The sequence below is a fragment of the Tetrao urogallus genome (genome assembly GCF_951394365.1).
Source record: "Tetrao urogallus genome assembly, chromosome: 2".
Classification (NCBI taxonomy): Eukaryota; Metazoa; Chordata; class Aves; order Galliformes; family Phasianidae; genus Tetrao; species Tetrao urogallus.
In genome coordinates, this window is record NC_136814.1 from 48,378,751 (window position 1) to 48,667,108 (window position 288,358).

The 288,358-nt window shown below is 36.0% G+C and overlaps 2 protein-coding genes across 2 annotated transcripts; both read right to left on the reverse strand.

The window, feature by feature from the left end:
* Positions 1-11,194: 11,194 nt before the first annotated feature.
* LOC306958932 (nesprin-1-like) lies at positions 11,195-45,058 on the reverse strand (the record flags this gene model as incomplete). The annotated part of the gene is made up of 18 exons (XM_079550557.1): positions 11,195-11,435; positions 17,778-17,836; positions 19,653-19,745; positions 20,739-20,951; positions 21,430-21,558; positions 21,906-22,106; positions 23,602-23,813; positions 24,980-25,106; positions 25,982-26,124; positions 28,411-28,479; positions 29,311-29,644; positions 31,211-31,402; positions 32,123-32,260; positions 32,711-32,893; positions 35,280-35,430; positions 38,015-38,202; positions 41,991-42,153; positions 44,967-45,058. The coding sequence occupies 18 exons, from the start codon at positions 45,056-45,058 to the stop codon at positions 11,195-11,197; spliced, it is 2,928 nt and encodes a 975-aa protein (XP_079406683.1).
* Positions 45,059-48,207: 3,149 nt separating this feature from the next.
* LOC306958740 (nesprin-1-like) lies at positions 48,208-240,588 on the reverse strand (the record flags this gene model as incomplete). The annotated part of the gene is made up of 122 exons (XM_079550331.1): positions 48,208-48,378; positions 48,839-48,997; positions 50,915-51,070; positions 51,762-51,887; positions 53,211-53,405; positions 54,171-54,405; positions 60,345-60,499; positions 61,550-61,696; positions 62,792-62,974; positions 64,099-64,303; positions 65,842-65,975; positions 67,109-67,279; positions 67,987-68,142; positions 70,362-70,517; positions 73,417-73,593; positions 74,760-74,909; positions 75,562-75,744; positions 76,085-76,217; positions 77,411-77,607; positions 79,341-79,472; positions 79,879-80,052; positions 80,720-80,920; positions 82,681-82,800; positions 85,067-85,168; positions 86,298-86,507; positions 87,170-87,328; positions 87,705-87,836; positions 88,636-88,786; positions 90,172-90,278; positions 90,836-90,970; positions 93,690-93,881; positions 95,515-95,688; positions 98,467-98,661; positions 100,623-100,784; positions 102,166-102,333; positions 106,025-106,165; positions 107,208-107,402; positions 109,320-109,322; positions 111,965-112,108; positions 113,045-113,227; positions 114,670-114,792; positions 117,398-117,583; positions 118,472-118,609; positions 119,946-120,128; positions 122,065-122,217; positions 122,708-122,863; positions 123,486-123,651; positions 124,689-124,951; positions 125,837-126,055; positions 126,559-126,703; positions 127,321-127,658; positions 128,162-130,322; positions 130,952-131,217; positions 132,936-133,112; positions 134,584-134,709; positions 136,337-136,483; positions 137,358-137,534; positions 139,581-139,733; positions 141,026-141,352; positions 141,957-142,127; positions 143,288-143,443; positions 144,126-144,377; positions 145,414-145,578; positions 146,471-146,614; positions 146,749-146,902; positions 147,734-147,906; positions 148,433-148,597; positions 149,861-150,016; positions 150,351-150,494; positions 152,037-152,219; positions 154,258-154,435; positions 155,329-155,465; positions 159,346-159,856; positions 161,011-161,159; positions 166,279-166,588; positions 168,726-168,898; positions 169,582-169,873; positions 170,810-170,965; positions 171,938-172,143; positions 172,908-173,020; positions 173,730-173,937; positions 174,556-174,759; positions 176,291-176,392; positions 178,190-178,372; positions 179,068-179,226; positions 180,879-181,029; positions 181,475-181,654; positions 182,207-182,835; positions 183,103-183,256; positions 184,416-184,582; positions 185,733-185,856; positions 185,968-186,155; positions 187,332-187,430; positions 187,949-188,176; positions 191,173-191,323; positions 193,855-194,015; positions 195,095-195,235; positions 196,468-196,644; positions 197,219-197,386; positions 199,049-199,213; positions 200,518-200,626; positions 200,896-201,104; positions 201,390-201,548; positions 202,432-202,566; positions 203,148-203,312; positions 204,997-205,155; positions 206,149-206,322; positions 206,645-206,788; positions 207,229-207,381; positions 211,091-211,293; positions 212,809-212,905; positions 216,055-216,223; positions 216,786-216,898; positions 221,392-221,556; positions 222,112-222,249; positions 223,107-223,214; positions 232,359-232,504; positions 232,604-232,800; positions 234,737-234,915; positions 236,082-236,174; positions 239,088-239,171; positions 240,508-240,588. 122 exons carry the CDS (start codon positions 240,586-240,588, stop codon positions 48,208-48,210), a joined length of 22,980 nt encoding a protein of 7,659 aa, XP_079406457.1.
* Between the last annotated feature and the right edge of the window lie 47,770 nt (positions 240,589-288,358).

Below are 288,358 nucleotides of genomic sequence, written 5' to 3' on the forward strand. Positions count from 1 at the left end.
CATTTGAGAAATTATGCCACAATGAGAATTTTCAGTTTGGTTGTTTCACTGCAGGCCTCTAAGAGCTGAAATTCATGTCTCATTATTAGTGGGCCCACCACTTTTCTTTTCTCTATATATACATGAGCCCTTGCAGAACAGCTGCCTTCCCCAGATGCTGTTCCCTCAGCGGAGCCCATGAACATGCACACAGTCATTTGCAGGGGGCTCTCCACCACGTGCTTTCTTTCTTTCTTTCTTTCCAAGCATGCAAATGATGCATGTCTTGTTCTGGCATGTTTTGTTCTATTTAAATAATTAGAAGGTATGGAGTGGTTAATGTATAACCAAAGAACTTACCTGATAGTTTTTGCTTTTCTGTTACTTAAGGCAATCTCCTTGTTTGCAATAAACTGTGAATATCAGTTTAATCACAGGCTACAACATGGTGCTCTGTCAGTGGCACTCTCCCTCTGTAACAAAAACCTTATGATTATGCTGCACAGTGTTCCGCTACAGCCAGTCAGTACAGAGCATGAAACAAATGAAACAAACAAACAAATAAATACAAAAACAACAACAACAAAAACCATTTAATTATACCAGGTTGCAACTGTTATTCTTCAAAATTAGATGATTAATTTCTTTTTTTTTTTTTCATCCAGATACTGCTACATTAAAAACCCTGTGGAGAAGCTCTTAGGCTGGCTAAGTCTTGCATCTCTGCTTGTATTATGTTTATGTCCACTAGCCAAACAATGAAGAGAAAATAAAAATCCAAATGTAAAATAAGACACATCAGCATGTGCACAGAGAAGGAATGCTCACAGAAGGGCACTGCTTGCATGGTCTGTTTTACACTCAGCAGAGCTCCATTTATTGTCATTCACTGTGACATCCTGCAGATATAGAAGACCAAATGTAAAAATGTACATAAAGTCTTCAGGAAAACTGAACATTAAAATAATATTTGACACTCATATGAGTGACACTCATATGAGGAGAGGCAAACCTAACCTGCTTTCATGTCCCTATAAGAGCTTTTAGCTGCAGTATTTGGGTGTCAATCTGCAATGCTTTCATTTCTGCTGCATGTGGGTGATGATATAAAATTTATCTTCTGTTTTCCATCCCTACAAATTTGTGCACCATTCCAGTGCACACTGCTGAAAAATATGCATTTCAGGCAGACTTTCAGTAAATGTTTGTAAGATATTTGGCTCTTGTACACACAAAGACTGAATGCTCTCTTCTAAGGCAGAAAGATTTGAGCCTTGTCAGCTGTCTCTCTTGTTTTCTACTCACATCCTGAGATTTTGTTGTCCACAGAAAGGTGAAACAAGTGCATTATACTCTACAAGTGAGAAAAAAATTGTACCCATCAGCTCCTTTATGGTATGGTACCTAAAAGTCTGAAAACTCCAAAAATGCTTACGAGATTTAAACATTCACATGAAAACAGAGAAGTTTGTGTTCCAGTCTGCCTTTGTAGGATTATTTTTCACTTATATTTAACCTAAAAATCAGAAAAGAATCTTCAGCTCTACAATTTCTTCCTTGTACCTCAACCACAGTTTTACAGCATCATGCTTTTTTCTGGTGTTTTTTTTTTTCCCCACTGCTTTACCCCATGGTTTGCACACTTGGTTGCACAATACTTTGAGTTTTACAGAAGGAGTTCAAATTGAATTACTGCCATGTGGCTTAACCTGCAGTGCAATGGTCAGGAGACTCTGATACAATGGCTTGAAATATTTATAAAGAGAATAATGCAAACACAAATCTCCTTCTTGTTTATGAGCACTCCCATAAAAGGTGGACCCTGGTAGCTTTCCTCTTTCTAAAAACAGTGGAATGAAGAAAAAACCCCAATACTTTAATATAATCAGTCTTGCAGGAATTACATGCCTGACCTGAGGTGATCCTCCCCCTCTACTCTGCCCTGGTAAGACCTCATCTGGAGTACTGTGTCCAGTTCTGGGCTCCCCAGTACAAAAAAGACAGGGATCTCTTGGAAAGAGTCCAGTGGAGGGCCACGAAGATGGTGAAGGGCCTGGAGCATCTCCCCTATGAGGAAAGGCTGAGTGAACTGGGTCTGTTCAGCCTTGAGAAAAGGAGACTGAGAGGGGACCTGATCCAGGTCTATAAATATCTAAGGTGTGGGGGGCAGAATGGTGAGGCCGGACTCTTTTCAGTGGTGAGTGGAGACAGGACAAGGGGAAATGGCCAGAAACTGGAGCATAGGAAGTTCTGCACAAACATGCGCAAGAACTTCTTTACGGTGAGGGTGACGGAGCACTGGAACAGGCTGCCCAGGGAGGTGGTGGAGTCTCCTTCTCTGGAGATGTTCAAGACCTGCCTGGATGCCTACCTGTGCAACCTGGTGTAGGGAACCTGCTTTGGCAGGGGGGTTGGACTCGATGATCTCAGGAGGTCCCTTCCAACCCCTACAGTTCTGTTCTGTGATTCTGTTCTGTTCTGTGATTCTGTTCTGTTCTGTTCTGTTCTGAGTAGCCTCTGTGCACACTTCATCTACATCTGCACCATCCCAGAGAGAGAAGGGCTCACTGGTTTACATCTCTTCTCCCAGTATACTTCTGATACAGGAAGTGGACAACACTTCCCTAAAATCTCCCTACTTTTCCAAAAACTAAACATGTCATTGTTTTGTTCAGATCTCACTGAGATCAGATCTATATTACACCTCAGGTCTTTAAATAGGTTTTTACTCAGCCAAGCAGTTTTAACCACTTCTATTTCTGAACACTATATTAAGTAAACAATAAAAGTCACAGTTGACCAGTTCCTATCTGCTTTCAGACCAATTATTTAATATAATTCAGATTCCTATCACTTAACCAGGGTTTGATCTATTACAATTTGTCAGTGCTTAAGCTTGCAGTTACTCATTTCCTTTTATCTTGTTTCACAGATTTTTGGGAAGATAAATTAATCCCCTAAAGCATTCCCATATAATGTTTTATTGTGGAATATTTTCTGAATATTCCAAAACTCTTAACATTATAAAAACAAACACAACTTCTCCCAAATATAGGTTTTTCATTTTTGTGTCACAGAATTGTAGAATCATTTGAATTGGAAGGTACCCTTTAAAGGTCATCTATTACAACTCCCCTGCAATGAACAGAGACACCTACAGCTCGATCAGGTTGCTCAGAGCCCCTCCACTGTGACTTTGAATGTCTCTAGGATCAAGGCATCTGCCACCTCTCTGGGCAACCTGTTTCAGTCCTTCACAACCCTTATAAAAAAAAAAAAACACACACAAAAAAACCATTCCCTTATATCCGATCTAAATCTCCCACTTTTTTTTTTTTTTTTTTTTAAGCCATTTTGTCTTCATAACAAGACCCAGTTCTCAGTCTAATTATGGCCAAATAACACAATAACAGAGTTCAGTTAGCAGCAGTGCATTTCACAACATTGCTGCCAAGGTTTGAAATAGCTAGCCAGTACCCGGACTACTGAGGTGATATCAAGGTTATTGGACAGAAGTCTTGTGTATGGAAACCTCTTTTCCCAAAACCAAAACATAAATACTGCCTTTCTTCCAGCTCTCCCACTCCCCAGTGTAGGCAACAACGTCTTCAGATGAATTCTGCAACTGACTGCTGCAAGTGCTGTACAATTTTATCATCAAGCTACCCAACTTAAACACAAATCTTACCTCACTGTGGTGGCACTCCCTGCTCTTTTGCTTTCCTAAATCCATTGCTTTAAATATCATATTAAACATAGGAATCATAAGTAAGCATGAATGTTGACAATCTTTTACTTCTTCCCTATCTTCATTTCTGTACGTTCTTAGAATTTTTTCCATCTCTTGCTTACAACGTGCATTTCTTCTTAACTCTGATCTTATTTCCCAGAATCTTCCTACACTCACTAAATACTGATAGCATCTGTGGTTTGAAGACCATGAGCGATGTGTTTCTTTATGCCTTTGAAAACACACTCATGATGTTGATCATGTTGAGAGATGCTATCAGTTATAAACAGATTTCTCAACCACAAAGAGCACAAGACTCTGAGGGCTGGGGATGACTGTTCATGTGACAACCGCAGCTAGTTTGTCCTTGTTTAATAGTCAGCTGTAGAAGTAAGCTCTAAGGAAGGAGAAAGCCAGACTGAAGGTACTGACGGTGTTTACAGGGGACCTGGAAGGGCGGCAAACCAGTGAAAACAGACTATTGATCTGCTGCAGACTGAATCATAGAATCATAGAATCACTCAGTTTGGAAAAGGCCTTAAACATAGGAGTCCAACCATGACCTAACCATACTACCCAAGCAACCATCTGCTAAATCTTGCCCCTGAGCACCACATCCAAACATCCATTCTAAAGCCATCCAGGCATGGCAACTCAACCTCCTCCCCTGGGGAGCTTATTCCAGTGCTTAACAAACCTTTCTGTAAATAAGTGTTTCCTGATATCCAATCTAAACTTGCCATGATGCAAACTTAAGGCCATTTCCCCTCGTCACCTGTCACCAGTGCAAAGAGACAAACCCCGCTCTTGCTGTAAGCACATTTCAGGTATTAGAAGAGAGCAACAAGGTCTCCCCTCAGTCTCCCCTTCCCCAGACTGAATAGCCCTAGATCCTTCTATCTCTCCTCACAGGGCATATTCTCCAAGACCTTCACAAGTCTTGTTGCTCTTCTTTGGGCAAGAAGCTGTTAACACTGATGGAACAGAGCACAGGAATAGTGCAGATGATGTCTTAGTATTATCATTCAGTGAGGAGTTACTAAGCTACTAGTTTATGCCTTTAAACACCCATTAGTTATGAGGCAACTTTAAGGCTTTAAGTCAGTATGCAGGGTTCACAACTGCAAGATTCGTCAAGCTGCAACAGTGATTACACCTCAAAAGCAGTCATTGCATATTCAATAGTAGAGAGGTGCTGAGTGGTGCAGTTGATACATTAGAAGGAGGGGATGCCATCCAGGGGGATGTGGAAGGGCTCAGAAAGTGGGCACATGAGAATCTAATGAGATTCAGCAAGGCATGTACAAGGTGTTACACTTGAGTCAGGACAATCCTAGATAAGAACACAGGTGGGGAGAAGAACTCACTGACAGCAAACCTATGGAGAAGGACACGGGGAACCCGATGGACAAAAAGCTGTACATGAACCAGCAGCGTGATCTTGCAGTCCTGAAGGCCTCCTGTATGCTGGGCTGCAACAACAGAGGACTGGCCAGCTCATGAGGCCACATCCTGAGTCATTTGTCTACGCCTTGGGCCCACAACACAATAAAGATATGGAGATGTTGCAGCGGATCCAGATGAGAGCCACGAAGATTATCAGAGGGCCGGAGCTCCTCTCTCATGAAGAAAATTTGTGGGAGTCAAGATGTCAAGACGAAATTCTTTTCTTACTATACTGATGAGGCACAGGCACAGGCTGCCCCAGGAAACACCTGACGGTGTTCAGGATCAGGTTGGATGCGGCCCTGGGCAGCCTGATTTGGTGGGTAGCAGCCCTTCCCATTGCAGGGGATTAGAACTGGATAATCTTTAACATTTCCTCTAACTTAAGCTATTCTACAATTATGAATAGAAAATGGGACAAAAGATAATTTAGCTGCTGTTTGCCAAGATGCAGAGTCTACATCAATTTCATTTTCTCTAGGCTTAAATACTCTGCCTGCTGTAAGTGAAGGTCAGATTTGAGACCATCTAAAGAACCTGAAGGTGAACAAATCCATGGCACCCAATGAGATTTACAATGAGATTTACATTGGTACACAATGAGATTAGGTTCTGAGAGAACTGAGATGAAGTTGCCAAGCCATAATCCATCATATATGAAAGGTCATGGCAGTCTGGTGAACTTCCTACTAATTGGAAAAGGGGAAACATAACCCCATTTTCAAGAAGGAGAAAAAAGAAGATCCAGATAACTACAGGCCAGTCAGTCTCTCCTCTGTGCCTGGCAAGATTATGGAGCAGATCCTCCCAAAGGCACATGCAAAATAAAGATGGGGTTATTGATGATAAACAACATGGCTACATCAAGGGCAAGTCATGCTTGACAAATCTTGACATGCTTGACAAAAGTTGGCCTTTTATGATTGAGTAACAGTGTCAGCAGATAAAGGAAGAACAACTGATGTAATCTACCTAGACTTGTGCAAAGCACTTGACACTGTCCTGCCTGATGTTCTGGTTGCTAAATTGGAGAAAAAATGGATTGATCACCCGCTGGATAAGGAATTGGCAGGATGTTTGCACTCACAGAGTTGCAGTCAAAGGCTCAGTGTCTGAGCAGAGACCAGTGAAGAGTGGTGTTCCTCAGAGATTTGTGCTGGGACTGGTGTTAACATCTTTGTAAGTGAAACAGATGGTGAGATCAAAAGCACCCTCAGCAAGTTTGCAACAACACCGAGCTGAGTGGTGCAGTTGGCATGCTAGAGGGAAGAGATGCTATCCAGAAGGACATGGATAGGCTTGGGAGGTGGGCCCAAGTCAGTTCTACAAAGCCAAATGCAAGGTCCTGAGCCTGGGTTGGAGCAATCCCAACCACAGGTGCAGGTTGGGTGGAGAATGGCTTGAGAGCAGCCCTGAGGAGAAGAATTTCATAGTGGCAGTTGATAAAAGATTCAGCATGAGTGGACAATATGCACTTGCAGCCCAGAAGACCAACTGTATCCTGGGATGCATCAAGAGAACCATGACCAGCAGGTTGAGGGATGCGATCTTGCCCCTCTACTCTGCTCTCATAAGATCTCACCTGGAGTACTGCATTCAGTTCTGTGTCCCCCAGTAGTAGGACATCAAGCTGTTGGAGCAGGTCCAGAGGAGGGTCACAAAGATGATCAAAGGGCTAGAGCACCTCCTGCACCAGGACATGCTGAGAGTTGGTACACTTGAGCCTAGAGGAGAGAAGGGTCCAGAGGGACCTTATAGCGGCCTTCCAGTACCTGTACTGGGCCTACAAAAGATGACGAGAGACGTTTTATAGGGGCATGTAGTGACAGGAAAAAGGAAATGGTTTTAAATTGGAAGAGGGTAGATTCAGACTAGGTATAAGGAAGGAATTCTTTACTGTGAAGATGAGACACTGGAATAAGTTGTCCACTGAGGCTGTGAATGCCCCCTCCCTGGAAGCATTCAAGGCCAGGCCCAGTCTAAAGGGAGTTGTCCCTGCCTATAGGAGGGGGGTTAGAACTAGATTATCTTAAGGATCCCTTCCATAATAAACCATTTTATGATTCTATGGATGGTCCCAGATTTTGACAACTTCTTTATCACTTTCCCCCAGGTCTTGCAGCCAAGAATCAAAGCATGTTACCAGAATTCAGTCCTGTCTATTTACAGATTCTGATCTGTGAATTGGTCATCTGCTATAGAGAGTAAATAACTGAAGAATAAAGGCAGGGCATCTTGAATTCTAGTATGTACATTTCTTAAAAAGCTTTAAAATCTAACTCCTGTAGGACAGCCTCCCAGTAAAATGGCTTCAGCAGGAGAAGGTCATGCTTAACCAATCTGGTGGCCGTTTATGACGGAGTGACAGCATTGGTGGACAAGGGAAAGGTGACCAATGTCATTTACCTGGACTTGAGCAAAGCCTTTAACATGGTCCCCCATCACATTCTTCTCTGCAAATTGGCGGGATGTGGATTTGATGGGTGGACCACTTGATGGATAAGAAATTGATTAAAAGGCTGCAGACAGAGGGTGGTCATCAATGGTTCTAAGTCCAGGTGGAGGCCAGTAATGAGCGGCGTCCCCAAGGGTTCTGTCTTGGGACCGGTGTTCTTTAACATTGTCATCAATGACACTGATGATGGAATCGAGTGCACCCTCAGCAAGTTTGGTGACGACACCAAGCTGAGTGGTGCAGTTTACACGGTTCAAGGGAGGGATGCCATTCAGAGGGACCTCTACAGGCTGGAAAGGTGGGCCTGGGTGAACCTAATGAGGTTCAACACAGCAAAGTGCAAGATTTTGCACTCGGGCTGGGAGAATCCCAAGCATCCATACAGACTGAAAGGAGCAGTCCTTGAGAACAGTCCTGCAGAGAAGGGCCTGGGGGTCTTGGTAGATGAAAAACTGAACATGAGCCAGTAGCGTGCCCTCTCAGCTCAGAAATCAAATGGTATCCTAGGCTCCATCAGAAGAGGAGAAGCCAGCAGGGCTACCCTCCAACCCTGGCTATTGTGTGTTACTGTGAATCTATGAAATAAAGATAGGCAGAAAGAGCAACCTCACCTCAGCTAGACAACTCCTAGGCTGCAAAGTTGGCTAATGTCACAGGCTGTAATAATTGAAGATATTCTGGGAGTCCTTTTTTTCCTCTAAACTTGCCTCATTTCCCATAGTACATGAAGTAGTTATCAACACATATGCTGATGTCACCTGCCTTGCTTTGCAGTCTTCAAGTCACTGGTATTCATTGGATGAAATGTGCTTTAATGGGAGCCTGAGAAACAGCTGGGCATTTGTTTTATTTTTGCCTGCTTCATGCCAGTTTTGAGGATCAATATCCAGTTCTGAAAAAGACACATTTGAAGTCATAATGGAATCAGCTTGGGGGTAGGAAACTCCCTTTTGAGGAGACTATTTCTCAAACCAATTTAAGTGGTAGAGATTTTCTCTTCTGAAATCAAAAAGGTGAATGACATAGGACTCAGGGAGGGACAGAGGGAAATAAATGGAGTCTACATAGAAATGAATGACAAGCAAAATGTAAGTAGATGAAACAGCAATACAGGCTGAAGGAGGAAACATGGAGAAGTGATGTAATTAATAATGGCAAAAAATGCAGAAACAGCTGTGACAGCTGGCCAAAGGATTCAAATATCCTTGGGCGGTTAGTATGGAAAGAATTTTATATAAATATGTTAATCTGAACCAACAAACCAACATTACTCTTTCTCTCTTATACTAAATTCTTTAGCGCAAAAATATTCTCCAAGGACAATAAATGCAATAAGAAATAAAAAAAATCAGGATGAAGCTGAGTACAATAAGTAAACAATCAAAAAAAAAAAAAAAACAAAACACCCCAATTCTGCTCACCCCTATAGCCTCCATTAAGCAGGACACCCTTTTTCATCCATTCTGCAAGTTCAGATATGAGTTGCAGGGCAAGGATGAGCCAAGGAGGTACACACTGGAAAATGGTCAACACCACCAACTAAAATAAGCAACAGTTCACACTGCTCCTCCATAAAGTGTAGGGATTTGCAGCACTTTCAGCATCATCTTGCTGCCTGGAATTAGAGAGAGCTGTAGAGAAGGAGGATGCTGTGTCAAAATGTAAAAAATTCAGTTCTGAATGGGTCATACGTGCACATAATTAGAGATTTCAAAAAGCAGGGACTACAGAATGGCAAAGTAGCTGGCAAAAATCAAATGTCAGATTGCAATTTAAACATGCCAGGTGCTACCCTTTCTATTTTCTGGTATACTCTATTAATTGCACCAAAATCACTGAAACAAAACTCTTTTCCTTGTACTCTCCTCTTCCTCCTAAACACCTGCCTTCAAACCTCCTTGCCTCTCCAGTTTTTAAATATCATAAGAAACAAACACAGGTTTCACTTGTGATTTTTTTCTTGCTTCCTTCAGCAGATAAAGCTCTCTTCTGTAGTTTGATAATCACAACTACCTTTCAGATAACATCTCCTTCCATGAGATCACAAACAATAGACTGGAAAACATGAATTGGAGGCAACCTTCTCAGTAAATTAGCCTTTTCAGTATAAATAATGCTTTCCTTTAAAAAAAAAAGAAAAGAAAGAGAAAAAAAAAAAAGAAGCAGCAACCACCCAACAAAAACTCAGCCATCAAAACCACTGGCTGATGAAGGAATGTCCAAAGAATACAGAGATCTGGACTAACAGTTGTAAAGTGAGCTAACTATGAAGTTATTAATGTAGGTGCATTGATTACCATTCCCATAAGTTATGTTACCATAGAGAATGATATCAAAAAAGAGAGGAAAGGTTAATTTTATGAATCCTTAAGCAAATAACAGCTCATTTTTATACTTTAAAAGTGTATTATTTATCTTTGTCTACTCAAATAGTGATTATAGACAGCATAACTTCTGAATATCAATGAAAGAAACTAAGACTGCAGAAGAATATATACTTGTATCAATCCAAGTCTAGGTCTCAGACACTGAAGATACCTTGTTGACGTACGGTATCCTTTCCAAGAAAATACTACACTTATCCGAAAAGGGAGCTTTATTTTGGCTCCTCTAAATGCTGTTGTTCAGCTAGTATTATTCTACAGTAGACATAGCACTTTGCCTTGTATATCACCACTTGAGACGTTATCCAGATGACCTTATTCTAACATATACTCAATACTGCTAATTTGTTATAGCATTTTTTAATTATTTTTAGAAGTGCAGCTATTTTTCTTTATACCATACATATTCTAAACTTAGAGGCTCTCACAGTTGTCCTTAAAAAGCACGTAGACAAAATATTTTATGGTATCTATAATAAATGCAAAGAAATCAATACAAACAAAACTTGGCTTAGCAAACTGTACATACATAAATATGTTCTTTGTTTTTCAACTCGACATTCAACATTTTTCTTCATAAAACCTTTTATGATCTCATTTATTACATCCATTTTTTAAACCTTAAAAAAGTGCTTAACAGATTTACACCTTGTACATCCAAAGCAAAGGTTAGAACACCATGCCCAAAACAGAAATCACAGGGGATAATACACTGCCATATAAGATCCTTTAAAATTGTATGTTTACAAAGGCTCTAAAAGTTCTTTAGCACTGGCTATTTTATTTACTGTAGATACTGAGAGGGCAATTAACGAAGACAGGCTAATGGCTCATATAGAGCAGCACACAGGAAAGGATCTACAGTATCCAGTTCTCAGCTATGCATAGTACAGGGCAATGACCTGGGTATTAAGTGGCTAAAAGATCCAGAATGATGGACTGAAGGATATTTAACCCCCACACACATCACATCCTCCTTGGTGCCCAGGATGTAAATACTGAAACAATGCTACTCAGGTAATACGTTCTGCAGTTTGGAACTGATGGACTGATGTGTTACTGAGTGCCAGTAGAAAACGATACAGACACTGTGGTGGCAACAGCAGATATGTAAAGCTACCACACTGAATGTTGTCACTTTTTAAAACCACACTGCCTCCTGGCTACTACTCCAGCAAGATCACCTGCTGTCTCACAACTTCATAACGGGGGTGGACCATTCATGTATTTTAACATGGGATGGAAAGAGCGGGCAAAGTTGTTGGCCATTGTACAGCTGTAGTCCTCCTCAGTCATTGGAACCAGGCAAGCCAGTCCGATCAGGAGCAGCAAAAGGAGCTGTAGTGGCAGAGCAGCTCTGAGGACTCTGAGGAAGAAGGATGGGTGCTGCCATGCTCGCCCAGCCTCAGAAGGGGAGGAACCTGAGCCACCTCTTATGGACCTGAGAAAAGAAAATGGACAGGTGAGTAAAACATTGCTGCAGCAGAAGTTGCCCCTGGGTACTCAGCTATCCCTGAAGGCTGGTTTAGGATTTGTACACACTGACTGAAAACAGCGGAGTTATTTTTCACTGAACACTCCCCAACAGTCTTAAGAGATCTCATATGTCTGGACTGGATATGAAAACATCAAATATTCACTACAGAATGGTGAATAACGTGCCCCTTCATCAGTTATAGGGAAGACTCTCCACTTAGAGCATTGAGATATAGAAAATAAACATGCTTGTCACATACGTTCACTACACACTGCCTAAAAAACAATCCTCCTCTTTTAAAACGGAAACTGCATTTGGTTGTCAGAAGTTTCTAAATTCATTTCCTTATATTCCTCAGTGTATAGTGAAATAAGATCCTTATGTCAATATTCAGTTAATTAATACACCAGTCTCCAGGCAGTAGAGATTCATTTTATACAAAGTACATTGTATTTTGAATCTTGCACTGAATCAGCTGTTAAAATTTATTTGCTCAACTGACCAGATACCCTCACCATCTGAGTGATTTTCCCCTTTTGTCTTATGGATGTGTGTGGCATACATCTATCATATGTCAATAGAAGACATTTCCAAACATTCCCAAAGGGACACTTCAATTTAAGCATAAAAATACAAGATATTTTTAATAAAAGACAGAGATACAAATTTCACATTTTCCCTTCTGACTGAAACTACCAAAGCTCTAATATACGGATAACAGATTTTGAGTAAGTGAAGTACTGAAAAGAGAATTTCTGCAAGTTAACATTAGAATGATGGAAAAATATTGTATTTTAGCTAGATAAAAATAGAAGAATTTACAGCCTTTACATCATTAGTTTCAAGAATTCTTCCATGCAAACATTGTTGCAAATTTTGCAATAGACATGTTACTATAAAATTGTGTATGCTTCCTGTGGTTATGAAGCCTGAGAAAGCCTATAGATGACTATAAGAGATAAAGATACTCATTGATGTACTTAGTTTCAACTTAAAGGTATAGGAGATCAGGCCTGCTGGACAAGGTTAAATTCTCCTCAGTCATGCAAATAGGTCTTCAAGGTATCTCCCTGCCTTCCCCTTCCCCTTTCAAATCGAATCTGAATTGATGTGAAAAAGCATGCAAAGACCAAATATCAACTTCAAAACTATATCAGGCCCCCTTCACACATGATCAGGAAATAATTCTTTCTGTGCTTGAGATTATTTTTATGTCTTGTTCATACATATGTATCATCCTAATATGTTGACTCCAAGAAAGCCAGACACTTCATAGAGTTTGTTTCGATCAACAGATACAAAGAAAACTTGAGTAAGTTAAATGATTAACTTGACTTAAATATCTCAGGAAGGAGTGAAGATCAAAACGAAAAATCACATACTGTTTGGATCCATGTTATTGTTGCCTGGATGGAAAGCTGCTTATTGAATTATGCAAGATCACATATTAAAAAGAACACACTGAAAGGATATGGCACATTTAACAGCATCAGAGCATTCCATATTAAAGTTCAATTAGATCAGAACTTTACTGTCCAAGAACGCCAAGACAGAGAGTCCATGGGCTGAGGTAGGAACGAAGGGAACAAGGAGTGCTTAATTACCTTCCAAGCATAAAAAAGGCTATATTTCTGTAGCTGGTAACAGCTGTTTCATAATGAGTAAAGTGTGAATTTTCTTCATTGATCCTCCATTGATCGAGTTATTCTGGGGCAGTAGGAGGCATTTCTGTTAAAGCAGAATCAAAATCATCTATCTTTTTGTTTTTTAGGCTTTTCCTATTGCTGCAGTCAAACAGTTTGTTTTATGATTTACTTAAAGCAAAACCAATCAACCAACCCTAACCAAACACCATCACTACAGACAGGAAGAAAGAGTGTAAGTATGTGTGAACTGCATAACTGGCTATAGATTTTCTTTCAAAAATTAACACTTTATGTCAAAGAATCTCAAAATACTTCTTCTGCAGTGGAGTAGGATGTTGAACAACAGTTTCTAATACTGGATGGAAAAAATTCAACAAACAATGAATGAAACATGAAAACATCTTCAGAGGGTGAGTTCTAAAAAGTTCAAGTGCTGTACTGTCACAGTTTATTGCAGGTACTCGTCTGTAATGGACATAATTAGCTGAAAAATTGAATGTTCAGCTTAGAGTGTTTAATGGATTTGGTAAGGAAAGAGGGTTAAAAATATACATACACTATTAACAAAAAATGATCATTATAGAGAAGGGGCCAATATCCTATTTACTGCAATAGGAGAAGGGAAAGCTGAAGTACTGTTTACTATTTTTGAGAAAAATGTAATTTCCTTCTCTTGCATCTATCTTCTGCTGTCTCTCATCTGAATGCTCTACCATTTGTCATACTGGCTGCTGTTTCTCAAGGAAAGGAAGTAAGACCACCTGCTACTTGCTCCAAGGACAATTCCTGACAACTAAACGAAGTTGGAGGCACAGCTGCAGGTCTGGTCAACTGTAAGCTTCTTCATGCCAAGAAATCTCATTAACTAAACTCAGAACTGCAACCAATAGTTACTCTTACTGTGGGAGTTTTTCTAATGTCAGAGAAATTGAAGCTCTTTCTGAAGCATTTCAAGAGAGGAGAACCTAATTTACCAAGCTATAGATCAGACGAGCAAATTGAACTTTAATTTCATCTCAGATGAGTACCTGCACTTAAAGATGACTGATTTTTTTTTTTTTTTTAAATCATTATTTATTTATTCTGAGAAGAAAAATATGGTTGAACTAATCCATCTGGACTGCAGAAAACATCTGAAATATTATAACAGAAGAATTTATCATTCAAGCAAATTATAAGAATAAATGGAGTTTAATGGGCAAGTGGTAAGGAGACAACAGTCATATTGAGGGTCACTACTGGGATAGTAGAATGTTATTACTGGAGTTAATCAAAGATGAGTCTGAATTTAATACATTTATGAAAAGAGTGCTGCACAGAATGTAAGAACAGCAAAATTAATTTTTAGGATGACAGAAGATGAAAGTCTTTGTAAATACAAACTAGGATTGGCTTATTACACAAAGAAAAGTGGGTGACGACCTCAGTGGTCGATGACTTCAGTGGTCAGATATAGGCTTTAGAAGTATAGGAAAGAATTTAAGATTACAGTATGCAAAGTAGCAATAAAACCTTCTGCTATACATTTGGAAGTTCACACTGATGGTAGTGAAGAAAGAAATTTAGAGCTGTTGTTCGACAAATAGGTAAAAGACAATGATGTAAAATAGCTGTGAAAAGAAACCAACTCCACTGATGATGATTTTATTAAGATGGAGCTCACTAAAGTTATGAGGTGGTATGATGTTCTGCCCTTGAGAGCATGCAATGATTCCTCTTGTCGGCTTGAGACTCTCTAAAAGCGACTGTGGTTGGCTGAGTTACGAATTCACTTCTCTGCCTACCTCTCACAATCATGTGACTCCAATCTCACCCTGGCTTAGAAGAGACAAGTGCTCATATAGGTAGTTAAATAAGAATTTTAACAAACAGTAAGCGAGAATAAAGGAAAGAGCAGGGAGAATAACAATGACAATCCAAGTGAAAAGCTCCTATCTAAACTACTGCATGGCAATGACTGCCGTTTTGTGGCCAAAGCCATGAAGAGTTCTGAGGACTGGTCTGCTCCAAGAACAGCAAGTGACCTTTAAACATCCACTAGTCATTTGGGAAGGCTTGGGCAGAGCAGGAAATGGAGGTTGGCACTGTGGCGCCAAGACATGAATAGAGCTGCTCAAGAGAGACAATGTAAACAGTCCTGAGCAAATTGAACAATTATTTTAATCTTTTTAACATTTTAATTACCTCAAAAAATCCACAGGCACAGATCCAGGTATGCATTTACGACAGCTCTATTATGCTGATGAAGGAAGAGGAGCTGCTTCTTGGATTTGCTTTTCCCACTTAATGCAGCAACACTAATACCTCTCAAAGGAGTGTTTAATTAAATCCACAGTGTTACTTACAACTTGCTTAGCATCACACTGCATAGGCTTTTTTTTTTTTTTTTCTTTCTGCTTTGATAATGGAAAGGCAAAGCGATAGCACATTTGGTATACGCAAAACATGATCCCTAAATGAACTTCCTTTCACAACCACCTATGTGATACACATTTTAAAACTGACTTGAGTTCTCCTGTATACTAAACTCTAACAGGGTTTGCTGATCCAGTGCAAGATCAAACACAAAATACTCTGATCAGAGGCATGTCAAAATATTAAAGAACACAGTGACAGCTTGTACTGCTTTATCAGTTAAAACCACATTATACATCAACCACAACCTGTCTGGCTTGCGCATTTGATTAAACTTCCTATTCAGCAGTGACTCATTCGTATTCCATGCTTGTCTGAATGACAAATTGAACATTGTTTTGTATTGCTACAAGATGTGTTAATAAACAGTGCTGGAGAGACTTGATCTGAAAGGTGCCGCACCAATGCCACTGCTAGAATAAAGGCTGATCTCAAAGCAGCAAAGCAGTGCTAGCTGTGCTCTGAGCCAGCTGCTCACACCTACAGCGAGAAATCTTCTCAACAGGTTGGCATAGGCTGTTGGACCATACAGGAGAGGGGAAGAATGAACACAGTATGTTTCTTGAGTACAGTGTTGCTAGCGCAAGCATGCTTATCTGCCACAGACACTCTCCATTCCTCTTAGCTGTTAATGGCTGCACAGTAAAGCCCCACTCTTCCCTTTTCCCATTCCCTGTAAGAAACAGAATGCCAAGCTTCATAGCAGATGGAGCTGGAAAAATTCTCTTTCTCTTACAGGCAGAAAGATGGTATGTATGTATGTCACCTATTTTCTATGTGGTTTCATTATGTTTCAAAGGCAAAAAAAAAAAAAAAAAAAAAAAATCCCTAAAAGCAAGACAGAATCTTAATGTCTGTGGAAGCAGTCAAAGATGCTTTATCTGTTCTATCTGCTGTTATGTGCTGTTAGTTTTGCAACTACAACACCACTCACAGTAGCTAGCCATACTTACAGAGCAAACAATTTTTTAAAAATAAATGTCTATGAGAACATCCAAATGTAAGTATTTTACTCATTTTTTAATTCATATTTTGATTAATAAAACACTTATTTTGCTTACGGAAAAAAATAGTAACCTCAAAGTATTTTTTGCTGCCTGGCTATTGCTCAATCTCTGTATTAAATGTCATGTTGCTTTCCTTCCAACATCAAATCTTTCTCTTCAATGGGAGTTGCAATTAAAATGTAGTGCATGTTTTTATATGGAGAATAAATGAGCGTTAGGACTTATAACTGTAAGTACAAATGTATCTTGCTCATACTTTCTGATTATTTTAGGTTCCCTTTTCAATGCCTAAGATGCTGGAATAGCATGAGAGTTCCACTTAATACATACGGTGTATATATGCCTGTTGATTTACTACAGTTATTTTTTTAAATTTTGTAGCTCTACAGGCTAGTGATTTGATCAGTGAAAGAGCGAAAGTACACGTATCACACTGACAACAACAAAGAACGCAGAAGCACCGTTAGCTGCAGAGATGACAGGTTGCTGGAAACAAGGTGGAAAGCAAGAAGCTGTAGCTGCATGTCTGCTCTCTACTGGTCAGAGAGAGATAGGGCAGTGCTGCTCCCTGAGCAGTACACGGATGCAAACACTAGGCAAGAGTCATGGCAGTATTAGCACATTACGTTGCAGTCTTCTGACGGGGAGAGGAAGTGACCCCAAGTTTAAAACCCCTCGAATTATGACTTTTAATTTTGAATGTTATGTACTGAAAACCCACAAACTGGACAAAACATTTCAGAACAGGAAAAAAACAAAACAAAACAAAAAACAACCAACCAACCAACAACAACAACAAAAAAAAAACCAACGGATGTTAGTATGTCTCATCCAGATCTGTGGGTTTTTGTGATTTCTAGAATACTGGCCTATTACCTGCCTTAATTTAATATCTAGAGGTAAAGAGGATGATGAAAAGTGTTTGCCATGAACCGACTGGCATTTCTGTTAAATTATGCCAAAATCATTATTAGATATTGTGAGTGTGAACACAGACTCACCACATGAAAAACGAATGTCTATTGCATGTCCTTTCCAGGAAGCAAAAGCTGCAGATTTTCAAGAATTAGCCAGTATTTCTATTCATAAAGAATATGGAATAATTGAGAGCACTTTTTGCCAAACTAGTAAAAAAGGGAAGTTTTCAGACTAAGTGTGGACAGATGAGAATCACAGCCAATTTCCATCATCCTCTTAGGGTTCTAGAACAGAGTGCGGAAACCAGGAGAATAAGGTACCTGCTATGTGGACTGCTGACAGAGGGTCCAGGCTGTGAGAGACTACATTTGCCCCGTGGCTGTTTGCAATGAACAGGGGGTAAAGAAAGAAGAATGTTCAGTCCAGGCAAATAAAGACAAGCTACTGATGAAACTAAATTAAAAGTGCAGCAAAGGAAACAAAAACAAATCAAATGAAATGATTGATACCCATGAACCAAGGAAACTGGCTTTTCTTTGTTTCTGAGTATGAAAATGATTGGAACATATACAGTGAAACAAATAAGACTTTAGCCGTTCCATTTCTAGCCAGGAACTCTGATTTAAAAATAAAAAAATAAAAAAATAAAAAAATAAAAAAATAAAAAAATAAAAAAACACTGGCAATTCAGCCGAAAGAATTTAGAATGTGAAATTGAAACTGAGTGGAATATGGGGAAATACAGACATCTCAAAATGTATTTGCAAAAAAATTAATATTACTAATTCTCAGGGATAAAAATATGGTCAAAAGGCCTCCCTCTAGTGTCTGGCCTCTTTTCCATCACCTTCCCCATAAAGTCAAATAACTGTAGGCACATTCCTACACCTAGAATTGCTGGAATATTTAAAGAATTTAGATGACTATCAATCTGATGGAAATTTAGTATTCGTATTTATTTATTTATTTAGTATCAGCATATTTGGAACAGAAATTCTAAACAACATCACAGCAGCCTCCAAAAATCTACTTGAAAAGAAAACAGAAGCCTAAAAAGCAGACCCAATTTTGAGTTAGTTATATAGCCCAAGTAGTCATAAAATCTAGCTATACATTATAAAGAAAAATGAAAAAAATATAGTCATGTACATGAACACTAAAAAATTAGACAAATGTTTATTAAAATGTTCAGACAATCTATTATAATTCTACATACTCTTGATAAAAGATTTTATGGTAAGGCACTTTTCTATTTCCTGTTATGGTCAGGGATTCTCTAGTTACATCTGTGATATCAGAGTTTTTATTAATTAAGTTCAAATTCAAAAGTTGAAAAATTGACTTCTGTAGCGAAGTGTAAAGATTAATGTTCTTTTCTTATGTTTGAAAAGCCAGTATTCCTTTACATTCTCATACTAGAATCTAAAAGGAAACTAGTGAATGTAAAAAAAAAAAACAAAACAGTAATTCAAGAGCCATACAGTTTATCAAGACAGAACTCAGAGGAGGCTTTACAAAAAGTGCAAATGGAAAAAAAAAAATATGATTTTTTTATAAACTAAAGAAAAAGGTGAAGTAATCAACCAACAGAATTGCAGAAAAAGACAAAATAATTGCAGTTCCATTTTGGGCTTAGAGTATGGAAGTGTTAAGTACTAGGCATGTATTTGCTACATTTCTTGAATTTTGTGCCAGCGATGTAAACAGGCAACTCCAGAGCTGCCATCACAGCCATTGGTTAGGTCCTGTTCAGCTAGCTGTTTTGAACGAAGTTGTATGCCCTTCAGCTCTATTTAACCATTCATCAAAAGCCTCAATAAGAAATTCTTATTGAGGTTCTCAATGAAGCAGCTCTCTGAAGAGAAGGCCAAACAGAAATGGAGGACTGATTATACCAGACAAGACCGGACTTTGGGATGCTGCCATCACTAGAGCAAAATACAAGAGACATGACATGCCATACCATGGTAAACCAACCACACTGACAGCCCTGGTTTTAGATAGTATTTACCAATTCTGATTTCATGCAGGATGGGATATGCAGCACGATCAGGGAAAGCAGCTGTGTTTTTTCTTAATTTATGTCATTTCCTTTCCTATCAAGTGAGATGGGGGGCCTTTCAGCTGGCTAGAGCTACTGTAGACATCTAGACTCCCACCCAGCAGATGGTAGAAAGTTGATGACTTAAAATTACCGTTCTCTGTCTGCTTGGTGTGCTTTGTCCAGATACAGGACTCACTGAGCCTGATGTGTCTAGTTCATCAGCAGAGGACCAAGAGGACAAATCCTAAATTCAGAAGGAATGGAATCAGACCATCTGTTCAGGTAAGCAAACTCAAAAAACCCAATAACCCCAGAGTGAAATCTTTACCGCATTATTTCCAAAACAAAACAAAACAAAACAAAACAAACAAACAACAACAACAAAAACAAACCCACCCCAAACAGTTAATATTTGTTAGCAATTTTTACAAGATTCAGGAATTACATGTTGTCTCTGTTGCTCCTGAAGAGAAACAAACATATAGCTAGAAGTTAATTGTATTAGGTGAAGCATTTTCTGCTAAGGGCAATACAGGGAAAAAGTAAGGTTTTTTGATTGGCTTTTAATCACTGGAAGAGGCAGGAACCATCATGATTTCACTCCAACAGACAAGAACTCACTAGAAGTGAAAACAGCCAAACTCTCATACCTTATGAACTCTTCTAATCTAAGGCTTTAAATAAAATGTAGAGTTTGAAAGTGAATAGAGAGCCTTGAAATCCTTACTTTGTGCCACCTGTCACTGTTGGTGAACTTGCATGTATAACTCCCCAAATACCTTGAACTACAAGATAACTTAAGATTTGCAGTACAGCTCAACACTGAGGGAGATTAGTTAGCCAATTACAGGATTTATTTTATGCCTCTTATTATTTTTTTCTTCAGATTGAAATACTTTTTCCTTTCAGGTGAAAACTGACATTATAATTTTCAATACTGCAGCTAGAATAATTATCTCACATACTTTGCCAATTCACTGAATCAGTAATGGCAGAATGAGAAAACCAAGATAACTGGTAACTTGCTATACAAAATAGCAAAAAACTGCTGGATTAAAAAATTACAAGAATGTTTACATTATAACAATTTCTTTGTGATATTCAGGATTAAATGTGTACCATTCTTGATAAGTAACGCAAACAACAGAAAAAACGGCCAACAGCACTGATCAGAGAAATGTAGTTAAAGCAGCATGAAATGTGCCCAAGCAGCAGCAAGGAATAAAGAGACACTCACCAACTGACTACTTGAAATGTCTAGAGCTTTCTCTAAGTCTTTTATGTGACGTATGACTTCTTTCAAGAGGAGCTTAAGTCTGTTTCCAATGACATGCACCTTTTCTTTGGCTTCAAGGCAGTCCTTGCCTTCAGCATTGACTAACAATTGGCAGGACATATCTTGCAGTGACGCCACTTTCAACTGAGATTCCAGCAGTTCACGTCTGATTTGCTATTGCAAGGGCAAGCAGCAAATTTTTTAAATTGAATTTATTTTTGAAAGAAAAAAATAAAGAGCAAAGAATTCATAAAACTAGTCACTTGAAATTAAAGCAATGTAAAGAAAAAAGAAGTAATCAACATTTCCAGGCCTGAGAAGCTCTAAGTAAAATAGGTAACTATTCACTTAAAATTTGAAGAATAGCTTGTGATTCATCCTTTGACTGCTTAATACTTCTGTTGTTTGTAGCAAATTCTCACTAAGGGAAACAAAACACTAAAAGCAGAATGACAGCAACACAGACAGCAGCGAGGCTGCTCGAGTTTTTAAATCTCCAGTTCTGCTATTGAAGGAAATGACAAAGCTAGTTGCTGACCTCATTCCCATAGCTATGAGTCCTCACACAATATACAGTGCTAACTCTGAAGAGAAAGATACATTTTTTTCTGATGATGAGCTTTGGAAGAAAAAGGGATAATTATAGCCATACCATTAGAAGTCTGTGATGATCCTGTAGGATTTCTGAATCCAGGTTTGGATTGATGGGCACAATCTCATTTTTTCTTCTGTCAATATTCTCTAACCAGAGCAGCAAACCATGGCTCATTTCATGGAAATCCTGTAAATGATGAGTTTACACCAGACATACAGCAGAGATACAGCAGTTAAATTTAAGTTAAATATAAGTTTTCAGTTTATCCCGTAATAGGTCCTGCTTAGGTTGAATTCTGTAACTTACAAGAAAGTGTAGAATAGTATATGAGAATAATATTCAAGTGATGACAAACTTAGAAAATATTGCTCTGGAAACATATGCTTCCATGTAGTGCACATGTATCTCTTTGATGAAGTTGTATTATCTTGCACGGGCAAGTTCCAGACAGGACAATAAGCACATCAGGTAACTATATGGTTTACATCTTTGATATGTTAAATGCTGACCATTTAAATAGACACAGTACAGACCTGGCACTGCATTAATGCATCTTGCAGTGAGCAGCGCCAATCTTCGATCATACTGCATACGTGATCCCAGCAGATGTTCATCTGAGACAGGCGCTCTTGGAGTTTTTTGCTTTCTTCACTGTCAGATTGAGTAAATTCTGAGCTGCACAAGTTGATGGATAAGATGATAGCCTTGCGGTTATCAATTGCCTTCTGCAGCTCCTTAATGATAAGGAATAGGGGGACAGAATGAAGAAAGAGATTAGTAAAACATGCAGCTTTCAGAAAAATCAAACAGAGAAGGTACAAAAAGAATGTAATCATTTGCCTTCTGCAACTGCATAATGCATCTTACTGTAATAGTCCCCTTTGCTCTGTGTATGAGATTTCTGTGCTCACTGTGTGACTCTGAAAGTGTTCACTGTTGAACATCTATTAAAGTTTTACTGTGAGCATAAACTAGAACAAGCCAATTAAACTTTTAAAAGGCTGAAGTCATAGTTGAATTCTGAAGATCTGGCAAATACTTCAGATATTTTAGACAGGGAGGGCCCAAGAAAATTGAAGGAGTTGTAAGACAATTGTACTTCTGCTCACAATAAAACTTTTGCCCTCACTTCTCAGTTGTGCTGATAAACAAAAAAACCCAACATGTTTTCAAGTGGAAACTGCTGTCAGCAGTGTTTTAAAATAAAAGCTTTTACTGAGGGAAAGGAAAACATACAAGGCGTATAAACAACTTACTCCAATTTATAGAAGCAGAACATGTATAAAAACTGATTTGTTTATATTGGAAGCCACAAAAGAAACCCCACCTCTTTTGGTTTGGAGGGCACTAATGGGCTTTCCAAGAGTGGGTGAGATAAGGACAGGATTCTTATGAAATGTACCCTTTTCCACCTAGTTTACAGCATTTACTTAAAAGCTCCATGTCACAGTGACCTCTGTAGTACTTATGGGAACTATATTTGGACTGCAGTGAAGACCAACACTAATATGCTTTAAATGGATCATCATTGGAAACAGTCTTTACTATCTTTCCACCTCATTCCTAGCATAGGTTACAGTGCATTTTGACATTGGCCCAACATTTTTGTGCCCAAGCTTATGAGATGCTAATAACTGAATGGGAAGCTGTGGAGCACCACATTTGCAGACCTTTACAGCTGCAAAATATCCAGAAGAGATCATAAAGGCAATATTCAGATCCTGATGCACCTGAGAAAATTGAAGAAGCAACAAGAGTATTTCAATGTGAGACCATTTTTTTCCCTAAGCTGTATTGAATGACACCAGTGAGTTAGGCTAGAGCTCATTTGGCACTCTCTCCTTCCTCCACACAAGATATGTTCCAAAGAGGCATTTATTTGAAAATAGCTATTTTGTTGCCAGCTTGAATAGATTTTATTTAACTTGGCTTTATTTTCCTTTCATCAGCTTAGATAACTGCATCAATTATCCATGCATTCTGGAATTAGAGAATAGCCACAGAATTACTATTTCAAAAATTAATTTGGATTAAATACTAAATACCACTGGTATTAGTATTTTCTGACAAAAGGTTATTCATAAAATCACACTGAAATTACTGATTTCAGTCATCAGCTATGTGAAAAACAGAGCATTCCAGCTGCAACTGTCAGTAACCTCACTAACATACATGTTGCATTCAGGTCTGTTTACGAAGTAAATAATGGAAAAGAAAAACAGAACTCACTTTCAATTTTCTAATCCTGAGCTCAATAGTTTGTATGTCAGTACTGAGATCAAGGCGGCGGAGCTTCTCCAGTTCTTCCTCTGTTTCTCCTAACCAAGCCCAAATGCTGTTAAGGTCAGAATTGAACTGCTGCCATTGCTGAAGGTTCTGCTTCATCCTTAGCTCCTTGCTTAGAGCTTGAGCCTGGATTAATTCCCATCGGTCAATTACACCTGGAATGATGAACAACAAATTCAACAAAAGTGAAAAAAAACCAACACATTTGCCACACAAGCAGTTGCATCACTTGAGCACTGCACAGTATAAAAAATGTTCCACAAACCGTCCAAAACCCTAATCCAGCAAATACCACACTGAAAACTAAATTATGTTGGAGGGAAAGAATAAGTAGTCTTGATGAGTGACTGGGCAGCAAGAAATTTTACCACTTTCTTACATCAACATTTAATGACTTTACAGAATTAAATAAATATATGCAAGTGTCATGGGTGATCACAGAATGAACAAATCATAGAATAGTTTTTCGGTTGGAAGGGCCTTTAAGATCATCTAGTTCCAAATTCCCTGCAATACCCAGGGACGGGACACAACCTCTCACTAGGTTATGCTAGTATATAGATATAATAAATCAGTATAACTGCAAACAAGTTACATTCTGAATACATCTAGCTAGCCAAATACTGTTTTCATTAGTATTTGTAACTCTCACAATTTAATATTCCCATATCATCATGTTTGCTTAAGCTACTGGATACTTATCTCTGCTAAAAAAAATTAACAAATTAAGTCTATTTATTCTTACTACTTGAAATGCTGTGTCTTAGAGAAGGATAAGTTGTATCATATCATCAACTTAAGATTAAAAATAATATTTATTAAAATAGACTGCATGAATAGCATATTGTGTCAAACTGAGAACTGAGACATTGCCTTCACTGTAAAAAATCCATAATTTTATATGATTATTTTTACCAGATAAAAATACATTTCTGTGTTGTTGACAGCTAATACAATAAAAAGTGGAAAGTAATACTAGAAGAAACGAATTATGACTTACATGTTTTGTAGGGCAATATAAGAAATCATTTTTCAAAAGAGAACATTCAATAAAAACGCATTGCATCTGCACGGACTTTTCTAAAGGCCTATAGCTACATCTCATTATAGGAAAGGGTTCTTAAAATGCACTTGCACGCATAACGTCTTCACTTGATGTATAAAAGTAATACTTACTATCCCTACTTCATTTTAAGAGATGTTAAACAGAACAGAACAACAGATAGCTATGTAATACCAAGCTCTACTTCAGAAAAAAAACATTGCATATGTTTTCTGTTTCTCATAATTGCTTTCCATCAGAGAACTAAATGTTATTTACCAGCTGTTTGTGTTTCAGTACTGTTCAGATTAATAAGTCCAGATAATTTTTCCTCTTCTTCTTTCAGCTTATATCCAAGCCTTTTTACTGAGTCTATGCTTCCACTGCATTCACTTAGTAGCTTCATCTGTATTAAGAAACAAACAAAAAATCCCATCTCAATCCCATCAGTCACAGGAAAAATGAAAATTGCAATGCAGCTTTCAAAATATCCAGCAAGTAGGTCAAGGTGTGAAGAGAAAAATCTATTACTTTGACAATTTGCCCTAGCAGTAGCAAAGAGTTCTGTGTGAAAATTATAAAGACTTTGTGTATATTTTCAGATGAATTAGAAACAACTCAGTGCCTCTGTGCCAAATAATACTGGAGGGCTGGAGGTGACATTAATTATAAATCTTAAGACATCGGAAAATATGATTAAGAAAATAAATATCTGTATGGAAATATTACTATGCATCCAAGCATCTAATCTTTCAACTCTGTCAGGAGAAATGTGGTCTGAATAATTTATGGAGAGAAATTCCAGAAAACCTCTCTGAGAAAGATTTTCAATCATAGATTCCATATATGCAACATGATGCATATTTATTATTTTGGATCAAGATGAATATTGGGCATTAAACTATGAAACTTGCTTTTAAAAGTGGAGGAATTTTAAATAATATCAACATTAAATGGATAATATCACATGTGTAAGAAATTAGTTTAGGGCATATAAAAAATCCATCATATTAAAATAAATTCCCTGGAGTCATGTTCCTGTAAACTTACACTACTGTAAAACTCTAATAATGTAAACAACAAAGCATGTGGTCACAACTAGTAAACATAAGTCTGAGAAGCAGCAATATCTAATTGCTATGTTGAAACAGCTACATTTTTTCAACAGCAAATCTAAACTTGGTGTGCTTATTTGATTTGTGCTTCAATATATTGCACTGTGACTAAGAACAGAAATTTTTTTAGTAATGTCAGCATGTAATGAAATGCAAGCACACGCACATATCCTTTGTAAGTGGCATCCAGCTCTGGTCCTGTAGGTGTTTTGCTGCGGATGATGTTTTCTGTTTGCTGTATTTGGAAACGACTGGTATCTAAAGCTTTGTCCAGCTGTCGTATATGTGCTTCTAGGGCACCAGGTTCTCCTGTACCAAAAACCAAACAACAAAAAAGAGTGATTGCCGTCCAAGTTGTCTAGAACTTTTCTCTACTTTTTGCCCAAGCAGAGTATATGTCAGGAATACTAGATAGACGGTAAAGGAGAAACACAACTGCAACTGCATGAGCAATACAATGTCAAAGCAAAAGGATAACTAGTTCCATTAGGCCATGGTTAGCAATCTTCCTAGGACAGATCATCGTACAAATGAATGTGGTTTCCATAAACATATGAAGAAAGAGTTCAGTTTCAAGCAGGCTTGCAAAATATTCTGAAAGAACAGTTTCCCTCAGAGAGTCCCTCATCAGTCTGGAAGGCAAAGTATATACAATTTCTAAGACTAAAACTGATAAAGTGATATTGCTTTAATTGTGTTATCAAGATCCAGAGATGACTGGATTTTTTGGATAGCCACAGTGAGTAGTCCTCAAGTGATTAAAACAACCACATTAAGCAGCATTTTTTTTTTCTCCAACCTTTGATAAAAATGCTTAATACAGCTATTCTACCAGGTTGTTTAGAACACGTACCAATGTTTTTGAAACAGGATTAACTTGAATTTTCTATATAAAGATCAAGTGAATTTTGTGATATGAATCAGATACAGCCAATTCTGACTGAAGCAGTCTGCAGCCTAGAGGACCATATGAGGTTCCTCTTATTCATATTCTATCATTGTGACTAATTTCCATTTGTTTACAAAGATGGTCTGAATTAGTTTATGAAAACAAGTTTGAAAACATGCATAGAGAAAAGAAGCCTTCTGTCCAGCTACATTCACAGAAAACTGAGCCTCTAAGATAGTTAAACCTTTTTTTCATACAAAACATCACTCGGCTAAATGTAACACATGCTCCAAAAGTAATGCCTCCCATTTTATTACGTTGGCCCGTGGCATCAGCGGCAAATGTTGGTGGTATGGCAGTAGAGGATGAACCCTCCTGACAATATTCTGGTTCATTTTGTCACCATGTGACAGACAGCAGCAGAAGGGCAGGCTGACAAACGGTGTCTGACATGGAAGTATGGATGAAGCAAAGGGGTGCCATCGAGTCCCTCCATGTAGAAAAAAAATGCACCCAAAGTTGTTCATCAACACTTGCTGAGTATTGTTGGAGAACAAACATTGAATGTGAGCACAGTGAGGTTGTAGGTGGTGCCCTCCACCAGTGATGACAGTGATGTGAAAGACAAACCACGTTTTGGATGGCCAAGCAGAGCTTTCACACCATGAAATGAAGAGCATCTTGATAAGCTCATCCATGTGAATTGGGTAGAGGTGGTGATTATACTGGAAAGTAGTTTTTTGTAGCTGAAAATTTATTCTATCAAATAGTGTCCTGTGCTCGTACTCTTTGTATCAGTTGTAGTTTCTAAGGAAATATACAGAAGACATTACTTTTGGAGCAACCTATATAGATAGAATAAACTGCTGAATATTATTCTTCCCCACATTAGTTTCAAAACTTTCACAGGTCATAAACTAAACACATTTTTGTATCTATACTGTTAATCAATAACAGTATTATTTCACTATCTGGGGAAAAAAAATTAAACACAGTGAACTTGAGGTCTGTGGCAAAGACAGTGAGATTAAAAAATGTCTGACATTCCAAATTTGCAGTATGTGGAATCATAAAAGAAAGTGTTTATAAATGTGTCTAATCTGTGTGAGAGTCACCAAGTGAAACAGTAGGTTTAATCTTGTGCAAAAAATGCCAATCAAAATAAAATCTGTCTTCCAATATGAAAGACTATGATAAAGACGCTGGAGGACAGTACATCACCTCACCATTGTAATCAAATGAAACAACAACTAGCCTAAAACTTTATACATGAATAGTAATTCAAACAGTGGTTGTATATAAAAATGTAAAAATGGGAAAAACTAAACAATTAGGTTTCATTTCATAACTTCATATTTTTTTCTTTAAACTTTGCAGATATCACTCTTCTCTCAGAGACATAAAGTACTGATTCCGTTGAAAGACTTCAGAGAATAAATACCAACATGGGTAAATTACTGAGCTGCTTTATCTTGTTAGCCAGCATGGAAGGGCAAATAGTTTACATATCATTGTTTTGTCCATGCACCCAATAATACCTTTAATCACAGCAGTAAAGCAGGATAGTTCTACATTAACATGCCAGTGCTGCCACGTAAGAAATATTTATGCTGCAAGTTGTGAAAAGTATAAAAGATGCAATTAGAAGAGAGAGAGTGCACTGTAGTATTTGCACCTGGCTCTGTTTAGTGTTTTTTGATGCCTACCAGAAATATTTTTGAGTGCGTTTTCTGTAAGTGTTACATAGGCCTCAAGAGTTTCAGGGATCTCTACATCTGAAAAAATAAAAGCACAGTCTAAATTGACAGCTCAGTAATGGCCATATCCTCATAGCAGGAGTCTTTTTCATGAAATGGAGTATATAAATTCCGATAGCACACATCCTTTCTGGAGAAGGAAAAACGATGAAGACAAATGCACGGAGCCTGCTAAAGAGTCTCAATATCTCGGGAAACCTAACTCTTTTTCAGAGCAATGACCTGGAAAGCAAAAGAGCCACAAGATCAGAGTGCAATATAACATTAAGTTTTCCCTCACAACTGGCTGCATTTGCTAACTTTCATTCATTTATATTTATTATACAAACTATACACACATAGAAGGGATTTCCAGCTTTGCAGGAGAGCAAGAACTGAGATTTCACCTCACCTCACAACCCATTTGTTGGAGTCTTGCCTGGATATGGACCAAGTTAAGATTTACTTCAGAATCTCACAGTTTAAGTTGTGGACCTCTTCCTCAGCATTTCTTCATCAGTTATTTCCGCACCTCTTGCCATATTCAATATAACTTCTTCTAGTCAGAATAAGTTATGATGCATTGCTGTTACAGATGACATATCCCATCTGGCAGGCTTCAGGCACAGAGACAGAGCCAATTCTCTGTCATCTCACATAAACCTTTGCAATTTTCCAAGGCTGTAGTCATTCAGGAATTCCCAGCACTGTGTCTAAGGCCAGAAGGCCACTGGGATTACTTAGCAAAAGCTATTTAAGATTTTCAGGGGCAATTTAAAATGCTTTTCTATGAGCATGTTGGCCAAGCAGTGACACAATGTAATATCCTCTCCTTTTTACTGAGAGGGGACACATAATTTGCCACCATACCTGCTATACTAGTTGCTCCTCTCAGATAGAAATCCTTCTCTTGTTCTCCGTCTTCCTCCTCAGAGTGCAGTGCCCGTGAAACAGCTGTCTCCAGGTCTCTGCTTAGGTCATAATCATGATCCCACTCCAGAGGGATAGAGTCCACACTTGCAGGGGTATCCCGCCCTGATCGCTCACTTCTCACTGGCTGTGCAAGAGGCAGTGAGATGTTGGAAGAGGGATGTGGGGAGAGAACACTGTCTGCAGATTTGTCATGCCAGTGTATGTCAGAGAGATCTGCTGATTCATCCAGATCCACCTCTCTGTCAGACAGGTCATGTTCATCATCTGTCAGCTAGAAGAACAGTGCAAACAGAAACAATCAATGCAACATGCAGAAACACTCACTGCGTAGTCAGCCTGGGTAATGTAAATATAAAGCATAAATATAAAGTAGCATTAGGTAATGGTCAAATGATGGTGTTTCCATTTGCATCCTTTTTCACTCCTCCCACATTATTTTTAGGGACATGAAAAAATAGAACAAGGAAATTCAGCATGCCTGCTCATTTTAATTGCGTGTGGCACCACATAGTCTCACATCAGAAAATGTCTCCAGACTTTTTACTGATGCCTCTGTAGTGCAGACATCAAGTTAAAGAAAACTTTGGAATCATATCAAATAGGAAATATAGGTGACCTTTGACATGACTGGTGTTCTCATTATATTCTTTCATATTTAGGGAAACCCAGGTTTTGTTCTTTTTCTTCAGTTGGGTTCGAGTTATCAAAGGGAATTTTGCTCTCACTTTTTCAGCTGTTTATTCAGTTCTGGAGACAAATTTCTGTCCATACTGCATGGAGAGAATCTCTTTATTATTACTATTTATTTATTTTTTTAATAAAAGTGAACTGAATGAGCTACCAATGAAATTATATATTAGTAAAGCTTTATAAATTTCCAATTTGCACAAATTTTCTTGATGATTTTCAAAAAATCCAGACCTATTAACTTTGCTTTCTAAACAGGACAAAAATAGCATCCAATGAAGAGAGGCAGTTGGTTAGAGTCGTAACAAGATTAAAACCACAAGATTTTGGGGAAATTTGCATGTTAGTTTGCTTCAACATGTTTCTCTCTTCTTGTTCTCACATTTCAAAATCATAGAATCATAGAATCACTAAGGTTGGAAAAGACCTAAAAGATCACCCAGTCCAACCGTTCACCTATTCCCAATAGCTCCTACTAAACCATGTCCCTCAACGCAACATCCAGTCTTTCCTTGAACACCCCCAGGGTCGGTGATTCCACCACCTCCCTGGGCAGTCCATTCCAGTGCCTGACCACCCTTTCTGAAAAGTAATACTTCCTCATGTCCAGCCTGAATTTCCCCTGGCGTAGCTTGAAACCATTCCCCCTGGTCCTATCACTAATGACACGAGAGAAGAGGCCGACCCCCAGCTCACTACAACCTCCCTTCAGGAAGTTATAGAGAGCAATAAGGTCTCCCCTGAGCCTCCTCTTCTCCAGGCTGAACATTCCCAGCTCCTTCAGCCTCTCCTCATATGGCCTGTGCTCCAGACCCCTCACCAGCTTCGTTGCCCTTCTCTGAACACGCTCCAGGGCCTCAATATCTTTCTTGCAGTGAGGGGCCCAAAACTGGACACAGTACTCGAGGTGCGGCCTGACGAGTGCTGAATATAGGGGAACAATCACCTCTCTGCTCCTGCCTGCAACACTGTTTCTGATGCAAGCCAGGATGCCATTGGCCTTCTTGGCCACCTGGGCACACTGTCGGCTCATGTTCAGCCGAGCATCAATCAATACCCCCAGGTCCATTTCCTCTACTGAGGAAAATCTAAATCTAAATCTAAAAATCTAAAATGGCAGTAAAGCAAATACATATGTAAGTATACACACAGGAAGATGGATCAGTTTCTTGTGATAGCGTTCCACACGTCCAAAGACCTCTTGACAGTAACGACGTAACTCATCTAGCTCTTCTTCAATGACAGCTGCATCCATTGGTTCACTTTTCTCAATGAGTTGCTCACCCTGAACAATTATCTGGTGAATTTTGTTGTTGTTCAGTGAAATTTCTTGTTGGAAAGCCTTTATAAAAGAAAAATCCATACTTTATCAATGAAATCTACATTAAGACAACCTAAACTATTAAGGATGTAAGTCTTAGAAGGCTTTTTTTTTTTTTTTCCTCCAGTGAGAATGGTGTGGGTAACAAACAGAAATGATTCTAAATATTCTGGCATGAGAAATTAAACTTAGCATTCCACAGTCTTTCTTGTCAAAAACAGTGATACTTCATGGTTTACCATCTCATTTCTCTCTTGTTGTATTTGGACAGAAAGCTCTTCTCTAAACAAGTCATGCCTGTGACCAAATGTCTAAAATGGACACAGTTTCTAAAGCTAACATAATGGAATTTTGGAGAACATAGTATGAGCCCTGCTTTTTTTTTTTTTTTTTTTACATCAAATAACACATGTTTTTTGATGCAGAAATGGTTGAAAAATGTAGTAATTATTAAGTGTCAGCAATAGTGGAGACCTGCCATTATTTTTATTGACAATTAGAGAACTATCACCCTTGTTTTTCTGATAATTTTTCACTGCTGAAAGATCTTTTACTCTGGCAGAAAAGTCTGCATTGAAACCTGACATAAGCCAAAACTTATGAAGATGAAGTCAACCTGCAAGAATCAAGCTATATCACACTGCTCTTTGGCATAATGTTTATTAATAATTTTTTTTCCTCTATGAATATTTATATTCATTTTCTCTTCCCTCCTCCTCTTTCCATTCCATTATTCTTTACCTTAAGTTGCTTTATCTTTGCTTGGACATCACACTCTGAGAAATGCTCTATGTTGGTCAGCTGCAAGTCCATCTCTGTTAGCCATACCAGGATGCTATCACGTGCTGTCTCAAACTCCTCACGCTGGCCAATAAAATGCTGGGAATGGGGAGTGGGAAATGGAGTGGTGTGAAATGACTAAAAGGACCCCAAAAAACAGCAATAAGTTGTTTAACAACAAATAATAACAGCAACAAATAACGACAATAGTAGTTCTCCAGAGAAACAATTTTCATGCCCTTCAAACTTAAACCAAAATCCATACACCTTTTTCCTACATGATTTCTAGGGTTTGCACTTCACTAATACCACCTTCATCTGCAATTAGCAGATATATGAAAGTTAAATACTAAGAAGGAGGTGGTAGTCAAGGGCATCAAGCATATGCCTATAGACTACAGTTCTCCTTGAAGTAACCAAAGAACAAGTTCCCTTCTTCTTCCAAAGGTAGAAACCCCCTCAAAAACTGCAAATCCATTAATCTGGAAGCTTCTAGAGCACCATTGATTCATACAGACTGTAGTGAAAGCTTAAAAACAGAAAAAATACTTTTAGCCTTCGCAGGATGGAGGTAACTCGCTTTTGTAAATTGTCCCATCTCTGGTTCCCCTCATGGACCATCTGCTTGAGGCTGCAGTCGGAATCAGTGCGGTTCTCCCGGGCCAGTCGGCGATACTGTTTGTTAATCAGTTCCAGCTGAGTCAGACTTTCATGCACCTGTCTCTGGAAGGCCTAAAGAAGAATGCATAAGACAGCATCAGCTTCATGTTTTGAATAGCTACCACAAAGCGTGTTAGAGAAAACACCACGTAATGAGTTGATTGAATTAATCTCTTCAAAAATTCTTAATTATGTTTCAAAAAAATGTCCTCTACCATTGTCACAAAGAGAAAATCAAGCAAAGGAAAACTTAGAAACTACTTCACCATATTTCTCTTGAACACAAGCGAACAATTTTTTGCTTCCATTGTTGTATCACAAACTTGCTCTCCAATATTGTTTAAAACGCAAATAAACAGTCTTTCCTAAAACTGGACACTACCCTTACTAAGGACTACAGAAGTGTGATGGATAACATGCTTCTGCAGAGAAAATTTCATTAAAAACAGCTAACACAGGATTTCATCCTCAATGATATATACTCTCCATACTGTACTAAAGCTTATAAGAGGTAAGCACATTTTTATGATAAGACAAGAGACAGAGATTAAGAAGTAGGTTTGAAAAAAGAAAAAAAATATCAAATCCCATACCATCTTCTCAGTGTAACTATTCCCTTTGTTTAAGTCACTATTAAATTGAGTAGAGGACAACCAACAAGCATCAAATGGGTTTATAAATGGAATAATGTGCTTAGCAAAACTTAAAATTCACTTAAAATTGTACAAGGAGAACAAGGGAGATCATTTTCATAGCAGAGGCATAAATATGACTGTATTTACTAGGATCATGAAATCCACAAGCATGCAGTTGTTGCTTCACCTGCTACTAAGACATGTCCAGCAAAAAGAACAACAGTGCATTTGTTTGCTGTGCTTACACAGTTCAGATACACAAGAATTCATCTGTTGCCTTCCACCCTATAACCTCTTTTCATTTCTCAGGAAACAACTGCGGAGGAACCAGTTTGACTTTGTATTGTGAATGAAGTGACAGTCAGCTCTGATCTCTGCACAAGAATTGAAAGGTTCTTACACGGTTCACTGTTTTTTTTTTGTTTTGTTTTTAACTCAACTGATTCAACTGAGGATACAGTGGGGAAAATAAAATTAGGAAAACGTCAGCTAAAGCAGAAAATTGCTTCAGTTATTATTTATCGGTTGCTGAGTTTACAGTAAATTTGCTGAATTCCACTAAATTTTGAACACTGCAGCTGTTGCCTTTTCCATTCTTCCATTTTGGTAGCGTAAGAAAACAAATAATGAAGAAGAGGAGGAAAAAGAAAAAGAAAGAACCCAAATGTAGTGAAAACAGGTTTCTAGAAACTTCTAGAAAGGCAGCTAAGCTTTAATTTGCAGCTAGTTCCCACTGACACTTTGTAGACAGTAAAAATTCCACAAGTCTGCAGGAGACAGAAGGTCACCATAAAAACTGAGTCAGTGAAACTGACGTTGGATAATATTGGCTCAACTGTGAAAATCAAAGACAGCCAAGATATTTTTGATACTGTTTTTCATATGACGGCTTGGTAAACAGGACACTTAAATCCTGATCATTAAGTAAAATGACAATGGGAAGAAAGTCTGAAACAGAGTACTCATGTCCAGACCTCACCTTAATCAAGAAGGCTGTTTAACAACTGAACCTGGCATTTGGAAATGCAAATGTCAAAAATAAAATCGGAATCAGTGCTTCACAACTTGTTTCTGAATTAAATGTTAAACTAAATAGAATTAACTGATGTTAGACATCATTTAAAATCTGCATTTCTTTCTCAGAGGAAATACTTTATAGCACCTGGCTTTTTACAGTATTGCCTAAACAATTTGTTTTCCTTCTTCAAAAACAATTTTCTCTCCTGTCTTGATATTCCTGAAATTCTAAAACTGAGCAGAAGATCATCTGGCTGGATCACCTCCAGAAAATTTGTGAGAGCTAGGGTTGTTCAGCCTAGAGAAGAGAAAGCTGCAGACAGACTTATTGCAGCCTTCCTGTATCTAAAAGGAGAGCCTACAGAAAAGCTGAAAATGAATTCCTTATCAGGGACATCTTACTCTGTATCAAACAAGGAAAGATGTCAGAGGGCTGAAGTCAGTGTTACTGAAAGAAGTAAAGGGATAAAAATCAAAGCAAAGGCTAGGAAGATGTACTTACTGAAGGGAGATTAATGAATGCTATGGAGTACCTACTGACCAAGTGTATCAAAGAACTACAGAAGAAAAAAAATGCCAAGAAATCTAACTGTGGTGAAAAAACAGCAAGTAAGGCTGGATTGACTTATTAACGTTTTCTGTTTCCACCTTCAACTAGAAACCTGCCAATGAAGGCAGTTGCAAAACCATAAACTCCATTACATTAATACAGTGTCTGCAGAGTGATTTGTGTATGAGAAGGAAGAGCACCAGCTGGCTGCTGTAATGTGATCAGTAGATATTGAATTTCAAGTATTAAAAATCACCTCAAATTTCTTCAGTTCTTCCTTAGCAACTGTGTAAAGCACACCGGAGGAGCTTGGGAAAGCAGCTGTTCTCTCAGAGTTTTTTAGCCAGTCTTCAAATCTAGAGTAGTCATCCAAAAACTTTTGCCATAACCGCCACGTCTCTTCAATTCTGCAATAGATAATGGAAACTAAGCGAATGCTCAGACTGAAGGCCAGATGACCTACAGCACTTTAAATAATCATCAACAACAGCGAACGATTACTGCATCAGACAATAACTGGCTCCTAATCTAAGACAGCAGGGTTGATAAACAGGCAACAGGGAAGATCAACCCCTTCCAGACGGAGCTGGAATAAGACAGTGGCAGTTTTTTTTTTTTAAATGCATCTAATTTTGGTAACAGTATAAAAAAGAAGATTATAAACATGCAATAGGAGTTGGAAAAAATAATAGCACATACTGAATAACTTCAGAAATAAAGACTAGCGTAGGTACCTAAGCCAATCTTGCCAATCTTTTAGAGATTAGAAATTCTACACTACTTTCAACTGCAGATTTTTTTTTTTTAAAATGGAATACTGGAGATGTTGCAGCACACATTTTAAATTTCTTGGTCATTATTCCTCATTGCAAACGGATGTGAACTTGCTTGGCTTTTTTTGGCATTCACCAACAAGAGGCAAAATATTATCTCTCAATTTATATTGTAACTGTGTTGTTTTTTTTAATCAAAAAAAGGTGAAATTTATACAAACTTTTCAAATAAACTACATAGGCTATTTTCAAAGTAATGCCTTCTATTCATTTCCATGTAAGCTATAACAGATACAAAGAGCACCATAACACTATTTGGTAGAGCAAATTCTCAGCTACAAAACACTACTTTTCAACACAGTCACCACTATTAGCTATGCATTTTTGCCAGTGATGAACAAGAGCCTGCATGCCATGCTTTTGAAAAGCTGCATGGCTGTCCAGAACATAGCTTGTCTTTCACGTCACAGTTGCCACTGCTGAAACACAGTGTTCACCACATCACTGTGCTCATATGCACTGGTCTCCATAAAATCTTCAGCAAGTATTGATGAATGTCAATGGGTGCAATTTCTTTGCATGAAGGAATTCAATTCTACACCATGGCTTTATACACACTCCCATGTCAGATGTTGTTTTGTCCGACTGCCCCTCTGCTGCCATATGCTGTAAGCAACAAAATGCAATGGAATATTACTGGGAAGGCTCCATCTTTACTGCCATACCACTAAGATCAGCCTCTGACTTTGTGGGCCAATATGATGAAAGTAGGAGGCATTACTTTTGGAGCAGCCCTCATATTTGACTTCAGTTGAATATGTGAAATAGTGGTTGGCTCTTTACTCTGTTTCAAAATTCGCTTAATGACTGCGAAATCCCAAGAACTTCAAAATGAGATTTTTTTATTTTATTTTTTTTTTTTTGAGTACCCGTTCTATTACAGCAGAACTTTGTCTGCTCTTGCATATAGATGGTTTTCTCATATCTTACTCATGTAAAAGAGAGAGAAACCTGATCCATGCAATATTCCAAGGCAAAATTAAAACTTTACTGATGATATGTTGTTGAACTTGAATTTTGACATTGGGGTTTTTTTTCTTTCAAATGAAAAACTATTTCTATACAAAGTAAAATTCTAAATAATTATAGCTCGGTCAATTTACTGTTACAAATCTATTAACAGCACAAATTAAAATGGAAAAAAATATAAAATTACTTAAAGATAGCAATCTCTGGATGTAAAGCAGGATAGCAAAAGCAACAAACTCTTCGCTTAAAATAAATCAATAAATCAGAAATCCCTAAGTACATTAAGAGCACCCCACAATAGAAAGTTCAATTCAGCATTTTGAAAATCCATAAAATTTACCTAGATTAATAACTTAAAAACATACAGAAAATATCATCATAAATATAGTTCAAATAGCTACATGAACATGCATTATTAATGTTCAGCTCAGAGCCCCATAGGCTCAAAGTAGTCCACATATTTCTGGCTATCAAATTCATCCATGCTATCCTAGATGGGAATAAAAAACGATTGACCTCTGTTTTCCCACTGTGTTGTCATATTTCCATCCAGCATTTCCATACAAATGTCTGGAATCCATGGGCATGCAGTGCACAGATGGTCTAAGCATGAGAGTCATGAATGTAAATAAGACCAAATCCAAAGTACACAGATACTACTGGCCCTGTTTGCTTATCTAAGGTAATCAGATTAAGAAATTTCAGATGAGTGTTCATTCCTAAAATTCTTCCAAATCAAAATTTTCTTATATAAGGAACTGCTGAGAAACATTAAGTGTAAGAAAACCCTAATTAGATACTTAGTTTCATCATCAGTCTAAGAAGTTGTAGGATACAGGTACGTATTACAACTCTGCATCTTTGCTCATGCCTTCTAAACTTTTTGAAATAATTGATACATCTAAATTTTCCCTAAGTTCTTTTTCATTACTACTATGAAATAGGTGAAATCAGACAATATCAAAGGCCTCATGCGAGCAAAATTTGGTAACTGTACTTTGTACAATGACACAAAATAATGCAACTTTTTTTTTTTTTTTAACCCCCACAGCATGATAATTATTTCTATTCAGTGTATGTTCTTTTTTTCTGATCTGTAGATTTTTTTTCAGTAATACAAACTTATCACCTACATCCCATCCTGTATTTGTGCACGTGGAAAGAAATACTGTCAGCATTATAGACTTACTTAAGTCGCCTTTCCATTGACATTGCACAAATGTTCCTCCACCTTCTGTCCAGATTGCGTGTAGCCTGCTGGATAGAGTCACACTCTGTTTCTGTGGCACAAGCATCACAGTCGTGAAGAAGAACTTCACACAAATTGAGAACAGATGCCACTCCAGTGCTGTGTTTCTCTATGTCTCTCTGAAGTTCCTGTAGATGAAGAAATTAATTCTTAAGAGAAATCACAAATCATGTAAATATAGATGCGTTTCTGCTCTACTTTTTCAAAACAAACTTAATAGCAAACAAACAAAAAAAAAGCAACCAACAAATTGAAACAGATACTGTGCTTGTGACAGCACAAGTGATGTTGCAATGTTGTCAATGAAGCTAAGAGAATCTAGCAGCATGAACAGCTTCCTCATAGCCAAGGAACATCAGACCATCATCTGGGACAAACTGCATGCTCAGCTGAACATCCTTCGCATACATTTAATCAACATTACCAATAAATGGTGCAATTATTCCCAGCCCTTCACCGTTATCACAGAGAATGTAAAGCAGAAGTTAGTAAAAGAAGTGTGGCAAAAAAAAACCAAACCCTGTTCATATCTACTGCCAGGGTTTGATGGAGGTACCCTTTGTAAGCCTACTCACAAAGGTGAGCTAGCTCCACAGTGGCACAACTGACACGGTGACTAGCAATAGCACAGATCAAACAGTGCATACTTAGTAATAATATTTTTCTTCAACTTTCAAAATTCACAGCATTTTCAGTGACAGAATAAAAGAAGATTTAGGACAGAAAGAAAATGCATTTTCATTGTCTCAGCACAAATTAAACATGATTTGTATTATTTCTTATGCTGTTTCCTTGATTGTGACTGTGGTACACTAGTGATAATGCTTCTTCCTGAAGGATCTTTTTCAACTACTGTCGTGAGCTACTGGTTCAAGTTGAGACAAGCTATGAAAGTAATTGACTATTTCTGTTAGATAAGCACAAGGAAAAGAAACCCTCCTTATCAGGAGGGCTTATTAATTTCCATATCAGATGGAAAAATTAGGACCAAGGTCAAGGTAACATAACCCAAATAGTAACCAAGAAGTTACATCTACTTTTGGTTCAGGTGAAGAAAATTACCTTAGCTAGGGTAATTAAAGATGGGAAATTTTCTTTAGGAGAACAAGAACTTGGTAGTCTGAGGCTAAGTACAGGTAAAGTACTCTTTATAATTGTACTAATAAAGAAAAGCAGAAACACAAAAATTGATTTAGCATCAACATATTGTGCCTACATATCTCAAGCCCTAACTAGACAAATGTTGCTAACAACAAGAAATATGAAGTTCTGAAATAGTCTCTTCCAGCAGGAAACGAGGTCTAAATGTGGTATATAAAATTCCACCAAATTTTAAATGGAGCAATTTTATCTTATATCAGTCATCTGATTTGGTTGTGTTGATGAATAACTTACGCTAACTTAAATTAATAACTTAATTCCCTCTTCTCATCTGTGAAACGAAAGGATGTTTTGTGAGCATTGACACAAGACCATAAAATGGAAATCATAATATTTTCTCTTTCAGTTGTGGTCCACTCATATGCCCAAAAAATGGTCTTCCATCATATTGCACTTATTCTTTTTCTCCCTATCCTGCAAAGTTATATAAGGGTGGATGCTATAAGTACCTTCGATACACTACAAAACACATAATTTCAGAAGCTATAAAATTTGAGGTTAAGCAAGTTCAGGTAATACAATCTCCTCTTCACCGTTTTGGAGTAGAGCAGTAGATAGAATTGCCACATTGGTGGTCCTGAGGATTCCTATGAATTAAATTTTTATTCACATTCAGAACTTTTTTTTTTTTTTTTTTTTTTTTACAAGTGATAGCTATTTTTTTCTCCACAGATTCAGCTTCTTTCTTGGCTTTTAAAATTTTCTGTGCATATTAGAAAACAATTAGCCTTTGGGTTAGTTTACAGAAGGAGCATTACTTCTACACATCACTGTCACCCAAATACAGGTTGGGTTTTTTAATCATCACAAAAGCAAACACAATTTTTTCAATTTCAAGTGGTAGCAGGCTGAGATAGTAAACAAGTAACTTTTGAAATACAGCTTTCAATCCTTGGAAAATGCTGCAGTGAGGTTACACTACCTTCCCCAGGATATCCAGTTTGAATTGCCTCTTAATTTCACTACAGAGACCAGCAACCTCCAAAGCTCATTCTTGGCTGAAGAAGATGCTGAGAAGTAGACAATGAAGTTACAGAGATGGAATTTGTCCCTTCTCTTTCACAGCATAATATTTTTAACTCAGTGTTGTACATGAGCAATTGGTAGCAGTATGAGCAGGAAAGATAATGGCCTCAGTGGAAGATTAAGCATGAAAAAGAACATTAACAGGGAAGAAAAAAGAGGGATAAAATATTTGAGATTGCCAACGTAATGGCTTCCTAAGATAAAATGAATAGAGATATAGCCTCCTAATAACAAAAATACTGTTTGCCATACTGGAATGTTTCTTTTGTTTGTTTGCTTTTGTTTTTCTTTTGTTTTTCAATGATGACCAGTCTGCAGCATTATCAAATCAAATAATCAAGATTCCAAATATGGTGTCTTCCCAGTATAAAATTAACCTCTATTTCTCCCCTTTACAGTTCCAGTGAAACCACTCAGACTTCCACAGAAAACTGCTGCATGCTGTCACTCCACAGGTACCATTTTAAGGAAACAGTAGAAAGCAGAGGTACACCAGTCACCATACCCAGAGTAAGTCTCATAAGGAGCAGATATAACAAAACTGTGGAATGTTTGCACAGTGATGCTAGAAAAAAATCTGAGCATCTAGTTAATTGACAGCAGTGTTTAACCCTGCCCAGCACTTTACCATCTCAGAAACACAATTCATTAGTGATACTTGCGTGTTATAAATTATTAACCCTGTGCAAATTGCATATAGAATATTAATAAGCAGTTCTCCACAGCCATGTAGCAAATCAGTTGGGGAGCCATAAAACAATCTGAGAAGGTTCCTGGGCCTCAACCGTACACTCAGTTTTAAAGATTAAAATTCCACTTTATGTACTTCATAACTTAACTGTCTCCAAAGCATTCTGGCACTCCACTTCCCACACATTTCTTTCTTCTCTCATGACAGAACTCAGAAGAGCATATAACTCATCTTCAGTGAGGCACCAAAAAGGTATTTCTGCTAAATAAGTACCAACAGGAACACAATAGAAAAGTCTTTCCCAGTAAAGTGCTTCTAAATAAAACTACACTGGGCAGCCGAATATGAAGCACCCACATATTTTCTTCTACTGCACAGAGCCATAATCTGTGAAGCAGGCATATAAAGTAGCAGTGAATTTGAATCGTAAATAGAAATTATAGAAAACGCTCTTAGTAGTAACATCAATTGTAATGTCAAAAAACTAGTTGACGTATTTTTTTGGCCTGTTTTAATGTTGACTGTTTTGTTCCAGGACTGCATAAAGGCTTTATGTGCTGTAAAACAACTGATTTTAAATTCACTTGTATAGTTCATGCATCTTTGCGTGCAATGTGATTCTCAAAACAAACTGCAAAATAAAACCAAGTTAGAAAGGTTGCTGAAAGAGTCCTTTCCAAGCATGTGCAAAATTTGCAAGGTCTAATAGGTGTCAGTTTTACTTTTTGGAAGAGACAGTTCAAACAATCCAAAATGACAAAGGAAAAACAAATTGCAATAGCTTGTTCAAGATATATCTCTTGGCGCCTTACCTTTCTTGGGAATGTCAAACAGCTCCAGGAAGATTCGATGTCAAAGCCAGCAGAAGGCTCTATAAGTGACACAGTAAGCACCACTTGCCTTGATATTTGAACACTTTTTTTTTTTTTTACCTCATGCCCTCTTGGCACTGATCCGGGTGAAAGCAGACCAGAGACACACTATTTCGATTCTCCCCTTACCACTGTTCACTTGATAAATGTTTTGCATTTTTTTTACCTGCTGTTCATTTAGCTTCCTTTGTATCTCCTCAGAGTCACAAGTTTCATAGACAATTGGTTTGGACAGCTCTGATTCAATGTGAGCAAGCCAAGATCTCAGGCTACTCATGTTCTTATCCAGCTGCTGCACTGCAACTAGTGTTTCTTTCAACTTCTTTACCCTGTAAAGAGAAAGAAATGGGAGCATGGGCACATTGAAGGTACAGCCTGAAGGAGAGTTCTAAACTGTGTGTTTCAGGAGGATTACAAAGAAACAATTTAGATGGCAAATTCTGCTCTCAAGTTTTCCGTCATGTACCACAAACAATTTTGAGTAACATTCCCTTTTATGTTTATATAACTTCTTAAGTATTTCAATATCAGAAAGCTTTAAGAGATTACGTTAGCTGGGAATAGACCAACTAAATTGGACTGAATCAGACTTCTGGATCCACCATACAAAGAAAATGCTTACTATCCATAAATCAAACTGAGCAATTTACATTTTTTCTAAAACACTAATTTATCAGGTGTTTCTATATTTAATGCAGAAGGTGCAGTTGGTCCCTGAGAGGGGCTCTTAGAACAGGAAAGAAGGTTGATTATCACCCATCTGAACTTGCAGTTTTTCAGTCTAAACATAATAAAGTACAGCCCATTTTCTGCTTATACCTTCAAGGCTGTATGGATGAGTTCTATTGCATGAGTGCAGGACGGGGGAAGGGAACAACGAGTTGCATCATACATGTATACAAGAAAAACTACTCCAACATTTCCATATTCAAGCTGTGAAACAGATACATCCCACTTGCAGTGTTATAGAATTCTAACTTCTATACTGGGTTTTATTTAAACAATGCCTGGCCACATTTGATTGGCTTTGCCAATCAGAAAATGTCCTCTTTGTTCCATTCAGACAGAACAGGACTACTTCTCTGTCAGACACAGAAAAAAAAAAAAAAGGGGAGGGAAAAAAAATCAACAGCACCCCAATAGTGTTATTTTCAGTCATATGACCTCAAGAGACAAAAAGAAAATGAAATGACATATTAAATATATACCTCAAGGTAAGGACAACTCCTTCCCTCACCTCACTACCTTTACTGTTCATAGTGTTCTTTATTTGTACAAAATCTAACACAACAGATTCCTTGCCCATGGTACAAATAGAAGCAAATAGTGAGTGCTTCTTGGAACATGCTGAGCTTCCTTTTTTTTTTTTTTTTTTTTTTTTTGGTATGAACTCTAGAGTGTCTCCAGCTACCCTGAAAATCTACACTTATGTCCAGTATACCTAAATTTTCCTTCTGAACAGTAGCATGTAAGATACCTAAGCTCTTCATCTCACTGAACACTGTGCCTGTGCACAAATGACTACATAGTGTGTATGCAAGAAAAATGTGTCTCCCTTATAAAAATGTAACAGATCAGAACCCCACCTTTCTATGTTAATGTCAAAGGGCCTGAGAGACTGAAAACAAAACTAAAAGCTCTGCTGAGAGACAAAGGTTGAATTAGAAACCATCTAAGTATGTGGGATGCCTACTTAACTGTAATTTTTGACCTTTGAAGATTTCGTTTACAAGATGATGTTTAAACACTTAATTATTCAGATAATCATCTCATGCTTTGTTACAGCACTTATGCATGCTACTTCAAGAGATCTGAGATAACTTCCATTCTTGATAATGAAGACTTCACACTGAAAGCTAAGTGTTGGACACATGCCATTTTTGTTTTAAAACTTGTTTTAGATATCTATCTATATCATTATTGCTACATAATAAGACTCTCAGAAAGGAAAATACTGCAGAATTGAACTGTTAATTTCTATGGTCTAACAAGGAAAACTCACGTGAAAGTTTGAACTGGCTGATAATACTTACATTTCCATATATCTAAATGAAAATACCTCAGTTTCCCTAAGTAAATAATTACATTAAAATGTCTATTTTCCATTAAAAATGAGAGAGAGAACAATTTGGAGCAGAAAGTAAGCCCAAAAGCCTCTAATTCAACTGCTCCTAAAACCAGAAAGCCTTAGAATCCACTTAAACCTCAACAGGAACAGCCTTGTAAATCTGTAACAATGCATCATATAGAACTCATAGCTACTGTATTAGTCATTCCTCAGACAACCGATTGCTGATATTAAACTTAAAAAACCCCACTAAGACCATGTTAGTTAAACATGTATAAAGCCAATGGAAAACACAAGTGAAAAAACTTTTCTACTCCAGAGACAAGATTTCAAGAAACACTTTTTTTCTATAAAACAGTAGGGATAAAAGTCACCATTAAAAGCAGTTTAAAAAATCAGTTTAAAAATTATGTTTTTATGTTTTAAAAAGATGTAAAATCCAAAGGACAGCACCAATGTGTACCACAATACTAGTATTAACAATTATAATTGCTCTTCAGATCACAGTTTTCACTTTCAGAGAATAAATTTATAGAACTCTGAACAAACCCAGAAAAAATTGTAGAAAAGACAATGGGAAGAAGGCAAAGGAGGAGTTGAATCAAAAATCTAAGGAAATGTAGCTTGAATTCCAGTATTAAAAGCAGTTAAAGTGTTTTCATCCATATACAAAGACAGATCAAATTAAGTATGTAAAGTCTGAAATCCTGTGTTTACAGCCTCTTCTCTGCCTTTTGCATGTATCCACAATGACACAGATAGTAAGCAAATACAGTTTGCCTCTGTTATATACAGTCATTTAAAAACATCAGTAAAATCAGTCAAGTTTCTTTCAGGCAACAAAGAAATTGTAGTGAGTTGTTAATAGTTGTAAGTCTGCATTAGTTATAAAATCCTAATCTGAGATCCAAAAGCACTAGCTGTACAATAAGGTTGTTCTCACTGTTAACTTTTCAAATTGAGCAGAAAACAGCTAAGGCTATGATTTCTACCTATCAACATTCCAGTTTTCTGGCAAACCAAGACTTCAGAAAGAACTGTATCAGTTAAAAGCAAACAAAAATAGCTGCCTGCCTTGTGATATCACAATTACAGTCTGGGAGATCTGAATCCACACTGCCGTCCTCCGCCATCCTCACAGCTCGCAAATCCTCTGCCACCACCATGAAATTTTCCAGCATTAAAAAGAAGAGCTTCCACTTCAAAAGCTTGCAAACACTGTGCTTTGTATGGGGGCAGGAAAAGAAACAAACTTCTCTTTGCTTCTGAGTACTGTACAGAAAATATTGCATGCCAAACAAATGTTAGCAGACGTTGCTTGATAACATGAGCCTGAATGGTGACAAGTGGTCATGTTTCTAAATAAAACCTGCATTCATCAACATGTGCCAGACTTGATCTCCAGGAATGTGGATCATGAGTGCAAGGGGAAGGGAAGGAAAAAATATACAACAAAGCCTTCCTTGCAAAACCTGAACAGGACCAGCAAATACAGTACTTGCTGGCAGTTAACATCTGTAACACTTACCAAACAAATTCCACTTTAGGGATGAATATTTTTTAAAAAGATAGAAATATAAGTCTTTGGATAAAAAGACACAACTGCCTTTATGTAGCTGTCTTTTCTTCAGTTACCTCCTCACAGTAGAGAGATAAGAAGTGGGTAAGGGAACAGAATGTGAGAAAGAAGGACTTTTACAAGCGAATGAAGAAGTTCCATCATCAGGCATAAAATCAACAAGAAAAGATTCAGACTCATGTTACCATACTGTACTAATAAAACATTAGGAAAAATGCTCCAAAGTATGACTGCGATTTTGAAGAAAAAAATGTGCATTTATTAACAGTCAAGGATCCAGAATGAGAGAAGGTCTGTTTTATTCTTAACACCAGAAAAAATAATTCACATTTTCTAACTGAATGCAGCCAAAATTCATGTTATACAATATATCCCCAATTGAAAAGTATCAAAATAGGAACATACTCTGATACATAGCAAAATGCTCAAGAGACTCGACAGTCTTCTAAAAGTACTTTGGAGGATGCAAATGGTTTTGATCAGTAGGAATTACTTACCTGGGTTTTAATTGATATCAGTCTGAACTACAACTGAACTAGCAAAATCTCTATTACTCAGCATCAATCCTTTCCAAGATTTACTTCCCAACTTGAGTAATGCAGCATTCATATTTTGCATCCTTTCTCCCAAAGTTTATATATTTAATTGCATATGATAATAGGCACACTAGATTGAATGGACTAGTGGAGCCTAGATCTGGTTGAAAGAGACCTACAACAGTCTTGAGTCCAACTGTTAATCTACTTCAGAGGTAACATCAAGGTTAAAACAGATCATTAAATGTATTACCAACATGCTTCTTAAACACAAAAAGATACAGGCCACCAACCACCTCTTCAGAAAGCCTTGTCCAATGCTTAACTATCTTGGTAACTAACTTTTTCCTAATTTCCACTTTGAAACAACCCTGATGAAGCTCTGAGACACTGCCATGTGTCCTGTCACTAAATACCAGTGAGAAATGATGGACACCTCCTTTTCCACTTCCCCACTCCAGAAAGATTTACAGGGCAATGAGATGATCTCTTAATTTCCTTTCTTAAATGTGTGTTAAACCCAGTGTCCTCAACTGCTCCTCCAGGGATTCGACTTCCAATCTTTTAACCAGCTTTAGAGACTTTTAAGGGCCTTCTTAAATTGGAGAGCCTAGAATTGCACACAGTATTCCAAGTGAGGCTGGAGAACCATCAGTTTTGATGAGGTGGCTATGCTGTGCTTAATGCACACCAGAATATATCTTTCCTTCCTGGTTGCTAGGGCAAGCTGCTGTTCATACCGAGCCAGCACCTCCAGATGTCCATCTGTAGGCTGCTCTCCAGTCAGTCATTTCCCAATCTGTACTTTATATCCCACATTAATTAAAAAAGCTAAATTGAAGGGTTAGTTCTGGAAACAAAAGTAAATAAATATTTCACATATATTAGTCTAGTGCTAGGGCTTGACATCCTACTTCAAGATAACAGAATGAGAAAGTTTAAGCAGATAACTCAATTTACACCTACCCTTCCTCCTGTCACCCTAACAATGATGCCCTTATCTGTCTCTATATCGAGCACTAATCTTTAATACTAAACAGACAACACAGATTTAAAAAAAAAAAATTTACAATTTCTGAATGTCATTTTACTTTTCACTAGAAACTTCCTAAATGTATGATTTGAACACAACATTTGAAAAATTGTCTGAGTAGGTGTTTCTAAAGACACATAAAAATACAGCAAATATCTGTTATGATCAACAACTGGTGATGTATCACATCCTCTGAAACCAGCAGTCTCCTTGGTAGCAATGCGCCACTTCCTGACTTGACTGTTCTGCAAGAAGTATACAGCTTTCATTACTTTAAAACAAACTGCTATAAAAGGACATGGAACCAGAACGCTTCAGCTTACACAAAATTTACTGTTTGCATGCTTACAGGTTTCAGAGTAGGAACACAGTAAAATCATATGAAAATGGATTTTAAAGAGAAGATAACACAACAAGGAAAACCTTTTTGCTGCATGCGAGGCTAAAGTATTATTAATTCATACATACTTAATTGGAGAAGTGCAAAATAGTAGAGAGTATATATACATTTTATGAAATGCATATACAAAACCATGCCAAAATTACTGTCTGTAGGAGGATGTTGTACTGTGACTCAGGGCAAAAAATACTGAAACAAACAAGCCAGTTTTTTCACATATCAACATATCATCAAGCAGCCCTGTATTTCCCTAAGTTATGAAAATGGCTGGTTTTTTTTTTTTTTTTTTTTTTTTTTTTTTTTTTTTTGTAACAGCCTTGATGATAATCTTTAATTTGCTGTGTGTATGTCTATCTTCTCATTCAGTCAGACTTATTTTTGGAACTCCTCTTCTGGAAACCCAAATTAAAACAACAAGTGCGCTATTCAGATTGTTCTGCCATTTTTAAATTTTTTTAAATTAATCTGATCTCCTCTAACATGAGATGGAATTGAAACAAGGCTCACTAAATCTGGCTGCAACCAATCCCGTGTAACTCAGCCATAGCAGACAGTGTTTGGAATTATCTCCTTTTTACTTGCTGAAATAACATATGAAGAAATGATACAAAGGCAAACGGGAGAGTAAATTTCACAGAACTGTGTTGATGGTTGAGAACAGACCCGTTCATGATTAATAATGGAAAGGCAGATAAAAAATATTTTAATTCCATGATGCCCAGTACATTCATCTGTATCATGTAGCAATTAGAAGCAAAACAATTGTTTTACCTGGCTGCAATAAGATCCAGAAGATGTTGCCATCTGTCATTGATCTTGCCAAGTTTGTACTCAATCTCTGATGCTTTACTCTCATGGCTGGCTTTAGCAAGTCGCTCTCCCATTTGCTGGAGCTGGATTTTGCTCTCTTGGGCTACAGCAATTTCCTCTTGATAATCCTGGATAGAAAAGTGCAATCAGAAGATAAATACTGAAAACATTTTGCTTTACATTACTAAAGGAACTATACAAAAATACCAGTGAATGTTGATGTGTTTTTGTTCTTCTAGTAATAAATGACAGCCTCTTTAATTTTTGAGTATAACTACAAACAACTCTATCAGAAGAATGGAAAAAAAAACCAACCCATCTATGAAAGTATAGTTAAACTCCTTACAGGAGTAAAGCAATTGGTTTAAAATCAAATCACTTAATTTTCTGATATCTTGGATGGTACCACCTGAAGAAAGACAGGAAAAAGCTGCACAGCAAGAGAACACAAATACGCAGCCTCACTGGAACTTACAAGCATCCATTTCAGGTAAAACCTTGATTTCAGCTAATTGAGTATTCTCTTTGCAAAACAAAAGCAGCAAAAAGTAAAAGAAAAAATGTAAGTATACATGCTCTGCATGTTACCTTTCTAAGTTTCTCGATCATTTCTTCTATGACGATGTCACCATTTTGAGAAACTTTACTTTCCATTTGTGTCAGCCACTCACAGAGCTCCTTGTTCTTCTCGCTGAAGACAGCCCACTCATTCAGTTTCTCACTAACTTGCTGTCGACGTAAAGATACCTTAAAATATTCAGAAAAAAAAGTAAATGAATTTTAGAGACAGTTGAAGCACATTGTGCCTCAGTGTGAACTCCTCTGGATCTGCAGATGAACTGAAGGCGCTTATTTCCATTAAAAAAACCTGGATTTGTACTGCAAAACTTTGTATGATTCTTTGAGAGTTTAGAGGTAAGTGTTATTCTCAGGATTCTCACAGTTCTATTGCATAATGGGAGGCATTCAAATATTAGGCTCAGTATTCTGTCTATATATTCTTTCAGAGTGTCTTTCAGGTTTCCCAGGAAGAACAAAAAAACACCCTTTTTCTTTTTTTTTTTTTTTTTTTTTACAATTTTGGCTAACTTACAAGAGCTATTAAAGCATGCCAATAGTTTCTTTTCAGTTTAAGAGATTATATAAAAAGGAAGGTATAAATGCTTGATCAAAGCAAAAAAAAAAAAAAAAAAAAAAAAAAAAGAAATACACATATAGCACAGGTTAAACTGTGCAATTTGTGCATAAATGCAAAGATGCACATTTTTTCCTGTAAATATTTTTTGCATAAGTTACTTTCTACTTGAGTCTCAATACAGTCATTCCATAGATGACTATTTCTCCTGAATCTTGTTGTTACATTCAGGGATTCCCAAGGGCTTACATAATAAGCATAAAACATTAAAATGCTGTATTTAATAAAAAACAAAGAAAAGCATTTCAATGTTTAAGAAATTGCTATAGCGGTATTATCATCTCAGACTATGAGTAACAGTCCGTCCTTGACAGATAAGGATGGAAATTGAAATCAAAGTGGTAGCAGAAGGTGAACAGCAAAGTCATCTCTGTAGTTTCAGATATTTGAACCATTATTTATTTCCTCATTCTACTCTAAGTTGTTTCTAACATTGTGTTAGCATTTCATCTGAAAAGATGAAAACTGCATCTGTTCTTTCATTAAAAAGTGTGTTCACTGACTACCATGTTAGGTTTAACAGTAGCATACATGATCTCACCATTTCCTTTTTGTGGTTCTAAACTTGATGGCAGATTTCCGGAAATAAGAAATGGTTGAACGCTGTTGCTCTAGGTTACATCCTGAAGCACTCAATACGTACAAAAATAAGATAAAACTTCTTTACTCATCTCTCTCCTTTAATCTCTTAATATGTTTAGTGACTACACCATAGGTTAGATGTATCTGTGTTGGCTCGCTCAAATGAAACTAATAACAAGTTTCTCACTGTTGACTGAGAAACATTTTTCCTATTTTGGGGATGTTTTTGAAGACTTCATGGAAAATTTATGTAAGGTAACTATTCCCATGCTAGCCCCAGACATGTGCACAGTAACATCTACTGAACTACAGAAATAACATTAGAATAATCTGAAAAACTGGATGAGGGATTCAAATCTGTAAGTGAAAAAGGATGCAAAAAATACACTGCTAGCACTATGTAGCTGAAAAATCAAACAATTCTCTTAAGATCATTTCACAGCCAAGCAAGTCACCCTTGGACTTAAAGAAACGCTGACACTAACATTTGAAGAGGTAGAAATCATCAGCAAAAGTAGAGGTATGAAAGAAATGCTGAGTGGGGAGTGGACAACATTTCTGAGCACAGCTCCTCCACAAAAGCATAGTTAACTGTATTACTTCTGTTTGCCCTGTGCTGCAGTCTCATATCACAAGCACATCTTTTTCGTTTTTTTCTTCTTAAGTTTTATATACAGTCTCGATGGTGAAGTTCAAGAAAACTGAAAATCTAAGTAATAACGAAAGGGAACGTTTCAATGGATGTTATACCTAATTCAGCAAGTGCTCAAATATGATTTTTACCAGTTTCTAATGCATTTTTTCTAAAAGACTCTATTTGCATTCAATTGTTTCTCCAAAACCTTTTTAGTTTGCATGCTCATATCAAAGCTCAGTACTATACTTGCCTGATGGCACAGCTCCTCCCACTGTCTGTGCAGAAGCTCTATACGTTCACTGAGGACTGAAATATCATCTGCACTTATATAGGTAGACAAGGACTCCTTCAGCAGAGAGAGGTGTGCAAGGTCATCTGTCCATCCATCAACAGCATTCTCTAATTCCTTAAAAGATGAGCATAAGCAAAAAGGACAAGTACAGAGATGAATATTTTTATCTCACTGAATCAAAGTCATATCTAAGCAGATCCACTATTTCAAGAGGACTGCTCCAGTCTTGTTTTAAAGAAAAAGAAAATACCAGCTCCATGTGTACCAATATTTTCAAACCTGATAGAAGATGATACATCAGCCTTGTGTCAAATATTCACAAACCAAATTAGCACTCAAATATCTCTAAAGTTCCAGTGATTTTGAGAGTTCTCTCTAGTGAAAATGCTTTCAAGTTGTATCACATTTATTGACTGCAAGGAATATAACATATAAATGGTACATAAGATCCACAACAGCAATCCCACCTCAAATAAGAATCACTAAGAGAACTGTTTAGATCACGAGCTTAAGTTTGAATCAAGAATTTATATTATAAAAACTTACAAATATTTAGTACTTCTACAATACTTTTCAGACTCTATTCTAATACCTTTGATCTTTTCTATATGCATCCTTTGAACTTTTCAATTAATACCCTGCAGGATTTATACTGTCCAAATGTTACAAGGATGGCTTCTTAGCTTTTCACAAAGATGCTTGGCTGCTTTACACAGCCATTAATGTAAAGCCTGTTAACAATGAAAGATGTTACTGCAGAAAAGCATCCAGAGATGAAGCAACAGTCAACAGAGAAGTACTTTACCTTGCAACGAATCTGTTCTGCATTCAGCTCATCATGGTGTTCTGGCAAAGGCTGAGATAGCTTTTTTTTGAATGATCTTAGCTTCTCCAGGGAGTCTGCTATACCCTTTTCAGATCTTTCCCAGTCCTGAGGGCAGAAAGTTTATTAGAACTCAGTTCAGATCTAGATTATACTTATTGTATTTAGTGGTTAGTCAAATCAATCAACATAAAGAGTGAAAACATTTCCATAATAATAACATGTACTGAAATTCTCTTTTAAATAATACTCAGAGTCTTAAAACTAGGCTCATATGTAAACTGGATTTAAAATCTTTTTAGGTTACTTTTTGTTTTGTTTTCTATTAGTTTCTATGAGAAGAAACATAGAAGTCAAGGATTCCTGTTATTGCAACATTGTCTAATTACAATTCCATCCTTTCAGAAACACCTTGAACTCTCCAAATGATTTTCCACTTCGTTTCCTGAACGCCTGGTGCATCAAAATTCAGAAAAAAAAGTTTGAAGTAGCGTGAATTCAGCTCACACTGAAGTACCTGCAGTACCTCCTCTAAATGTGCAATCTGGGTGGTAAATTTCCCTGCTTCCTTCCCTCCAAGCATCAAGTCCTATATTTTTCATTGGGACATCATATCACTGAAGTTTTCATCTCCATAGATACAAGCTTTCATGATTAAAATTTTCTGATGCAACTTTCCAACTAGAACCCGAGGTAGAAGGAACAAGACTTGAAATAGGAAGAAAAATATACTTAATGGAACTTTTCCAAAACAATACTTAATTTTCTTGTATCGCTTTGCTTCTTACAAACAAAATTAATGTGTTCATATTTCTATTAGACCTCAGAAACTGTTCTAAAAGCACTTGCCTTATTCTGTTAATACAAGCAAGTTCAATTTATTTCATATGAAATAAGCAAAAAAGAAAAATGAACAGACCAAATTTAAATCCCAGCCTATCATCTTTTGTACTTGAAGTGAGGTTAGTAGGCATTCTGAAGACTGCTTACATTAAAAAGAAGTTCAAGTCCCCCTCTTCCAAGTGCTTCACTTAAGACAGCAAATACTCAAGACACATGAAGGAGACACAAACTGGCTAAGTAGATATTGATATTGTCATGTGAGAGAATAAGACAGATCTAATTTTCAATATAATATGTATAAAGGCTAACAAGTATTGTGCAAAATAAATTACATAATTGCTTTATGCTGAAAATGATGGGTGTGGAAATATCAGTTAAAAGATATCAAGAAACATACAGGCCTACTGCAAAATATTATTACTTCTATTTTTAAATATTTTATAATTAGAGGTAGTGAAATTATGAGCTTATATAACATACATGCAATTCCTGTATTTGTACTCATTTCTTTAGAATACTTTTCTTTACCATGGTTCAGAATGAGAAACGGTGAACTTGAAAGTACAGAAAAAAAACCAATATACTTACTTTCAGTAATAAAGCAACCTGCTTCTTCTGTTCTTCCAGTTGGGTGCTAACTTTCTTCCATTGCTCCTGAATTTCTGTAAGCTCTGCCTGCAGGGCTGCTTCAGCTCCACTGTCAGCAGAGAGCAGCAATTGCTTCCCAGCTTCCACAGTCAGGATATAACTGCCTTGTTGCCTTAGGAGAACTTTCTCTTTAAGCTGCAAATACAAACAGTTTTTTTCTTGTCAACTTTTTGTCAGTTTCTTGTCAACTTTGTATTTTTTTTTGTAATGTTTTTGTAATGAGTAATTAATTACAACTCATCCTCAAGTCTGTACTTAACTAACTTTTATTTGATTGCATATCTTGACTAAAGCAGGAGTTGCAGCCCAAATGCTTTACCCTACCTTTTATTTTGCCATCATCTACTGCAGCAGATCATTAGAAAATTTCTCCAAGAAGTTAAAGACATAGAAGACTTCTTTTTCTCCTCATTCATATCAGTATCTCAACTGATCTTGAGGAAAAACAGTTCTTTGAAAACTCATTATTCTTACAAGCTTTATCATTTATATAATATCTTCCAGTTAAAAAAGCTTGAAGACACCAAGCTGCTAAATAGTTATTGTTAGCCTCACATGAAGATCACATCAGACATTCAAAGTATCTTTTTTGTTAGCAAGAAAACACTCCTCAAATTTGACATTATTGTGGCTCTTAAGACTGTTTCAATATGAGGTTAGTTACAAAGCAAAACCAGAAACAATCAAAGCTTGAGTTTTTAAAATTTGCCATTACACACCATCAAAACGTTTCTTCTGAGACTATGACATTTTGAAAGAACAACTGATATCTAATGTTGCTTTCTGTGAATCAGAAAGTCTGAAACTAATGAACTTTCAAGCACTTTTTAAATAATAAAGGTGGTTAAAAATAAAATTTAAAAAAGGATGTTCTTTCCTCTTCAAATACACTGGACATACCTGCACTTCATCCAGCAATGCTCTGGCTTGCTGCAATGGGATAGGAGCATTTCCCAGACCGCTCACTGGCTGACAGGACGTTTCCACCAGCCACTTGCGTAGTTTCTCTGCCATCTCCCTGTAGCGCTGCCACTGATGGATCTGGCTGTCAATAATCCCTCTCCTCTGCTGTGCCCGACGAATTACTCCTTGCCATTGATTACTCAGAAGTGTCAGCTTCAGATTAAATTCATCCCTATTGTAAATTAATAAATAAAAATCTGCAGTAGCTTTCATACTTTATCTATTTATTTACTGAAATTAAGTGGAGAGGAGGGAATGTGAAGTGTTTTTTGTCTGCTAATTATTAAGCACTAGAAGAAAAGCACTGAACTCTCATGACAGTTGACTGAGGATGAGAACTCCACAGATCATATACATGGATAATCAAAGGGATCCAATTATTAAGACTGAAAAAAAATCACAACTCTTTTACTTGCAACAAAAACTTAGTTCTTGCTAGATTAAATTATCCAAATTCGTAGGAGAGAATGAAGATTTCATGATTCACCCTGAGCTAGATCAAAGCAGGTAAAAAATATATGAAGGAGTATCAAGACTCTCATAACCCCCCAACAAGAAAATTCTAAAACTAAAACCATGATACCCTTAAGCAAATCCAGTACATATGCACAAGTGTTAAGACAGTCACACTCCACTGATTTCTGGAATTATATAAAACAAAATCTCTGAGACAGAAATGAATTTCTTTTCAATTACATTTATGCTTCAGGTGATCTTCTCTGAGGTATGTCCCCAGCTGCCACAAAGTGCCTGTAACTGGCTGTAAATCAATTACTGCTGGGTCTTTTGGTGAAAGTTGTTTTGAAGTTCCATCAGAAAAGACATATGTGATTTATTTGACAATACAAGACAAATCTTTATCAGAGAAGCAGCCTTAAGGCTGCTGCATTCCCAAATGCAAACACATCTACCCCACGGCATCCTAAAGAAGAGTCTTATTTAAAATCTAACTGATTAATAGTTTAACCACATTGACAGTAAAGCCTGCTTCAGAAGAGCATGACTTGAATGTTGACATCTTTTGCGACATTCTCTGTTCAGAAATCTCCCAATAATTTAAGTATTACTTCACACAGCCAGCAGCGGCAAAAAACACAACAATGTCTACCTGTCATCTACTTGTCCTTGTTCTAGGAGGTGCTGTCCATCAGAGATGATTGAATGCAAAATCTGCTGACGGCTGAACATCTCTGCCTGGAATAGCTGTTGTGCAAGAGACAAGGATGGTATTATGGCTTCTAGTAACGATTATTAGTTCTTTGAGATTTTAAAAAGTTGTTTAAAAGCTAAATAATATCAGTGGAAGCTATGAATTATGTCTCTGAGTACAACTGTGACATCAGTATTATAATTTACAAGAATATCTATACAGAGTATCTATTGCATGAACATAAGAGCACATTTTATTTTCTCACAAGTTTAGGAGTATTCTAATGCTTTCCCTTCTTAAATTTAATTAACGTTTGCAGGTTGGTGGAACAAACTTTTAATAGAATTTTATACTGTCAACAGAATTACTTTAAAACAAATGGTTGGCCAAGTTAATGTGCCGGAAATTCATTTTCCATGTTTTCCAATTTAGTTTACATTTTTTCCCACTTGCCACAATGAACTTTTTGTAATAATTTTAAAACTCCTGTATTACTTAAACATTGCTTTATTTATGACCAAAAATTATCTAATTACTACTTATGCAAACACTGCTTAGGTACATTAAACTTAAATTTATTTTTAGAAACATCTTTCCTTATTTTGGTACAATCTAGGCATCAATCGAGGACTAGACACATTCCATGCTCAAAAGGTTTTACAGAGAGATTCAAAGTCTGAAGATCAATACATTTTTTTCTTCTATTAGTAATGGTGTTCTAAACTGATATTTACCCTGCCTGAACTTAACCCAAGATTCTCCAAGTGAAATATAAACTGGCACCTGGGCAATTAGATTTTTCAAGAACACTGTATGTACTTCAGGACTACTACATGACATAGTAGTTTTTCAAAATGCAATTCTGTGTCTCCGAATCACTCAACAAGTTTTGACATTGTTATTCAATTCACGGATTTTCCTATAAAAAGAAACAGCGTTGACTAGTTTTCTTGAATATGCCTTTGATAGTGTTCTTTGAATACTTTGGCACTTGGGAATGACCAAGCCAAGAACAGAGGGAAAATAATATCTCTGTTGAGCAATTTCACCAAAACCACATACTACGGGTTTGAGAATTTCAGAAAGCTGAGTAAGAAGGAAGAAATTTCAGTTCCTATCACATCTATTTCTGTCAAGCTGAAAGAGCATGGATCACAAGAGGCAAGTTTCTAACAGTATTGTTGAAAGATTCAACAGAACATAACTCTTAGGGTAAGAAAGGAGGAAGGAAAGAAAGGAGGAGGGAAAGAAAGGATTTTTTTTTTTTTTGAGAAGATGGTAATATATTTTATATTTTGAGAAGACAGATGCAATAAATAAAAGGTTATCAAGCATGAGAAACTCTGCTTATAGAGGATGCATTCAAGTCCTACACCAAATCAGATTCATTCCTCTAAAAATCTACTCAGTCAGTCCAGTCTTGTTCAGCATTTTCATCAATGACCTTGATGAGGGGATAGTGGCCACCCTCAGCAAGTTTGCTGATGACACGAAGTTGGGAGGATTGGCTGACATGCCTGAAGGCCGTGCTGCCATTCAGCGAGACCTGGACAGGCTAGAGAGCTGGGCAGTAAGAAACTAGATGAGGTTTAACAGAAGCAAGTGTAGAGTCTTGCATCTGGGGAGGAATAATGGCATGCACCAGTACAGGTTGGGGGATGAGCTGCTGGAGAGGAGCTCTGCGGAGAGGGACCTGGGTGTCCTGGTGGACGACAGGTTGGCCATGAGCCAGCAGTGTGCCCTTGTGGCCAAGAGGGCCAATGGCATACTGGGGTGTATTAAAAAGAGCGTGGCCAGCAGGTCGAGGGAGGTGATCCTCCCCCTCTACTCTGCCCTGGTAAGGCCTCATCTGGAGTACTGAGTCCAATTCTGGCTCCCCAGTACAAAAAAGACAGGGATCTCTTGGAAAGAGTCCAGCGGAAGGCCACGAAGATGGTGAAGGGCCTGGAGCATCTCTCCTATGAAGAAAGGCTGAGTGAACTGGGTCTGTTCAGCCTTGAGAAAAGAAGACTGAGAGGGGACCTGATCCAGGTCTATAAATATCTAAGGTGGGGCGGAGTGCTGAGGCTGGACTGTTTTCAGCAGTGTGTGGAGACAGGACAAGGGGAAACGGCCGGAAACTGCAGCATAGGAAGTTCCACACAAATGTGCGCAAGAACTTCTTTACAGTGAGGTGACGGAGCACTGGAACAGGCTGCCCAGGGAGGTGGTGGAGTCTCCTTCTCTGGAGATGTTCAAGACCTGTCTGGATGCCTACCTGTGAGACCTGCTGTAGGGAACCTGCTTTGGCAGGGGGGTTGGACTCAATGATCTCTGGAGGTCCCTTCTAACCCCTACAATTTTGTGATTCTGTGATACTTGTTCTGTGCATGCACATAAAAATACATAAAAATGAGATATTCTGTTATGTGGGACCACTTGCAATCCCAATTTCTTCTCCTATGCAGATTGCTATCAATAAAGAAATAGGAATTCAAAGAATCAGGAAAGGGGGGTAAGCATTGGAATACACAGTACCTGAACACTGAGGGAAAAAAATTTGAAAATGTATTGGCAAGCAACTCTTTTTTTCTTTCTCTACCAGCACTTTTGCAAGTACTTGTCTCAGTGCACTAGCACTGTGTAGGAGTCTCAAGTACCAAGTACCAGGTTTGCAGATGGACATCTGGACAATTGAACAAGAATGACTACATGGTTGTCCTGAAAGAGTTATTTGACGCACATGCCACAGTTAGCCATGATATTTGGAAAATGGTTTGAAAATTTCAGTAGGAAGTTATTTGGAAATAAGGCCACTGATACAGCTGTAATCCTATTCAAATAAATACTAGCAAAATTAAGAGTCAGTACTGGAAAGCTGGTAACAGAACTGGATGCATCCTAACATCCATTCTGGGAATACATGTGGAAACAGTATTCTCTCATTATCTTCAAGAAAGCACAGAAAAACAATCTAGAAAATCCTCTCAAGAAATTTAGATTTGAAACTCTTTCAGCTGGGAGAAGTGGAAACTAATTTCTTCATGAGCATCAGAAGACACTGCAAAGAACACTGACCATGAAATATATTGAAATTACATAAAATGTCAAAAAACTTTGTGTTAAAAACAAACAAAACATTTTTTGTTGATGAAATGTAGCATTTAGCGAAATGGATATTCCTTCTCTACATTCTGAAAAGTGACTCTACATAGCTGAAAGAAGTAAAGCTTTTTCAGACTGCCTGAGTAACACTCATCTGAGTGAAATGTTTCAGCTAGCTGAAGCAGAACCAGGTTTTAACAGGGAATTAGTATAAGATCTCAAAGTATGTGCAACTGCATGCAAAAAGATCCTTGCTAGCTCCTTTCAAGAATTATAGCTGCGATTGAACATAACAACAGTAGTAAATAATAAATTTCTGAACATTTAAATCTCAAAAAGAGAGACATCACAAATTACAAAGATTCACCATCCAGTTAATGCTGGTGGCACTGAGATGAAATGAAATGGATAAGATTTGCAAAAGCAAATGCAGTTAAATGCTAAAGCAAATGTATAATGAAGTAAGCAAAAAAAGATTGTGAAGTAATTTCTGCTATCAAACACCCATCCAAACACTGTCAGATATAAGACACAAGGGGCAAAAGGACATGACTCCTCTGTGATCTTTCCTGAGTATCTTGGTATTTCAGCTGAAAAAAATGTGGGAAATGAAATATCGTTTGCCACATGGGAACTTTGGTATGAAAATTGATTCGTGTTACTTAATGTTCACCAAGATTCCTGGCAGTAACAATGTGGAGAAAAAATGTGCACTGCTCGACATCACCAAAGAATCTGCTAGGCATTCTTCTTTTTTCTCTGCAGCAAAAGCTAAGCTAGTTCTTAATCTCTTGTAAAAAGTCTGCAAACAACTCCAGCACAGAGGAAAGATCAAATCAATTTGCTCCAAGAAAACCCAGAACTGCTTCCAAAAGGAACACAAATGGAGGCAGCATGATGAGTTATATATCTCAGTTTTTGACAGAAAAGTCTTCCTTTAACATGTTTTTCAGATGCTGCGTATGTTGGTAACTTAATGGCAAATGAACAAAACCAGAATAAAACGAAAGAACAGAAATATCCAAGTAGGACTGAAGGCAAAGGGGCAAAAAGTGTGAGGATAGTTATATCTTATGAGAAGACCAATAAAGCATTGATTCCTCTCATGCAAATCAACCTGAAGCACACCACGTACAGAGGACGAGCATTTAGAGAAACAGCAATATATTGTATAAAAAAGGCAGACAGAAAACCAAGCCCTCCTCCTAACTGGCTAACACTGATATATTTGCATGCCGTTGTTTTTAAATTAAGATATATTCAAAAGATGATAGGAACGTAATTCAAAACCTACTATTATACTACTCCACAAAAGAATGCGAGTTCCAGTTATGTATAAATTGAATATTGATGTACTCTACATGGTTGTAATAGTGCATAAATACACACAATGACTTGCCTCATGTGCTCTCTGTTGCTCTAAAAGACTCTGGTAGTTTCCTGAAATCTCTGCTGCCAGCTTCTGTTCAGTCTGAACTAATAAATCCATCCAAGTTTCACATTTCTCCAAGAATGTCTGCTGCTGTAGCAAGAAAGACTGCAGCTTACTGGAAAAAAGAAAGATGAATCCAGGTGATGTCTCCTGTTCTCACACACAGAACTGAGTCTTGCAATGAATTTTCAAGCAGTGAAAACAGCGCTGCTTTTTCACAGCCAGTTGCATGATTTATTTATTTAGGTAACACTAAACATATATATACATATATATAAATTCTTCCTGCTCTTGTCAAATTCTGATTTGTGGAAAATCACAACTCACTGGCTTCATTCTTTTCTCTTAAGTATACCAGAAGAGGAGGATTGTTTAATTAAAAAGTATACTTTTTAGCTACTATAATTTAAGAAAAAGCTATGCAACAGTCTATAGCTATTCCCACCTGAATCTCTCTGTAGTCTGAGACGAGATCAGAGACCACTGCCTGTTCAGGTTCTGGATTCTTTTGATTTCTTTATCATTCAGAGGAAGCCTGTAACCCAGCTCATTAAGACGGTCCAAATCTGGGGTCATGCTGCTGAACTTCAACATCTGACTCTGCAACAAGCAATAAAAGAGATAACAAGGAGATTTGATAATTACACTACTATACTACTATAGACTGAGCTAGCACTCAAATAAATTTGGAATGGCCTTGGTTGCCATTAGGCAGCAAAGTAACTCCTATGCCAGGGAAAAAATTCATTTCCAGTTTTCTGCCTCTTTAGTCTCAGACCAGAAGAATTAAGATAATGCTTAAATAGGAAATGAGAAGTAAACTCAAATTTTGCTTGCATATATTGCTAAACTCAGAATATATGTCTCACAAATGCAAAAGTAGAACAGTGCCTGAAGCAAGCTTTTATCCTTGTTTCTTAACCTGAATGCTAGGCTAGCAAATCCACATTGAATTTATTCACCCTTTCAATAAATAAATAAATAATGTTTTACTGTACAGAAATATCCAAATCGTTAATTTAGGAAAATGTACATTTATTAGCATACCAAAAGTGGAATAACATGTATATTTAGTTAATTGCAAAAGAAATGTTAACTGAAGATTAAAATGAAAAAATATCAGCCTAGATAGCAAAAGCTATCAACTTTCTCTCAGAGCCTCTAAAAGAAAAAAAAAAACAAAACGCCAAAACACAGAGATTAAGAGCTTAGAGATATATATTACATTGTACACAGTACTCATCATAGTTCAGTCTAACAAGATACCAAAAAGGAATAGATGAGTTGGTTCTTGAATAGCATACGAATATTAATGAGTAAGGAACTTTGTACATTCAAAATAAGTTGAGAAAAGAATAAAATAATGGAACATCCCCCCCCCACCCCCCTCCCAAATACTAATACTTCCACTCGCATTTTTGATTTGATATTCATTTTTATCTAAAGAGTCTGCTTTTCCTTTTCTTCTTTGTCCAGAGACATTGCAACAGTCACTTCCTGGCTGCCATCAAACTTCAAATTCCTCAGTCTTACTTTGCATGAGTAACAGTTCCTTAATATGTATAGAGAGTACATATGATATTTGTGCATACTATATGTAAATTAACCAGGCTAACATAAAAGAAGAACAATTTCTCATTTGTTACTCACTTTGAGTTCCTCCATCCTGCTCTGTATTGCTGAGAGATCAGATGCATGACCAGGATCCTGTCCTTTCAGTTTTGCTTCTGCTTCTGTTACCCAGGTCTCAAGATCTTGCAGGTTCTTAGCAAACGTTTGATAGTTCAGTACACCAGCCTTCAATCAGAAATGTCCCAGGATTTAGTAACTTAAGCTACATATCATCCAGATTGCTGTTATGCTCCTGATTATTCTCATTATAGATATGCAGCTATAATGAGATGTATTTGTAGCTATATATATATACAGCTATATAGGTGACAACAGGCTAGGAGCAATTGCAACTGTTGCACAGCTTACAGACTATAGATATGTTGTTTTTTTAAAAAAAAATAAATTATTATCAATTTATCATAAAGACTTTGCTGTAATGCCTGTACCAGGTGAGAAAATGAGATTTTTGATCATTGCAAAAAGGCAGCATTTCAGTACAAAGACTTCCTTATTCTAAGACAGATAATCTTCTCTAACTTCCTTTTATAAAAGTACTTCCTCAATTTAATTTATTTTGTGAACAAAGAGAAGCACTAGTTTCTGTTATTGAAATTTCAAATCAAAAAATCTGCCTTCTGTTTTGTTTTGTTACATTAATGATCACATTCTAGACAACCCTGAATTTCTTGGCATATCCTCTGTCACCTAAACAGAAGCTACTACCTTATTGCCTTCTCATCCATATAATTCCCTAAAATGAACACGTTCTGCTACTCCATCTGTGTACTTTAGTGCCAAGTGACAGAAGCAATTAGCAACATCTAATGTACAGGCTTTGAGACAAATCATAGGTGTCAGTATGGTCACCAGTGTTAGTAGGAATTACTGCTACACACTTGTTTTGAATCTTCCATCATTCGTTTTAACACTAAAGAACAAGCTGGGAAGAGAGGAGTCTGTCTGTGGGAAAGCAGTAGTGAATCCAGACTATAGCACTACTATTGTCTTCACAAAGAACGTAGCCTTGGCATTCCAGATACATGCATTCCCCTGTGAGATTTGCTATCCACTTCCCAAAAAAACGTGGACCTTCTTACAAGGTCTCTGTATTTCACTTCAGCATATTTTCTACTTTCTGCTTTGGCTTCCAGGAAAGTCTGGAAAATGCAGATGAACAGGTAACATTACTCTCTTTTCCCAGGTGGCTTTGGGTAATCTAGGTATTTTCAGGATCAACAGGATGAAAAGGTGCAAAAATTGAAAGCACTATCTGCATACCTGAAGTACAGTTTGTTGCTTGCATAGAGCTTGTTCTAGGGCTAATAGATTCTGGTTTAGAGACAGCTGATCAGACTGTATAGCTGCTGCTGCTGAGGCCTCCACCCGGCTTTTTAACTCCTCTCCCAGTTCCTGAAGAACAATCAGTGAATCCTGTGCTGTCTTTATATCAGCAAGAAGGTCCTGCGGCAACACAATGAATAAAGACATGAATAGTTAACCTGACACTCAGCCCATGCTATTCTGTCTTATTATAAAGAAGAAACAAAACGAATAAACACCACCTTTGCATAAAGAATTTATATTTACTACAGTATTTCAATCCAAAAATGTCCACTGGTACTCTGCAAACAAAGGAAATGATATACAGAATTAAAATTCTTGAATTATGTATGTGCAGAGGAACAGAAAAAAGTGACTGTTCAGCTGTCACTGAGTAAGCCAGAGTTAATGATGAGGCAACACTTGTTGAAAAGTATACTTCGGATTTACTGATATGCTGGTCCTAAGCAGTGGCAACTCTCACTGTGGATCAACTGAGGTCTGAGTAGGTCTCCCTTTTTATCCTTTTATGAATTACCAGGAAAGATTAAATATTAACTTTTGTAAATTGTGTAATGTAATGGATAAAGAATGTGACATCATGACAAAGTAAATATCAGACTGAACTATCAGAATTGCCGGTCAGGCAGATTATAGCAGCAAATGTTCAAAATTTTTCTCTTTGCAATTATTTTTCTTACCCTAAGACAAATACAATTTTAATTTTTTAAAAATTTAAAATTTAATTAACCAAAACATATCAAAATGTAAGTAATCACAGACAGGAGATAAACTATCCTACTGCTCTGAGACATATTTTTGAAAATGGAAGAACATCAAGGAAGAATGTAAATGACATCCAGAAAACACCTCTCTTTTCATTCAGAAAAAGTGATTAGCCTTGACTAGTGGAAATACAGACAAAGGCTTCTATGTTTCTGGCTACAGTAAAAAACTCAGTGGATTTGGTGGAGAGCTAAAGCAAGAAACCTTTTGGTAAGTGGGGATTAAGACTAAATAAGTGATAGAAGTTATCCATCTTCTCCAGAGAGATGATTTCAGAAAAAGATTCTGAAAAAACAAAGCATCAAGCAATAGAGGTTTGGGTAGTAGAGGTAAAACTCTCTCTTGCAAATATGAGATCCTTCAGCAAAAGGAAATAACTTTGTACGCAAGCTTCCAATACATCAACTACATTGTTTAGTAACTGTTTTGACTTTAAGCTCACAGAGATGTGAAAAAGCGTAAAGCTTAAGTAAACATACATTGCAGTCTTGAATCCAGGTGGTTACTTCATCATCAGCAATTTCTTTACTAGTGGCACTCTTCAACAATTCGTTGGTCTGATCTTCTCGTAAATGGACAGTAGAAGAGCACTGCTGGTAACAGTCCTTGTACCTCTGCCACAGCTGAAGGAGACCTTTACTGGAACGTAGTCGCTCTGCAATCTCTTGCATAAGGTTATTCCACCTGTTGAAGAGATCAGACAAGTAACCCAAGTTAGTCCATTTATACCTGCCCCACTTCTTTGCTGCTGTTGACTTAGTGTTGTGGCTTTTCAGAAATTTGGTAATGATCCAGATTATCAGACATCAGGGACAAAAAAGTAATCAAATAAATATGTTGATATGACATTCTGACATATTATGCTAGGTCTGGTGCTGCATATTAACATTTGAGGTCAAAGATTGATGGCACTTTTTGAAGTGAATCTTCTGCTATTTTCACTTGGCACAGTTGGGTTTGTCACAGAAAGCCAGTCACAACTGGCCATGAACTGCAAGCACCAGATTCCATCAAGGCCTCAGAGGCCCAAACCAGGTGTAAATATGAAACCATACATTCTGCAGCAGTTTACTCCCAAACTCTCATAGAACTGTTCTAGATTATGTAGAACATAAATTCATAAACCCCTATTCTAATTCCTCTTTGAATTACTGGCTCTATTGGCACTCTTTAAAAGTTACTTTCTCAAATGTAATGTTTCTGCCAAATTTTCTTATTATTTAATTACTAAGGGACATCACAGTATTTTCAATTGTAGATAAAAAGGTCAGTGAAGTGATTTATTTATTTTTTTTTCAGTCATTACTACCGGTTCCATTAAATCTTTCAGTATCATTTCTTCACAATTTCTATTTCCAGTACAGGATGAACCAAAGGAAGTTAGGTATGATTGGAATGGACTGCCCAGGGAGGTGGTGGAGTCACCGAGCCTGGGGGTGTTCAAGGAAAGACTGGATGTTGTGTTGAGGGACATGGTTTAGTGGGAGCTATTGGGAATAGGTGAACGGTTGGACTGGATGATCTCTTAGGTCTTTTCCAACCTTGGTGATTCTATGATTCTATGATTCTATGATTATGTTTTTCCAAAAAAAACCCAAACCAAACCAACCAAACAAACAAAAACAAACAAACAAACAAACAAAAACACAAACAACAAAATAAACCAAACACCCAAGCCCAAATTCGACAGTTTTCCCACCCAAATTGGGAATTTTTAATCTTGGAATTCATTTTCTGTAGCTTCACTGAGTAAATCTTCAGACGGGTTCTAGTCTGGATTCAAAGTCGGGAAAGCTGTTTGCACAGTACTGGCAAAAACTTAAATCTTATAAAGAGTCTGTCGCACTATTCCTACAACTAGAAATTGTAAGCTGAATCCTAGAGAAACTGATACGTGCAGCAAACCAAACTTGTCACAGACTTTCAAAACTTTAAGTGCAGCATTATTGTCTAGCATGGGATTCATCTTTGTTGATGACTTGACTGCAGCCATGCACAGAACAAAGCTACAGACAGTAAGGCCCAAGTCCTTTGCTAGAGAAAACAATCTTGCATTAGTTATTTGTGACAAAATGAGACAGTTATTCCCTAGCAAAAGGAACAACAACAAGAAACAAAAATAAAAATACATAAAATAGCAAAGAATAATAAAAATTAAAATGATTGAGTAAACTGAGAAAATGAATCTAAAACGTACAGTTCAACTAAAATATGTTTTCTACCTCATATTCACTTCTTTCAAAGCGTTGGTAAGGGTTTCAGTCACTGGTGGGTGACATTCTTTCAATAGCTGATTGGTCATGGAACCAAATTTCTGTAAGCTATTTTCTTGTTTTTCCAGTTCATCTTGTAGGCTCTAAAACATACAGAAAAATAAAGTCACAGGAAGTATTTCAAATGATATATGATGTACAAATGCTTTAAAAGGTTATGTATCAATTGCACTGTACGGATTATGAATGTAAAACTAGATGTCTTGTGTTTTGTCTAGCTAGAAAGTTGTTTAATGTAAAGACTGTTTCTAGCTCTATCTAACCCAGTAGGCAGGTGTAGCAAAAACTACATTTTTTACCCAATTATTCTAAAAAAGTAACAGTTTTATAGAAGAAATTATTCTAAGCAAATACTTTTGCAAAGACTGCATAAGTGCATGGAACTCCTTCAGAAATAAAGTAAACTCATGAAAGATATTAAATTAAATCACATTTCCTGTCTAGAACTAGATGAAAAATTAACAGCATTAAAAAATAAATAAATAAATAAAAATAAAAATAAAAAAATGAAAAAGGTTTATTACAAAAATATGGTTATTGGTCTTTGACTTAATTCATAAATCCAATATCTTCAAAATAAAAGTGATTTTTTTGTACTTTTTTTTTTTTTTTTTTTTTTTGCCAACTCTTCTCTGATAAGCAATAAATAAATACATAAATGAAAACATAGAGGATTGGCTATAAAGTGTGTTAACAGATGTTCTTTATATCTCAGTTCAGAAAGTTTGATCTTCCAATCACACCAAATATTTAAACGATAATGCAAACTTAAATTTGCTAGTAAATATTATCAGTGCAAGTTCTTGTTACTTTAAAAATCTGGAAATCTGTGCATAATTACTTTTGATTTTTGAAAGCTGAGAACATCTTTCTTTGAAGCAAAAGCTTGATCTATCTAAACTTGGTCCACACTGACATAATTTTATAAAAGGAGTTTCAGTATTTGGGACTCTTATAGCTCAGAATATAAACAACATCACCAGTGTACTAGGAAAACAACTATCACTATTTTATTTATCTAGAAAAATGAAAAAAAAATGCAATGGCCATTAGATAAAGCATCATCTAAATGCCTCACATTTTCTACGTACTAGTATCCACACACTTCCATAATTCATCAACTAAAAAGCATATTTATCTGCATCCATAAAACGAGGACAACATTCATCCTCAAATCCATCCTTACGGATGTGAAGAGTATGGTATTCCAGTTTACCTGTAAGTTGTCAACTTGGACTTTCACAGCTTCCAAAGAACCAGTAAGAAGATAATAACGGGACAAAGAATATCTGGCTTCCATCAGGTAACTATTTAGTTCTTCATAAGTTACTTTGTAAATGCTCCACTGATCAAGAACAGACTGCAACAGTATCTTTAGTTGGCTAACCTAGGAGGGAAGGAGGAAAAATAAGGTAAATGAGCAACATAAAAGTTATTTGCTTTTGTTTAAATTATTTCCTTTCTTTTGATCTCAGATACTACTTGTTCTGCATGGCTAAACTTAAACCCGTTGGAGGGAGAACATTTTACACTGTCACCAGTTCGGCTTGCACTGTGTTCTTATGCAGTAAGTTCAGTTCTATAGAATCAAGTCACAGAAGAGCAGGATGGCAAGGACTCAGGATACATGAAGTCCATTTTATCTTGCTTCAAAAGGTTCAAGATAAATTTCTTGACTCTCTAAGGTAGGCAAGTAAGCCTAGGAAAGTCAGTAGACAGTCTGACCTTAATGTGTTGCATTCTATCTGAAAGGTGGATTGATGTTATCAGTCTTTGGATGATGACAACTAGTACTGATCTTCTTCTTACTCTGCCTTACTTGTGCTTGAAATGGAAGTTACTTACATTTGGTCTTTTTCTACTAAACAGTAGGAGGCATCTAAAAGCTTCAATTGTAAGAATGTAAAATATCCTAAAATAGTAAATATTATAGCCATCTTATGTGGAATATATGCACAAGCTTGCACACAGATGAAAACAGAAACACAATTTATAATCTCTTCCTCTACAACACAAAAGAAATACATGAGCCACAAACTTCTACTTATCCCTTTCCTATATGCTCTGATTTCTGAAGTTTGATTATTGCTTTACCATGTGATCCAAGCTGGCCCAGGAATGATTGATTTCTTGCAGTGTATTCAAAACAGCAGAAGAGGCTTCCTCCTTCTTGTTTTGTATCAAAGACAGACCGCTTTTTTCTATGCTTTCTAATTCTTTTTCCTTTGCTCTTATTGATTCTTCTAATTCCTTAAAAGAAAAAAAAAAAAAAAAGATGACACCTGAGAATTTTTTTTTTTTTAATTTTTTTCCTATTCTTGGGTAGACAGTGACTTGGGACAAAAAAAGATGATCATATGCTCCTCAGTTTGTACAATATTAAAAATAGGAAAGACACATTCACATGCTTTGTTGTCTGCTTGTTTTTATTCCCAAGAGAATCATAACTCATTAACAATTTTACTGAATGTTTTAAGGTCCCTTTAAATCACAGTTGCAAGTCTTTAAATAAAAGCATGTCCTCTACATTAAACTTCTGCTGTGACCATCTGCTCTCATGGCTCTCATGACAGAGTCCGAATTTAATTAAAAATAGGTTAGCAGTTTGAATACATGGGAAAATTCTGTGTCATAGTTTGTCCCAGAACACAGATGACTTTTCAATTAATCCAAAATTGACTCAAGGTTCTGGAAAACCTCTACCATCCAAAGAAAAGGACAAGATGACTTCGTAGTGAAACATGTCAAATTGCTGCGCCTCCCTACACGAAGTGCAATCTTTATTCTTTTGCCATTTCCCAGCAAAGCCCCTTCCTGAGGACTGAGCCTTTGCTGTATGTTTATTCTTGCAGTTTTCTTCTGTATTATTTCAAATTTTTGTTTATAACTTATGGCAATGATCTTGTTCCAGATTACAGCCTTGAATAACACTTTTAAAAAATTATTACTAGCAATTTTTTTTTATGAAACACTTCTCAATTGCTAGTAGCAAGTTCGACTTTTCAACAAACAGAAATAAGAGTAATTTAGATTTAAACAAAATCATTCCAAACTTCAGAAGGCAAAATGGACAAAAGCTTCAAACATCAATAACAGCAAATATTTCTGGTTCTCTGTGAAAAGAGATATCTACTAAATCATTCTTAAGTCATATAAAAATTAAAGATCCATTATTGTTTCGGATCTGCGATGAAAAATAAAGGTGCCACTCATTATTATGACACTAGGCAGCAACTAACATTGGTTAATCAATAAGCTGGAGCTTTTGTACTAGTTGAACGGGGTACTTGAGAGTGTCTGGTACTGTTATTTCTAAAACAATTTGTTTCTCTGACGATCAAAGTCCTGCCATTCATATCTGACTGCCTAAGCATGTTTGCTAACTTTGCTGACCAAAAGAAACCAAAGAGGTGATAAATTAGATTCAGCTTTGAACTACAGGCAAGCATAACTTGCCAATTCTGGCAGGCTGCAGTAAATTACACTTGATTCAGTTGTATGTGCTTACTATGCTGAAATTATAAAGACAGTTTAACTGAAAGTAGGCATTGGCTCTAGTTTGAAAATCCTAGTTAAGAACTTTGGAAAAAATAAAAGTATGATTTCTAACATATCTGACCTAATAAAATATTTGTCTTTACAAAATCAAATATGTGCTTAAGAGACTGGCAAATTTACAATAATCCCTAGTCTGGCAGCTCCAGAAACAACATTCTGATTATTTAAATATATGCTATTCCTAGTCAGATGTCCAGAGTCCACAGCATATTCTTATTCACTGTTGTGTAGTCTTGTATAAATTTTCCGTGAAAAACTGAGATGGTTATGAACTGATCTGTATTTTGTATAGCTGAGCTTCTCCTCACGAAATCTTTGCCAACTCTACTTAAGATTACTCTTTATTCTTTTGCAAGCGAAAGGAGTCCAACATTGTTCTCTTTTCTGGATAGATGAATATTTGAGTGTGTGTGATTCCAAACACATTTTGAAAAGAAAAATACACTCTTACATCTTTTTTTAAGTAGTCCTGAAGAAATAAGAGTACCAGGGGGAGAAGGATAGAATAATTGGGGCAGGAGAGGAAAGGTAGTGACGAGGCGGAAAAAACAAGTTTCTGAATAGTCAAACATGGTGTTTCATTACATCAAGTTCCAAATGACTGGCCAAAGAAGAAAGTGAACATTTTCCTTTAACAGCCTTTCAAGTTCAATAAGCCTGACATATCTGAAATGACCACACTTTAATACTGAGTGTCAAAAGAGTAATGACTTTTAAACATCTTTGAGACAGACATTAATGCTCTTTCTTCCTTTCCTTAGTTTTTGCACCTTAGAAATGAAATCTCTCTCTCTCAATGAAGTAAAGAGAAATTTAGCCACTGACTTCAATGGTATACAAATACCACAGGGTTTTATTAAGTCCTGTTTCTAACTGGAATTAGAATATTGTTATTTAGGTTGGATTTATACCTGACAATCTTTCAAAGCATTCTGTACTGAAGCCTGGTCTCCAATTCTCTGTTGTTTTTTCAGCTTCTTCTCTTGGGTTTCAAACCAAGATTTTAGGCACTGCACGTTATTTTCATATTCTGTCCAGGATTCTTGCAGACTTTCCAACAGCTGGATCTGCAAAGAAATATGAGTGCATACTTCCTTATACAGTTACCTTTAACTCTGGGTCAGTTAAATAAATCAGTAAAAATCAATGCTGACCTGCTCCTCAGAATTCAGTAATGCTTTCAGAATTTAAAAACACTATATGTATTCAAATTGAAATAAATTTGCTACTTGAAAAGAGTTCATAATTTAAAAAAATAAATCTGCTTCATCCAGGAATGATTCTATATGCATAACTTATTCAGAAATCATGATGCATGGAAAAGAGCTAACACTTTGGCAGAATATTTTATGAAACTGAATGCTTTTCAGAGGGTATATAACACAAGACTCCCCAAATATAACTAAGTATGTGAAAATACATTATTTATTTCTTGCTTATACATGTGATAAAGATGACAATTTATATTAATTCCTTTGGCAACCGGCCACTTCAAAGTCACTCTGATTTTTCTGATCTAGGTGTTATTCAGTGGAAATTGGATAGCAAATTGTTCTTTGAAAGATAATATAAAACAGCTAAATAACAAAAGCAGAGTTTGAACTTGGCAGTATTAACATAAAAAGCATTCACACAAACTGCTCTAGAGAATGAGTCATCTTAATTAGCTGACCATAGTGACAAGACAATTGAGAGTGAAGCAAGGAAAACAAGTAGTAGATTAAAATTACGTAGAATAGTTTGGTATAGTAATGTTTGTTTTGTTCAATAAACATGATGCCATGTGAGGCTGTACAGAAGGGCAAAGGAGAAGACAGATGATGTTCAAAGACAACATCCTCAAGTCACAGAAAGATAAATCCTAGGCTACAAGGAAATAGCGTGACATAGTTTGGAGGTTTCGGCAGAACTGAGAGCTTCTTACTGATATAAAAAAGAAAAAGAATTGTGAATGGAAGTGGATTCCTGGCTGCGCAGGGCTGGTCTTGGGAAAGCAAAATTTTAGCTGAAGCTAGATAGTGAAGGAGAGAACTCTTCCTATTAATCATTATAAATGCATCAGCACATAATAGGAAACCACAGAATAGTCTGAGCCACACAGTGCCTCCTTCACTCTGATTCTACTGCCAAGATCTCCTTCTCATGTCTCCCAGGTCCTTTGGGAACACTGCAGTTTCAAGTACAACAGGGCAAGAGGGTTTCAAGTACAACAGGGCAAGAGGGCCCCTTTCACCCCTTCTGGGGGAGAAGGAATAAAAAACGACCCAATTAAGATAAGGAGATCGAAGAAATTTACTACAAATGGTAAAAGAATGTAAGATAATAATAAGAAAGAGAGTTACAATTCATAATTCAAATGAAAGAGAGAGGAAGGCTATGACTGTGCTGCTCGCTGCATTGATGGAACCTGAAAATCCTCCAGAATCAGAGATCATATTGAAGCTCTTGGGAAATGTAGTACATCTCATTGTATCTTCATCTTGGAGAATCAGAACTCATGTGAGACTGCCAAAAAACAAGAATTGCAGCTCCGCAGTGTACTGTGCCTCTGCATCCAGCAGCATAACGTGATGTCATGATACAGAGTATTGATATAACCAGGACAGGCAGACTGAGGTACTAGCTATGAGAGAGGAGAGATGAGTTAAGAGCTACTTAAATAAGCTGTATGTATAGCAGTCCACAGAACTAAACAGAATGTGTACAAGGATGCCAATGTCATTGTAAGGCTGCTATCACATTTAAAGGGTCATGGCGGCTGGAGGAAGTTTCTGGTGAATAGAAAAAGGCTGTACTTCAAATTCTGTAATAGATCATTTCCATCTGCATGAAGTAGCAATAATTGTAGTCTTAATGAGAGCAAATTCAGCCAGAAATAACTGATTGCCTTCTATGATGACATAAACAGCAAATGGAGAGTAGTAGATACTGTTCAGCTTGGCTTTAGCAATGCTTTAAAGGCCAGTGGTAAAAATTTTCAAGGTCTATCTGGCAGCCACTTATAAGATTGCCAGATCAACATGGTGATTCTTAAATTTGATATTGTTTAATATCTTAATTGATAAACTGAACATGATGAACTGTATTCTCACCAGGTTCACAGATGACACTGATTTATAAGAAGTCATTGATACGCTGCAGAGCAGAGCTGCCACTGAGTTCAACAAGAGTTGAAAAAGTTCAACAAGATGGAAGAATATGCTTGTGAATCCTCAAGAAATTCAGCAAAGGTAAATGGTAAAGTCCTTCATCCTGGACATGGTAACATGCAGGTTGGCAGAAAGCAACTTTGCTAACAAGGGCTACGATGAACAATAATTTGAACACAAGCAATAAAGCAGCATTGTAGACCATTACTGACGAAGGCTATCTATATCTGGGATCTACTATGGGGAGCACACCCAGCGAGACAATAAAATAGATTATTCCCTTCTCCTTGACTCTGGTAACCCATTTTGGGCCTTCTCAATTGACAAATTGGTGAAGAGGCACTAAAGCAGTTAGGGAGCTGGAGTACAGTACTTATAAGAACAGACTCACTTAATTTAGCCTGGAGAAAAGAACATTAAGAAAGGGTCTCATTGCACTCTTCTACTCATTATGATTATGGAGAAATGGAGCTAAACTCTTCTTCGAGGTGCACAGAGAAAAGAGAAGAAACAGACTCAAGTTAACAGAAATTCTGATTGGGCATACGGCAAAAACCTGTTCCCCAGTGGAACAGTGAGATAGGGGACAATGTTTAAGTACAGGAACAAGCAGCCAAGATAGTTTGTGAAAAATCCACCCTTGTGTATTTTCAGAAGTCATGAAAGCAAGACCTTGTGCAATCTCATCCAACTGTAAAGTTAGCTCTATTTGAGTAGGAGGTTGGACCAGATGCCCTGCAGAGACTTCTAGCCATTACTGTTTCATTTTTGCATGTATTTTTAAAGTTCACAACAGAGCAGCAGAGGTTTTCTTTACCTTTTCTGTTACCAAGCCTTGTAGAATCTGCCAACGTCTATTCATTGCTCCGAGCTGTTCTGCAAAATCAGTTTTGTCACTACGTTTACTTTCAACATCTTGGCTGCTAATTTGTAGCACAGATTGGTTCACAAAGTCTACAGTCAATTGTTTGCAATTTAAATCTATCTTGAAACCCTAGAAAAGAAGGAAATACTACTTTAAAAAATGTAATCATTTCTTAGTATCCTTCAGAACACAGGAGAAAAACATTCACAAATTACATCCCTACTACAATCTTGCTTAAGCTTTTTCTAGCATCTGAACAGTAATTAAAAACATTGATATTTCTCTTCTAAATATTTAGAACTAAAATAGCAGTACACTGCCTTGGGAATAAAGAAATTGCCTGTTTTCCCCCAGAGAAAACGAACATGTGAGCAAAAAAAACAAAAAACAAAAAACAAAAAAAAAACAAAAAAACCCAACAAAAAACCAACAAAAAAAAAACCCAGCAACAAAATTACTGATAGTGGTCTCAAGGATCAGGTTTACAAAAAAAAAAAAAAAAAAAAAAAAAAAAAAAAAAAGAAAGAAAGAAAGAGTGTTTATTAGTTCTATTCACTTCACTTAGTCTCAGTCGTTTGTTTTTTTTTTTTTTCTACTCCACCAATAGGTATTATGGAAAGTATTCCTATAAACAGAGAAGAATAACCAAGAAGTAAAGCAATCTTTTAAGACTCTTGTCTTAAAAGGACTGAATGTGAGTTATCCATGTTTCATGTAACTTGTACAAACATCTGGAATGCATCATAATACATATTCTTCAAAAGAATAAAACTGTTCTGACAGTAAGAATAGAGTTCCTGGGTACAGATCTATTACAGGAGTATTACTGATCTGGAAAAATCTTACATTTTATTTGCTCTCTTTCTTAATAGTTAGCTCAAGATATACCATCTTTCGTTTTCATTGCAGATATTGATGAACTGATTCACCCGTAAAGCAGTGCATATTTTCCATTCTAGAACAGGCTATGCAGGGAACTTGCGAAATCTTATTTGCAAAGCGCATTTTGTTTTTGGACAAAAGCTACATCTAATAAGGTGCATAGTGTTTTTAATTACCTGGATATTAAGGTAAGCATATTAAAAAATAAATTCCTGCCATAAGTAAACAGCAGAGTAAAATTAATTCATTTCTTTTCCACTATATCAAATGTTACTCCATTCTAATCATTGTACAGTTTTAGCATTTCCACAATATATTTTTGTTTTTTACTTAAATCAGTTCTACTTCACATATGTATATATGTTTAGCAGACATAATTTGAAAATAAAATTTATAATATTTCTATGCTATACCTTGTATTTTTGGATATAATCTTGAATGGCTTTTTGTCCTATTATGTTTTTTATACTCTCTTCATCTTTATGAATAACATTTTCCATCAGGGAAATCCAGCTCATAACTTCAGTGATAGCATGGCGAGAAGGAATTTTGTCCATCTGCAGCTGTAGAAATAACAGAATTAAAATAAATGCTGAGAAGAAAATTAACAGTAATTCCTTGCTTTGCATTACCATAGTAAATATTCTTTTCCTTGCTTTTGTTATCATTATTCTACACCCCAAATATATTACTGAAATTCATAAAATAATGAAGAGAAAAAAAAATTGAAAGCTCTCAATAAAAGATATAATGCATAGCTTCATGCATCTTTATAAGAAAATGTTTTATTAAAGGCTTCTTATTTCCATTCTTCACAATACAAGTCTAAAGATTCCATTTTAACTTTGTCTTCCACAGACTACCCAGTCTTTAGGTTTTGAACAAAAACATCTTCTGAAGAAAACAAGCTGACAGGAGCAGCACTTTTTTTCCAAACAGTACATCAATCTTTCTAAAAAATCTTACCTGCTTGTCACTTAAAATTTAACAAATGCAACTGGGAAAGTTTCAATTTAGCATCAGTTAGTGCTAGGCAGTATGGGTAGACAGGATATAGATACGAGTGTAGGCTTTTCCACTCTAAAGTGGAGATAATGTTGTTCCTGTCTTTTCTCAAATGGATAAAGACAATCTGAAAGCAACCAACTTTCAGAGAAGGAGCCAACTGTATATTAGTTTTCCGGAATATTAGAGGCCTCCATTGCTCTTTCTTACCTGGTGCAATTTCTCTTGTACTGTTGGGATTTGTGAGAGCAGCTCTGTCCACTGACTGTCAATGTGGGACAATCCTGCACGCAACGCTGCTGTATCTACCTTCTTCAGTCTGAGGAGCTGGTTCCCAGTGCTCAGTACAGAAGATTTCTGTGACGATTTAGCATCCACTTCTTTTGAAAACTCCTATAAGCAGAATCGTTTTTGTGGAAATAAGCAACTACTGTACTTCAGCATTAAATCTCAGAAGACTAAGAATATCCTCATTTCTCTTTAAAAATATTGTCTTTCTATTAGTGTTCACCAGTTATATTTCATAAAAAGTGAATACAAAAAATTGTTTTCAATCATAAAAATAATTCAGTTATAAATGTGCAAACACATCAGCTTTTGGAAGGAAAATTCAGCAAAATACTTTTTTTTTTTTTTTTTTTTTTTGCATATTCTTCTTCTGGAATGTGATTGTTAAGCTGTTTACTTGTAATCTGAGGGAAAAAATGGTGCCCTAAGCCTATGAATAACTTACCAAAAAGGAATTCAGGTGGTCTCGAACAGTTTCCAGTTCCTGAGGAACTGTCAGAGACTGCTGACTCCAGAACTCAAGTCGCTCTTTTGCAGATTGTAACCAGTGTGTCAGTTCAATTGATTCACTTTGATACCTGTAAAAACATTTAAAGAAAACTAAAACACTCATTGCCACTTCCTGCTTCCAAAAGAGTAGTCTTTTCCACTTGTTAGAAGAAAATACCCTATAACAGATTTTTAAAAAACAGATTTTTTCTTTCTCATCAAATTTCATGATTTCGTGATTTCATAAAAGCACGATTTAATTTTCAAGAAAGGTAAGGTACCACACTGTTCATATTTTAACCATTACATCCATGATTCCTACCACTGACTTCTTTTTATCTTTTAGGAAAAACTAAGTCTAATGAAGAACTATGAACTAGTCCATCAACCCATTCAGAGGAGCTGTAACAGTGCCATAGCCCATAGCACACAGTCACCTTTTCTGCTTTCCACGAGAAGGCTCAGCCTTTCAAAAGCTTTAGAGTGTTATATCAGATCAGAAATTTAATGGATTTTTTTTTTCTCCTATCTCCACATCATTCCATATGCGAAGTAAACGTTGGAATGAGAATGACTTTACATAAACTTTATATGCATAAAATCATTTTATGTCTCTTTCTTGAAAGGCTAGTAAGACAAGAAGCCAGAGACATTATGAAAAATAATGAAATCTTGTACATGTCTTAGAGAATGCATTTCAAAAGTAGTGTATGAACATTGCTAAAGGCAGTTAAATGTTCCCATCCCAACATGCAATGACACAGAACTCCAAGAACCCAGCAGTGGCAATACCAGATTGTGCTGAGGCTACTCACGGTATTTAGCAAAGAATACATCCCTCCTCACTGCTGGAAAAGGGGCTTCTAATTTAGTTATGTATATGCCTTCTCACTTCTTCCCACTGATTCTTGTCAGGTATGTATTTTATTGTACATAAGAGAATATGATGGCACTTATATGTAAAAGAAGTATTTTAGTTTAGTTGAACCATCACATGTATTTCCAAGAACTTTCCTTTAAATGTGGAATATAAAAGTTCTGGGTTCAGAACAACTGAGTTCAACAGTGTAATTAAAGCAGCTTATACTGTTCACTGTATCAGCATTTAAGGATGAGAGAGCGCTGGAACAGGTGCCCACTGTGCAATCTCCTTCTCTGGAGATACTCAAAACATGTCTGGATACTTGCCTGTGCTACCTAATTTATAGAACCTGCTTTAGAAGGGGAGTTGGACTGTCTGATCTCCAGAGGTCTCTTCCAACACCTATGATTTTGTGATTACCTTGTCCAGTGCTTCAGTATTGTCTCCAGCCTGTGCAGTTCCTTGTTAACCTTGCTGGTGTTACTTAGCCAGTGCTCTCCCAGTTGGTTCAGCTGACTTTCAAGATCTGAGCAACTAACAGAAAAAAGTAGCCTTTTCCCATCATCCAGCACCTGATATAATTTAGGCTGATATTCAGTCAGGTTAGATCTCAGATGCTGTAATGACAGAGGAGAGAAAGTTAGCCCTGCAAGTTTATACAGCTATGCTTTCTCAATATTCCATTTCCTTCTATTGCATTTTGTAGCATGTCCAATGTTACCACATCTTTTTTTTTTTTCCCTCTCTAGAACTCACTGAAACCAATAAAGCAGATAATCTGATTAATTTTAAATCTAAGCAAAACCAATGCCGATAGTTAATAGCTGCTTCCACACAATATGTTGCTTTAAGTTCTCCTCATAGCATTAAAAAAGCAGAAAGCTGTCTGGTAAAAAACAGTAAATAGTAAATTCAGATTAGAAAAGAATGGAAAGTAAATTTGCACGAAAAATATGTCAGACATCTTTCTGAAAACAAAGCAAGAACATCCAAAGTACTTTGCATACTACAAGACAAAAAAAGCACTGGATCAGAACTCTCATTCTGAGAACAGACTGAAAAAAAACAGGATGTGGTATAAAAATCTGTATTTAAACTACTAGCTGTTATTGCAGGTAAGAAAGAGGAAGATAATTCAATGAACTGCAGGCTGACTAGCTTCATCTTGCTCTCTAGAAGGATCGTGGACTCCATTTCCAAGAACAAAAAAAGAGGAAAAAAGCAATCAGGAATACTCTGTATGGACTGGCTAATGGACTATCTTCTCTGATAGAAGTACTTTGTGGATGATTTCTGTTTGGCTTTTGATACTGGCTCCCACAGCACCATCCTCTGGAAGCTGAGAGTGAAGGCTGGAGAAATGTTGCACAGCTCACACGGCTGGATTCAAAAAGTAGCGATCAAAGGCTTAACATTTGGCTGGCAGTCAGTAATCAGCAATGTACTCCAAGGATTGTTGATATTGGAGTCCAAACATTTTTAACATCTTAGATAATAATAGCATTCTTGTGATAAATTAGTGGATGGCACTAATATATAGAGAGTAATTGACACATTCACAGAAAAAGGCAGACAGAGTCCAGAGGCTCTTTGATAAAATTGAAATCTCAATAAGGCAGGAACCAGAGAATGTTCAAAATGAAATAGGAATTCTGCACCTTGCGCAGAATAACATTCTTTCTAAGTACAGGCTAGAATGGGAACAGCTGGTATATTTAGCCTTGCATCTATCATAACAATTACTTCACTAATGTGGCTAACCACAGCACTGACATATATTAGTAGGTGTGTGGTCAGCAGACTTACATTATTATCCCTGTCTATATGGTGCTGGTAAGACTATATCTAGTGTATCCAATTTTGCCTTGTCCTCACTTCTCACCAAGTTCAAAAAGCAGAAACCGGTCCAGGTCTTTTGGATAGCTACTAAGACATTTAGGGATCTGTAGCACACCTTTAAAAGGAGAGTTAGGGAGGCATGCTTGTTTTATGTTGGCAAGTAGAAGACTGAAGGCTAGTCTAACAAATGCCAATAACTATTTAAAGTAGCATTAAAAATACAATGGTAATAAATGCTTCTTAGAAGTGTCACACAACATAAAAATGATACTGGTCACAAAGATACAAGTTGGAAAGTTTAGATTGGACATCATATGAAATTTTTTCAGTAGGAAGTAGTGCAGCACTGCAACTGGCCCTCAGCCTGGCTGTAGGATCTTCATACTTGAAGGTCACCAAAGTCTTCTCTGATCTGATCCATTCCAACTGTCCTTCCAACTGGACTCCAGCTAGAATCATGACAAAGGTCCCCTTCCATCAAACTTTTCAATATAAAATAACTACAAAGTACCTGAAAAAGTTTAATCCGTTCTGTGAGCTTGTCTTCCGTCTCTTCCACCAAACCAACAGTGGGAATGTTACCTTCGACAGACTCCAGTTGTCTGGTAAGTTCCTGGTAATCTTCGTCAAGATGCATCCAAGTCTGTAGGTAAAAATATCTGAGTGTCTATACTTTTTATACCTGAGTAAATTTTAAATATATTACTTACTTTCTCAATCTAAAATACTATAGCTGCAGTGCTGCAAATGTACAGAAACAGCAGTAAAAATGTCTTAAAAATCTACAGGAAAACACCATCTTTGCATCAAGCATAGCTTTTGGTCAGAATATGCTTGTCACATAAAGCTTAGCAATTCTTTCAAATTTAAAGGAACCCAATTTGGGTCACTTAAAGTTCTCAACACAAAATTACATGCTGCCCGTGAGCTCCTTGTATGTACAAGTAGGATTGACATCCATCAATTCAGTTCAAGCATAGAAAACCACTGTAGGATGTACTGGTAATAGATTATGATAGACATACAAAAAAGATCAAAGGAATTATTACCTCTAGAATGTATTCCAGTTCCACACCTCGTTTATGTGCCAGCTTTAGTACAGTTGAAGCTTGTGTCATTAGTTCTGAATGTGATCGAGTTTCCTTCAAAAGGGCAAAACTACTCATCTTTCTGAAGAGTGTCTCTGTCAGGATCATGTGAGACTCCAAACCCTGAAAATATTCCTGATGGAGAAGGGGAAAAGAGAATAAAAGAAGAAAAGTTCAATTTTTCTTCAATTTATTACTACTAAAACAACAACTTAAGACAAGAGCATTATAATCAAGTATAGACAGATACAGAATTGTAAACTTTTCCCTCCAATAACAATTCACAAAATCCAACATATAATATAAACAGGACAACTGTCTTTTTGTGGAAAGAAAGAGGTTACTCTTTACATGCAAATTCAGTACTCTAATTCTACAAACAAAAATAGCTTAAATCAGATATACACCATTTAAAAATTCTGCCACACCAAAAAACACGGACTTGCTGTGCATAGTCTTACTATATATTGTGGATGTTATTAGCAAACTTAAATTTCCAATGGAAAAAAATTGAGTGATTGATGAAATTGATATGTAGCATGATAGCACAAGAATAGGAAGTTGTTTCTAAAATGGAGAAGAAACTATAATCCAATTGTATTTACCGGCAACAGAGCATTTCAAAGTCATGTGGTCAGAACAGTTCATTAATTACAATTTAAAATAGAGTAATTTTAACATATCCTGATTTACACTAGCTCACAATTCAGAAAAGGTCCTAAACATTTAGGAAGTAATGACTAGCAATATACTGTATACAGCCTTACAGTCATTAACAGTGAAATAAGCCACAGTTTCTTACCTTATGCTTGTTAAGCAGTGATTGAACCTCTTCCTTAGAAGCAACTATCATTTTCTGGTCACCATCCATCTTTTCTTGGCCTGTTTCTACCAGATCAGCCAGGTCCTGCAAAGCCCGCTCATACTGCCTCTTAAGAGCCAGATTCTGGTTCAGGTTACTCCGTCTGGATCCAATTATCATCATCACCTCATCATACATATCCTTGGAGACAAAAAGCATCAATGATTACCTTATTTGTCTACATAGCAGCCACATCTCTGTCACTATATTCTATTTCTCTCAATGCTAGCACAGTAATAACTATTTATAGATAAAAAAGACAGTGCTGATACACCAACTTAAATGGTAAACTAATTAGCATTTAAAGAGAGAAAAAGCAAGCAGCACCTGGAACTTTTTCAGGTGTGTGCAGGGAACAAAGATAGCAGAATCCCAAAGAGTAAGGAGCAAAGGAGTAAGAGTCCTCTAAAACCAGACAGATGTGGCGCTGTAACTGAAGATGCTGTTTATGTTCTGCTTCTTATAATGTAGTGTGTTGTACTGACCGCATCATGGCTACACAAAGTACAAGCATTTCAGTCAGGCTTGTCTTCATCACCTGCTTCAGCACAGGAAGAGATCTGTGCCGGAGCAACTAATTGTTAGCGAGCAAGGTACATACTACCTATAGAAAAAAAAACAAACTAAGCCTAAGAGTAACAGAATAGAACAGTACAGTGTAGAAAAGCATAGTATATACTTTCACAGTGTGCCTATTCTGTCAAATGCAAAATCAGCCAGTTGGAAGAACAAGTTCCTGTTGCTATTTGTCAACTTGCCTACATCAACTGCTGAAGTGAGAACAGCACACAGATTTTTTCCTTTACTTGAAGGCAAGACTATTTAACTATTTTGGTTTTGAGATCTATATTCTCAGAACATATGTCTGATTGTGAAGATAAGAGTCACATTGGGCAAAAACTTTGGGCAAGGCATACAAAAATCAAGAAATTAAAATATTTCTAAGACCATGCAGTACTGGAACAAAATACCCACATTGGAACTGCTGCCCTCTCTCCCAGGTTTAAAGAGAGAACTGTGCAAAGTACAGTGGTAAAAAAACAAAGGGAAAGCTTTTTTAAAAACTGAAGTAAAGGGTTTGGGGTATCTACAAATAACATGACAGGGAAAATAAGCAGGAGGCTCTAGGAACAAAAGGATAAAAAAGCGGGTTAAAAAAAAAAACCCTTTTATGCAATATTTTATCGTTCATTTTTTGTTGAGATCACTGCTTTGTTAGCTTATATTTTCATTCCATTTTCATGTTCTCTTTGCTTTAAAATTATTATGCCATTATAAAAAGTAAAATTCAGCCTCTTCATCTTTCACTTTCCTAGTGAAACCATTTCATGAAAGTGCTCAAAAAGGAGATTCAATAGCCTTAAAAAAATCTGCATCAATTTGTATTTAAGTGGTAGGACACAGGATATTTGAAAACATGTGTGCGTGAAGGAGATAATTTTTTAGTTTAACATTATGGGCATTTTTGTGAAAGCAGAACATTTCCAGTTTCAAGTCACACTTACCATTATTACCTTATCCTACCTGCCACCATCTCTCCCTCACTGTATTTATTTTTAAAATGGCTGGTGTGAGACAGAGCTTAATACCAGATCAATAGAGTGATGAAAACAGGCCTCAACTTTTAACCAAAATACACGTTTTATGTGATAAACTTTGTCCTTGCTAACAGAGGAGCAGAAAATAAACATTTTTTTTTGCATATTGTTATGATTAATATTGATAATTGAGATGTTAGGCAATTTGTAAAAGCTGAAGTAGAAAATCTAGAGGAACCAGGCAGAAAGCTATCAATTCATATGAAACTTTTTTAAATACATTTTCCTCAAATACTTTATGAGCAACACTATGATATCCTTCATATCACCATACAACTCTAGGATGGAATTTATGAACCTTACCTGTAGCTTAGATAGCTCTTGTACAGAAGGCTGGTCTATTTGTAGCTTATCTACACTCTTCTTTAATTCACTGATTCCAGCATCTAATTCCTTCAAACTTTCTTCTGCCTGCATTATGACCTGTATTTGAAAATTACATCATTTATTTTGAATGCCTAATTACGAAACTGCAGCTGCCAGACATGAATATTTTTTTTTGTTTTCTGCCTGAAGTATTCATCAATCCTCTTCATGCGATGAATCTGATGAAATTTCAGAGGATACTCTAAAGTGTTAATGTTAAGTTGGGAGGGAAGCCGTTTGCTTGTTACTTTTTTAAGTGAAATACAATGTGGCTTTTTATTATTATTTCTCAATCACTAGCTTTTACACTCCTTTATACAAAATCTTGTGAAGTTCCTGTTATTAATTATATACCTCAAGCACAAAAGGACAATTCTAACATCATCATAGAGTATTCTTTGTATTAGTACTTTTTCCTTTCACAACTGAGCACCAAGCAAACAACCATCACAGCAAGAATCCTGCAGAACAGCAAAAGAGCTTTGCACTGTTCCTTTAGAGGACTAGAGTAGGGCTAAGAATTAGAGTCAAAGAAAAGGAGTTGTACGTTCCCTTTTGCACTTGGGAAGCTATAGCTAAAGCACATATGTTGATGTTTACACATATACATGGGTGATCATTCAATTTTCTTTTTCTTCAATAGAAGCTGCAAGCAAAACAAGCTTTTTCAAACTAAGAGGTTTCTGTTGAATTCATGCATGTGAATTAAAAATGTAAATTAGACCCTTGTTAAGGTCTCTTTTTGGAAGCTACCTATCTATATGTTTATTCATAAGTGTAGGCCTCCTGACTTCCATTTAATGCAGAGCTGTGGTGGTGCAGTCCTTGCCCCCACAACCAGCCTGGTTATTATGCCCAAGGCCTAGTGCACACAATGAGGTAGAAAAGACCTTGTCCTTGGGAGTAAATAATAACAATCAAAGTTTCAACACTGGTGCTCAGAAACCTGGTAAAAGACATCTGGTTCGACAGAACTAATTCTAAGCTGTATGACTACGAGTCAATCCTCTTATTTCATAAATAGTAAGCAGCCTACAATATCCTTGGAAAGTTCTTGCAAACAGCTGGCTGCACTCCAGAATCTCCCCTTGAGTAGAGACATCTCTTGAGGTGTACAGAGATTCACTCAGGGTCTGGTGATGCTATGCAGACAAGTTTACTATGTTTATGCTATATTAGCCTAACCAATATTTCATCATAGATTCATTATGCACCCCCTACCCTCTATGTAGCAAATTGTCAAGAATATCTAGCTATTTTGGATCTTAAGTTGCTGTTATCATTGTTCAAGTTACCATCTCACACCTGTTTATATCAATAAACATCTTTCCATCCTCCTCTTACAAGTGAAGCGTGCAGTGCTTTAGTCTCCTTTCGCATCAAGAGCATGGACAACATAGTCACTCTAAATTTATGCTTCATTTACCTAATTTCCTTTGCTGATTAAATGCATTATTTCTATTTTTCCAATCACATCTCAAACAAACAAAATCCAATGCTTTTTAAATTTCCAAGTCTCATCAGCCAAAGTAGATTATCAGAAAAAAAAAAGAAAAAAAAAAAAGAGATTAATTTACGTTTGCTATTTTTGTTGTTTTCTTATTTGATAATTATACTAATAAAATAGGAGGTATTTTTTAACAGTAATGTTAAACATAGATAATGGGAAAGAAAGACACGTTGTCACTTTAAGTTATACATGAGACTTAAATTTTCTGCAGAATTTGAATTATCAGATATTTAAAACCCAAATATTTAAAACCCAAATACTTAAAACCCTGTTTAGTAGAAGGATGAGTCTCTTCTCCCCTGACACCTGCTGGTACCAAACAACAGTAGCTCTTGGGTAATGAGAAGCCTCTATGAAAAACCCCTAGCACACTTCATTGAATTCTCTCATTAGCAAAATAGAAACAAGGGGGAAAAAAAATATATTTTGTCATATTTTTAACTAATAATTCATCAGGCAATTCCTAATAAAGAGAATTACTGTCAAGATACCGCTATAAACAAGTGGAGAAGAAAATGCCTTTGATTTTTAATAATGCAAATAATTTTAAAACAACTTTAGGCCTCCTTTGGTTACATTGAAGTTATCTTTCTTTCAAGTAATGTATGCGTAACTGGGGATACAGAAACATATATTGTGTTTCTTTTCATTTATATATGTACACACAAATAAACTATTGCAAATACTAATATTCAAATATGTTATGTGAACTCATACATTTTCCCATACAAAGCATCTCTAGCATACATTTATACTCTAAATAGAAAGTTTACATCTTACTTATCTTGTCAAATAGAAGACAGTTGGTAATACCTGAATTTGTTCTGTTTCCGGTTTCTCAACTGCCTCTGCCAGTTTCTGTAGAACCAAGTATTTGCTATCAGCCAGTGAAGTATACAGGAGTTTCAGGTCGTTCTAAGGGAGACATCAAGAACAAGAAATTACAGTGAATCACTCCACAAAACAGTTTCAAAATATTCTAAGTTCCAAAACTTTTAAAGCATTACAATGTCACAGTATCAGCACTAAGGCGTAAAAACTATTCAAAATAGGAAGCATCATAATTATCCAATGCAAAAAATGCCACATTTCTCAAAGTACATAACTGGATGTAAGTGAGCAAAAAGCTAAAGCAACTATTATTCAAAACATAATCCATGAACATACTTCTGCTTTTTCTTTCCAGTGAGATGAGTCAGTCAGTTTTATTTAACAGAAATGTTACTCTTTTGTAGTTCATTCAATCACATTGCCCTCAAACAAGCTACATTACTTTTTTTTTTTAAGACAACCTGCTGCTTGTCTTAAACAACAACATAGAAAACAAGGCTTCACATTACAGGGTTAACTAAGCATTACAACTTTTACCAAGTATTTTTATAATTATTGCCATATACTCATTCCAACTGAAGTCCTAATATTGGTAAAATAGAAAATAATCACAACATTTTTTTTCTAAGACTGTCAGCATTATAAGGGTGGGCATTGTTGATTTTTTTTCCTGTTTTTTCATGTTTTTTTCATTAAAACAATGTTGGAAGCTTTATGTTTTAAGAATAAGATAGAAGCTGAAGGCCAATTAAGATCTGAACATATTTTTGAACTCTGAGAAGATCTGTAAATGCATACATTCCTTCACATTATTCTTTCTGTCTTGACATATAATTTCTCATAGAGCAATGGTACAGTGTAATAGTGGTCAGAAAGACAGGAATCAGTACTGCTTTAATTTTATCTCAGCTAATGAAAACTATGTACTCTATCATATGTGACATCGCAAAACTTTAGAGTGGAACTCTAGTTCAATTTATTGTAATGCCAACAAGGTGCAAAGGTAAGGCATGAATGATCCATTCCACCCAGCAAGGAGTTTAAATTTTGGATAATGATTTCTGTGCATAGTTCTAAGTGTTAGATTTTCAGAAAATCCTGAGAAAACTTGTCTCTCTTTTTGGTATCAAAATTCTCTTTGCTTTGAGAGTCACATTCTTTTTGCTCACATTCTACACATAACTTTGTTAATTCCTTCAGATGGGCATCATACCTTGAAGGCCATTATTTCCTGTAGCCTTTCTTTCATCTGATAGCTTCTCTGGTTTACTACAGACTCCAGTAAGGTCAGTCTTCTCAGGAGACAATCCAAAGTGTCTTCTATAACCTCCCTATTATCACCATTCTCAGGAAATATCTGAGTAAATAAATTCTTGTTCTTATCCACTTCTTCTGTTATGTCTTTGATTTCTTTGGCAAGAGACTGGTTTTGGAGAAAATAAAGTGACAATTAGATATTCTAGAAAGGAATCTAGTATACTGTCAAAATCACCATCAATTTTGCAGTGAGGTAGTAACATTTTAAAATTGGTAAAGACAAAGTTATGCAACTAAGAATATAACTTCTGACAGTAAAAACTTACTCTGAGAAAAACACATGACAAAAACAAGATTAACCTGCCCAAATGATCCCTCCCTCTGAATAAGAGGCTCAGAAAAAGCACATGCAGCTTCTGCCTTAACTGCTACATGAAAAAGCTTTTCTTTCTCCCTCAACTCTCATGTTGATAAGTTTGTACTCTTTCTATATCCAGAGCATTCCTCCCCTTTAATTTTCAGTTTCAAAAGGGTGGTGTCTGCTAATACTAAGAAAGAAGATAAATAGAGAAAAAAAAAAAAAAATAGAGAAAGAAGTCTTTGTTTAATTCTCTTCTGACCAGGCAAAATTTGGGTCAGATGCTGCTTTCTAAAACATCATCTATGCACTAAATAAAATTACTTCTAAAAGCAGCAGTACATAGCAGCTACAAAGAGATGACAGTGACATGTTATTTAAACAGGTTTCTAAAATTATCTTTCTAAACCATGACATAAAATGCTGCCTTACTGGAAATTAAAAGAAAGTCCAATTCATGAATTCTTTACCTCCTGTTTGCAGAGGTATGTTTCTGTTTCTTCCTCTGGCAGCAGAGCTGTAGCAACAAATACCTGTTCTTCCACACCATCTAGCCATAAGGAGGTAGATGCAACTCCATCATACAGCTTCTGTTCAAGATGAAGACTTTCCTTCTCCACCTGTCCAGTCTGAGTTAAAAGAAAAAAAAAAAAAAAACCCAGAGAAAAAGTACAAGATCCTCTCTCATTACAAAGAGATTGGTGAGGTACTGGAACAAGCTGCCCAGAGAGGTTGTGGATGCCCCATCCCTAGAGGTGTTCAAGGCCAGATTGGATGGGGCCCTGGGCAGCCTGGTCTAGTATTAAATGGGGAGGTTGGTGGCCCTGCTTGTGGCAGGGGGGTTGGAGATTCATGATCCTTGAGGTCTCTTCCAACCCTGGCCATTCTGTGATTCTGTGATTCTCTAACTTGGAAATGGCTAGATTTCCTTTGGGAGCTAGAAGAGTTCTCACTGTAAAGTGAGTTCTGCTGTAATACCAATGTAAAGACTGTTGAAATGATTACCTCAGATGACACATCTTCAAAGGCCTGATTTAGTTCAACCAATACTGGTGACACAGATGATTTCTCCTCATCCTGTCCATTCTCCTTATACAAAGGCAGTCCAGAAATCAGTCTATTTGGTCTGCTATAGATCTGCTGAGAGAAAAATATTAATCAGACTGCTTCTATAGCATGTAGGGCAAAAATTCAGCTATACAGATTCTACCTCCAACAGTGGATACAAAATAATGGCCCTTACATGACTGTTTCATCATGAATACTTTGTATAAAAGATAAATCAACAAGAAATTCAATTGAAGTGTAAAATAAGTAACTGCTTTTTATTTTAATTAATTGTTATCCAATGAATACAAGACATTCATATAATTGAAATTTGATTTTAATATCATATAAAGAATATCAGGCCTGGGACTTTTGACAGTAAAATACAGGATGTACATTAGCACATGCCTTGTAGTGTATCTATCTTCTTTGATTAGTCCCTGTTTCTTTCAGTAAAAATTCTGTGGCTGAAATCACTTGGGTCTTCATCAAATACCAACAATTGTCAAAGAACAAAGAACAAAAATTTAACTAATAACCTCAACCTGAAAATATCGGTTTTTTTCCTAAGTTGTCATGAGAGTTCTGGCCAAGTTTATAAGGACAATTTATTACACATCACCCTGAACTACATAAATAGATCAAAATTTTGTCTAATTGTCTAATTAATTTTAATTTAATTCACTTATAGCAATGTAATTAAAATTACTGAACAAAAGCAATGCTAGTGGCAATATTTAAAATTTTTTTAAATTACACAAAAAGAAAATGTTCCATGTTCTCCACTTTATCAGCATCAACTTAATGCATTTGCTATGCACGTACTTTAGCTTATGTTGTGATAATTCTTTTCACAGAGAAAACTCAAGGAGAAATTAAAAATAACTACCATTTGCTCTTGTTCCAAAGTTTTCTGGAGAAGCTTCTGCTTGGTACTGAATTTGTGGTTCAGGCTTTCCCATTTTATCTTCAGCTGTTGTTCGGGAGATGATTTCTCACCTTCCAAGCACAGTTCTTCAGAGAGCTTTTCAGGGTTCTCACTATAATGGGAAAATACAAAAAGTTTCAACAAAAACAAAACTTATAATACTGTAGTGTTTATATCCTCTTTCAGTTCAGAAATTCTACTTTAAAGTTAAATGCTACTTTTTATTTTTTTTCCTTGTATTTGTTTCTCCGGGTATTAAAATAAGGCTGGTTGTAACAGGAAGTTATTCTTCGTAGATGAAGTAAAATGTATTTTTTAATATGCTGTTTAGAGCTGTGGTTACTCTGATTAAATCAGAACCCCTAAAATAAGCTGAGAATATATTGCATTGAAATGCAACCTTTAAACAAGTTTTATTTCAGTGCTTGAAATAAAAAAATATTTTATCTGTCTCCTTCCTCCTCTCCCCTCCTGACATGCAAGTAGAACTTTGATTAGTACAGGACAAGCATAAGAATTCACCTTTGGTAAACAGTGAGTTAAGCTGAACATTTTCAGTTTGATTACTTTTTTCTATAATATAATATCAAGTCACAGAGGGCAGCCTCAGACAGAGGGAGATTCAAGTACTTTCAATATTATAAGAAGAAAACACATTGAATTATTAAAAACGCTGAAGAAAATAATAAATGCATTCTCCATGTGTAAGTCTTGGTTCCCCTGCCTCATGAACCACCTTCATGTTCAAGAAAAATCAAGGAAAAAGATAAAAAGAAATCAAGGAAAAAAAAAAAGATAGGAAGAAATCAAGGAAAAACTAAAACTCTTGATTCTCAAGCTGATAATCTTCCTCCTGGTTTCCTCTTTCCAAGACCTGGCCCCTGCTGCTTCCTCAAGGTCTGTGTTGGCAGTAAGCAGCTATTTTCTTCCACCTCCTCTAAAGCAGAGATGAGACTTTTAAAGACAATTACTTCCCTGGAATGGTTAATTGAGCAAGAAATTATAGAGCAGAAATGAAATTCAAAACACACAAGGCTATTAAAAGAAAAACATTCTCTAACTCAATGCAAAATAAAATTCAGCAGTGAGCATCTCATCTAGGAATATTTGCTTAGAATGACAAAACAACAATTTTGTTGTTGTTTTTTTCACATAGATAACAGCTATTATTCACATACTAATGCTGGACCAGAAAGCAATAGTAACTAATCTACTATTTGTCTAATGAATCCTAATAATTTGCAATTTTAACGTGCTTTTTCATAGTAAAAGGAATTTCTGAACATTGGAAGAGATCTATTAAAACAAAACAGTTTATGTTACTGTATTATCAGAACTCTCAATTATAAACCAGGACTCTAGTGTCCTGAGTGACATATAAAAATGACAGAACAAATACGAGAGAATTATATATGGAAGAGGAACATAAATAAAAGAGTGACAAGGGATATAGTCAAATAAATTTATTTCACAGAAGAAAAAAACATTAAAACATACCTTATACATAAGCCTTCTGGAATACCATGCTGTGTTAGAATTTCTTCGCCACGGCATGCTACTGACCGAAGCAAATTCTTCTGCTCTTCCAGTTCTTGTTCCAGCTCCTAACATAGCAAACAAACCTCAAACAGATTGCTTTTGCATTTGAAAGATATATCAAATAAAGACAGCTGAACTATTTCTGATACAGATTACTTGACCACCTAAACTAGCACGAAATCTCCACTCAGGGAGACAGAAAAATTATGGATACATAAACTGGATTGTTGAACTAATTGACTAATGTCCTGCAGTTCCTGGAATCTAAGCCATTGTGAATGCCTGTGCATCATGCAAAATAATATATCATGTGATATGCATATTTGTTGCTACTATAAGGACAGTATTAATACTTTCAATAAATACCACCATCTCCTTACAGTAGCTTAAAGAACTAATTCAGTGTAATTATTCTGGTACACAATGGAAGTATAGAGTGAGTAAATGAGTTGACCACAATCATACAGGATGTCTAGTCTCTCTGGCTGCTACAAATGTAACACAATACACAATTACAGGAACAGTGGACAAGGAACAGTGTAAAAAAGATTCACCAATAAGAATGCCTCAAGTGTATTGTTAAATATAAGCTAAAGATGGAAGTAAAATTCAAAACACCAACTTTCTGTTGCTGTAGAGTGCTCTGCTGTTGCTGCGATCGAGTAGTTCTTGCTTGCGCCAGCCATTCTTGGACACTGGGACTTTGTGAGGAAACCAAATCCAGATTGTTCTCCTCCTTTTCTTGTAGTGATCCCTGCTTTAAGAAAAAGAAATAGTTTAAAAAAAAAACAACAAAACTCTTGTATAGGTTGCATGTCCAGCTCACTGTCTGAAAATTACATGTACGCCATCTTCCAACACTCATAAATTCTGAAGTGAGTTATGATTTCAGATTTCTGACCTTCACTACAATGAAAGAATGCTGTTTATCATTCTGGCAAATTTTGTTTATCAGTAAGTACAGAACTGAATCTATGGTTGGCAGAAAAGCAGAGAAGCATTTAACAGGCTATTATAGGACATAAACATATATAAGACAAGTATACAAGTAAGGAAGTAAGAGAGAAAAAGCACAACATGTTATATCAGAAAAATTAAGGAAAAAGACCCTTCACTTAGAACTTCTATCAATATTTTTCTAATGTGAGTGACTAGACAAGCCCTCTGCATGAGCACAGCAGAAGAGAACACACAGCTTAGGGTTTCCAAGAAGTGATTTATTAACTCCTTCAGTTCTGAAATCCATGTTGGCTGTAAATTTAAATTATTTTAAATGGCAGTGTGATTAAATGTAGGAATTTCAACGCATCAGACCAATTGATAGAGACAAACCTGTAGGTCTAGCTATGTGAATCAACACACATCCCTGGATATGTTTAATGCTATTCTCAGTACACAATTACTACTGAGTTTGCATTTTTTTTTTTTTTTGCTTGTTTGTTTTTTCTATGAAAAATGACCATCATTTATCAGGAAAGCTAAAATTGTTAAAGGAAATCACAGAATCTTACGCTGGTTACAAAAAAGCCTTTTGCTACAGGAATAACAGATTTGCAGAAATTCTGCTTGAAGGAAAATATAGCTTGGTCTTTACTATACTCTGGTCATGCAATGCAACATCAGAGCATTTGCTGTGTACAAGCTTGTCTATGCTTCCAGGAAATTACAAGGCGATACCATGTCTAAAGAAGAGTGCATGTTTCTTATATGCATGACCAACAATGCTGTTATCATGTAATATTTTTCACAGTTAATGACAGCTAGAAATTAGAGTTAGGGTTTTGTTTTTTTTTTTTTTTGTTTTGTTTTTGTTTTTTTTTTTTGTCTATCTCATCTCAGAGCCTCACTCCATAGGAAATATAATAAGAAATATAAATATAACAAGATAAAATAAAAATAAAAATAAATAAATAAATAAAAATAAGAAGTTTTTTGCCTGTTTAGGAAAAAAAAACAAAAAACAAACAAACAAAAAAACACTATAAAAGAAGGGCTAGCATTCAGGAAGACAGAAGCTACATTGTATATTCTAGTTGACTGAGAAATAATTATATTTAATTCAATATCCTCTTCTGATCCAATAACCTCTAAGATCATCCCATTTGAAAATGTAGGTGTTTCACTGTCCAAATCTATTTTCTTCTATAATCCCTAGGTGAAGTCTAAAAAATTGCTTGCAATGTAGAAAGAAAATTTTGCATGCATGTAGTACCTTAAATAAGTCATATTCTGCATCTGGGAATTATTCTGTTACTATTATAGATATTAGAAAAACATCGAAAAATCTGTTTTATAAATTAAAGTAAGTTAAATGGCACCATCATATTTTAAAATACAGCAGCAAAGGTTATTTTGATTGCATGTAATATACCTGAATTCAGTATTAAATTCCCACATGCCACTGATAACATTTTTCACTCACCTAAATATATGTAAGAATAGCATAACATTGAAGATTGGGTTAAGCATCTCCTTACTGTTCTTAGGTCAAAATATTAAGCACATTGTGTATTGCCTCAATCTTAGAAGCAATAACAATAAACACTTATGTTTTTTTCCTTTTTTTTCTTTTTTTTTTTTTTTGTTCCCTTGGTTTTGCTCAAGCTATCTCAGACTTTATAGTTACTCAATTGCTAAAAATAGTTCCTAGCACATTAAGTGACTTTTCAAGCTAACCTCTCAGTAGAATTTAATCTGCATTACAAGCCAGAAATCTTTGAAGCTTATCACATTTAATTTGCACAGCAAAGCCCAGAGAAGAAGTAAAGGAAAATGGGGGAGGAGGGGAATGGGTGTGCCACAACAGAGCAAATTCAAAACCAGAAAGTCACATTACATGACTGGATCTCATGCATGCATTCACTTCTCCACATGCTAATTTAACCTGAAGAGCGACTAAAACAATTGTTAAATAAAATTAACCAGTTGCAATAAGCAAATCAATGCTTCTCAGAATAGAAACATAGGATAAGATTGAGGTTACATGTTTCTACAATATTTTGTGCTGTGTAACGATTTCACTGAGTATATACCATATTTAAAGGTCTTTTGTTACTTGATGCTATCTATAGTGCTGTGCACAATGCATACATGGAAGCACATGTTCAGGATTTTTCTTCTGTTGCAACAAGGGATCCTGCCTTAGTGAATATGCAATCTAAAGTGACTTTCAACAGGAACAGAGTATATTTAGACTATTCAGAGTATATTCAGTATATTCATCTACCTAGTTTATAATTATCTTTTAAAGGCAGACAGTGAAACTCTATAGCTTCATCATGAAGCAGTGCTCGAAATGACAAGCTAAATTTTGCTAGGCAGTACCTTATTTTGGAGTGTAATTCCATTTACTAATTAAAGATGAATATCTCAAAATAAATCAGTAGAGTATTTTCACTCCTTTTCCCCATTTCATTACACTGCCATGATATCCCTCAAACTCCTACCCACTGGGACAACTGCAACAAGCCGCTTACCTGAATGTTGATCTGTTTATCATGGAGAACTTTCTGCAGCTCCAGAAGACTGCCCTTCAGTGTCCTGAGCTTCAAAGCCAGCTGCTCTGCCTCATCCTTAGTGTGAGCTTTCCCTTCCATAAGCAAGTTCTCGTTGTGCACAGAAAGCTCTGACAAGGCCACCACCTTCTGTTCTATTTCAACCAGCATGTTCTGCAGCAGCAAAAACAAAGAAGCAAATTCATACATTTTCCAGCATCTCACTTCTCCTGGCAAGGAGACCTGTGGCCTACCTCACCTGCTGGAAAGCTAACAGCAAGTCAGTTCTTCATTACTTTTCTTTCCAGTCCCTTTCAAAGTCCTTATGAAAACATTTACAAACATCTGCATTTGTCATTTTTGTTTGCAGCCTTTTTTTCAAAATTGGTAATTGAAGAGTTGTTTGAAACATAAGATTTGTTGCAGATGAGATGCTACTTATTTTCACATTAATGGTAAATGGTGGCTAAGATGATAGTCTGACATCCATAATGTCAAGGAATAGAGCACACACAGAGTTACTTCTTTCCTCTTCTCCCACGTGCATTTAGTGAAATGCTTCCTACCTCCTCCTATGTGTTGCTCTGGCTGCATTGATAAGCTTCTCGGTGTTTGCTCTTTCTGATTGGTGCATGATGGACTTAAGGATTTCTGAATAATCCTCTTTAGTCTAAAGAGAGACTTAAAGTGACAAATCTCTGGCATGTTTATTCTCAAAAGCTACTTTATTGTTGCTCCATTAACCATTCACGTATTACAGACATGGTACATATTTTATTCTTCCAAATTCAAAGCTCATACTTGCTCAAAAACCCAGACTGATATCAGTTTTTTTCCACTGCTCACTGAAGGAATGTGTGCAGGATAAGATGTCTCTTAAATCTGGAAAAAAAAGTAGGAATTAAAAAAAAAAAACTTACTGTATCAAGATTTTAAAAATCAGTTAAAAAACTGAAGTACTAACTCTTGCCAGAGTCACGTATCTTAGAGATTATGTTTAAAAAAAACATTATTGCTTTGTTCAAATTCACAAGTATACAGAGTGAAAAGGGGTCCTTAGTCTCCATCTGCCTTTTCTCTGTCTTATTTCAACTGTAATGTTCATACAGTTCTGAACTTTTCTTTAAGAAAAAGAAAATCCCCATTCATTTGTGAATTTGGATGACATGGCTTCAAATCTTTTCAGTAAAAGCATGTGCAGTTGACTTTTACTGCAGTAAGATTTTCCTCACTGGTTTTGATATTGTGTTGATTAACATTAAAATCATAGAAGTAATAACTACTGATGATTAATTTTTTATTTGGAGTGTAGGTAGGAATTACTCCTACAGAAAGCACAGCACTGTCCCAGCCACCAATGCTAGTGGAAGTGTGTTCTTCATCTGGAAAAGGAGGAGCAGGAAAGTACTGCAGGTGTTTTCACATGTATCAAGTGAGCTGCTCAACATCGCCAGTTTGGGAGGAGCAAAAACAGTAAGACAAACACATGGCCCTTAAAGCAAAACAAACAATTCCTCTGAAAAATAACATGCTTCAAACATTCTTGCAATATGAATTTCTTGTCTTCCTACTGTTATGTTAACATGTGCTTTGTAAATCACTGTTTGCAATCTTTAAGAAGAAACGAAGAAGTCTTTTATTTCACAAGTAATTGATGAAACCAACTGAATATATATGGGGTGCTGAGGAGTTCAGAAACTTTCCCTCTGCTAGTATACTGACTCACTCCACCCAATAATAATGTTAATGCTTACTATGAAGTTATGCCCTCCCTCTTTATCTAAGCACTACAGACTGATAATTTTACCTGACAATCTACCAGCTGAGCTTCCATATCCATAGGTTCCTCAGCAGTAAGGAGAGTATTGTCCAGCGTTGCACGGGTATTGAGTAGCCAGTGGTCAAGCTCATCAGCTTCACAGCGGTACCTTTGAAGAGTCTGTTCTTGTCGCTGTTCTTCCAGTTGCTCACTTAGTTTTTCCTAGAGGTATAAATTATAGCAATTTTTTACTTTTCAAGAGGAATACACCCTATCAATCACTTTAATTTTTTGTCCCCTATCCACTCCCATCTCTCACAACTTCTATGTAGTATTTTTTTAAGCCACGATAAGTATTGTTTCTTGTAAGTTGAAAACTTCACAAGATATTACCGAACATGTTTTTTGATGACTTAAACCCTGTTTCAGGTAAGTCAGCATCCCACAGCCCAGACATCCTGACTCCTATCTGTCAGATATGGATTTGAAAAATTGTAGAATAGCTGGTCCCAGAGTTAGTGGTCTGTGACGTAAGGTCTGGTTGATGTCAAGTAACTAATTGTGTATGTAGGGGTCAAGACTCCTTGAGCCCTGTTTAACATCTTCATAGATGATCTGGATGATGAAAGCATGTTCCAAGTGTGTTTGCCCATAACAAAACTGTGAGGAATGGCTGACACATCAGAGGATCGCATCCAGAGGGACCTTAAAAGACTGGAAAAAGTACTTGACAAGAACTTCATGGAGCTCAGCAAAGAGAAGAGCAAAGCCCCACAGGCTGGGGAGGGATGACTCCATGTAGCACTGCATGCTGGGGACCGATCAGCTGGAAAGCAGCTTTACAGAAAAGGACCAAGAGGTCTTACTGAGCACCAATTTGAACATAAATCAACAACATGCAAAGAGGGCTAATGGTAAATTGGGCCACATTAGCATCTGTGTTGCCTGAAGATTGAGGGAAGCAATCCTATTCCTCCACTCAGCCCTGGTGAGGCCACAGCTATTGTGTCCCATTCTGTACTTCAGCACAAAGTATATATGGAGCTATCGGATAGAGAAAAGGGGATTTCAGAAATAAGAAACAACTAGAATGAGACAGTCAGAGGATGTTTATATGTATCAGATAGTGTGTGATCTGAGTATGACACAAGTGGTGTGCAATGAGGGGTGGAGATTATACTGGGTTTGGCATGGATGGAGTTAACTGTCTTCACAGCAGTCTGTACAGTGCTGATTCGTATTTATGACTAAGACAATGTTGAAAATACACCAATCAGTATTTGGCTGCTGGCCAAGATCAGCCCACCACACTTCTGTTCACGAACCCACTTCACAGATCTGAGCTAAAACATCCTGTTTTTAAAATAAATCATCCAATCTACTTTGATGAGCTGAGTACACATGCAGTATGAAAATGCAGACCTATATACGCAGGGTAAAATCTTTACAAAGGAAATCATCTGTACAGGTTTTCTGATTGCCTAATTTTTATGGGGAAGTTATTAGAAAGTTTGAATAATTTAAAGAATAATGCTAAGTAAGAAGTATCCCAGGCAATTAAGAATTGAAAGTTCTCAAAATTTGGTTATTTACACTAACTCTACAGAAAAAAAAAAAAATAATAAATATTGCTAATCCACACTCAACAGCAAACTGTTTTCATTTCTTATTCTAGCTCTATTTCCAAATCCTTGAAACTTCCTGCAAGATTTTGTCTGTGAAACCAGAGCTATATAAAATGTACATTAAATTACTGAGTACTGGCTACATACCATATTTCTATTTCTTAGTCAAGAATATTGGAGTATACTTCTGCTAATGTACCAAGATAACCGTAGAATCCTAATCATATTTAGGTGTAGTGTTTGACTTATGTTTTTTCTTACAATTATTTACTATCTTCTCCTAAGTGTCATCAAGATTATGTATGGAGCCAAAGCTACAAACAGTAAGATCCTTATTCTATTTTGAGCTTTTTAATTTTAAATTAAAAGGCATTTTTACTTCTGAGAAGAAAATTTCTATATTAAGAAAGGTATTTCCTAAGAATATGTTCACTACCTGAAGTTACTGCACAGGACTAATGCAGCTGATCCACCCCATGACTCCTCTGTAATCCTCTGTAACCCAGGTAAATCTACAGAGCCAACTGTCAGCCTCTCTTCAAGAATCTGTTGATAATAGAAATTATAAAGGCAGCAGTTGCTGCATTTATGATTTCATTGTTTCTATTCTTAGAAATACAGCAGTAAATCTGCCCTGCAGCATTCAAAGTAACAAGCATGTACCAAGCTTCAGCATGAATACATTTTCTCACCAGTATAATACACACCTGCTGCTTAACACACAACATTCCTACATGTAGCAATTGAAAAACAAACAACAAACAAACAAAAAAACCTATAATTTTTGTGCCAAAGATAAAGAAATAAAGAAGCATATTTTCCACTATAACAGTTTGTGTGCACATCACTGAGAAGATGAGCATAGACAACAATGCAGCAGTTTAGAAGAGGTATTACTTCAATGCTTTAACTTTCCCACTTCTCTTGTCTCCCAGCTTGGAGAAGTGACTGCTCAAGTTTCAGCTTCAATGTAGATAACCGTTTTTTATACTTGCATTACTTCTTTTAAACAACAAATACCAAGAAAATAAAGCACCTATTGAGAAAATGTCAAAGAAGACATTAAATATATATATATATAAATATGCACAATAAATATATATATAAATATATATAAAATATATATAAATATATATATATATATATATATATATATATATATATATGCACAATGAATTTCCAAGTTCCACCTAATATTTTAACGAAGAAGAGATGGCACAAGAAGATTAGTAATATACTAGTGAATGGAATTGTGAGAAAGAAAATGAGTTCTTTTAATTAGAAGCATTCAATGGTGACTAACATCTTTGGTCAAAAGTGGCCCACAAAATCTGGAATGTAATCCAAAAGAGACTCTTCTAGAGTTTTCTGGTACCTCTAATAGCTGCCTTTTTCCTGATGCCTTCATTCGAATTGTGGCCATTCGCTCTGCCAAGACCGTGAGAGTGGACTGCAGTGCCAGCTGGTCAGCAGCTTCTGCATCCAGTGATTCTGAAACCAGCTCCTGTGCTAATGATGTCTGAAGCTCGGTGATTTCTTCTTGTAACATTAGAATCTCATCCATCAAAGCCTATTTAGAAATGAGGGCAAATAAACTGGTTGTATCACTCAACAGAGAGAAGAAGGTATCTAAGGATGCATATCTTTTATATTAAAGACAAATTGTCCAAGGGAGCATGAGGAATACAACATAGTACAATATATCACTGTTGGATTTCATTACTTATCTCAAATTTCAAACAATTCCTTCTAGTGATTTTTTGTAAATACTATATATACAAGTTTGCTCTTTCAGCAAACTTTCTGAAGGGTATTCAAGTAGATACTGCCAAGATAATGAGTGAGTGTGTGAGAGAGAAACACTTCAGTATGAGTTGATTTCCAGGCAGAGATTTACTAACTGGACAAATAGCTTTCAAGAATATCCACAAACATTCAGAGATGAACTCCATGATATTCTTATCATAGTTTTTAGCCTAGATAGATACCTAAGAAAGGATGCTGCATTACCAATCTCTTAGAGCAGTTTACTTTCATGTCTACGAATACATTTGGTGCTCAGGACATCATGCAGTGCTGCAATAGCCAAATGTTATCCTTTAAAAGTCACAGGGTTCGTAAGGAAGACCCCATCAGACAGTTCCGAGCTATCAGAATTCTTAGATGGTTACAACTTTGGTGTATGTCTAATTACTGATTGATCACTTGATAAAGAACAATTGAAATGAACTTGCAGCTCTATTTTGCACTTGCATACAGTACTAACTCAATTTTCCTACATCTGGAGCAAGGGAATGACCAGAGTGCAATTTAGACAGCATCATGACAGAACTGTTTCTCATTCAATGTATTATTTCAGGAAGTCTTTTGTAACATGTTGGCACTTCTTCACAAGGATGCGTACTCTGATGAACAACTTTGCAAGCAAAACCAACATATCACATCAGACCTTTAACATCCCTAACATATTTTAGTGTAATTATTTGAAAGTAAAAATTGCAAAATACCAGAACAAACATCTTACATTTTCATTGCAAACAGTGAAAAGAAAATGAATCAAGCTGAGAAGCCTAGTCCATATTTCTTTTTAACTAACCAATTTTGAAATGGCTTAGTGTTGCAATTATACATGTAACAGTGGTTGAGATCTGTGGCGGTTTCATCCTTCTCCAGCCCACATGGATGGACAGAAAGATAGTGTAAGCTCTTCAACAAAATTTTTCACGGTTCTTTGCATTCTGAAGATAAACATCTATTAGGGAAATAATCTGTGTTTTAATGAATGCAGATATTTTATTAGTTTGACACTGAGAATCCAAAAATGAAGCCTTACAAAATGAGTCAGAATTAGAAAATGTTTTCCTCTAGCATCAAAACTGATAAAGTAAATTTCAGCATAATAGCTTGCTTTTACTCTGTCAGTAATGCTGTTACTAACAATCTGAAGAGGAAAACCTGGTCGGTGAATGAAATTACAGTATTTTACTTCAAATAATTACAGTATTCCCTTATTATTAAGAGATCAACGTTATTAAGACAGCATTTTTTAAGACTTCCCTTGGGACAAAATTTTTTATGTTTTTTGGATTGTTTGTTTTGTTTAACAAAGCAAAAGTTATATTAAGACAAATACAATTTGTCTGTATGGGTTATGATCTCAGTAATAGTGAGAATGGTACAAATAGTCTATATATACTAGCATATATTCATATGCTAATAGCAGTATGCTGAAAATCATGTGTGTAGGTGTCACTGAACCCAATTTTTGACAATACATTTTGTCAAAGTCAAACTCATAATCAATTCTTAATTCTTTTTTAAAGCTTCTTTTTAAAAAGAATCCCTATTACAACCTCTTCTGAAGAGGAGGAAGTCTACAAAGGCAAGACATATGGAGTGAATGTAGATTAATACAGCTATTGTATATTTCTGAGTCATCTGACCACAAAGAATAGTGCCATCTAACAACAAAGAAACCTAAAGATACACGAATGCACGGTCTCACTTTATTTCTCATGTATAAGTCTTTACCTGATGTTCAGCCATCTGGCTCTCTGGACTTTTGGCTGGTTCCAGACTCTCATTCAGTTTCATCTCAGTAGTCTCCATTTTTGTAGATATAGACTGTAGCGTGTCCTGATATTTCTGTTGACGCTCAAGAGCTTCATAAAGTGTGCGCTGCTTTTCACTTATCTGAAGGGAAATAAGAGGTATAAATACTAGCCTCTGATGAAAAACTGCAGAATTTTAGAGGTTGGCAGGGACCTCTAGAAATCATATAGTCCAAGGTCCCTCCTAAAGCAAGTTTCCCTGGAAAAGCTTGCACAGAAACATGTTCAGGAGGTTTTTGAATATCTCCAGTGAAGGAGACTTCACAACATCTCTGGGCAGCCTGTTCCAGTGCTCTATAAATTCCATAGTAAAGAAGTTTTTTCTAACATCCAAATGGAACTGTTCCAGTTAGTGTCAGTAGCCCCTTCTTCTGACACCAGGCACCATCGAAAAAAAACTTGGCCCACCCATTTAACTCTCATCCTTTACATATTTATAAGCATTGATAAGATCTTCCCTCAGCCTTCTTTTCTCCAAGCTAAACAGTTCCAAGTCACTCTGTCCTTTCTCGCAAGGGAGATGCTCCAGTCCCCTGCTCATCTTTGGAGCCCTCCACTGGACTTTCTCTAGCATTTCCCCATCTTTCTTGAACAGGAACCGAGTCTAGAACTGAACTCCAGATGTGGCTTCATCAAGGCAGAGGGGGAGGAGAACCTCCTTCGATCTGCTGGCCACAGTCTTTCTTAATAAACGCCAGTATAATGTTGGCCTTCTTGGCCACAAGGGCACACTGCACACTCATGGATTTTCTTTCTCTTCTGCTTCATACGTCTCTAGGCTTATGAGACCAAAAAGACTTGCACAGTCAGTTTTTGAAAGTATATACTATAAAGAAAACCAACCGCATTAAAATTATTTATCTGTTTAAACACCATCAGTCGAATTCTGTGACTGAAAAAAGCTGCTTTATTCAAGAGGGAAACCTTATGGACATTCTCAGGCATTCTAGATTTTATGCACTCAAACATATGCATGCATACCACTTCATAGAGCTAAAGTTCTTAATATTCTATAATAGCTACTGTATCTTTGCAAAGAGTTAAGATTTATAGCACGTAATCAAAAGTTGAGCCATTTTGATACAATACCACCTGACTATACTACACTATTATGCAAAACTGTATTAAGCTGACTCAGTATTTGGATGAATTGGATGTTTATGCCAATATTTTCAGCATGATTTAAGTACCATTTTAGGTTGTGGAATACAGTCTGAAAACAGCTAGCATTTCTGAAAGCACCTATCGATATTAATGACTTATTTTTTTCTTAATGGAGGCCCATCCTGCACAGGCTTTCAAAGAAAAAACAAAGACAATGTAGTACAGTCTTGCAACTGACAATTCTTGTTGCCCCACAAAAAGTCAAGAACTTCAGAAGAAAATACTAGCTAGGCAAGTTCATTATATTTTATTCCTCACAAGTAAGCCAATTGTTTTAAGCCCTCCAGATGCAGACTTACCACATTCTTCAGTGTTTCCCAAGAACGCTGCAAATCATCCAATTTGGCACTAGCAGCTGATTCTAAGCCTGGTTCATAAAACTCTTGGGTGGCTGAAGTGCTGGGCTGAATTTTAGCAGCTTCTGTTTGCAACTGTTCAGCAGATAGGGCTTGGTAATATGCAATGTCCTACAAGCATAAAGCATATAATCGCACTTTCGAAATGAAAGACAGTGTATAACAACATCCCTTCACATACTGATTCATTACATATGTGCAGAAATCAAGTCACTCCTCAGGCACAGTCACTTTCTTGGGCTCTCCTAACTGAATCTGCAGAGCACAAAGAATGTCACCTGCCCCAGAAAACAGAATGTCATCCAGCAGCTGCATAGGTATGTTTTTTCATTTTCTCCCCTTCTCTGGAAAATGAAAAGATGTGAGCTCAGGTCATCTGCTTCCTTGATGGACATTTTTACAATTGAAGTGCTGTAGAAGCACTGCTGTTTATAAGGGAAGGCAGCTGCCATGACTGTATTAGAAAGACAACTCTACCTTACGTCTCTACCTTTTCAAAGACTCTCCAGAGAACCATAAGACCCAAGAACGGACTGCCTAAATCGGTTTAATGAGGTATCTCTTCAGAAACATATTGAGAATCTAGAGAAATTAGATGAAGGCTTTAGTGATATCCAGGAGACAACAAAGAATAGGTAACAAAGAATAGGTTACCTATTCTTACACATAGCACAGTATTCAGGACATTGAGCTCAGAGTTTTTGACTCTGACCGTAAGTGACCTTTGCAAGTCATGGCTGCATCACCGCAGGCAACTCCTCTACTGGTTTACAGTTACTGTACAGTTCCCACCTAGTCTTCTCTAGAGACAAAAAGCCAACCAAGCTGTGCTTCTGGGACAGCATGTAGAATAAGTGGCTGAAAGGGAAAAATAAAACCCCTTTACCTATCTTTTCAACTACTTTTTGGAGTGTATAACATGACTGTTTTCATAAAGGTTTTTATGCTGATGGCATGAATCCAAATTTTCTCACACACAGTTGATTTGGTCTCCCCCAGAAAAGCCACAAATCTCATCCTTCTTTCATGAAAATTAGTCAATGTACAGTATTCAAGCTTCTTGGTTAGGATGCAGGGGCAAAGGATGCATGCAGATTTCAAAAGATATTTAACAAGGGCTGGTGCAAACTAGGTGAGTTTTCATAATGGGAGGAGGAAGAATGATCAAGTAGTCTCTGTACAAGGAAAAATGAAGATATTTAACAGGTGACCCAATGCTGAAGACTTAAATCACAGGACCAGCTGTAGACTCCAAGGCTTTGTGCCAAGAACATCATATTTTTCAGTTTGATTGCTCTACATCACATATCTGGAAAACAAGCTTTTTAAGATGTGCTAAGTTTTAATCGATTTTATCTTGGGTAAGTGTGAGAAATGTTAGCCCCAACAGATTCTCCTTCAGTATTGTAGCAGAGATGAAGGGCCTGATATTACTATGCATTAGAATAATTAGAATGTACTGCATCAAAGGACTGTTGCCTATTGCTGAAACACTCTACAGCATGAAATCCTCACCTTTTTAAAAGTTTAGGCTTTTTCTTTTCAGTTGTTCTCTCCAGTTGTTTTAGAGAAGTGTCAGTATAAACATAACAACCCAGGCAACTGTTACTTTACAACAGTGACAATCTATCACTTTCTTGTATTACATGCTTTTGTTTTACTTTGATTCCATACATAGAATCAATATTCTCAATATTTGGTGCTTGTTTTGTATTTTTGTGGTTTGTTAGCAATGCAAAAGTAATGCATAATTATTTAAATTCAGAAAACCTACATTTTATCCTTAGGAGGTAATGGAGATACTAGAAAACTTTGGTGGAAGATTGTAAAAGATTGTGAGGGATTAAATTAGAACAGTCTTAAAAACTCACTTCCCTCCACTCCAAGGAAAACAAAATAAACAAAACATTTTATAAGGGCTCTATATTTTTCCCCCAAAATTAAACAAATGAAATTCTTTACTTTCCAGAGCTCCTCTTTACATATTTTTATGGCAATTTACAGGTAATATTCCTGTGAGAAATTATTTCACTTACTACTGTCAAAAATTTTTCCAAATTAGTTTTGCAGAGGTTATATTTACTGAATATTTCTTAATTTATATTTAAGCTTCCAATTCACTCTCCTCTACAATTATTATTATTACTACAAATGCTTCTTTTTATTATTATTTTATAAGCCTTCTTTCATGAGGTCTCCCTAATCATCCATTATGATCAGCACTGACTGTTTCATAGTTTCTTTTTCTTTAATCTCACATGCATGGTAACCTAACTATTCTGTAAGTAAACCACAGCATTTTGGAACGTTCTTCCTCAGGTTGCCTAGTAAATGAAGTTTGTTTCATCATTAACCACACTGAAGAAATCTTCATCTCTAAGTTTTTGTTGTTGTTGTTGTTGTTTTTTATTATTATTACTATAACATCAGAAAATTTCTCTTTTCCGAAGATCTTCTACGTGAATTTCTGCCCATGTAAATCACAGGTCTTAAAACTTGTGTTTCAGTGTCAGGCCATGATACAACATATTTTCAGTGGATTTTCCTTATTATTTGAGTTACTGAAGTTTTTCATTTGCTTTATTTCATTTTCACATAAATGTAATGCACTGAGAATGGATTTGTTTACTGGGAAGTACGCTGCTTCTGGCTGTTTAACTCTCACTGATTAATACTGTCTTGATATTTTCTTGGTATGGAAATATATAGCTGCCTTTCTACTGTAAGTAAACATCACTGGGAAATTTCTGACTATCTGAAGTAACAGAAAAAGCCTTCTGATGCATCATTTAACATTTTTTATTATGTCTTTGAAGAATGGCACCTTTATTTCTATCTTCCCTTAAAATTCTTTTTTATACCAATTAATGAAAATGAATCAGTTAAATTTAGCAGCTTTTAAAGTACCATATATATGTAATGGAAATTAATGTAGGGAATTATTGGGCAATTTGCTCAAACTTTTCTCACCCTATTCAGCAATGCAGAACTATACTACTGTACCGTTAAAGTCTGCAGGAGTCAATTTTGGAACCAGCCATAGATGCAAGAAACAAGCAACCACAATACTTTAAACATTTTGAATTGAGTGAGCCAGTAACTGTTCCTAATTTATAAACTTCAGCTTATTATTATATGTGTTCTTTCATGTGCATGGTACTCAGTGTTCTGGTTCATCACTCCCATTTCAATTGATGCTGATGTACACTTGTTCCTAGTAGAAGCGTCAGAGTCCTTCATTTTAGTATAAAATGCAATTTAAGTGATTTCACTCATCTTTCTCATTACTACTTAAAATAGGCTGTCACTGAAATTATGGAATGAACAATACACGAAAAGAATACGTGAAAGTTAATACTTGAAATGGTATTAAGTGGAAAGCACCAAAGCTACAATGACTGTGGTACTATAAAATAGATGAAAATGAACATGATGAAATGTTTTATTGTTGAAAATTCAATGTTTCTCAAGATGCAAGATTCCATTGTGTACTGCTATGATCATATAAAATAAAGTAAAAATAGAAAATAGTAGTGACATAGAAGAGATTGGTAAATTTAATGTAGATTTATTTAAAAAACAGAGAATAGCTGTTATGGTGAGCTTACATATTTTAAATTCAGAAGTCAATATTTGAATAAATTTTGAGCTAGAACCTGAAGGTTCAGTTAAGTTAGATATAAGGAACTGAGGCTCAGTCTCTATAGTTAAATATTCTTTCATGGGATTAAATAAACTTCCACAGAATGGAACCATGCATATCTCTGACATAAAAGCTGAACGAATGCAAAAAGAGAGGTACCTGGTTAACAGAAGCATCTGTATTAGCCACAGGTGAGGGAGAGCGACAGGCAGGTGGAGAGGAGATCTCACTGTTGGTTCCCTCCTCCCCAGACTCCTCAGTGACAGGGGAGAGGAGCGTGTGACAGCGACCAGCAGTCATCTGCCACAGGAAAAGCAAACCCCAGAGCACAGGAAGAAAATTGGTTACCTCATTTTAGGTTTACTTAGACTGAGATCAAAGCAAGAAAAATAACATACATTTGGAATTAACTCTATGGTATTTAGTCATCACTTGTGCTCTTAACATTTGCCAGGTAAAATTGTGGTGAATCCATGGTTTTATTTACTTGTTGTACTTTAGTATGAACATGCTCTCCTGTAACCTGATGAATTTAAAAGGAAATGTATAGCCAGCAGCTTAATAATAACAAGTTAAGGTTTGTCTAGATGTCTTCTAATACAGTCTTGTTAATGGGATGCATATGGAAATATTATGGAGAGCTATAAAATAAAGCAGTATTGGTCTCAGTACCCAGGCCTGGTTAGAACAACAAGAATTAGACTTAAAATATAAAAAACATATAATCCAATAGTAACTTGTGCTTTCTTCTTTCCTAGTGCTGTTATACAGTGATAAACCCTGAAATCTGCACTCAATTTTCACTTAGGCCAAACCCTCAGTGACATCAGCAATACGTTTGTAATGAGACCCAACAAGAAACAGAGAAAACAGTTTAATTCAAGCATGGGGCCTATGCAATACCCACCTAGTTTTTATTTCCACACACTTGCATAAGAATACAGCAGCATACTGTTGAGTACCACATCAACATTTTAATAAAGGAGTATTAAAAATACACTCTGTAAAATACACACACTGCAGCATGTTATGAAATAATGTTTTTTCTGCCTTTATCTTTTTCCTGCAACTCAGTAGTTTATCAGTGTTTGTTCTCACATGCTGACAGTGAAGAAAAAGTAATATATTTGCATCTTATTACAACTACCACTGGTACTTCAATGAGTCTCAAAAACCCATATAATGCAAAATACAGAAAGAGGAAGCTGAAGTTTGCCACAGCTCAGCCATTTCAAAAGCAAAATACAGATGTGAACTGTGACAACTTGCTACACAGAAGTGTTGCAATCATGCAAAGACAAATTGCTAGGACAAACAGCACTGAGACCAATTCCTTCCTTACCATAACCACTGAGGGATGTGCAGGGTGTGCCGGGAGAAGGTCTGAATCCAGCTCCTCCATTCCTTCAGAAAGCCCCTCCACTTCTGTCACTGTCAGAAGCATAGTGGCATGTTTCGCTTTCATTGTTAGCATCTTGCACTTTGAATTCAAAGAAGCAATTTGCTCCTGGTATCCTTTGATCTTCTGCGCCAGCTCCTGAGGAAACATTTTATCCCTTATGCAGAAGCAGCCAATACAGACTACAGGACTAGCAGCATTTCAGCTTCTGTGGAGCTTCCCTTCCTAGCCCAGCCAATAAAATCATAGCACTGCCTCTCAGAAACCCTGCATAAGCAGCAGCACTATCTGAAAAGCAGGATGTTGATTGTGGAGGGAACAAGTCAGGCTGCATCTCACTGCACAGCTAAAGCACAAAGCAGAGAGCTTAGAAGTGAAACCGGAAAAGTACTGTGAAACCCTCTGTGTGATCACTGCAGAAGTGAAGGACACCTCATACTTGCATCCAGCCTGAATTGGGCACAAATTCTGTATGCTTCATTTTACAGAAAAGGGGGAATATCTACCCCTTGTTCTTTTCTACTTTTTTTGAAATCTGTTTGTGTTTATCTAATGGAGATGAAGCTTTTCCACATATTGCATGCCTTGAAAATGAGGTCATACGGGAACCAGAATTGTAAAATTGCATCGTTCAGCTCTCAGCAGAAAGAACAAATAGTTGAAACAATAACTCACAGAGCTTAACAAGATCAAATGTAATATGAACAGTAAGTCAGATAATAAGATAAAATGCAGACTGAATTATTTATGCTAGTGTTCAAATATATTTTATTTTATTTTGGTTTTGCTTATGTCTTTGGAGTTAAAAACTTTAAAAAACATTGCTGAATCTTGCTTAAAGTGAGATTTTAAAATATTATTTATCCTGGCTATTAAATGGTCAATCTAGTGCTGAAATACCATCACAATAAGTTTACTCAGAGAAGAGATATGGAAATGAATGGCTTGTATTATCTCATGCCCTGTATTGCTGCCTAGTTCAGTGTCTGATTTCAAGGAATTAAACGCATTTATTTCAAAAAATAAATAGCAATAGCTACATAGAATCTATGATTCTATTGTATGATTCAGTGACTTTTCACATTAATGCTAAAGCTATTTGTCCTGCCTCCCTGGAGACTTAATAATTTGATAGAATTTTTATTTGTAAGGTAAAATACACATTTCTTTATGCTTGTCTGTTAATTTAGCCTGCTTTAAAATTTTTACCCAATTAAAGCTTTGAAGGAAAAATAGCAACGGAAGTTGCAAGATCTATCATAATAATAAATGCATAATATAAGCTGAAATATGAAATGTAAGCTAATATAAGCTTTAACAATCAATTCATAAATATCTTAAGAAAAAGAAAAAGAAAAAGAAAAAGAAAAAGAAAAAGAAAAAGAAAAAGAAAAAGAAAAAGAAAAAGAAAAAGAAAAAGAAAAAGAAAAAGAAAAAGAAAAAGAAAAAGAAAAAGAAAAAGAAAAAGAAAAAGAAAAAGAAAAAGAAAAAGAAAAAGAAAAAGAAAAAGAAAAAGAAAAAGAAAAAGAAAAAGAAAAAGAAAAAGAAAAAGAAAAAGAAAAAAAGAAAAGACCACCACTTCAGGCAAGTAGAACAGAAAGATTATTCTGGTTATGGAACATCTTCAGTAAATCATCTCCTCAGAGTCACAGTGCAGAACTATCCCAGTGAAAAATGCACTATTAGAAAGTAGATGCACTGCAAAGAATGCTGATGATGCTTTCTGTCTGGGAATCAATGCTACCTGGTCACTGCCATGTCAGCAACAAGAGGAGCTCCTTTGGAGTTTCACAGTTCACAGCTGGAGACTAAGCAAAGCATAAAGCAGACAACTAGATCAGTTGAAAGAGAAACTGCAATCAAATCAAGCCATAGCTTTTAAATCTAGCAGCTGGAGTACAGTTATCTGCTCTGTTTGGCAAGTACTAGTCATTCACTAATGTTCAATGAATGACACATCTCAGGGACACACAAGTGGGAAATATATTATAATTCAAAATATTCAATACAATAACATATCACATTAATGTCTAATATGCTGAGCATCTAACATACCTTCTACAATTGAATAAAAGGAAAAAATAAAAGATGCAAAGATGTGATTGTAAAAAATATAAAGTAACCTACATAGGCAATTTTTTGTATGGTAATGTATATCCATTAAAGTCAAAAGTATTCACGGAATCACAGAATGGCTAGGGTTGGAAGGGACCTCAAGAATCATGAATCTCCAACTCCTCTGCCACATGCAGGGCCACCAACCTTTCCATTTTACACTAGACCAGGCTGCCCAGGACCCCATCCAATCTGGCCTTGAACACCTCCAGGGACAGGGCACCCACAGCCTCTCTGGGCAGCCTGTTCCAGCACCTCACCACTCTCTGTAAAGAACTTCCCCCTAACATCCGACCTAAATCTTCCCTCCCTCAGCTTAAAACCATTTCTCCTTGTCCTGCTGCTGTCTACCCTTTCAAAGAGCTGAATCCCCTCCTGTTTGCAGGCTCCCTTTAGGTATTGACAGGCTGCAATGAGGTCACTCCGCAGCCTTCTTTTCTCCAGGCTGAACAAGTCCAGCTCCCTCAGCCTGTCTTTGTAGGGGGAGGTGCTCCAGGTCCCTGATCATCTTTGTGGCTCTCCTCTGGACCCTCTTCAACAGCTCCCTGTCTTGCTTGTACTGGGGGCTCCAGACCTGGACACAGTACTCCAGATGGGGCCTCAGAAGAGCAGAGAAAAGGGGGACAATCACCTCCCTGTCCCTGCTGGCCACCCCTCTTCTGATGGAACCCAGGACACCATTTGCTTTCTGAGCTGCAAGAGCACACTGCTGGCTCATGTTCAGCTTTTCATCCATCAGGACTCCAGGTGTTTCTCTGCAGGGCTGCTCTCAAGGACTGCTCCTTCCAGTCTGTATGGATGCCCAGGATTCCTCTGGCCCAAGTGCAAATCCTTGCACTTTGCTGTGTTGAACCTCATCAGGTTCACCCGGGCCCACCTTTCTAGCCTGTAGAGGTCCCTTTGAATGGCATCCCTTCCATCAACCGTGTCAACCACACCGCTCAGCTTGGTGTCGTCACCAAACTTACTGAGGGTGCACTCAATTCCATCATCAATGTCACTGATGAAGATGTTAAAGAGCACCAGTCCCAAGACAGACTCCGGGGGATGCTGCTCATTACCAGCCTCCACCTGGATATAGAACCATTGATGACCACCCTCTGTTTGGGGCCTTTCAACCAATTTCTTATCCATCGAGTGGTCCACCCAGCAAATCTGTTGTAGGCAATGCAACACAAACCCACACCCCTCCAATTTGGAGATAAGGATGTGGTGGAGAACCATGTCAAAGGACTTGCTCAAGTCCAGGTAAATGACATTGGTCACCTTTACCTTGTCCACCAATGCCATCACTCCATCATAGAAAGCCACCAGATTGGTTAAGCACAAGTATGGAGATACTTATCCATATTCTTTTCTGAAATTCTGATGAAACTGGGTATAGTAAGCTTAGTTACAGAGTTTAACTGCTGTTACATAAATACACAACAGTATAAGCTTTCTAGACAACTGTGTATGTTCCATTAACTTCCATCCTCCTATTTTCATCCTAAACATGGGTCCTACAAATATCCCTTTACGTTTTTGCTCATGCAGGCTTCAACAGGGAATCTCATAACTAAAATCTTCTTAAAACAATAAGACAAATAACAGGCACCTAGACAGACCTTCCCTTTAAAGTCATGTAACAACACACAATCCCTTTCTGTGACAGTGCGCTTTCCCACAACTACTTAGCAGACAAAATATTTTAAAAAATCCATATCTTAGTCTCTTAAAAATCTTACAAGTGTGAAACCTTTCCCTCTCTCTTTCCATTTCTTTTATTTTTTTATTTTTATTTTTAAGGGAAAACCACTCTGCATTTATAGTAAGCTACTTCTATAAGAACTTATAAAATAAGAATTTATAATAGAAAATGAGCAATACGTACAACATTAGGCTACATTACATAATACTACAAGGAGGTTTTAATTAAAAGGTAAAGAAATTGTGCCATCTGCTGTCAAAAGTGATATACAGATATATTTGTCTCATTTTCCATCCATAGAAATAAACAAAAGGTAGGAGCAAGGAAGTGGGGTTGAGAAGCCCCTATGACAGCACAGCAGTGAAGGCTCCATGGAGGCTGTTTTTGACTCATTTGAGCACTTAAGATCAATAAGTTTGAAGACAGAATTAGTAACTACACGGGACAAAACTCCCCCCAAGCAACTAGCTAAGAAGCCTTTGGAGTGTCTCTTGCACAGTATTCCACCAGATTTACTTGTGTTTGCTGTGATTCGGGTACCTTGGTGTCTTTGTTAATGGGATGGAAATAAGTTATCGCTAATTTGGTAGCAATCAACTGACTAAATGTTCAGTAGCATTAACAGGGAGTGCTCCTCAGTCAAGTACATATGGTAACTGCCTCTTAATTACATAATGCTTTAGTGCCTGGAGATAAGGATACATTTAACTGAATAAACAAATGAATACTCCAGACTGTACTAACAGCATGACTTTCCTATTGAGTATTAGTTTACCTGTTCGGAGAGCCTTTAAGCATGCCTGAAAAACTACTCAGCTATCTAATTAAACTTACTTATGAAAAGTACTGGGGCCAGTGAGTTGCCAATGAGCGCATGTTGTTATGGCTTTCCTACCTCATGACGTGAAATCTGGTTCTGGAGTTCCTGGATGTTGCTGGTTGCTACTGGCTTGTCTTGGATCTCACGATGGGCACTCTCTATCATTTGCTGTAAATGTTTCATCTCTTGCTCGTATTGCTCATACTGAACCACAGCTTCCTAGAGAGGGGAAAAAAGATTTGAGCGTCTACACACACACAAAAAAGGATTTATTTATGCCAAGCATGACTAATCTCCCTTCTGAAGTGAAGCAAACTTACACATAAAAGGCACATCTGGATAAGTACAGCAGGAATCAAGTCAGGAAAACATCAGTCCACTAAGATATATGGTAAACTGCAGTGAATTCAACTGTTTAATGTAACTGTTTCCAGAAAATAGTTTAGATGCATTATTTTTTAAGATATTCAATACTGGGTTGAATCTTCAGATTCAATATCTGCAAATATCTGCACTAAGAATACACACTAACAGATAGCACTGCCTGGTCACCTAGTCTGACAGTTTTGCTATAGCACTTCTTCACATAAGGCCTTCTTGCATGAAGTGAAAGATTACATGAATTACTTAGATTTCACAGAATCGCAGAAAATACAGCCAGGAGAAGATTCTGAAGATGGATTCAGACCATTATCGTATCAGTGTGGTGTAGATTCTTTCCACCATAGACTCACTAGAAGCTCATCTTCTGATGAAACAGGGTATGGTAAATACAAGGAAATCGGGTTTTAATTGATTGTGTCATTTCATACCAAAATACGTAAAAATATTTTCAAAGTACATTATAATAAACTTTCTTTCCTGCTAGCTGGTGATAGAAAAATACATTGCAAACTCATGTAGAAAGATTCAAGATAGAGCGCAATAAAGGCTTCTGATCACTGTGGATACTTAAGCATAAGGAAGATTATGGTGTCAAATATACATTTTAAAAACACGGAGTCAGATTGACTGAAACAGAGTGTGGAATATCTTAATGATATGACACGGGAAAAAAAGGAACGGACAGAGATATGAAAGCCTTTGTTTTCACTGAAATTTGTAAGGCACTTTTCAAGTTACTCTGAATAATACACAGGACAAAATTATGCTTACCTGCATGATGTTGCACTGCTGGATGGCAGTGTGCTGCAAGCGGCTGGCCTCCTCCTGGAGCTGGAGTGCACTGTGACATATTGGCAGGCTGGTGACCACCTCTTCAGGAATCCTCAGAGCACTTTGACAGACTTGGACTGCATGAACCTTTGGCTTCAGTGATTCCATTTCAGACAAGAGATGCTAGAAAAAGTCAGTTCCACAAATAAGATACTTATGCAGAACACCCATCTGATGCAGCAAACAACAAATGATGAATTCACAGGCTGAAACAATGCAAAATTATTTTATTTATTTATAATTAAATACAATCAAGGTACATTTTGGAATTATTCATATATAAGATTCTTTTAAAATACTAATAAAATATTAAATATTAATAAATCAAAAGGCCTAAATAATAGGCATAAAGGTAAATAATGAAATAGAATATTCAATCCTATTTCAGGGTGTCTATGCACAATAATATTTCTGTTAACATATTTGAAAAATAACTATACAAATTCCACAAATCTGTATAGGAGTAATATACAGAGGAGATTTAGATTAGATGTCAGGGGAAGTTTTTCACTGAGAGAGTGATGAGGCACTGGTACAGCCTGCCCATAGAAGTTGTGGATGTCCTGCTATTCTGTGATTCTATGCATGATCTTCAGAGAGAGCACAACAGGCTTGAGAGGTGGGTCCATGTGAACCTCGTGAAGTTCAACAATGTCAAGTATAAGGTTTTGAAACTGTGTTGGGTCAATCCAAAGCATGAATGCAGGTGGGGCAATAAATGGATTGAGAGCAGATCTGAGGATAAGGGCTTGGTGGTTCTGATGAATGAAGAACTAAACACAAGCCAGCAGTGCGTGCTTGCAGACTAGAAAGCCAACTGCATCCTAGGCTGCACCAAAAGATGTGTGACCTGCAGGCTAAGGGATAAGAATTTCCCTTCTACTCAGCTCTTGTGAGATCCTAAATGGAGTACTGCATTCAGCTTCCAGAAAAAGAAAGACATGGACATATCAGAGTACACGCAGAGAAGGGTCAAAAAGGTGATCAAACGGCCAGAGCACCGATCCTATGAAGACAGGCTGAAAGAGCTGGACTTGTTCAGCCAGAAGAGAAAGCTTCTCTATGTAAGGGAAGACCTTACAGCAGCTTTCCAGTACTTAAGGTAGCCTACAGCAGAGATGGGAAGGGACTCTTTACAAGGTGGTAGGACAAAGGGTTTTAAACTGAAAGAGGGTAGGTTTAGATCAGACAGTAGGAAGAAATTATTCATTATGGGGATGGTGAAGCGACAGGACAGGTCGCACAGAGAAACTGTGGATGTCTCATTCCCTAGAAGTGTATGATGAAAGGTTGATGGGACTTTGAGCAATATGATCTGGTGGAAGGTGTCCCTTCCAATGGCAGGGAGACTGGAACTAGATGATGTTTAAGGTCCCTCATTCTATGATTTGAAAATCATTCTATGATTCCATTCCTTATTCATTTGGCTGTAATCTGGGGATAGAATATGAAACAATTACCCACAAAAAGAAGCACCAACACCATAAACAGTCTTACCAACATTCAGTATTCTTCGTGCAACCTCGTGCTACTAAAGAGCTAATTTTGAGACCCTGCACTTTTACCTGTCTGTGAGACAGTTGCTCTTTCAAGCTCAAACGTCCAAGCTCTGGAGAGGTCAGGATGGCTTGGGCTTGCTCCAGAGCAGCCTGCAAGGCTCTCAGCTCAACTTCAAACTTCTTCATGTCCTGTAACAACAACAAATTTGTGAATGATTTCATGAATCTGAAGAAAAAAAAAAGTCACTATAAATATACATCTGTCTGGATTTTATAGTTGTGTTCCTTATTACCTTGTCAAATCTAAGTCATAATTTTGAAAAGGAAAACTGTTGCAAGTATTATGAGAGTGTGGAAAAATAGGTTTCACAGCAAGAGCTACTATTTCAAGTACTTCATCTTTCAAACTCAGTAAGTATGTCACAAAGCTGATTTCAAAGAGTCATAATCCTAAAAAGGAGATCAAGATGTCCTCTAGTCCCCTTCCCAAAATAAGACAGAACAGGACAGAATTGGGCTATCTTTTCAGACCTTTTCATTCTTTAAAACACTGGCAGCAGTGTCTGTGTCTCTATCTTCCAGTGATCCAGTACTGTTATTCTGTAGATTTCTTTCTACAATGCTTTGACATGAAGCAATCTACTACTGCGATTTCTGTCCTCTACTTATTAACAACAGATAGGAACAAATAATTTTTAACCTCTCTGAATACTTCATGTGTCGTATTTCTCTTTCAGTGCATTTTTTCTTGCAAATTTATATTTGTCTCACTATCATTACTGTACTCTGTACATGTGCAAAACTAGACATAGTTGAAACCATGCTCGTGATTGATAGGTAGAAAAGAACCACTTCACATGTCCTGACAATTATATTCTTTTTTTATTCTTTTTTTTTTTTTTTTTTTTTTTTTTCATACTGACTGGATTATTTTACAAAAACATTCACTTATTTTTCTATGATCTACATTATTAAATTCAAGATCTTTCTACAGGGTACCTGTAGCCAGAAATCCCTCATTCAGATACACAAATAATTTTTTCTTCCTATCTAAAGGTAATAATTTGCTTTATCCCTGTTGAATGGGAGCCTAAATTTTTTCAGGTATCCCATGTACATTTGGTGTTATCTAATCAAATTCAAAGTTATGGTCTCTAAAACACCATCCAACTTATTAATAAAAATATTAACTACTAGCAGCCCAAAGGAGAACCTGAAAGATACTACTTCACGTATCCCATCTTTAGGGGTGGGAACCATTGATAATTACAAACCAGGAAAATTTCTAAATATCTTTACACCTACTTGATACATTTTCAACTACGTAAGCTTATCAACTTCTAATAACAACATCTTGTGAAACATTATTAAAATCAAGATATATGACACATTGTATATTTATCTATGTCTACTACCTTTATGTTAAATGTGATTCTTTTAATATGATTTTCTTTCTTTGCAAATCTATGTTGACTTCTACTCATTTCATATTTTCATGTAACAGCTTACACATATTCAATTATTCTGATATTTCTCTAAGAACTGAAGTTAGTAAGTTTCATTCTACTCTTCTTATTTGTGTGCTTACTCAATGGGAAAAAAAAAAACCTTCAGCCCAGAGGAAGGAGGTGATAGTTTTGTTAGAAAGCATTGATCTCCCCAAGCAACCACTAGTACTGAGACCCCACTTCCTAAGATGTGAGTGAACACTGTTTGCTGATGAAATTAGAGAAAAAATTTAATTCTAAAAATCCTCTACGTTCTCTCTTTTTGCTTCCACACAGCTTTATTTTTTTTTCTTTCCATTTAATTGAACTGCTTCTTATATCAACCTCATCTTTTCTTTTTCCATCTTTATCCTTCTGAGGGTGGGGAATGAGAGAACGGAGTGGTGGACCTTAGCTGTTGATCTGTTCTTAAATCACTACAGTGCTATATTCTATAAAATACTGTGAAATAAGGAAAAAAAAAAATCAGTATTAGTTGTGATCATCCTAATTATTGATGATATTCTCAGCAGCCAGTAGGTATTATTTTCCTATTTAGTTGTGTTGAACTGCATCAGTCAACAGCAAAAGGAATCCTAAAAATATACTATACTAAAAAAAAAAAAAAAAAAAAAAAAAAAACCTAAATTATTTTGTCAATTAAAAACAACAACAACAAAAAAAAAAAAAGTAAAATTTAACACCCAAAAGGAAAGAGTAAATAGAAAACTCTTCTCTGCTTTTCTCTGTATCTTGCACCTGTCTATAATGCCCTCATACATGACACATGTAGAACACATATTTACATTAACAACAAACAGATATGGAAGAGTCCCAAAGAAATATCAAGGACACAGAAAAGCATGTTATTGCATTTTCTTAGAGCCATAGGTCTCACAATATAGAGTTCCTCTCAGGTTCAGTACTGATCTGAATTAACAGAAGACAGGCTTTATGTATTTTCTAAGTGAAAAATAAATGGTGCATCATAAATGTCAACACAGACATATTCATCTCAATTCAAGTATCTAAACACAGGTGCTCAGCTCCTTTTGAGAAATGCAATGGTCCCCAATACATCCAAGCAGAAGGGGCAGATGTAACATGACCTACAGAAATCTGCTCTCTACCTGAAGCAGTAGCGAAAACAAAGGCAGAATGCTCAACAGCATCACAAGTGGTGCAAGATACATACTTTTAAACAGAACTGACAGATAAGGTGCTAGTACTCCCAAAACCACAATGCTCTTAAGCACACACAAACCTAGCTGTCAGCCAGTATTGGAAAAAAAAGTGCTTTTACATACCTTGGCAGCATCTTGCAGATTTGGTAGCCGCACTTTGATGATTTGTTGCAATTCTTCTGTCCTACGTCCCAGTTCTAGCACTTGGTGAGACATTCCTTCAGTTAAGTAGACACTGGCCAGATACTCAATCCTTTCACTCATGACCTCAAGATCATCATGGATCTCCCCAGACTCTTCAAGCATAGTCTAGATAAAGATGTAATCAGAATGTCACAGTTGAACTACAGATTGGGTCTACCTCTTAGCAAATTCTTACCCTGCAAACTCCTCAATTTATAAACATCCGTAAACATGATTGTGTTCTATCAATTTATTGTAGAGCTTAGACAATATGCTTAATTCTGAGTGAATTTTTAAGTGCTTCAGGGAAACAAAAGTATAAGTCTCAAAGTTTCAGCAACTGAACTTACCAACACATTTATTTTAGCATTTTGCTATACATACTTGTCTGTAAAACATAATATACATTAGCTATGAACATGATTTTCTGGAAGTCTGATATACCTAGTAGAAAGCAACTGGGAAGAAAAAAAATTAATCAGTTGGATGTTAATCTGGGATCATCTGGTGTGAAAATGCGCAGATGTGAACAAAGGCTATCCAAACTTAGCTTAAAATGGGAGAAGGAAAAAAAAAAACAACTGAAAACTGTGTTTAGATAAATTAGAATTTATAATAAGCAAGAGGATCATACCAAGAAAAGATTTATTATGATCTTTCTTAAAACAAGTATTAGTTGCAATAAGGTATTTAATGTGATAACATCTCACTGTCTAGACAAAACGTTCAATCAAAAGCTCCCACGAAGCCAATGTGCTTGAGTAAACAAAGAGATTACTTGAACCACATAGTTTTATTCAACAAAGTATTCTTATTTCAGTCTTCAAAACAATTATACAGAAGAACTCAATCATCTTTACGACTTGGAGGACAAGTTTTGGAGGACAAATCAGAGATCAGAGTAACATAAATTTTTACTTTTTTTTTTCCTGAAGGAAAAGAAGAAAATGTATAGAAGATGAACAGTAAGATCTTCTATATGCTTCCATTAAATGTCATAGTTAGTACAATCACCTGGTAGGCTTTAAACTGATCACGAAGCTGAGAGGAAGAATTCCACGTTATGTTACCATGCACTAGGATATTTGCTTTCTCAATCCATTTCAGTATGAACTCCAGCATCTCATTGTATTCTTCCAAATGTGAAGTAGCCTGGATATAGAAGAAAAAATTCACCTGTTACGTCTAGGATGTAATTCTGGACAATTCTTATAGAATGACAGATGTGTTTATTTCATTTACTCTTTTTGACTTTGGGGATAATTTTAATAACTTTTAATTACTGCTGAATATGAACCAACCAAATCTGTATTTATGAAGTTGAAAAAGGTTTGCTTTTAGTAGCAAGATTATCTATTTTAAAGGAAAAATGGCACAACAAAAACTCAACTCCCTGAATCAGAATGCACTGATACTCATCTGCATCACTAGAGTGTATGCTTCCTGCACACATTTCAGCCTCACACATAAGTTTGAAAATACTTTGTCTCAGCTTGTGGCTCACTTGCAAGCCTCTTTTGCGTCATCCTTCTCCTTCTTTTTGTCTTACCATGCAGCTCCCCAAACAACTTTTATTTAAAGCATGCTTCATCCACCCAGGCTGTCATATTTCCAAAAAAAGAGAAGTTGCACTTGTTTTGAGAAGAAGAGAAGTTCGCATGCAATGTTTGCTTTGACTTTTTAATTTTTTTTAATGGGAAGCAGATTTCTTGGTGTTGAACAAAAATATCCTAACAGTTAAATCCCTTCATCAAGAATCTCTGATTGAATTCATACACTGATAATAATTTTCTATCTGTTTTTATATCAAGTTTTCAGAAGTAACTGAAGCTCACTCATGCATGCAGAAGAGAGAACTCAAAAATTATCAAGGTATTAATGGTAGAATCATACAAATTCCCTTTCTTTGCTTTTAGCTAGACTATTTTTGGATAGTGACGTTTAGCAAAAGTGCATAAAGGATTCCAGGTACCGAACCCTGAGGACAGCAGGGAAAAAAAAATCTTTGTGAACATTAAGTGGAGAAAGATGATGTATTATCAGGGCCTTGGTATCTAGACTTTTCACTGTATGTACTAATAATATTCTCCCTCTACAGATAGTGATCAAAATAAAACTTTTTCTTTTCCTTTGCAAGGAAGCAAACATAATTAACAGTGATAAGACAGAGGCCCTGAAAAGTGTAATAATATATTATTTCCTGACATGTTGCTATTGGTAGGAAGAACTAAAATTTTTTCAGGGCACCAGAGGAACCAATCATCAGATGCTTCATGTTAGATGTTAAATCAGCACCATATAGAGTTATTCCACCCTCCTTATTTGACACCAATCTGTTCCTCTCTGCTGTGTTATACAAGCCCTGAATAAAAATAGGCAGATGTGCCAAGGAATGTATCTTCTTACATAACTAAGGGAAAATACATGAGAACTTCTTAATGCGCTTTTTGCTTCCCAAAGAAATGACAGTGAAGAAGTTAGATCATACCTGACTGAGCTTGGTTGCTCTGTATTCAGCCTGCCGTATGGTCTGTTGGTGCAGTGCAGTGAGTTTCCCTATTCTGTTAGCCAGCTGCTTAGCCAGGGGTATGTTCTGTTCTGAAAACTCCTGGACTGATGCATCTAATTCCAGTAACTTTAAATTACAGCTGTCCAACTCTTCACCAAGGATCTAGATAGAATAAACAAGAAAATAAGTGAGACAGGAAGCTTTCTTGTTGATTACTTCTAGTCCAACATGCAACTCTTACAGCCTGCCCTAACTTTCCATGATTTATTTCATCTTTATTCTGGCTACAAATCAACAACAACTCTCTAAGCAGGAAGGCAGAACAGCAGGGTGTTTGGTCATCTCTTAAATGGATGACACTAGTTTTTCTTCTCTGACTGGGCTGAAATAGGTAACTATTTTCCCTAATATATCAAAAGACTGAGTCACTTCAGAGAGATGTCAACTGTTCTTGGACAAAGTGAATGGTTATGTTGCCATGACAAAGATTTTTGTTTATTTGAAAGGGACTTGTTACACTTACAAACTCAGAAATTAGTAATTACTCAAGAATGCATTATGAAAACTTTAGTGCTTTCATAGCTTGATCCAGACAAAGGTGCAGTCTGGATCAAGACAGACCATTTCAATAGAAACAGATTCTTAAATCAGATTTTCCTACCATAATTACAAGGTTTCTGTAAGTGTTAAAAAATAAATCTAAACTGTTATCTATAGTTCTCAAACTGATAAAATGCTTAATGGCTATTGTTTCTTGTGGTGTTGAGTTTTTGTCTTTCATTTTATGCCTAAGGTATTAATGATTCATCATTTTTGTAAAGTAATTCTCATCAAACACTTCACAATTATTCTTAGAAATATAAATTGCAATCATCAGGCAATAACCGATTCAGAACTGAACACTGATCTAGCCACAAGTGCTTTTAACTCATCTGGTTAGGACTATCCTTACAGAGACACGTTAGATTCAATTTATGATCAATTATTTGATCATTTGATATTTGTGATAAATAACTATTATTCCACTAATACCACCACACTTTAAAAACATTACTATCTGTGTGTAGACATGAAGATAGTTGTAAATCTACACATCTAAATACAATAACATACATATTTCAGACAGGCATAACTTTATATCTCTATATCTAGAATAAAGAATTTCTACTTTGCTTGAAAGTGAGAGACAGATATATTTGATTTGGATCATAGGGATTTAAAATATTGTATTTTACTTTTCACAACCACTTTCAATTTTAATACAAAAAAATATTTAATACTGTGGCCAAAGCCAACCCAATCTCAGAAATATCAGCTGAGAGCTATTGTGGAGTTACAGAAACTTTACTAAATCTGTGGTGACACAGGGCTTTTGTCTGTGCCATATTGGAAAACACATTTAATTGGTCTTCTGTTAGAAGACTAAGGGTTTACCAGTTTTAATGGAATGTAGTTCAGTGACATGTTCTAGAAACCAAATAACACTTAGATGATGTTGCTAATAACCTATGACACACCAGGCATACCAACTCTTCCCCTATTTGGTATGCCTTACCTACTTTCACACAGTAATTTAGACAAGCTTATCTTAGAAGAGATGAGTTTTTATGACTGTAGTGCATAACTAAAATTCAGAACACCCAGAAAAATAACATAATTCTTTGCACTTCCCCTTAACTGCTCCAGTAGTACTTCACTTCATGAGTACACTAGTTTACATGAAATTAACTACTGACTAAGTGAAATTCTATTTATCAGCTGTAAAGATGGAATGAAAAGAATTGTCTTTTAGGAGCAGGTTGGAAGCCCTCTTGGACTTCTTCAGATTGCAATCACGTGCTTTATTTAGAGAGAATTGCATGCTCTTTTACTCTCAAATACCCCCTCCATTTTCTTGTGATAGTTGTAGTTGTAGTTTCTAGTTGTACCCGGTATGGGCTAGTTTGCAAAGGATATTTCTGTACATTCCATTGAACTACATAAAAAAATATATATATATACATATATATATCTAAGATCTTAATAGATAAAATATTGGTACAATTCTCAGTTCAGAAGAGTTTTTGATGTAATCAATGAAGGAAAGCTTAGTTCTTACCTTCTGTTCAAGTTTAGCTTGTACTATATCATCTGTTTTCCTTTTTAGTTTGGAAAGAATTACATTTAATTCATTTGCTATCCCCTGAATTCGCTGTTCAAACTCTTGATTCAGTGTTTTGATATGCCCAGTTTCTTTTTCTTTGGCTTGAATCTGTCAAAAATCAGAAGTTCAGCAATAGAAAACTCTCTTCCTCAAAGGAAATTGACTTTCACTTTCAAATTAACATAATTTTATTTTGTTAAAGTAAGTAGTTAATAGAACTAATCACACTTTGATCACCCTCGGATATAGCGTGTTGCAAAGTCAGGAAGTCTAAAGAAGGGCCCTACATCTGTAACGGCAGACAGACACTTTTCAGTGGTGATCTGTGCCAAGACAGGAGGCAATGGACACAAAATGGAACACAGCAAGTTCCCTTTGAATACCAGGAAGCACTTTTGCATTTTGCAGGTGACAGCACTAGTGGGCTGGTTACCCACTAAGATTTGAAGTCTCTGTCACAGCAGATCTTCAAAAGCCATCTAGACATGGTCCTGGACAGCCTGCTCTGGGTGTCTCTGCTTGAGCAATTGGGGTTGCAAAGATGACCATCTAAAAAAAATGCACTGATTCTGTAACAATTTCATCTACTACATTTTACCTGATCTTGTACTGTTACAAGGGCCAGCCCAACTTCTGCTAAATGAAGAGAGAGTTCAGAAGGCAAAACTGTATAAAGCCCCAAGTACTTATTCTGCTGTTGTTCAGCCATTTTTTCAACAGCCTGGCGATGAGTAGTTGCTTCGCAGAGGAGAGACTAATTATAGAAAAAAAAATATTGTCAGGAACAACAGGAAAATAATTACGTCTGCATAAACTGTATAAGCAAAAGAAGATATTACTTGCAGCTTACAACAAAGCTAATTGCTTTCAACTTTTGTTATTATTTTTATTAGTTCATATAAATAATTGTATGTTGAGATTCCCTGGATTCTCACTTATGATGTTCTGGCCCAGTCCTCTGTTCCAGTATGTCATCTGTATATGGACAATAATCAAGTTTTCAGCACCTCCAGTAAATGGAGTTTATTTGGTTGCTTTTGTTTCTCCCAAGAGCTCTAATATGGAAAATAGATGCCATGTTCTGCCCATTCATATTCTATAGTTCTTTCATATTTTAGATTAGGACATAAAGTAGAATGAACTATATGCTAGATAGGTAAAGTTGCATAAATACAAATATTTACATGTATCTTAAATATTTTGAAAGTAACATATTACAGCCCACTTCTATGATTTTTTTTCTATGGCTTACTTAAAATTCAATTAATGTCATGTAATTGTAATTGATGGTGGTTTGAAACTGATTAATACTCTCTACTAGATTATGAAGATGTATTAGAAACACTGTAATTTAGTCATTGACAGATTTAATATACCTTCAGCTCCTGAAGTTGAGTATCCACTTCCACATCAGGGCTTAATAAATATTCTTTTGTTTCCTGGATCCAAGTCTTCACAGCATTTATTTGCGCTTCTACCTCCTCACGCTCTTTCAGCTCCTGTTTCACAAGCTTTACACTATTTTTCACTTTCTGTTGCATACTTTAGAAATAGAAACAATGATCATTTGTGAAGAATTAAGGATGTTTAAACGTTTTGCTTTGTCAAAAGTACTAAATAATGAAAAGAATGAATAATATCCCTAGATTTAAAATAATAAAAAAGAGCGCAGTGTAGCAAGCCTACTTGAGTAGCAGACACATCTCTCACATTTATTCCTCAGTTCAAGCCTTTTAATAAGCAGTTTTATGTATTTTGACATCTACTTATATATTTTTTCTGAACAAGTGCAAATGTTTATAGTATAGACACCTACATCTGAGCTCACCATCACGGGTGCCTGTACTGTCAGTGGAGGAAACGGGTAATTTTAGGGCATAATTAAGAATGATTCATCACCATTCCAAAATAAACTTCTAAAATAGGCAAGAAATAAATGCTTCTTAGACTTGCCCATACTTCTCTACTAACTAGGCAGTAAGAATTAACTGCTTCAGATGTGGATACCTGTAATCTAAACCCCGAATCTCAGCTATAAAACTTCCTGGTTTACATGGTAAATGAACACTTTAGATTTATACAAATATTCATATAATCACAGGGTATAATTTTAAAACGTGTTCTATGTGCTAAATCCCCCCGTAAAATTCAAAGGATGCCTACTTTTTGAACTGAACTGCTTTAAATAGGAGAAACAAAGCCATAAACAAATCTAAACTTAGGTTACAAAAAGTTGAAAGGTCACAGTTAAAGGTGAGATGCAATGGAAGTGTTTAAATAACTCCAGTGTAGTTTATGGCATTCTTACATATGTTCCCATTATTAAAGCAATGCAGGAATTACATATTCTGCAATATATACTCACAGATGGTGGAAATAAAAAATAACAGTAAAGTTGTATTTCCAAATTAATTAAAATTCATTTAAATTTTAACTTCTCTTAAATATAATAATATTTAATTATGGTAATAGAGATAATAAAAATAGTAAGTAATTCTTATTACTTAATTTTAAGTTACTACTTCTCTAATGAATCTTACTAAAAAAAAAAAAAAAAAAAAAAAAAAAAAAAGCCTTACTTGTGGCATCGATCTTGCATTGCTTTGACTTCTTGCATGACTGGTATTTCTTCCTGAGACAAAGGCTTTATTTCCACATCCTGAAGCATATTAAGAGCGTGTTGTTTGAGCAGACCCAAAGATGATAGCTGGTGCTCCACTTCCAGAAGGAAGCTGCTGTGGTAATCCAGGAGTTCCAGGAGCTCTGTTTTAGATGCTTTTTCTACTGAGCTTTCTGGTAAACGATCTTGTAGTTGATCAATCACTACAGTAGCTTTCTGAATCTACACAAAGAAACACAGTCTTACTACAACTGATACCAACTGGTTCTACATCTTCTGCTATATGTTTAGATGCCAAAGAACATTTGTGGTATAGGGCTGATGCAACAGCCCTAAATCTTTGCCCTAATGCTGACAGCAATAGCTAGGTAGCCTAATTCTTTACACTAGGTCTTCTAAAGGTCTCCTTTGTTGTGATAAGTTGCTCCTCTTATTTTTTATTATTTATTATCTTTATTGCCATATGACCTAGATCTTTAGTCCACAACAGACCCCTGTTTGGCATGAGCCATACATTTAACAGGAAGATCCTCCTCATTCCCAGAGATCTTTTAATCTGAGCATAAAATAATGGACAGCAACAGATAAAAAGATTCAAGTAAGATTTTAGGAAAAAAGTGTGATTTGACCAGACCAGTGACAAGAAAAATATCAGTGCCCAAACTTAAAATTAGCAGCTTCATCCTCTTCAGGAAAACAAAAAAGGGAAGGAAAAAAAAAAAAAAAAAAAAAAAAGAGATTGACAATCATTTGAGGGAAGGGAAACAGAGGAAGAGACCCTGAAGAACCATCAGAAGTAAAAAGACCTGTATTTACTATATATGTACCCATATAAAAGAATGGTACAAGTGTTTGATTCTAAACAGTGCAAGGCAGTGATTCTAAATCTACATCTTCCACGGTGAGGTGTATTTTATTTGGTGAACTGGGGAAAATGACTGTGATTCCTCCTCTCAGCTTTCTCAATCATAAATTTCTCAGGAATAAAATTGTCTTCATTTCACAAGACTTTGCTATAATCTGTTCTCAATGTTTGTGAAGGCCAGTATAAGGAGCAAAATCCTATGTACAGTTAGAAACTGAGGAGTTACAAAGACCAGAAGTTACCTTATCATTAAACCCATTCCATTCCTGTACTGCATCCTCCAAAATTTTTTCTTGTTCTTGGGCTACATTCCGGAGCCGTGTCCAGCGCTGCCAAACTGTTGTCATTGATCTACTTACAGCTGCCTTGCTGGCATCATTGCTAACTTCTTCCAGCTGTGAAACCTTTTCTTCAAGAGTTGTGATCTTTTCATGGAAAGAATTTACTACAGACATGAGAGTCTGAAAAAGCAAAAATGGACATTAAGTTTTACTTTTATTAACAACACAATTTGTAACTTTTCAACACACTTTCAGGATGAGCGACTTCCGTCCACTGTAGACAAAAATGGTGTACTCTGCATCGAGTAACTTGGTTAAGTTCCACTTTATTTTGCATATACCAAATATTAGCTACAATAATTCCAAGGACTTGTTCCAGAATGCAAATCTGTGGATGGAGCTGAAATTTGGTGTAATCAGATTTTCTATTCCTTGCTAATGCCTGAAAAGGATAGGAAACGTATTCAGAAACTTTTTTCATAACAAAGCCTGTAACCTCTGCTATTAGAGTCTAAAACAAAAAAGAAACACACACAAAACAATTCTTTATATACTCTAACACTTAAGCGCTTAAGGAAAAGATCTAAAAATTCAATTTCAGGTTTTCCTGGGTCAGGATCTCCAGAGAAAACATTTGTTTTTAACTGAAGGAAAATGATTTCATATAATTTTCAGCATCTTACCTTATGTGTTCGCAATTTCTCTTCTGCTTCATGAAAAGAAGCAGCTTTAGCTACTGAGAAATCAGATAATTTTTTCTCAGCCTCATTCATCACTTCAATGACCTTTTGTCGTGCTGTCTGATACTCCTGCCACTCAGAAGCACACCTTGAACAAATGCAGTACCAGAAAGAACAATTTAATGTAAAATAAAACCAAGAAAAGGCAAGACTACTGAGAAAGAGCACACATACAAAAGTATATGCTGTTGATTTCCAGCTTTGCCTCAGAGATAACCAAAAACTGTAAAACTGTACTCCTAGCTTTGCATTTAATAGCCTTTGATGCACTTTTCCTCTGTGACTTTGTCTAGGTTGTATTTTAAACCCTCCCAAACTTTTGGCACCTAGAACACATCGGAATAAGTATGCTGGTTAAAAATAGTATTTCTTTGTAGCTCAAAATGTCTACTTCAATTTCATTTGCATCTCCATGGCTCTTACGCCTTGTGAATTAATATGTAACCATTCTCTATTCAGCTTCTTCATGCTTTTCCAAGCTTTTTACAACTTTATCATAATTTCCTTAGGATCACATCTCTTGTCAGTGTTAGAGGAGAAATCAGAATCCAAGAGTTCTGAATCCTAGTATTCACTTCAGTCACCAGTAACACACTTTACAAAACTCCCGTACAAACTAATCAAGTGCTGGAATACGTTTCTTTCATCATTAACATAATGAAAAAAAAATCACTAACAAAATGAAAGAAAAAAAGAAAACTATACCTTTGCAACAATTCTTGCTGATTGTTGGCTTCCTGCTTTGTCCCTCTGCCCTTTTCTTCCAATGAAGCTAGATTCTGCATGAGCTGCTCTCTTGCTGTGGCATGTATAAAAGGCTCCAGCTCAGGTACCAGGCCCTGTAACTCCTTCAAATTATTACTGAACTGACTTTCTGTGCTGAAAAATTCAATATGGTTCCGTAGGTTCCCCTCAGAGTTCTCAACATCAAGACCATTTCTCGTTAAATGCAGAAACTCCTGAGCATCCTCAAGCCAGTCATTTGTTATCTGAATCACTTGGTAATATCTTTGGCAAAGGCTATATAATTTATCCAAGGTAGCCTGAAATAAAAGTGAAAATTAAATACAGTAACAGACAAAAATTCACAATACCAACAAATATATCCTAGCTCTGCTTACACTTTCTAAGCCACTCTCACAAGAGCTGAGGACTCCTGGTAGCTCTCAGCATGTCCCTCCTCACCCTGGGGTTTCTTTGATTGCAGGCCTCCCTCACATGCTGCAATTCTGCTCTGCTGCAGAAGATGCTAGCACCAGGGCTGATTGCCATGGAGAGGTTTCCTTTCTTTTCCTTGTACTACATCTAATAGGTCTGGGAGAGAACAGATGGAAGTAGGCTTTGAGTGAGCCTGTACTTCTGTATGTAAGTATTTAGGCACATTGAGGAAGTCTTACTGCTCTTTCACTCAACATTGATAGCAAATCACAATCTAAATTGTTTAGAAAAACTAACAAGATTTCATGTAGATTACAAACATCAAGCCTCAGAGCTATATTTTTCAGCTTTATGAGTAAGAAACTAAAGACACTGAGTATACACTAACCTGTCTTATGCGTATAGCTTCTTGAACTTCGCCATCTAGTTCTGTCAGCTCAGCAAAAGTGTTTTCCAGATCAGCAGGTATCAGCTCCTTTGCTTTCATATATCTCTCTTTCTCTTTATTGCTCAGTGCATTCATCACTCTCAGGCTTGACTGCACTTCTTCCTGATGTATCTGAACCTTTCGGATTTCTTCTTGGATGCTTTGCAGTTTTAGGTCCAAACTTAGTTTTCCATTGAGTTCTGTTTTCACCCATCTCAGCCAGTTGAGCGAGCGGCAGATTTCTGTCTGGAAGTCTATGCTTTGCACAAGTCTATTCTCACAGTCCATCACTATGTCACCAATGGCAGCGTGCAAATTCTTTAGTTTATCTTGCCAAGACAGCACTTGGTGATTTGTTGTTTCACGTGCAGACGGATCAAGCTGGGGAGAAAGGGTTTCTATATGCTCAGTTATTCGCTTCAGAAGACTCCCTGAATCTTGCAAGCTGCCCACCAGAGAATGGTATATTTTCAACTTTTCTTCTATTGGGAGCATTTCTTCATTTACCTTAATTTGTTCATTTTTCACTGCCTCTAACTGTGCCTCAAGCTGTGAACACATTTTTTCATGCTCTTGACATGCTTCTATTGTGTCTTCTAACAGATTGATTTTCTGTTCTATTTGCCTCTTCAGCTTGTGATATAATGTGACAAGTTTTAACATCTCATCTGGCTGCCAAGGCTGGCCGGTGCTACGAAAGGCCTCCTTCTTCTGGTTTAGTTCATCCACAGCTGCACCAAGACTCATCACTTCACCTAGGAGGTCTTTGTAGGCCTGCTGGAGTGCCAGAGCTTCTTTGGCTAAAACAGCAGCTGGAGCTTTGTCCATACTAATAAACTGATCATCTAGCTCAGTCAAGGCTTTAGTTGTCAACTCAATCAAAGAGGTATATTCTTTCCTAGCATAAATTGCTTCCTGAACTTTATAAAATTTATCTTTTGCCAGAGCACTGACAGTGTTAAATTGCTGAGGGAGAATATTAAGTTTTTCATCTAGGTAAGAATGATCCACTTCATTAAGCGATGGTAGGATTTCTTGGCCATGTCTTTGCAGAGTAAGTAGGAGATTTTCATATTCGGGAGACTGCTCAAGAATCTGTTGATACTTGGACAACTGGGTGTACAGTTCAGAGTTACTATTCATTACATTAACTTCTGGGAATGTGACGATATCAGCTTGCTTTAGCCAATGGCAAGCCTTATCCAAATCTTCTTTGAAATATTTCCTGGAAACTATATTTTTCTCCAGTTCTAACAATCTCTGGGTACACTTTTGTAAAACAGTGTCGTATATATTCTGTAGTTCTTGCAGCTTACCTAATACTTCACTCTTTTCTTGTTCTGTGGCTTCTTTCATTAAATCTCTTCCTTGAGCCCACAGCCCAGTGACTTCATTTTGGTAGGCTTTCAGGCTAGCTTGGGCATTCTTACAAGTCCTGATCTGTTTGTTCACATCTTCTGGCAACAGACAGATATGCTCTGGAAATGTTACCTTCTTCTCGTGTTGATGAATTTGGTTGGTAGCCTGAAAGACTGCCATGAGAAACTGTGTTTTTTCAGACAGTGCTTTATTCAGGTGCTTTCTCCTCTGGCCAACTAGATCACTGAGACAATCTACATGATGCTGTGCATCAGAAAGTGCTTTCTGGAGATCCTGTCTTTCATTGAGCCCTAAACTGGTCATCACCCTCTCAGCATCTTTCAGCAGGGTCTTCAGTACAAGCTGTTTGGCTTCAAGCTCACTAGAAATAGTAAGGTGATCCATGAGAAGACTCTGAGCCAAATCCGGAGGTGGGCTGTGTTTAAGAGCTTCTGAGATACTAGGTTGCTGCTCTTCTGCCCACTCCATTAGTTCCTGAAGTTTGGAATGCACCAAACTAAGCTCTTCTAAGGTTGAAACAGAAATCTGAATTTTTCTTTTCACAAGTTCCTCCAGCTGAGTCCAGCGCTGCTCAAAATGACCAAATTGCTCCTTTACTAATTCTTTGTCATCAAGATTCAGATGTTCCACCATCTTCTGTTTCTGATCTTTCAAATCTTCCAGAGCAAATCTCCTCTCTTGAAGCGTTAGTGCCAATTTTTGCAAAGCTTCAAGGTGCACATTTGTGCTTTCAGCATCAGATCTGTTATCAAAATGGACAAGACAGAAATTAATGATCAGATGCTATTTCAGGACAGGTTTAAAAGAGGCATGGATAAATTACGAGCACTCTACCTACTGAAATCAATACGATGCAAATACCTGCACATTTCAGATTTATTTGGAGATATCAGTTTCAAATATTCTTTAAAAAGTTTAACATTTTTTATTCTTCTCTTTCATTTGCAATATGGTCATCAGCACCTCAAGTAATAGCAGCAGTAGTAAACTCCTACAATTTTATGCACATCCTGTGTGTTTATTTTAAACATGAGTAAAAAACATCTGCAGTAATTCAGTAGAAGTAACTAAGCTTCAATGTAATAGTCAAATAAAGCACTGATAAGAAAGATAAATGAAACAATCAAACAAAATATAAATGCCTGATGTGCCAGAAAATACTATGCCCCCAAATGGGATCTTAAAAACAAAGATGGAAGATGGACCTCCTCAAACTCTTTATTTCAATACAAGTAATTATGCTATAATTAATTAAGGGGGCCTGTTTTTAATTAAGCATGAGAAAATGGAATTTTTTAGCAGATCCACTTAGAGACGTATTGTAACCTGTTCTTTCAGCGTATATGTACTCATTGCTACCCCTTATTTTACCTAGCCAAGTTGTCCCACTCTTTTGTGAGCTTTTCCAAGAAAACTTCAACTACATTCATACGATCATGGTAATCTACTGTCCTCTGTAGATCTTCCTCCCTCTGTATGAGCAAACTGTGTGCTTGAAGGCAGAGATCCAGCCACTGATTGCTCAACTGTCCGATTTCCTTGTGTTCAGGTGACTCCTGTCCTTGGGTTAGCTTGTTTATCTTCTCAGTCACTGAAGTAAGAGCTGACTGCTTAGACTGCAACTTCTGACTGAATTCCTGAAAAAGATCAAAACCAATATGGTGATGCTTACTGTAAATGACACAGTGAAGTTTAAATAAAAACATTGAAATAAATAAATCTAATTTAGTACTAATAATCTGTCCAGGCAAATGCTGCACCAATGTTAACTGGAAAAAGTGCCTTCTCCTTTTCCCCTTTCTCTCCATCTTCTCATGTAAGGACAGCAAACCAGAGCAAATACCAGTGATAAAAAGAAATCACAAAGAAGTTACACTTTCCTAGCCAGGCTCCTGGCACTCATTCCACCTACATTGTAACATACAAGATAATTGCAATCTCATGCAAATTAATTTTACCAGAAGCGTTTCTAGTTCATTTCTTTCTCTTTTTTATTAGAGACTAAAACTGGGTAAAGAGTCCATGAGTCAGTCGCCCCCACATCCATAGTTTGTTTTGTTTCTCTTTCTTTAATAGCTGTTATCACTGTTCAAATTAACATTTGAATTAATATTGAATTAATTATTTGAATTAATTAACTCCACTAGATAAAAGAGCTCATCTACATAAACATTTTTTTTTACTGAACAGAGAACTCCACGTGAAAATATAGAATATACTGACAACTAAAATTAACCAGATATTCTTTGGCATTTCTACACTGTTGGGGGTAAAGATAATCTTTTCTCAAATTCCAATTCCAAAACCTGTAACTAAACAAACACACCCAGCTTCAGCAATTTGCTGGGGTGATAAATTTTCACTGAGGGATTGTGGACTTCTGGGGAAGAGATGTTCACCCCTACCTCTTTCTTTGTGACTCCCACAAATTGATCTAGATATCTTCCTACAATAGGGTAAATACCAAGGAAAAACACAGAATGAATCATTTCTGACACTACAGCTGGTGCCTGTCATTCATAATAAAACCGACTACAATAGTGAAGAAGTACAGACTCCTATCTCTACACTGACTCCTGCTAGTGTATTAGGACATAGACAGCACTGCACTGAGGTATTTTATGACTTCGTTCAAATGCTTTTTTAAGACAGGATTGGTTGTTTACTTTTCACCCAATTCCTGGCACATCAGAAAAGAACACAAGAAAAATCTAATCTAAAAATGCAAAATCCAAGCGTTTAATTACTTATTCAAAAAATAATTTGTTTTCTTCTTTCTTCTTGTTACTTTAATGATGTTTGAGATGCGTGCAGAATAGCCATAAAAATCATCTGTTCTATAAATGAATGAGTGAGGATCTGAAGTCATATATCTCACAACTAACAGTAAATTAATATGGCTTTCCATCACGTCTCTTCTCCAGTGCTTTTCAGAGTCCAGCAAAATTGATGATATTCTAGATTGCTTTTGAAATGGATCTAGCTAAATAATAACTGGAATCAAAAAACTTAGTAAGCACAAGTTGCAGATCTTATCTTCAGATTCATTACAATCAGCAACTAGCCCATTAAAAGTGAAGGTAAATCAAAACAGTAGTCTGCAAACTGTATGCTGTTTAAGAAAAAAAAAAAAAAACACAACAAAAAAAAAAAACAACCCAGAAACACTATAGTATTATGTTTTGCTCTCTATATCAAACTGTAGCATCAATAAGGGAATTCTCTTTCTTCTCTCTTCTGTGCTCTTGCTTAGAACATACTACCAATTATATGCAATATGTTCATTGCAATTAAATAAACTACCAGGTGAACTTCTTCTACCTTACATTCTGATCTTATCTTAAAACCTCCTTACCTTAACTTGGAGTACCATATTCTGGGCAACACTTAGTTCCAACTCTGCTCGTCTCCTTTTCAAATTCTGTAGCTGTTGATCTGCGTCCTGGAAATACATCCAGAGTTCAGCCTTCATTTGTTTTATCTCTTCCCAACCTTGAGCCAAATACTGTGAATGCATTATCTGTTGCTCAATCTAGCAGAAAAGGAAAAAAACAAAACAAAAAAAGAACAGTAGGATTGCTTTAATGCAGATATTTTTGGAGACCGGAGGATGAATAACAGTCTTTCTTCAAGCACAATACTCTACTCACAGCAAATTCCTTTACTAGATTCTGAGGAGGCTAATATTATCCACAAGGAGACTCAACCTTCAAAAGTCATAAAAATCAGTCCTATGCAAGGAAAGCTGTGAGAAAAATGGCCCTTGAACAAAGCAAACATACTTATGTGTGTGTTTTCAGTATTCTAAGTCTTTTGTTAAAGCTTAAAATGTGTAATTTACTGATTTGTTATAGTCAATTGCATGCCAAGACTACCAACAGACTGTGCTCTGTACGCCTTTACAACAATCAAAAAAAAAAAAAAAACAACCAAAAAACTTAAACACTTTACTGTGCTTCATCCAGTTACTTTGCTTATATGCCTTTTATAAAATGCCAATAAGAACAATGCCTATTAGACTTGAGCCCATTAATCATCTTACACCAATAGTCACAAATCTTCTTATACTGCAAACACACATAGGAAGTCTTGAAGATTTAGACATTCAACCAGTTTAATATATATCAGTACTGCCACGCCTGTGATTTCTTAAATGTTTTCCACTGCAATATACATAAAAGAAGAATTGTATTCTTGTGTTTTTTGCTATTCAATATTTGGACAGCCTTGTTGTCAATACTTGGACAAATAACTTGGATTTGAACAGTTTTCTTTTCTGGTATGGAATGCTGTTACTATATGTATCAGATTTTTACTCCGGATATAAGTCGTTTCAGATGATTTGTGTGTGTGTGTGTGATTGTGTATGTGTGTATGAAATAATTTTTCATACATTAAAAAGAGAAATCCTAAAGATATAGTTTTCTAACATCATATGTTTATGATTTTGTTTTAAAACAAAGCATTAAGGTACTTTGAAATTTAAAACCGAGGAGCACTTCTGTAAATTCATAAGTTCTGGATAAAATACATAGGTCTGAACTGAACTATCATAAAAATTATTATAGCAAACGTATTAGTATATCCTAACAAAGAAAGCACCAGACTACTGCTGAACAAATAATAACATTAAAATATATATAACAAGAGAACAATAAACTGAATTTTCTTTCGTGAAGCAATTTGGATGAGGTTTTCTTCAACATGTTATTAATGTGCCTTCAGGACAACACCTTGTAATGCTGCTTAAGTGTGTTTTGTTAATACTTTGTCCTTTTTCTTTATATTACTACCAGGATAGCATTGTCAATTTAATTAAAAAATAATAATAATTTAAAAAGTGAAAGAGAGTAATAAAGCCATTTCTAAATGAAGTACTGGAGCTGAAAGTAAGAATGCCCTTCTTTAGACTATTACCCAATATGACCTTTTAAAAGAGGACAGATCAAAGCAGTTAAAGCTCTAAATAAGATTAAAAGCTGTTTCTTGTGATTATCTTGTACCATTTGTTTTGTTTGTTGAATATCTGTTGCTGTACTCTTCACTGTGGCATCTGACAGATCACACATGGAGCACAAAAGATCCAAATATGTATTTGCCTGCTCCTGCAGAGCCCGGAAATGTTTCACCTGAAGGAAGACAATCCCAAATATACTCAGACTGTGGAATAAAACATACTTTATTAAAATCATGTGTTTTAGTGTTTTTAATTTATCTCATTACTTCCAAGAAATGAAATGTAGACTTGCATATTTAACTAGAAAATGTAAAAAATGCAGAAAAGTGTAACTCTAAAAATCTTGATAATCATCATCCACCCAGTAAAGCATTCAGTGACATATACATTATTTAGCTTACGTAACTATAAATTTTTGATTGATACATATAAAGTTTCAACAAGGTGACTTACATTCCCAAGATGAACGGGAAGCAGAACTTGATCTGATTTATAAATTGTCATGTTGCCTCTATCTATTAAATCCTCCAGCATCTTCCTCATGGAGGATCCAACCCAGTGGCACACCATGCTTTCTCCACATCCTCTGAATCTTTTCCAACCTCCCCAACTTCTATCACTCACAAGATTTGATAACATTATACTGTTGAGGATTCTTCCTCTTGACATTGTCCACAGAAGATCATCTCTCCATATGAAGAGTATCTTCATCCCACATGAAAATGGCAGTATCAGTGCCTGACAAGTTGGGCTACAGCAATTAGAGACCAGGGAGGAAGGTGTTTGACCACCTAACCCAGTAGTGGCTTCTTGCGGACAAGTTACATAACAGCAATGTGCTCTTGTAGCAACCCTGAATTACTGCACTAGCAATAAAGCAAGAGAGCAGGCTGATGGAAGGGACTACTCTACATTTACACTTATCAGGTTGTGCATGGTGCATTGGGTTCAGTTTCCCTCTTTCTTCACAGAAGAAACATTGGCAAACTGGCACAAGTTCAGCTAAGGGCTGGGGTATATGAGGCTGCAGCATATGGCATTTGGACAAGACTGACAGAAACTAATTTGTCCAGCTTAAAAAAAAAAAGAGAAGTTAGTTACTGTCTCCCAGTAACTTAAGGAGTAGGACAGGTGGGAATAGTATCAAAAAGACAGTAAAATTCTTCCTAAAGTTGAGCAGATAAAGGAGGAAAGGACAATTAAAATCTGCAGTATTTCAAGTATCTCATGGTTTCAAGAGACATGGTGGAAGAGAAAACATCCAATTTCAGCACTTTTCATATCCAACCAGTTTAATTCGAAAACAACGTACAAGTCTGATTGTTACTAAAAATAATCAAGAAATAAAGAAGCCTTTCTTAATGACTAATGTGAGCTGGAAGCAGTTCGATACTCCAACCGGAAACTTGTTTTGGTTGCCTGATAACAGACTCTATGTCCACGGAACTATGAAACCAGATCTCATATAGAAACATTAGTAGGCAAACAGAATGGAAAGCAGACAAGTGGAAGAGATAATATCTCTGCTAAACACAGCCACAGATTATCTGAGCCTGGTTATCTAATTAAAAGGCTATTTTCAAATAATGTATTTCTAAGCATTAAGGAGAGCTAACAAAAACTCTGTGATTCTTCACCTAAGGTTATTTTCCCCTCAAGATATTTCTTTTGGATATGCAAATAAACAATCAAGACAAAGAGATCTCTGAGGAGGCTAGAGATAATTTCTATTAATATAGAGCTCTTACCCGAAATCACCTCAATAAGGTTAACAGCATTTTCAACTGCTGAATTTTTACCTGTTTAACTGCATCTGCTAGGCTGAAAGGTGTCCAGGTACTTGGCTTTAGCTCTGACTGTACTGTAGACAGCCAAGTCTGGCACTGTTGTAGGGTATCTTGATGATTGACATGCTTCTGGAGTTCATGTTCCAAACTTTGGTAAACCTAAAGTAAACATTTTGAAAGTTCATTACATTTTCAAACATCACTATTGGCTCCCTACCCACACCTTGCTAACTGCAGGAGAAAAAAAAATTAAAAAAATGGAAAGAACGGTTAAGATTGTAAAAAATTTGGCTCTTGTATATAGAAATACCAGGAGATGAATGCTCATCATGAGCACCTTGCTAATTCGTGGATAAAATGGACAGCATTTAAGACATGGCTTCTGAAAAGAGAAAATAGAGATGAAAATGAAGAGCGTTTTCTCAAATTTGTTCTTCTTCATTTTTGCCATTGATCTATTACAAGGTTTTATCTATCTCTACAATTCTTTCTTTTTTTTCTCTCTCTCTTTTTTTTTTTTTCTTTTTATTTCTTTCTCTCTCTTTCTCTGTTTCTGTTATTTGAAACTATGCTGGTCTGATCTCCTAATTGGATTAACAGATTAACAAAATGACCTAACTAGCCCTTCTTAACTGAATATTCTGGTTTTACTAGGAGACAGTATTTCTTAGCACAAAATTAAGAACAGTTATTTATGTATCAGTGTAATTTTCTCCCTAGCTTTGAAATTAGGAATACCTCTATTTTTCTTGGCTGTGACTGCTCAGAAGCTACTGTAATCTGAATATAGTGACTTTGCAGAGATACTAAATTGGAACTTCTGGCTATTATACAGGGAGTTATGTTGGCTCCGAGGCAACATTTAGATCACAAGGAATTCATCTATAGCACAATAATGATGAAAGGCTATATTAGTAATTTATAGGCTTGTTTTAAAACAGTTGAATTTTTACCTCTTAACAATCTGCAAGTAATTACAGAAATAATAACATTTGTTATTAAACTGTATTTAAAACAATTTTGAGAGATTTACCCTTTGGGCTGTGCTACATATGGCAGAATAGCTGTCCCTTGTTCCTTGAAGATGGCTTTGTATATTCTGCTTAAATTTCGCTTGAAGATGTTCTGTGCATTGACTGATCAAATAATCACCTTTACTCTTAAGTTTGTTCAAACAGTCTTCAAATCCTGCAATTTCTTCCATGATAGCCTAAGAAATAGATAAAATACTTTTCAAGAGATATTTCAAACTTGAAATATGTTCTACATCACAGCTTTTTAATGAGCTTATTAAAAGTTAATTGTTCTTTTCTGAAACGGTCTTTCTCTTCATCTTTGGAAAGAAGTTTTCAGTCAGTGCATATTGCAATAGTCGAGCTATTTGAATTTCAACATAAAAAATACTGCCAACAGTCTGTATGTAGGTATTCTAAAGAAACATCAGTAACACTGTAGAGTATATAAGCATTATATGCTTATGTCCCAAAACAGAGTATTCTGGTGATAATAAAACAAATGAAAATTTATTTTATTATCACCAGAGCTCTACCAACTTCTCGTGTTCTGGTACTGAGGACTAAATCTGATACTGAATCATGTCATATTCAATAAACTCTTTCACAGTAGAAAGACCCTTTGATCCAATTTGGTGGACACAGACTTTTATTCAAAGAGATTATTAAAGGAATAATAAGCTAATTACTATGAGTCAAAAGGTTTCAACATATGCCATTGGAATCTCGGTTTCAAAATGCGTGTATGAAGAGAGGGAGAGGATTTAATAACAATAGCAATACTTTGAATAAAATCAGTGGATCAAATGCTATGATCTAATAGAAGGGGAAAAAAAAAAAAATGGGAAAAAATATTTATTTACTTCCTTGAAAGTATCAGAGACAAAAAGGTCTTAGGAGTAAAATGACCCTAATCCATCTTTTGTGATCTGTTTATTGGAACTTCTTAGAAAAAAAATCTGAAACAGAATTAACATCAGCGTAAAAAAAGCTCTTGTATAGGTTCAATTTGATCCAATATACAGTGTTACAAAGTAAACATGTAAATCGCATTAATGACACTGTGAAGCAAAAAAGAAAAAAATGTAATTTACCAGACAGTTTACCCAAGCAGCAAACTCACCTTGTGGTTGGCTAGTTGCTGAGTGATTATTTCAAGACTGTTACTCTCCATTAGGTCAGAGCTAACCAGCTTGCTAGACATATGTAATAACCACTTTTCTCCTTCTTGCAAATCACTATTGTAATCCTCATGCTCTTTTACTCTCACCTCTAAGGTTTCAACACATGCCTGCAAGTTCACAACAAGCAAATTTAAATGGTAAGTTAAGAAAAATAAAAAAATAAAAATACCAAGATGTTGAAAATACCAAGACGTCGAAAATATAGGAAGAGTGTTTTTTCCAAATTCGTATTCCTGTGATTGACTGATATGATTGGACAGTTAAAGAAGATATTGAAGAGATTAGCTGAGGGAAGAAAATCTGTGGTACTGAAGTAGCTTTTTATTCAGAGTAAAATAACATACTTCAAAAGCAGAGAAAGACAGTGAGGATCACATTCCTCTAAAAACAGGAACATTGTCAACTGGCTTTAATTTCAGTTCAACTCAGTTATTACAGACAGTTTGAGAAACTGCACATGGCCAACCAAATGCTACAGTAGAGTCCCTGCTGCTCATAGCGTTTGTACATACAGACTGCCTGTGTCTGTAATATGCAAAGTGAGAATAAATACACTGAGCTAAAAATATGGTTTTATTTTTCATTTTAAGAAGGATTTTTTATACACTTTACTGCATTTAACTCAAGAAAATTATATCTAATAATCTGCTATTAGATGGACGGATTGGTAATTAAAGGGGCTTAGGTCAAGAGTAAGTATTAACTGTTTGCAGAGTGCATCTTTGCTAGGGCTACAGTGTTAGATCTTTCAAAACACTATATAAACAGGGACTCATGAATCAATGTTAAATTTATATTGTCCTTGCTGGATTAAATTGTATCTGTCTTGCAGTCCATTTTCTCTAGTGACTTCCATTTATTAACAAGAACTAGATTAAATGAAGTTTGTATGAGGTTTAGCAGAAACATGATTTAAACAAGTACTGAAATCTAAGTGGCTTTCTCTCCATGGTGTGGACAGAAATGTGAACTACTTATGAAATAAGTAGTTAATTTCCTAAAAAGGGGAGAAATTGAGCAATCTGAAAGAACCTTTATTTCTTTTCCCCGACTTTTTACCTTTGTTGCGCTGCAGAGTTCGTGGTAATTGCTTTGAAGGTCTTGAATGTTGCTCTTTAGAGTCACATCATTCACCAGATCAAAAAGTGCTTCTCCCTTTTCAATCACTGATTTTATTGAAGGCTCATGGGACAAAATGGTCTGCTGTATGGACTACGGTACAAGCAAGAATAGTAAAACATGTGTTGAGCTCTGAAGACCTATTTCGTTCATTTATCTTTGATCTGAAGCACAGCATTCTACCATGTTAAATATCATCCTTTCCAGATAAGGTAAGCTTCGTCACAATTACTAGACCACATTTTTAAGCCTTGCCCTGGGACAATAGCTTTACAGGCACCTGAGAGCAATTTCTCCCATTGACAGTGCCTAGAAGCATGACTGACAACCTGGGGCTGCTAAAGGACAGTAAACTATTATGTGTGAAAGGGCGTTAGGGATAAAATTTGCTCAAATTCTGCAAACAGGTGGGCAATAAGATATTGCTACATCCCTGCTCATAGAGAAATAACAATACAGATGAGTGCATAAAACTGTGCTCTTGGGTATATCCAGTTTGAGTTCTTATTATGCCATTGTTCTATCCTTGGGTCAGACAGTATGGCCTATGGCAGCATATATGAAATTACAGTGAGACACTAGCTCCAGAAAAATTTAGCAAACAAGCACAGAGATGTACCATACGATTTTGAATATTTAAGCTTGGAGGATGGGGGAAAGGGCAGGAGAAGCTGCTTGAAGAGAAAGCCTTGATGCTGTACAAATAATGCTCAGCAACAGCAAAAACATCAGTGTTGTTATCAACACTGTTTTAGCTATAAATATTAAGCACAGAGGTGTAAAGACTAGTGTGAGGAAAGTTAGTTCCATTGCAGTCAGACTCAGCACACATATAATGAAAAATCTGGAACCCTGCAGTATTTCACAAAAGCATTATTAAAAGAGCCAACACTTACTTTGTCAATTATTTTCTGGGGGTGGAGGGAAGATGCTTCATTAAAATGCAAAATAAAAACAGAGGAGGCCGCAGAAGCTGACTGTCCTGGGAGTCAGTTGAACTGGGACCACCAGCTTTAACCAAAAAGCTCATAAAACTAATGCAGCCTGAAGCAGTATCTGCAAAGACGACCAATTAATTTTCATCTTTGCTTAAAAGGCAGTTAACTCTGCTGACATTAATGGAATTCATCATATGGGTGATAGGTAAGTAAGAATAGAATTTTCAAATGCAGAAGCCTTACTAAAATATGGTCATTGCAAATCTATGTACTCATTCTTCTTCAGATATCAAATAATGCATGTTTTCACATTGACACTGCTTTTAGAGATTCAGATCAGAGGTATAAATCTATTGAGGAAACTCGAACAGACATTTGCATCGGAAGATTTATTGAGAGTCTCTGTCAAAATTCATTAAATACTATGATAATACAATCACTTTTTACCTTGTATTTGGACAACTGGGCCTTTTTCTCATAGAGTTCACACTTTGGCTCCACTGGTGTATGCAACATGACTTGGTACTCTGTGAGCCACTGGGTTTGTGCCCTGTACTTGTCTGAGAACTCCTTTGCCAGCTGAAGGCACTTCTCTGAAGTCACGTGCTCTCTCCTGATTGAACCAGCTAAATCTTCAAGCTGTTCCACATGATCTCCAATTTCTTTTCTTAAGCAGTCAACATCATTTTCTTCCATGTATTTTATAGCTCGCTCCCCCTTCTCACGGGCAGATTTCAGTAAACTGTGGCCTATGTCCATATCACTCAAAAGCAGCTGTGAAGAAAATTAGTTAAGAGAAAATTTATGCAAGCTCTTCTCTCTTTTATTCCTTGCAATTTTATTATCGGTGAGAGCATAACAGTTGTTTGGTTTTTGTTATTGGTTTTTAAGGACACAAGGAATTGTTAGTGAAATCAAATGGTCTTTTCATTACAAAACTACCTGGTGTTAGGCTGTGATAAACTAGAAGGAAGCAGAAAAAAGAAAATAAAAAATTAGCCTTACTGCAGTTACTTCAGTGATGAGAAAGAGAATGTATTTCTTGCCACGGTATGTACTGGTTTAAAATTTACATGACAGGATGAGTTGGGAGGGAAATGTATTTAAGCTTTAAATGAAACAAAATATACAGAAACATTCCTTATGGAAAGAGAGTATCATGTTATTTAAGACTATCCATAACCTCAACAACCAAAGTGTGATGTAATGTGATATGAGAACACAAAGCTTTATACTGGATGATCTTTATCTTGTTTATTTCTGTGGGCAGGGTGAAGTTAGGATTTTGAGCAGCGGTTAAGATACGTGTCAAAACATGGGCATTTTTTGGTGAACAGAAACTGAAGACAAACAATAGCTGTGTCCAACAAAGCTGTACCTCTAGTTTCTGCACTTTTTTCTCCATTGCTGTTTTATCCAACGCATCAAACTTGGTGATCACATTTCTGAAGTCCTTGTTAGTAGCTCCATACCAATTTTTGTAAGCACTAAAAGCCAATTCTGACTCCTCCATACTGCGTATCTCTTCTTCCAAAAACTTTGTTTGTTCCTTCAAAACAGATATAGAGGTTAGAGGAAGAAACAAGGACCATCTTGATGTTTTTTACTGATATTGACTAGAGATTGCAATAGACTGCCATTTATTAATAAATCCTGCTATACTAAGAAATTAAACACAAGTTTTGAGACCTTAATACCGAATGGATAATTATCACTGAAGTCTTCTCAGAGTGTACTTATCACAGTTGTTAATACTAAAACTGGGTTAATCCTAAGCAACTGAAAAGGTACTTCTATTTTGCAACTTGTGTTGTGGCTCATGATTATATAGTATCTTACAGTGTCTGACTAACATTTTACCTTACCAATTCGAATTTCCCATACCTATGTCTCTCAATGATAACCCGAAAAACATTTCCCCAGTCACAAATCAGCATTTAAATCTCCTGAATTCTGAATTTCTCCCCTGATACTATCAAAAAAAGATTACTAATCATATGTGATCAAATCTGAATATACTTAGAAGGTTTTTAATATCATTCTCTAACACATTCAGTCCAATGTGTGCCTGCTTGTGTGTATATTTATGTATGTATATGTGTACACATAAATACATGTGTGAGCATATATGTTTATATAAATACATTGATAAAAATAAGAACATTTGTCACAGTTTCCATAGGTATATCGTATCTCATGACATCATGCAGTGAACTGAAGGAATCAGGAGGGCTGCTGAGGAATTACAGGAATTACAGTTCCTGTATTACTGAAATTTCCAGAGTGCTCCAGTCCTTCCCATGTGGTCTCTGGGAAGAAGGGATATAGCGATGTGAGGATGTCCCTTTTTCTGTTCTGATTGAACTTGCAGTGTGCTTTGGAGATATTTTCTCTTTCCCATTTGTTTGATTCATTACTCTCGGTTCCTTTTACACTGTGTTATATCACATTCCTTTACCATTTTTAGTAAAACAGTTTCTCTTTATCTCAACTCACCCTTCTTACTTCTCTGCCAGCTTCTGGCAGAGGAAGGCTAAGGAGGGCCCAGCTAACCTGTCACAGACCAAAGGCCCTTGACTATGACAACATTATATTATGTAGTCTACAGTAATGATAAAGTTTGATCACATTTAATTATGAAATTCAATCTATATTTGCTTCTTAGCTGACAATTTATGATGTGTTAATGAATTAACTTTCGTAACTTACCAATATACGAAGAAGAAGAGTTTGATATCGAGATGTAAGCTGTGTAGCCTGGCTTCCCATTCCACTGGTAGTGAGACCTTCCTCTAATATTTGTTGAGCTAATATCCCAACTTCCTCCACATCATCTTTGTATATTGTAATTTCTTCATGCCATTTCTATGACAAAAGACATAATCCAGTTTATATGGCTAATTCAAATGATTTAAAGACAACAGGAATTTAGTTGCAACTAGGAAATTACTGAAGGGAAAACAAATATATGATTATAAATATGGAGCTGCAACAATATTGTCTCCATTTTATTGCAGTACATTTAGTATTTTTTTCTGAATAACAATAGAAACGCAAGCTGGACTTCCTGTAGTTTTTATGTTGTCTACATTTTAAAAGAGACTGTAAAACAGAACCTTAAATCTTCACTGGTCTACTTCCTGTGTTTGTTTAGAACAATGTCTTCTCCTTGTAGTGACAAAGAAATACTGCTACATCAGTACAGCAAAGAATTCAAAACATAGATCATTACATTTTACTTTTGTTATTGTGTTAACTCTTTCTTGCTTCAGGATTCGTAATGTCTTTACATTCCACAGAGCATATGAATTCCCCATCTCCTTATGAGATTTCAACGTTGGTACAGACATATTTTAATTAGTGAAATGGGGGAATGCACTCAGAATTTATTGAAAGATTTTCTGGAATTTTGACAGTAAGCATTGATGCAGAAAACTCACATGGTATTTTGTTTCAGGAATTCCTTAACTATATTATTTACCTTCATTTGTTGAAGCTGCATCTCTTTTGTTGCTCTACCAGACTGCCTTCCAGTCCTGATATCAACTTTCTCCTCCAGTTCTGTTATCCAGTCATTAACCTTCTGAAATTTTTTCTCCATTAACCTCAATCTGCTAACAGTAGCATTTAATTGGCTTCTTGCTTCACAAAGATTGTGCTGATAAACTTGCCAGTCCTGCCGTATGGATTCCAAGGCTCTGTCTTCTATCTGCGGCATGCCCCAAGGAATCACCTCTTCTCTGGCACGGACAGCAGCATTCAGTAATGCTTGCCCCTCTGCACAGCAGACCTGCAGTTCCTGTAAAGGCAGAGTTATGGATACACACTTACGTTAACAATTTTTATCACACGTTTCACATGAAGTCCTGGTTCTGCTGCAGACAAAAACAGTTACCTCAAATGAAACAGACATTACTTTTAGGGCTCTATGGTTGAAGACACATTACACTAAGAACAATTTGATGGCATGATCACTTAAAAAGCAAACCCAGTATTGGTATTAGGGACAAATAAATTCTAGAAATTTTTTGACAGCATATGCATTAAACTCATTCTCCTCCTAATCTTTTTATGAGTTCTGAAACAGTAGTTGCCTGAGTTGTCAGGACAGCCTGCAGCGTGTGTACTTCCTAACCGTCTCTCCTTCAGCACTAGCATAATGCCCTCAGTTTTTGAACACACTTTCTCTCATTTAATTTGAATTATTAGCTTTGATTCCAACTATATTTTATAATATTGTGCTATCTTGCATTTTGATATCATATTTAGTAAATCAACCTTCCTCCTCAGATGGTTGCCACTGTTTTGTTTTTAGGCCCATCTAATTACCCTTTTCCCATTTTCTCCTTTCCCACGGTATGGGTCCATGGGTCCCCCTGCCCCATTAGTCATGGAACGAGGCTGAACCAGCCCATAAACTGTTGACACCATCAGAGGCAATCTAGATAACCAGAAATGCCTGAAGTAGGCAAGTAAGTATTGCTTATAATATTGGACTGTAAGCAACAGAAGATGGAAACTCAAAGAAAATAATACTTTTGATACGTTATGAAACAGAGGAAAAAGAAAAGGTAGTACCTGCAGTGCAGACCAACATCTAAAATAAATTCAGTACTTAAAAAAAAGTATTAACATGACTGAAGAATTAATTAGAAGTCTGATACTTTCTGGAAATGAACGTCAGCATTTGTGCTGGCTTTACTGGATGCAATTTTAAGCAAAAAATTGCTTAGATATAATGTGCTCTCAAGCTGCTCTCAAGTAGAATAAAAATGAATTGTTAAGGATAATATTATTCCATTATTGTTTTAGTTACAATGTCACACACGCTGTACCTGTAGGTCTCGGAGTGTTGCCTCTTGTTTCTGGGCATCACCTTCAAGGTGTGATAAGCAGCTAAGTTTTTCCTGTTCCTCCTCCAGCCATGTTTCAAATGCCTTCAGATTTCTTTGATACCCTTGATGTAAGTTAAGCAATTCTTCAGCTTTTTTTACTGCCTCCTATTTGTAAAAAATATTTACAGATATGTATCTTAAAGTATCACTGAACCAAGAAAATATAAATCCAGTAATGACATCAAGGTGAAGAGTTTTTATCTTACACTGAGTTTTCCTAAAATTCATGTGTGTCTGCATTCTGAGGATGGCTTGATCAAAAACAAGGAAAGAGAACTAAAATGTGAGCATACATATATCTATACTTAAAGATTTGTCATCTAAGCTTGTTATTTGTGAGATTCACTCTGTGATCACTATTAAGTAACAATCCAGTGTATAAAAACAAAAGAACTGTTTAATTTTTACACTGATTTAAGTTAATTTTACTGAGGCTGTCAAGAAGAGCTTAGAATTTTTTTGATCTCTTAAATAAATAGATAAACTTTGCTTTATCTGTGTGTGCTCTAATCTTTTCCAGAATGGAATGGACGCACAAGGATCATCAAGTCCAACTCCTGCTGAATCTTTTGGCATTACAGTCAGTTTGCTTGGTAATAATGCTTGTGTTCAGCAGTAAAATTCTTAAACCATCAAAACCTTTTGGTTTACTTGATTGTCTAACTACATTTATTGCAAAACTTTATTATTATTATTTATGCAAACCAGAGGTATTCAGATATGCTTCCAACGTTTCAGTCACAATGAGTAAAATCATATTTAAACTAAGTCAGTTAGACTTTTGACAGAGAATTCCTCAAGCTATTAGCTTGAGTAATTTTTCAGATTCAGATCTTTAGAACCTTTCCAGAAAGATCTGAAGCTCAGTGGTACAAACACTGAGTGGTCACATATGTTAAGTTATAGCTTCTTCCAAACTCTTAATTTAACTGTAATTAAAAAACAAACAAACAAACAAACAAACAAAAAAGTGATGTGCTATAAAGAAAAACTGTACCCTTGTTCTGTCTTTGAGCAACTTATATCGCTCCTGAAGTTCCTGGAGTTCAAGCTGAGTGACATAATGCTCAGCCATTCCACTGCCTTTTACTTCAATCGTCTCCAACAGACTGCTGTGACTCAACACTTCTTCACTGAGTAGCTGTAAAATCAGAAGAGAATGATGCATTTAAGAATGAGCAGCATTAAAATGAACTACAGATTAATCTTGCAGTTAGTCAGCCTTTTTTGTTGCTGGTATGTGTTTGTTGCTGATTCACTGTAAAGCAAACATACCTTTGCTTTGCTGAGGGCAGCTGCTTTTTCCCTCAGTTCAGCACACTGCCTTTGAGAAGAATTCATGCTTGCTTCTACTTTATCCATCCAGCTGGTAAACTGGCGAACATCATCCTGGTAACTTGTCCATTTGGAGAGAGCTCCTTCCAGTTGACTGTAATTTAAAAATACACTTTTTTTTTTTTTTTTTTTTTTTTTAAATATTGGATGTTCTCATGCTAGTTAAATATTGAGATATTGTTATATGTAGTTATTATGGACCATGATACAAATATCACAAGATAAACAGAGACACAAATGTTAAAATCCTACAGGATTTAATTAGGAGCACTGATTAGATGATAAACAGAACTGAAGTTTTCAAACTTCTGAGATCCATTAAATGATGTAGCTAGGTGATACATGCACGAAGTTTAGTAAACAAAATGGAATAGGAAGCATAAAACCTAAAATCAGAAATTTTCTGCAGCTGCATTGCAATGTTTAATTAGTTTGATTGTTTTAAATTGAAATATTTATATACTAGTTTATTTGTATACTAGTTATTCTCCACTAAAAGTCTGCATTTATTTTTCTGATTTTAATTATCACTTTCAGCATTTCTTCTTTAATCATCACTATTGGACACTGTAATTAAAGTATCTCCTGTGAAATTTAACAAGTGGAAAACCAGACAGTACGTTGATAGAACAACCATTACACTTAATATTAAGAAAAATACATTTTATGCAATTCAAAATAAAATTTATAGACTGTTTATGAACACAGAATCCACTTTTAAAAGAATATGTTAATGAAGTTTAACCCCTCACTCTTGTCTCTCCTTTTTCTATTTAATTGAAATAGGTCATTTAAGGCTTTCAGACTTGCAATGTTAGGCACATGCAGTTATTTTCATTAATTTGGCTCTTGAAATAATAAAACTGTGTATAAACTTTTAAAAACATTTGACAGTGCATCACTATGCATCTCATATGCTTTTTACCTCTTGCACCGGATACACGCAGACAGAAGAGAAGCCCAGCTGTCCTTTAGGGTATGTAGCTGCTGTTCAATCACTTGTACTCCCTCCAGAGAAGTATTTTGCAGAACAGATTCTCCTCTTGTCAGGATTATTTTCATGTGGATTTCCTTTTCTTGTTTCAATGTTAGCAGTCCCTAAAAAGTGAGTAGGTTTTGTTCTATCTTTTATCACTAAATGGACATTAATATGTTAACTAGATACAAAATCTATGCAGACGCTTCCAGTGCATCAAAGATAGTGGAAACATTCTGAAAAGAATGTCATTTAGAGGGAAAATTGGAAGATTTATTCAGAGGAAAAAAAAAAAAAAAAAAAAAAAGATGTGATAAAAAAATTCTTCTACAGAGCCAAAGTATTGTTCTGCAATACTGGGATCTGCCTGTAAAACAAATTTTATAACATAGAAACTCAGTAGCATTAACGACTGTGCAACTGAGTTAAAAACTCTTAGCTTGCAGCATGTAAAATCATGAAAAGCCTGAAAGTACGAACCCAAAGCAATGAACAACAATCTTTTTGTGACATCCCTATATTTTGGAGGGTTTGTATCAAATTTTGAGCCACAGTCAAAATATGGACATCAAAGTGTTGCTTTCTCTGCACTGACTTTTATTATCTTCTGCACAGTTTTATCAACATATGCTACAGCTGTTTACATACCTCCAGCTTTAACATTCGACTGTCCAGAACATTTTTGTCAGCAGTGGGATGACAGTACGACTCCAGCATGTGAATTGCATCAGCCACCCAGTCTTGGAGGTCCTTGAAATCGTGAGAGAACTGCTGGTGTTCTGCTACAATCCTATCCATTTTGGACACCTTCTCCTACAATTCATACAGCAATCAGAATCAGTAAGTGTTAAAGGATTATTTATTTACCCATACCTATTCAAAGACTTAAAGATCTTGTGAAACCTATCCATGCACAACACAGATATAAGCATGCGAAGCTATGCCACTGCAGCAACATCACTTTATTGATACTAAAATAACCAGAAGAATAGGTCCAACTTTGACATAAAGTCAAGCTGTTGAAATAAGCTAAGAAAGTTAGAGAGGGATTTGTCTCAAACATTCATGGCTATCTAAGGAACTCTGGGATTTCCCTCACTGATTGGAGCAGATGTATCTTCTGCTTCAGACACCATCCTCACACCTTAACATTTCCTACAAGTTCTGTCCACATTAACCAACGTTAATAACTCATGTATCTTTCCCTTTCACGCTTCCAGTAAATCACACAGATCTAGGGATGCTTTATAATTTTACTCATAAAGACAGAAATTAAAAACAAAAATAATTCTGCAATTACTCAAGCAAATGCTTTGTTAACTGAATTGTTATCCCATACCAATTATTACTGTAGTAACAACAAGCCTAATTCAATGCCTTCTTCATGACTGGCATAATATGAAAAATGACAGGTCTGATATGAAGACCTAACCTGATAAAACAATAGAGATAGTTGGAATATTTAATGCTGAAGTTTCTTGCTGAGTACAACTCAGCAAAACAGTTGGGTTGAACTAACCGTTCCTACCCTTACCAATTACAGTATTATGACCTATGCTTCTTACTGACCCTTCAAAAGCAGTCTCATGGGTAATAATTTTAAAACAATGTTGAAGGCCAAACTCTAAGTTTTAAACAAAAATACAATGCAAACAGTCATCTTTACAGGATGTAATTCACTAACAACATTTCCATCTAAAAAACAAAACAAAACAGCCTAACAAACAAACCTACAACTCCTTTAAAGTACAAAAAAACACTTTCCCAGGTGCCACTTATCTTTAGTTACTGAAAAAATGAAAATGAAAAGCACATTTCTTGGGGAGAAAATTGTTGACAACCAGGCTGTTTTTTAATTACATTTTTTGAAAAAAAATCACAACACAATTGCATTTTATTGACAGCCCATGGAATTATACAGGTCTTTATTTCTCACTTTCTAAAGCCAGCACAAAAGATCATTGCTCAGACATACCACAGAGTAGGGATGCAAGACAACTGTAACATTTCACATTTCAGTCTTATCCCACACACAACAAAGAAACAACTTAAGAGCAAATACAGTGAGTGCTTTACCTTTGTCAGATTGCTTAGAGTAAGGTATTGTGAAGACAATTGAGACACTCTGCGCATAAAGCTTTTGCTGACAGCTTGTTCTTCCAACAGCTGCTGAGCTTTCTCTTTTAGCCTGTTGAGCTGATGCTCGTGGCAGCTTATTTCCTCAAGGACAGACTGTAAAGCATAGGCACATAAATATTACAAGTGAGTGCAAGAAAGCAGACAAAAGAGAAGTTTGGATCGCCCATGAAAAACAGAAATGACAAACAGCAAGTGTACTGAAAAAAGCACACCATACATTTATAGCAATAAAGCAGTGTGTCCTAAGACATTCGGAGATGCAAACACTAACAGAACAGGACCATCAAAAGCAATTCTTGAAAATAGTTCTCATCTTATTTAGAGAGAGATGAAGAATGACAGAATGATCAAGCTCTTGTAACACATCAATGAGGCCAGCAGAATGAACGATGAAAGGCTGGCTCTATTTTAAAAGTTGAGAAATCACCTGCAACTTTTGCTGTTCTCTCCTCTTGGAAGGAAGGTCATGGAGACGACTGCTACTCCCTTGTACCATCTTTTCTGTTGTGCTCAACCATTCTGTCAGAGGCTCAGCAGTCGCTTCAAAGTCCTTCATCTGGATCTTTAAGTTCTGGGAAAGCATGTGATGCACACACAAATTCATGAACAATTCCACTACACTGAATAAAATTGCAATGCACAACCCACAGATCAAGTACACAAAACCTGCACTGTTACAGCCAAATATCACCTCAGCTGTTCAAAATAAGATGATACTGGCTCTGCTCCTCACACTACAGAGATACTGAAAGAAAAGTTTGAGATAGTACCCCTTTAATACAAAACAAAGGTAACTGTTGGATGTTTACACAGTTGAGAAGAGGCTGAAACAAATTTTATCTGAACTGAAAGCTTTACAAAGCTTTGACTTTATTAGCTTTGAAGAGAAGTCTCTCACACAACCATGAGTGTGTGAGGCAAGGCTACTTTAGGAAGTAAGTTATCTTACAATCGCTTGCAGTCAATCACACTAACCTACTTTTAAAGGCCTGCCATTATTCCTAGGGGCTGTTTGACTAAGTTTAACCTTATCCCAAGGCTTATTTCTGATCATATTTTCTTTCAATATAAAGTCTTGGTTTTAAATGTAGGCAATCCTTTAAGTGCCTGTATAATCTTCTCATAGGGTTACTCTGCATAATTAAAATGAGACCTGAAAAAACGCATATGGAATAGAAACTTAAACAGGACAGTTTTTATGTCCTGGTTATTTTATTTGTATGTTTTCAGACTGACTTTGTTTTCTTTTTAGCCTTATAATTCTAACATCATACTGTAAGACTAGTCTTATGAGATTGAAAAATGCTATGCTCAAAAAGATTAACATCTATGGAAATCTTCCTTCCAATGGCTATCCCGAGATGAGAAAAGCTGCCTTCTTCTACCCAAGAATTTTCTTTGAAAAAAACTTATTTTACAACATACTAAATCTATTTACAATTTTTTGCTCAGCTGACTAGACATTACTGTTCTGAAATAGGAGGGTCTAAGAACTTTAATTCTTCTATGAAATGCAAAGAATTTTAGCTAAGACTTTTTGACCTTAAAATCTATGAAGTCAAAAGAGAGAACACTATAAAGCCATTCACCGTATATGCGAATACGTTCTGGCTGAATTGTGAATTCTGAACAGAGATGGGCACTGGGGTGTGTTCAGAAAGTTGTTCAAATTGTTTACATTTCATGAATTTGCAGTAAAAGAGATGATGGTTACTCACCGTACTGGAGCTTCAGTCAGCACAGGTGTCAGAATTCAGGGTTTTAAGATTTTTAAAAAGAAAATGTATTTTAATGTATTCTGGTAATCAAATACTTTTCTAATGCTTATGGTAATTTCAGCCATTGCTGTCTTTGCTGCTCTCAGTTACTCTTAAGAACACCCTTCCACATGAAACACCCCAATTAAAGTAGGTGGGAAGGATGTAAGTAAATATGAGTAAAATGGAAACGGAAAAAAGACCTCTTGAAAGTAACTATTAATTATGTTGCATCATAAACACCTATTGCTAATATGAGAAATCTTAAGGATATCTATTAAGTAGGTGTGGTCTGAAACAAAAAGCAAAGAGGCAATTAAGACTCAATATTTCTCCACTATGACTTTGTTCAATACCTCCAATGCAGATTCCTTCTGGCGGAGGGCGCTGATAAAATTTTTCCAGTCTTCCTTAGCCATAGCGCATTTGTCCAAGATAACTTTAGCCTTTTCTTTTGGCAAAATAGAGCACAGCAGTTCACCTTTGGATGCTACCAAGTTTAATTTCTGTTGTCCATTCTCACTTTCTGATAAGAATTCCTAAAAATGATAAAAAAAACCTTTCTGTTTGCATTCTGCAAAAGTCCTTTTCGTTAGCTTTGGGTCCCAGTAAAGGTCAATGGTAAGCTTACAGAAAATTTAACAGAAATAGGAGTTTACTATCTCTGCACGCTATTTTATTAATTCGTATTGCAGTTTATTATATTTTAATATTATTCATATTTATGAAAGACAATCATACATATTATAGGGATAATAGCTACTTAATCCAGAAGTGCCTAAATTATGTATATACTGATTCTAGGATTATCTATATCATCTGAACTTTGTGAGACATTACTGGTCTTTCAGTCGGGCATTACACTTCTTGAAGCATTCACAGTACAGAACACAGTATGGCTTTCATTTCAGGAAAGCAGGGGAACACACTGCCTTGCACACTGGAGACAGCCACACTGGCCATCCCATCAGAGTGTAGGGGTGTGGGTTAAGGCTTAGAACCTTAGCAACATCTAAACTGTGTGATTTATCCTCTATATCCTTATTTTACTTTGCCTGGCTCAAAGTTTCTTCTTCAGAGAATTCTTGCACAATCTTGGTGCGCAAGTACTGTATGGAAACCCATGTTAAAGAATTAGGTAATGTAAGGAAATAAGGAGATTTTCAAATTCCAGTGTGCTGGAATAATATTCTTACAACTTGTAATTTTTTTTTTTTAAGATTTTGTGAGCATTTAGGATTCAAATGAATTTAGCAGTCTCAAACATGAAGTTACTTTAAACTATTATTATGCTTACATGGTAGAAAAATATCATCAGGTTACCTTCATGTTGTAAGTGAAGGACTTGATAAAAAAAATAAATAAATAAATAAAGATTCTGATTATGTGCTTCACTAGAGGTCCGAGAAGTGAATGCAAAGGGTCTGTAAGCTTTGAAATACTTTGCTCAAGCTCTTTCTTAATTAAAAATCAAAGATGCAATTGCCTTGTGACTTCATGATGTAAACTGTGCTAGCAGACAAAATAATAGCTTTTAACAAAAATAAAATTGGCATTTACATAGGCTCCTATGACATTCCTGGAAGTCTTAATGCAGTTAATGCATGTAAAAAAAAGTCCATTTCCATCTACAGTAGCATTCACAAATAAGGACGACAATCTAAGTCCTTGTGCAATTAAGAAGCTGAAGCAACAAAATAAAAATCTGACCAATATTGGAAACTGTTTTTGCTAAGAACTCTTTTATTAATGGTCAAAACTTGCTGGCTTTTTTAATGCTTCATATTTACTCAGAAAAAAATCTCTCAGTTTGAAGTAGAAAAAAAATTCCACTTTAGTATGGTATTGTTCACCCTTTTAAATAAACCATTTAAGCAAAGGAAAGTAAATTTACCAGAAGCAGAAGGAAGTGTTTTGGTCTTGGTATCTTCTGTGAAACTGATAAGAATTTCTCCTGTTGTCCTGTCTATCTGAAGGTTTATTCTCATTATGCAATTCTAACTTTGTTATTTTTACTTAAAGCTATGGTTATATTTTACTCATAGAAAAATTTACTTGCTTTAATAAAGGAACATTTTAATTGGCATTCCTTTTCACATATTAGCTTGTTTTAGCTTTCTGTGAAAAACTTACTTCTTAAGTACCAGCTTGCACTTTATACATTTTTACCCTGCTCTTACTTTACAAGGGGTCTATTACCATATTTGAGGAAATAATATTTATGTAACTTTAAAATAGTTTCAGATACTAAGTCCCAGATCTGGTGCCCCTTCAATTACGCTCTCCTATCTTCAAAACATACTTTTTTTCCACACTGTAACATATATATATATATATATATATATATATATACACACACACACACACATATATATACACACACACACACACATATATATGCACACACACATATATATATACACACACATATATATATACACACACATATAAATATATACACACATATAAATATATATATATATATATATACACACACATATATATACAATGTCAACATTGTAATATATGAAATAGATTGATCTCCCTTAAGTGAATGATTTGTTGGCATAAATTTACCTGTGCCTTCTGTAGATTTGCTGAAGCTTCACTGATATCCTGAGGTACATCGAAGCATTTGGCTGTGGTGACTTTTGCATTGACCAGCCACTGCTGAAAGTCCCTGAAACTCGTCCGAAATCTTTGCTGCAAGATCTGCTCTTTACTCTGACATCCCTTTGAAGCTTGCAGGCAGAGGCTGAATTTATCACATCAGGAAAGCAGAAGAGAACAAGGGAGGGAAGAAAGGCAGGATTCTGTTAGGTGACAATGCTTTTGCTTAGTTCTCTGAAGTGAGGTTAGGTTAATTTGGACTCCTCCCACAAACTATAAACACTTAACTGAGGCATCAGGAAATCCATTAGAAGTTTCAAATTCCTTAAAAGTGAAGCATGTAAATTGGGTTTCACAGATACGACAGATAAGCACTTCTAGAGTGATTCAGTACTTCTAAGTACAAACAGTTTCTGCAAGCCTTTTCCTATCTAGGCACAGGACATGGAAATACAGCAATTACAATTTGAACTTCAATGACATAGTTAAATTTGTAACATTAGAAAGGATCAACTTGGATCATCATGCCCTTCTGCATTTACAAAAGCTAAAAAACTACAATCCCTGCAAGAGACAGCAGAATTTTGTGTTTGAAGTACAGATGTCAGTAGCTATAGTGACCTAAGAGAATGTAAGAAAACAGACAAAAAATTAGCTCCCCTGATTTAGATAAAACAAGAGTAAAATGAAGAATAAAATTACGAAATAAACAAACAAACAAATAAATAAATAGCTGTTACAGTTTGTTCCTTTTTCTGGCAAATTGACTACAGCTGTACCTCAGTTTCTTACAAAGATTCCTCTCACAATAGACCAGGTGCTGGCTTAAGCTCAGTTTGGTAGCATAGTTTGGCTCTTAAATAAAAAAGATGAAGTGGTACTTTTTGCAATCTCTATTGACACCACTATAAAAAAATGCTTCTAATCACTTTTGACTTCTGCTTCAAATTCTAAAATTCCAATTAATGATTCCCTAAAACGAATCTTGTATGCAAACACATAAAGGACTGATTACCTATAAACAAGATAAAAACATACCTGTTATACTCCTTAATCAACCCAGAAACTTTTGAAGAATGGGTACTCAAATCTCTAGAAAATCTACAAAGATCATTTAACTGAGTCTTGATCTCATCTATCACATGTTCAGACTTTATCAGAGCATCCGATGTTTCCTGTTAAAACAAAAGAAGTGAACAATATTTGTAAATAAATAAATGAACAATCAAAGTTCATATTCATTTTCATTTACAATTCACGTGTATCCATTTTGAGAGTATTTTAACAATCAAACACACAGGAGCTCAGAGGTTCATTTGAAATTATGGGCTTCCAGGGGCTAAATTTCTTCAATTTTTTTTAGTTCAGAAAGTTTTCATTGAAAAGTCCAAGACATGCATTTTGTCTTAATAAATGAGACACGGAATTGTCAATTAGCTGTGTGTACATGAAAGTACATACAACTAAGAAATAGAAAATCATACCATAGAATCATAAAATGGCTTGGGTTGGAAGGAATCTCAAGGATCATCAGGTTCCAACTCCCACGCCACAGGCAGGGTTGCCAGCTGCAAGATGAAGTACTAGATCAGATTGCTCAGGGACCCATTCAACCTGGCCTTAAATACTTCTGAAGATAAGGCATCCACAGCCTCTCTGGGCAACCTGTTCCAGCACCTCACCACTCTTTCAGTCCAAAACTTTCCACTAACATTTAATCTAAATCTTCTCTTTTTTACTTTAAAAACATTCCCCCTTGTCCTATCACTGTCTAACCATGTAAAAAGCTTATTTCCATCATGTTCATATACTCCCATTAACTATTGGAAGGCCACAGTGAGGTCTCCCCACAGCCTTCTCTTTCCTGTGCTGAACAAGCCCAGTTCCTTTAGCCTGTCTTCACAGGGGAGGCGCTCCAGTCCTTGGATCATCTTCACGGCCCTCCTCTGGACCCTGTCCAAAAGCTTCACATCTTTCCTGTGTTGGAGGCCCCAGACCTGGACATGGTACTCCAGCTAATGCCTCACGAGGGCAGAACAGAGGGGGACAATCACTTCTCTCTCGTTGCTGGCCACTCTTCTTCTGATGCAACCCAGAACACCACTAGGCTTTGAGGTTGCAAACCCAGATTGAGTTTACTATACTCAATAAAAACTATTTTGAGCTGTGTCCAAAAAAATGAATTTACAAAATTTCACAAAGTTTCTAAAGCTTTGGTATTTCTAGAAGATTTCATAATTTGAAAGTACATCTTGTTACAATCCTGTGAGAGATACTGGCCATCACTGCTGCACTGAAAGACTTGCTGTGTAAACAGCTAAGTCAAAAAGAAAGAAAAGTATTTTTGTTGACTTAGCTAACGTCACTTGGAGAAACGTGATAACTACTCCTGTGGAAACAATCCTCATGTTGATCTCCATAGCATCTCTGAGTCAAGAAGGATAAGGAACTGCTTGAGAGAGTCCAGCACAGAGCCGCAAGAATGATTAAGGGAGTGGAGCATCTCCTTTACTAGGAGAGGCTGAGAGAGCTGGGTCTCTAGCTTGGAGGAGACTGAGGGGTGACTTCAGTAATGTTAAATATAAGGGTAAGTGTCATGAGGATGCAGCCAGGCTCTTCTCAGTGACATTCAGTGACAGGACAAGGGGCAAGGGGTGCAAGCAGGAACACAAGAGGTTCCACATAAATATGAGGAAAAAAAAAGGGAGGGTGACAGAACACTGGAACAGGCTGCCCAGAGAGGTTGTGGGTTCTCCTTCTCTGGAGACATTCAAACCCACCCAGTTGTGTTCCTGTGTAACCTGTGCTCCTGCTCCAGCAGGGGAATTGGACTAGAAGATCTTTCAAAGTCCCTTCCAATTTCTGACATTCTGTGATTCTGTGATACTGTAACCTCCACTGTGGAACCCTGCCAGCTACTCCAGCATAACTAGCAGTGTAGACTTGGCTCCTTGTCTCATTGCAAATGAGATTATTTGGGAATTCTTCTTAAAGTAACAGAGAGAAAAAAAAAAATCTTCTAGCTAGTTACATTCACTGCAGCAAAAATTCTGCACTGCAGGCAAACCAGAGCATTTGGCATGCAGAGATCAGTTTGACACTTTGGCTAAATCTAAGGTCTGATCTGGAAGAAATGGATGTACTGTTGTAAGAAACTGATCACATGCAAGTGAACATGGATTAGAAAGAAGACAAAGGAAGTGGGGCAAGGAAGTTCTCAGCTGTGTTTCTGAATCTGCACAAAAGAATGACTGAAAATATACATAGTAAATGGTTTGCAATTATCTATCAGCACAAAATTGAATATGTCTAGGAAAGCCACAAATCAAATACGTTAAAATACAGCAAAGGTTCTGAAAATACTTTTTGTCTCTGAAATTTGTAATATCATTTGCCACAAAGAGTATTTTTCACTGTAAAGTGTTAACTAACAGATACCCACTTACATACATCAAAAGTGAAAACACATTAGAACTGTTAGCACTGTTCCAATGACTTGAATTTAACTTCAAATCCAACAATTATCAAAATAATTTGCTGAATTTCAAATTCCAGATCTAGTGCCATTATACTGCACATATCTAACAGGAACAGAGCTTGAGTACAAAATAACAGTGAGCCTGCTGAATCTGAGAATTAGGAAATGCATTTTTAACTTGTGGCCTTGGTTTACATGACAACAGAATTGCTGCGAGACAATGGAAAGAGAATGCTGCAATGTTGTTTTACATTCACAATAGGATCCGTTTTCTTGGGTCAGAAATTAAGGACTACTGTCCTGACAACATTTCCTCAAATTATATAATTTTATATAGTAGGGCTGCACATAGCACATCTTGTATTTACTCTGCATACTTCTCCTTATCCTAAGTTTATAACTTTAGAATCTAAGTAAAGAGCTTTACAGTGACAGTACATTCATAGCATATATAGTACTAGCAAAATAATGTCTTATGAACATGTCTTACTCCACTTGAATAATGTCTTATTCCACTTATTAAAAAAAAAAAAAAAGTCCTCATAATTACAGCTGTTTCTTGCTGACAATTTCATGCCCTATATTCCTTTTTTGAAACATAACCATTTGCTTATTTGTACTATTATTTACTCCCGTGTAACTTCAACTCTATTACTGATACAGCTATGTACTGGCACGAAGGCATAAATCTTTGAATTCTGTGAAAGAGAAAGCCATAGAAATAACTTGGCACGGACTCTAGAGGAAAAGATTTATAATCTCAGTTTAAACAGAAGTTGTTCTGGGACTTTTTGACTGTTTCTTCAGTGGACAGAAAGCAAGCATAAAGTAACTTTTACTGAAGGTACTTTGTTGTAACACAAGAAGGGAAAGATAAGATACTGTGTATCTTTACATCTGTGATTCATATGAATTAAGATACATACACATAAGTATCTTGATTATTGTGAATACACATTTGTGTGTGTGTTGTATTTACATGTGAAATATTTGCTAGAAGAGCAAAATAAAGAGGAACTGCCTGTTTCTCTGAATTCCACTACATTCCACAGCAAAGCAGTCAAGTATGCCAGTTTCCAATACAACTTCAAATACAGGACAAGATCTTAACATGCATAACGTGAAGGACAGTTCAAGAAACAGAATGTATAAAATCAACACATGTGCAACAAACTGTAAGTAAGAAAGAAATCACTCCCGCTGCTGCTCAGCATGTAGGAAATGCCTCATATTTTCCCAGTCACAGACTTGGCTTGCAGTGCTGAGCAGCCTGAGGAGTTCAGAGGCAGTTCCTTCGTTTTCCTACAGCCAAGCTCAAATGTTAATGTCTGAGCTCCAGGCAGCACTCGCTAAGCCTTGTACAGCAGACACCAAATAAATGTTTTCTGTAAACACTACTTGCTTTGAATACAGTTACAGAAAAGCTTGGAAAGTTTTTAAGGCAAATTTTCACAAATGCATTATATTATTTGCTACTTCTCCCATTCCTTGACTGCGCCACCGGGAAGAAGTTGCTTGTCCTCAGTCACTGCACATTTACAATGCAAAAACCGCTTGGAAAAGAGAAGCGAGCTTACTTTCTCCTTGCGCCAGCTCTCCACGATCTCGGCGTCGGTGTGACGGCTGTCGAGGGGAGTCAGGCTCTGCGACCAGGCAGCCAGCAGCCCGCCGAACCGCTGCACGGCCTCCTCCAGCCGCGCAACTTGCGTGGCGAACTCCTGCTCCGACACGGCCATTTGGCTCAGCACGTCCCGCAGGCTGCGCTGGCTCTGGAAAGCGCTTTCTTCCCACTGCTTCCAGTCCAACTGCAGGGCCTGCATCTCAGCGGCGAGGAGCTGGCACCCGCCGGCACTCGTGCTGCGCTTCGCTGCGGGAGCTAGCGTCTCCACTCGGCCGAGGCGGCCCGCGCCGATCTGGCGAGAATCTACCAGCTCCTGCAAAGCAACATCGCCATGGTAACAGGCCACAGCTGGGAAGGGGGCACGCCACGCGTGTGGCAGCCGCAGTGCAGGCCGTGAGCTGCTCCGAGCTGCGGTTCCAGCCGCACCGCTTCGGGAACAGCCATGCTGCTTGCGGAGCGGCACGAGACTAAAGCGCAGTCAGGAGTGGGTACGTGCTGCGTGCTGATTGCAAAGCCGTTCTGAAACCTCCATAAGCTTAGGGGAGGAATAACTGGTTTAGGTACTGAAAAAATACTGCTTAGGTTAAGACGCAGAAAACTTTTTTTCTGATGTTTTAGACAAGGAGCTGTTGGTGCCAGTTTTAAGAACAAAGCTGTGCTGCACAGAAAAAGCATTCGGCAGCCTACTCGTGATCTGTGATGTGCCATAATTGGTTGCACATGTGGCTTTATGCTTTTGGTTGCTTCTTTCCGAATTCTTTCTACAACGGACTGTTTCAGCCTTACACAAGCTGTATGAGAATTTGGTAGTTTTCAGCTTTCAAAGTTGGAAAATGCAAGTATTATCCCAGTCACTCTGTGCTAAAGTAATGTTATTTATTATCTTGTTAGTGTTATGAACTGGGAACTACTGTCTCCTCCCTCTCTCATATTATACGTGGGGAGTTTAAGCACAAAGGAGGCTAGAAACTATCCAAGAGAATTGAGGTGTGTTTTTAAGTTGACCTGGCTGTCTGTAGCCTCCTCTAGTCTGTTCACTGGCCCACTCTTGTGTAGGATCAGGCTAAAACACTGCTTGTATGCTACATTCTGAAATGCATAACTTGCTCTCCATTGAATGCTTAGGAATGAGATGGGAGGGTAAGGAGAATAGATATAGAGAGGCAACCCTTATGCTTCCAGTGTGTTTAAGGAGAATGATCCTTGCACTATTTCATGCATCTCCAATTCATGCAAATCACAAAAGGTTCTATTTTACATTGATTTAGAAGCTGTACTTAAAGAGACAGCAGTTTTAAGGACGAGAACAGAGCAGAGCTCATTAATCAGTTAAGTTACAATCTTCTGTGATGCCTTTGGGCTTCCACTATTGAAAACTGTTTCCATGTATGGGGTGACTAACTCAGGTCTGTTTGTGCTTTTACTACATTAGCTTAGTAAAGCTAAGGAAGGGAGGCAATAACACATAGCTTAGAAAGTGTGTTTTCAGCTCACTGGAATGTAGTCCCCACTTCAAATAAACAAAGAACAAGATGGCACAGTTTGAATGCTCTGGATTATAGGTTCTGAATCACAGATGAAATCATGGTAGATAACATTTCTTACATTGATTTTGGCCAACTTTTTCTGTATCACTGATGTATCTCCAGTTGCATCTGACCAGCGATGCAGTTCTTCCTTTGCAGAATGGAGCCAGTCTGTGAATTCATGCACTGCATCGAGGTATAGCAAATGATCCTTCACGATATCTTCCACTTTCTTCATTTTCTCCTATTGTTTAGAAGGAAAAAAACCCAAAACAAACAAACAAAACAAAACCAAAAAACCAAACCATTAATGTACTTAAACACTTTCCTGGCTTTTGTCCAGATTTTATTGGTATAGAGAGCTGGTCTACATTGTTCTACAAGGAACAAGTTGTGATTTAGGTTTGTCTAGGCAGGAATGCTGGCAGAAACACAGCTCTTATTTAGAAGAAAGTCTCCATACTTATTAAGCAGAGTCACAGAGTCCTCCCATATGAGCATTGCAGTTGAGGAGTACTGCTGTTTAAAAGTGCAACAGATGTTTAGGGTGCCAAGTTCTGTTTTAGCCATCACATCAGAAATAGAGGCCATGCCCAAGTCATCTTTTTTGTACTCTTAGAGGACTCTTTCCCTGACACAAACATGCAATGATAGCATGGTTCCACATCAATATTTTAACATAATCTTCATGTGGAGCCAGTTTACCGTATTATAATCAGATGAAATAGTGTTCTGGTCTAGACTGGCCTTGGGTCTCACTACGTTGATTTGTTATTAAGTTCATAAGAACTAACTCTCAGAAATGTTTATCAAAAATAACCAAAAGTGAACTGAGCTAATCATAAGGCTTTCAATAGCTTTCAGTCCTAGGTGAATACATAGATCTAGACCAAAGTGTCCTTAAACTCATTTCAGACAGTTATGAATTAAACAGAAGATATTTTTAATTTTGAATAACTCAACATTCAAATAATGATTTTCAAAATTAATTAGATTATTAAGCTTTGCTGTTCCTTCTGAAAATAATCATCATAATTTCTTGGAATGCTTCCTTGATGGTTATAACTAAACAACTATGACCTAAAGTTAATCCTCAAAGTTTTCAAATCTTTATGCTTTTGATGCAACAAACATGAAAGAAAATGTTCACATGTGTCTGACTTAAGAAAAATAAACATCATCTTAAGGCAGTAAAAGAACCCCATGGTAGGCAAATACACACCTTATTTATTTCATTTGTGCCAAACTATAACACCATTAGAGCAAGAGCATGGAGAGAAAGAATGATTTGAGTAGGTCTCCTCTTCTGGCACTGGCTTCTATCAGTTTCAGTCAGTACTATCCTCTCCCAGAGAAAAGACTACAAACTTGTCAGTAAGTCCTGCCATTGCAGGAAGTGGAGAAGGGAGCAGCAGCTTTTCCTGGCATATCATCAGGCCAGTCTTATCCCGTCCTCTCTGTGTGGCACCAATTCTTTTCTCAGCTTGGTGGGCCTGTGCTGCTGTGGGATTACTGCTGCCCCACAGATGATGAATTTACCACATTTCACAGTCCCGTTCTCCACAGAGCAGAGGACAGACAGCCACCAGAAACACAGCACAGCCTCAGATTGGCAGGAGGAGACATAATACGTGTTCTGATGCAAGCAAAGTAGAGATACCTGCACCACATACTCAGCACATGAGAAGTGCTCTGCTGGGTCTGACTACTGACTCATCCAGCCAAATATTCGCCACAGCATCATTTATGGATAACACACAAACCTTGCAAACACGTGTGGTCAGTTTCCCTTATACTTCTGTGACAGTTACAATTACTAGATTAAGAACATAAGAAAGTTCATGCCTACTCCTTTTCTTCAGTGTGTGTTTGTAAATATATTGTCAGTTGCTTTGCCCATCTCCTTTTTAAAACTCCTGATAATAATACATAGCAGCAGATTGTGGAAGTTTGCTTACCTCTACTTTCAAGAGTGGAGACATCACTAAAAAAAAAAATCCACTAGGTTTAATAAATACCTTTTCAAACAGTCAGATTTGGTGACTAAAATTTTTGTATAACCATTACCTTCATTATAACCTGTGACTGCATTTCTCCCTCAGCTTTCTTCACTTCAAAAAGATGAATCCTACCCTGTATATGCTCCTCTCGTAACAATTCAGTTTACAAAATAAATCACAAAAAATGGTCCCTTGGATTGTAAGTGCAAGTTCTGAATTCAGAATCATGCAATCAAGTTTCAGATATTTTTATCCCCCAACAGATACTGCCTTATATTTATATTCATTGAAGTACACCTACTACCTCTTTGCCCACATGCTCATATTTTTGACAGTTCCTTTGGAATTGTCATTGGACTGTCCAAGATAACTGCATATTATTTCCAAGAGTCACTCTGCACTCTCTTTTCCAGGCACCAACAAAGAAGTTAAACAAAACTAGTTCCCATATAGTTTCTTGGAGAATTCTGGAGTTAACTCTTCTCCATTCAGAAACAACCACTAGCCTTTTCTTCCTACTCTGGAATACATTTTTACTCCATCAAAGACCTTTCTTCCAATGCTGTGGTAGCTTACCTTTCTCCCTTTCTCATATAGCCTTTTTTGTGGAACCTTGTCAGAGGCTTTTAGAAAACCCAAAACCCACTCTATCACTTTTTGTTGTTGTTGTTGTTGTTGTTTTTAATGTGCTTATTGGCATTTTAATATCACTCCAGCATATTTGTGTTCTGGTTTCTGCGGAGACTGAGCTGATTTTTCCTTCATAGTGTCTGGTATGATGCTATGGCTTAACTTCAGGGGAAAAACAATACTGATAACAAAACAGCTTTTTTAGTCATTGCTGAGAAGTGCTGTGCTGAGCCAAGGACATATCAACTTCTCATTACTGTCCTGTCAGTGAGGAGGGGTGAGAGGGCACAGGTTGCTGGAAGGGGACAGAACCAGAATAACTGACCTAAACTGGCCAAAGGGACCTTTCATGCCATATGACATCATGCAGAGAAAAACTTAAATGGTGAGAAACTGGCGAGGCAGGCAGCTGCTGCCTCAGGACTGGCTAGGCATTGGATGTTGGGTGGTGAGCAATTGTTTGTGCGTCATTTGTTTTGTCATAGAACATAATATATACAATAATATACATTATAACTGTTATCCTCTTTTTTTTTTTCCTTCCCTCCCCCCCCCCCCCCCCATCCCTCATCTTAGAAAGTAATTTCTATCTCAACCTATCCATTCTAATTTGCTTTTTTCCCCCCAGTTTTCTTCCCCATCCCACTAAGAGGAGGACGAGTGACTGAATGACTGTGTGCTGATCACCTGCCTGCCAATTTAAACCACAACATTTTGTTAAAGTTATGCTTTCCAGATACCAAACTGCAGTCTATATTTATCCAATACTGTCCTCCAATTTCATTATTGAGTGCAGCCCTCCAGTGACTTCAGCCATGCTCATGAGACTGCAGTACCCCATAGGGCCTCCCTTGAAGCTGGCAGTGACATAGGCTGGCAGAGTGACCCCTCCTTGGCCAGCTTTTCAGTGCTTTCTGTTTGAGCTTTTCTCAAGAAACCACAGCTGAATGCTATTTGCCTAAGAGTAGTTATTAATATCTAATTGCTTGGTTTAAGATTTCCCATATATTTAACAGAAAACTCTATCTCTTGCCTGCCTGCTGTATCAGAAATACAAGTGTGAGAATATCCTCAGTGCCTTCAGTAGAAAGGTACAATGCAAATTCTTGGAGCTTCTCTGGTACAGCTTTTTTTCCCTGGGTGCATCTTTGACCTCTGATTGTCAGCAGTCCCAGCAATTCCCTAGATTGTATCCTGGTTTAGATAGATTTAAAGAACAATCTGCCATAAGCTTGATGCAGCATCTCCTTCCAGAAGAAGACGTCAAAGTCTGTATACAATTTCTTGTCCACATCTGGCCTGTTTTGTAGAACAAGATGTGTACAGCTATTCCCAGACAGTCAGTCCATCTGGAAGACACTAGTCCAGTTAAGACAAGTAATTGTTGAAAGAAAAATAATCTGTTCTTAAACCCACACATAGGATTTTTATTTTAATTTTGAGGAACAAGGAAAATTGCCCAAGAAATTAAATTAAATTGATGTATAGAGATTTTAGGAGACACTGCCATGCTAACTTGTGATGCGTTCTTTGTACACAAGTTTAAACAATTTTAGTGGATCAATGTTTATATTGTTCCAACTTCAATACTACTGGAAGAAGCAGTTAGACAAGCATGAAAGTGCGCTAATTCTCTAGAAATAGGATTTGTTTTTTCCAACTGGAAAGAGTAAAGAAAGCAAAAGTTCATCATAGAAAAAACCTGTCAGTGTGCGATTAGATGGTAATTACAAACAAGAGAAATCTTACCCCAGAAATTAAAGTGAAAAAGACAGAAGCAAACAACAGTATTCCACTTTTTGACTTTCCTATCTACGTTATAAAAAACAAAGAACAAAAATGCACAGATTTTTTTCTAAACAAGCAAATTCATATATTCTACATTCAATGTTTCTTCCTATCAGATAACTCGTTAGGTCTTCTGTTTTGTTGGTTTTTTTTTTTTTCACTTTGGCTTTCTTTATTTTACAGACAGCATATTACTTCAATGTAGGACATCAGCAGTATTCTCAATACATGAAAACCCATACAGTACTTCCTATCAGATTGCTAAAGGTGTGTATTTTGTTTACTTCAATCTCACAGCAACATTTGTTTCTTATTAATGTGGCCTCCTGCTGGTGTAAAGATGCTGATGTGAAGATGCAGACAATCTCAGAACTACTGTTACCATTCTGATTTTCATGGTGGAAGGGCTTCGTGAGCTGCTCTATCTTTCCTTAGAAACCAAATAGTGTACCAGTATAACAACTGCAGTGATTAATGACTTGAAATAACACAAAATACTAGCATATTTCTGAAAATAATATTTCTCCTTCTGACCATATTTTCTGCTCGAGGAGACATTCCATTTTTATCTTTCTAGGTTAATGTGTGCTAGGAATGAAAAAAAAAAAAGAACTAGATGAAAATAAATCTGGAAGACTCTCCAAAGTATTATCGTATACATGAAGCTATTATTGTATATGTTAAACTAGGAATAAAACATATGCTCTTCAATGTTCAAAAAATCATAACCGTACCAGTTTCAATTTCCAATATTTTTTGCATTCCACTGAATATTTAGTAAACTACACACAACACTTTTATTAGATTCGACTGTAACAAAAGGCAAGACTATTCAAATACATTCTGTCTTTCAGGCACTATAAATGAAGAAAAATCAAAAATTTAGCCTTATATACAGTTGTTTAAAAATTTTACCTGAAATGGAAGCCTTTTCCTTTATCTTACCTTGGCTACAGTTGTGATGTCATTAAACTGTGTTTCCAGTTCTTCTTGAGCTGCTGCTCCAAAAGAATCATCCTCAGTTTTTTTGTAAAGTTCTGCAGTTTTTTCAGCAAGTTGCTGGAAATCACCAGAGTGATCCTCTATCTCAGAAACAATAGCCTGGAAGTAGTCCAGCTGTGCAAACTTCTCCTTCAGACCTATCTGTGGTTCTAAAGGCTGCTCCACTTTGTGATCCAGTTTCTCTAACCACTGCTCCAACTGGCTTTTCTTTTCCAAATACTCATTCCACTGGCTGATGAGGGACTCTAAGCAGCTTACATTAAAAGAAACATATGCAGTACAGATGAGAACTTTCAAAAGGTCTAAGCAAAAAATGTCTATTTATACCCTGTTAAACTGTGTAGTCATCTATAATATGTTTAGAATATGCTTTTTCCTCCATCTTGTTTTAGTTTTCTGTATCAGCTTAAATCCAAGATATTCTAGAATTTGTGTGTTCTTTGGGCTACTGCTACATATAACCTGATAAAACTGCTTCTCTAGTACAGGTTACATGAGCAACATATCTGTCTCATGCTAATGAAATACATATTTCATTGTCTGCATAGCAAATTAAAACATAGAGCATTAGTGAAGCTTATTATGATCACAGCAATAAAATGTAAAGTTATTGACTATTAAATTGTATTCCAGAGACTTTTTGAAGAATGTCAGTTATATATAGTCCATTTTACCACTAATAATAAATATATATATTTACCATTAATACTGAGTAAATATGTATTATTTTACATATATATATATATATATATATATATATATATATGTATATACACCTTTCTTTATATATTGCTCCTCCTAGCAGATCTCCCAGTCTCTCTGGGACTTGTATTGAGGAATGCATTTCTGATTCCATTGGACTTAGCAGGAGTTATGACTATGGTAAGGATTTCATTCAAAATATGATAGTCTCCCCTAATACACACAATATTTTATGACATAAATTGGGTGAAGTTAGAACAAAACCATAAAGCATCCATTACAAATTTCTAGATCAAATTGTATTACTGTTTTTGACTATAAGAGAAAGAGACATCAATTTTAATTGAAGAACTCCTGTTTACCTGTATCATAGCCCCTTCCATAACTGATATTAAAGACAGAGATATGTTGGCACTCAGCTGTTTAAAGTACAGACCTATGACAGTTTTCTGATGCAGAGAAAACTTTGATGTTATTAGAAAGCTAAGGAAATAGGATCATGCAGAAGTCCATTTTCTATCCAATATTGATTAGGAGGATGGAACTTATATTGCTTGTAAAACTCATAGATGATAAATAGGGAAGGGCTGCTGCTAGCTTGAATAACAGAATTTAAATGTCAGATATTCAAAGAAATGAAAGGAGGGTGGAATTTGGTAGTGAAAAAGTATCTTTTCATAGGAAGAGGTAATCAGATCTACAAATACAAAAATTGAGAATAGCCTGGTTTAGTAGAATGGAAAGCAATTCAGAGATTTCAGAGGACAAAAAATAAAATAAATTTAAGTAATATGGTCCGACTGGAAACAAAGGAGAAACTTGTTCTAGAACAGATTGGTAAGAATGGTGAAGGAAATCAAAAGTAATGATATTCTATTCGGAAATTATATTGTGTCAAATGCAGGAAAACATAAACCTACTTTCAATTACTATCTTTTCTGAATATTAGATCCTCCTGCATGACATATTAGATTGCATGAGGAATGATTGTGTAATCGGAGACAGCCAGCACAGCTTCACCAGGGGAAGGTTGTTCCTAACCAATCTGGTGGCCTTCGATGATGGAGTGACAGTACTGATGGACAAAGGGAAAGCAACTGAAGCTATTTACCTGGTCTTGTGCAAGACCTTTGACATGGTCTCCTACGACATCCTTATCTCCAAATTGGAGGGATGTGGATTTGATGGGTAGACCACCTAGTGGATAAGGAATTGGTTGAAAGGCCACAGACAAAGGGTGGTGATCAATGGTTGTATGTCCAAGTGGAGGCTGGTAATGAGCAGCATCCCCCAGAGGTCTGTCTTAGGACCGGTGCTCTTTAACATCTTCATCAATGACATCAGTGATGGAATTGAGTGCACCCTCAGCAAGTTTCTGATGGCACCAAGCTGAGTGATGCGGTTGACACAATGGAAGGAAGTGATGCCATTCAGCGGTACCTCAAAGATGGGCCTGGGAGTATATAGTGGGGTTCAACACAGTAAAATGCAAGGTTTTGCACTTGGGCCAGAGGAATCCCAGGCACATATATACAGACTGGGAGGAACAATCCTTGAGAGCAGCCCTACAGGGAAAGACCTAGGGGTCCTGGTAGATGAAAGAGTGGGCTCCTGTGTGCTGTAAGATACTACTCTTTGGTGCTAAGCAAGGTGTCAGGGTTTGACCCATGTTTTTCAGTGAGTTTTACCTCTGCCAGCTCATGGATGTGCTGATGATGTCATTCCATACATCCTTCAGTTTTTGTAGCTCTGTCTGTATCACCTTTTGTCCTTCCTCATTGCTGCTTCTAAGCGCTTGTTCTCCCTTGCCAATAGCCATGTTCAGCTTAACTTCACCATCTCCTTTGAGTAAGAGAATCTCCTGTGGGGCAAAATAAATCAAAATGTTAAGTGCAATCTGCTGGCAGCTGAAGGCTGTTATTCTTTCAGCAGAGCACACAATTTCTGAACTCGTTTACCCTTGACAAACATGTCCAGAATGAATTCCTGTTTTTCTAGGTGTCTATCCCTTATTATATTCAAGGAATCTGGTGGTTTTCCCTACAGTTACACAGGTATTTCACTGTCTTAGTCATCCTAAAATATTGCTTACATTGCAGCAGATAATGAGTATTTCAAGGACTGCACAGAAAGACAGCAGCACACAGCTTGACTAATCTTTCCAACTGATGTCTATCTAGGCTGTTCTCGAAAACCTCCTGTAATATATATATGCCACAGGCTTTCTAGGTGAATAGTTTCAAGGCTTTCTCCATTAGACAGCTTTTGAATCTGAATACACTCTTCCACAGTTGGTTATTCCTCTTTAAATGTAATACCTCACATTCCTCTCCATTAAACTTCGTCCTGTTTCTCACATTGCATCTCCCAGTTTAAGGTGGTTTTAAATTCAAATCATCTTCTTTATAACAGTGTAAAATACAATACAAAAATACAAAAACAAAACAAAACAAAACAAAACAAAACCATTCCTCTTCCATTGATGTGGCCCTCACATAGTTATAATCTTGATGATACATAAAGTTCAGTCCTACTATTCTTTACCTGAATTTGTGTCAGACGTCGCTCTAGCGTGGCTTTGCTACCAACTGTACTCTCAGCCAAGGCCAGTTTTTCTTGAACCTCTTTCACCCATGACCACATGCTCTGTAGTGCTTCCTCCAAAGTGAGGTGCTCCTGGAGTGCAAGTTGACATGTTCGCAGCTTCTCCTTGACAGTTTTGACCATGTTTTGATAATTGGTGAGATGTTGAGAGGCCAGGCGCACTTCCCTTCCTGCGCCATGTCCTTCCTCATTTAAAGCCTGTGCAATTTGGGCCAGCTTTTCACAAGATTCCCTGAAAGAAAGAATTGAGATTGCAATCAGTTTCAAAAAGCATATGACATTGTTATAGCAACTATGAGAAGTTACGAAGACTGTTCACATAATCACATACTCCACCAGTGTTAGAGATCCTAGTTAACAGAAAATGTAGCTGGGAGAGATTTAAAAGAAATATTATATACTGATTCATATATTTACTTGTGAATAGGGCAATTTATTGCAGATTTTGATGCTCCAAATTATGATACCGAAATCTTTCTTTTGCACATTTAAATAAAAAGCTAACTTATTTTCTTTATGGCTCTCAGACTTCCAGTTCTGCATGAGTTACTACCTTTCTGCACTTTCCAAAGCTTCTCAGCAGTTTATAGACTTAGGTGGGAAAGCATGATGGTCAGGCCATTTGCCTAGGATTAGATACTGAATCTGGGGTTGGGTAGAAGGCTCAGTAAAAAGGATTAAAACTCTGGCCTTACACAGCCTCAATCTCAAACTTCCGGATAACCTATGATTACAGGAATTTACATCAGACCAAAATGTCTTACATCAGGCTCAAGTAGACAGTGACCGAGTGCTTCCTTTTAGCGTGTTGTGAGGCAAGAACTACTTGACTACCACTTGAACTACTTTACTGCTATTTCTTTTATATCTTGACAAACCGAATAGCAATTTTAAAAAGTTTGTAAAACCACAGTATACTAAAAATGGCAATTACTTCATCACCCACTGGCTAAGTCTGAATTCTAGAAATATTTCACTGCCGATGTGGATGCTATTTGAGCTCTTAATACAAATTCAACTATATCAGATCCAACTAATCTGGTCAGATATGAATTTCACAGAACAGAAAGAAAGAAAATTTTATAAATGGATATGATGTGTTTTTACTATTCCTTCTACTAAATGTTTTTAACAGAGGAAAAAAATAAGAGTATATTAAGAAATGTACCTTGAAGCCAGCAACTCTTCCAGAAACTTTTCTACTTTCTGCACCTCCTTTTTCTTCTCAGGAATAAGCTCTTTGATCTCTCCTAATGCTTCTGTGCTCATTCTTTCTTCCATGTCATGTATCCACAGGCTGAATTTCTTGTGCTGTTCTTCAAAGCTACAGATTAGATAAATATTCCCTTAATTTCTTGAGGGGAGTGAAGTTAGTAAGAAGTTAACTCAGTTCTTTCAGTATCCACAAGACTGAGAAAACAAAGCTAGGTATCAATTTCATTCTTAGCGAATAGGAGTTGTACAAAACATAATTCCACAGTGACTAGTAATCTAAAAATATTCGGCAACTCTCTAAAAACGTTCAGGAAAATCATGGGAACTGCATGAGAAAAGCAGCCTTCAAAATTTAAAGTGGCAGTACTTTTATTTACTACTAGACTCAATGAAGACAGTAAAAAAGAAAAAATATTCCCAAATCCTTATAATGATATTGTCCGAGACAAATGAACAAACAGATGGAAATGGGCTTTTACTCAGTACTGACACATACAGTACCTGAAGTTTTGTGTTTTCAGCTTCACTGTCAAAATAAGTGGAATCTAGACTATTGAGAACTCAACTCAGTATGCTCTGCACCCAAGTCCCTGATTGTAAACTTTTTACTTATATGAAGGCATGTCATCTCATCTTGATCTCTTACCCATTATTGCTACACTAACTTTGCTTTCAGCTAGCGGCAGTTTTGAATCTAATTATACTTAAAAGCATTTAAACCCTCAAAATTCCAATTAAAAGTGATAAATTAAGAATGTTTTCTTACTAGCTTTTTGGGAAATATGTTCATTTGGAATGGTATAGGACAGGCATATGCTTTGTAGAAAGCACACACTATCTTCAAACATCCAGGCAGAACCTGAAAATTCATTTTTTCATTGCAGGAAATTGTATTTAAATTACTGAGATTTCAATTATTTATTTGGGATCATATGAGCTCACAATTCTTCCTCATATATGACCTGCTTTTTGTTTGTTGTTAAATATTTCCAAAGAAAAAGAGCAAACAGAATTAGTTAACAGTAAATCGCAATTGTATTTCTACAGCTTGAAAATTTCATGCAGTCTATCTGCAACTCACCTTCCCAGGTATGAGGCACAAGCTTCCAGAGCCTGCTTATCATTCAGACACTGACTGAGGAATTCTTTGAAGTTCTGATTAGACTTTGCTACTTGCTCCTGAATATGGATCACAGCTGGTTGAGGTAAGCAAGTGTACAAGTTTTCTCCTTCCTTGGAGGCAGCATCTAACTTGTTTTGCCCCTCACTAAGAGAATCGAGCACACTCTGTATGGTGAAAGAACACTGTTTAAACTTTCAAGACTTAATAAAGACAAGCCAAATTTATATTAGAAGCGGTTAGATTTTAATAAGCTGAGAACCATGTCTGGTGAGGAAAAAATTCCAAGTAGAAAGTTCAAATAAAGTGTTTTAAGTGGTGCTACAATTCAGAAAGCTCAATTTTCGTATCACAAAGTAGTTCTGTCTTCTCTGAAGTAAGCTGAAAATAATAGGTATTTTAGAAATTACGTTAGCTGTTTATATATTATATTTATAGAATATTTATATATAATATATAATTTTATAATATATTTTATATATTTATAAAATTATATTTATATAATATATAAAAATATTATATATTATATTATATAGCCGTTTACATTAGCTGTCTGCTATATTTGTTCTCTATCCTTGCAAAAAATCAATACAGGCTATATTTGACACAACATTGTTCATCTGAAGTAGAATGTATAGAAGGAATAGAAAAAGGAAAAGAATGAATGCAAAACAAATAAAATGAAACAATAAAAATCACAAACAAGAATGATTCAGTTATACATAAACTTCAGTCCGATCTTTCAGAACAGTAAACAATTTCCACTGTATTTCCTTTAAAGTATGCATTGCTGTGTTGATTTATTTTTATATTATTTTTCAGAAATAAAATCATTGAATACGATGGTTTCTACAAATTATTTAAGAGAGAAAATTTGATATCTATGCATAGTTATATCACTTGTTACTGGTTTTTGATTTTTTAACTATACCTGCAAATCATGCAGCTTTGCCTCTATGGCTTTGCTATCTCCAGACCTGTCAGATAATTCTTTTACTGCAGCCTTCACATCAGAAAACCATTCCTGGAATTCTTGCATAGTATCTATTTAATAAAAAAGAATAAAGATTATATTTTTATTACAAAGCATCTTTATCACAATACTGTTGATCCAGCTGCCTTTCCCACTTAATTTATCCATCTGGTCCCCCAAGTAAAAGCTAAAAGGACGAATCTCACTGTCTTCAGTGACCTTGGGTAGCACAATTCACAAAACATCCAAATAGAATACTCACACTGGGCTTCTCTTTATAGTTGATGGGAAAGACAGACAATTCCAGGCTGCTATTTATTCCAATTTAACGTTAGATAAACATCTAGGTTAGTATCTTAATATCTAAGATATAAAATTGCCTGTTTCTCTCCAGTGATTTGTCAGGAAGCCCAGGAACTTCTTCAGATGGGGACTTACTACGTCCATTTGGCTAAATAAATCTCCAACTGGCGAATACTCAAAGTGTTTGTGTGTAGTAGAGATGAATACTAAAACAGGAGAATCTGAGACTATGAAGCAGCAACATACATAGGTATTGAAGAAAGTAAGCTTGCATTTCAGAAATATTTTAAGTTGAATTCTGTTTTTGTATAATGCTTGGTTTCATAGCAAATGGGAAATGACAATCTGTTAACTTTTTGAAAGGCTGCATACAAAAATAACGTTATAATTGCAAATGACATCACTGGAAACTCAGGCAGGCTCCCAAATGATTCATGACTGTGGGCTAACGGTTTGTTAGCAAGCCTGAAGACTCACAGAGGAAATGTTTTTCCAAGCACTCTTGTATGTTGGCCTGTGTTCTGGAACAGAGCTGATTCACAGCTTCATACTTCTTTATTAGTGAAGTGACAGTGCCACCAAGAGTTTCTAGCTCTACAGAATGGTACTTGCGACACAGTCTGTTGAGATTCTCACGGGTTGAATCAATGCTGCTCTGCTGGAGCTGCAGGTCTTTTTGTGTTTCCTGAAAATGGAGTTATAACACAAATATGACATCTGTAAAAAAACAATAGAGCCCTCTACTTTCTCAATCATTCTTTCTCCTCCTTTATGCTCTTTCCTTTTATGGTGCGTTACAAGTACTAATCATAATCAACAGAAGTACTGGATCAAGCTTCCTGAATTTTCTAAATGAGAGGAATTCTTGAAACTAAACAGCCAGCACAGAAATATGAAAGTGCTATTTCACATGGCTTGATATTTTATTTTTAAAATAACAAGTGTAAAGCATGTTGAATAACAATAATAGTTTTCAGCACAGTTTGGAATTACACCTGAGATGCACTATAACATTGGAATTTGCTGGGACTTCTGAATGAAAGGAAGTTTTTGTCGGACTAGAGAAGAATATTCATCATCAAATTGAATTCGAATTGGCTGGTATATCAGCATTAACCCAAGCTCATAATGGAAAAAATCTCAGCATGGTTTGTCACAAATACACCTCTAAGGTATGTACTTTTTTTATCAAGTGAAAATGAAATATAAAGCTTAACTGTTGTACCTAGCTAGTAAAAATTCCAACAAAAAACCAAGTTAATCTCATTAAGAAAAAAGTATGTTCATTTTCTTCAGCACTGACCTTTACTAGATTTAGAGCTTCAGGGTCCAGGTTACGTGAGCATCTTAAAAGTGTCTCTTCCGTTTCTATTAACCAGTGTGTCATCTTGTCAATAAACTTCTGTAACTGCATCTTCTGAGAACTGAAATCTTTTAGCATCTCTTTTGCTGTCTGTGACATTTCTTTGGCATGTTCCAGTTTTTGCCTTAAATCTGACTCTATAAACTAAAAGCAAAGTGTTAATTTTTAAAACATTTAAATTAAAAAAAATACATATTATAATTAGTGAAAATCTATTGAATAAAATAAAAAGTAGGAAAGTTACACACTTTAATAATGTGTTCCATATCTAAATATGCTTACATTAATATAAAATGAAAATTCAGGATTAAATCTTAGATATACATTGATCCAAGAAAGGGATCCTAACTTCTGAAAAGCCAGAGTGCAAGCTGTTGAATTATTATCAATGTCTGAAATATTAAACAGCTTTCTTTCTTTTACTAATTTGTCATTTATAAAGAGTATGAATACTGCTAACATAAATACAACTAGCTCTGTAAAAAGATATCTTAGTGAGATACAAGAGCTCTGAGGTTTAAAAAATCTCAGTGCAAAGCAGATTAAGATTGAAAACAACACAAAAAATCAGTTTGAATATTGCCCGTAAATAAGTTTAACCACTGCAAAATATGAAATTCTAGCAGATGTTGGTTGTGTACATTTTACCAATTAAAAGTAAACCAAAAACTCATAAGTTCGTATCTACAACTATTCTACTGTATATATGTACATTTTATTATATCTATCACATTCAGCAATTAGATATTTGCAAAATAACATGCTCTAGGTTTTGTGTCATGAGTGATCAGATATTCAATTTATTATAAACATAATTTAAATCTGAAGCTTCTGAACTGCTCACACAAAGGAAACATTTAGGAGAACATAAGCATTTCCACACAGTTTGAACATCGTCAGACTGCAGGGTTCTGTTCTGTAATTTAGGCTAATGTTTATGATCACTGCATAATATGGACAAGACATGAGTGTTAGATTATGTTCAGTTAAAATCTGATACATATTTTTAAAGTAATTGTCTATTATTACATTTTTCTGGAAATATCTGTGGAAATCACAGAAGTCAGTTTATCTTTTAATACTTCTGACATACTGAAAGCTTAGATCTTGCATACCAATTTCCTTTTGAAATCTAACATCTAAAATAGTCATAGTTGTTTTGCATGTGCCCAAAATATGGACCTAGCCAGTCACAAAAGTTCAACAGCTCACTTTCAGTGACCTGTTTTACTCCACTTTAGTAACAGCTAGCTCAGTGCATTAATTTCATACTACTAAATAATAATTCTGGTTTGATAAATACACATACTTCCACTGCATTATAATTATTTTAAGGAGGCAAAATGTGTTTGTGCTCACATATGATTTGGCTTAAGGTTGTACATTGTAGAGATTATCTGAATCAGATTTGTCCAGCTACCTTCTGAGGTACTTATTCAATTTTGACTTGATAAAAATACTTTTACACCTCTAATGTTCAATTATTTCATGGCATTCTTTTTCAGAAAAGTCTAAAATGAAGAATATGGAAAAAAACATACAACAAACTGATGCCCACAGAGTGTTGTGTCTGTCGCCTTCAAAGAAAAAGACAGTACAAGAGAGACAGAAATTTCAAAAGGAGTTTCTTCTTAGCCATTTGAACAGTCTGTGAATCACAAGAACTTTGTTTTACCTGGAGATCTGCAGGAGGCTCTTGACTATGAGTCAGTTCTTTGAGTTCTGAAATTTTAGAGCTAAGATGCTCCAACTTCTGTTCTTTATCCTTGACTTGAGACTGTCAAAGAGATTTAGTCAAAGTTTCATACCATACTATAAGGTTTAAAATCTTCAGAAGACTGCTCTATTAACTGTTATATTGCCTTTCATTTTACCAGTATTTAGCAACTAGCAGCAAATACAATTCTATTGGTTTCCTTCACTAAAACACTCCTATTTCTTTTCCTTCATTTGACTTACTTCAGAGATCTCTTCCTCTCTATTAAATAATCATACACATTCTCAATATTTAAAAGGCTCTAATAGTTTTAGTATCATAAATAATAAGGCTGAATAAAAATGGCAATGTCATTGTTTATTTCACTGGAAAAATCTACTGTTGTTGTTAGATTCCATTTAATGTCATGCACAGTATAACACATTCCATCTGGTTTTAATTAAGGAGAATGGAGCTTAAAAAAAAAAAAAAATAGACACAGAACTAAATGTCAAAAATTAAAAATAAGAGCTAACTTAAAAATGCTGTTGTATACACACTCACACATCAGGACATTATATTTCTTGCAGTCATATAAATCCAAATTACAAAGAAATATTATATTTATTAAAGAAGTAATAGCATTGTGAAACAGAAAATCATTATTTGTATAACTGTAGTTTTGAAGTATTAGGCAAGAAATCAGGGGGGGTTCAGATTACCCAGACTCATTTCTATAAAAATCCAACAGGACACTCCAGTTAAAAAATTGGACTATGGATTTCAGGTTTAAACTACTTCACTTCTGTGCTGGAATAGTAGAAGTTCATCTAGCCCCAGTGGAACCTTCCAGTGGTATTTTGTGCTAGGAACATACAACATTAGCTGACTAATTGAAAAATGGAGCAGTGCTATGAAGTGTGTGAGAGGTACGCTCAATTTTTTCTATCCACCTTCATCTATTTCTGATTGCTAAATGGCCCTTGTAAAAGACAGCAGAAAAATTGTGTTATGGACTGTGCATTCTATGACTGCAAATCTGTGCACAGTCCTGATGCCCTTTGCTATTCTGGCCCTCCTGTGAATCAGGTATACCTGGGTTTTGGGTGTTAGCTGCTCTCACTTCAAATCAATTTTAATGGTAATTAATTCAGGTAGTTTAACTGTTATGGTTGTCAGAAAGATATTAGACAATGTTTGTCCTTGGAAAACCTGATTTAGTACCATGTAATACTCTGTTGTACTTATTGCACTTCTTCATAAGGACATTATTTCAAATGAAGTAGAATAATACTCATTCTATGGGTGATGTGCTATACATTTCAAGCCAGAACTGGCAGAACACTTCTTGAATGCTTGTTATACTTCTGGAAGTGTTTAACACTATTAGGAAAGAAGGACATCATGTTACTGACATTAAAATCTGTACCTCAGTCCACTATAACTTTTAGAATACAGCCTGGACAATCTACATTCTAAGCTGAGATTTTAGAAATTGATCTTTGGTTAACTTCAGATAAAGTCTAAAATTTCCAGCACTTTCTATTGGAACATAATTCCAATATTCCAATTCCACACAATTCCATAGTCCAATGCCAGGCTCTTTGAAATTTTTTACATTGTAAAAAAACATACTCATATAGAGCTAGAGTGAAAATAACTTAGATGGAGTAAGATCTGTGCTGTTCTGGTTTCTGCTAGAAACAGCCAGCTTCAAAAAAGGGCTGGAGTCTCATCAGCTAGCCACTGCATTAGTGATACCCCTGCTTGCTTGATAGGGAACGCGCTAGTCTACAACAGCACAGCATTATCTGTATGCCTGATATCACTTGAGAATTTGACCCAGGACATTTTTATTGGCAGTTTATGAGCAAGCACCTGAAAGTCTTTCAGGATGACCTCCATTCTCAGACTGTTACTCAAGTTGCTGATGCCTTCATTCAGATGAGAAATGCAGTTAGTGCACCATCCATCCATTTCATCTGCAATTTTCAGGATGTCATCCCATAGAGACACCCCTAAACTTAGCTGGTGTATGTTGTCTTCAATCCTTTCTGACACCTTTTAAGAAAGGGGAATACATTAATACCATTCAAAAATTACTTTTAGATTTCTTTCTTTTGAAGTCAATTGTAAGACAAGTGCATCAGAAAGCCTAGGCAAAATAATTCTCTTACTGCTATTTCTAAATTATGAATTGTAATTTAGTTTCCTGGATCATAAAATGAACAAAAATCATGCGTCTATTTCTAAAACATTATGGTTTTCACTGAGTTTTATATTCAAATAAACTTTTTAAAACAGCTACACTTACCTTTCTTATGTGATATAAGCACAAAGCAGTATAAATATGAAAAGGTAAAATATTAGCTTATCTGCTATACTGTTGTCTCTCAATGTAGGCACATCTTTTATGGTCCAGCTTCTTATGAATTACAGCATTTTATTTTGTCCAATTTATTTGAATGAAGTAATACCAGCAAGAATACAATCCAAATTTACACTCGTAAGTGTACACTGAGTAAATCTATAAATATATGATCTGTCACACTTACACTCATACTTTTTAAATACAGGAAAAGTATCTCACAACTGTAACTACAGTGAGTATAAAAACCTTACAGTTAGCCCTTTAAGATATATTTCAGAGTAAAATTGACCAAAAAATTACACTTTTCAGTCCTAAGAAAATACAAGTACTGCAACCTTTGTTCAACTTATAAGCTGTATTCCATGCAAAAACACCAGATTCTTACATCCAACCATTTGTCCACTGTAGAGTTCATATCTGTTTTCACCACAGTGCAGTCGCAGTTTTGCACTTTTTTCAGTTCTGCTAACAAATGTTTTCCTTTATTGGTAAAAATATCCAGATCTTTTTGTTTATCACTCAGATCATTCTTGGCGGCTTCGTGCTGTGGATGTAAATATGTGCTTATTTAAGGAAGAGTTGAAGAATGAAAGAAAAAATCCAGTTCTCCAGACATCATCTCTCAAGCTGTGGCATATGTTATACATTTGATGATTTTCATTCAACTTGCTATCTAATACTATCTAATGCTTAATTATGTCACAATATACAAATTATAAAATGTTAGAATTGTTCTTTTAAGATCAATTATTATCACACAGATTGGAGTAATGAATTTCAGATTTTTCCTGCTAAATAACAAGCAATCAATGGGATTTTGGGCAAACAATTTCATTTAAGTATTCTTTTATTCTTCAGAATCTACACATCTAAAATTGAAGAGTAAGAACATCTCACTGAATATTTAATATTACTATCAGTACTTAGCGTCAGTTCTGGCATTACAACAGAGCAAACAGAGGGTGTCACAAACAAAATTTAGAACCACAAATAATATCAGTACAAAATACTCAGGAGAATTCAGTACAAACCTGTTTAGAAAGGAATTAGACAAAATCATGGAAAGTTATTTCCTCAGAGCTACTACATATGCAGTGTTACGCTTGAGGAAATCTTTAAAGCACCTATTTCTAGAAGAGTTATCTGAAAAAGGATTTTAGTATCTCACATATAACTATACACACACACGTGTGTGTGTATATATATATTTATATATATATCTAACACTGATCTGTTTTATATATATATATAACAGATCAGCTACTAATCTGGATGCAATATGGCCATTCCTAGGTTATTATGGTAGGAGTTGTGCAAAATACTTTTCGTGCTCCAACTACTTCAGGTTTAGTTTAGGCTGCCATTGCAGTAGCAAGGCATTCTCTACAGAAATAGTCTCATTTTAAAGAGACATGAATTTTCACATATTTCTTTGACAGACAAGCTATGTTCCATCTTGCAGTTCTACTTAAAATGTCTATTAAAAAGATGCTATAAATATGCACAACTTAGAATGAGGTGTGACTGAAGAATTTTTAATGAAGAGCTTAGTAGGCTTTGAAATAAAATTACTTTCCAAATCAATGGAAAGAATTTAACTCAAAGCTGTTATTCCTGACAAGCTAGATAGTGATTTATAATGTTAAGAATATGATTTAGTGAAATGAATGGAATAAAGGGATTCATATTCCTTATCTTTGCTCAATGGTCAGTGTTAACATTATATCACTTCAAATAAGTATCTTTAAGGAAAGGGACAGATATAAGAGCCAGATTTGCATTTGAGGAAACAGCAATACTTTTTGCAATAGTATTCCAGTCAGCCTTTTTCTTTCATTGACCATTCCAACCAATTACCCAATATGGAAAAAGGTTAAAGTATTTTAACTGGAAATACATCCTCGTACTATGACCAAAATATCTTCATAAGATGTTTTATATAAAGAGCAGATAACTTATGCCTTTTCTATTTATTAACATTTTGCTCTTTTAGGTCCTAAAATGTTAAAATAGCAACAATGAAATATTCCTTCATGGACCTTACTAAAAAGGAATATATTCTTTCCTCACCAGAATCAATAAAATTTAAATCCTGAACATCAAGATCTGACAGTAAATTCAAGGAATTTTAAAGGTGGCCTAAGGCTAATCTCAAGTCAAGGATGATTTAAATCCCTCAAATGAAAATCTAGTTACCTTTGATAAAGTTCGCCTGATATCTTCACGATCCTTCCAAATGGACTTTATCACTGAAGCACTGTCAGCGCTGTCTATGACTTTCATCACTGTTGACTTCAAGCCGTGATACTCCTTTATCAGATCGATAAGAATGCAGGACTGCTCCTTTCTGTAATGGAAAAAGCTCTGTTAGCACAATTCATTGTCACATTTCTGAAAGAAGGTGAATGAGATGTAGCAATTCACCATAAGGGAATCAGAATGCAATCTGGAACACATTTGGAGTAGCCAATAAAATGCATACAGTTAGCAACATTTAGAATATTAACATTTAGTAGTCCAATTATTGGGAGCATCCCTTCAGGTTTAAAACATTGCATTCTACATCCCTGTTGCACTGAGATCAAAATAATCCACTGCTAAAAACAGGCTTCCCTTCCTCACCTTCCATTCCGCAGAACAGCCTATTTCTGTTCAGGTAATGGATAGAAGAATATGTTTTATTCTATTCTTGGTGTTTATACAGGTTAATATGGCAAGAAGTCAAACTCAAATAAACGGGTCTCTTTTCCCCACTACAAGAAACCTCTCCTTGTTCGTTGCTCACTACTTACTTTTCCTGTATAACTTTCTTGGTATCCTCCCACAGCGATGCTAAATGATTGATCTCTTTGTCAATTTCAGGAGCAAGAGTTATATCTTTTCGGGCTATTTGCTTTGCTTTGTCCATGAGCCACTGGAGTTCATGCTGGTGAGAATTGAGTTCTTCATCCAACTGGTTAAAGATCCTCAATCTGTAAGTTAAAATGCAGGTTACAAATTTATTCATTTTCCCTTTCTGGTGAGAAAAAAAGAGGGGTAAGGAAGACAGAAATAGCTGTTCATAGAGTTATTGTCCATAAAGTTCAATTTTTCTAGTATTTCCTAAAATATCTTCAGAAGATAAAATGTATCAGGAAAAGAAATAAAAGTAACAACTGGGCTCAGAGTTTGATTTTCCTAATACATATACAGCTACACAAATCTGTAGAAATACATGTCTTCACCACACACTGTCATTTGTAAATATCATAGAATATTTACATGAGTATTTTATTACAATAAGTGTTTTGACTCATTCAGCAGTCTTCAATTCTGAATGGAGAGAATCATCTATTTTGCATGGGATTCCTAGTGACTGCTGGGAGTTTGTATTCCTTTGAACAAAATAATGTGTTTTAACAAAGATTTTCTTCTCTGTTATTTCAGTATAAAAGATTTGAGGGACTTGTTGAATGTTGTGTTCATGTTCTTCCTCCATCCAAACATAAAGAAGTACCAATCACAAGCATTAATATTGTTTTTACCTTTGCTGGAGGGCTTGCAGTGTTGCTTCTCTTAGGCCCTCCTTGTCAGCCTTTTCCTCAGTATCTTCAACATTCTTCAACAGTTCTTCTTTCCGTTCCATGAAAGATCTTCTCAAGGTTGCAAGAGCTTCTGCCTCACTCTGTTTTGTTCCAAGCAGGTTTTGAACTGCCTCCAGTTCTAAGTACAGATGGTCTACCACAGCCCTGCAGGAGGTCCTCTGCTCAGAAATCCCATGCTTTAAGTGATACTGGGCCTTAGTAAGCGAACCATCCAAACTGATGGCAACAGATTCCAGCTTGTTAAGAGACTGAATAACATCATGGAGGTCCTTCTCCAGTAATTCCGATTTAGCTTTGTCCATATTTCCTGTTTTCTCCACTGTCTGCCTCAGCTGGTGGAGCTTTTTTGATGCAGCATTATGGAGCTCCAGGAATACCTGCAGCTGATCCAGAGCCTCTTTTCTTTGGTTAGTTATTTGATTTGCCTCCTGGAATATCTGAAAGCAATCTTCAGTTTTCCCTTGCAATGTCTGTTGGTCCTCTGGACAGCTGAAAACACACAGTTTATCTACAAGGTCCTTCAGACTTTGTAACTGCTGTTTCTTACTTTCAATTTCCGTTGAATGGTTCTATGGGAAAGAAAGAAAATAGGAGGGCTGCATTTCCTTTTGCAACTGAAGGTTCAGAAAACATTCTATTATTGAATTTGCAAGTAAAACAACTACTATTTAATGGATTACATAAAGCACAGTTCAGAGTTATAATTTTGTTTTAGTCTGGTCAAATGATAGAAATGTGTATGCGACCACAACAGAGTATTGGCTTTCAAGGACTGGTAAATAACATTATGCATGGTACAATTTGTCTGGCTTTAATATTTACATCCAGAAATTTACCTTATTGTGAGATGCAGCTAATTCTTGATCAGCTGTGTTTATCTCTGAAGTGGATTGTAGTTCAGCAAGAAACTGCTTAATCCACTCTGAAAAACTGCAGAGGAGTTCATCAAATTGTCCATGCTCAGCAACAAGAGACTGAAGGAAGTTGATCCTATAAGATGTCAGATGTAAACATGAAAGCACTTGACAAAAATCATTTCTCAGAATTAAAGTCCCAGCAAACTGGACAGTATAAAAATCACTGCAAGTGGAAGGAATCAGTAATCTACATTACAAATGCTAAGACTGCTGTGTTGATTACTTATCTGGGAAGTACCAGTTTATCTTTCCTTTCCTACCATTTTGTTCATATCAACTGTTAGAAGGGCCTTTAAGCAACTAAGTCCTTCAACTTCTCTTCATGACGGTAGTCCCAGCAAAGAGGATGATATTCAAGCTAAAATTCAGTCCTCAGAGCATGTTTATGCTATCTGCAACAGTGTACTTGAGGTAAAAGTCCAAAAATGTAGGCTGAATGTTCAAGTTGGACTGAAATAAATGGAGGTTCAGAGGAAGAATATGTCCAGCACCTAGTAGAACTAGGCTTCTAAACCTTGATCTTAAAAACGCCCTTGCTATCTGACCACTGCACATCTTTCCTTAGAAATCTCTCTACATGATTTTCAACATGAAATGATATGTAGAAAATTATTAAACTGTAAAATTATTGTATTAATAAAGGATCTAAAAGATGCCAACAACCTGGGCCTGTTATTTAAGTCACTTTGCAACCAGTAAAATGTGCATGTTCATCACCAATCAACTTCAATCTAAATATATAGTAACATATATTTTCAAAAGAAGAGGCAACATTCCTGAGTTGAAGATGAGCCAGAAGCCTAACAATTGAGAATTTATACTATTCACTGAAAATGAAACATCCAAAATGGGTTTTATAGGACAAAGGTATAGCTTTGCACAAAGTAAATAATACAACTTAAGAAATGAAAAACAGATAGTACATATTCTGGAAGTACTTTAGGAAGTTAGGTGGGAACGTATAATTGAGGAAACAAAACATTAATCCCACTTCCTGCCTCATACTCCTTGTGACAGAAATCTATCAAAAAGCAGGGTGAAGTTATGCGAAAAGACATGATAAATCTGTGAGATTCACCATCCTCCATTCCTAGAAGCACAGAGCACCCTTAAATCCTTTCATGTTTGTTTTCTTAATGGTTGTACTGTAGAACCACGTTTCAGAATTGAAATTCATGTTTTGGATATGAATTTCTCATTTAACACATAAAAAAATACTCTAAAGCACACACCTTTTATCAATAGTTTGAGGTAATGCTTTCCACCTCTCATCCAGCTCTTTACATTTTTCTTTTATTGCTTTCACACACTGTTTGGAAGCTGTTGGGAACAGTGACTCATTTAGTTGCAATAGGCTCACGTAGACGGAAGCATGAGATTCAAAATCTGCTCGCAAATCCTGGGAAAACAATGGAATGTACAGCATTTTGATTCAATATGACGTCATATTATGCCAAATAGCAATAATTATTTAAAAAATAGCTAAGGATTTCCAATACACCACTTTGAGAGAAGTGCATGAGTACATCTAAGTACTTAGAGGAACTGAGATCTATGAGAGCATGAGGGTACTCAGTATCTCTTATATAGCTATATCTTTAATTGTGATTCAGGAGGGATTCTTCAAAAGTCTTTTTGTTGTTTTTTTTTTGTTTGTTTTTTGCTGCCTTTTTTTTTTGTTTTTATACTTATGACAAAGTGGAGCATGCAAAATAGCAGTGAGTTTCTTTTCTGAACAGAAGATTATTACTGTGCATTTGGCTTCTTGGAGCTTTACAGATCTGGCTTTTTTAGTTTGAATGGAATCTGAAAGGCTCTAATAATTATCTTTACAGAGCTCTGACTTGGAGATTCAGCAGCATCCCAGCACCGAGGAACAAAATGTTACACCTAGCCATATGACTCATTTGGAATATGACCCACAAACATGGCTGGAGAAGCAGACAGCTACACTTGTGAAGGGGGTATAGTCTGTTAGGAGGAAGACTTTCCAAAATATATGTACTAAATCATCTTCTCATGACTGTACGCGTTAATTTGAATGCAGGAGTCTTGAGAGCTACATACGTATTAATTCACTTGGATGTGAAACATACTTTGAAACGAAACAGGGCAATCCCCAGGACAAGAGACATGAACATTCTGGAGAGCATCCAATAAAGGGCCACAGTTATCAAGGGACAAGAGCACCTCTCCTACGAGGAGGGGGTGAGAGAGTTGGGACTAATTAGCCTGGACAAGAGGCGGCTAAGGGAGCAGAATTGCTTAATAAAGGAATTTCTCTAGAGAAATGACCATCTTGGAAGCAGATCAATATCCTTCTTTGATAAATAATAGGATATATTAGAACATAATTTTTCTTGAGCAGGCATACTGTATTTGCAAATAACATTTTTCCTGTCATTTTCTTGTCTTTGTGGTGTAGTATTTCCCTAACACATTTCTAAAGCCCAGAATCAAGTGACTTTTCAGATGACAGTTGAACAACTGAATCCTTTAAAAGCTACAGAAATGTGGGGGAATGTTTCAGTCTTTCCATTGAAACATACCTGCAGCGATTGCAGTTCACCTTCCAGCTTAACTCTGTCAGCAGAAACATACTGCTCTGAAGGCCTGGCTGCAGCTTCACACCCTTCCAGCCAGATCTGGAAAGCACACAGCTCTTTCTCCTGCCTGAGAAAATTACGTGTGGAGCATTACCAAAACAAGCCCTCCCCTTGATCTCATAGTCTGACAGCAGAAAGGTCTCTGTGTCCATCATAGCAGACGTAGTAGCTTACTTACTTCTGCCATCGAGCCAGAAGAGTCTCCAGCAACATTTGTTTCTCTTTAGCATTTTCTAATACCTTCTCATATCTCTGCTGTAATGCTGTAATCTCCTGAGCAGCTTTTTCTTTGTTGGCAGCCTTTCGGGCACAGACTGAGAGAGAGGCCAGTGTGTTACTCAGTTTTTCCACAGTATGACAAAGGTCCTAATGAACATGTAGAAGAAGAAGAAGTTGTATACATAAACATCAAAGCTACAGTAATGATGTTGGAAAAAAATTCTATACTTATACCCATAGTTTGACAAAATGCCACATTTTCCAGACCAGAAAGTTACTTTATATATTACATTTAACTCATAATCTATCCTAGATACACACATCCCAAGTGTATCAATCACCACAAGCCTGCAGTGGGGAAAGACTATCTTATCTTAACAGTGTTAAAGAAAAGCCTGTCAGGAAAGAGAAGTGAGATATTCTGAACAGGTGTGCAGTGCAGAATGATCATGTAGGACAACTCTGTATCCAAACCCCCCATAGCATGCTTTAATTTATACAGATACAGTAATTACAAATAGTCCCTCCAAACTGAGAGGACTGCAGTCTATGGCACGATAAGGGAAAGACAAGGAACATGTACAGTGAACTTCGGTCAGAATGGAAGATAAAGACTATCATGGCAAGAACATATTACAAATTCAGGAGAGGAAAGGAAAGGAAAGGGAAGGGAAGCTATGTCATCAAATTCATAAGAGATTGGGTTTTATATGTATTCTGAATACCAGTCCATTATTTGCTTTCTAATTATGATGGACTCAACCAAATACTCAAATACAAAGAGACTTCTAGCATCTCAGACAAAATCTTGTCTGCCAGAACCGTTCAGTTTCTGCATTGTCCAAAACAAACAAACAAACAAACAAACAAAGCAAAAAACAAAAAACTTCCAGGGCAATTCATTTTTTTAATTTTATGTTTTTAATCAGAATTCTCTATATCAAGACGCAAGTTTCTTAAAAATCCTCGAGGAACAATGTATCCTAGAAATGTTTCTTATCTTTTTTTTTTTTTTCACAATGCTCTAGATGCATAAAATTAAAAATGAAAACCTGAACATTTGAATCATACTTTTAAGGCTTTCCTTTCTCTAGAATAGGGAAAAGCCCTCCAAACATGTTGGAAACAGTGAAAGACTTAGCAGAAAATGTCTTCTGGAGCCTTCACCAGGTCGACCCACCCTGACAATCAGCCCTGCCTCCATCATAGGCTACAGGACTTCAGGCAGCCCCTGGCCTGGGGGTTTATTGGGGCTTTTGTAAGGAGCTCAGTGTGGTAGCATTTCCCTGACTCAGCAGCAGAAGTCACAGGCCACATGCTCACCGTGCAATCCTGTAGGTCTCCATACGTTGCTGATGATGAAGTGCACGATGTGAGAGGCTCAGCTAACTTAGTTTCAAATTCAGACACTGACTGCTGCACCTATGAAGAAAAGGAAATAAAAACAGTCTGTAAACAGCAAGAAATACAGTCATGCTTTAAATAACATTTTATAAATATTTAGTGCCAAGAAAATATTATATTTTAGTCTTTTGTAGTTCTGAGTATTTTTTGAAGTTAAAAATCAAACTGTACACAGCTCCATGGGACTGGGACAAGATAATGTTCAATTTCCTCATAATGTATCACACATGCATGCTAACAACCAAATTACAGAATTCATAGATATGTGTTTCACCACTGTAATATCCAGAAGACTCATACAGATTTTCTAAAAGACAGTGTACATTTTTCAGTGTGTATATTAAAATATCTTCCCAAGCCTGCTTTTTAAGTCATTCAGAGCAAAAATGTACCTGCAGAGGTCTTGTGATTACCTTAAAAAGCTACTCATGTTCTAGTTCATTCTAGTAAAATATAGCATTTTATATTCAATTTTGGAAAAACAGAACAATTCTATAAATTGCAGAAAATAACCCATTAGATTTTGTATTGTCTACCTGTTTAAGACTTTCTTCATATATTTTCTGTGCTGATGCATTCCCTGCGATGGTTCCTTCCAATCTCTGTGCATGTTCTCTTAGCTCTTCCCAATACCTTTTGATATGAGTCAGTTTGGCTTTAATATGTGCGCATTCTCCAGAAGTAACAAACTGGGTAAATGATTTGGCTTCTTCTTCTAGTTTTGAGATTCCATTTATTTTACCATCTATTTCTGTATTAATAACCTAAAATGTAAAGTAATAGTAAACAAAGAAGTACAATATTTTTTAACTCTTAGAAATATACTCTATTCTTCTTTCTTTCACCTTTGTTACCATTGTCCTTTATTTAAAAAGAGGAGAGTTCATTGACTTATTGAAAAATCTAGTTATGAAAGTCTCTAATATGCCCTATAAACTCCCTTTCTTTTTTTCTTAAAATCAGTCTGCCACGAAAAGGGTGCCTATTTTGTTTCCTTTTCTAATTTAAAATGATAGTGTGGTATAATAGAATATAAATTAATTTAGATGCTGAGTTAAGGCTAACGTGCTCCCAGGCAGAGACTATATAAAGAACTTAACTGAAGTACAAATTGGATTTTACCATAAAACTATTGTGACAGTGGCTTTGGTACTTTGCAGTTATTTTCTATATCCATTACTAAATGCGTAACTACTGACTTTATATTTCACCAGGTCTAAGACAATTTCCTCCTGGTGATTTTACTGCAATTTAGAGGGAGACTTGACAGCTACAATAGGCAAGAGAGAAACTTCTGGTACTTTTTATTTGGTGGCTGCTTGTTCAGAAAACATCTTAGAACTTGGAGATTTTTTTTTTGTTTTCATGACAGAGTTCTTTTAATTTCTGCTGGTGTAGCATGTCCTTGGAGTTCTCTCCAAAAAAGCTGGAGAATGTGTATCAGGAAGGGAACTGAGTGAGCCTAAATATCTCATTGAAATTGGAAGAGGCACCAGCATTCTCAGACATAATAATATTAAGATATGTGTGCGTGTGACATCAACCTAAAACTTTCCTTAAAATTCACCCTCATAGGCCTAAACATGCCTACTTTCTGGTATAACTGCAGTAAAAGTACAGTACCTTACATGACATTAGACAGCTCAGAAATGGCAACATTGAGTCTAGAATTAGTAGGGTGACAGTATAGGAAAAAGAATGTGGTTCTGTAACCATTTATGCATCCTTTTATGTGATATATTCTGAATTAATTCAGATTATAAAACATCTTTTTTTGCATGAGAACACGAAGCTGAAGAAAAATAGTATATTCGCCTATTTTAAGCTGAAATTATCTAACAATGCAGCAGATACAAATTAGGCCGCACTTATTTACTCCCACACTCTTCTGTTAAATTCACTCAGTTATATAAAAGAAAGTGTATAATTGAGGCCTTCAGGATCTCATTGAGTCTACCACCAGTTTTCACTCCTTGTGAGAACTGTCATTTTGTCCACCAGGAATTTCAGAGAAATGCGTAGGTGAAAATCTGGCTCTGCAGACATCACTTCAGACATCATTTGGGTTTTGCAAATGATGTCATAAAAAGCAGAATATTACCACTAATATTCATGATAGTTATATTCAGCTGACCCCCTTCCTTTTTTTTTTTTTAAATATCTGTTCATTCAAATGTATCAGAACAAATTATTTTCTCTTCATTTAGCAAATCCTTACTAAAATGATGTTTATGAATTATGAACTATGTGCACTGAATTATGAACTAAAATATGCTGATAAGCATTGTGACACAAACTAATCCATCAGGAAATTTACACTAAAATACAGCAATATCTGCAAAATTAGAACCGTGCTCATGAAGGAGACCTCAGGCTACATCCACGTCTGATGTTATCTGACTTATAACTGCTCATAAAATTGCTTAGTTCACCTGAGTTTCAATTATGAACCCTCAATTTTACCAGGGTTTTTTTTTGTTTCTGTTTACTCAAACATTTGAAACAACTACCTTTCAGCCATTTTCATTCTGTTGACATGTTTAAATGAAGAATTGTGCTGGAATATCCAGAAACTTGGAAGATGTTGATAGAATTACTATTTATCTGCTTATATAGCATGGAAGACCTTGTCTGAAATATTGGCCTGAATGCAGTGGTGGAGCTTATTTAGGCTCCATTTAGACAGGAAAGAATTATTACACTGTAATGCAATATTAATATCATTTAATCAATTTATTTTCTGTCTTTAACATTAGCATCCTATATAGTAACTACTGACAAATAAGAATAGATGACAGTGTATACCAGTGGAACTGGAACCACAAGGAAGCTGCTTTTGAGTTGTAGCAATGAAGCAGAAGAACAAGCATTGTTTTATTTTTCAATGATAAAATCAATAAAGTTAATTAGCTTGGTCTGTATGACCTTGTGATCAAATAAAAACAAAAATGTCTGTTGGTAAAATCTTTCCATCATACAAAACGATGGGATCTTTTTGAAATATGTATCATCAATCAGGTGCATGACTGCAATAAGGCTGCACAATTTGCACTTTCTGAAGAGTAGGTAGGTCACAAATTAAAGAAAATTGTAAACACACTAAAAAAAAAATCTGATCCCATAGAAAGACACAGCCCCATGTAGGAATATTTTCTTAGTGGAAGGATATCAAGGCAGACTTTGAAATGGAAATGTTTGGAGACAATGTGCATCTTAGTTTGCAACGAGAAACTAAATGACACAGAATTTAGGACTTTGTAAATGTAATTGCAAAAAATGGAATATAGATTTGCAAGCTACAAAAAGCAATAGTTCCTTTATTAGTTCATAATAAAACATACATAAATCAAATTATAACTTTAGCTAGAAAGATTAAAATGTAGATCAATATCCACTAGATGATGCATGTTTAATTAAAAAAAACACCACCTATATAGACTTTGTATATATGTATCTACTTTTTTTTGCTAAAATAAAGAGTATAAATTCAATAATTAACTATATGCACAAAGACTCCATATCTGGAAATAACCACTAACAGAGAAGGCAGAAGAATTTTCCTTCAGCTTAAGTAAAATGTTACTGTTTGGTATCTTAATATACTAAGCGTGTCATCTTTATACCATGTTTGTTCTGAAACGCATAAAATGTTTGTTCTCCTTGGCTTCTACAAAAAAAAAAAAAAAAAAAAAAAGAAAAAAGAAAAACCAACCAAAAATCACCCTGTTCTTTAATGCTCTACATAACAAGAACTAATCACCTTGATTTGGCTGATCTGTGTGTCCAAAGGAGATGAGAGTGTTTCCAAAGTTTCCAGTTCTTTTTCTTTTTCAGCTATCCAGGTGGACAGAGCTTCAAAATTTTTGCCAAAATGATCCCACTTGTTTTTCATCATTTCCATTCTTTTAAGACTAAAATTAACCAAATTAATTAGAGAGAATAAACAGTTTAATATAATGAAGTTGTCCATATTCTTGCTTGAATAAAGATGTAACTAATTCAGACTACAGGAAAGGCATTTTAAAATATCCTGGCTTTAGAAGACCAAGATATGCAATTCAATTCAAACCTGGCTCTCTTTTAGACAGTGCACCTGCAGTCAAACAATTACATTAGGCATAATGTGGACACCAAAAGGTGAACAGAATACAATTTCATTGACCAGTTGTATGTAAAGAATTTCATGACAGCAGGAAGTATATCATAGAAAGTGTGATTTATATGGAACTACGTGGAATTTTGATTATATCAAGCATCTAAAAATAGAGATTACTGTGCACAGATGTTAGTTGACAGAGCCTTTAAATCAATAAAGTAGAAGTGTTATAATGAGTATATTAGAGAAGTAAATGTTTTTAGATATGATTGATGGCTTTATTGGACTTGATTTTTTTCTACAACAACAATCTGCCTGTTACATAGGAAATCACTTTTTCCTGGGGCAATTATTTGATATTGAGCCAAAGAATCAAGAGATGACTCAACTATCCCAAAGTGAATATATATGTGTATATATGTAGGCTTTGAAATATATACATATATATCTCTAATGTATGTTTCAAAGCCAATATATGTCAAAAAGAGTCTGTACGTGAGTGATGCTTATATCTTATGGATAGTAAAACACCCCCAATGTGTGGTCACATATAAGAGGCCTAAGTTCCTTACAAGACCTAACGTTAACTTCCTATGTACAAGTTTCTGTTAATTTCTGGTCATTGTAAAGATATCAGTGCTAATGTAGGTCCTGCATGGAGTTTTTGTTTTGCTGACTATACAAAAACATCATTAGAAAAGTTTGAATATTACAAAATTCCAAAATACATTTTTCTTCTAGAAAACATTCATTTTAAAAGAAGTTTTTATTTTCATTTCATTTTTCTCTTAGTAACACTAGAGGAAGCTGCAGGAAAATATGGCATCTAAAATTTGGCCTTGCTATTTTTCCTTTTTTATTTTCAAATAAATTTACCTTTTCTTTTTACTGATATATGCACCACTTGTATTCAGTTTAAACTATTGGAAAAAGATTTTTATTGATATGAGTTACAACATAGCTCTTACACACTGATTGTGCGTTCTGCAGATTAACTATAGAGTTGTTCATTTTCACATTTTGCAGAAGAGAGTTATTTTATTATCTGCTGTATCACAATACCACAGACATTCTGCATAATGCATACATTCAGCTAAGATTTCTTCCACACTGAGATCAAAAGGGAGTATCAACATAGCTTTCATTTAGCAGTAGATGGCTTTAAAATCCTCATTGCTGGAAGGATAAATTTCCTATATAAAAGAAGGAGGACACTAAAATCACTCTTTTTCTGTAACTTTGGAGAAAAAGGTAAAATATTCAGAAAGATATGGTAAATTTTTTGTCTATAAATCACTCTCATTACTCCATCCTGAAGAGAGTGAAACACAAAAAATAAATCAGACCAACAGCAATTAATAAGTTAATGTTGCAGAGGCTAGTTTTATAACTCTTCTCTGTTCAAAAACTGTTGTTTTACACCAGAGAGAAAAATGCATTTAATTCATAGTAGCATAACAACGGTCAATAAGGGAAAAAGCACAAAACATTAATGATGGCATTGTCTTTTGCTCATATTCAGATGGGATACTTAGTATTCCACCACAGAGTGTCTTCTCAAACTTGTATGGCAAATTAATCTGCACCATAAATCCAGTAAGACAACATAGAATAGGCCTATATTGTCCATCATTTGTGGGTCAGCTCTAAAAATACAAATTTCAAACACGCATACAAATGTATGTGTATATAAGAAAAAAAAAAAAAAGGCAAAAGCTGAAGTACAGGTAGAGTGACTTTGAGCTTAATAACTTTGAGTTACTCGGGGAAAAAAAAAGATGAGACTTTAACAAATGCCAAAAGCTACAAATATTCACAGCAGTTAAGAATATTTTTTTGGAAATTAAACATTATTACTTTAGCCATACTTTGGCAAATGATGCCTTGTTAATTTGTAATGGCAGAAACAGCTTTTGATATTCTCCATGAAATAAAATCTAGGCATTCAACTAAGATAAAGGCACTTCTTTACATTCATATGGAGATAGGGGAAAATAAAAATTGAGAACATGGTAGACATTCTCATATTTGCACTGAGAATTTTTGTTCCCAAAATATTCAGTATTTGAGAAATTAGATTAATTACTGGGGCTTAAAGATAAGAACTGTGATAAGACAAATGCAACTACAGTAATTTTGTAAATAATGTATTACCTAACACAGATTTATTTGCATGTGTTGCAATTCTGCATTTTGACATATTTGATACTATAATCTTGTAGCTATGCCATGATGAGTTGAAAATGATGGAGCTGATGAAATATCACAAAATACTATCAAGGGATTTTAGAGATCTAATACAATCTTATAGTGGAGAATAAACATTAGGACTTGTTAAGAACATACTCTTCTTCTAGAGTAACATCCACTTTTTTTACTTGTTCTTGGATAGATTTTGCCTGCTGCTGCAGGGCTTGTTTTCTCTTTGAACCAAGCTGTATCTCAGAAGAATTCTTCACCAAGTTTTCAGCTTGTACTGCCATGGCTTCACTGTGTTTAGAAAGCTCCTGTAATGATATAAGACATATTAGCACAACTGTACAATTTCATATATTTTCACCAAAATTATTTTTTCTCGTTTGTGGTTGAAAAAGGTTTTGCACTTTTATGAAGTCATAAGTGCCCTAAACATGTATTATGAATGTGTAAATACACAGAAGGAATCTCTAAAGAAGGCTTACCTACCATGTTGCCTTTAAGAAGTTGGTGTTGTTTTTTTGTTTTTGTTTTTGTTTTTAAAGAAGTTTGTTCATTTAAAAAAAAAAAAAAAAAAACCAAAACTATATTGAATAAAATATAGCTAGGGGAACTATATACTTTCAAAAGATTTTAGCTCAACCAGTGGAAGTTTTTCTTATAGCTCCTCAAGAAAATTCTTTATGAACTTCAGAATATTATATGCTTTCAGTAATCATCTTTAATTTACCCTTAGACACTATCCCTTACAGACATGTCTTTGTAATATCTTGTAGCTTGTAATTTCACTTTGTTTACCAACTGTTTTCTGTCATACATGGTAAATATGAACGGTCAAGAAGGTGGATATAATTTTGTATAAACTCCATCAAAGTGTAAAAACTTAAAGAAATACAGAGCACTCAGGAAAGTCAATCACTTGTAGCAGAAAATAAAATGGGCTGGGATGTTCTTCTCATATGAAGAGCACCTGACTTATGGCTTCTTTATAATGGAAGTCTCTCCTTTGCCTTCTTCAGACTAGACGAGTGCTAGTTTGCATAAGCCACATGACCAGCAAAGAGCCACTGTATGTGGGTCTTTATGTATGTCAAAGCTTGATGCTGCTTAGCTTACTACTGTAAATGTTCGCTGAACATAAAATGGGAAGCCCCCAAAATCATTTTACCCCCCCATCTATTTACTTCATCTATGGATGTTGAGTAATTCTTCATGATCTTTTCATGAAATAACTGTTTACCTCTGAACGATTTTTGCAATCTCTAATCTCTATAGGCAATTTGTACCAGCATTAGCAGTAATCATGCTAAGATTGTATGCAATGCACTTGGACATGCTAACAAAAGAAGCAGGAGGATATCTCAGCTCCTGTATTTCTCACAGGGAATACCTTTGTCTGATCCAGTTCTGAGGAGAGGCTCTCTAAACTGCTAAAGTTTAAGATACGTTCAAGCGCACAGCTTGCTTGATTTAGATATTTTACTACTGTTTCTTTGTCTCTTTCAAACTGCTCCCATTTATTTATTGTGACCTACAAAAAAGAAAACAAGAAAACAAATGAACTGGAAAGGAACCACAAAAAGGACAAACAGGAGAAAAAAAAATCATTTTAAGTTACTAAAGAAGGAAAAAACCCCAGAAATTCCTATCATAAAATAAAACTATTTCTCCTGGAATGCTACCTATTCTACACATGAAAATGTCCTGAACACAATAAAGCTTTCATTTTTACACTAATTCACTGATTTTGCACGCTTTCTAAACTGCTAGGAATATTTAAAACATATTTTATATTTAAAACTTATACATCTGAAGGGATGACTGCAGTTGCTTACTGGCTTATGGTGGCAGGAATCAGTATTATATCTAAAAGGATTTTCAAGTCTTCTCATGAAAAAATTACAGTAGAAAATTGTGAAGAAACATAAGGATATATTTTTTCTTTTTGACCAACATTTTACTGACTAGGACTATACTGCCAGTTACAAGAATTATTACAAATTATTTATGACAAAAATATTTTCTTGATTCTGAAATAAAGCACAGCCAAATTACGATTTTGTATTTGGGAAAAAATGTATTTATAATAAATTATTGAAGTTATTGAGGCTCCATTGATCACGTTTTGCATCATGTGTTTTAACACTGGGAATAGTTTTTATGATTGTAAACAGTCAGGTGAAGTAGTGGACAGCTATATTCCAATTCTTCTTAGGGAAATATAAAGGACAATCCAGATATGGGTGCAAGAAGCTTTAAATTTTAATCCCAGTTTAGTCAGTGATAAGTTATACAGTCCAAAGCAATCAATTTTTTTTCTGTCACTGCTTCTTTCTTCTCTAAATTTAGGATGACAAGTACTCCAACATTCCAGACAAAGATTATATTTGTGCAATATCAGATGTTACTACTGTAACATCCAGGCTGAGTACTCCAAATTAAAGGTCACAGTCGTTTTATTAACCTGAAGAAAAGATTAGCTAATTGAAACAGTAATACACAGATGGCTACTAAAAATGACAGAGAATATTATGATAGAGAGTTTGGGACTTTTAAATACTTTCAAACAAAATGCTAGTTCTTTATTAAGTACGTAGAAGCTTCAAGAATTTTTTATGAAGGTACTGATCACAAAGATCCTGAGGATCAAGATTCAGAGATAAGAAACTACATCCTGACTATTTGCATATTTTTTTTCCCACTAATTAAAAAAAAGAAGGGAGAATAGAATATATGCTTTTAGTTTTGTTTTCAAGTACCCACTTGCAATTGCTCTTCACGTTTCTCCATAGTCTGCTGCATGTTCTCCAGTGTTCCTTCTAGCTTTAGTAAATCTTCCTGCATTGCACTTGGTAGTCCACCTTCAATCTGCAACTGTTTAGCCTGGAAAATCTGCTGTTGCACACCTTGTCTCTTTGCACGGAGTCTCCTTGTCCTTTGCTAGAAGGATTCATACAGCAAGAGCGATCAGACTTTTATTCTTGTTTGGGAAACATGGAGAAACTGCATTTTGCAGTTTGCAATGGAGTATACAATGCAAACAATGAATGGGAATAAATTGTGGAAATATTACTTGAGTCTCATATACTCATAAAGCACAAGACACGGATTCTGAAAAGTATATACACTTTATGTGGCATACAAATAGAAAGTGGCAATATATGGCCATTCATCCAAATGAATGTTCTAGAAGCTGGATAAGTTGAGTAATTGCAGCAGTATCCACAAATGCATGAATTTGTCATGCACTGTCTGAGTAATAGGTCGAAATCTCAGATTGATCAAAGCAATATATCATCAACCTGCATTAGAAAGCAGAAGGATGCCCAAATTGCATAATGTATTTCTTGATATGTTTTGCTTTATAGAATTACCAGAAAATCAGTTATTCCTGGTTATGACTCTTGCAAACTTTGAGAATTATATCGCTGGACAAAATATAATTTGGTAATTATATACATTCTGCCTTAAAGAAAATGATAAAATGTGGACATTTATGGAGAAATTACTGTACCTGATGATGAAACAGTAGTTGCTGAGCTTGCAATAAACTTTCCGTATCCAGGATCTTTTCAGCTTCTGCTTGGGCTTCCTTAGAGTTGTTGATTAACTCTTCGATTGCACTTTTAACCTCTTCTTTATACTGGACACAATCTCCAACAGTACCTAATGTCCTTTCAATCTACAATTAATTATAATTGTATGTATTTCATGTTAAAAGATACATCTATATTTTAAATGCACATATGTATTTGGAATACCTTTTGTAAAAATATAGTGAATTGTCTAAACTAAAACCACTTTTATCTCCAGAATTCTTGGCATACACCTCCAGCTTTACATTGGCGAGTGAAACGTAGACTTAAAATCTTTAAAAATCTTTGTCTTTTTTAGGCATATTCCCTACTACACTGCCAAAAGGCAAAGAGCTGCCTGTGACAAACTCTTGTGATGATAACTTCGAAAATGTGCTGTCCTCAGCATTACAAGCTGATTCAAATTATGAAAAGCATATGCTACTCAATTCACAAAGTTTATCACCTTTCAGACCTTCTTCAGCAAAGCCTTGTCTAATCACAAGTATGTTAAAGCCCGCTGCTACCTTGGTTTTACAGACTACAACATGCATGTGGTTTAATTCTCAATCTTAGATCACAGAATCTTATAAGAAAATGATATATTTATTCAAGTTATCAAAAAGATCTTTTCTTCTATGACTTAGCTAGCTACTTGTATCTGATTATCAGAAAAGGGTACGTCCTGACAGTTTCTGTAATTTAAGATTTTCATAGCATTCTAGATCAAAGAAACAACTTTCTTTCTGTCCTCCCTTACTCTCTTGTTTTCCTTCCAGTTCATATTCACTGCAGAAGATCATTCAGACTCCTTGTGGCTTTGACATTTGGAAGAAACAAAAAGCTTAAGTACTTTCTTATTCAAAAAGTAAGATTTTTTAAAAAATAATTACTTCCAGTAATTTGGAAATCAGAATGTTGGTTCTTACTGATTTTCCAAACATACTTTTCATACCACGGAAGTTCAGAAAAATTTGGTGGAACTCCTACTTATTTAGAAAACCTAAAAGGTCTTCACGAATTGACATTAACTATAGAATTTGAAATCAAATCTTTCTCTATACTGGACTGTTTTCCAAATAGATCTGTTCCGCTATCTAAGTGGAGCAGGTACGAAGTTTCTCCTAATCTGTCGTTTTACTGTAAAAATCATAAAGCAGTAAAGTCACTGAGATCCCACAGAAGTAAAAGGTTCACTGGATTCTGAGAAGTTCTACTTTTTGGCCAGAAACTTGTCATGATTTCAGTAGTTCCAGTATCTCATTACCCTTCAGACTTCAGACACATGCAGTATTTTTCTGCAAATTCAGTGCATGCTTGATGTCTTGATTGGAAACCACCTCAATATTTTCTTTATTGTTTCAGCACAAATCACAAATCAATATTAAAATCAAGTTATATACCAAATAGTTGATGGATTTTGCCAATTAATTAATTTTAGAAAACTCATCTTTAGAAAAGATGAATTTAGAAAATTTTTGTCTCTAAAGATATTGTTTTTATATTTATTAGGAATATTTACTAAGACACTCAAATTCTGTTAAAAAACAAACAACCACAATCCAATCAAATAAAAACAAAAAAAAGCCAACCAAATATAATGCTGCCAGCAATTTTTTACTGCTAGTTGCCGAAAAAACAAAATTATTTTCATTTTTGAATGTTTGCAGTTTAACTAAAAATACACAGTAGGATACTTGTGGAGCCATGATTTATGTCATTTCATGTGACATTGTAAATGGAGGTTTCTTGTTTTCCTCATACTGTACCTCAGCCAGCAAATCTAGAAGTCCTTTGAAGTCACTGGAAAGTTTACAAAGCTCATCTTCTGTTTTCTTGGCCTCCACATCGGTACATATTTTAGTAATAACTGCAAGTCTAGATTTCAGCCAGCTGTGATTTTCTCCCTCCTTGTTAATATGCTGCCTGATTTCCTATGGAAGAAAAAAAAAACCATTTTCTCCAAGTAAGCGAAATATTAATGACTCCACTCATTATATCAGTTCAGAGATTATTAATATAAACATACTATTTTTGCTGTTATCTTGAAACACTAGAAATGTAGTATTTGAATCCCTTATTTGATTACGTTCCAATCAGTGGCTATATTTTTTGCTAAGCAGTCTTTTCAGAGCTACCTCATATAAAGTAATAGAGGAGTACGTTCTCTTTACAAACTAGTACTTTTTACCTATAGAAAACAGATAGATGGTAGATACCATGTATGTATTTTTTATATAGTGATGAAATCACTTAGTTACAATTTAAACTTTAAATAATGCTTTCCCAACCACAGGCTTTATAAACACATTAAGTTCTGTGTATTTTTATTATTATTACTTATTTTAATAACCGTTTCCCCTCAATTTTTTTGATGTCTTGATCTCAGTGCTGATGATATCCTGCTGGCAGGTAAACTGCATCAAAAATAAAAATCAGACTTTCTGCAGCAGGAGTACCCGTTAAGCTAACAGTCTTTCTGGTTTATCAAGGTCACCCTAATTATGTCTTTCTGCAGAGATAGAATCGCAGAATGGCCTGGGTTGGAAGGGACCTCAAGGACCATGAATATCCAACCCCACTGCCACAGGCAGGGCCACCAACCTCCACATTTAGGAGACTTCAAAATCAGTTAATGACTCTCACACAACCCGCTATGGCATGTGATATTCCTGTTTAGTCTCCCAGCATAGGGGGGGTGGAAGAAATAAAAAAGTTAGGTTTTATCTGAAGGACCAGGACAGAATCTTCAGCTTTTCTACCATTTCTCTTACCAATTACCAATGCAAAGCAAAAGTGGATGGTAGGCTGTCTCTGCCTCCTCTACTATAGTACTGTGGAAGAGATATTTTACTATAGAAGCTCGCCCTAAATGTATGACTAATTTGATCTTTCCTATCCAGTCCAGAAATTTTGGCTTTTCTTTGTTCAAAACTTTTAACTGTATATGCAGCAGAAAGAGGTGCAATTACTTTATCTATTTGATTCTGTATTTTCAATGTTCCGAATATACAGTTAAAGGGATCTGTTGTTTTCTAAAATAGTAGAAGTAGCCACTTTTGACACAAATTGTTGCATGTGGAAATTTCTCCCTGGAAATGTATTTAAGAATACCAAGAATCAGCAGAATCTTATCTATGGTCTCCATGCTAAAACAGCTGCACTACTCATAGTACATTTTTATCCAGTCGCAGTTTCAATGACAGTAGCTTTGTTAGAATATAAGCCAATGTCTCACCCCAACAGATGATTTAAATTGCTCATATTTAGCAGTATCATTGACACTTTCCTTTATCCTCTTTAGCTCTCTTTCTGTAGATGAAATCCAATTTGCCAATTCAGAAAATCTGAAATAAAACATCATTTAATTCAAAGCAATGAAAAAATTAGACAAAAATGGACACCACTAAATGGTAACTTTTAAATTTATGGCAATAATTATAAGGCCCTCAAAAAACCCACCATAATATGTGTAATCACTACATTAAGTATAATTATAGGTAACTTGAAGTTAACAACACTGTATTTATCATTCTTTATGTGAATCTATAATGACATTTAGAGGCGTGATCACACGTAAGACACTACCAGAACCATCTAGGAATTGGACTGACACCTGTTTGTATAGCTCTTCCAGATGTCTAAATGCTCTGTTAGTTTTGTGTAGGTACTGTCTATCTGAGATTTGAGCTCCTTCAGGATTCGTTGGCTACTTTCCAATGTAGCCCTCACTGGATCAGAAACTGGAAGTTTATGGCACAGTTCTTCAATCCGTTGTAATCTTTTCTCACAGAGATGGTAAGATCCCTTGTCACCAAAGAACAACTGATGGGAGACAAAGCAGAAAATTTAGCAAAAATATAAATTGGCAGAATTCATAAAGCTATCTACATTGTGCTCTAGGCTATACTAAGGTCCTATGTCATACATGCTCTTAACTGAGCTCCTAGATATTAGCATGAAAGGATCAATTCCAAGTGAAACTTTTTGTTGAAGGCTCAAACGATCTAATTTTGTGGTGCGTAGAGTGTCTGATGGCTAGACCTTCTGTTTATCATTACATTCAGATGCATTTCTATGAATACCCACTTTCTGACATATAGTTCATACCTTGTGCTCTTCAATCATCCTTTCTTTGCCTTCTCTGGTGAGCACCTTATTCTGTCGAGCTAGTTCAGCTTTGCACTCCTCCACTGTGACCAGGAGCTTGCTTTTCTGCACTTCAATCTTCAAATGGATCAGATGATACGGGGCTTCCATTTGAAGATCCTACATTCCCACAGGAGTAATAAATAAGCACAGAGATAAAACATTAACTTCAGTGTGAAGTTAATACGGTTAAATTATCTATTAACACATGCTTTGTATTCTATATCAGATATTTGAATGGATATATAGGATTTTCTCAGTATTCATTTAAGAAAATTAAATGACCCTATTACCAACATCTAATTCTCTTATAAATATGATAAATGCACATGTTTCTGGGACTATGCGTATATATATGAACATGAATATGTGTATGTATGTACATAAGTGTCTCAGAGACATCTTGATCCTTGGCAAGATACTTCAAGTATTTCCTGTATAAAAACAATAAAGCAAACAATAATAGTGAAGCTGTATTCACACCTGCTTCCAGAGGTTATTGTTAGTGTTCCAGTGAGAAATCATTCATCCATTACTCCAGCTTTGACCTGCAATGTGCTGTAGCAGGCAAACAAAATCCATAGCTTATGGGCAATATTTATTCTGTTCTTAGAGCTTTTGGCAGATGACACTATTTAAACTGATGGAGTGATCTCTCACAAATTTGCTTTTTTGCAAATTTCCTAAGGTTGGGAAAATAACTGCAGTCCTATATCAGCTTAAAGAGCAGCTTAAAGAAATCTATGCTCAGCAAAGTTTTTCAGCACGGTTATCATTGCCTGCATACAGAGACAACTGCTGGCCACTTGATCTGGCCGTTGGTGTTTGCAAATGTAGTTGTAGCTGATTTTGAAAAGCACTTTTTAAATATAATTGTATAAGAAGCCAAAAAACGTAACTTCTTCCTTCATCTTCCTTAAAATATATTCATTGTAAAAGTCATGTGGAAGCTTTCTCAAGTCAACATTTAGAACTTCCAGAGACATTGTTCAGTGTCACTCACCTTCCACTGCCTATGGAGTTTCCTCACGGCTTCCTGCAGGCTGTGTTGCTCTTGTTCAGGAAGGATGTCAGTAAGTTCATCACAAGCTTTCAGGAAGGCATTTAGGACTCTCTGGTCCAACTGGTTAAAAAATTCCTGAGTTCAAATTGAAGGTGGACAGGTGAGAAGATGAAGCTGGTTACTGATACCTGCTAGCACGAAGTTCCCTAACATACACCATAAGTTTCAAATTTACTTCTGCTATACAAATGAAGTGGAATTTGAGCTATGGAAAACTTCCAGCTATTTATAATCCAGAAAAATAATGAATTCTGGGATGCCTAGATAGTACATTGGTATAGGGTTTTAAGGAACTAGGTTTTAAAGTCACTTGCTTAAGTAATAGTTATAATACAGACATGAATATTAATTCATCTGAAAACTCATCAGCTGATGTGAGAGTTGGTCAAAATGTAACTAGCATTCTCACTCCAAATAGTTCTTCAGAATCAACCCCTGCCTCTAAGAGGTTCTGCATTCTGCACTTTCTGGTTACTTATATTCATCAATAAGAGTGATTATTATTTTATTTTTATTTTTTAACTTTTTCTATCTTAGTATTAGTTTGATCTGAGCTGCATTATTTCAACACATGGAAGAAACCCATGACAGTTTTAAAATTAAGTAGTCTTTCTGCACTTAAAAATTGTCATAGAAAAATCAGAGAATTTACTCACGCTATGCTTTCTGAGAAGCTCTTCAGGATTTCCTTTTTCTTTTAAGCAACAATTGGCAATCTGTATTACTTTCTCCAGTTCTGCTCTAGACTCCTCAAATTTCTTCATCAAACGGCTATTTACTTCTATGTTTTTCCTCCAGTCACCAGCTTTCCTGACCATATTCTGAGTTATAAGAAAAGAAAAATGAATGGACTCTCTCTCATTGCTATTTACTGTTTTGCGATGAAAATGCATTTACTTAGTGTCACTTTTGCTGATACAATCCATTCAGAAATGTTTCTCTTGCCCCCTTCACACCTGCATTTTTCCAACTCTACTACCTACACAAAGGTTCATATTATCTTCAATTCTAATAAAATGGGTAGCTATCTGATGGAGATACTGCTATCTGATGTGTGATACTTTCAAAATGCATATACCATTTGGCTAGCATTTCTCCCTTAAATGTGAAGTGTAAATGACAATTTCTTTCAAATATTTAAACATTTGTCATTGCACTTTTCCTGGCAGCACGCTACACTCTTCTGCATCAACCTCTGCTTAAAAGGAGGGAAAAGCAAAGGGAAAGAATAAAGATGGTTTAACCTACAGGTCCAAACACTTTCACACTACAGAACTTCTGATCTGGAGGAAGTTCACAGTAATCATACTAGTAGGCCACATGTGCATCCAGATAAAAAGCTGCTTAATGCAGACAGAAAAGCTTTGTGATTTAGTTCCTACTCTTCTTGTTTTGAAAACTTAGTCACATTGCATTAGTGAATCGAGTAATAAAATTTAACAGAAGAAACAAACCATTCACTGGTTCAGCTGCACCAAGATAAATCCAGAACTTTGTACCAACCACAGACTAATTTTCTCACCAATTTCTCATCCCAATGTTAGAAATTGTAACAGTTTTACCCAGTGAGCTAATCAAATCCTTAGCTGTCAATTTAAATATTTTGTAAGACTCTTTAAAGGTTACTTAAAAGTCTTTAAAGATAACTTTGTTTATAATATTAGAATCATGTAAGAATGCAGTTTTTATGTGAGTAAAAGCCAGTTTCTGAATTCATATGTTTTTATGTATGTGTATGCTAAGAGAGAAATCATGGTTCATCCTTACAGAACCAGAATTATTAATGTTTAACACGGTAAATTTCTGAAAGCACAACTGTATCCACCTCTGTAAACATAAATATAATTTAAATAATTTCTAAATTCTGAGTAAAAAATTGTGAATCTTTAATGAGAGCCCCCAAAATGCAACATAAATTTTAATTAATTAATGCAACATAAATTTTAATTAATTAATGCAACATAAATTATCTCAGGGTAGCTCCTTACTGACACAGATAATTTTCTTTAGCTGAACATTCATATAGAACGCTACATCTGGAGATCTGAACCAAGACATTAGTGAGGATCACTCTGGACTGGGTCTAATTAGCCCTTAAAATATCAGTATTACTAGTAACAAAATACAAATCTAAAGGCAAAGGGGACCCCAGACCATTCTATGCATTTCTGACGTTAGAAAATGAGTATTTGCAATTTCATCTTCGGAATCTATTGCATTTTCTGAGAAAACACAAAGTGCCAGAGAAGTAACAGCAACAGCCAGACTTTGTCTTGCATGCTTTGTGTAAAGGGAATGTATATGAATATAAAGGGAAGTAATCAGTCAAGGCAAGAAAGTCAGGGGAAATAAAAAATGGTGTAGGATCTCATGGGTGGAAGACAACACTCAGCCCCCTGACCACTTGGTACCAACAGAGCTACAGAGCAATGAAATATTGATGTGGGAAGATGCATCAGCTGCATATGAATAAGGCTTCAAAAACATGCAGCAAAATGTAATTACCTGAAAAGTAATCTGAACTTGTGTAACTTTCTTCTGAAATGTCGAGTGATGGAAATGCTTTACCACTTCACTAGAAGTCACACACTGCAGAATATTCTGACTATTTCTCTCAATGAGGGACAAAGCTTTCTTGCAGTTTTCTTGATAAGCTACCAAATCCTGAAAGAAAGAAACATATATCCACCCTGGCCAGGAACAAAGGAGAGAAAAGTTTGGCAAAATAACTGGAAGATTTTTTTAAACACTAAGAAAAAAAGGGACAAAGCCAAAGCACCAAAAAAAAAAAAAAAAAAAAAAAAAAAAAAAAAAAAAAGATTTTACAAAAATGTTCACTGGAATAACACAGGACATAACTGCAGAGTTCCACAGATAAATAGATTTCTATCTGTTAAAAAAATAAATAAGTACATAGACATGTACCAAAGCCATTGGGACAGCTTTCAGAGAATGCAGGTCATTACATACATATGTGACTACTTTTATGGGATGTTTGATTTACTGTGCAAGTCTAAGTTGACTATAGTAAAAATGGACATAAGAATGCCAAATCTTAACAGCAGATTAGCCTTCCCTTTCAACAAATTAATCTTTCCAGTCACTTATTGGATTTAAAATTTTATTACAAGTAGCACTGAGTAATAAGAATTAGACTCGGGGAAAAAAAAGAAAAACACATGAATTTATACAATCTGAAAAAAAGAAAAAATTGTTTAATCTGTTCAGCAGAAGTCAGTATCCTTCATAGGGTGGAGTAGATTTTAGTTATTTGATGTTAAGTAACTGCAGAGGAAACAATTTTATCACAGCATTCTGGGTTTGGGCAGCTTTCAGAAGTAGAGGAAAGGAGGACTTGCAAGATACTTAGTAAACAGCAGATTGGATATGTCAGTAACATGGTGTTCATATGTAGAAGGAAAGATTAAACAGTGAAACTCACCAGATTTTTTTTTAAATAATACGAACTCTTGAAGTCATTGGGAAATAAGACATTTAATGCACATATAAATACACACCAAATTAAATCTATTGGCTTTTTTTTATATATATATAAACTTCTGCTTCCCATTAAAAAAAAAAAAAATCTAGAAATCAAGTTGTGAATACTTAGAGAAAGCAAAGCTTTTTCTAAAGTGAATATCTTTCTAAACTTACTTGAGCTTTTTGCTTCAGAACAGTTGTAGGCTGTGCTTCAGGATCCAAGATAGAAATTATTTCATTGACCTTTTCAAGAGATTCATAGAAATTCGTGATTTGTTTCTCCTGTTCTTCAAGTGGGGACAGCAGATGCTGACATTCATACAGTAGGGCACAGGAATTCTCCTTGACCTATTTGACATTTTAAAGAAAAAATAATTATTAAGAAGGCAGTAAATTTCAGCAAACAGCAACTTTATCAGCATGTAAATTGATATAGTTGCTACTTGCTTCTTTTAAGGTCAGTATAAATAATATGTTAATTAAAGAATCCATTTAAGGATAACAATCTTGAAATGTAGAAGTAATAGCATCTTCTACATCTGAATTAACTCAATTGTTACCATAAATATTTCTCAGTTAGATTTTTTTCATCTCTTTTTTTTGCATTGGAGCTTAGTGGTTACTGGTTTAATTAGTTTAATGTCTGTAAAAACAAAAAGTATTCTGCAACCTTGCTTAGTTGCTCTTTCATCTTTGTCAAAGTTGCAAGCATTTCGTTTATTTCTTCTTGGGAAACTTCTTTCATAACCAGTTGTGCTGTTCTTGCAACCATTTTGTACTGAGCTTCCATGGCAGGCAATTTCTGCTTAATGTTCTGTAACAAATATTTTGTAAAAATAAAATTAACAACAACAACAAAAAAAATCAGCAATGGTATTTATGCATTCACTGAAACGTAAGAGATACATTCCAATTTTTGTCATGGTTGACTGTGAAGATTGGACAATGTTTCAAATATTTCAAATGAAAATTGTCACGATATTATGATGGTACACAATTGGTCAGCTCACAAAGATGTGAACTGAAATTAAACATAAACCAATATCCAGTTGGAAAGAGTTTTGGAAATATGCTCTAGAAATGTCAGCCATAAAATATAAGGCTTTAAGTTAGCTATAAGATAAATTATTCAAGAATACAATGAGTGAAAAAAAGTAATATTAAAAATGTATCCCAAAATAATTTTGTTTTACCTTTAGAATTAACATTTTGCTCTTATGAAAGAGAAAGAACAGATGGAAGGAAAAAACTTACTTCTAGATCTTGTACAAACATCTTCACATCTAAGAAGGACACTTCTACGGGTGCTGAAAATTTTCTATTACTTTCATCAACAAAAGCTGTCAAATTAGCCACACTGTCCAGGTATTCTTTCTGCATCTTGTCCAATTCATCTGCCCGAGCATACTGTGAAAATATATAGCAAAAAAAAAAAAAAAAAAAAAAAAAAAAACCAACAACAATAAACCCAAATGTGGCAACTAAGCAATTCCTTGAGGGAATTAGCATGTTTTCAGAGAAATTTTTTTACTAGAAAAATTCTATTCAATAAAATGTAAAATAACGGAAACTAATCTTCTAAACTAAGGTTATTTTCAGTAGTGCTGATAATTAAAAGAATGACATTCATAGAAGTGTTTAGGCCTTCTAAATGGATTGTTCAAAGAACTCTTGTCATTTGTTTCTAGCCTAGAATCAACATATCAATTAATTCCTCATCACTTACAATTGGAATTTTGAAAGATCCACAAGAGTAGATTTTACAGGCATTTCCCTCCATCTGCTTTTCTAGATTTTTTGTGTGCTAATATTTTTGCTGATTTTTCAAAATCTTGCTCCCTCTCTATGTGGGGCAAGATATGCATTTTTCTGGACACTATAGTTTCCACAGTGAATCAAAAGCAAAAAATAATTATCTTGAGAGTCATCTAGTTTGGACAAATTACAATAAAAAAACAAGGGCAGTCATTATTTGCATTTCCATTTAATTTGACTAAAATAAGATAGAAAACAAGTTCAACATCTTCAATTAAGCAATTGCTGATTAAAAGTCATTGAAAAGGGAAAACACTGTTGGATATGTATGGATAATTAGTAATTATATTTTCTTATTTGCTTACAGGGTGTGAAATAGTTCTGCATAACCCTATCTTGTCTCTGCTTTTTAAAGAAAAAAATACTTTTCCAATGTGTTGAATGTCTTCTAGGAGACACGTCTTTGTTTTGTTGTTGTTTGCTTGTTTCACCTATTATTAGTGCTTCCTGTTGCATGAGACTGACATAATGTCTGACTGATTTGGGAAACACTTAGCTAGCTTGCATTGCACCTACTTGTGGTAGTAGTAGTATTACAGTACAGTACAATACAGTAGTATTACTGTACAGTAACTGAACATAACTGCAATTAAAGAGCAATATTTGTGTTCACCGTTTTAGCTACCCAGTTTTACAAAGCTTACAGTAAGAATAAGCATGTAAAACTGATTATTTCCTTGAAGAAATTAGAAGTTATGAATGAATAATATTCATTTTATTGAGACTGCAAAGATAAAATACAGACTATATTAGCTGTAAATGTATAAAAGGAAAATTGAAAAACTGTATAATCAAAAATATAAACAAAGCAAATGTCCCAATAGCAATTAAGTCCTGTCAAGGTTTCAATTCTAATATAAATAAGTATAAACAGGCACTTTAGTAAGTTGTTCTACAGTCCTGCTAGTGAGGCAAACTGTCTTCTTGACATGGAAATATCAAAATAAATATAAGTATTTAAAATAACAACAGCAAAAACACATACTTGCTTCACTTGCATAAACAATTCTCTCCATCTTCCATTTAGTAACAGAAGTTGCTGCTTAAGGTCTCTGGAAATGGTCTCATCACATGTTTCAATCAGAAAATTACCAGCATCATTCATGGCTGTGTGCTGTTGGATCCAATGGGGTAAGTGCCTGAAGAAATCCTGAAGAAAATGAAAGCATCTTTCCTAAACCTTTACAAATAGTGTTTACCTTAAATCATTAAACTAAAATTTAATCACCAGCTAATGGCTTGATAAAGCTCTTTGAACAGTTAGTCTCTGAAGCCATATTGGCTTATGAAACTTACGAAATTATGGCTTACAAATGGATTTGCCATAACAAAATTTTCTAGTGTTTGAGCACAGTCTACCGGATTAAAAATTGCCACTGGTATACTCATAGCTTATTTTACTGTAGTGAGTAGCTTTAATTGAACTGGTGAAAATCCTCCTTAAGAGAAAGGATTTGATTTGTAACTGAAATCACTTGCATTCATCCAGTTTCTGATCTAAGATTAATTTTTCACCACTGCTTCTTTCTGTTTCAGAGCAGATGAGAGGAGAAGGAAAAAACAAGACTGTCACTGATTTCTTCCCCCCCACTCCACTGAGACAGCCTAAATAACCCACCCACTATGCCAAATGCTTGCCTACACCTTGTAGGCAAGCACACACTCATGAGTTGACAGAGAAGACAAACTTCCTCCCTGCATCCCTGTCTTTTTTCTCTCCAGGAGGATGGGCAGTTGTTCCTAAGAAAAGCATCTCCAGGCACCGTTGCCACAGCTATATCAGTAAACTGAGCAGGATTCAATCACTCTCTCCTGAGTGTCTGAGTTATTTAATGGTTCATATGTTCTCTAACATCATTTTGGCAGCTGCCCTTCTCCCAAACAGTACACAATTCAGTGTAGCACACAGGGCAATTACTGTTGCTAGTGGACTAAATCAATGAAGCCACCTTCTTTAGGAAGAAAAATAGAATAGCCAAAAGGATGCAAGCTGTACAAGTCCACTTGGTCCTCAAGACCAATGAAGGGGCACTGAACTGTTTTATTAATGGCTCTTAATCTACTCTAAAAATACAAGACTCCTGATCTGACAACGACAGTTCTGTGTCCCTTCTTTCTTCAGATGTAGGTTAAGAGAGGTGCACGTTATGAGGGAATTGTGACTAGAAGTGCTAAAGAGGCATCACAAGTAAACAAAAAAGTTGTAGAAGAATTGGATTGTTTATCAATACATTGCTGTTAAATTTTAACTACTTTACAGGAGAAAAATTCTACTGCATACTGATTTTTTTTTTTCCAATTTTTCTGTGACACTGGTTCATAATAAAACAGAGAACCCAATGACAAAGTTAAGAAACCACTTTCTTTTGCAAAAAGAACAAGAGTACTTACTGGTTTTGAAATAATACAGAGACAGTGGATAGAAGATGAAAAGTATAAGTTCTATGCCTGGGACAGAATATGCCGGTGTTTAGTAATGCAGGTAAAGGTTTCAAATAAACACCAATTAAATCTTTATATAATATTACTTACTCTACCATACTCTAGGGAAACTGCTTTAGTGGAGGGTTGGACTAATTGCTCTCCAGAGGTCCCTTCCAACCCCTACAATTCTGTGATTCTGTAGTTTTACAGAACAAATATTTGAAAACGTTTAAAAAGTTTGCCATATAGCAAGGAGAAGTTACCGTCTTTCACTTGGGACTCGAGATACTTGGGAATGACAGTTGTATAACCATACAAACCCATAAGTACTTTTTTAATAAACAAGAGTTAAATCTGCTAATCAAAATTATCCTTGGAACTAAGTGAACATTATTCCATTATTCATATGTATCTCAGTCTACAGGTGGTTTATATTACCTCTTCATAACTGTTAACAATTTTGAGGCAATAGAATATACTTAATATATTAGCATTCTGTGAAGAATAACACTTTCGTGTCTAAAGGTTTTCAACACAGCTTTTAGAAACTCTTCATATATCATAAACATTAAAAGTAGCTTCTCAGACTAATCCGTTCTTATATATATACATATATATATACGTGTGTGTGTGTGTGTGTGTGTGCGTGCTATACAAGTAAACATTGAGAAACTGATTATCAGTATAGTGTGCCAGAAACTGAAAAATATTCTGAGTAATGCAATAAGGATTTATATATCAATGTACCCACTAAAATTTGCCAGCATGAACATCTCCCTCTTGAATGACATTTTGTAAAATAAGCTAAGGAAATGCAAAAGCACATTCCATATTTCAAATTTTACAAAAGTCTTATATATTTGGAATTAGTTCATACCTTTTTAGACTGTTCAGTCTGATTAAGCATTTTTTCAGCATCCTCCAACCAGGCTTGCAGACCTGCCACAGTGCTGCTGTATCTGTCCCAGTTAGCAATTACTTCTTCCAGCATACTTCTTACACTTCTCACCTCTACCGAGAGGTTCCTCCACTGTGCTGTTGTTTCACTCATGAATTTCATCACACTCTCAACTTCTTCCACTAAGATACAGGAAAGACATTATTTATGTTCATAATTATTTCTGTGATGCTTCATGTTATGCTACGCTTATCTAGTCTCATCAGACAATTGTATTCGACTAAAACTGCTATTTCAGAAGAGTTATTACACACACTGTTCACAGTTCAAATTTACTGCAGTTATTTCTGAGAAATAAAGCATTCACCTTAAAGATTGAGGAAAGTACACAAAATGGTAGAAACACACAAGGTAAGTACGCAAAAATATACAAAACTTTTGCCACCGCAACACTGGGACCATGTTAATTAAAACAGTAACACCGCATACTCTGTTTAGTGTTTGTTTCTAATCTGTAGCAAAAGACATCAGAAAAATTTTCTTTACAAGAAAGTAGAAGTATGTAGCATACAAACTATGTCTGCATGCAAAAGCACTGAATTAAATTGGCTTTCCAACATCTTTAAAACAAACTGTGAATTTTTTTTGTCATTTACTTTTTAATATTTTCACCACTGTAGTCCAGAAGGAAGAAATAGAGGTAAGGAAAAGAACCCAAGTAAATTTTGAGACTTCAAAAGTCTTCATATGTGCAGAATACTGAAAAATTAGCTTTCAGCTAAGGTGAACTCTATTTTGCACTGTTTCTGATTTCATGTAAGCGTTTACTTACCCTTTGGAAAATAATTTGCTTTTAGATTTTTTCATATTATCGAATAAATCTATTAATTTCCATTATTTTTAAGAATATCTAGTCAATTATGTAAAACTTGAGCTTAATCATTGACCTAAATTTCTCAACAGAAAAGATATCCATTTCCTCTGCAAGTCTGCTAATCATTCTGGAAGCTGCAGCAGTCTTCCACAGACATTGCAGTGTAATTATCTCAGTGGAGATTAAAGTGAACTCATGTCTGTAACTATCTTGGTCAAATATTGCACTTCTGCATTCTCCCACAGTGCAGCAGTGCTGTTCAGGAATTACTGGAGGTATCTGCTGAATTAGCTACACATTTGTCTCATGTATATCCGATACAACTGTCATTTGGGTTCCCCCTTATAGTCTTTCACAATTAATGAAGAAACGTAAATCAGTTAGGAGATACTTTTGTTACCACAACAACCCTGGGACCAGCTCTCTTGACGTTTCTTTCTTAGTGAATTAAGCAAAGGTGGGGAGTGCCCCAACCACTGAAACATGTCACTAATTGATTCATTGACACACTGCTGGGCACAGATCAACAATTCAGAAGTTAGAATTGACCAGCAGAAAGTATGATCACCACCTTCTGAACATTAAGGAACTTAAAAAGTAACGGGCTGCTCTGTACCAGTTAGCCTCATGCTAGAGAAAATGCAAAATTGCTATCACAACCTGTAGACTTTCAGGTGGATTCCAGTTGCTATACAGCTCTACTGCATGGAATAAACAAGCATTAGATTTTTTTTTTTTTTTTTTTTTTTTTTTTTTTTTTGAGATATCTATGTCTAAAGAGATAAAACGTCATCCCCACAACAATAGAAATGCAGGCATTTACCTGAGCCATTTGCTTTGGCATACATTTCAGCTGCTCTTTTCAAGATCTGGTATGTAACCTCGTATTGCTCAAAGAACTTACTGTTTTCAATTACAGACTGAAAAAGACATATTACAATAGAGAAAATAAATATAAATGTTAGAACACATCCTCTGAAATTACACCAGGAGAGCAATGACAGCTTTTAACTTCATTATTTCTTTTATTTCATTTATTTATGAAATTTTAAAATTTCATCTTTTCAAATTAATAGTACAGTAGTGTTTCCCCTCACAAATTGAGTTTATTTACTCTGCCTATGGAAAGAATATTTAATATATTATCAGTGTGTTACTAAATGAATTACTGAAATACCTAGAATATAATACATGGAACATGCAGAAACTGAACAATTAAAAGTTACATGATCAATGAAAAAATAATTTAAATTTCCTCCCTTACAGAAGGCTCCCACCAAAAAACAAAAAAAACAAAAAAACAAAAAAAAAAACCCACACACAAGAAAACTGCTAAATGCTTAAAAACTTTCCGGATTTTGTTTTAAAGAGATGAAATGCACATGACTTATTCTTCAGTTTGCTTCTGCTATCACTGCAAGTGGTAAAAATAAGATTAAGGAAACAATAAAGAAAAGATGCTGCTTTCTGAAGTTTCCACTATGCAATATCATACAGAATAATGAATAATTTATATGGAAATATATGGCCACAAAGTTCTCTCTCTTTATCATTTATATCTATTTATCGTTGATGCCAAATGGCATTGATTTTTTTTAATCTGTCAGAATGTTTCTTCTTCAAATGTGCTGTATAATTATACACCTATGTAAGACAAAATTATATTATACTGTATCTTCCATTATCACTCGTAAAAAAAGGGGGAGAAAAAAAATCCCTTTTTACAGGACTTTTACACTGCCCTCCCTAAGGTACTTAGCTAGAGTTTTGGAGTGATTTTATAACCTATACTACACGCCATGCCTCCAGCTGCAGGTCTACACATCTAAGGCAAATGCACTTCCGTTATGTACATACAAGTTCAGGAATGTCAGAATAGACAATCTTATTTTATTTTATATTATATTTTATTTTTACTTTTATTAAACCAATACACTTCATCCTGATCCAAAATCTCTTCATATGAAAAGATTGTACCAAACTGTTTATATGATACTGATCACAAGTGCAATTACAAATATATTCAAAAATGAAACATATAAATTTACTGAGTAAATTTCTCCCATCTGTCAAGGTCCCTTAAAAAATATTCACATATTCCCAAATCTATATAGCATATATTGCCAAAAAATGTGTTAATACAGTGATGGCAAAAAACAGTGCTATGGGTTAAAAGCCATTGATTTCTGTATCCAGTATCTCCATTGCAGCTGAGACTTTGCTACAATATATTATCCAGTTTGATGATGTACAATTTGTACTGACCTTTATTTCTGGTATATGACACATAACTGAAAAGATGGGATAAATTAGCAAGCAACAATTTTATTTTTAACTACAGTACACAGATACTTACTGGCCATGTGTTGTAATTCAGAACCTAACTACCATTGCTCTTAGAATGCTAATATAGCTCTGGCAGGCAAACTTACTCTTTTTTATTGTTTTTTGGTTTTTTAATTTCCTGCTAATATGATCACCGAAGGTACTGATTACAGCTTTCCTAGTTAAGACTCCTAATTAAACAGAAAAGAAACATTCAGCTCCTGCTCCTAGAAACTTGGCTGGACTGCCAAAGAAAATATTTTTCCATCATGGGACGCTTAGAAGGAAATATAAAATAAGGTCACCAGGAATGAAACTGAGCTCTATCTTTTTGTCTCAGTTTCCTCATTTTTGATGTCATACAATTTCATAAATGACAAAAGGAAGCATTTTCTTTTCCCTAATAACCAGCTCAACATTAGTGGTCAGAGAGCATAGAAATAGCTATAGTAATCATGAAATAACATGCAAATTAACCACTTAATGTTAATTTTAAAGCTAAATATAATAATAAGAAATCAAGATAAAATAATTCAAAAATTAAGATATCTACTCCTGCATTATTTCTCGACAGCATTTAGCAGTCTCTGAGACAACCTTGTAAAGCATACAAACAGACCGTAACACCTAGCTATTGAAAAATTCTCTAGCAAATTTTCTATTGTAAATGTTTATCCTGAGCTTTGCAGATTTAAAACTAGGCTTAATTCCTGCAACATTTGAATCTCTGACTGCTAAAGCTTAGACGTAGCAAGGAAAAAGTATCAATAGCCTTCAGTTCTCACTTTGTGTGAGGAACTTTGAGTTTCAAGTTTGCTTCTAATGCAATGAAAACCAGCAGGATATATGGGCATCAGTAATTTTCTCTACAGTGCCCTATCTCTGAACACTTGTATAAGTGTACGAATTCTTTCCAAACTGAATTCTCCTGTGTAATTTTCATCATATGGATCAAGTAAGAGAGGAAAAATATTTATCCCAGTCCTACTTTTGAAATAGTCCCTCATATCCTAATGTAAAGTGATGGTACCATCCTACTAGGCGTTTGACAATGCAAGCAAGATTTTCACAAGATACAGCAGCATACGACTAAATGGAAACATCAGTGAGTGTTTGTAAGTCAATAGCCTCTGTACCTTAATGTGATGTATGGATGATGCAAAGTTGGAACAATTTCTTTGAAGAGGAGAAATAAAGTGAATAAGTAGAAAAACCATGCCTTAAAAGAAAATGATTCCCCAGCAAATATAGTACGTTCAACAAATACGTGAACCAAGCATTACATTTTTTTCTCCTCATTTGGAGGACCTTAATAATATGTGAACTGTGGAGGACTGCGCCCCAAAAACCCCTTCTATTTCTGCACTTAATTCACATATAGCCACAATAAAGTGCATCTATGCAGACGTAGAACAAGAAACTGAATTCTCAGAAACTATTATCTTAAACAAGTAAAAGTCTAGGATTTAGAACTTCCAGATATTTTTAGTAAGCTAATGGTCAGACATGATTAGCAGTTGAGACATTATTTCTTTTCCTGAGGAGGTAGGGTAAACTATAGCATATTGATTTTTAACATTTTCCTCCAGGGGATGAAAGAAACACTGCTAAGATACTCTATATAAATGCAGTTAAAGATTTTGACTGACAAGTCTCATTTGTCTTTCAGTTTTTATTAAATTCTAACAGTCTCAGATGAGAACATTCCAGAAATAGTGACGAAGAGATGACAACTCCAACTTACTATGTAATTTTGCAGAAGTAGTTCCACTGAGTCTCTTCTTCCGTATTTAATAATCCATGATTTTAACTTTGATTCTGCAAGGACTAAGAGTGACAGTAGACGGTACTTCAGTTCCAGGAACTCCATTTTCAACAGATGGAGCTCAGATGAAGAGACAACAAAATTAAACCTAGAAAATGAATCATGCTATAGTAAAACACGTCAATAATTTTTTCTTCCTTCACCCCTACTCTTTTTTCCCCCCTTTCAGTTTTTCCTGAAACCTTTATTTACAGTTCAGATATTTCTCTAGTCTTTCACCTAATTAAGCTTATCAACATTATGTTAGATGATCATTCTGATAATTATTATTGAATAGAAAATGAATTATAATCCCATTTATTCATAAAAATAATCAGTTTACATTACTAAGTTTTGCAAAGTCATTTTTCTTAAATTCATTCTGACTGTTGTTACATAACATTTCTTTCATGGGCAAATAATCACAAAATTGATGTTAAAAAAAGGTATTTCTCCCTAAAACACAAAGCTTATATTGATTCTCACCAATCATTAACGTACAAGGCTTTTCAACAAATTTTCATTTACATTCAGGGAAGGTTTTCCTTCCAACATTTACGTGCTTGCCATTAAGAAACATTATTAGAAAGCAATTTGTACACGAACAGGTTAAAAATCAAACAGGTTCCCTTTCATCCACAGAGATTTTCATTTTGGGTTGAAAGCCTTACCTCTCTGCCATATCCTCTAATTGGTCGGATGGAACAGGCACTCCATTAACAGACCTTGCCCCGTGGATCTCATGGAATGTCTTTTTGTGACCTTCTATGTTTTTCAATAGATCCTGATTTTAAAGAGAGAGAGACGGAGTGAGAGAAAAAGGGTAGGGGAAGAGATTGAGAGAGAGAGACAGAGAAAAGGCTCACAGTAGGCTATCTAATAAGCACATTTTGAAGCCTGTACTGATGACTCAATGTAGTTAACTATTTGATCGTGCTCTCACATTTGCATGCAACAGTATGCCTACCAAAAATCATTTACATTAGGTTGAACATTTACACAGGGAATGCCTCTGTTAAAGCCATTTCTCACAACTATGAGAGATTTTAAAGCAGAAAACACACTGCAGTGGTTTAAGAAAAGAAGAAATCTTACTTGTATTTTTAAAAAAATGCCCAAAATGCAGTTTGTAAATACTCTAATACCACCATTGTACAATCATTCTAAATTTACTGTTTACATCCTTACAGCCGATACTAACCTTTGTTAAGTATTGATTCAAATTTTCAGCAACTAATCTGTATATACAGACAGAATCCAGAGGTCCTTATGTAAGTATCTATTCAATATTCAGTGAACTTCTCACTCTCTCAGCTTCAAAGGATTTCAGGATTGCTCTCTATATATTACACAAATGAAGGCAGAATGTGGTACTCGACCAGTATTCCTGTGATAAGAATTGTACCAGCAAAAACCTTACAGCAGAGCACATTTCAACTGTAACTAAGCAACACCGCTTCAAACAGCCTCCTGGAGATTACATATTAAAATGAATGACTGGCAGTAGTCTTTGCAGAGATATGGTAACAAAAATGCAAAGTGCCTAGTGGCCAAGAGGACACAAAATAATGGATATTTTGCTGCAAACAGACAGCTTCTGGCTCAGAGTGCTCAGAAGCCTGTGAGCAAAAGGGAATCATACAAGGTTGCCCCCTTCTCACTTCAGGGAACAAAGTTTACGGTTTCATATCGATCACATCTCTTGGCTCTGCCCACCAAATAATCACATCTAGTGGCCCACCAATGTTTTCACTGTTTTCCACTTCAGCCAAGACCTCATGGTGAAAGAAATGAATCAGACTTTCTCAGATGCAGGTGATGGGCTGGTATTACCACAGGGAAAACTCCACTGAGGATATCCTGTGACTAACATACGCTCACATGAAGGAATGACTGGGAACAGGTATCACTTAACTGCATTTGAGATCCTGCCCAATGAAGAGGGATTCCCCTAATAGGTAACAGTAAAAATAAAACAACTGTTCTATCTAATGTCAAAAAGCCTATTATACAACGTACTCACCAAGCGAAATCCTGCAGTGCAAATTAACCCACAAAGAGCACATTGTCCTGAATTTCTCAATCTTGGTGGAATTAACTAAAATCTTAAATTCTTGCTTAATTCCCCGAAGGTTTGTCTAAGCAAGCTGGTACTTTTTGTGTTAGTATCAAATGGACCATAAGGTACAAAATTCAATCAAATAACTCATTATTAGATAAGACAAAGATACAGGAAAGGTGATGATGTTATCTGAACAAACACATAACAAAAAAAATGAAAAACTTTCTGCCGAACAGTGACTGAAAAGAATTTTTGATTTCTGATACTACCCAGTAACACACCAGGATATGACAATGCAAATCCTAGTGACAAAAAAAGCTCCAGGAGCCAGTATAATTATACAAATTTATGCTGAAGCTTTCCCTTTCCCGTGGAAAAACCCCCCTGACACAGGCGAGCTGAAGTCAAAACTCATTTTTAAAGTAGAAATCATCCAACGCAGTACTTCTGATGCTTGTTTAATACAGGCATTTTTTAAATGAATTTATTAAGATAAGATGTATAGTATTTACACTGTAAAAGCAAAAGTATTTGACTTGCTTTTTTTTCCCCGATGAAAGTTGAGTCTTATGAATCTTGAAATACTTTTATCAAGAAAACTAATGAAATTTTCCCCTATATTCAGCACTCGTCAGGCCGCACCTCGAGTACTGTGTCCAGTTTTGGGCCCCTCACTGCGAGAAAGATATTGAGGCCCTGGAGCGTGTTCAAAGAAGGGCAACGAAGCTGGTGAGGGGTCTGGAGCACAGGCCATATGAGGAGAGGCTGAAGGAGCTGGGAATGTTCAGCCTGGAGAAGAGGAGGCTCAGGGGAGACCTTATTGCTCTCTATAACTTCCTGAAGGGAGGTTGTAGTGAGCTGGGGGTCGGCCTCTTCTCTCGTGTCATTAGTGATAGGACCAGGGGGAATGGTTTCAAGCTACGCCAGGGGAAATTCAGGCTGGACATGAGGAAGTATTACTTTTCAGAAAGGGTGGTCAGGCACTGGAATGGACTGCCCAGGGAGGTGGTGGAATCACCGACCCTGGGGGTGTTCAAGGAAAGACTGGATATTGCGTTGAGGGACATGGTTTAGTAGGAGCTATTGGGAATAGGTGAACGGTTGGACTGGGTGATCTTTTAGGTCTTTTCCAACCTTAGTGATTCTATGATTCTATGAAATATAGCCTTATGAAAGGATAGACTTTGAAAGATAACAATGAACAACATCTTTCACACAGTTTTCAACATTATTTTGGTTAAAATTTATTAGCTACCACTTAGAAGAGCTATTCTATAGCTAGTTCTAATTAAGAATAATTGGCATACACAACAACTGTCACAATTGTTCCAAAATGTCCATGAAAATTACCAGCTTTTCATTGTATGGAATTACTTTTACTAAAAAGCGGAATTTTTTTAATGGAAAAATAACAAGACCATACCCATAAAAATCAAATGCACATCCAAACACAAGTTTTAAAACATCAACGATAGAAAAAAAAAAAAAAAACCAACAAAACACCACCACAATATGAGACAAAACTGCATTACTCTAACAAATGCAGCCTTCCATACCCTATTTCTTTCTCTTTTTTCCTTCATATTTGCTGTTTCAGTTTCTTTTATCACCTCTCCAATGATTTTTCCCTATAATTTTCTCATATTTATTGCACTGACAAAGCTCACAATTTTGGTTTTAAAAGAGAACATATACTCAAAGAGTAATGCCAATGATATTTAATATTGTCTGGAAAAATTCCTCTTTACCACAGCAGAGGAGACTTCTTATGCTATTTATCTTTGCAACACAATAGCAAAAAAAGTGATTTCACATTATTTCCCATCTTAGCAATATCACTTGCAGTAACCAACAGCACACTTAGTATGTTTGTGCTCTCTCGCTTCTTTCACAAGTAAGTTCACATGGCTGAATTGTTTACCCAGCTCAGTTCCCTGTGGAATTTTATCCAACAGAAATGGAATGCAGAGGCAGTTGAAATGGTAGTACTTGGTATCTTTCAAAAAGTGGAAGCAGCCACAAAACAATCTTGAACATCACTTGTAAAATATATAGATATCACAGCTGAAGTTATCACACAAAAACACATCATTTTGAGCTATCACAAAGGTGACACCACTGACATCAACTAGCCTTCAAACCATGAGTATTTTGTTGATATCACAGAAATACCAAGGTTAGAAAAGACCTACAAGATCATCCAGTCCAACCATCCAGCTATCACCAATAATACTCACTAAACTATATCCCTCTGCACAAAAACCAAACATTCCTTGAACAACTCCAGGGTCGGTGACTCCACCACCTCCCTGGGCAGTCCATTCCAGTGCCTGACCACTCTTCCAGAAAAGTATTTCCTAACATCCAGCCTGAATCTCCCTGGTGCAGCTTGAAACCATTCCCTCTAGTCCTATCACTGTTACACGAGAGAAGAGGCCAACCTCCAGCTCACTACAACCTCCCTTCAGGTAGTTATAGAGAGCAGTAAGGTCTTCCCTGAGCCTCCTCTTCTCTAGACTGAACAATCCCAGCTCCTTCAGCTGCTCCTCATAAGACTTGTGCTCCAAACCCCTCACCAGATTCGTTGCCCTTCTTTGAACCCGCTCCAGGTCTTTAATGCCTTTCTTGCAGTGAGGGGCCCAAAACTGGACACAGTACTTGACGTGTGGCCTCACCAGAGCTGAATACAGGGGGACAATCACTTCCCTGTTCCTGCTGGCAACGCTGTTTCTGATCCAAACCAGGATGCCATTGGCCTTCTTGGCCACCCAGGCACACTGTCAGCTCATGTTTAGCTGAGCATCAATCGATACCCCCAGGACCATTTCCTCTATGCAGTCTTCCAGCCACTCTGCCCCAAGCCCACAGTGTTGTCTGGAGTTGTTGTAGCCAAAGTGCAGGACTCAGAATTTAGCCTTGTTGAACCTCATTGAATCCCATTGGCTTCAGCCCAGCTATTCAGCCTGCCCAGATCCCTCTGTAGGGCCTCGCTACCCCCAGGCAGATCCACACTTCCAGCCAACTTGGTGTCATCTGCAAACTTACCAAGGGTGCACTCAGTGCCCTCAAGCCAGGTCATTGACAAAAATATTGAAGAGGACAGGACCCAGCACTGACCTTGGGGAACACCACTCATGACTGAATAATAATCACAGATCATTACAGTCTTCAAAATAATGAAATAGAGTGCATGGAATCAATGCATCTGGACCTACCTTAAGTTGTTCAAGCTTCCGGTGTATAATATTTGCTGTCTCCTCATGAGCTTGCTGAATGTTTATTTCTTCTCTTAGAGCAGCCTCTGCTCTATAGAGCCAAGCACCTATGGTACCCAAAGGTGCAGGAAGAGATTTATCAAGGTGTATGTGCCAGTCAAACAGCTAGGAAATAAAAACAAAAGCATTCAACTTATTTCCTTGCTCAATTAAATAAACAAGTACTATCAGTCATGAACACTGCAATTTATTCCTGCTATTGCAATCAGGTAAAAATTAGCCTTAAAGCTTCATTTGTTGATACAGCATTCAGTATTTTTTTGCACAGAAACATTTAGTTAAATTAAAAATGTTGTATTAGAATTTTTAGTTAGTGCTAGAGTCACTAGCAATTTTCATTAAAATATTGCATGCCAAGTGTGCATTGTGCACACTCTACAACACTTTCAACTTGGCTGTGCACTGCTAACACAATTTCAAATAAAAGGAAACCTCAAAGTATTTTACTTATCTTTAAGTTCATATTCTGTCTACGCATGAGCAACTATTAAAGATGATGATGATGAAAACATTCACAAACCAAATACAATATAATCCAGCATCCCTGGATTTAGTTTCCAAATGCCCAACAAAATTGATAGCAAATGGTTGAAAAATTATAAATAATTTAAAATTCTCATACTTAATAAAAAGTGTATAACATAATAGTTTTCAACTTACCCTGGAAGAGACTCTGTCCCACGCTTGCTTCACTATAGCTTGATCAAGTGATAATTTACCATCTTTCCTTAAGGACTGAGTTACAAGTTCAATAGGTTTCCTTTTCATCTCATACTGGATTCTGAAATGCTTAAATGACTGTACAAAGAGAAAATCAAATCAGTATAATACAGAGTCAAACAAATTCTGTAATATTTATGGTATACTGGCACCTGCATGACAATTTTGTACTGATAGCAGTTTTAATACTACTCATAAAGGAATATCAGTTAACGCGTGTATTTATAGCCCTTGTTGAATTGTGTTTTATTTAAATCTGAATCCCCAGCAAAGTATGTGTAACACTTAGGTATTTCCCTTTAGTTACCAGAGGCCTGAACTCCAGCAAAGTATGTGTAACACTTAGGTATTTCCCTTTAGTTACCAGAGGCCTGAACCCTGTCCAAAAGTAAATAGTAGTTGAATAAAAAACTAGCAAGTGAATTAAATGCTAGTTGAGACAGATAGTGATTGCTTTTAGGAAACAGTTAAGTTTCAGGAAAAAATTTAGGTCAAAATTTCTGTTATAGGTTTAGACGTTAACTTTTGAAAGAAGGGTTAAAAATGAAGAACTAAGCCCTGTCCTCTTCACCTGTCACCTCACCCAGCTTTCAGCCATACCTCCCATTTAAGCTATATAACGCAGGATCTGGAAAGACTGTACAGACACATGCTCACTTCTAACTAGGACAGACCTTATTCATGCTGCTAGAAAAAGCTCTATGCAAGGAAAACCATCTGTGCACTATGTAGCAAAGTTGGAGCTGTCATAATTCCTCCACCTCAACATTCCTCAACAAGTAACACAATTTGAATCCTTACTTCTTGAGCTACAAAACATAAAATTGCATATATGTACAATACATCAAATCGCAGATGGTATAAAATACTGCAGTGCAGTGTCACAAAATGGTGACAATAACATCTTTTTCCAAAAATCTTTCCCAGTTGCTTACCTGATATTTCTCCTGTAAGCTTGTTTCTGCCACCTGTGCCCGTGCTAAATCTCTTTCAAACTGTTCTGCCCACACTCTTAGGTCTCTCAGCATCAACTTGTCTTCCTTCTATGATTAGTACAACCACACAAAAAACATTTTATCCTATTAGTACAGGAGTCAGATATAGTCCAGAAATGAACATCTCTGTAGCAATTAAAGGCCATTAGTTATAGTGAAAAATCAATGGAAACCTCTGGGCCAAGTTCTCTCCTTATTTTCCTTCATATAGTCTAACTGAAAAGCACTTGAGTGGAAGGAAGAACTCAGCATTCAGATACGAATCTGAGAGAGGTGAAGTCATGACTATTTGGGTCATTACTGTGTCAGAAATACAACTTGCAGTTCTCATCTGCTTTTAAATTAATAGAAAGTTCTTTAAATATATCACAACACCTAATTTTAGTTTTCCACATACATTCAAAGGGAATTTCAGTAAAAGCTAATTGATTTGAGATAGGAAAGGATTTATTATCATTTTATCAGTTTATGGCTATTTTATTATCTTGTCTACTACTGAACTAATGCTTGGGGTGCAGCAACATTAGAAAAGAAAGTGCAGCAGTATGATCCAAGCTTACACATTTATTTTCTTAGTGACTTCAGGGCAATCCTTGACATCAAGTTATATGTACAGAAGCTAAAAAATATTTTGGTATAGAAGGTTTTAACAACAAAAAATGGAAGGAAACTAAAAAAATCTGATTTTGTTCAACTTATTTTGCTTCCATGACATTTTATGGTTTTAAAAACAACATACTTGTTTTATGGTTTTGCTTTAACACTTCAAGTCTATCATTGGCACTGGTGCTTGCAAGGCTGCTCTTCAGAATGCAATGCCCTGATAGTGAGTAGAAAAATACTGGTAGGAAATCTCAGGTCTTTAAGCACGTTATATTAGAAGGCTAGCAGACAACAGAAAGTTTTTTGTTCACTAAGAACACTAATCTTTAAGTCGGATACAAACGTCCATCTCAGATTTCCAACTGATGAAAGACATGTTCTGGCCACTAATTAGAAACCACTTTTTGAAAGCAAAAAGTCTACATTACTGTAAAAGTGGTGACTGTCAGAAACACATCTATTAAAATGAACAAATCAGCTATGAACATAAAATGAGTGACTAAGACTAAAGCATTACATAAGAGAAAGAAAACTAGACCTTAACCATTTTAACAGCTTAGAAGTATTGCTTCATTTCAGCTGAGAATCATCTTAGATGTATTTCTGCTAATTCTCGTACCGATCCTCTACTCAAACCACTGGTAGTTGGCTGGACAGAATGTGCATAATAGAATGTGCAAATATCACAGGTATTATACTTGTTAACTGTTAATTGGATATTGCAACAAGATTAACACTGTGTTATGGCAGTTGCATTGAAATAAAGTTCCCTATAGCTCAGGTTCCCGTCTTCTGACGTGCTTAGGCTGCTGCCTGAAAAACTATGGGACATCTATGACACTTCCCCGCTCCAGTTATTTCAAAGCTGGCATTTCCTTTACTTCACAGAAGGTTCCAAGATGCCAGAACTCCTACTGCTTCCAACTTGTCACATAACTTAAATATAGAGAAGAAAAATAAAAGCACTACTATTCTGGCATGATAATTTGCTCTGTGTGTGGAAAAATAATGTCAAGATTCTTCAAGACAAACAGCAGATTCGTGATTGCTCCCATGTGAGGAAAAGAATATAAGTAGAGAGAATTCTTAACTCATTTAACCACCAAAAAAACCTAAAATCTTTGGAATTAAGGGTACTCCATTCACTAGAAATGATCACTTTAATGATAGACTATTGAAATATCTGTTTAGCAGTCAGCTCCATGAAGCCAATACAAAACCCTGCATCTTAATGGATTTAATCTACGACAATCCTAGTAATTGAAACTTTAAGTAAGGTATTCCTGAAGTCAAGAAGAGAATGAATGTTTAACAATACTGCGTATACTGCTTTTAGTTCACCCTGTAACTTCAGTTTTGTAAAGCATGGGATTTTATTCTCCGTGGATTACATTCTTACTGCTGTGAGTCACTAAAGATAAGACTTTGCAAGAGTATCTGTGGCCACAACTTTTTCTACAGAAAATCAAAGCAGGTATTTTGCAAGATTTCTATTAACATGGTTTAATTACCTATTGCTAAAATTGAATCTGACCAATTCTTTCTAAATAGAATAACATCAGCAACTAGAGAACTTCTACAGCACCTAAGTATAAAGAACACAGGAACAGCCACATCTCTCTCAAATTACAGTACGGTTTCTCTGAATTTAAGTGAGAAGATAAAGCTGAGAGGTAACACTGAGTGTTCTGTGATATATTTAAATATTTTTACTATTCAGTCAAACAAATGCTTGCTTAATCGCAGAAGATGAAAGCATTTCAGTAACTGCCTCACTGGACAGTGTTAAAGACATTGCACAACACAAGAAAAGCAGGATAGGCATATCATTCATATAGATATTTATTCATTTTCACAGCTTTCTATTTCAGCATATCACTTGTCACCTGCAAACTTGATTCTGTGGTCCTTGTTTGATATAAAAACATCGTAAAGTTTTGATTTTGATAACCAACATAGAAGATTTCTTGGGCACTAAGAAACCTGCCACCATTATTCCCCATGTCTGATGAGCTAAATCTCTTAATACAAGACTTTCATTAGTGACTAGTAGTTCTTAGTCTTAATAAAAAAAATATTAGTGTTCTCACAATACTTAACTGTTTTCTAAAGCTTGCACACCTTAAGTAGCAAACAAACAGAACATAAAGTAAAGGAAAACATCAGAGAAATGTAAACGTTTGTTCTCTCCTCAGTATGAGGATATTCTATCCATAACCAAAATTATTTTAACTTTTCTAAGCCACTATGGCTTATTTTCTCCATGCTACATCCAAACAGCATTTTAGAGTATTAATTTATCCTCATGTCATTCTAAGAGCATTCACTGACTTGCAGAGAGGAACAACAAAGCTGGAGTACACAACCACCAAAGAATATGAATGAAAAACATCAGAGAAAACTGCTTATTAATTCCAAAATGGTAAGAGGGCAAATTTAAATTTACATATAAAGTTTTTAGACTACACTTGGAAGTAAAAGCTTTTTTTTTTTTTTTTTTTTTTAACTGAACTCTGATTTTAATTAACAAATTACATGATACAGAACTTTTTGGTTTTTATAGAGCTAAAAATACATATCTGCATTTAATGAGAAACTTGACAATATACTTTTTTGAATTCTCTAATATATAATTATTAACCAGAAGAACTGTTCAAATTCTCAGGCACAGCATGGATAGAACTTTCAGACAGGAGCTTTTGAATCTAAAATAATTTATCTGTTTTTCAGAGATGCTGAATTACTGTATTGCCTATTTGCTGGAAAAAAAAATAAAGTCACTTTTACCATGTGTATATATGAAATCAATTAATTAAGCTATCCCTCTTGAAAACACTGAGTTATATGTATGTGTTACTGTTAGCACAGAAAGACTCAGACTGTCAACAGTACCGCAGATGCACTCTGAATGCTGAGCCAAGCATCACCTTCAGTAATGAGCTATTAAAGGCAGACAGTAAGCTACTGGAAGAACTCAGGAAGTTATTTTTACAATCGCTGCTGAGGAAAGCCCTCTTATAACTGGGAACTCTGATGGTAAAAATAGGTTGGAAATGATGGGTTTATCATCTGATTTACTTGTTCATACAAGAAATGCTTTACAACAGATATATTATGAAAGAGTGTGCTTCTTCTGTCTGTAAATTCATAGTGAGATAAAGTAACTTCTACCACTTCACCTCTTCACTATCTTAAGCAGCAATGCAGGAGTACGTAAGGCTAAGATTTTATATTTTATATTAAGGTCCACTCAAAGCTGCCTGAACTTTTGCTTGAATAGATTGAGTGGGAATAATTCTGCTATGGTTATTAAACTTCATTTCAATATATATGGGTTCTTATACATGCACAGCATGAGATAAACAGTTGATCAACCTATTTCTTATAAATTAGGAAAAAAAGCCAACACAAAGAAACTAGTGTTGAATAAAGGTAACTATCTGGACCATGTGAGACTACAAACAGAACTGACTGGCTACAATGACAGCTGCTGTTTTCTTCATTACATCTTCACTCCTGCAATCTTCTAGTTTTATCTGAGTGTTCTGAAATGTATTTGAATGTATCTGAAATTTGTTTGAATGTTCATTTGATATATGAAATTCCATCTGTTGGATTTCTTATCTTCTCACATAATACTAGAAAGTTTTAAGTATTTAAATGTCTAAGATAGTTACAAAAATATATCCTTTAAAAAATTCATAACTCATGTGAGAACAAAGAGCTGAGCATATCATGTGATTAAACATGAATGCTCTCTCTTTCAAACACACATACCACATACACTACTTACACAATCATATATTCAGTCTAATATCTACTCTATAAACCTAAGAATATATAACAATATCAATCTAAAATGAAAACAGATATGAATAGATAAAACAATTTGTAACTTATTTTCTTATGCTTATATCTGTAATTAAGAAAGATAGTCTAAGGCTTATTATAAGTAAGTTGATTTTTCTGTATTTCTGTAAAATTGTTTGCAAAATTAGGCATTTGGCTATAGGGAATAGCTGTTGTAAGAAAGTAGACTTAGTCTCATTATGTTCATCTATTTCCTCTTGTGGAAAGAATAATATGAGGGTAACTAACCATTGTCTATTAAAATATCCAAAATCAAAAGTCCAGTATGTTCAGAATAAAACAAAAAATTACGAAAGGCCCAAGGCAGGCCCATTATTCTGGAGCATATTTTCCTTACCTTAAATTTCATAAAAGAAGTGACAAAAGTTGGGATTGATTGAAGTTCCTAGCAATATGAAACAAGTGAGAAAAAAAGAGGAAAAAAAAAAAAGCAAACAAAATAAAACAAAGCAGGTAGAAATTCCAGAAAGAGCAATATAAGAGCTATATGTGCAATAATGCAATTAAAGGTGTTCTTAAAATATTATGAAATGCATGTGCTACATCTTGTGAAGAAGTTCTCTACTACATCTGATTTCTGGATTACTAGTCACTATATGATTTGTTTCATCCGGAAAAAGCAGTTACTTTAGAGTAACCGATTATTTGTGATGCTTTGCTTACACAGATTCATATATGAGCACAGCTGATCCAGGCATGATATATTAGACTCCATGTAATTCTGCTAATCCATCACTGGCAAAATTCTCATGCCTATCAGTAATCTATGTCCGCTCTGTACCTGACTCCCTAGTCCTGTCATTCATAACTGTCAATTCCATCACCTTTGCCCTTGGATCAAAATGATAGCATAAAACAACTTCATGGAAAAGAGATCTAAACGGAGCCAGTTCATTGCAAAATGTGCGTCAAGTCCCATACCCCAGTCATTGGCTCGACACAGTGAAATACATCGAAAAAATGATACTGGATAAATATAAGCTCTCAAGTATTCTTGTTTAAACTTTTCGCAAACTTGAGTCCTCTATTCCTATAAACTTTTGTATTTGTGACATATGCCACAGGGAAAGGAATTATTTTTTTTTTTTGTACTGTGGGATTCTTTATGATTTTTTTTTCAGAGAGATTCTGTCAACAGATAATCAAATCTCTTACACAGATTTTTTTCTCTTTAAAATATTTGATCTATTCTCAAGAAAATCATGATGAATTTGGCAGACTATACACAGATTCCAAGAAATAATAGGACAATAGTTTACATGGTTGTGGACTGGGTGAAAAAAGGGAAGCAAAAATTAATGAAATTGGATCTTGTTGACTGCACAATAACTAGATTAAATAAGATATCCAGATTATCTTTTGCAGATGTCATTCAATTATATTGCATTACATTATGGGGAGATTCCAGCGCTTAAAATTCAACAACATGAAGTTTAACAATACATAGACAAATATTTCTTTCCATATTTATCATATATTTAAAGGGAGTATTAGAAAATACTATCTTAACCTAATGTTAAGTAGTGAAGTATCATACAGAATTCCTGCACTGTAGTGGATCTTTTCATTTCTTAGCCCACATTCTAAATTGTGCATGGACTGGTAAAAAGTAGATTAAGCGTGATTTAAATCACCGGATTATGTAAATTTACTGTGAACATGGATCTACATTAATAGCTCAGCCAGTAGGCCAAAGGAGGTGATCTTCCCCCTCTCCTCAGCTGATGAGAACACACCTGGTGTTCTCTGCCCATTTCTGGGTTTTCCAGCACAGGAGAGAGATGGATATAGCCTAAGAAAGTGCTACAGATACATTGAAGGGACTGGAACTGCTCTCCAATGAGTAAAAGCTGAGAAAGATGGGACTGTTAACTTGGAGAAGAGAGATTGTATATAAAACCCTGAGGGAGAGTGCAAGTCAGACAGTTCTAGGCTCATTTTGGTGGACCCCAGTGCCAGGGCAAGAGACAGTGGGCACAGAAACACAAGAGGTTTTCTCTGAACACTAGGAAACACATCTTTAGTATATTGCTTGCTGTTTTTCTGAGATGCACAGTTCACAGTCATTCTAATATACACCTTGGCTAAATGAACTGATTGGAAAAAAGTAAATAAGAGATTACTCATTTTCTCAGTGCACAGAGCTGACAGTGTATCAGATAAAAGCTATTTCTGTGATTATATATTCTTTTTCAAGAAGTATAGTTCACTGATTCTGTTTTGGGTACAGAGACATATGCAGGATCAGATCAGACATATAAAAGTTTTGTGTTGTTTTAAATAGCAACATCTGTGAAACCATAAGTGAACTGTATGCCTTAATGATAACTACAGTTAATAGTGTAGCAATAGGTAGAACAGTGTTTGTTTCTATTCACTCTAACCTAAAGCTTCTATATCCATCACATATCTTTCCTTAGGAATTTTGCATAATTTGGTTGTTGTTTTTTATTTATTTATTTATATAGGATTAATCCATCTCTAAGAATCTACAATCAGCAGAGATAGACGCATTTCTAGATGGTCATTTTTCTTAAGGTGAATAAATTGTCTTAACAGCGCATAACATTTCAAAAGAACTTAAACTACCTTAGATGAACCTGACCCTTAGTTAGTGATTGATAAAACAGTCTTGGAATCTGATTAAAAACAAATCCATGCGGACTTTATTTTCCTGTGAGTGATATACTCCCTCTATTCTTAGTCTTTTCCTATTCCCCCTGAAGTCTAGTACAAGAAAATAATTATCACAGTGTTGGAGTACACGTACCTGAGAGAGATAACCTGTCAAGATTATTATCTGCTAAACTCCTAAAATTAAGCACTTTCAGGTTGTATTTCATCTGACCTGTGTTCTGTAGCAAGCACATAACAAGATGCATTGAGCAGCAGATGTTACTGTATTTTTCTGCTTGTCAAAATAAACTTAGATTGACTATATCAGCAGTGAATCCTTAGTCAGATGACTCCAACCTCATAGTAAGTGCACATGGGTGGCTTTTAAGAGCACAGGAGGTAGGTGAGAGGTGAAGAAGGTTACTGACTTTCTCTTCCCCTGCCCCTCAGCCAACTCAGGTTCCAGCGTGTTTCTTGAAGATGTGTTGTCCACACAAATTCCTATGCTGCCCAGCTTACAAGATATTGCACCGGAAGAAGTGAAGTAGTAATGGAAGCTTGACCTTGGTGGTCAGAAGTCCTAGCTGCTTGTGTGGACATTTCTATAATTAAAGAGTCTAATATTTCACGCCTAGATTAGGTGTGCTATGCACACAAACACAGCCATAGTGCAGGTGGCAGAATAATCAACAAATACATAGAGTCATGTGGCTAGGCTGGTATCTGCAGATCGCGTTGCTAGAAAGATTATCACAGTGGAAAGGGATAATCAAAAATAAATGAAAATGGTCACTTGTGTCCTGGGCTAAAAGGAAAACACCAAAGGGAGGAATCTCCAGGAAGAGATCCTTCCTCAATGGCAGTCAGCTCTTCAATGGGGTCTAGAATAGGTGGAGCCAGACTCCACCCCTTCCAGTTACACAGCTGAATTCCTTCACCTGTGCTCCCATGGCTGACTCAGTGCTTGCCTCAGGTGATCAATCAGAGGTTCAGTCCATGATTCAATAGTTCACACAACATGGCCAAGTCTATTGGCAGCAGGTGTTGCATTGTGTGCCATGGTATGGAAGCAGCAGAACAGTCTAAGCCTGTCATGGGTCAGAGAAGGAGGCTTTAGTGTTCATTCCCCCTGTCTTGCCAACTCAGCTTCATTACTCAGTGCTATGGCACTGGTACATTTACATCTTCAGCATAATTTTGCAGTAAGGAGAAAGAAGAATGCCAATGACTCAGGCGCTGGAATCAGACAGCAAAGCTACAGCTACTATGCAGCTACTGCAAAGCTATTAGCCACACCTAATAAAGCCAAACATAGCCAGAAGGAAGGAGATTCACTCATTTCAAAGCTCTTCTGTGACTATCTGTAAGGAAACCAAAGAAACAAACAAAAGTATTGCCTCTTTCTCTCTTGCTGGGGCTGAGCAGATTGTCTCAGCAGTGCTTCCTACCATTTGGCATGAAGGAAGTAAATGATCAGGATTAGGGAGTGAGTCACAATCACTTGGCATCTCTGAGTACAATCCTTTGCACTACATCCAAGCGTAAAGCCAATATACTATCATACTCAAAGCACAAACAAGAAAAACAAACAAAAAAATTCCTTAGAGCAAGCAGTCGAATCTTATTATACAATAGAAAGAAATCCAAGTCAAAAATCTTAACTGCCTCTCAGGCCTAAAAGTCCACAAACTACCATTCTCTAGGACAACTCCTTTTCCTATCCACAGATCCGCTGTGATAGAAACAGAAGCGATGTGTTGCTTCAGGCAACAAACAGCTTCAATGTTTTTAGTATTATGCTTGAAAAGCTTTCAGAAAACAGTAGCAAGCCCCAATGGATCCTACCATTTACTGTATCTGTTTCTCCTTGCTTTGGCTGACAGGAAAATCTCAGCAGTATCACCATTCTCTTTTCTCCATTTATGCAATACTGGTTCCTTTATTCTCAGTTAATCTTTCTTAGTTTTTTTTTTAATTGTGCCTGCTTTTCACTTGAATTGCAGATCAAAACAACATAATAATAAACTATGAGGGCTACAAAATGTGTTTAGGAAGCACACCCTGTGATAAACCAATTTCTGTAAGTATGCAAGAGAAACTTACATCATTCTCCTGCACATCAGCCATTGTATGATGAGGATCAGGATAGTACTTCAAAAACTGGGCTACGTAGGTCATGATAGACTTTTCATCTGGCTTGTCAACATTCACATCTATACAGGTATAGAACACAGTACAGTAAGTGATAGCTAAATGGCAGAGAATAATAGTTAAAAATTTAAACACTATAAATCAGCATGCTTGGTTTAACTCATTCAAACTGTTCAAGCACTTTTAAATTCAGATACCCTCTGGATCAAGGAGCCTCGGAATCCCTAGCTCTGTTTCTGCAAGTGTGAAGGCTTCTTCCAGGTTTTCCCTGTTTGATCTTCCTTTTACTTTCTCCATGTCTACTAAATCTGGACGGATAGCATGAATAATGGAATGAAATGCAACACCACTCCTCCAACTTTGTCCGAAGTCTTTGATTTCAATTCCAACTTGCCTGAAGAAAATGAAAGAAAATAGTTACTTGTGTAAACATCAAGACAAGGGGAAATCCAGAGTGAGAAAGGATGCTCCAGACAACAACTACTTATCATTAGGCCTAAAGCACCTTTTGTTCCTATAGGACTGGTCAGTTCTGTGACAGCTCCATCTGTACACTGCATAAATTAAACAGAATCTTTTAATATGCATACTGCATGTGTCTCCAATGAGCTCACTAGTGGCAATAAGCCTAATGAAATACACCAAGTGACACACACAGTCTGTGGATGTATGCAGTTCTTTCCACTGCTCTCCATGAACAGAGAGTAATTTATAACTCCCTGAATTATAACTACCACAATTTAGTTAAGTACATCAGCATCATACAAAAACAAATACATAAGAAGAATGGCAGTAATCTGCTATCTTTTAAAATGAAAGCATTGAAATATTATAAATGATATCACTGAGTGAAAAATCAGGTGAAAATGTAATGCAACTGTATTTTTATTCTCACTAAAAAACATGAGTAAGACTATTATTTCCTCCAGAATTCTTATATTTTCAATGAAAAATGCACGTAAACAATGAAGAAATGCCAATAAATACTGAGAGAGGAATCAGAAGTGAATCACACTCCTGACTGGTGCTTTTAAAAGTAATTCTGAAAAGTACAATTGTCCACAAACTGCAAGCTTCCTCAGAAGACACACTTGACGTTAAGGTAGTCTTGCCATTGTGAAGTTCACAAGAACAATAATACTGCATGAATGTTTAATTCAAAGACCACTGCAATCACTGAAAAACTTCCACAGACTTCAATGTGTCCTCAGCTAGCCTAAACGAGGAACAGGCAAAATGTTCTCTCCTTGCTCTGGATTTCTTGCAAAACATTTAACCTATTCTTTCCATAGTGTTGAAAATGTGATTTACAAGCCTCTGTTTGTTTGTTTGTGTTGATGTGTCTAGAAATTGCAGCTGACCAGTCAGTAGAATGTCCCTTCCTAACAAGAGCTTAATAGGAAAAGTGCCAAATCAGACTGTATTGCACTGTGAGTTTTACTGTGTTCTACCTGCTTATTGGAAAACCGGAGGAAGTCTGTGTCTTTATATTTCTTTTGTCAGAGGCACTACTCCAAAACTTTTCATTTTCCTTTACATTAATGCATGACTTTTTTCCCCAAATGGTGCTGATTACTTAATTTAAAAAAATCCTTTTATTTACAAAAAAATATATTTTAATGTCTTTTTTAAAAAATTCTTACAGTGGAAGCTATTAATTACTATTATTTCTTTGACCAAATATAATTTTTTTACATGAATTTTGGAAGATGAGCAATCTTGGAATAATTCTAATTCTACAAAATACAAGCAAGATGTAAGGTTAACAAGAAATAGGGAGAATAACTCTGAAATAAATTTTGTTTTACTTGGCACAGACTTTGTTTAAAAAGAAAGAAAATTCAGGGCAGTTTTATAGTAATATGCCCTTTTTATCTCAAAACTGCAGAAGAATTTTTATGATTTTTCATCACCTGCCTTTTGACAGGAAGTGTTGAAATTCAGTGCAGAATTCACACGTGCTGACACTAAGTAATGCTGTCAGTGTGGGGCTCGCATTATAGCATCAAGTGTTTGGGCAGCAGAAATAATGCACTGTCATTCAGATAGCTAATGCCCCTTTCAGTTCCTCCTTCTGTCAAAGATAATCCCATTCGTTACTTGGAGCCTATAAAATGTGATTGCTTGTAAAACTAGTGCAAATTCTAAATAATCACTTGCTTGTTGTTATAGCAGAATAGTTAGCAGCCTCTGTTTCATAAAGAATATGATTAGAGGCCAGCGCTATATAAACACACAGCAAAAGGATAGACTTTGACTGAGAAAGTTTAAATTCTAAATAAAAAGTTCCCACCTAAGATAGGAGTTTAATTCATCTGTAAGTTACTTACCTTGCTGCTGTATACTGGATCCATTTTAACAAAGCCTTCCTGGCACTTCCTTGGACCTTGGTTACCACCTTCCGTTTGCTTGGGGGACTTGCAGTTTCTGAACTGACAACACTCTCTACAGAGGACGCGCTGCTAGACATTGACTGCAGCTGTGGAAGATTGCTGGTGAGCTCTTCAATCTGTGGAAAAAAAAAAAAAAAAACAACAAACAAGTTAATGGATGTTTGTGAATAAGCCGTTTAATTTCCACCTGTCTCTTAAATAATAAACTAATAGGACTGACAAAGTAAAGTTGGGAAGAAGGTGTCACTTTTAGATGCTGTATTTTTTAACTGTGCTTCAAAGTAGGCTCAAAGATTTTAATGTATGTCTGTACCTATACAATGGTTGTAATTTCTGAAATATGGAAAACCTAGCAATCATTGACCTTCCTGACTACATACAGCTACAATAAAGTGCAAGTGTGTTATCTAGTACAACAAATTATCATTGAAATGATTGACAATGGCTTAAATTGAGCTTTAATGCACATTATAAAATGGTTCAGTAATTTCAAAGGACACTCACTAAATTAAAGAACTTAAATGACCTTGATGATCACCCTGATAGTTCTTAATTTAACCTTGTACTCTTGGCATAAATTTAATTGTGGCTCTGCTTAGATGTAACTCATGATGAAATAGTCCATGTACTGTAGGCAACGTGCTTTAGTAAAACTTGCTGAGCATTTACAGCACTTATTTGCATCACAGTTTCCATCAAAAGTAAATCATTAACTTGACTGACAATCTGGCTGTAACTCGTAAAAATTATATCCAGAGGATAGTGTAAGATTGGTCTCCATCTAAACGGTTTACAGCTATTATCCTTGCAAATATCTTCATGTTCCAGTGAAATCAGCATGTTTACTTGTATTACGTTAAGCTTAATTGCTGTCTGACATCACATGCACTGGAATTAGATGGAGTACAATCATCAACAAGGTTGGTAATGGTGCTTATAAAAAGAATCCAAATTCCATAGTTTTCTTTTCTGTGTGTTTTTTTTTTTTTTTTTTTTTTTTTTTGGTTTTGGTTGTTTTGTTTTGTTTTTTGCATTTTTCGGAGATACTGGAAGTATGTGTTCTAGTGATAGAAGAAAGACATTCTATGCTCATTACCAAGACAGGTATCTTAGTTTAAGCAGTGTGAAACAGCTATATCTACTACTTTATTCAGCATCAGATCCTCAGTTAATTATAAACTATCAAACATGTAATTAAATACTGAAAATGCACTAGTTCATTTGCAAAAATAAGCTCAACCACTGTTTGAAGAAGCAACACTGAATTTAAAAAATGTTGTACCTGAAAATATAAAATTATGGTCCACACCAAACCAAGCACAATAGAAGGCCGACCATCAGCAATATCAGTTGAGTTTATGTTGACAAGCTTTATCTATTTAGGAAAGAAAACACGTTATCTCTACACACAAGAAATGGTAACAGTTACAAAAGAAATAGGTTTTATATTTTAATACATTTTTGTAACAAAGTAAGAAGTTTCTTACTATGAAAGTATCCCATAATTATGTAATTTCACTTACGTGTAAGCTATACATAATTAAAGAGTTTTAGGTCCATAGCATGCTAATATTGTAGAAATAATATTTAACTTTTGTAGAAAAGATAAAAAGAGAGAAAAATTACATAAAAACATTGTACAAACCGGAGATCCTCGGTATACAGACTAGCATGGGAAGTAAAAGGAAAAAATGTTACAAAATAATGATTATGTGATTAAGTAAATGTGTTACTTTTAAAATGTAAAGAAAGCATCATTTTGCTTACAACTTAGAATATGATTAATAAAGAAAACAAACTGAATATTCCATAACAGCTTTTAAATTATGTAGGCTGCCCTTGCTACTTGTAACACGTGTAGAATTGACCAAGAAAACAAAGTTTTATAATAAAAAAGAAATAAAAGGGGAATGAACCTTAAAGGAAAAAAAAAAAACTTGACATTTCTTCAGGGAAATTTCTTATTACTGTAAAATATTTTACCATCACTGGTGAAGGTTCCCTTGCAAGACAAATCTGACTACATTTTTCTTTAAAAATTATAGAATATGAACATTTCAGTTGTCCAAGGCTGTATGCAGTTTATCAAAACAAACTGAAACAGGTTTTAACTCCCAAATGCTTCTCTATATTCTGAATAAAGTGCCACCATAAAATAATTTCAAGAGAAAAACAGCAGAGAAAAAGACTATGTATAAAGGAACTAACACATAGACAGTGTTTAAGGAAATTGAATAGAATAGGTAGCATCAGAATATCAGGAAATACACTAATCATTCACTTAGCAAAACTAAGAAATCCTGCCTTTAGTCTTGCCATTAATAAGGAGAGCTACTAAGCTGTTCTGGCACTCCAAACATGGTCATGGAAAAGGGTTATGGAAAAACTGTGGAGAATGGGTTTAAGAACAGCATGAGATTGACTTCTGGTGAGATTCTATCCACAAAACAAAGCAAAAACTGCAGTCCTTTGAATCAACATCTGGAAGTCCACTAAACAATGCCATTATCTACCTAAAGAAAAAAGCACCATAGTCTCATTCTTTTAGCTGGCTCAGCTCCCACAAAAACCTTTCTTTTTCTAGAAAGCAAGGTTTTAGTTATGGATATTACAGATTAAAAAGAGTCATGAGGACTCAGCTAAATCTTTTGATTAGGTTACTGCTCATGGGGGCATAATGTATCTATTCTAGTTATTGTTATATTTGTTTTATTATTCATTAAAAAGAATTCAAATCTACTAAATAAACACTTCAGTAGCATTAAAAAGAAAGACTCAAACCAAATGCAAACAAACAAACCAAAATAACAATTAAAAATGTTTGGTCCAGAATAACATCACCAAAATCTCAAGTGCATTTCTCAGTATGACAGCCAGAAGTCTGCCTGGATTGTGAAAATATGACATTGAATAAATCTGTAATAAATGTTACTTGTGGGAGATCCCAGGGAGGAAGGAGACCCCCAGCACACACTAAGTGCCACAGGCAGCCACTCATCTCCCTTCATTTGTCTGAGAGTAAAAATCAGGGACTGCACTTAGCTACTGAAAAAGCATTTGCTGTCTGAAAGCATCCCCATCCCCTCTGAGAGGAAAAGGGTGACAGACCATATAGATGAATTGTCTAAGCTGCATTCAGCCAAAAGCTACCTGCTAATGCACACCAATCTATCTTACATATTGTTTATTTCCATTTCCCTCTAGAAGGAAATCTGATACGCCAATATACAGCACGTACAAAAAATAACTAATAGAGAAAAGTCCCCAAACTCCTTTTGTGTTGTATTATAGAGAAATAAAATCCATTTGTTGTTATACCTGCATTTAAAAAAAAAAAAAAAAAAAAAAAACAAGCTGAAAAGCAGATACAAAAAAATGTCCCCAATTCTAATAAAAAAAAATAGATACATCAGTGTTACACAGGAAGATTGTTTTTATTTTATGTTCATACCTAGAACACATTGAGTTTTTTCTTAAAAATCACTGAAGGGTTTGTTGGAAGAAACCTTAAAGATCATACAGTTCCAGTCCCCTGCTGTGGACAGGGATGCCTCCCACTAGATCAAGCTGCCCAGGAATCTCATCCAATCTGGCCTCGAACGCTTCCGTGGTTGCAGCATCTGCAGATTCTCTGAGTAACTTGTTCCAGTACCTTACCACCCTCACAATGAAGAATTTCTTTCTAATATTCCATAAGACAATACTCCATTTAGATAAACACTATTACACTGTGCCTTATCAATACAGGCTCTGGTAAAAAGGCCTCTCTTGATTATAGGCCCCCCTTTAGGAATGGAAAAGCCAGTACATGGTCTCCCCAAAGTCTTCTCTCAGACTGTCTTTGTACTAGAGATACCTCAGCACTCTAATCATCTATCTATTGTTTTCCATCTCTATGTTGAATTTTTATAAAGCTTTGTTACATCTTGTATGTTACATCTAAAACTGCCATAGTGGTGACTACAAGAATCAATCCAGGAATTAGCTTGGACTTCTGTTATGCTAATAAAGGGTCACACTGTTCTTAATTCACGTGTGTATAATTTCAAGCAGTGTTTTGTATGTACAGTCATAAAGGAATGCCTCTACTGAACTGAAATTTTTAACTTTGATGAGACAGGGAAGCAGGGAGGAGTTAAAGAATACAGAAAAAAAAAAAAAAGGAAAAAGATAAGCTTAAGGTGATTCTAACTAAAAACCCCAGGAAATTTTTCCTATTGATTGCTAGCTGTTAGAGTTGAATCTTGACATTTTTACTTTACAACAGCTTTTGTGCTATCAAACTTACCCGTCTTCCTTCTAGAAACTTAAGTGCCGTGCCAATGTTGGCAACCCAGTGAATTCTCTTCAGATGACGTCCTTGCTCACAAGGCTTTAAGGAAAAGAAAAGTGTATACTCCAATTAGATATATTCACTTTGCTGAAAAAAACATTCCACGTAATTACAAACATATATTTTGCTGAACTTCAGGCATGTAAGTTAAAAGTAATAATAATAAAAAATTAGAAATCCTTGAATTAAATCAAAAACATATTTTAGGCTCCTAATATTCTGAATTTGAATTTTAAATGTCTCCTTAATATTATACTGCAATGTAAATATATAACTACTGCCATTTAAATTGGTATCGATAAAGTTATTTTTAACAAACGTTTATTATAAATTCTAAAATTCCTTCTGAAGTTACTATAGAACATAATACTCTGCTATACATGGCTTTTTAGTTAATTAGAAACTGCTCTTTTTCTGTGATTTATACGGGAAGGATATTATATAGCAAAAGTCAATTAACTGGTACCTTCTCTACAATTCTTTCCCTGTTTTACTATTATGTTGCCACAAGAGGGAGACTTCTCATATGAACAGAAACAGCAGTCAGTACATTTCAATAAAGCAGAAATACCCTTGAAAGCTTAGCTTACTTCTCATTAAAATCTCTTTACAATCACTCTTGCAATACGAATTACTCTTAATTTTAGCTAATTCCGGCTGCAAGAACAAGAGGTAAAAGAATGGAACATGCAAATAGAGTGAATGTAAGGGAACAGGCAAACTGAATGGTAGATGTTCAGCTCTTGGGTGCTGCCCTTTGATACATGAGCTGGTTTGGAAAAAGTGAGAGGTCTTGGCATAAAAACCTTTAATTCCTCTCACCATCACTAACACATTACTAACTTGGGTCCTAAGAGAAAACTTATCTGGCATGTACAAATTGTTGCCTCATTACATAATATGTCTGTGAAATGCCATTTAGTATCAGTTTAGGGTCTTTACAGTGGCTATGTATCTGTCAGTGCACATGGATATTAGACCCCATGATATCTGGGGGCTCACAAGAAAGCCATGAATTAGACAAGAAAACCTGTCATTATTTCTTCAGACATACAGAAGCAGCTTGGGCTTCAGACCATGTTTGTGTCACAGTAGTAACACTGTAGTAACAGCAAGGTGCATTGTAAAGACTAACATAATCAAGATATTTTTATGAACCAGTAAGACAAAACTGAAATAAAATATGCAAAATCAAGATTATCAGTCTGCAATTATTTTGTTTTGCATTGCAACCACATAGTCCACTCTGTGAATAAATTTATTTTGCTTTTTTGTTTGTTTTCAAGAGTACTCAAATATAGAAACAAACTAGAAGATCATATCCTTGAAAAGTTGTGCAACCATCTCACAAATTCAGAAGGAAGGAACTTCTTACCAGCTTCTGCCCTGAAAGAACCTCCAAAAGGGCTATCAGCATTATCCCATCCTTGATGTCTTCAAACAAATCACTGACCATCATGGGAGGATTGCGCTGAGAAGTGAAGAGACCAGATATTATAAGGGCGGCAGCAGCAGTGTTGTCTCATCTCCCTTCCGTTCAAACAGAAGGAGTGGTTGGGTCCCCTTCTTTATGTTTTACAACATTTAATATTGTTTTGCTTTTTAACCCTTTCTTTGCTACCATACTGTTTAACTTTTTAACATTTCTGGGAAAAGCCTTCTGCTCCCTAAAATAGTAAAAGAAACAAAACAGCTGCCTAGAGTCTGTAAAACACACTCATTTTACTAACACTATTACAGTCATGTTTCAGACTATTAGCATATTTTGCCTGGTGTTATGTATGTCACAGAAACTTCACTTTCCTTGTTTGAGAAATGAGCTGTGTGAAGAAAAAATCCCTAAAGCAATATGGCTGCCTGAGCACTGCTGCTGCTTTCTTATGGCTAACTGTTGTTTCACAAAATTGTCATATTTTCTCTCCTTTCTTTCATTCAGGCCTTGCAGGCTTCAGTGCTGCTAACACTATGACAGCTTCTACTTAAGACAAACTGCTTAACATATGTCTTTACGTTTGCAAACGCAAGAATGATAGTACTGAAAAACATGTAAACATATGATGTTTCAGGAATTTTGAGTAACAAAGTCCCACCTCTGAACTCCAATTTCTTAAATACATACCAGTTTGTAGCCAGTTTGGCTACCATCTGGTCAGCACTTCAGTGATCACACTGTATTTCATAGTAACCAAAAATCTAGAGTGAAACTTGGTTCTGTTGAATTAAAGGAAACAAACGCCCTCCAGTTTCTATGAGTTCGTTAGAATTCATATTCCTGCTAATTCACATGATGATAACATTTATATCTGCTAACTGACTGAAAAGACAGACTACAAATCTAGTTTTAAATTATCTTACGCTTAGTAAATTATGTTTGGGGTGCTTCTAAAAAGAATGCTTGTACAAAATCTTGATCTATTATTTCTCTTCCATAGAAACATACATTTGATGATCCTAAGAAATGAAAAGCTGCTAATGAAAAGGTAGTTATTAAAAAAAAAAAAAACAAACAGCACAGAGCAAAAATTTCTACCTCCCATAATCAAAACCCAGCCTTCAGTGTTTAGTTCAGATGAACTAAAGTTTCATTGAGACATAGATTTGGTTTAAAGTGGACTTCATTTAGGATGTGGCATGCTCTGATGGCTACAATAATAGAAAGCATATGTTCTCAAATACATGAAAAAGCACTATTGCAACACATTGCAAGAGTATATTATATATATATATATATATATATATTACTTTTTCTTTTTCTAGTAATGTAATACATAATGACCAATGTTCTTAATATAACACCAAAGAAATCAGTGAAGCAATCAGGTCACTGAAGTTTAATTTGTCCCGTTACAGGCAGTTGATGAAAACATAATTAATCTTCACCTTTTGTTTTATCAATTCCTCTTTGAAACCTGAAACAGCTTTGGTTTAATCAGTATTACTGTGTGATCTAAAGTGAAGAAATATGTATTAAATCAATACATCATTAAAGACAACCATCTGCCATCCTAATCCAGCAGCTGAAGGCCTGAAAAATTTCACCATAGAAATAAATGTTCCAGTAGTGAAGCTTGTCTCCTGAAACTCGCTCTAAAGTAACGAAGAGAGGGAGCCTTTTAGGGAGGATGATTTAGGATACCTTCTGATTAAGAAGTATGAGGGATTTACAGCGCCCCATAAATCTTGTACCTGTAACGTGCCTGTCAGGTGAACTGTTTTAGAACAACACAGATCCCTTATAGCCTGAGTGCTCTGCTATCCTTACCCTCAACACACAGTACAGTCCAAAATTTGTGTTATTCCAAAAATAATCAATACCTTTCTGGCATTCATGTGCAAACCAGAAGTGGGATGTACCTCTTGTTCCCATGGTGCATCATTTCATGCTATAGACAACCTCTCACCACCCATTTCAAGTTCTTGCTTTGAAACACCCTTCATGGGTCACTCATTTTTGACAGCATTTAGAAAAAGCAGATTTGAAGGCATTACACTAAAGAAAAGCAAGGAAAGTACCCCCCCAAAGACATCTGTCAAACTAACACAGTACTCTTCTTTCAACACAGATCAAATATTAGTACGGGGGAAAACTAAGAAAAGGATGAGAGAGCATTCAAACAAATAAGAGAAAGAACAAAGAAACAATTGAATGAATTACATCAAAGTCCACAAGACCGACTCTTCTGAACTGTGAGAATCAAAGAGTGAAATTTACTTTTTGTTGCTGCAAGCTTTGTGTAATTGCATTGTCAAAGTTTACCATCATACATCATGTACATTAACACTAATACAACAGGGAACAAAAGACAAGTAAAATAGCCTTGTTGCATGGTCTTCTATTTGGTATTCCTCTTAAATTGAAAATTAGTTAATTAAACAGACTATCAAAATGGTATCGTGTAATACAATGTATATATTATTATATATAAGGTATTTCACTATCTGAAGACATTAACAACTAATTATAAAGAGATAGAACCCTGTGGGTTTGTTTTTGGATATCCAACTATTCTTTGCCTCAGTTTTCACTGGCATCTATGCTCTCATCTGCCTGTACCTCTAGGTGTTGAGTAAAACTCCCCCCACACACACATAGACAGTAGCGGAGCAAGTAAAAGACCACCTCACGAAACTGAATGGGTCCAGATGACATCTGTCCCAGTGCCCTGAACAAAATAACTGATGTAGCTACCAGCCACTCTCCATCCTATTTGAAAAGTTATGGCTGTCAGGTGACATCTCCAGTGACTGGAAAAAGGGCAATATCACTCCCATGGTTAAGAAAGGGAGAAAGAAAGATCCCAGGAACTACACACTGGTGAACCTCACCTCTGTCCTGGGAAAATCATGAACAAATGGAACTATTTTTTCAACTGAAAGAGGGGAGATCTACATTAAGTGTTAGGAATAAATTCTTTACTCAGAAGGTGGTGAGGCACTGGAACATGTTGCCCAGAGACGTTGTGGACACCCCATCCCTGGTGGTATTCATGGTGAGTTTGAATGGGACCCTGGGCAGCCTGGTCTATCGTGAGTTGTCTTTATCCATAGCCGGAGGTTAAAAATATATGTTTATAAACCCTTCCATCCAGACCGTAGTTTTGTGATATATCTGTTAATTCCATATTTCAGATTCAGATTTTACAAAACTTAGTTTACTGTGTCAGAAGAGGGATATACCAACATTAGATACTCATCATATATTTCTTTCTGTGTGGCTTGTCAGTCAAACTTTTTTGTATAAAGTGATGCTTTTTAAGTAATTCATAGAATTTCCTGAAAGCTGCAGGAAAGGATATCAGCTTTTAAGAGAAGCAAGTATAAGCAAAACATATCCTCATCAGTTCCTGTTAGGGATCAATTCTAAATATAGCAATTTAAATAAAAGTGTAATGGGAGAAGAAAAAATAACTTTCACAATTAATTCCAAATTCATATTGCTCCTACAAAGCACATGAATTTGGTTGTAGAATGCACCTCTCTTCTTGTGGTACGACCGTTCCTAAATGTCATCACCACTGTAAACTAACTAATGTATTAAATTTGTTGAAAGAGTACATACAATAAAGTATGTAGAATATCATTTTGCTTTCCCAGAGAAGCTTATGTAACACCAGAATCAAGAAAAAAGGCATAGGAAATTTCAGTGGAGACCTGATGAACTGTTGAATTAAAGTCTGCTGCTCACAAAGAATGTTCTGATTTTAACCAAGGAATTTTGTCAAAAAGTGTAAAAGATATTCTTTAATACTGTAGGATTTCAAAAGCTTATTTCACACACTTCTCTAACGTTCTTTTTGCCTGTTTTAAGAATTACTTCATTAAATTTTTCATGCAGTCTTTTCAGCATTCAGTATATAATGTTTTAGGATCATCACAGCCTGTGATGCTGAAGCTACTCAGTTATAAGCATAAAGCTAAAATCTGGACTATATTCAATATTTTCAAAGTTAGAAAATTTTAAGTTAGTTTTCCACTCTTGGCTTTCACCGATTTTAGTTAATATTTTGGCTGTACATCATGGCTATCAGATGAGTAGGAATTAAGTCCAGTTGAGTCTCTAAAATAAGCGTTCAAGAGATTTGTACTGATTACAACTCTTAAAGGAAAGTCAAAACAACAAAGTGGTTTATTCTCTGGTAACCAGTATAACCATAGAACGGCTTAGGTTGGAAGTTACCTTAAAACCCACCCAGCTTCAACTCCTTGCCACGGGCAGGGCTGTCACCCACTAGATCAGGCTGCCCAGGGCCTCATCCAACCTGACCCCAAACACTTCCACGGATGGGGGCATCCACAGCTGTTCTGGATAACCTGAGCCACTGCCTCAGCACCTTCACAGTAAAGAATTTCTTCTGATATCTAATCTAAATCTACCCCTTTTTATTATTTAAAACCAATACCCCTTGACCTGTCAATATACTCCTTGTTAAAGAGTCTTGCTAAGCTTCGCTGTTATGTTCCAACTTTTTTCACGTTTCATTTCTCATTTGAATCTTTGCTACAGGAATATTTTCCTCACTCCCTGAACTTAACTTTTCTAATGAATACACTGTATTGTACAAACAATAGTTATTGGAACCACTATGAATGCCAACGAGAACACTGGAAAACTACCTTTACTGCATTACTTTTCAAATGATATTTCAAGAAGTGATGAAAAAGCATGAAAATCCAGCCACATACACAAACAGGAGCAAATCTGTTTAATGAATTTGCCTCTATTGTGAAATACACGTGAAAGCAGGAAGGGGAATGTGAAATTCCAGTTATTCTATAGTTGCTGACCCACTTGTCTGCCATAATTTCATAAATCCTTAAGCACTTATATTTTGATATTCCTTGCTATTATTGTCTACTTTTATGATTGAAGTCAGAGGAATTGGGCCCTAAATCTTACATGACTAGTTCATTCATGCAAATTAATTTTGTGAATGCTAGTTCACTCTGTTTGACATTAGAGTTACATGAAGTACTTGTGAAAAAACAGTGAGCAGAAAGCTGTAAATCACATTTGTTATCACACAAGTAAAATTAACTGAAAGTTTTTCCCTCTGTCAATCACTAAGATAACAAGGAGTCTTCTTTTTCCATTTGAAAAAGGCAGAGCTATATATATAAATTATTTGGTGTAATTTTACCCTACATTTTAAACATGGACTTAATAATGATTCCTCAAAACGTACACAGAGGAGAAGTTAAATTATTTCTACAGATTTGAAAGCTGAAAGTGAGTGATGGAGAGAGATCTATTTCCAGAACCTTAGAGAAATATATATAAATAGCATGGGGTTAGAAAGCTTGAATGTTCCAGTCCTGCTACACAAGCATATCTCATTTATCATTAATAGGACTGCACAAATTAAACTGGACAGCCAGAGGACAAATAGAGCACTTTAATCTGTTATCTTGACCCTAATATCTGCAAGTGGGTGGTAAAGAGACAGTTTCAGGTTGCTGAGTCAGAATCAGAGAATGGATTCAGATAGCTTGAACTCCAGAGGGCAGACAGACCCATACAGCCTAATAATAAAAGCTGACCTGAGATGAAACTGTTATACTACCTGTAACCATCTTTGAAGCTCTTTCTGCCACATTTGTTCCCTGCGAGACAGTGCCTTGTGGATGAGGGCACAGACCATGCTAAGGCTGCTTTACCTCAATCTTTCTTTTCAAGTATCCTGTAATTTACTAAGTCTTTTATATATCTTGTGTATTGTGAAAACATATTTGGATTAAGAAATACAACTTCAAAAATAGTATCATTCTACTATAAAAAGGAATATGAACAATCATACCTACTCTCTCTTACAGAGTCCAGTTAACTGGTGAACTCATTTCATTTACAAGTTCTGTTCATTCTTAATCAATTATAACCCTACTCTCAAAGCTATTCTTCACTTTTTATAGATAAAAAGACAAAAGATTTTTTTTTTCCAACTGATTTAATAACTTAACATAGTTATTGAATTACTTACTGTTTTAATTGAAGCATGACTCTTTAGAATAAAATAGACCAAAATTTTGATAATAATGAAATGAATATTCTTCACTCGTAGCAATCCCCGACAAACGGTCATATCTTTCATATCCATCTTTATTTCTCCAAATTATTTGTTTCTCTTGATTGAATCAAATCACTCCTTCGTTTCCATTTCTTACAAATCACTAACCTTTGCAAAGTCAAAAACTACTTTTTAATTATTTTCTTTTCAACCAATACACTTAAAGATGAAGTCTATCACTGTTGAATTTCCTCTCTTTTGCCATCCATAAACCTATGTTTCCATCTAACAGAGTTAAATTCCCTGTGCCTTCACTTAGAAAACATAGATTTCTCTTGATTTTGAGCTTTCATGCACTTATTCACCAGTAGTTTTTCAAAAACATTCATTCTATTCATTGATGGAACAATTCTCCAGTAGGCATGGTTTGAGTTAGTTACCTTACTTTTACTCTTGGATGATGTTCTTTTATTTTTTTTTTAATCCTTACTGTTGTTATCATTTCATCCTATTACTTTTTCAATTAACACATTTACCAGGTTAGTAAAAATGGCAAGTTCATTCAGGCATTCTTGCTATTCACCTTCATGGTGTCCGTACGAACTTACTTGTTTTAGCCAAAGCACTTCCCAAGCAGTTCAGAAAGTTAAAAATAAAACAGCAGGAACAAATTGTACAACTACTATAACTTCCATATTTTCCATAAATCCTCAGTTTGAAAACTTTCCTATTTAAGCTAGTAAATGAATGATAACAGAAAGATCACATTCTATAATTCTCATTAAAAATGGAAAGAAAAGCAGCCATTACTAACTTAAAGTATAAATTCAGTTGCAGTTCTATTACTGAAGTTCAAGAATCAGGAAAATTAATAAGTTGCATATGACAAAACATTCTTCATCTAACTGAAGACAAAAGTTATAAAAATAATGATGGGAAAAATCAATCTGGCATGGATCAGCACTTCCAATAATGATGCTATTTCAGAATTAGGGTGCACATAGCTCAGAAGGAAAGATTATTTAGAATAAACTGAGTTACTATCAGACATCTTGTTATTAGCCTCAGAATTTTCATGCACTCACAACTATATTTATAATACTTGTCAGTCAAATCTACCACTATCTAAAACAGTGCCCTTTTAATTCTCTTGTTTTAGTAAACAGTTTGTTATTATATAGAGGAAAGGTTTTAACAAGTAGTCCTAAAAATGTGTACAGGACAAATAATTTAGGTAATGTTATCTTTACAGTAGCCACAAGAAAACACGCTTCTCCACCAAAGCCTGCAACATTACTTATTTCAGGAAACTGCTATTCTTGCAGGTATAGCTTCTGGCAAATAGTGAAAGCCTTGAAACAAAGCTGTTGAAAGCAGAGTTTCCTTGCAATCTTAATTCTTCTGGACAGAATATATTGGTGATGAGGCAACTAGAAAGCTGCTCCCTAACGGGCATGTGCATGAGATTTAGATGGTCACAGACTGGGATGATCTCTTAGGGTGTCTCCTCTCTTTCTTCATATCAAGAAGAGTTTTTCTGTCTGTTAACAGTTCATCATGTACTGCTGTTTCTGTGCAATCAATATAAGACCAGTATTTCATGATGTTCCATCTTGGTGGTGCTCCACATTTTATGGGGTTCAAAGAGCAGACAACTCTGTCTGAAAATAGGGCTACTTCCAGGAGTTTTCCTTATTACAATTCAAGGCCCTCCATACAATGGAGATGTTACATCTTTCCACTTCCTTTTTAAATAATAAAAATTGCAACCATCCTTCTCAAGAACCAAGTAACCTAAACATTGAATTTCTAGGTTACAATACCTAGGAAACGCAAGGAAATCCTATGTGTTTCACAGAACCATTTGTACTTCCTGCAGCTGTGGCGAACCCAGAAAATGCATTTCTATGCATTAAAAAAAAAAAAAAAAAAAAAAAGATTTAAGCTTGAACTTCAAAAACTTTTGAAAGGAATGAGTCACTCTTTCTCTTCTGAGTCTAATCACTATAATAAAAAACAATTTTTGTCCTTTGACAGTGAAATAGCATATATTCGAAATAATTCAAAACATTATATTCACTGGTTAGGCAGCAAGGCATACTTGCTGACAGCTATCAATAAAAATACTGTAGATATAATTTTCCTGTTGAAAAGCGAATTAACTCAGACTACATGCTGTACTCATATTGCTAAAAGTGGGGGGGTTGTGGCTGTTAATCACCGTCTTTGGCTGTGAGCATTTGGTTCTCTTCCACAGCATAATGTCTTTAGAAGAAACGTATATTTTGATGCAGAGTGACAAGATCCATCTGTGCACTCATTGCCCAAAGGACTAGTTGTCAATGCTTTATATATAGCAGAGTTCACAACTCTTAATGAAAAGCAAAATATCTCATTTGAGCTACCACCATGACTTTATTGCTTCTTAACAATCAGTTAATTACTACTAGTAAATTATCGTTACACATGGCCAACACATTTATAATTAAAAATATATACATTTATCTAATAGTCAATTACAACAAAATATTAATTATCAATTATTAATGACATCATACAACTAGCAAAAAGAAAATCACAAAATATAAGTTTTTTCTCTCTTTTGCTCTGCTCTAAACAGTTAAACAAAACCGAGACTTCTTTCTAGCTGAAGTAAATGGAGCTTACATTCTCTGCTACATGTGGCCATTTACAAATATTTCAAAGAGAAATGGGATACCTTCCTACCAGGAAGACCTACAGTCAAGAAATTTTAAAGATAACCTTGTTCTTCTACCTGAATTTGCTAATGTCAGTGCAGTTCATTTCAATGTAAATTTCTCATTTAAATTCCTTACTAGTAAAAATAAAAGTTATTACTCTACTGTGCAGACTCATCAGACCAAATCACACGATATAGCATGGTAAGGGTTTCCTGCTTTACTCTGCTCATTTTTTGTGAGCTTTATTTGCAAATTCCTTATACAGAAAGTAAAACTAGTTTTAGCTAATCCTCACTCAATTTTCAAATTCATTAATCTTGATAATTTAAAAATATATATTCAAAGAACACCTCTGATATATAAATATTTTGGTTCACTGGACTAATTAACTACGGGTAGAGTTCTGCTATGAGAAGACTCTGCGAAGTGCCAAATTAAATCTCACTGGTCACATTGTCACATAAAGCTGGTACCAGTTGTAACAATACTTGAAAACTGTGTGCAGATCACATCCTTCATTCCTCTACTAACACCAGAAATGAAATTTAGGTTGTGGTAAGAAGAAGCAAGAATAGTTTTGTGAAAAATCCTCATATGTATCCAATAATGAATTCACACTGGATCCAAGAAGCAGACTGTTTTTTTTTTTTTTTGTAACTTGTCCAAGATGTTTCTATCAAACTATACAACTAAATCAAGTTTTATTCAAGTACATTGTATGTTATAATGTTAATATTTTTTCTTCATGGAAAGCAGTTTTTTCAAATCTTTCCTGTCTGGAACAGCAGCTAATGTGCTACTTTCAGATCACAGTTTCGGCTAAAAGCACTGAGCAGTTGCCTGTAGATACAGCAGTGGCTACCACACTGAATCAGCTTCACCCTCGATGGTGTACAAATGATGTGGATTCCTTTTTCAAGTTTATGTCATTCTGCTCAGCCAAATCTGAAATATGCTATATGTCAGAGTCTGTATATGCAGAAATAAAAAAAGTTGGATCAAAAAAGAATATTATTCAAAGCCAAATGTTACCTTAGCCAGATGAGTATTGATCCATTTTGTAAAAGTCCTCTTTTGTACCAACTCTTGCTCATCTAAGGGAGGAAAAATAATCGTAATTAAAACTTGCTGAATATCTTTTGATTTACATGATGGAATAATATTCTCTACTTACAACAAGTATGTTCTACATTAGTCAGTAATGCCACTATATTTTCCTCAAGACAGTTCTGCTAATTTTGTCTTTAATTGTCCCTAACAAAATCCTCATAATCTTAAAATAGTGCTCTGACACTTGACTGTTTGAAATTTCACCCGTTGAAACTTTAAGGAGTGACTTGAAAGTAAGACCATTTCAAATCTGAAAGCGAAGACAAATTTGACTTCAAAATTTATAATATAAATATTTACCTGAGGTATAAGCATCTAGAACTTCTATTAAACTCTTTAGCTAGAACCACATCTCTGATAGTCAAGTTGCTTTTTTTTTAAAAAAAAAAAAAAAAAAAAGAAAATCCACTACAGACCTAGGAAAAATACACTTAGAGTGTATAATTGCAAAATTTTACAGTATTGAATTTAAAATGTAAATTTGCATTATCAATCTTATTTATCCTCTGGGAGATCCTGCCATAGAGGAGCCAACAGCTAGTTCAGATAGTTTGTAAGCTGTTTCTTACTACCTCCCTCAGTCCTGATTTTGCACCATTTGTCTGAGTCATAGTGAGTTCTACTGATTCTCAGATAGTCCGTCAGGGACTGTTACAAGCTGCATAGGCAAAAATGGCTCCCAGATGTGCTTCACTAGCTCTTGCAGCTCAGGTCATGGCTGCTAAGGGAAGAGAATGTCAATGCCACAGGCAATGCATGCAGTCCTATCCCTTCCTTGCAGGGAACACAGAGTACTTTTACACCAGTGGAATCCACATATTTCTATTGGAGACTTTTCTTTTGAAAACAAAAAGAAATATCTATTTCAATGAAAAATACAATCAAAACCAAAAAAATAATTTGTGCCACTCTGTTCTCAATAAGTACCCTCATTCCACTACAGAAAGTGGAAATAAACAGAAGTCCAGTTAAATATTTACTCTCATGTAACACACACATCCAAAATCTACAGATAGAAAATCTAATTTTAGTACCTGCTTTTCCTATGGAATTGTGTAGCACTGAATAGTGATCAGATCTCTATCACATACATAAAAATCAAAAGGGAATATTCTTTAATCTCCTTTAAATCTCTGCAGCAGATAACCAGCAAGTTTCACATACTACAACTATTAAGCTCCCTGATATACATTAATGTAATGCTGCTCATAGTGAGAATACAGAAAGATACAAATCACTGCACAAAATTAATCACCCAAAATGTTATTTTAAAATGGGACAATAATTCCTCCCTGATTACTTACAAGCTCCTGAAATGTATCTGTGCATTATGACTTGGAGATTTTATGTTTTCTTTACACAGAGACAGTATCTTACAGGTAAAAAATACCAGAGGGAAGGCACATTTCTAGCATGCATTGCCAGATTAGCACACTTCACATATAAGAAAATAATTTTGTTACCTTTGTTTTCCTTTTGGTTTCAATGGGTAGCTTGACTTACATTGTTTTTGAAATATTCATCAAATTCCCAAAAATTTACTTGTTGCACTTACAGGCAAGTTATATATTAAAAAAAAAAATAAATAAATCACTCAAAATACTGCATTGTGCTTCAGTACCAGCTGGCAGGGGGGTTCTTTACTTTACATGTGAAAATTGTATCTATCTTTTGGAATCACAGCTTTTACAATTATTTTAATGAAATACACTAACTTGAGGATAATTAATTCTGAACTGATTTTTAAAAAATGGAATTTTTGGTGACATACAAAATAATACAAAGATACAAGAAATAATATCCTATTAAATATTCCTGAGTTTCTACATTCTGAAAAACAGATTTCTCAAAGGATGGTTTCTACACATGAAGACAATGTTTGTCTTGTGCACACAGTAAATAACATTTCTGTCCTGGCAAGAAATTATGTCCGTAGATAGTCCAATTCATTTCAGTGGAATTACTTGCATGCTCGAATGGCACTCTCTGTGATCAGGTATGAGGACCAACAGAAAGTGTGCACAGGATCAGTCCAGTCCTGTTTTCTTTCACACTATTGCAACTTAAAATGCTCCTGAAACTCAGGCAATGACTTACCAAATAATAACTACTCCAAAGGAAGTTGAACTCTGAACACAGAAATGCGAGAACAATTTTTGCCTCTAGTTCCATAATTTGTAGTGTTACTGGATGTTCCTTATTGTACAAGTCATCTTACAACAACAACTGGAAATCAGAGAACCAACTTCCAGCCTCCAAATGGTTAGCAGCAGTCGACAGACAATTTCAGACAGACACAGCAGAAATAGCACTGACAAAGAATCCATTTCAAGGGAATACATGTGAATAATGCATTTGTTATGAGCTCTACAGCAACTACTGATAATAAAGTTTCCTTTCTTCAGCAATTACTTTATATAGGTTTAAAAGAGGAATAGACTTTACCAATTAAAATAACTTACGTCTGAACATAATACAAGCAGTGGGTTGATTTCACAAATTCAGCGATAAATATGCTTTCTATAGATCTCCCTGAGGCAAATGTGCTATTTTCATTGAACTGACGTAAATTCTCCACAGAAGCACAGCTTATTCCTAACCTAACTGAAGATGCATATGTAATACAGTTTGTTATGCTTTCCCCACTCACACTGCATCCTCCTCTTTGCCCCACTTACCCTGCCGATGCTGAAAGGTCCCAGGAAACAGATGTAACGATGCAACATTTCTGCCACTGGCACCTTTGTAATGAGCCATAAGCACTGTTTGCTGCTGTTGCCCAGTGTAGGGTGCAGTGTTTCTCCAGAATACAACCAGAAGCAATTTTTCAAGAACAATTTCTCATTCAAAATGAAGGCAACACCCTTCACCTGTTCCTATCGGAGGATGCACATTGTATCCAGACTGTAAAAACTTCTTTATGTATTTTTGCAGAGATGCAGCAGCCAGATAAAGCCAGCTGTGTTTGCAGCAGCTCTACCAGTCTCACAGCCATCATCCTTCTCCACAGTTTTCCTGAAGAAAGATTTTATTATCCCAGCAGCAGCCAATCTGTGCATGGAAACCTCTGATGTCAGGAGCCTGAGTAATTAATTCATCCAGGCACTGGGACAACACTACTACATGGCTGGTATCTGAACACAGCAAGATGTGTGGCTGCAGAAAGCAATGCAGCCTTCTCAAAGATGCTTTTGTAATAAGACACTACTCAGTAAGCACAAAAATGGCTAAATGACATAGCCCTTATCTAGGAAGGCTGCTTTTTATAGTAACCACTTGGGCTCCTCATCACATACTCTGTTCAGACACGGGAGTCCTTCAGCTTTTCAACTGAAACACTGAACTGGAAGGAATAGCAAACAATGAATCTGAACAGATATTTAGGCCACTTAGCTTTTAATAATGTATTTGAGCTACTGTTTAAGAAGGATGAAACAAGTAAGGATGCACAGAATTTTTGGCTTTTAACTGAGTCAGCACGCAACATTTTGCGATTTCTGAAAACACACTATACTTGTCATTTCATTAAGTCATTAAGTCAAGTAGCAGATCATCTGAACAATATCTATTTTGCCCTGGTAAAACAAAGACAGTTATGAAACAGCGTATGTGGAGATCCATATATTGTTCTCTGACAAGAGCCAACACACCACATTATACTGAAATAAGAACAAAAGGCACACTTTCAGTGAGTCACAATAGAGAATGAGTAATTATAGAGGCTGAATTCAAATTTCTGTATACGTGAAGTAGCATGACTGTTAAGATAACACTGATCAGAAAAATAAGTTGCAAGAAAAGAAAACTGTTTAGTGAATTGTCTTCCTTTAATTGTCTGGAAATAACTTCATATTCTTATAAACCTTCTCTCTGCTAATGCATCAGCAATAAGCTGCATTCTATGTCGATTAGGAAAAAAGGACAAACACAATTGGATATATTTACATAAAATTTTTAAAAATATTTTGAATGATAAAAATATGCATCTTCGGGCAGTGATAAATATGCTGGTGAAATTTTCAACATGCACGTGTATTATAATGAATATGATATAATGATCATACAAGAAGAGACGGACAGTAATGGACTCTATAGGGTTGGAGTTACTTTCTTCTGGAAACACCCTTCCCAAGCAGCCAAACCCCTAACCCAGTTGTAGAGCAGCGCATGCTGCATCTGCGTGGTATGCGGAAGCTTCACACACCTCTGGCTTCGGGTGCATAGGGACTGGCCGGTGGGGAGGCAGATGCAGTATGAAGTTGTATAGAGAGGGTTCCACTGTTTCTGCAAGGTAACACAAAGAATCTCTTGCACAGAGTGAGATGTGATGGAGGTAAGTTCACACATGGTTAACAAAAGCATCTTTACTGATTCTTGGTGACCAAGCATTGCAGAGATTTGACTTGATTCTATCTTTAGTGAAATTCGAGTTACTCACAGCACCTCATTATAAGCATAAATTATCCTTTTTTTTTTTTTTTTTCTCCATTTACTAGTTCTGTCCACAAAACACCAAACAGCCTCCTGTCTTTTTGTTTCCCACATATTCAAAGTGTTTAGAAACACTGCTAAAACAACTTGGAAGTGTAAAGGAATGTGCCAAACCACCTGCAATGCTTCAAGATGTTGCTTGAGAACATGCACAGTGGAGAGAGACACAAACTGCAAGCATCCTGCTGGGAAAGTGCGTTTGGTCAGCAATTTGACATAAGTTCTCTAAAGCTTTCAGTAAGAAACGTTATATTTCCATCCTCATTGTGAATATTCTTAAGACAGCTGTATAAAAACTTGCAGAGTTGAAGCAGTAATATGAAGAGATTGCTCATGAAAAGGATCAATAATCAATATTTAAAACTAAGTATGTTTAGTCAGCATCTACATGTAGGATTAATGCACAGAATATGCAGGAAGATTGAGTCCTTTTTATCAAGTCTACATTTAATAGAATTTTATGGGAGGAAAAATTTGCTTTAAAACAAACAAATGCTTTTAATTGTAGCTCTGATGGTAATATATAGCTAAATTTAACCATAACACTATATACTTCAAGAAGAAAAAAAAAAAAGAAGGAACTATGTGCAGTGGAAAAGAAGTAACAGAAAGAGAAAAATTGATTTTGGCAGCCACTGCAATGCAGTTAGCATCAAAGCTGAGCAGTAGCAATACAAAGAATGGAAATATATTTTAAAATACTTTATGGACTTAGCACTTTGCTATTTTTTATATTTTGAGGGGAAATACAGGATTTGTCAAAATGTGACTTGGGATACACATCCCTACTGAACATGTATTATCAGAAACAGTGAGATAGACCCATTAACAGATCTGTTATCTAAATTTTCAAACTCTAAGATGTAGGTACATACATTGTCAAGATTCTGGTGCGTTATTCAGCACCAGTTTCCTCCCCATCAGTTTCTGCATTAAGAAGATCCATGCACAAGGGCTGGAATGCATGCAGCAATCCACCATGGCTAAAGCCTCACTAGGAAAATGATGGGGGATCTGCTCTATGGGATTCATACTGGCATAAATCATTGCTCAGTATGAAGGCAGCTCAAGAATGGTGGTTCAGAGAAAAAGGGTTTAAAGCCATTTGACAGAGTGAAAGTGTTCCCCACACACAGTTAAAATAGCTATAGGCAGCTATAGCATAGAGAAGTAGCCTCACAGATGCAGGAAGCCTGCCTGCCAGTAATTCTTTCAATTGACATGAAAAGACTGTGTAAAATAACCTTTGCATGTCAATGATTCCCCTCCCCTAAATGTTGTTGTTGTTGTTTTTTAAATCAGATTGAATAAAATACACATTATGTTAAATAAATATTTAACAAAGCACTTGAAGGTAAGTAGCATTCATCAAATCATTTGAGAAGGTTTTTCAAAAATGGTGAAATCCAGATCAGGGCCAGCAAGTCCACAAGTATCTTTGTCAGTCAAGGCTTTTAATAGTTATTCTGCCATCAAGAAAGGTACTTAACATGCAATAATACAAACTTAACCTGCAGTTATACAAAAATACCAATGAGATCAGATTGAAGGTAGAATATGTTGAAAACTGAGAGAATAGGCTCCAGTTTCATCTCTTACTCACTTTTTGGCACTTACATGGGCTCCTAAATCAATAGAAAGTGTGGGTTGCTTTTTTTGTGTGTTTTCTCTTTGTTATTTTTCCCTGAAACCAAACATGTCAGGAAGGCAAGTTACTGTAGCAGTTGTAACTGATTTTCAGTAAATTTGCTAATAGTATATGACACTAATAGAACTGTTCATAAAAATAATTACCTCATGCTGGAGAAAATTTGCGCAAGAATATTTGAAATTCTTTCTCATTTACAAAAAGGTACAGAAACTTCAATTATTTATGCCAAAGGTACAGCACAAAGCAAAATTCCTACCACCAAGGGTCATGGGAGTCTGAGTAGGTGCCTGTTGACTGAAAACAAGCCCGTGTTATACCCACCTATACAAAAGGCATCAGAAAAGACCCAGGAAACTACAGATCTGTCAGTCTAACCTCAATAACTGGAAAAGTTATGGAAAAGACTGTTCTGGGTGCTGCTGAAAGGGAATTTAAAGGACAAAGCAGGTATCAGTTATAGTCAAGAGGAGTTAATGAAGGGAAGATGTTTTACCATCAGTTTTTGTCTAAACTCAGGGAAATTACAATATTTCACTAAAGGTTTACAACAGCATAAAACCCATTTACCCTGGGGAAAGTCTGTAACTTGATGAAGTCCATTCGATATCAATAAATTCTTTACATAAAATCTTCATAGGACTGCATTCTGAACTTCAGCAACTGCCATGCTCTCTGACCATACCTCTCAAGTCAAACATCCAAATACACAACTGAAAACATAGTTGCCTACACTTGCAGCCGCCAAGTGTAAAAGGAGATCCTACTCTGAAGTTAGGATTCATTTCAATGAAAAATCTGTTCCTAGAGACAATTCTATTATAGTAACTAAAGGCTGTTGAGGCCTGAAAGGCTGTCTAATCGTTCAACAATGCAATGACAAAATGAGCTAGTGAAGAAGCTAACTGACAAAGAGTTAGAAACTGTGAAGAAATATAAACAAGTTTATAATTTGCTGCAAGCAGTGCATTCACAAGCCAGTAGAAATAAAATTATTTTTTGTTCATCCATCTAAAAGCTATTTATGATGCAAAGAGTCTTAATTTTAGATCGGCTGCTTCTTCACTTTTTTCTCAATTGTACAACTAATGAATATACAGATGTTATGGTATAGAGAGAGAGCTTGGCTATATAGTTGTTACATCAAAGCAGGAAACAGAAATGATAGGGATGCTCACCTGTATCCTAGGCTCACTTAGGAAACTCTGGTGGAGTAGATCTCCAGAAGAGATCCTTCCCCACTGGTAGTCAGCTCTTAAATAGGTCTAGGAGAGGTGAAGCCTGGCTCCACCCCCTCCGGCAGCACAGGTGAAGTGCCTTTGCCTGTGCTTCCGTGGCTGACTCATTGCTCACCTCAGGTGATCAATCAGAGGTTCAGGCCATGATTCAGCAGTTCTCATACACTCAATACATAAAAAAAAATGAATAGGAGCTGAAGTTACATATTTGGCAGGATGCAGAACTCTTGCTGACCTTGGAAAAATCTATACTAATTTGTCCAAATAACAAGCCTATTCAAATTCACTGCACACCTTTGAATGCTAACACCTGGACTCTCCAACCATTCACTATCATTCTCAATTAAGCATGCTTTATCTCCTTGATGGATCACCATAAATAAACTCTTCCCGCAGAGAGTAGATGACTCTCTCTGTTCCCTGCTCAGGGAACCCAGTAAAAAAAAAAAAAGTCAATTATTATTATTCATTAGAATGTCAGTTCCAAATAATCCCCCCAAAACTTTTCTGCATGCTCAACACTTCTCCCCAGTTTTCCTCCTAATGGTGGCTCTTAGATTTAACTCTCTGTTTCAGGCACAGAACAGACAAAAGCTACATTAAAAGAAGGGATCTGAGAAGGAAAAAAAAACAACTATGAGTTATCTAGGGAGCATGTACTCAACAGGTAGGAAAAAAACCTGACTGACAGCTGAAAAAGTGAAAGAACTAGGCACAATCTTCTCATACTATAAATATCTCTGCCTTAGAATGGGTAACACTCCATAATCAAAACAAAGATATATTGCCAGATATAACCTTGTGCCTATACAAAACTTATTTTCTCCCCTTTTACACAAGTAATAAGACCAGTATTAAATTAAGCAACTCAACTCTGAAACACCTGCAGAGGTGTTCAAAGCCAGGTTGGATGGGGCCTTGGGTAGCCTGCTCTAGCATTAAATGTGGAGGTTGATGGCCCTGCCTGCGGCAGAGGGGTTGGAGCTTGATGATCGTTGAGATCCCTTCCAATCCAACATATTCTATGATGATTCTATTACGATAAGGAGCCACACAGGTTTTACCTGGTGTTCATCAAGTTCTCAGCTGCTCACAGGAAGATTTTTCATTTTTCTTTTCTTGCTGGAATTCCATTCTAGTTACACTGACTGCATCTTGATGTTGGCAGACATTATTTTGCATAAAAATAAGCAAAAAAATATATTTCCCGATTAAGAATTTCACATACAATGGATATCCAAAAATGTATTCAGAAGGTATGAAGAACTACAAATGATAAGCATATTCAGTGCAGGTTGATTAATAAATAAAACAATAAAGAAGAAACACCAACATCATAAACAAATAAACAGCCACAAATGAGGACAATGATATCTCAGATTTCCCCAGAAACCATGCCATGACTAAGTAGTGTTATCACTTCCTGACAAACTCAATCAGTTCATTACATTTTCAATTAGGAATATTCTTCTAGGTTTCACTATAAGTTTTATATAAGTGAATGATTGCAGACTGTCTACAGAGACAACACAGTAAAGGAAAACCCAGCTCCACTGAAGCAATAGAGTGCTTTGCTAGTTATAGTAACAGAGTTTACATTTAGTTCACGCTCTTCCAATACAAGTGCACAAGGGAACAGCAGTGAGATTGTCCATTCATCCTTAAAGAAAAGGAAAGTGGCCACAACTACACACATTTAGAAAGTTTTTGATGAAAAATATTGCTGTTATTGAATCTCAAAAGTTTTAAACTTCACAGAACCATCTTGTTTTCACCAAATCTCAGGTTCTGAAATAATCTTAATGAATCCACACTGACAGGAAAAAAAATACTCGATCCCTAACCCTGATACAGATGCACTTGACAAGTGAATGTCAGAATCCTTCACAGTTCACTGCTAATAGTTACATAAATTAACAAGAACATCAGTCCCAAGCAGAACCTGTAAGGTGAATAAATTCTGATCTACTAAAAAATGTAGATTTATTTTTTTGTCTTGTAATTCATAATCAAAAAATGAAAATACCTTACAATAAAAAAAATTCCCTTCATTTCATACACACCTTAGTTTCAGGAGAATGCATCTGCAGGGTAGACATACACATGTATGCACATTTTCTAAGGCATTTGATGGAATTATCTGCAACTAGGTGAGTTTAACAATAAATACCACAACACTGTAAATCTAACAATTTTTTGAAATGCTGTCATTTCAATATTTTATTCAGCAGTTATGCTGAATGTTACAGCTCTTCCTGAATCTCTGGACTTCAGCATATGCTGGTGCAGCTCCTCTATAGAATAGGCAGAGCAGCATGGAATTATTTCACTTTTTTTTACAGAAATAAAACACCTACCAAACATTCCATGTTCTAAATTCATCTTCTTCTGCTGGAGTAATATGAAAGCAGGTTTCCTTGAGCTAGTGATCTAATCCTAAGATGAACTAAAATCAATACTAGCATGGTTTGTGTGTTTCAAATACCTTTATAATATGCTTGCTGTGAGAGGATACTCAGATTTCTTTCAATGACAGTGACTAGGCATCTAATTATAGGTTCAGATGGCATTAACAAATGGCATAATAGCACTAGTTGGTGTTTCAGTGGGCACACCATGCCATTTGTTAGCCATAGACTCAGAGAAAGTAACCTAATGAACCTTGAAAGAATATTGTACAAGCCATATGTTTGAGGATTTCCATGCATCTTCTGTGGATCAGACAAGAGTGGAGTGTGTGAAGCCTCATTATGGAGGAGAAATTTCTTCCCAGAAATTCTGGGGACCATCTAACTCCACCAAGTTACAAGTTCAAACTCACTTCTACCTGAATGGATGATTTATTTATCTTCCTGGAAGCATTACAAAAAGTCACTGGATATGTTTAATCGAGTGGATTGTATGGTTCTGCAATACACCAGATGTAAGTATTCTTCCCACTTCATAACAGAATGACAGCTTGACTGCACTAACTCCTTGCCGCCACAAGCCACCACAAGTTTTCATCAGGAAAAGGCAAGGATATGAAATGACAAAGGACACCACCTAACTGACTTCTCATCTAAGTGTACAGGCCCAGAAGTTTGGGGCATATATATTCAACTTAGTTACAACTATTACTGTAGACTCCAAGTTTTTTGTCCTCTGTACTTTACAAGATTTATTTCATGCTCAGTAAAGAAAAGTCTTTCTTACTTAGTAATATCATACTTCACTATATTCAGTTAACATGAAAACTATTATTATCGAAACACAAAAAATGCAATGCCTTGTGTAGAGCATATATCATCTAATAAACAGCCAGAAAAGCCCAATAAGGTCAAAATAAAAAATACTAGTAAATCCACTAAGTTGTACATGCAATTTATAATGAAGATATCACGATATTTTCTTTTAAATGATAGAATTAAATACTAAACTACAGTTACTAGTATAAAACTTTTCTAAAATCTGTGGATATTAACAGAAACAGGGTAAAACACCAGAATAAAACTTTCTTTCAAACAAATTCTTGAGAAAGCAGCATCTTAGCGTGTTTTGTTTGTTTGACAGTATCTAGGTAATGTTTCTTTTGTTCATTGTGAACAGTTACTGAAGTAATAAAAAAGGATTAAAAATTAATACAAATTCAATCCCTGTATTCTACTTCTTTTGTACAAGAATTGTTTTATTCACTGTATTTAGCATGCGTGTCTTCCTATTTTGTGCCTGTTTCCTGGCACGTCTGACAAGAGTTTCTAGAAAACTCAAGATTTCTTGGCCTGGTTGTGCTTTCCCACTGAGCAGTTCCACTGATATCACTGGGGTTGCAAGAGAGTAAATGGGAGAATTACAAGAACCACAGTGAGTGGAGCTTATGTTATTTGGAATCTATGTCCTGATGTAATGGGTGAAAGGGAATGAAAAGAAAGGAAAAAAAGGCCACACAGATTAAAACTTCATGCTTTTAAATCCAGTGTTTCTTTTTACTTTAGCTACCACCTAGTATGTTTATATTCCATTCCCCAAATAGCAAAATGAAAGTATCATGAGAACTCACAGACACTAAGTATCTGAATTTCATAATTAATAAACAAATTCCCCCAGACCTTTCAGGGATCTTATGAGCATTTGTCAGATTGGTCTAAATATAACAGAACACTGAGAACCAAAACCTGGGGACTGTGCTGTGGATCGGAATATCACTATTATGATGATGAACCCAGTGAAGTGTTCACCAAAATTTATTATCCCTAGTCTTTTGCTTATACTTAGTTTTAAATTACTTTTTTTAAAACAGACTCAGATCTGTGGTGTTAAGCAAAACATCTAATGGGTTAGCTGCAGTATAATAAAGCTACTTCTGCAATCTGAATTTTGGACACTGTTTGAAGTGGGAGTAGCAACTGCTGCTTCCAAAGAGCCAGGCCCTTCTGTTCCCACAGCAGTAGCCACTACCCTGACTCCAAAGAGGAAGCAGCAGCTTCAGCCTGGACTTGCAGGGCTCTGGCACTGACAAGAAGCAGCACAGTGGTGAGCTTGTTCCTGTCCAGCAAAGTGCTACCTTTACTTCACACATGACAAGGGCACTCCTGCTACATGACCACTGTGAACACTGCTGCTGCAGAAGGATGCAACAGTTACAGGAAGAACAGTACAAGAGATGGATTTCATTAACTGCTTACATATGGCCAAATATTAACCGTATAAGTAAAAAAAAACATGCTCAGCTGGCATGGCATGGCTATGTGCTGTAACCAAGATGCATTAGTGGTGCTTGCTGGCTCATGAGCACATTAAGTGAATCAGATTTACAGCACTAAGAGATATTTTCCAGCAGGCAGTAGCAAGTTGCACTAAACAACACCTTACAACATAGGAATGACATTTGCCTCTTACTTGCATTATGATAAGAATGGCAGAAATAGGTGGCATTTCTGTGTTTACATTTTATCTTTTAATAAATGTTATTTGTATGGTTTTCTGCTGTTTATGATAAGAGCATAAACTTGGCCTATCCAACACCTCTATTGTAGACAACTGGTTTGCTTCAGCAAAATAGCTGAGCCTGTGCTGCCTTAGGAAGTCAGCTGCTCATTCTGCTTTGTACATGACCACTGAAGAAAGAAAATGCCTTAAGCCATTTTGAACCAATAAATATATATCAAATACCTATACATTATATTATAAAATAAAATGTTTATGTTAGTTCATATTATGTAGCATTATCTGCAGATAATTAATTTCATGATTTTCCTAAAGAAAGTATAAAGCTGTAATTTCTTCTATTATTATTTCTACCGAGACAAATAAGCCATTATTATAATATTTAAGTGCTACTGACCAGCATTAAACCATATTAAAAATATCCCATTAATGATAAAACATATTACATGGGTGAACTTCTTCTGCCTCTGCCCTTTTGCCACTTGCTTTTTAATTAGTGCAGCAGACTTTAGCTGGTGAAAGAGAACTCTTGAAGGGGAGCTGTATTCCAGATAAGGTACACAGCTCAGTTAATTATTAATTAATCAATTAATTTTGAGTAACCACTGTTAAATGTTCATGGAAGGGTGACTCCCATCACAGCACCACACCTGAGGGGCCATAGCTTGGACACAGCAACTAACAGAGGATGGAGACTGTGTCCAGGCTTGTTGGTAGAGCTGGCCCTAGGGCTGAGCATCAGGATAGGCAGGAAATGACTGCAGGGGACATGGGGAATCAGGAGAGCTGAATTCCTTCCCACCAGCGCTGCACTTCACACCATGGTTACACAAACTCTTCCCTCGTTAGTTTGGTTACGATTTTCTTATGATAAGTGTTTGCATTCAAAGACTGTACCTCTTGCTTTTGAATTGATTCTCTGTTTTGAAAAAGGAATATTTATTGTTTGTGACAAAGTAGAAAGCCTAAATTCAGTCTGGTCAACAAACAAGCCCAAGCATGCCTGCCACAGCACACAGAGCTCAAATACTTCACAGAGCTGCATAATGGCACAAAATGTTCACAGAGTTACAAAAAACTTTTAAAGTATGTTTTCAGCTCACTGAGCTTTTGCATTCTTAGTATGGATGCTTGACTGTTGATATAAATTCATTCCAGAAAACTAGAAAAACAGAGATGGAAACGATCACGTTCTATGACTTTGTACAGTGATCAACGCCTCAAGAACTGATAGATGCATACCACAGTATTTCTAATTATTTTGGCAAAGGAGTCATGCTTCCTGAAAAACACTGAAGTTATGAAGTTCTTAATCCAAGTCCAAAGTACTTATAAACTTCAATAGCTACAAGCCTGAGTCTTAATCCATAGAAAACTTACTATTCAACTGCTCTGAAAAATTAATTTCTGCAATGGAGAGCCCAAAATCACTGATAAACTTCACACATAGACCAAAAGAGTACAGAATAATCCAAGCAACTCTGAAGAGAAAGATCTACAAGTAACCTGCAGAGCACTGCTCATCTAGGTTAGAAGTAAGAAATAGGTCTTTCAGTGAACTCAGCAGATGAAGGACAACTCTGTAACCTTAACTTCAGTAGCTAACTGCTGTTCAAATACTAACAGAATTAGTATAAAAATTCACATAATCTTTCTAAAGGTTTGAATAGAAGCATCAACTGGGTGACCCACAACAGAAAATATATCTTGTCTCCAGACCATGGTGATCACATCATCTCCATTTATATATTTTGAGGTTAAATGAATATAACCCCAAGAAGAAACCATGATGGAACTTTGCCTTCCAAGAACCAGTTCAAATGAAAGCTCCCGTAGGAAGGCTCACATCAATTGCAGAATGAATGTCAGAAGTTTTTGAAATCCTCTTCTGCAGAATATGCACCATAACCAGATCAGTTATAGCATCAACAATGCATAACGACAGAAGTTATACAACAGGATCAACTCTCCATAACTGTGTCTTGAGGTTTCTTTTTTTTTTCCTTAACTAAGCTTAGTTGATCTTTATCTTCTGGATCCATATGCTTATTTTTTAAATCTCTCTCTTTGGCCATAAAGAACAGAACATGGTGTATTGCTATATTTTAGTGTTCTACTAATAACTGAATTCAACAACAATCAAATGTTATGAGAGCCACACTGTCAAGCCTAACGCAGCATAATTTCTGGCACCTTCGCAGTTTAGGATTCCTCATTTGTTAAAGAAAAAATTAAAGTATTCACCTGCTCTGCCTGAAACACACACTGTCAACATCATTTTGTGGGGAATTTCCCATTCATTTCCAACTGATCACTCAAAAAACACTGGTAAAACACGAAAAACCTCTAAAACTGTAAGTACATTTTATCCAGTGAGGCCCTTTTTTTGTTTCTCTGTGCCTACCTATAGCACCTTAAATAATAGAAATATGTGTTTTCCCATCAGCCCTAAAAATTTAAACTGGGGGAAACAAATAAGAGTGCATAAATTATGGTATGAGAGATCTTTAAAATGGTAACATGCTCTAAAAGCAGAAGACTGGTTCCTCCAAGTTATGGCTACATTATGTCAACTGAAATAAGTGAAAACATGTTGCGTTATTGTATCCTTATACCCAACTTACTCTATAGGAAGTACTAAAAGTACAGAGTTAATTATTTTTAAAAAATACTCTTCAAGGAAACTTTTAGGGTCTGTGAACTGGTTTCATGTCAGTCTAATTCTATTTTTAAATAAATGATCTCCCTTTGATTTAGGAAATGGCACAGATAAAGCCAGAGAGAAGAAACAAAATTCAAGACTTTTTCGCTATATCCACATCTCAGAAAGAGAGGCATCTACCAAAATTATGTACCACAGATTTATGTTCTCTAAACCTAGTAAAGTAAGTATAAATGCAAGTGTGTTTTAAGTACTTCACTATTAATAAATCAAAATGCAGTAATATTATGGATTTACTTGCTTGTATGAAGATGGCAATTTTCTCTTAAACATATTTAACAAAGATTATGATTTCATGGCAGCCAAGATTCAGGGAACATACTTTCAGATTAATCAAGTTAGTCAGTTTTTCTACATGGACAGATTTGCAAAGAAGTACTGTGCAAGGAATGCAAAATCAAAATTCAAACAGACATTACATTATTCTTTCCTCACCCTAAACTTGGCATATCAGAAATAGGAATATGTATAGGAACTGGGTAAGGAGAACTGAATGGCTAGAGGTAGAAAGAGTTTCATTCTATAATTTCTTCTGGATGGTCCACTGAGATCTATCCAGATTTCAAGTCTGGACAGGCATCATTGCTGACTGGTTCAAACATCAAGATAACCCCATACGCAAAAGCCCCAGTTATTTCTAGGACACCACATTTCTGCAGTTCTCTTATCATTGGCTTTAATACAGAACATTTAGCTTGACAAGTATACACACACACACACACACACACACACACACACAAACTATTTCTAATTCTAATTGAACATGTATGTAATTTGGGGGATGGTTAGCATTAGCATTCCCCACTGTTCATTACTGGGGCCTGTTCCATCCAATATCTTTATTGATGACCTGGATGAGGGCACTGATTGCACCCTCAGTAAGTTTGCAGATGACACCAAGTTGGCAGGAAGCATCAATCTATCTGGGGGTAGAAAGACCCTGCAGAAAAATCTGGACAGGTTGGATATCTGGGCTGAGGCCAATAGGATGAAGTTCAACAAGATCAAGTGCTGAGTCTTCCACTTTGGCCACAACAACCCCAGCCATCTGTACAGCCATGGGGCAGAATGGCTAGAATGTGTGGAAGAAACAGACCTAGGGGTGCTAGCGGAAACACAGCTGAATGTGAGCCAGTAGTGAGTCCATGTGCCCAAAAAGACCAATGGAATCCTGGCTTGTATCAAAAAATATTGTTTCCAGCAGGAACAAGGAAGTAACTAACCCTCTGTACACAGCACTGGTAAGACCACACCTCAAGTAGTGTGTTGATTTTTGGGTCCCTCACTACAAGAGAGATATTGAGGTCCTGGAGCATGTCCAATGAAAGGCAATGAAGCTAGTGGGGGGTCTGAAGCACAAGTTTTATAAGAAGCAGCTGAGGGATCTGGGATTGTTTAGTCTGGAGAAGAGGAAGCTCAGGGATGGTCTTATTACTCCCTACAGATATCTGAGGAGAGATAATATAGTGAGGGGGAGTCAGCCTCTTCTTCCACATGACTAAAAATAGGACTAGAGGGAGTAGCCTCAAGTTGCAGCAGGAGAGTTTCAGGTTGGATGTAAGGAAAAATTTCTTCACTGAAAGAGTGTTCAGGTATTGGAACAGGGGCTGCCCAGGAGTCTCAGTCCCTGGAAGTGTTCAAGAAATGTTTAGATGTTGTACTGAGGGACATGGTTTAGTGGGGAAATATTGGTGGTTGGTGGATAACATGGACTGGATGATCTTGTAGGTCTTTTCCACCATTGGTGATTCTATGATTTTATGACTATGCTCTAGTAATATGAACATTTGGTAGCTATCGTATGGACATAGACAAAACACAAAGTGTATGCTCAAAAGATCTGTCTTGATCTTTAACGTGAGTAGTCTCTCTGATATTATTAATTTCATGTGCCTAATGATACAGGCCAGCTCCTTGAGATTCTGCTCAAGTGAAATGGAGTGATCTTGATTTTTTCCGGCTTAGGTTATTTTCATGCTCTTATGTGTCTTTGCATTATATGAAATGTAGTGTAATGAAACACTAGAAAGAAATGTAGAAAATGAGGGGGGATAAAAACCAAAACAGAAATGGATTAAAACCCGTTTGCCATGAGTTGTACAAAGTGAAGTTTAGTTTTCTGTATATTTATGTTTTTAAATAATACTAAATAAATAGTAATATGTAACATAATATAATTATATAAAATATATTTGTCTGGATTATTCAAAATATTAAGATGAGATTTTGCTATAATTTGAAACCATTCAGAGTTCTTCTTAGATGAAGCAGATCTAGGGAAGGGAAAAGCTGCTGTATTTAATTTTCTGTATTCCTTAAAAATATAATTCTAAACTTCTGGATATTTCTGATATCTGCTTGGGCCAGAAAACAGTAGAGCTTCACAGCTTAAAAAAGCTGTGTAAATAAGTAACTATTTGGGAAAGATTAATTTTGTGTTAAGTCTTAGCAAAGCTGGACAGCATCCACAGATTTTGGGTGTGTGCTCTTATAAAAAACAGCAAAAGAACAAACAAAGATAGGCAATTGCTATGGCAATTAAAGCTGCGTATGTTTTCACAGAGAAGTAGGAAATTCAAAATCATGGACTACAGTAATTTTCAGTGTAAAAACAGTTCTAATGTGCTGCCACATCCTATTAATGTCAAAAACACTATGCTTTTCTAAAAATCAATGTAATTGAAGGATATTAAAAACTAACTATTTTAGCACCAGTATGGAATGCACATTGAAACATTTTGCAAGTTCATTTTTGGTCATTAGAGAAGCACAGGTATCTCAGAGATATCATATGAGTTTGGAGGTGACCTTCATTTCTGAAAATCAGGTCACTGATTTGAGGTTTGAATACATAGCTCTACAGATTCTAGTTAAAAATGTAATATTTAAAAAGTATACAGTGGGAGTGTATTACAAACCTGAGGGATTGCAGCTAGGTTAAATAACCTCGAGATTTTGCTTCATTGGAAAAAAAAAATACGATTAACAGATTTGCAAGTATCACTACAAAATAAAATGTTTGATTACAGTTCTTCTTCATCCCCCTCAGCAAATAACATTTTGAGAATAATAAAATATGACAGCGTCTCTGTCAGTGCTCCTGGGTAATATCCTTTAACTTACATGTTCATGCAAGCGTACATGAATGTAAAACAAATATTTATGTGCACAGGTACATGCTAATCTGGGAAATATATAACAAATTGAGTGACCATTTCAGTAATAATAGCAATACTTCATAGACAAAATGCCAGTATTGGAGAAAAAATGCCATCTTATAACTTATTTTGAATACTTAGTTTTCTGCACAGAGAGGAAAAAAGGAAGCATAAATGTGTTGTGATTCTTATTCAGCATTTGTAAGACTCTGCCTCATCCATCAAGTTCTACCAACAAATGAGGACTGAAAGCCTAGATAAGCCTTATAAGCCATTGCTTGGGCTGCGAGCCTGAGTAGAGGGTTTCCTGAAACATCAGCTCTATCATTCCACCAGCTGTTTCCAGATGTTCAATTTGCCACTTGGCTGAAATTCTACTCTCCCTTTTTTTTTTTTTTTTCCCCCTAATTGCTTCTACTGACCTTGATCTAGTCCCTGTTCCCACCTACTTTACTTCAGTTTTCTATCATGACCCACATTTTCTTTAAGGCTTTGCCCTGTTGCACCCACTCCTCTTTTCTGATTCCCTATGTGGCTTCTGAATCTTGAAGCTTAAAAATTGTCCAGGATCTCCTCAGCCTCATTTGAGAGATATCTTCATTTGTCCTTAATTCTTACCACTCTTCTGAGGTTTCATTTATGAATCCTTCCCATCAGAATGAAGTGTAAAAACCTTAATTGTCTTTCTCTGATGCCTACTCCACCACCACTTTTTCAAACATTAACAATTACTCAACCAGCCTTGTTAGAAGACCCCCTTAATGCAGATTTTTCAATTACAATTATTATTATCCATCCTTATACATATTATGTTCATATATGGATATTTGCTGTGCTTGTGTCAATGAACCCGCATGTTGTAAACATCTTCAGTCTGTAAGTAGACACAGATTAATCTGTAAGTAGACACAGATTAATTAACATTTTCAGCTGTAATGTTATCTTTTGATATGAAACAAATAATTCTTTGCATCCTTTTTTTGCTTAATAAAAATATGAGAGGTGCTACTAAAGTAATGTCTCTTTTCTATTTTGTTAGCCCATGATGTCAGAAGTGGATGTTGGTGGTATGGTAATAGAAGCTGAACCTTCCCATCAATATTCCTTCATATTTTGTTGGCGTGTGACAGATGTCAGTAGAGGGGCAGCCTGACAAAATAGCGTCTGACATGGAAGTGCATGTGGTGCAAATGTGTGCAACCAAATTCCTCCATACTGGGGAAAAAAAAAAAAAATTGCATCCATTGGCATTCATCAGTACTTGCTGAACATTGATGGAGACCAAACAGTGGGTATGAGCACAGAGGGGCAGTGGGTGGCACATCTCAAGAGTAGCAACAGTGACAGTGGGTCACCTCCACTGGTGGCAGATGTTTACAAGCGCAGCATGCATGTTCAGCACTAGTGAAAAAGCATAACTAATAATTGTGACTCTATTGAAAAACAGTGTTTTGCAGCTGAGAATTTGCTCTGTCAAATAGTGTTGTTGTGCTCTGTTACAGTCTCCACAGAATTAAATAAAAGGCATTACTTACTGCGTACCTCTCTACATTGGTTTACTCAAGTTGGATTGTTTGATAAACTTAAAGTTATTAAGTATCGGAAAGGATCTGCCCAGTAAGCATTTTCAGGATGCTGAGGTAGAAAAAAATGGACTGCACTGAGGAAGCACAAGAGAAAATTTCAAGCTAAAATACTGCAGTGTCTGAAAAAAGCTTCCACTTCAAAACCTACTGATAAGAGTGAAAAATTTGTAAATACAGTCAGGTAATTTTAATTACAGTTTTGTATGAATTAGCAATATTTTTCTTCCTAGATGACATAACCCACTTTTCAACTTCCCCTGAATGTGCCACACACTGTATTGACTACATTATAAAGCAAATCTGGGGAAACAGAAATAACTGTCTCAATAACAAGTTGTAAATTCCAGAATATTAGAAACTTGTATTCAAAGACCTGTACTGTGCAGATAACAAAGCATAGATTTGGGTCCATAAATTATTGACACCATGTTCTTCACATGTTTTGTATTACATAGCAATTCAGAACTTTTTAAAACTTAAATATGCATAAACACTACTATTCATACCTAATTCACAGTAAGGAACACTACTCATCAGATTAGGAGCCTAACCTTTATTTATATTATTATGCTCTACATAAAATTAACTTTATTTGGATATTATGTGAGATCCTATTCAATTGATTCTGAGATTAAGCAACTGCTCAGCAAGAAACCATGATTTGGTTTGGGTTGTAGGGCTCTCCCACAGGAATCCTCTAACTCCATCTTTTACAGCAGCTGCTGAAGCATTCACCCGCTCTGCCCCACAGAAAACTTCCAGAGACCTCAGAGGTGCCTTTAAAAAGCACCTCCTACATTCTCACATGGGCTAGATGTGGCTGTTGTGAAAAATCAGTAGCAGAACTTCAGAAACTTTCACCAGGAGAGGCCTCAACCAGGAGATCAATACACATGGGCACCTGGACAAAACTGTGAGAGTGTTGTCAGAACCCAGGCATTATTTTCTAGTAAAGTATAAATTACAGGTGAAAAAAAAATACATATATATATATATATATATATATATATACTCACATTCTTTGAACACACTGGGTGAGTAGTGTTCTCACTAGATGGATGAGAAACAAATGTAATGAAAATATTCTAGAGTAAGCCAGTCTTTCTGTTAATAAGCACAAGATGATTATGCTGGACCATGCAGGTCAGGCAGTCCTCTATACATACTTGCCTATTGGGCACAGAAAACTTCAAGCTGTCTGAAGTATTGTGGCAAAGAAACTCAGTTCAAAATGCATCTACTACTCTGATGCACAAATTAGTACAGAGGTAAAAAAGGCAACAATGATTCAGAAATTGGCAAGGAAGCATATGATCATTCTGTACTTTCAGGATTTCCAGAGCATTCAAAGTGAACTAAAAATCCTCGGAGGAAAAAAACCAAATCTTCAAAGTTTTACAGCATCCTAGTTGTATTAACAGCAAAAATGAAGACAGTATTTCAGTCCATCATGCCCTAAAGCAGCCTTCTCAGAAAAGAAAAACCTGGCTAATACAATTACTAATTCATATCCTGGAGTAGCTTCCTTTTATTCACACCATCTTAAAACATCAAGGAGTCTCTTCTTTCTTCTGTTCAGGCTTTGTTTCTCCTATCTGACACCACTTTCCTCTTTGCATTTTGTTTCTGCATTCTGTTGTGCTAACTGACTTGGCATGCAACTGCTAAAACCATATCTTCTATGGCAACACTTTCAACAATATCACTTTTCTGATTGACACTTTCTTTTTCTTAAGTCATTTCAGATGTAAATTATTTCTTTTACCAATAACTCCTTTACAACGATTGCTCCTGCACCTTTAATAACTATTGTATCATCTTCCATTTGGTTTCTTTCTCTTGCTTTGCTTTTTTGATGCTCTGTCACTGAAATGGTGACCAAACCCCACAGTATCAATCAGTTGAGACTCTCACCTTTGAAATCCTTCTTTTGAAGATATCTTTCCCTGAAGCTCCGAAGTACAATCTGTGCTGTTCACTGGTTTGATAAAAATCTTGAAAGAAAGGATCTTATTGAAAAATCTCTAGTTTCCAGGTGTGCTTACATACTATTTGCAAATTTGTTTATAAACTCAGATTAGACTAAGTAAAAATTTCTTTATTCACCTACAGTTCTTAACTGAGTAGTTGATATCATATAGATCATAAACACTTGATAAAAGTATTTCTCAGTGTCCTCTTATGAAAATAAAACTTTGCAATCTGGTCAATACTAATGCTGACTATTATTTGAAGTTAAAAATAATAGATTTGAATAGAAATACTGCATATGACAATTTTACCACTGTCACTGGACCCAGTTGCTAACTGCATATATTTGTTTCCTCTTATTCTTTACACTTCAAAATTTTAGAAGCCAGCATGCAGAAATGGTCCTGCTCAAGTACAAGGCAACTGAGTTACTGTATGGCTCCAAGTTTTTACCAATACTATATTTGCTCAGAGCTTTCCTGGCTCTGTCTAGTATTCATTGTCTTTCAGTTTCACAAGCGCTAAAAATAACCAGCATCTGAAAAACTCCCTTTCAAGAAAACAAACAAAAAGCCAAGCAAAATTCAACGCAGGGATTATTTCCTTCTGATCTTTTTGTCATGATTTCAGCTCTCCATGAAAACAACATATGGGTGGAGTACTGCACAGACTGGAAAGGACAGCTATGACCTCAGTAACTACTGTTGTTGATGTAGGAGAGCATTTGCCACAGTTGAGTGTTTACAAATTGAGAGGCTCTTTATTGGATGACATTTCACACTGTTTGGGGTTTCTGCAAGAAGAAGGGGAGGTGGAGTCTGTTGGTTTATTTTTTAAACAATTCCACTGCATATTTCTATGTGTTAGAAATCAGGAAGAATACAGAATTGTGTTTAGCATATCAGGAACAATTATTACAGAATGATTGAAGAAGTGTATGGCAATTCCTATCTGCATCACACCTGAGTGACCCACATAACACTCATCCACAGAGGTTAAAGAGTCTCCCTGCAAACTAAACTCCCAGTGAAAAATCTCTAGTGAGACCCAAGGCTGAGTGTGAGCACCAGGAGCCAACAAATTCAGCTCTGCAAACCCTGGGACACAAGGAGGGGTCCTGTCTTCAAGCTTTATCTTTTGCTGAGGAATTGGGAGATTTGTGCTCAGCAAGAGAGTTTCCAGGTTCTTTTGGAACCTCTATTTTCTCCTGTAGCTACAGTACTCATCTTCTATCTACAGTTCCAGTATTCAACCCACGGTTATGCAAATCTTTACTATCTCTACTCCATAAATGCAGGAAAAAGTGGTTTGTCCTTCCAAGCCGGGGTCTTCTAAAAGATCGGTGCCTTAAAAAACTGGTAATGATGGTCACACAATTGCCACAAAATGCTATGAAGTTGCTGTGAATATATTGCTGTTCCTCTTCAGTGGAGCTCTAATTCACATAAAGGTCTAAAAAGATGATTCAATCAGTTTAGTGCTTAATTTATACTGTATACACTGTGTTGTGTGTATATCACAGCACTTCTGCACTTTCTGTGTTCAGGCTTTGTTAATTAGATTAATTATGTACTTGATTAAGTAAGCAGGATTTAATACTAAAATTTTGCAGGTGATTGGGACAAGCTGATTGCAGCCTCTCATAACTACACAATTATTAATTTTCCTATTTTCCTGGTAGGTCATAATCATCTGGTGTACATTCTGCTAGCTTCTCCAAAAAGTCTACCTGAGCCTTCATCAAAATATTTAGGCTGCTCCTCAAGGGTGACAAACCAGCTGCAAACCCTGCATATTTTCTACATACCAGTAAGATGTTGGTAGTGTACTGACAGTATTTTCAATCTGTATTTGAATCACAGTTATGGGAAAGAGTGTAGACATATGTATTCTCTTAATTTCAATGCCAGAGTGGGAGAAAAAAGGGAAACTAGAGAAATTAGGTTATTAGATTATGCTTTATAGCACTGGCCAACAACTTAATCTGATTTTACCTTAATTGCTGAACAGCAAAGCACAGTCAGTCCACAAAGGGACTGAAAATGAACTGAAAATCTGTAGCTTGGGATTTATTTAACAAGTGCTTTTTTTTTTTTTTTTTTTTTTTCCACTAGGTAGGCTTATCTCAGTCTTTATCACTAGGTTTATTTCAGTTAGTTTTATTCTGAAGGGTGAGTTTTGGTTTGTTGGGATTTTTTGTTTGCTTATTTTTTCTTTTTATGGGCATGAGAAAGGAGACAATTTTCCTCCAAACAAAGCACAGCTTTAAAGAGGTAAATCTGCCAAAGCAGCTTATGCCCAACACTGCTGGCAATCGTCCACAGATTCTGTTCAGTCACTGGAAAAAAGATTTCTGGAGAGCAGATGATCAACATCCTATAGCACTGGACTGAGACCGAATGAAAGAGGTCATGTAAATGGAACATATGACTTTCGGTGACAAGCTATTGAGTTGTAACTTTAGAGCACAACATAAGTAAAATGTTTTTATGCCTGAATACAAATCTAGATGACAATGTCTAACAATAAATCTGAGCCAACAGACATGGACATGATCATATGTAAGTATGATCTACTAAAAAAAAAAAAAAACCTTCTAATTCTTCCTACTTGTTGTTCTGAAGCAAAACAGTGAAAAATTATAATGTTTCAATGTTAAAATAACTGAGTCATTTATTATCCAAATATGTAAAGAAACTGCAAATTCTGAATATGTAAAGAAATGCAAAGCAACGCTTTTTTAGTAGAAAACAAAATAAAAAAGGCAACAATTTATTGGTATAAAGCTAAATTACATGGACTCAGGATTCCTAATTATTTGGATACCAAAGCAATAACTATGAGAACAAGGACAATTTATCAGAAGAAATTTCAGTGCTTCTTTATAAAGAAAAAAATGAACAGCTTCTGCCATGTAATTCAAACTTGTCACCCCAGCAAGTACAGAAGAATGCTGTGGGATCAGAGAAGCACAACTCAGCATCCATCTGTCACCTGGTAATTTGCAAGTGGTCAAATTCTGCCAGAGAACAATCAAGGAATGCTACATTTTGACTGTGTTCAGAGCTAAAGTTAACAATTCAGATGAAAGACATCTCTTTTTTTTTTTGAGTGTGAGGGCTCTGAAACAGAATACTGCGACGAAAAATGTTGAATCTAGGATTAGTTTCTCACCACGACAGATACTCAGAGCAATGCAGATACATTCTTTATTAGCAGCTACAGTGTAGTGCTTCCAGAATAAACTACCATAATGAACTAAACTTTAGAGCAAATTTATTAGGTCTTGATTGAGATTGGAAGAATTTGTAGCTGATAACACAATTAAAACTCTTGTAATTTTTTATGTATCACAAAGTAAAATAGTTTCTACATTTCCTTTTTTTCAAAGCAATGCTCTTTCATTGTTTCTTCCCCAACCCTCTTCCCCCATTTTGTTGTTGTTGTTGTTGTTTTGTTTCTTTCCTTTAGAATTTCTAGTTGTTAGAAAGCTTTTTAGGTTTCTTTTGCTTTCATTTAATCTCTTCTTTCCCTCCTATGTATCTTACAATGTTTTAGTTAGTTCTGTTGTCTTGATAATATTATTCATAGCTTTTTACATAACTTCTAATGACAAGTTTATCTTCCTGGTAGAAGCAAAGAAAGCATTAAAAGATATTTTCTGATTTTTTATTCCTCTTAATAGCCATTCAATTTTCCATTCAGCTTCAAGTTCTTTACTTTACTCTTCCCAATTTGGAAACACAGAATTGTTACTTGTCCAGAATTTTGATCAATCAACTCAATCTTTTCCTTTCCTACAATAAAGTTCAATTCTTATTTTCATGTAAATTTGTTTATCTCTTTATTTTGCATTACCTTTGACATTATCATAGTTCAACTTTATACTTTTAAAATTTAGCATAAGGCTGTGTAAATAACCCGAGCTCCTTAACTTCAGTTATTATGTTAATCAACTACATCATTGAAGTCTGCAAGAGAAATGCATAGATTCCAGATTTGAACTCATTCAAAGTAGAAATCTACTGACAGTCAGAGAATAATCATTGTATTTGCATGCTTGTGGCTGATTGTATGAGGCTTGCTGTTTTAATGGTGCCAAGAATAAGTTTACTGAAAGAGAGAGGAGCAGTTAAACTTATAAAACTTACAAATATTCAATTACTAGCATATAATAATGCAGAAGATTGGAAGAAAACACACCATTGATTCACAGTGTGACATTTATACATATAGTTGAGTGAGTGAATGGCAATTTTTAAGATAAATTTCAAGACACTTTTTATTCCTGAAGGCACAGTTAACTTTTCCACCAATTTGAGCCATCAGTGAATAAACAATTAGTAACGAACAGAAATAGCTCTTGGTATATACACATGCACCTGATCCCAGCTTATACTTCATCACTGCAGTAGTTTCAGGAACTGAAACTTCTTGACTACATGAAAACCATGTGGATTCCCACACGTTTTTTGTAGGTGATAATGAGACATTCTTCTATTTCAGTTCCCATCTGGAAAGTGATATTAACTATCCTTATCACGCTCAGAGGTCAAAATGTGTTCCTTTATTCCTTATTTGCATATTCCTTTCAAAATTCAATAAAAAAATTAAAGAAACACCTTGACTAGCATAATACATGATTGTCAAATGTCATTCATAAATGTCTATAGTTTTCTAGGGAAACTTGAAGATTTTTTCCTGATCAATATGCAGTGTGAGTTTTTGTGCAGAAAAATTTCCCCAGGGAAAAACAATGTTTGAACATGCCTAAAATCTCAAATACAGACACAGAGAGAGTGAGCACAGACTGTTGGTCTCTTAGAAACTGTATGTAAACACAACAATTAACTCTTCATTCCTTTCATTTATTCAAGTCACTTCTGGCAGTTGGACACACCTACAGCTTTCTTAGTAGCAACACAAACGAAAAGGCAGGTTCAGGATTATGAAAGCAGAATTATGCAACTTGGATGTGTTCAAGCTCACCAAAGTATCCTAACAAAAGTAGATTCTGGAAAGCAAGACCAAGAAAGAAGATTATACAACTAGAATCTTCCTTCCATTATACACAGTGATAAGCAGCACTAGATTTCCTGCTCTTAAATCAGCCAGCCAGACTAAAATAAACAAAATTAACTATCTCTTTAGTTTAGGAAGCACTAATAAATGTAGTAAGAAATTCTATTTTTTCCTTTTTATCAGGATGGATATGTTTTTCAGAAATATAAATAAGATTATGAAATGGTTTCATTTATATATATATATTTTATATAATGAACATGGCACTAAAGAATAGGACAGCAGTTCCAGGATAGCCCACTGACATCAGCTCACAAACGTTGAAAAAGTAAAAGTGTCTTGGTTTAGAAATAATACCTCTTATATATAATCATGGTCTTCCTCTTAATTTCTAACTGCTAATAAAGCTAAGTTTTTTAATCCACTGTATTTATATATTTATGGATCAGACTGTAAAGTTCTTCTAATTGAAGATAGGCACCTATTCATCTTTAGATACACAAAGTCAGCATCTATGCCTTTTTTTGCCCATACTTCCGGGTGCCCAACTGTTTTTTAAAATTTATTCTTGTTGCATTGCACAACTTCAGTAATGTAAAGCAGCTAGAAATCCAGGCTAATTAGTCTTATGTCTTGCCTGATCAGTCTCAAATCAGGGTATGATCATCCAGGTTTTATTACTGCAACTCACATCTGCTAACAGAGCTTTACGCCCATAACCTCCATTAATACCATTATGTTTGTTTCTTCAATTATTTGAATTGATCATTGAAGAGTGTCAACTTTGTCTCTCCTGTCTGTTCAGACCCCCAACTTTTAATTTCCTTAAATATCTGCTATATTGCCTGAGTTTCTGTGACTATGCTCTCCTCAGAGAAAAAAAGGTCAGCCAAGCTCACAAGTGCAGCTTAGCTGATGATACGATATTCTCTCACCACAAAATCTCAAGGAAGGATTCATTTTTGGATGTCTCTCTCCCCATTAGGAAAAAAACTACAAGCTTTGTAAGTTCCATTAAAAGGTATTTCTTGTTCTTATTGTAACAAGGTGCATTGGCTTTACTCATGCATGAATGGAGCATTCAAGCTGCAAAATAGCACCCAAATAGGTAGTCAGTGTGGATAATAACAGAATCTAGTAATGTGATTGGATCAGTGCTCACAAGTGTTTGTTTTAATTTACTTGGGAGACTGAAAACTCAGTCCAAAAACTTAGATATTCTTTTCAATATCTATGTTTAAAAGAACTCTTCCCCCCTCCTCTTTTTTTTATTTTATTTATTTTTTCTCTTAAACCACTACACAATGTTTTGCCTTACTTTGATATATCAGCTTGGCCCCATATTTTCCTGAATACAGTGATCTGATACGTGAGATATTTTTTCCACTCCATGACCGGAAAGCTAACAAGTAATACTCTTCAACTACTGTTGCTGTAATAGTTCATTCCCCTCACCTTATGGAAAGAAGATTTTTCCTTTGTTATAATGAGCTTAAGATAAAACCTTTATAGAACAGCTGCTGCATTCACAAGGTCTGGAAGCTTTCTCACAAGCAGCTTTCTTGCAATAGCACCTCAAGTCAAGATGCCCACACTGACATATGTTCCTTGATATCAGAGCAGGTGAAGCTGCACCTCCCTGAGTATACCAATGGCAACATCCAAGCATCCTATGCGATCTTGACATATTATTTTTGGTCTGCATGAGTAACCTACACAAAGCAAAGATACTGTGTATCACATTTGTACAGATTGCTCTAAGGAGATGATGGATTTTCCCTGGGAATTCTACTGGCAAAGATAAAGAGAAATTCTGCGATCTGAGTAACTCAGATGTAACCCTCATTCTGCTGCAATGTCCACATAGATACAAGTTACTAAGTGTTGTTACTAAGTGTTCCAGATACATGTAGTATCCAGGTGAATATGGCAGTCTTCAGCTTGGAGATTCACAGGTTTTGCAGGTTTATCACAAGCAGTGGCACAGTGTAATAATGAGATTACATAGACTCCCCACAGACACTTAAACCAATGTGCATCAATGAAGGCATAATCCTCTTAAAAACACTGAAGAGTATGTAACAAATGCTGAAATGTAATTGCATAATATCTAGTAGAATTCTAATAAAGAAAGTTGCACAATTTTTTCCCTCTTTAAGACATTATTTATATTCATATTAATGTTCAGAATGAATCTCCCATATTTCACTATGCTATGTGATAACGACTGTGACTCTTTAGCAGTGGGAGCATTAGAGACAGGGCTTTAGTGGAGACCTAGGCATGATATGGTGGCTTGACCTCCAGGTGGGATGGGCCATATCTGGGCCAGAGCTCAGAAAGAGCTTCTCTTAGTGTGTAGCATCTCAGCATTATTCCATTTTTCCATATTCACCTGCAAGTTACTCGACCTGAAATGCTGTAATGCTTTCCCACTAGATCCCAGATAGTTCTGCTATGGAATCAAAATAATTGTGCAGTGCCTACAGTAAAACAGGATCTGTTTCATAGACAGCATGGGGGTTAGCCTTTACAATTAACCCTACTTCATCCACACACACATTGTGAAAAATAAATGGTACATGGATAAGCCCTAAATTAAAGTCTATTAATAAATGAGGAAAAAAAAAAAAAAAGAAAAAAAAAAGCATTAACCTAAAAAAAAAAAAAAAAAAAAGCCCAGAATTTAAATAAAAATATTAGCTCTGTAAATCTCTGTAAATAAGTAATAAAATATAAAATGTTTGAAATATATTACAAGTGAGTGTACAGCATCTTAGTTTAGTTTGAGAAGTAATTTCCAAATGACTAGGGTGTTTTTTTTCCTTTAAGTTTTGTTGTTGTTGTTGTTGCTTTTTTTTCCCCCTTCTTTAAATGGAGTTCTGTATTCCTAATAGGTTGTTGACACTTCCCTCATCTGGCTCTCTCATTTTAGATGAAAGGCACAACATGTTGCCTGTTTTCATGCTCATGATAATAGACTATTCACTTGGACACGTACAATTGCCATCTAAAACTCAGTGCAAATCTAAAATTAGAAGTCTGTGATATGACTCACAAGGAGAAGCTTTGTGACAGAAACGAAGATATTTTTAAGCAAATGGAATCTAAAGTACAAAATAAAAACTGCCAACTAGAAATAGCCTATAGAATAAATTGCTAGGTGTTATTTTTGTGTTTTAGCTACTCGCAAGTAAGCTTTCTGATTATCATCATCCTCATAATTAAAGGTGGTAAAGTCTTGATTTATACAAAAGAATAAAACAGGATTACAGGAAATAATTAGAGCATTCTCATTTAAATACTTTTCCTTTACACTACAGAATTCTTTATGTGAACATAGAATATTCTCATCCCAATACTACTACTAAAATAACCATCTGTCTAGCAAACTGTCAGAGAAGAGAGGGACCTTGCAAAAGTACTCATCACGATAATATTTTTCTTCTCAAAATCTTTATCTTCACTAAGCCTTCAAAACTGACATATAGTAACAAATCTGGCAGATGTTATTTTAAGATAAAATCTTGCAAATGAAAACAATTTCTTACCTCAAATTGGGATTTATCACAACTAGCTTCCAACAGCTGTAGCACAGATGCCTACATCTGAACTTGTCAAAGAAGACTGAGAAGAGTAGAGCTGGTGAAGACAAATTTGTTTAAAACACAATTTGTCTGACATATTTTGGATCTGTTCTTCAAGATAGGAGGAATTGTCAATGAAAAAACACCATCTTTAACCACTCTTTATAGAGCAAATCTTCCAAGGAGGATTTCTCCTCTAGTTTTGCCCCTCAATTTTTATCTAGTGAATCCTGTCTGAAGAGAAGAATTACAGTTTTTGAACTCCACTCTTTGAGAAAAAATGTGGAAGCCCTCTCAATGTACAACACTAAAACATCAACCTTTTTCTACACTAAATATGCAATTTATCCCAGATGGGAATTGAAAAAATGCACTAATTTTTCTGAAAAAGTAATACAGTAACAAATATTTGCTTGCTATCTTCATCCTCTGTGTGATCATCAGAGCTTTGTATCCTGGCTAGCCATCCACAATGAGAAAGAAGCAAAAACAGCAGCACAGTGCACTAAAACAAATGCTGCATTACACAAACTGCCCCAGGACTGTATTTTTATTGAGGAGAACACAGAATGAAACTTAATTGCAGTCAAAAAAAAACACACCATATGATTCCTTTCACTGTGATATTTACTACTATGAGAAAACATTACAGTACAACACGATATCTATAATTCCTTGCCTTCTTTAGTCACTTATGCTACTAGTTAATCATTTAGTTAAACATGCCCATGTTTTTCTGAAATATCTACAGCTAGTTGAGAATTTCTCTGGGAACAATACATCAGGTCATTACTATGAAATACATGGGTCAGAAAAGACATGATGTGGATACCCACATGATTTGTTTGCACATGCATAAACCAGAATTAAATACTTCCTGCCACAGTGATTTCATAGCTAGCCTTAATGAGATTCCTTATGCAATGTTAACTAATATTTAACCTGCATATCTCTGGCTGCTCACATTATGTGAGTCGAACTCACAAAATTTTGTCTTAGTAAATGAAAACATGATTTATCTTTTTTTTTTTTTTTTTCTGTCTAACCCTTAACAGTTTTACTTGCACCTGCAGTTTTTCCATCTGTCTTAACCTTCACTCATAAATCTCATTTTGCTATGAAATAAAATTAACTTACATTTTCGCAAAAAAAAAAAAAAAAAAAAAAGTTTGGCTGACTCCTAGTTTATACATAATCTATAATGCCATTTAGATTCCTAAGTTGTCATTTAAACTTACTTGGCATTCCACTCATATAGATGACAGAGCAAAAAGAGTCAAAAAGTACTCACTTCCCATTAGCCTACTGTCAGTGCATAGTTAATGGCTTTAGTTCCAAGACTTGCTCACATGAGAGAATAATAATTACTTTACATTGTCATTTTTTCTGACTCAAAAATCTTCTAAATCTCAAGACATTTGCAGAAATATAGGTGGGACAATTAAGCATGTGAAGAATTGCAGAGAAACAGCAGCAGTGGAACCGTGTGGAACCAGCATATGTCAGCAAACTGGACAGAAATTTTAACTAGGAAAGTATTTGTGATGCGGGGGTAAAACTCTACTGCTTAACTTGTGCACATTCCAATCCTGACCAGGAACGTACTTTCAATATTGCATTTAAAAATGCAATGTTCCATTTTGAGTGACGAATGCAAAAGGGAGGTGCCACCAGGTGTTCACCCAACCTTTGCAAACCATCTGTCTTTTTCATCTGGTTTTGATTTAAGAGAAGCAGCACTGCTGGAAAGAAAGTTGGAAATATGCCTGCAGCAAAGCAAGCTAGCTTTCAGTAGTGGGTATCTGTTAAATCAGCTTAGCTTAATGTTAAACTGCAGTTCTTGGCACTGTTTACTTATAGAGAAAACAACCACAGAGAAAGGCTGATGAAAATACTTATTAACAAAGTACTTATCAGCTAAAAGAAAAAAAAAAATCTAGCACATGACTAATGGCTACTGCTATAACAGAATGGAAAAGATGCTAGGATGTGAAAGGAAGGAAAATATATATAATTGAAAACCCCATACGGATCCAGCATTCTATGAATAGCGTGGCCATAAGGACAGCATTAAAATTAAACTACAGATAATATTTACTTGTAGATAAATTCAAATAAAATGATGGAATTTTAAGCTAATTCGACCAGTGTTAAATATCTCAGGAGAGTTATGAAGGTTACTAGAGCAACTGTGGCTACTTTCCATCACAGCTGGCCTTCATGAATGGCCAAGTTTCTTTCTTTCCCAATGTCTTTTTCAGCATTATAAAGTCTCTCTGCAGGGCTTTTACAAAAGCACAACACTGCCCTGAGCCCAAATGAGCTTGGGTCTTACGAGAACAGTAGCGCAGCCCAGAAGTAAACAGAAGATTGAGAATATTTTTTAAGGTTTCATGCCATTTGCAAGATATACAAAACGTGTCTCATAACAGAATATTGTTTTAATTGCTGTACATTGTACACCATAGAAATGGTTTTATTGAATGAGATTCAAATAAAAAAAGTATTGGTGATACCCAAGCAATTTAATTTGGGTGTCTTATAAATTAGGATTACAATGCAGGCTGAATTTTAGCAATCCACAAAAATGTCCTGTTTGACTAAATGACGAACACAATGCCACTCAGAAACATCTCTATCTTACATAGACTACTAAACGAAAAATTGGAATAAAAGGAGGAAGAGAAAAGTGGGAAGGAGAAATGCCTTCTGTAGTAGTACGATATAGTGACTCTTCTGCTATCATCCTACAAGCCAGCAAGAGGAGGCCAACGTATGAGACACAGTGTCTGGAAGCATGGGACCCTACCTTTTTTCCTTCAGAAAACAGTATGACTGCAGTTTGTCTGTGAGTGAACTACTTAAGGAAAATACATTATCTTGATGCCAGATGTCACAAAGCTTTTACTAGCTTGTTTTCTAGCACTGCCTGCTTTGATTTTTGTAGCTACTAAAAGCTTTATAAGAATCTTTAATGTATGACTATGTATAACGTGTGAGAAGCTGGCACTCCCCCTAGACAAAGAAGCAGACCCTTTGTGACATTTTACTTGTCTGTGGCATTTACTCCTTTGAATAACCCCGAAGAATTCCAGGAATGCGACTTCAGCTGATGGTGTATACCAGTTCTGCTCAGGCATTGTGAGGGTTTTTGTAATGTGAAAAAGTAAAGTAAGAAGCAAAAGGTACGGTAGGAATCCTTAAGCTTGTGTTAGCAAGGAATAAATTATGCAAAGACACTAAAGGATGTCATCAATTTACTCTGTAGTGCCTCAAATATGAGATTCTTCACATATAAACTGCAATCAAAAGTTCACATATCTCCACTGTTAATTCTCTTAACAGCTACACTTGCAGGGCAGACCACTAGAGCCAGCACTGAGGAAAGGGTAAGCAGTACACAGAGGTAGAAAGATGTCACTCTCCCCAAAGTGTACTTGAATAGCAAAAGAATGATATGGAAGCAACTATGTATGTTACTAGTTGTGGTTAACCAATTGTGATACAGTCATTCTTCAATACAGCTGTTGCTTATTACATATATGTTACAAAATTCCCAGAATAAAAAATATTCTGGGATGGATATGTTTCAAAAATGTCTTCATTAATCCAGATGCCCATGACAGGGTATAGTGCACCTCCTGGGGATGCCTTTCTCTCCTCAGACTGCAGACTGAGCTATAATAGATACCCTACGTGACATTTTTTATTAGAGTGACAGGGATGATGAAATTAGAAAATATAAATCTTACTCAATGTCCACCTCTCTCCTCAGCTTATGAACCTTGGTTTAAAGGACTAGGTCCACCATTCTCCCGGGTAACAAACTGCAAAACTGTGGCCGATGTTTGCATGTGCACAAGCATATGACATGTTGCTACATGCTTGCACCTTAACATGCAGCACATCTTCATGACTGTTTGTCCCATGTGAATTTGTCCCATGTGATATTGTGGGGAAAAAAAAAAATTATACTTGTTACATCATAATAAATGATTAAAAAAAAAAAAAAATCAATAGCTGATTTTACATTTATCTTTTGACAGTTTTTAGGAAAATGGATACAGATCTATTCACACACAGCATATTTTCTTGAGACTTCAAAACTGGTGTTGAGAATTTCAGTGATGAGAAGCATTTTTCTGGCCTTTTCTACACCTCCCACCACAAAAAAATCATTGGAAATTTGAGAAGTGAATATGAGACAATAATGTGGAGTGAGGACCAAGCCTTGCTTTATCTCCTTCCCTCAATCCCAATGACTTGCCAGTACTGACATCCTACAGCATCCTCCAACAATATCATACAAGAAATCTCCCCTGACTTGCTCATAGCCAGGTACAAAAGCAGGCACTGTACATCCAAACTGTGGCTCTGCACTGACAGAGGCCCCACCAAAGTATTTGTCACTGTCACACCGTGAATACTGTCAAGTCCATTGTGGTCTGGTGCTAAGCATCCTGTTCCAACCACACAGACACTGGTATGCCATGCAAACATGCAATGAAATCTCTTCCTGTTCCTAAGTCCATTCCTGCTCCTGTTCCAGTTGATTACAGTTTCTGAAAGGTAGAGTAATCTTAACACAAAAGAGCTAAAGTAGTCACACTGCTGACTGTCTGCTCATCCATAATGCAGAAATATAAACTAAAAAAAGACTTAGGCTCCAAGCACTCCAGCCTTGGCAAAGCAAAACATTGTTGAAGTAGTGCTTCTGCAGCAAAACCCAGATCACAGCAATACAAAGATGAATTAATTTTTTCTGAGGAGCAAAGAATCCAGTTAGAACAATGACTTCAAACTAACATACAATGACAAGTATGTTTTTAGTTTCATGTGTTTTCTTCTAAATGATCTTCAAAACTCATTTACATTTGCTTGATGCCCAAAAACAATAACCAAAACTATTCTTAATCTGATATCAGATTTCAATATAACAAAATATACTGAAAAAAGAAAAATGATTAAATAACAAAAAAACCAACAAGACAAATAAACAAAACAGCCATTTCATCACTAACAACTTTTTAGATATTTAGAAAAAACAGTAAAAAGTAATTTGACAATTAACAGTCCATGTGATTTTTAATGTTCCTGTAGAATCCTCTTGATTCATTGCTTCAGAGTACCAGCCTGGATGGTATTCTGGATTCCCCACAACACCCTGTCCTTTTCGCTTACAATTTGTCTTTAAAAACTTAAAGTATCTCTGTTATTTTACTCAAATTGTTGACAGTTCTATAATAATTTCTTTCTTCAAATCTTTTTTTCCTCACCCTCAAGAAATCCTTATTAAGAACCTGCCGTGTATGTGTATACACAAACTGAGACTCCCATCTGTTCTGTGACCCAAGTTGTCTCATTTTTTCCTTGTGCATATTTGCATCTGCCTTGAGCGTCTAACCCTAACACTTAAACTACAAATTCTCTAGGCAGGGAATATTTGTTTATTCTACATTTGTGGGCACTTTGAACAACAGTTATTCAAGATTTCAGCCAAAGAAATAGCAGAGAAATAAAAATACAGGGAAAATAAGTAATCACAAAAAAATCATGAGGCAGAAGTATGTATTTTGGAATTGGAGAAGTGCTTTACCCAGCCTAGATAGGACAAAATTTGTATCCTCATTTATTCTCATGTTTCTCTACTGAGACTACACAGAAATCATGCATGCTAGTTGCATCTGGTGACCAGGAAGAAAGTTCAGAAATCTCATCACATAAGAAAAACAATAAATGAAAGGAAAACTATGGGAAAATAAAGTTTCCAGGTATAGAAGATGAAGAAGGTAGTAGCTTCAGTGATTTATGGTTAAGCTTGAAATTAAACAGAAAATAAGCTCTACTCAGCGCTGACGATAGAGGTAGTGACCAGAAATAAACTAACAAAAGCATGAGTTCTGAATACAAAATTTTAACTGCAGCATTCATGTATAACTTTGAAAAATTAAGATAGTAACCTCATAAAAATAAGAAAGTAAAAAAAAATGAATATTCAATGCAATATCTTGTAATAAGATATTTTAAACATCACTAGCTTCAGTGTCAATAGTTAGCTCATTAAGTTATGAATTCTTCAATACTTAATAACACAATGAGAACTGGTTCTTCTTTGGAGAAAGGAAGTAATACTAGCAAAAATACTAGTTTATTGTAAAGACTGTACACATAGATTTCATAATTAAGAAAAAGAGATATGTTTTCTGTTCTCTTCTCCGTGAGAAAATTGATGTACAATCTGCTCTTACAGCAGAAACAGCATCAGAGTCTGACCCTATGAATTCAGGCTCATAGTAATACTGGCTTTTAAACATTACAATGAATGATGTGCCAGAGAACTCATAATCAGAATTTTTCAGATACACTGTATGTATTTTCTGATAGATAAGTTTAGCAGAGCTACTAAATTTCATAATCAAATACTGTCCTGACTGTGTAAAGAGTAGGAACCTCAATTTATAAATGAATAAACAAAAGCAAAAGCCAGAGACCATCTCTTACCTTGAAGCCGTTGCATGACATTAGCAATGTCCCTAGATCTTGCCACGAGCCGGGATGAGGCCATGATCTCTTTGCAGCAAGTCACCCTCCACTGACAGATCCAAGCCACCGGCCTTGGTGAGGTGCCAACCTCCAGGTGCCCCCTTCCAGCATTCAGCCTCAGCACAACCAGCCTGGACAAGTTACAGCTACCTCTGGCCTACACCAGAACTCACAGGGTCTGGCAGCAGTACTGTCCTTGCAAGCAACTCCAGCACCTGGAAAAGAGAGTACGAACATCCAGAACGAACTTTAACTTCTGTGAAATGAAGTCTTGAGAGCTATTTTAACAGGAGTGGTGTGTCTTGCACATACATTATGCTCCAGCCAGAGACACAATTAATGCTGAAAGCTTGTTTGGCAGTCACCCATGGAATAAAACAGCAAAAGCAAATCATTAAAAACAATTGGCAGCGCACCAGATATCAACGCTTTCGCAAGGGTGCTTATGGATACCTTTTAGAAACAGAGATAACATTGTACATATTAAAAGTAATACTATACTATTTCTTAATGTAAATAATATTATGTATGAAGAAGGAAAAACGAAATCACTTGTAAAATCCAATAGTTGTATTCCATCATGTTATAAAGGAACATGCAATAGTAACTCATTGATCATGACAAATTATAATACTACTGGACTGTGTACTCTAATCTGAAGTGTTGAGGTTCCCATACTTTACTATTAAATAAAATTATATTTACATTCTCTTTTATGTCATATGGCAGTGTTGTTCTAAGTGTTATTTAGCACTGAAGGCTCTGAACTACTTCACAAGCTTAGCACAAATGTAACTATAAGAAGACCTACATGATGATAAACCCATTCTAAAACAAACAAAAACATATTCAATTCTACAGCAAATGTTATCAAATAATTTCCTGGCTTCTGAGAAGCCAGTACATGTTGTAGAAATGTTCTCCATTAGTGAAGAACTGGGCATACAGATAAAAAGAATAGCACTCATACTATACAACCTGGCCTCACCCCAAATTCAAGGTGATAAGAAGTTGATCCAG